The sequence below is a fragment of the Neofelis nebulosa genome, chromosome 2, assembly GCF_028018385.1.
Source record: "Neofelis nebulosa isolate mNeoNeb1 chromosome 2, mNeoNeb1.pri, whole genome shotgun sequence".
Lineage (NCBI taxonomy): Eukaryota > Metazoa > Chordata > Mammalia > Carnivora > Felidae > Neofelis > Neofelis nebulosa.
In genome coordinates, this window is record NC_080783.1 from 47,196,561 (window position 1) to 47,484,918 (window position 288,358).

The 288,358-nt window shown below is 34.9% G+C and overlaps 1 protein-coding gene and 1 long non-coding RNA gene across 3 annotated transcripts; one reads left to right on the forward strand and one right to left on the reverse strand.

Moving 5' to 3' along the window:
- Positions 1-990: 990 nt before the first annotated feature.
- CALCRL (calcitonin receptor like receptor) lies at positions 991-105,896 on the forward strand. Of its 2 annotated transcripts, XM_058711845.1 has the most exons (16): positions 991-1,231; positions 21,508-21,575; positions 59,300-59,390; positions 59,552-59,665; positions 60,576-60,668; positions 63,385-63,520; positions 66,263-66,373; positions 66,467-66,579; positions 67,982-68,073; positions 85,918-86,044; positions 89,117-89,270; positions 91,250-91,310; positions 91,394-91,460; positions 96,398-96,616; positions 96,771-96,812; positions 102,744-105,896. In XM_058711845.1, exons 5-16 carry the CDS (start codon positions 60,615-60,617, stop codon positions 102,957-102,959), a joined length of 1,392 nt encoding a protein of 463 aa, XP_058567828.1. In that variant the 5' UTR covers positions 991-1,231; positions 21,508-21,575; positions 59,300-59,390; positions 59,552-59,665; positions 60,576-60,614; the 3' UTR covers positions 102,960-105,896. The 2 variants fall into 2 exon arrangements, with proteins under 2 accessions (XP_058567828.1, XP_058567835.1); XM_058711852.1 differs by lacking the exon at positions 21,508-21,575.
- Positions 105,897-188,469: 82,573 nt separating this feature from the next.
- LOC131501546 (uncharacterized) lies at positions 188,470-238,385 on the reverse strand. The gene is made up of 4 exons (XR_009256829.1): positions 238,250-238,385; positions 236,627-236,707; positions 230,304-230,428; positions 188,470-189,526 (listed from the first exon to the last, which is right to left on the reverse strand). It is a non-coding gene; the product is annotated as an uncharacterized LOC131501546 (long non-coding RNA).
- Positions 238,386-288,358: the final 49,973 nt, after the last annotated feature.

A 288,358-nucleotide genomic window follows, 5' to 3' on the forward strand; every position in this document is an offset into this window, starting at 1 on the left:
CATTTACCATATTATCAAGACAAGTGCATTTCAAATGTAAATTTTTCTTCCCTGATAATGTCCAATGATTTATTAAACACATTTGGAATAAAATTATGTTTTGATAGAAAACTTCTAAAAAATTAAAGCATGTTACATATTTTACATAACCATTATGTTTATAAATTATCTGCACTTTTGTTATGGCTATTTTGAGGGATAAATGTAATATATTATTATTTTATTTTATAGATGATAACATAATCAAGTTAAATATTTTAAAATAAGTGCAATTATTTTAAATTTATATGTTCTCAAAAGTTTATTCCATAAAACATATACTTACATATAATGAAAAACCATTCTATGTATATGTGTATATACAAACACACAACATGTATACACACAATGGTTTTGTTCATGACACACACGCACATAGTTATGTCATGGGCAAAGAAAAAAAAAGGTTTAAAAACCTACAGAATAAAGTTTCATCATTTAATTGTGAAAACCTGATCAGTTAATAACTCTGATTATTAGATCTCAATAAAAGTTGGATCACAGAGTTAATTATGATGGATGTAGGTATTATTTTTGTGTTCCTTTTTGAAGAAGACATGTTAGATAAAACAGTTCCCCAAAGCTTTGTAAAGTATACACACACACACACACACACACACACACACACACACACTTCCCTAACTCCTTTAATTTTGGAACAGAATATTATATTCAGATTTCCTTCAAATCACAGGCTGCTCTGTGTGGCAAGTTCTAACAGAACTCAGTCAAGGTGAAATGCAGCCAGCTTTGGCTGCTAACAATGTATTCATACAGCATATGATCTCTGTCTGTTCAGGCTGCTTCTTGCTCTTGTCTCAGAATAAGAAAGGAGTGCTGCTTTCCTGGGGTATGCTATTTGAGAAAGAAAGTAACCTAACACTAACTGCAGGCGGGGTCAGAGTGATGTAACAGGAAGCTCTGATGTTTCCCTTCTGCTGCTGAGCACATACAATGTGACAACACTTCCAATCCACTCAGAACAACCCTCCCTCTCCAGCAGAGAGTATCACCTCCTGATTTAGGATCATCAGGCTGTGTTCACTGGACCTGACCCTGCCTGCAGGATTACATTGCAAAGCTTTCACTCTTCCCCACCTTGCCTGGGGGTAAATCTCTTCTGCGGAATCTCAGAAAATCAAATTCCATCCTAAGAATATTTCACCAAGAATTTCCTTAGAAGCTGTGCTGGGTAAGTACACTATTCAGAATAAATATATGTATCCTGAATAGTATTCTCATTTAGTTTGGCAATGTTCCTACTGTGGAATTTAATGACATTGAAATAATATTGAAACATATTCTCATTTATTTCACATTTTAAAGAAACTACAGTGTATTACTCCCAAATGTATACAAAATCTATTACTACTAGATGTTATTATGCACAGTGATATTCTAGAAGATAAATTTAGCAAGTAATAAAAATCTAAATGGATTAAAAAGCATACTTCTAAACAAATATCTTAATCAGGGAACAATGCCTTTTAAAATTAGCTCTACTATTAGCTAAGCTTAAATTTTGACAGCTGGAAAACATTTTCCCCCCAGGAAGGGTCTTTAAACTTTTTATACAGTTAGTACTCTGAGAAGGGGGGGGGGGGGGGGAGAAGAATAACTACTTATGGGGTCTTGGAGTCTCTGCAAAATTGAACAAAATGGAGAATTAAAAAGAAAAGTAATCACTTTGGAATTATTATTATATGTGTCTTCTATTTGCCTTTTATTTACACATATATCTCTGGCTATTGAACTAATAGAATTTTCACTGTTCATTGTGGCCAGATGTGCTTAAGTCTCTCTCTTACTAACCCTGAATTGTTTCCGCTGTATCTGATCAGGGGGTGAGCTACAAAAGAAAAAAAATCCCAGCTAGGATTAAGAAAATGTTATTTCCACATTAAGTATAATTTTACAACTCTTTAGCTAACAATGCATTGCTTCAATTTCTCTGCTATCTCTCTGCAAGCTTTTGGGGGGACGGCGTGAAATAGAGATAACTGTGAATAAAGAAAAGTGACAAAGTTTTTCCAAATAAGTATAGCAGATTATTAAACAGAGAAATTAAAATGTGTATTTTTTAAAAAAGAATTTCCAGAAAAAAACTTACAGTAATGTTGAGATGAAACATCTGTTAATGCTTCCTTCACTAGTACAGACTGTCCAGGACTATTAAGAAACTATTGCCTACTTAAGTGTTGGTATAGAGATGTCACAAATTTGTTACTAAGAAAAATCAGATGTCAGATTTGGGTTCAAATTATATTGATTGATATAATTTACTTATATAAAAATTAAGTGTCAGATTTGGGTTCAAATTATATTGATTGACATAATTCATCTGTGTCTATATTCTTTCTTACCTATGTAATTATACTGTGCAGAATGTCCTTCAGTGGAGAAATCCTGTACTTAATCACCCATAATCTGGCACATTAACAGTGTACAACAAAGTTATTCTGAGTAACTCCCTCATAATTTTCTACTCAATTTTTCCACAAATTTCTCCAAATAATGGAAACTTCAATTAAGCCTTTTATTTTGTGATTCTTAAAAATATTGTGGCTGATTTCCTATCGCCTTTCAACCATTAACTGTTTTGAATGCCCTGACACATGCGTAGAATTAGAAAAAGTGTTTTTAGAATGTGACTTTGTAAATAGCCATTAGGTAATTAGGGAAGGAAATGAAAAGAACACATTAAATGCCTAACCCCATGCCATGGGTTAGTAATAAAAATTAACATAGCATTATTTTTAATTTACATTATTTTCTTAGAAGGAGATATTATATTAATATAATATTTTTAATAAGGCACTCCCCACACATATCTAATTTTTATTTAATTGCTAACCAAAAACCCATAATTTTCTTCCATAACAATTAAAATTTTGTTAACTGTACTAATAGTGTGGTTTATAATTTTTATTTTCAGAAAATACTGTTGAGAAACACTAGGTAACGAATTTTGAAGGTCATTAGGCAAAGACTTATTTTTTGAGAAAATAATTGAACATTTGAAATAAGAACTCATATTATTATATTCTAAATTTTGTTTTCTTTAATGATAAGAGAGTATCAGAGGATCAATGCATGCTTTCAGCCATAAAGAATTCACTTATTTTTCTAGATGCTATGGGATCATAAAAGCAATGCAGAGTCTAAGGCCAGTTATAAATATGGAAAATGAAACATAGGGTTGAGAAATTATAAGAATAATGTGAGTTAAGGTCTGTTTTACCTGCAATATTCAGTTATCTTTAAGAGATATGCTTTTGGTTACCACTACAAGGTCTTCCCCCCCCTAATATATATTAGCACATTCCAAAATATTGTTTTATTAAACTATGTAAAAATGTTAGAATATATAAAACTACTCATTCAATTTGAAAAAAAGATTGGGAAAACAGGAAAATAAAAAAGAAATTAGAATTGATTCTGTAGTTTTAAAAATGATGTTAAATGAATGACCACCGTGTATATACTTTACCTACTGGTGATGCCTAGGATACGTTTAAATGGAATCAACACCCTAGCATATTTATGAGAATCTTCACATTCATCGTATATATTTACCATTATTTTTTACACACCAAATTTATTTCAGTAAGAAATTCAAAATAATATTAAGATAAAAAAAGATGATTTTATATGCTTTATGCTAATGTGGATAAATTATTTGATAAACTCATAAAACTAATCAAACTTCTGTTAATAGTATTAGTATATATTTCTAACTTACATCATTTTTGTAACAACTATAACACTATGTTGCTTTCAACTTTTCTCTCCATGGTTAAAATTTGATAGTACCTTAATTTTTAAGAATTATCTTACAGATATTTATACAAAAATTAACAAAAAAAATTAAAGGATCAAAATATACATTCATGAAACAAAACTGATTTTATACTCTATGTATGATTTTGAACACAGCTTGAAAAAATAATTCTGTTTTAGAGATATCATGATTATGATACCAACTTTTCAAAACACAAATATATTCAAAGGACATTATTTGAAGTCATTGGCTTTATTCTCTATCTTATCTTTGTTTCGTATTCAGAGATGCTATTAACCACAAAACATAAGTTATATCATTGCAATGGTGTTAATGAAATACACTCAGAGTCAAATTTGTAACACCTCTGTGTTCTTGACTCAATCAGACTATCAGAGAATACACTTAATATGAAAAGCCAGTACCCAGCTATATAAAACATTTGTCTGTATCTGGGTTTAAAGCCCACGCGTGAACCATAAACATTTATAATTTCTTAGGAAAGCTCTCTTTTTCTACCAAAGTACTTCTACCCTGCTGCATTATTAAATTATTTCAAAAAATCTGCTCATTTAATATAAGAAAATGTTTTGATGAAGTTATGGAAAATAAGAATGTACCAGAAACACAAGATCAGGGTTACATACCAACAAGATATTTCAATCATTTTCCCATTTATTCACATAAACAATCATTCCTATCCAAATTCCTTCATCAATAGCAGTTACACACCTCAAAGTATCTTGGGACTCCTGGGGGCGGGGTCAGGCAGTTAAACAACTGACTCTTGATTTCAGCTCAGGTCATGATCTCACAGTCATCAGAATGAGCACCGCATGGGGCTCTGCGCTGACAAAACGGAGCCTGCTTGGGATTTTCTCTCTCCCTTTTTATCTGCCCCTACTGCACTCTTTCTCTCTCAAAAATAAAATAAAATAAAATAAAATAAAATAAAATAAAATAAAATAAAATAAAACCTTAAGAATAAAAAGTATCTGGATGATTTTCACGCCTTTGATTTACCTCCCTGTAATTTGGTTCATAACTTGGAAGATGTATAGTCTTAATTAGTATAAAATCGAAGAAGTAAAAGGCAGACTGCATTTAATTGTACAGTTTGAAATGTAAATACTGAGCTAGTGTGATTTAGGAAGAACATATAATTAGATATATGATAATTAAGTCAACAAACCTATTTAAATAACAGGAAATATATTTTCATACATTATATTGCCATTTCGTTTAAACAGGAAAGTCTTCAATAAATCTAGATTATTATTTTTTCATGTCTAATTAGTATTATAATATTGTTCATTAAATCAGATTAATAAAATAATCTGCATTTTCCAGTATTTGTGTAATCTTAAATCTAATTGTTTTTACTTCAATAAATTATTTTACCAAAAAAATGAAGACATGAATTTAATTTTTAACAAAACAATAAAAGTCTTATTATTATTTAAAAATAAAGTAGAATCACTTACTGTGAACTGAGAGTCTATGTTTATTAGATTATTAGTACTAATTATCAGTTGATAAATTGCAAATATTTTCCTAGAACCTGTTTCCTCCTTTTTTTACCTTTAAATTAGTTTGTTTATAGAAGAGACAGTTTTATACAATATATTATCATTTGCAAAATAGTCAAAAGAGTGTATTGGTTTTTAAAATGTAAGACTTTTATCTTTTTATTACTTCATGCTTTTAATTAAATATATATATTTTTTACCTTGGTATCAAAAGGGCAAAAAACTCAACCCAACACAGACATAAATAAGCAAAATAAATAAATAAATAAATAAATAAATAAATAACCAACCTATCTCTATGGTATCAAGGCTATACTATAGCTAAATGCTTTACTGAGGTTGTTAGATAGAGTCAAATTTTCAGAGACATCGTATTCCCCTTAACATGGGAATATATTTTTTAATTAAAAGATGCTAATATGGTATAAACTTTTATATAAATCTGTCATTATTTCCCTATTCAGGTTTAGGTTAATCTAAGCCCAACCAGGTTTCCATAAAACCATGGTGACTCCTGAACATGTCATTTGGTCTATTAAATAACAGTGATACAGTGAAATGGCAACTCTGTGGTTTATAAGAGTGCTGCTTCTCCTCACAGATTAGTCACATAGAGGTTTATTAGCATATTCGGGAGCACACGGGTGTTTTATCAATCAAAACTAAAATAAATTTGTTTTATATCCAAGTATCAATTTCATAAATTCTACAAATGAATATTAATTGAATCCATATCCATTGATTAACATGAGACCAAATGTTGTTTAGATATTTTGTGCATAAACCTCAATTTTGCTTCCTTTCCAAGGATAATATAAAGGGAAAATGGGAACTTTGGTAAGTACTAGAGAAGAATAAATTATGTTATAACTGAAAATAAGGAGGATTAAAGCTATGGGAAAAGATGTCATCAGTACAAAATGTGTTTTTCTGTTTTATTTTCTTGTTTTTTTTAACTCTAGTTGTTTTCAAATGTGAGGCAAAAGAGCAGACTTGATTTCACTTAGGTAATGGAAACCTAATATTAGACTTCCATGTTTAAATGTTTTATTAATCAGTCTACATATGTCTTTGAAAATTTATTTTCAATGAAGTTTTTTTAATTTTAAATCTTTCTTAAAATGTGCCAATATACTTTTTAGCTAAGGCAAAAAATGTAACCTATGCATTTGTATTTTAGAAATGTAGTTATAATCACTGTTTGAAGCAACTGCCTGGAATGGAGTCTACTTCAGACAGTATTCATGTCATATACAGTTAGGACATCGCTACATTTGAAATCTGTTAAACATAATTTCATTAAACTCCCAGTTAACTAACTAAAATGTCTTGGAACTTGTCAGGCTTATTTTCGTAAATGTATATATTTATTGTCAGCTTAATCCTCTGGTCCTTGACATTATTAGATGAAGATACATTATTGAATGCACATATCTTAATATCCCTGAGGGAAAAATAACATCATTTATTATTATTGTTGTTATTATTATTATTATTATTTTGCCTCAAATAGGAGTGTCAGCCTTCTCTGCTGCAGTACTCTCTCCCAATGTCAGCAGTGGGTGAATTTTTCCATACTGCACTTACACAAGAGAACCCCTTTTTAAAGGATGGCTTGCTCTGTTGAGATTATTTAGTTAATTTCTTTGAGGACTTGCTCTGTGCCATGTATATATATTGTTAGTTACTCATATATAAACTCATTTAGCCTTCCCCAAAGCCCCAAGAAATACTATTATCATTATTAGTATTAGTATTAGTATTTGCAGATAAGAAACATCAAAAACAAGAGAACTTTTAAGTAATGTGCCCAAGATCACATAACTATTCATGTGGAGGTACCAGGAACTGAATCCTGGCAATCAGGCTCCAGAGCTCATGCTCTTAATCACTCTGCTTCCCTTTCCAATTGGTTTCTGGTAACTAGTCACCCCTAGTGTGAATGGATGCTGTTCCTAGAACCTTAGGTTTTAAGTGCAGATATATTGTGAGTTTTGTTCTAGTTTATCTCAATAAAGTGAATATCACAATTAATAAAGGAAGTCAGATAAATCTTTTGGTTTCCCAGTATATGTAAAAGTTATGGAAACAGTATAGTGCAATAGCATTATGTTTAAAAACAACACATATACCTTAATTAAAAAATACTTTACTGCTAAAATACACTAAACATCATCTGGAGGCTTGAGTGAGTTATAATCTTTCTGCTGCTGGAGGGTCTTGCTTTGATGATGATGGCTGCTGACTGATCAGGGTGGTGGTTGCTGAAGGTTGAGTGACTGTGGCAATTTCTTAAAATAAGTCAATGAAGTTTGCTGCATCCACTGACTCATGAATGATTTCTCTGTAGCATGAGATACTGTTTGATAGCATTGTACTATAGTAGAACTTCTTTCAAAATTGGAGTCAACTCTCAAACCCTGCAGCTGCTTTATCAATTAAGTTTATGTGCTAGTCTAAATCCTTTGTTGTCATTTCAACATCTTCACAGCATCTTCATCAAGAATAGATTCCATTTCAAGAAACCACTTTCTTTGCTCATCCACAAAAAGCTCATCTGTTAAAGTTTTATAAGATTAGAGCAATTCCATCACATCCTCAGTCTCTACTTCTAATCCTCTTGCTATTTCTACTACATCTGCAGTCACTCCTCCACTGAAGTCTTGACTCCCTCAAAGTCATCCTTGAGGGTTGGAATCAACTTCTCCCAAACTCCTGTGAATGTTGATATTTTGACCTCTTCCCATGAATCATGAATTCTCTTAATGACATCTATAATGGTGAATCCTTTCCAGAAGGTTTTGGTTTGCTTTGCCTAGATCCATCAGAGGAATCACTATCCATGGCAGCTGTAGCTTTAGGGAATGTATTTCTTAAATAATGAGACTTGAAAATACTCCTTCATCCATGGGCTGCAGAATAGATGCTGTCTTAGCAGGCATGAGAACAATATTAATCTCATTGTACATCTCCATCAGAGGTCTTGGGTGACCAGATGCATCCTTAGTGAGCAGTAACATTTAGAAAGGAATCATTTTTTCTGAGTAGTAGTTCTCAACAGTAGGCTTAAAAAATTCAGTAAATGATGTTGTAAACAGATGTGCCATCATCCGAGTTTTATTGTTCTATTTTATAGAGCACAGACACAGTAGATTTAGTATAATTCTTAAGGACTCTAGGCTTTTTGGACTGGTAAACGAGCATTGGCTTCAACTTAAAGTCATCAGTTGCCTTAGCCCTTAACTAGAGAGTCAGTCTGTTCTTTGAAGCTTTGAAGCCAGGCATTGACTTTTCCTCTCTAGCTATGAAAGTCCTAGATGACATCTACCTGTAGGAGGCTGTTTTGTCTACATTTATAATCTGTTGTTCCATGTAACCACCTTCATTAATTATCTTAGCTAGATTTTCTAGATAATTTGATGCAGTTTCTGTATCAGCAGTTGCTGCTTCACCTTACACTTTTATATTACAGAGATGGCTTCTTTCCTTAAACCACATGAACCAACCTCTACTAGTTTGAAACTTCTTATTCAGCTTCTTCTCCTCTCTCAGCCATCATACAATTGAAGAGAGTTAGGATCTTGCTCTGGATTAGGCTTTGGCTTAAGGGAATGTTGTGGCTGGTTTGATCTTCTGTCCAGACCACTAAAACTTTTTCCACATCACCAATAAGACTCTCTAGCTTTCTCACTCTTTGTGTGTACCCTGGAGTAGCACTTTTAATTTCTTTCAGGAACTTTTCCTTTGCATCTACAACTTGGCTAACTGATGCAAGAAACCTGGCTTTTGACCTATCTCAGCTTTCAACATATCTTCCTCACTAAGTTTAATCAATTCTAGCTTTTGATTTAAAGTGAGAGACTTGTGACTTTTCCTTTCATTTGAACACCTAGAGGCCACTGTAGGATTATTAATTGGCCTAATTTCAATATAGTTATATCTCATGGAATAGGAAGGCCCATGGAAAGGGAGAGAGAAGGGGGAGCAGAGAGAATACACACACTTATTAAGTTCATCATTTTGTATGGGCATGGTCAGTGGTGCACAAAACACTTACTATTGGTAATAGGAAAGAACACTGATCCCAGATTACCATAACAATATAATAATAATAATGAAAACATTTGAAATATTGAATTACCAAAATGTGACATAGAGACAGGAAGTTAGCAAATGCTGTTGGACAAATGGTACTGATAAGCTTGGTACATGCAATGTTACCACAAACCATCAATTTATAAAAAATGCAATATCTGAGAAGCACAAGAAAATGAAGCACAATAAAATGAGATAAGCCTGTACATAGTAGGTAGAATTTGCAATTGGTAATTTCCCATCTTTCATTCTGTATGCATTTCCTTCCACTATGTTCCTTCATCTATACTTGCTTAACCCTCACCTTCCTCTAAACCAAATGCCCAGTAGTTACTCTCTAGCCTCCAGTAGTCAAGAGTTGCTTGAAAAACAAAGATTTTGAAGAATTCTTTCTTCTTCAGAAAACCTCATGTTTGCTATTTAGCCTTCAAGCAATTGGATGTGACCCATACACATTATCTAGATAATCTCCTTTATTTAAAGTCAATTGATGGTAAATGTCAATCACATCTACAAAATAACTTTACAGAAACATCAAGGCTAATTTTTGATCCAACAACTGGCCACCATAGCCTGGCCAAGTTAACACATACAATTAAACATTGCAAGCAGTTAAGGGCATTCATCCATATTTGCTCTTTTTTCCCAAAAATTATTTAGGTTTTCGAATTTTGGAAACTCTTCAAACTTTCTGCTGGAATGATAGTTGGAATTACAATGAATTTATTAGTTTAATCAAAAATTAGTAATGTCTTAAAAATGTTAAGTCATCCAACTATGAGCAAGATAGAAATTCTCCAGTTACTCAGGGCTTTTTGTTTGTTTGTTTTTTTGGAAGGGGGTAGAATCTGATTTGGTTCTTTTTTTTTTTTTTTGATTTGGTTCTAAATGTAGGTAGAAGAAATATTTAAAGCAATTATATTATAAATGAGGGAGACTAAAAGGATATAAGTTTTCTACATTCCACCCCCTCCTGCCACAATGGTAGCATGTTTTTCCCCTATATGGTTCACATAAGACCTTCCAAGATTGCTCATCCTTTTATGAAATTAAAGTCTGTTCTCTTTGCAGTATATTTTATCTGGGGAACTTTCCGTTCATATCAGAATTTAATACCGTCAGAGAACAGTTGTATTTTAAGTTATGTGACTTCTTGCTATTAAGGAGTGCTAGGGTTAAACAGAATGATCCTCAGTTTAGCAAACACTCACAACGTGCCAGGCCCAATGCTAGATGTTAAAGGTAAGCAAGACAGGACCCCTGCTCTGGACAACATCAGCTCCACCTCAGTGCTGTGTAACAGTGCCGATTAAACTATGAACTCTTCATCTATACTGCTGGCCACCACTCTACTTTTCATCTTGTCATAAGATCAGGACTGAATGCCTGAGCTAGAATGTTTTGTAAAGTGACAAATCTTGATAAATCAGATATTTTCTGTACATATTTATTATATTTGGGAAACCTTGGATTACAGATGAAACATTTAAAAAAAAAAACCTGAAGTAAAAAACAGTCTAACGGATTCTACTTAGCTCACAATTGTATGTGCTTTGGCTAAGATATTCTGAAATCTCTTATTTTCAACTGCTTCTAATGTAATTTGGAACTTTCATACTTTAACAGAAAGATTTCCTTGTATCTAAATCAATTACAGATATCATGATTGGGTATCAGAAATTGTTCACTTTTAAGAGAGAAAGAATGTGGTTAAAGAAAGATATCCTTAAGAATAAAGCTTTGAAGCATGATTGGTTTCATTAATTTGAACAGGAAGGGCTTCAAATGAGATATGAGCAAGCGTTAAAGTCTAGAACAAACTGACAGGGGTAAAGTCCATAAAATGATTTTCCTAAATATTGTTTAATATTTTTATTAATTGAATTCCTCACATGAGTTAACTTCCTTAATTATACATTTTCCAAAAGGATTTCCTGTGCTGTGTTCCATGTTATCAGTTCAAAATTATTAGAAAACACTTACTGAGTCTTTTTGATCATAAAATTAATACATGTCCATACTTAATGAACCAGATTCCAGCCTACTTCCTTCAAAATAAATACACCAAAGTTAACAAAGAGTTTATGTTTGAGTCATTGTATAACTCAAACACCCTTTAAAAACCCACTAATTATGTGATTCTTCAGATTAACTCTGAAAGCTGATTATTCACTAAATTCTCAAGTGTCATAAAAGACTACATATTTAAGGTTACAAAGTCTCAACTATATCACTTCTAGTATCATCCTTACCATTAAGGACTACATGTTCAAAACTTTTCATGTTACATAGCACTTCTGAAGCTAGAGTCCTGAATAAGCTAAATAAATCTAGTTAATGGGTTTCGAACTTAGAAATAGGAGATTCCAGCTCATTGTGTCCTCAGAGGGTTTCATTAAGTATAACCACAATTTAGGCCTTGAAATAGCATCTGCTTTAAAAAAAAAAAAAAAAAAAAGATTAGATTTTTTAGATTAGATTAGAAATCTAAAAGATTAGATTTCTACATTTAGACAACATCCCACTCCTAATTACTCAAAATCATGTAGACTTCAAGGATAGTTCTCCATTCTGGCCTATGTTTTTGTTCCCAGTTATAACTGCATAGTTTTATAATCATGGAAGGGACACAACCTGTAAATATAATTTGTGAGATTTTCTGTCTTTCCTATCAAATCCAACTTGAATAATTCTTTAGAATTAAATTTGTAGTAAACAACAAAGATCGTTGTGCATCATATTTATTGATACAAGATTATAATAGCAATTAATGAAAGAGTACTCATTTGAATGAACTAAGTAACTTTTTTTTTTAATTTTTTTTTTCAACGTTTTTTATTTATTTTTGGGACAGAGAGAGACAGAGCATGAACGGGGGAGGGGCAGAGAGAGAGGGAGACACAGAATCGGAAGCAGGCTCCAGGCTCTGAGCCATCAGCCCAGAGCCCGACGTGGGGCTCGAACTCACGAACCATGAGATCGTGACCTGGCTGAAGTTGGACGCTTAACCGACTGCGCCACCCAGGCGCCCCGAACTAAGTAACTTTTTAAGTTTATTATATCTCCTTTACTCTTCATCACATACTCATCATTACAGCACCTGAATAAAAACAAAATGAATAAATAAATAATAAAATGTTAATCTTTATTACTGGTGGGCCTATAGTTCCTGGATTCCAGGCTTTAGTATTTCTTCTTTCTTCATCTCCAGGCAAATTTATTTCTTATTAAAGAAGTAAATTCTGATATCAACTGGCATAAAATTAAAGGAATGCAAGCACATTATCTGAAACAAGATTAAAAATTATCTGTGGGTTTCTTTTAAAGAACATAGAATGCTCTTTTCTCAGAAATCCATTGCTGGCCTTTGCCAGATACAAACTTCCCTATGGCCTTTGCTCAGATACAAACTTTTTTCTGAAACCTAACCTATTTAAACACAGCTACACCTACACGACCATAACCCTTTTGCTCATTGTCATTTATTTTTGTGTGTCCTAGCTTTTACCTAGAACACCAATCACAATGCAACAAATCATCAACTACAATTTACATATTTTCTGTGTTATTGTCCATTTTCTGTCCATTATCTCTAAGCTCTACAAGTACAAGCACTTCTTCCTGCTTTTTTCCCCCCACTAATATATCCTAAGCACCTAGGTAAGTGCCTACACAAAGTAGGTGCTTAAAAATTTCTTAACAAATGATTAATGAATGAATATGTTTCTTTGTATCAGTCTCCACGGAAAACTAGAGACTCTACGTGATTTTGTCTGCAGTATCCAATAGATTCTAGAGCTGAAATTTTGAAGGTGTTGTAAACATATCCCATGGCCGAAGAGAAAATACTCAGAAACTAATTATCATTTTGTTATTCTTAGGTCAACCTAATATTTATTCCTCCACTGCCTTTGTAAAGGGAAATAAATTAGTAAAGATGCTTTTCTGTAACGTAGTTAGTGTTCAGGTTTCACTGAATTCCAAGGAGTGACCTCTCAAACTAGGGTAAATGAGAAGGTTGCTTGGTATTTTAGCACAAAATGTTGAAGCATTTCCCCAAATGGCCAAACAATGGCTGAATTTGGCAGAATTTCTTGTTGAAACTGGCAGACCTGCCAACTGTTGCCTCCCAACAAAAGTCTTACTCCATTACTTATTGCCTTTCTGGACAATAACACTAAAATGTCTATAGAAGGAGAAAAAAACGCAGCAGTGGAATTGAGAGAAAAGCAAATCAATCTTTTAAAAAAATACATATTGCAAAATAGAAATTCTGTATAATTTACAAAAACTATACCGCGTTTGATAAGTGATGAGTTATGCACTTGAAAATCCACAATTTATCAAGCTTTTAAGTGTTGATTTATAAATATTTAGAGATAATTCTAAAAAGAATGCCAACTGTCAATGCCCTTTCATCACTGTATAGCTTTTGAAACTTTCTAAATGTAAAACCAAAGGACTATTTTATAACGTGAAATACATATTTATCATTAAATTAAGACATGATTTGTTTGAGAGTATCATGATGGATTTTCACAAAATACATCTTCTGAATTGACTCGACTCACAAATTATAACAACACTTGTTTTTCTAATGTAGATTCTCCATGTGTTGAGATTCATATAGTAAATTTTATTTTCTTTTAAAACTGAGGGCTAGTCATTCATTCACCTAGAAATATCATAATTAGGTTTTTTCTTCTGAGCCCAGATATTCATATCATCTATGAAAATGATAATTTTCCTTTGAGAAAGACTGATTCTCAAATTATGCTCATAGTATTCAGAGAAAATATGTATATAAAATGTGTTGTAGTTATCTTACTGTCTTTCAACATATTATCTAATAACTCACTGACTGAACTTTAAACCACAAGCAACAAGACTATTTGGATTAAACAACTCTCCATTTTAAAGGAAGTCTTGCTCAAAACATAAAAGTAAATTGTCAAATAGCTTCTCGTTTCAACCATCCTTTCCTATGCTTTAACTCTTTGAACTTCCTGACACTGTTGGATATGGTCATTATCAAATAATGTACTTATAATAAAATTTTTATTACAAAACATAAGTGATAACAATGCCCTTTAATAAACTGTATTTTTTTAAGGACTAGCCAGCATTCAATTTATTTCTGGTATGTTTATAGATAGCATAGCAAACCAATATTCTGCAACACATTTTCTTTGTCCCATGTAGCTTAAAGTAGACAAAATTAATAATAATAAAATAAAGCTCAGACCAACAGAGTGACAATTTTTAATCTAGATGAGCTTGATGAAAAGGTGGAAAAGGCACTTAAAAATAAACTTTATATCAATAAAAGCCCTGACAGAATTTTAAATTCAAGTACTTTGCACTAAATTAGAGTACAGGGCAGCCTGGCTGGCCCAGTTGGTAGAGAATGTGGCTCTTGATCTCAGGGTTATAAGTTTGAGACCAAGTTGGGTGTAGACAAAATAAAAATAAATTGTTAATAAATAAATAAATACTTTCAAAAACCAGAGTGTGCAAATGACTAATTTCTTACAGTGAGCAGACATACATCATATGTTTTGAAGCTAGTATCTGTCCTTACAATGACAAATAGATATTCCCAGTAGTCTTTTTTATCCCCCAGTAGTCTTATTCAGAAAGAAGCAGGGCCAAAATATTTGTTCTTTCTCATTTAGATTCAGCAGACACCACATATTGTTGAGAGCCTTTTCTAATAATGCTACCTTTAAGATGAAAAAGGCTGTTTTGAGGTTTGACTAATTGCCTGATGTAAAAAGTTGCTGTTGATTTAAAATAGTTTCACTAAATATTATAATTTGCTCTCCACTGCATAGTGGATTTGAATATATATCTTAATATTCATATGTATTTTAGAAATTGTTAATCTTTTCTATCTGCTAGATCACCTTGACTGTGTTAAGTATCTCTATACCAGGAGATTGATAGTAACACCAGAGACATACAATGTGAGCCTAAGCATAAAGGAATCTTAAATCAGTTTTGTAGTTCATGATGTTGTCCAAAACAAATGTTATTAACAGTTTCCTAATTAGTCCTATTTTAATGAATTCCCCCCCTTTTTTTTTTTTTCAACGTTTTTTATTTATTTTTGGGACAGAGAGAGACAGAGCATGAACGGGGGAGGGGCAGAGAGAGAGAGGGAGACACAGAATCGGAAACAGGCTCCAGGCTCCGAGCCATCAGCCCAGAGCCTGACGCGGGGCTTGAACTCACGGACCGGACCGCGAGATCGTGACCTGGCTGAAGTCGGACGCTTAACCGACTGCGCCACCCAGGCGCCCCATGAATTCCCCTTTCTAACTGTCCTCACCTCACCTCTAACCTGTCCTCACCTTGGAGTAAATCCAGAACACTGTATTTTGTTACATGTCTGGTGACAATGTCTTTGGTAAATGGCAAGATGAAGGGTTTGGAGATTCACCCAGAAGTTGATGAAACAAGAAATGAAGAGAACAAGTTAGGAAGTGAAGGGCCAATCTGGAGAACAGAAAAAAAGAGAAGATTCAGAAAAATTTTCATTTACAGGATAAATATATATATGACTGTAGAATGTAATTAACTTAGTAATTATTGCTCACTGAGTAAAAGGAGTGAGAGACAGGATTTGAAAGTGAAATAAATTAGATCTAAAAACCAGGAGTGAAAAAGGTAGGAAAAGAGAGAGGATAAAGGAGAGGCAATAAAAGAAGATAAATTGGTCCATTAAGATACATTTTATTTGCCAGAAAGTTTAGGAAATAAAAAATCCAGCACTGAACGGCACAAATTGAGATGTGGAGACACTTTGAATACAAGGCCATGGAGGAAAAGTTAGTATGCAAATGCCTTTCAGCTGCTTGGTCTAACAGTTAAGATAAGAAAACTTTATCTGCCCTTTTGTTTGGGAAATTGGATTGAGGGTTAAGCCTAGAAGTTATTCCTTCTGATAAGAGGTGAGGAGTGTTCATGAGAAGTTGTAAGAAGCAAACACCACCTCCTGGATGATAATTGTGTTCTAAAGCTTGGACCCAACTGCTCAAGACAATGACTGTACTTTAAGGGTACATAGAGTCTGACCTACTGGCAAGTCTTAGTCTGTCTAGGACACCTTCTCAAAAGGCAGCCCAGAAGTTGGGCTGTATCCATCATACCACATTTAAAGCAGCAGAACTGTTTGGTAAAATATAACCTTGGCTCATTCTAAACCTTCCAAATCAGGCTGAGATGGCTCAGCCTATAGAGAGAAGAGATGCTTACATGATCCCTGTGTGTCCTGAAAACAGTTTTCTCTTTAGTGAACTCCGGATATGATGAGAATTAAGGTATAAAAACACAATTAAGTTCAAATTTATAATAACAAAATAAAAGCATGAACATGACCCATGTTTTAAATCAAGTAATTCTCTTTCTGAATGAAATAACAAGCATTAATTCACATGAATTACACATAAATAACAAGACACATATATTACCTTCTCTTTTAATTTTGGCTTTCCTAATTATTAGTTTTGTGATTTAGGTGTATATTTTCCCTGTCTGAACCATCTTAACTTAACGGTCTTGAGAACCAGGTAATAATCCAAAATACAACTTTACTGACCCTTTCCTCTTTCATTGGACTCGGGGATAAATACACATGCACACACATATATACATTAATTCAAGATATGCTCATCATTGGTGTTCCTTATTTTCCTCCATATCTGGAAAGTAACCTAAAATCAAATAGAATTCATATGCCTAAATCATATTTGTAAAAGTATGTGTTTAAATTGTGCATTGACTATGATTTAACTGTGAAATATTCCAAGGAGGTCTAATCTTAACAATATCTTGACAAAAGGAAGTAAACTTTCAAATTGGAATAGTACTGGGGTGCCTGGGTGGCTCAGTAGCTTAAGCGACCAACTCTTGATTTGGCTCAGGTCATGATCTCACAATTCGTGAGTTTGAGCCCTACATAGGCTGCTGAGCTGATGACGTAGAGCCTACTTGGGATTCTCTCTCTCTCTCTCTCTCTCTCTCTCTCTCTCTCTCTCTCTCCCTCTCTCTCTGCCCCTACCCTGTTTGTCCTCTCTCTCTCTCTGTCTCTCTCACTCACAAAATAAGTAAAATAAACTTTAAAAAATTTAAAAATTGGATCAGTACTATGTGAGACAGCTGCTTTCCCACCTAGTGCCTTGACCTATCCCAAATATATTGCATTTTGATATTCTGATACGTAAATCCACAAAAAATGCATAATTACAGAGAAAGAAATCATATTCTTCATACTGTTCTACAAAAATGTTTTATAACTAAAAAAAACTTATACATATAGCTGATTATGTATAGCATAAATATATTGTTTAAGTCAATAAATTCCTGTATACCTGGAATCCAGCTTGTCCGTCATGTTCCTCTCCATTAGGTCACACTTACAGCCCCAGCAGTAAACCATTACCCAAACTTGTACTAATCATTCCTTTGCTTTACTTTATGGCTTTACCACATACATATGTGTTTCTAAGCAATGCATTATTTTGTTTTACTTTTATGAAAGTGGAATCACTCTGAATATAGTCTTCAGAGATTGCTTCTTTCATTCAGCATTTTGGAGATGCAGCCCTATTAATGTATCTATGTAGCTGTGGTTCTTTCTTTTCACGGTTGCAGTGTTCTACTGTATGAATGTACCACAATGTATGTCCCTTTTCTCCTGCTGAGACATTTGGATTGCTTCCAACCATTTTACTATTGTAAACAATAAAGCAATGAACATATTTTTTACGAATCTCCTGGTACACATGTGTCTGAGTTTCTTCAGGGATTATAACTTACAAGTGGGGCTTTCAGGAATTTAGCAATTCAAATTGCTTGTACCAATTTATACTCTCATCAACAGTGTATGAAGTTTCCACTGCACCACATCCTTTCCAACACTTTGTATTACTGTCAAGATTTTAAATGGTTGCCAGTCTGGTGGGAGTAACTTAGTATCTCATTGTGGTTTTAATTTGCATTGTCCTGATTATGAATCACAGCAAATTTGTATGTAAAAAGAATTAAAATTTTTCTCAGAAACATTTGTTTTTAATTGGGTAGCAGTGACTTGATGTTGCAGAATTATGGTTAAGCCACTTTTGCTTATAATTATTTAAGAGAAGGACTGTCTATTTTGGGTTGGCTGGTCCAGGGAAAGGAAAAAGTGTTTTATAACTTTTAAAACTGGGAATGTATGAATAATATTTTTCACCATGAACAAGAACACAGACTGATAATGTGCAGAATTATATCTAACTCCCCATTTCCTTTATTCAAAAACCCCCATCAAAATATATATCAAAATCTCTTTTAAAAATAGAGGAAGAAAATGAGTAATTCCATTCAGATGCATGTGCACTTTTTCTTTAGTAGACTTTATTTTTTAAAAGCAGTTTTAGGTTCACAACAAAACTTAATGGAAGGAACAAAGATTACCCACACCCCCTGTCCCCACTCATGCACACCCTCCCTATCAACATGCTGCACCATAGTATACTTGTTACAGTTGATGACCCTACAGTTGACACTTCATGATCACCCCAAATCCATACTTTACATTAGGGCGCACTCTTGGTGTTTAACATTCCACGACTTTGGACAAATGTATAATGACATGTGCTGTATGCTTTTTATAATCTTTTGAATAGTTAAAATCATTTATGGAGCTACCATATCTTGAAAGAATTAGTGTCTCTCTTTCTACTGTGGTAAAATTATTTTTTACACATAAAAACATTATAGAAGGCATTGGAATTTTTGTCTTTCACGTAATCCTTCATTTTGGAGATGATTACCCTTTTATGCCCATCAGCTGAATTTAACCAATATATTTCTCCCCTGTTCTAATTTCCTCTTAAAAAACATACTTAGGCTTGCATTTTTTTAGCTCAATTGTTGTGTTTCATCCTGGCATTATATAAAGAGGGTTTATCTATTATCCTTATTTGCTATATTTCTTTTCTGTGTTTTCAGGGTTTAGTTGATTTTGATTTCATTTTCTTCCTTTTTAAAAAAAATATGTTTATTTATTCTCGAGAGATAGAGGGAGTGTGAGTGTGAGTGGGGGAGGGGCACAGAAAGAGGGAGACACAACATCTGAAGCAGGCTCCAGGCTCTGAGCTGTCAGCATGGAGCCTGACGTGGGGCTTGAACCCATGAACCCAACTGTGAGATCGTGATCTAAGCTGAAGTCGGACACTCAACCAACTGAGCCACTCAAGTGCCCTCTTTGTATCTTTTCTTCTTGGATATTAATTAATCTTTGGTACTACAGATATGGATATTATGCAGAGGAAAGTGGAAGTAAGACTATGCTGACATTTATTATTAATAAGTACAACACATTTACTAATCAAAATTACCACATCAATAAATTTTCTGATAGCCAGAAGTGACTACTGACATATTTGTTCTTTTACTCACCCCAAATCACCAAAAGGGTGAAAAGATTCTTTCATAGCATTTTCAGCTGGAATGAAAAATAAAATTTTTAGAATCATGCAGAAAAAAAAACAGTAGTCCTTTCTATTTCATGTGCTACTTTATAGCAAGTTGGGAAAATTCTCAAAGTAAACTTCAACTTTGAACCTTCTGAATTCCATAGATATGCCAGTAAAGCCTGAGACTGACAAGAGTTTTTATTTTTTCCAAAATAGCTTGTAGAAACTCCAGATTCTAAAAATGTGCAATGTTTGTTGGTGTAAAAATACACATCTCCTTAATCAGACCAGATCATGATCCTAATTGTAACATATACTACACACCTTATAATAATATATAATAAATTGTTAAAATATGTGAAGATGTAAACATTTACAAAGTAATACAAGAACGTTTTTTGAGTCATGAAAGATTTGATTGCAGAGATTGCTTTTAACATAGCTTTCTTAGTACTTTTGACTTTTCATGTAAAAATCCCTATGACTTCATAGAAATCCTTGGCAATAATTCAAAGATTATCCTTAGAAGTAGCAACAAATAGGGATGTCTGGGTGGCTCAGTTGGTTGAGCATCTGACTCTTGATTTCAGCTCAGGACATGATCCCAGAATCCTGCATTGGAACCCCATGTAGGGCTCCACGCTGAGCATGGAGCCTGCTTGAGATTTTCTCTCTCTCCCTTTCTCTCTCCCTTTCTCTCTCTGTCTCTCCCCGCCTCTGCCCCTCTCCCCCACTCATGTGCTTCCTCTCTCTCTCTCTAAACTAAAAAAAATTTAAAAATTTTTAAAAAGTAGCAACACATTGATGATCCATAAACTTAAGTTCAAAGTCCCTCAAATCACAATATGAACCATTGGAGGTACATAATTTGCAAACACAAATTTGACATCTTTGAAGTTCTATCAAGTCTAAATACCATGCAAATGCAAAGCAGGATAAACTCGATTATAGCTATATCTTGCCTTCAACATTAGTTTGAGTCTGGAAAGATGCATGTAAACTCCATTCATATACATTCTTTGTTTAGCAGTGGATGAATCTTACTTGTTGGTAATGTCCTATGTTTAAAGAAAGTTAAATGTTGTACTGTCATGATCTAGCCTCTGCCTCCCTCTTTGACAAGGTCTATGACACTCTTTGCCCCTCATTCATTCCACTTCGATCACATGGGCCTACTTTTTATACTTTGAAACAGCTATGTCATTCCGTCCTCAGAACCATTCATTGAGTCATCCTGTCTTCTGGGAACAACCTTTCTCCTGAACATTCCAGAGCATCCACCTCTTCATACTGCTACGATCTTGAACAACAGGGACCATCCTCCATGTTTGTGCCTCTTAGAATCTCCATTCTTAAAAAATAAGGTGTCAAGAACAAAGTTCTTGATTACTTCTTGGTTAACATGGTGGCAACCTGGCAGCCTAAATGTGCCTGATACATCTCCTCCCAACTTCCCATTAAAGTTCAACATTTGAAATACAAGGTTTACGATTTTAACAAAAGAAGCACACTAGTATATAACTTTAAGTTAAAATCTCTAAAATCCCATTATTCACTAATAATATTAACAAATTCACAGGAATGTTCTCTTGTCATCCAGGGTTCTACGATGACACATCAACCACTTGTGATGCCACCTGTCAAATCTTTGGATGGCCCTACCTTCAGGTATTGCATACACTCCAAAAGAACATTCGGCCCCTAATGAAAGTAACATGTTGGATTTCCAGTGGAGTTGAGAATGATATGAACATGTTAATAATAGTAAGAAATATTTCACAGAATGATTCTTAATGTCAAATAACTTCTGAATAAAAGAAAACTTTGAAAGGTAGTCTAACAAAATACTGGTAAGGACAGACTTATGGACATCTGTCAAACTTATAAAGTCATTTCCTCAGGATCATCAGGTATGGATTTAGCCCTGAAGTTCTTATTTCCTTGACCAGAGAACTAGGGATGTTAAATCAATTTGAATGGGTCCAGCAGATATAGTAACATTAATAATCTGGTAGTATTTGCCACAAACATCACACACAAAGACACACATACACACACACATAATGTCTGCAGCTAAGCTTTTAATATTATAACTATACATATATATATGTTTCTATATATACATACATAGAAAACAAGTTATGTTTAACGTTATAAAATAATAGAGCTAGGTTGCTCATTTGAACTAACTTTGGCCTGTAAAGTTCGTTCTTTTGTGATTCACATAGTCACTGTTAGATTCCTATAAATGATTGTAAAACTTTCCTGTAATTGGAACATAAGAAGATATCATTTATAAATAAGGGAACAGGAAAATGGGGGAGTGGTGTAAGCTGTTTTAAAGATTTAAGTTGTTCTAGAGACTATTTTTTTGAACTCCCTGGTCAAATAGTTTCCATTTCAATCCTGGGCATTAATTACAAGTTTCAGGGGGCATTGGTGCTTCCAGAAAGATTACTGGTATAGACGGACTTGTCTTCTTATTTATATTTAGCATTATAGTTCCATGTCAGATAACATGGAACTGTTATTATGCAATTATTATTACACCTCACAACCCTCTTCCTGACAAAATTAAAGTGGTTTTCCTGTCCTAACTTATTTTTAGACTGCAAAGTATTTAACAATTAATCATGTTTCATCCTGATAAACTGTAAGAACATTAATGAAAAAGGCTTCTAAATAATTTTATCTTGAATTCAAAGCTAAGTGACATAATTCCTTCTTCTGATTTTTAAATTCCGAAGTAATTCTGCTGGACCCAAAAATAGACTCTCTATAATTATTCTTTTTCCCACAGCATGTCTTTGGGAACTCATCATTGTTGTTCTGTCCTTTTATGTGTCAGCTTCCTCTGCACATTACATTTTATATGACTCACTGTTCCTTAAAACAAGGCTTGAATGCTCAAAATGCCTACTTACATCTGACAGCTGGATTTTTCTCCCTGAACTTTTTTATGTGAAGTGGAGCCAGATCAATTTTTATAAGCCCCCAATTATGAAGACATATAGGAAAGAGCACAAAATGGAAGAAAATTCACTTAACTAGGCAAGAGCTGATCTTGACCTCTACCATCTGTGTGTACTAGTCATCTTCTTGTGAAAATTAAAAGTATTACACAATATTTTTCTGTCTTTCCAACTTATAAATTTTAGCATGTATTGGATAGTGTGAAAGAGATAGATTGGAAGTGGCTTGAAAATGAAAGGTACAAATATAAACTGTTTTCTGTTCATTAGATTGATCTCTGACTTGCAGAGTATTGGTAAGATTCTTTGTGAGCAGTCAATTGCCTCTTTTGTAGTTTTTAAAATTTTATTTCCAACAAGTACAGTTCAAGGTGAATGTGTGTTTATTTTTTATTTTTTTTTAATTTTTTTTTAACGTTTATTTATTTTTGAGACAGAGAGAGACAGAGCACGAACGGGGGAGGGTCAGAGAGAGGGAGACACAGAATCTGAAACAGGCTCCAGGCTCTGAGCTCTCAGCACAGAGCCCGACGTGGGGCTCGAACTCACGGACCGCGAGATCATGACCTGAGCTGAAGTCGGCCGCTTAACCGACTGAGCCACCCAGGCGCCCCGGTGAATGTGTGTTTAAATTCCTGCACGAAAGAGGCTGAATAATTGTCTCTGGGGAGATTAAAAAATATAACAGAGAATCAGAATTGCGATTTGCCGTCATATTAGTTTGACTCATATATGATTTAATTTTAACCTCATGAAAGCAGCACAGAAGTGAGACTTTGAAAATTCTTGGTCTTAGATCATCTACCATGGCTGTGGGATACGAGGCAAAAAGTCTCCTAAACTCCTACCTTCCAATATGTAAAATGAACAGCTTACATTATAAAACTTCTCAGGTCCATTCAGCTCTGAGATTTTGGAACCTCTGACCCTAATTATTCTGAATTAAAGATAGGAACTGGAGATAGAATACTATCTGAAGTTATTGGTAACAAATAAAGTGATTTGTAATAGCTCATTTCTAACTTTGAATATTTTTGCCCTGCTTTATTTAGATAATCATTGATTATACTCTGAAATATGACAGATGGTTAAGAGGTGGGAAAGAGAAAAAAATAAGGAGAATATCTCTGGCTAGATTGAATTCAGGAAATAGAAGGATCTGTTTCCGGTTATCATTAAAATTTAACAATCTTCCTAAAAATCCTTTATGCCTCCAACATAGCAACAATATTAACTTTTAAATTTCTAACACTTTAATAGTCCACTTTCACATTGAAATCTTAATCCAACTAGCACTGAATCTCAGATATAATTTTTTCCTCCAAATTGATGGACAGTTGTACCAACACTTTGTATTAAATAGTTAATCTTTTCTATTACTGATTTGAAACTTAACTACATTGTTATATTTACTAAATTCTAGTAAAATTATTTTGGATTCAAAGGTCCATTTGTCTTGTTACTTGTTCAGTTAAACTTCAGAATTATTCATTACCTTGATTGTATATTCATTACCTTGATTTATAGATTATTTGGGAAACAATTAAACATCTTCATACATTTTAGTTTTGCATCTATTAAAACAAACGTCTATTTAGGGTGCCAGGGTGGCTCAGTCGGTTAAGTGTCTGACCTGCTCAGGTCATGATCTCACAGTCCGTGAGTTGAAGTCTGGCATCGGGCTCTGTGCTGACAGCTCGGAGCCTGGAGCCTGCTTCAGATTCTGTGTCTCCCTCTCTCTCTGCCCCTCCCCCTCTTGCACTCTCTCTCTCAAAAATAAATAAATAAACAATAAAAAATTGAAAAAATTATAATAAACATTTAAAAAAATTAAGAAAATCTTATTTTTCAGCAAATAGTTCAGAGAATCAGTAGTGAGTCAGTTTGATTAGAACAGTAGGAAGTAAATTAAGGTAAATCTGAAACTCAATGTTTGTAAACTGTATTAAAATACTCCAGAAAAATTATATCTTCAGTCTTTGGAACTATGCTCAATAGATCAACTCCATCCATGACTGTCTTACCATCCTTTGTAAGTTTTATTGCACACTATCCTGTTGCTCAGAGCCAAATATAGATAAACCAAATATAGATAATTTTTCTAAGAGATATGATTAAGGATCTATTATAAAAATAGGTATTAAGACATACAAAATATATTTTTAAATGTAATTTTTTAAAGAATCAAAAGATGTAATTTCTAATAGACAGTATGTTCCCCAAAATACCTGTTCTCATCTTGCTATGTACTTACGGAGCCATGTTTCCAAGAAAAATGATTCAAATAAAAATTACGAATTCAACAAAATGAATTAAATTTTTTTAATGTTTATTTACTTTTTTTGAGAGACATAGACAGAGTGTGTGGGGGGTAGGGAGAGAGAGAGAGGAAGACACAGAATCTGAAAAAGGCTCCAGGCTCTGAGCTGTCAGCAGAGTCCAAGTTGGGGCATGAACCCATGAACTGTGAGATCGTGACCTGAGCCGTAGTCAGACACTTAATGACTGAGCCGCTCAGATGCCTCTCAACAAAATGAATTCAGCCCAACTGATGAGGAACCTTTGCTATATATATACACTTGTCATTTATGTTATCACATGCAAAATTGAGAATGAATCTAACACCCATCTCAAAATTCAGTGTTATGGATCAAGTGCCTTGGTGTCCTCTATGAATATGCTTTTCTGAAAACTCCTTGTTAATTCACTTTTAACTAAACTGTCTTTTAGTGCCTAAAGTTGTTCTATTTTTATTGGTCCCTGAAATAGCCCTTTGATCTCCATAAAAAATTGTGTTCATATAAATTGCTTTAGAACATAGTACACTTCATTGCAGATTTTCATAATGAAAAATTCAGGAGAGGTTGCTATGCTAGCAATGAAAACTTCAAATCACTTCAAATCAAATGGTAGACATCACCATTTTTAAAATGTCACTTGTCCTCTCAATATCATATCTACTTCCTGCCTCTCTCCATCTTTTTGGATCCACTCTGCCTTTATTCCTTCTGTTCATCACTCGTTTGCCTGATTCCTTTCCAGGAGGTACAATACTACATTTTCTTTCTTTATTTTTTTTATTTTTTTATTTTTTTATTTTTTTTAATTTTTTAATATATGAAATTTACTGTCAAATTGGTTTCCATACAACACCCAGTGCTCATCCCAAAAGGTGCCCTCCTCAATACCCATCACCCACCTTGCCCTCCCTCCCACCCTCTTTTTTTTTTTTTTTAATGTTTATTTATTTTTGAGAGAGATAGAGACAGAACACGCGTGGGGGAGGGGTACAGAGAGAGGGAGACACAGAATCTGAAGCAGGCTCCAGGCTCCGAGCTGTCAGCACACAGCCCGATGCGGGGCTTGAACTCATGAGCTGTGAGATCATGACCTGACCCGAAGTCAGACGCTCAACCCACTGAGCCACCCAGGCACCCCATCAATACTACATTTTCTAATCCAGATTGGTGAAAAGGAGATTTCTTCTTATTTGAGCACCTGCTAACATTCATAGCCATGTGCCTGCTCTACTCCAACTGTTATTTTTACTATTATTTATTAAGATTTTATTTATTTTTTAAAGAATATCTACACCCATTATGGGGCTCAAACTCACAACCCTAAGATTAAGAGTAGCATGCTCCACTGACTGAGACAGCCAGGCACCCCAGTGTCATTTTTAATGTATTTTATATATTAAAAAAAAACAACACAGTTATTTTCCTAAGAGGATTTCTGATGACAGTGCTAGAATAATCATTATTTAATATGTTATGATAATTTTCATACTTACTAATATTTAATTTAATAGATAAAAAATAAGTTGTTGAAATGTATAGGAATCATGCTATATGCAGTATAAATACGATAAATTTTAAAAAATCGTTTCCTTATCATTTGTTCCTTTTCACGTTTGCTTTACATTAAATTACAGTTTAAGTCTTAATCATTTTTCTGACCACAGTACCCAGCATAATGGTTCTCAAACACAATATAGTTTTATTTACAGTAGAATTGCATTTCATCATTTAATATGTCTTACATATTAGACATATCACTTTAGACTAGTGATCTGCAAACTGGGGTATGGATACCCCTAAGGGGTAGGCAGAAATAGCTTGTTTTACAGAAATCAATTCTAGATCTTTAACCTTCATTTGAACCCCATCCTAACTCTTGTCATTACAAAATTCCGAACGTCCAAGCTTTAGGCCAGTTCTTCATTTTTACCTCTCCTTTCTTATAGTCTTACTTCTTTACACACACATGCATTCTTTCACCTGTCTGAGTCTTACTACAAAGCATTTCTGCAAAGTGTAACAATCCCGTAGGCCACAAATGAGGATAGGCACAATGCAGACATTGGTTTTGCCAAGCCTCCTTCAAAATGAACTCCCCCCTCTCTTCATCTCATTAATTGATGTATTTATAATAAAGTTTTACTTTTTTTGTTTAAAAATCATGTATCAAAATTTATAATACATTTACTATGATTTGATCTAGAGTATCAACTCTAGAGCCAAACTACCTGGTTCAAATCCTGAGTCAACCACTTTTTAATCACTTGGTAAAATTAATAAACCTACTTGTACCTCAGTTTCCTCACAGGTAAACCTAAGAAAAACATAGTACCTACTATACATGTTTTTAATAATGTGATCATAAAGTCTGAAAACCTAAATATTACTTTTTTAACTATTATAATATAAATGAGAAAATAATTTATTATGTATAATTTATGTATCCAGACTTAGTGGTTTCTCTGTATATAAATATATAGATACAAGTAGAGACAGAGGTATTTAGTACTTGGAATTTAGTAAACCTTTAAAAAGTGTTAGTTACTATAATATCTACATCGCCATTATTTCTAAAAAAAAAATTGTAATGGTAATGCAATCATGTAGGATTTTTAAAAACATTCATTGATAGTCATTTGGACAGGAATTTTAGTTTTTATTTTAGAGAGAAAGAGTGTGAAGGGGGGAGAGCGGCAGAGGGAGAGGGAGAGAGAATCTTAAGCAGCTGTCCCCACCCAATGTAGGGCTTGATCTCATGACCCTGGGATCAGAACTTGAGCCAAAATCAAGTCAGTTATTCAACACACTGAGACACCCAGGTGCCCCAGGAAATTTCACCAAGGTATGTATTTTGTTGCATAGAGGATTTTGAGCAAGGAAGACTTCATTGAAAATGTTCCTATGAAAAGATTAGGAGAGGTTTGCATAGTAGCCATGCAAACACGTCAAAGGAAAAGGAAAAACACCATGGTTCTTAAAATGTCACCTGCTCACTCAATGATCAGTTTTCTCTCTCTTTCTGGCTTAATTACAACAAGATTAACTGAATCTGGGGTAATGTGACTAGATACTATAGATCACACAGAAATGAGCTGTTGGTGCTGCTAGTAAGCAAATAAATATAAGGCTCTGTAAGCAATGCATTGAAACATACCAAAAAGGTTTCTCTTTTGTTGTTAAGGACAATAAATTATAAGGAGGTTAAGAAAGTTCCTTTACAACTGGGGCTTATAATTCTCTGTGTAATAATTTATATTTGCAATTTATGATCATTAACAAATAGCTTACTTTTATTATTTTTGATAATGATACATTTGCAAAAACATAAGAGGGTGCCATTAGATGCAGGAAAACTCCATAATCTTTCACCAAGATGCATTGACTCAGCAATCAGTTGAACAGAGAGTCCCATATTGAAGGAATTTTTATGATATTCGAATCTTGTTCAGTGGGATAGTCCCATACTTATGATTAAGAATCAGGCCCTTCAGGCCAAATCGCAGCCAGAGTCCATCAGACTTCAGATGAATTCTAATAGTGGATGGGGTGTGGATTTCCCCTATGTAGGAAAACCCCATGTTAAAAAAAAGAAAGCATCTCCCTACCCTGCCAACCAAAAACCTTGTTTGTTTCACTAAGCTATTTTATTATTGTTTCATTTGTCTTCCATCCTATCTCCCAGGCCTTTCTTAAACTTCCTTTCAAAGCAAATTAGTTATCTTTTTATGGAATATATCAATTTTGACAAAATCTTTTCCTCTTCCTGAAATGTGCAAACCCTAGCTTGAATGTGACAAAGTAAAATTATCAATCAGATTAGGCCACTTCATTTATACCTATCAAGGTTATAAATGAGCTAGCTCTTAGCCAGTGCTTCCTAAACTGTCCATATTTATATATTTCTGAGGTTATCTCATTTTCTGTTTATGTTACTCCATCAGTCACAGTATACTTATAAATGCCAGATGGGCAAGTCCTCCACATTTTGTGGCTTGTTCCATTAATGTATAAGTCCTGCTAATGTTATATTTAATGATACATCTTTATATGTTTGCTAATTATTTAAAAAATGAAAAACATTTACATGTATCGCTTCCTGTAAAAGTGAGCAAATTTCTACCTAAAGTAGTGGGAAAATGCCTAGGACCTAGGAATTAAAAAAGGATGTGGCATATGAGGAAAGTACAGTTATTTATTGTATTTTACAGGAAATTCCTGCTGTGGCTAAAAGTTCTTTGCTCTCTCAAACTGCTGTAGATATAAGACAAAGGGAAACCAACACAAATCATTGTACCTTTTAATATGCTGAATCTAAAGTTTGCCTGCCATGAGAAACAGACTGTTAGAAACAGGCTCTGGATTTAAAGGAAACTAAAGCTGTGATTCATAAGCCTGGCAAATAGACCTGGCGACAATTAGTTAACTCCAACCAGCCTTTAGACCCATTTTTATTGTTTTAAACTGTTTTACATGACACCAAAACCTCCAGAAGAAAATTCAACATTTCTGTCAAATGTTTTGTCTACATGACCTGAAAGAGTAACAGAAATTTAAGTAACCAATAACTATCAATTCCAATTATAAAAAATTACCTCATTGGTCAGCTCCACATTTTAAAAACCAATTTGGCTATTGCTAAATGAGGCTTTCAGCAGGAGAGTCCCTCCTGATAAGAAAAAAAAAAATGCCGTGCTGAATTTATTATTTTTTTATTATCACACAAATAGAGTAAAGTTGTTTTTCACATTTACTATATAGTTGGTAACAAATTCCAACTTCAAATCATTTGGGGATTCCACTTTATAGAGTGTGTTAATCTTAGTTACTTATTTCCAGAAGAAGTTTATTAGTTCTTATTTACTCTCCATTTTTCCCAACCTCTTTGGCCATGCAATAAATGATCCAGAAAACAGTGCCCTGACACAGGCTGCCACACCACTGGGAGCACTAATACACATATACACATAAAATCACAACATACTTTAGAATTAATTTTCCCATCATAAGCATCAATTTTCTGAATCATAGCAGACTTTAGAATTTATGATTATTGCCAGGTCATAAAAATAGTCCTCAACATGAAGCGCCTGGGTGGCTCAGTCAGTTAAACATCCAACTCTTGATTTCGGCTCAGGTCGTGAGATCCAGCCCTATGTCAGGCTCCGTGCTAACAGGGGACACTTTCTCTTTCTTTCTCTCAAAATAAATAAACACTTAAAAAATATTTCTCAACATTATCCTATTAAGTCTTGTGTTTTCTTTGCAAAGGAGAAATAATATTGAAATCTTCTATAACATCTCAGATGCTACATGACATTTGATAGAATATCTGGTGGAAAATTATATACAAATAACCAACTGAGCCACCCAGGAACCCCTCACAAGATATATTAAATTAAAATCACAGACTATCTTTTAGGTTTACATTTTGTAATGCCTGGTTTGGAAAGGTCTATATATCTGTAGCCAGAGAAAATTCTTCTATTACATTTTATTATTATTGTCTATTCCTGTCTTTGAAGATCAAATTTATCTTTGCATAATTTTATTAGTGAATCAAGGAATATCCACGTTTTCTCTGATAAGTCCTATCTATCATAATGTGAATTGTAATTTCTATTCTTTCTATAACTTGGAAGTCTTTGGTGCCATTTCTGGCCACAGAGCTTTAAAATGCCCTATTTTCACTATTCTAATACATTAGCTTTATTGTTCTATAGGACCAGAAGTATCCTTACAATTTTTTGATACAACCCCTACAGTTTTTAAATGAAAAACAGAGAAGCAGGCGAATAAAAAGATTGGTTAAAAGAAAGAAAATAGTAATCTGGTGTCACAACCAAAATAAGGACCTACTTCTCTTCAATATACTTATATTGACTATTCTATACGATGACTACAAACCACCTAATCATGCCGTTTAGAAGTTATCTATAAGCAACACTCCATTTTTCACAAAACTTAATTTTTCTCCATCTTCTTCTGGATGGTCTCTATATTGTCAACATGACACTAAGCATTCTCTGATATTTATTCTAGGATATTGTTAGATTTGATAAAACCATTTCACGATGTCCCCATTCACATTCTGTTAAATCTGAACTTTGGGGTTCATAACCACTCTAGTGTCCATTGAATTTGTCAAGTTATTTTCTAACTGGGGTCACATAATGTGCTGATGTACTGTAAACTTGAGGATAGTTGTTGCCTCAAGATCTCTCATGCAATTTTAATGCAAACTCTGTTCAAATAAGTAGCGCGATTGATATCTCTGTTGAAAAAAATTTGACCTGTCAAGTTTCTGAAACTGCTCTCCATGTCCTGACATGATGAAAATGCTACTCAATTAACACACACATGTGCATAGAGACTTTGTGGCCACTGTGTCTTTTCCAGGTCTCTCAATGGCCATTTTATTGTATTTTTCTCTCTTTATGTGGCAACATATTTAGCACCAGGGCCTTAAGAAACTCATTAGGCAGTGAGTTTTTATATTGAAAAAGGATTGTGATAAAATATATTCTTCACAGAAGGTAAAACCAGACTCTTACCAGGGGCATCAAGCTGACTTCAAACATCGGTGGAATGGACAAAAGACTAAGCAGAGATTCTGTTCATTAAATGTAACTCGTTTAAGTCATTTGGTTTTTAAATCTGCCTAAACCCATATGGAAGTATATATTTTCTAAAAATGCTAATTTTTAACTGAAATCTCAGTAATAAAGAACACATGACCATTTGTGTATATAATTAGTTGTTCACATTTCATCTTGAAAATGCTGTTAGCTCAGTTCCCAGGGTTTTGCATATCCAGGATGATTTTCCTGAGACAGCATAGGGTAACAAATAGGAATCTGGGTTAGGGGACATGTTTCTAGTCTGTTCTTTGCCTCTGAGCAGCTGTGCTAATGTGGTCAAGACATTTCACTTCCTTGGTCCTGAGTGTCCTCATCTATAAATTAAAGGTTTTTGGACCTAACTGATCTTGTTTATATTGTGAAATGATGATATTTAAACAAAATGACAAACAAAAACTGCATATAATTGGTTCTCATCAAGTAACAGCTTTTGTTACTATTATGGTTATTATTATTAATGAAACCATTAGGTCCTTCTAACTTTAATTGCTGTGAATGGCATTGAGTTAAGTGTTTTGGCTGACAGTGTTCTGTTTTGAATTATTTCAACAGTCTGTGTTTCACTAGAATTGTGTGCAAAAACATGGGTACTTACTGGGTGTATAATTAACGTCAAGATAAAATACTGAGCTAAAAGTATCTTCTATGATTAATTCTCCTAAACTGTCAACTGGTAACACATGTATGGCTTATCCAAAAGATACTTACTACATCATCTTCCAACTCATGTTACATACTTTATTGCTAATTCTGAAGAAAAAAAAAAAGGTACTTCCTGGTATCAGAAAGATCTCAAATTGTATGTGATTGCTCATAAAATTAATAATTTCAAGGCAGAAGTTGCACAGTATTATTTAATATGGTCCATTTTTTTTCTTGAAGAATACTCTAAAGCTCTTAATACAAGCAAAGAAACCAAGTTAAATGTAAAAGAATATTAAGGATTATTTATTTTACTATCCTAGTAAGAAAATGCTTCACAAACATGATCTTTTAGTGATGGTTTTGTTGGATGGGAGGGGCAGAAGTGCTTCATATAAGCTTTAAAATAGTACTAATAAATGTCAATATAGCCAGTGACTATTAGGGGGAGTGAAATATATCAGGTTCCAGAGGTAGTTCTGGTTAACAGTGTATGTTTAAGAGTAAGAGTCTCAGGTTAGAATCCTTGCTTACTTCATTAGTGAGATTACTTTGAGCTTTAATTTCCTTATCTGGAAAAAATAAGACAGAGAATATCATAATTTGTTACCTTCAGAATTGAATATGATAGTATGCTTATAATACCTAAGACAGTGTTTAGCGTGCAGTGAACAATAAATGGTAGCTATTACTATGTAAATTATTTTATAATCCTGATTTCAATACTTATAAATAACATCAGATTAAACCTTGGTTTATAGTAATTTATTTCCTACTATTTAGTTTTGATATTTTGGTAATAGATTATTGAATGCTACCTCATTGAATTCTTGACAATTTCTGCTTTCCTTTTATTAATTAGAGGAACCAGGATGAGATGCCTGGTCCAAACACCCTTCTTTCACCCACTTCCTACTACCCTCCACTGTTATCCCTATGCTTGAAAATATACTGAGAAATGTTGAATGTTGCTAAAGAAAGAAACAGGAGGTTGTTTTGTTTTGTTTTCTGAGACATAATCTATGATGAGGAAGACATAAAGACTCAGAGTATCGCATGGCACCTATACTTTATTGGAAATTTGAATTGGTTTGGAGATTCTAAGGACCTGAAGATGCAGACAACATTTTCATGAGAAAATTAGTAAAACTCTGGAAAGGACTTGTGCTGTCTTAGGGCCCAAGTGGCAATGGCAGCAGAGGATAAAGTTAGAGGTCATTTTCTACCATTTCTATATAGAACACAGAAGGACTATGGCACCTTGAGAAGTGAAGACTTTGAGAGGATTAGGTTATAGTCTTTGTGACATTATTGTCAAATTGAAGTAGTAAGACATGGCAAGATGAAGGTCACTGAAAGTGATTCTAAGGGCAGAGAGAATAGACAAAGAAAGTCAGAGTGCTAGGGAAAGAATGGTGTGGGTTGGTCCTATGAAAGAGACTGGCTTGCAAAGCATCCCCTGAGGGATTTCAAGAGACACTTGAGACTTTGCAGGATGCTGGAGGTCCAGTGTTCTAAGGTGCAGACAAAATCAGAAATTTGTGAGTTATTGATAACATGACTTGATATCCAGAGGCTTTTGGGGTCCAACAAGTTTTCAGTCACAAGAATAAGAGTTTATGTAGTCTTAGTCTCTATTTAGTCTTATTTGTAACTAAGATATTTCAATAGTATAGAACCAAGAGTAGGTTTCAAAGTGTTTGGATTTATGGAAATAATAAGTGAACTATGGGATTAGCTACTTGACTTTAAGTATCTTGTGGTTTCATGTGAATCATCTGGCAATAAACAAAGTGTGTGATATTTCCTAATAAAGTTATTTTCAGAAAGGAAAAAATGAGCATAGCTTCTTCCACATGGGAGGTCTTGCTACTGCTCTATATAACCCTAAGGATTAATCTGTTCATGGCTTAGATATTTATACCTAAGAACACAACATGTAAATTCTTGTTAAGTCCACAGTCACAAGTCAGCATTTAGTGGTTCAAGGGAAACTCAAATGGCTTTGAAACCCTTAACTCAATTGTTTCTTAAAACCCATGCAAAGCATTCAGTATTTTATATAAGTGTACTTATACTCCTAAACACATATTATTGATATACTTATGTGTAAATAATCTAAGATTACATATTATAAATGCTATTTCATTTCTTATCTGAACACTAGCCTTCCCCCATACCTCTACTCACTTATAGCTCTCTCCTGTACATTTCAAAATTCTTTTTTCTTTTCCTCAAGATACCACTCAAATATATACACTCTTGAAAAGTAAATTCATATTGTTCATTATTTTCCTGCTGGAAGTACTTGACAAGAATCCATAGTTAGTTTCAACGTATTCTTTGAATAGATTTATTTTTTTATTTTTTATTTTTTTGCCCTGCCGAGCTCTTTGTAGTTCTTTGTAGGCAAACACATGAAAGTTGGCAAAGGCATCATGCTCTTTACCACAGGGACAGCTGCTTCTCCAGTACTAGTCCACTTCTTTTCTTTTAAAAGTTTTTGAAAAGAAGAAGCACTATAATTATGATCATTAGCCTATTTGAGCTCTACTTTAAACCAATTTCATTATAATGTTATCATTACATTTTGAGAAAATAGTTGTTCAATAAATACGACATTTTTCCAAGATATGCATTATGAACATTAAGTCATAATCTCATGAAAAAACTTTGATATCTTCTGTAACTAGTTCATTAGATGATTATTTTAATCGAACTGATTCTTGATACAAAAGACAAACTTCTGTCTTATATTCACTACCCTGGAAAGATATGATCTTTTAAAAACATGAAATAACAGATTTGATTAACCGCAACCACTCCATGAAAATGATTTTTAATGTTCTTATTTTGAAAGCTCTCTCAGAAATGTTAGCATCTATCTCATTTTATAGATTTTGGAATCACAATTGAAGATTCAATGATCAGTAGAGGAAACAGAAGGTGAGTTGGCATATGAGCCTATCTCTGCTTCCAAAAAGATGAGCATGTGACTCTAGAACTAAGAGTTATTAATCACAGCATTTTCCAAACTACTATATTTTTTATTTTTTTGTAATTTTTTAAGTTTATTTTATTTATTTTGAAACAGAGAGACAGAGAGACAGAGAGAGAGAGAGAGAGAGAGAGAGAGCATGGGAGGGGCAGAGAGAGAGAGAGGGAGACAGAGAGAATCCCAAGCAGGCTCTGCATTGTCAGCATGGAGCCTGATGCAGGGCTAGAACTCATAAACCATGAGATCATGACCTGAGCCAAGATCAAGAGTTAGACACTTAACTCACTAAGCAACCCAGGTGCCCCTAAACTGCTATATTTAATGCTTAATATTATGATATTCATCTTTATAATGCCTTCAGGCAGATGTCACAGATCCTTTTGAGATAAATTTATGCCTCTAGTTAAAACATTCTAAGGAAGGCCTTTTTAATGCATTTTAATTTAACCTCACATATAGTATTTTCTTAACACAAATTGTTCTTTTGCAAATTAAAATATATTTCTTTGTTCTAAATTTTGAATAAATGAAATGGCCTATTCATCAATCAGAAAGTGTTTAAAATGAGATAATTTTTATAATACCATTTATAAAGCTCTTAGAAATTTTTCTCTAGGTTTCACTTTAGATTCAAGCTCTGAGAACCAACTAAAACCTAACTGTATTAGTCTTCTAGGGCTGCCATAAAAAAATAACAGACTGGGAGGCTTCGCAAATTAATTTTCTCACAGTTCTGGATGCTGGAAGTTCAAGATTAAGGTGTTGGCTGCTTTGGTTTCTCTTTAGGCCCCCCTTTTGGGCTTGTAGATGTCCACCTTCTCACCGTGTCCTCACATGGCCTTTTCTCTGTGTGTACGCATCCCTGGTGTCTCTTCCAGTTCCCCACTCATGACCTCATTTAACCTTAATTACCTCCTTAATTGAGGGCCATATTTCCAAATATGGTCACCATTTGGATTAGGGCTTCAACAAATAAATTTTTGGAAAAAAACAATTTAGTCCATAATACCAACAATTTCTAAGAAATTATTTCAAAGAAGGTGGAAGAGATAAGAATTATTTTAAAAATTTAGAATCTCTAAGTAAAAAGTAATCATCCATGTCTTCTATATGCCAGTGACTCCCAAATTTAAATTGTTATGTATGAACTTCTTACACATCAGCCCTTCCAAACGAATTCTTCAGCCAAATATTTCATGAACTATTTATAATTGGAAACCCTTTTATGACTCAGTGTCAAATTGATGCCAGAGACACTATTAGTTTCCTACCAGAGATACTATTAAATGCCACAGCAGTTTATGAAAATTTTTCTATATATTAGTATGCATACTTTTCGGATTTATACTCTTCCTCAGATTCTTCAAAAAGATTTCTCTTTCCTTGGTTCTTCAATGTTTTTCAATTATGCCCCTTTTCAAAATTTTTGTTTGTTTGCTGATCATTATATGAAAATAGATCTGCTTGTGGACATACACATTTTAAGAGGTGACCTTAGCTTGTTCTTTATTCTCTACGGTTTCACCAAAATCTCTTTCCTCTTTTTAGGTCAGGAATTTAAAGACAAGCCTGTAGGCACTGACTTTAGCCAAATTCCCAACATTTAGGGAGCATTTATGTAAACATTTATCTAGATTTTTCTAATGTGGAATTGTCTCATACCTTATATCACATGTCTTGTTATCTGGAGCTCTTACACTTTGACAAGTAGAATTCATAAAAACCTCTTCCCCAGGAAGAAACAAATATATTGTCTCTATAGTGGCTCTTTGTTACTTCATTCCTTCCCTATAGGACTTGATTTGCTAGATTCACTCTTAACCAAAGAATTTATTGAGACAGCACCAATATCTACACCTAACCAAATCAATCCATCAACAAACAGATATATTTCATTTTCTGAGAAGTGGGATTCCTGAATGAATGGCAGGCAGTGGGAGGGGTGGAGGGTGGGGGAGAGGGGAGATGTGTGTGGGGTGTACAAAAAGAATAGACTCATTTCTCTGGTTCCCTTAAAAAAACACCCACACTTACTAATTTCCTGATGAGTACAACTCTCAGTTCTATGAGCTTCAGAATTTGGTGCTGATGTGTGTGGTAACTTCTTGTCTTTTGGGTAGGGGTTGGTTGTTTCTGAATCCAGCTTTATGTTAACTAGAATGCCTCAACTTTCCCAAACTCACACTCTAATAACACAGGATAGAAAACAGACTGTTACTCTCCAAAATGAAATTTTTGCATAAGTAAATATTTACTATGCTGATGTCCCAATTTAGCTTTCCATTCCTCCTACTGGGTGACAATTATTGATATCCAATATTAAATTTGCCTTATAATAATACATAATAAGAACTTTTATTAAGTGCTTACTAATATGCCAGAAAGTGTTCTTAGCTCACTACATACTAATTTTTCATGTAATATATCAACCCAAATTGGATGTATTATCATTATCTCCATTGTATGCAGATATTGAGGTTATAGGGATCAAAGAATTTGCCTGTCACATAAATAAACAGTATAAATTTATATCAGAGCTCAACAAAAAAAAGACTTAATCAATGACTAACTCCAAAAAATAATCTTTCTCACTTCTCCCAAGATGTAAATGTGAACAAAGCAAACTCTGGGTTGCTTTCTGTGGTACTTTATATCTATTGAAACATAAATCAAAATTATTTTGTGTGTGTCAGTACACAAGTTATAGCTTCAATGAAAGATTATTTCAAGATCAGGCCAATGACAACGACTTTGCATAGTTTTTCTACTTCAGAATTGTTGAAGAGAAGAGTAATTTCCACATTTGCTGCAAACAGTCTACCTCAAACCTACTTTTGTTCTTTTGGTATATGAATGACAGTGTGTTAAATAATATTATAGTCCTATAAAATCCTCTTGCTTTCCTCTTACAGGAGGGGGCATATAGGATTTAATTAACTGGTAAAAATATAACAATTATAGAGTAGTGATCAAATAGAGCAATTAATTTATAAGATTTAAAAAATAAGAGCTGACAATAATCACAAAAATTAATATATGATGTCAAGTAAAATGGAATGTTTGAATCTCTGAAATTTGAAATTCTGATATATAAATACTATGCCCATTTGATGTTCGTCCTTTTCTCCCTATCTTTTGTTACTTTTTGTGGCTCATATTTCTTCCCCCTTCTGGACTATCTCTCAGTCTCTCTCTCTCTCTCTTTTTCTCCTTCCCTCTCCCTCTCTCTCACAGTTGCTTAGATCACAATAACATCTTCTTTATTGGTCCAGAGGAAAATCCTGGCCTTCTACTAAGATTAAATCCTGAATCAAAACAAATGAGTTTGAAAAGCTGATCCAGTGGAAGAGGGGGAAAAACCTTAATGTTTAAAACATTTTCCCAGGGGTTCCAGGACTATTATCCTTCACTGTTTGGGAAACCAAGTCAATTAAAGGCATTCATATGTAAAACATTCCTTTACAAAGAGCTCACAGTGACTGTTACAGTCTTGGAGAGACTTTACAGATTTGGAGAGACTTGGTATCGATTTTATATCTTTAACCAAGAATAATTATAAACATTTTATATGATCTGAATTAATTTATTTGTACACTCTTTAAAAATGTAATTGCTGCTTAATTTTTAGGAAAAAAATTAGGAAACATTAAATTCTGTATCTCTATGAAATGTTTTAGTTATGAACTGTATAAAGCATGGAGAATGAGAGATCAGAATAAAAATGTTAAAGAAAACACTACATTTTTAATCTTATCTTTTCTCTTGGTCTACCTATTCTTATTATTTAGCTATCACTGGAGTATAATCGCTTCATCCACCGTACAGTGATTAAAATACTTAATTTCTTTCACTGAAGTTTTTTGGTAACTTTTCTGAGATGAGAGAATTTGTAGATGAATTGCAATAAATCCAAAAGTTGTTCTGGAAAAGCACAAGAGCAAAAATATAAAAATTGGATGCAGAAGGGAGTTTTTAAATTTTCACTTGTACAGAGCGAAGGACTCCAGTTCAAAGGTATATGAATTCATTTATTTATTTCTGCAGTAGGCCTTTGGGCTTCAGTATCATCCTGACTTTTTGAAAGGAAGATACACCATACATAATATAATTTTATGAGCATCATATTATTAGACATCTTTGGGGTATATTTTTAGATTCCCTTTTTCTAAATAATGCTTAAGATTGTTGACATAACTCCTTTATTAACTAAGGCATTGAGAAGAAAAGAGGAAAAAAAAACTCCTTATAGCTATAAGCAAAATCTCAAAATAAGTTTTCTAAGTATATCAATAAATATCAAAATAGCATTATTTTACCAACCATAATATTTTGTTGCATGTATACCTGAAATATATCAATGGGGAAAAGTTCCTTTTTTTTTTTAGTTTGGCCTTTGATACTTAATGTATTTGCATTAACACATAAATAATAATAACAATATTTTCCCCTTAGAATAATAGAATTAAAGAACAAAAAAGAATTTAAGAATCTAGTCCAATACCCTTATTTTACAAACAAAACAAAACTGACACCACCAAAGTTAAATGGATTTGGTCAAATTATGTAGAGATTGTTTAGTAGCAGAAACCAAGACAACATATAGAGGTGAGAATATTAGGAACTTTAATGCACTATACACAAGAAGCTTTAGGTCACACCTGTTTGTTGCTAGAACCAGCTCTCACTCTGTTTCCTCTGTGATCCCCAGGTTTGGTCAAAATTAGAACCCTGGGTTTACTCTCATTCAACCAGATGCTATTTGAATTTTTTAAAGCAACATTTTATTTAAATATATGCTTATTGCCAAAAAACCTTTAATATCAACCAGTATATATTTATATCTCACTCTATCTCAGCCCTCACTTTATACTCAAAGACCTCTCATTCTTTTATTTTTAAATTTGGATTTTTTTCTCTTAGAATATAAAAGTCTATGCTATCGCAAAATTCCAGGGCTAATAGGCAAAAACATACTACCAAACTTTTGAATATACACCATTTGAGAATTAGAAGAGGGGCACCTGGATGATGGTTAAGTGTCCGACTTCTGCTCAGGCTATGATCTCATGGTTTTTGGGTTCGGCCCTGCATCGCGCCCTGTGCTGACAGCTTGGAACCTGGAGCCTGCTACAGATTCTGTGTCTCCCTCTCTGCCCTTCCAACGCTTGCACTCTGTCTCCCTCTGTCTCTCAAAAATAAATAAATGTTCAAAAAAATTTTTTTAAGAATTAGAAAAAATAGTTCGTTTGAAAATGTTCACAACTTTTCCATTTTGATTGTCATAGTATATTTACCTACCAATTAAAAAACTTTTTTTTCAGAAGTATGAGAGAACACTTTTTTGACTAATTTAATAGTGCTTTTCTTTATTTTGCAAACGGATGGGACAGGGACACCTGGCTGGCTCAGTTGGGGGAGCCTGTAACTCTTGATCTCTGGGTCATGGGTTAGAGTTCCCTCTTGGGCATGGAGATTACTAAAAAAAATAAATAAACTAAAAACAAACAAACAAAAAACAAAATGGCTGGAACAAACCATCTTAACTTTTATTCTTTCTATGGACACATGAATTTTACTATGATCAGTTTTTGTAAATTATTAAAACAATGCTAATGATTGTAACTATGCACACATATTTGGTAATGGATAATATTTATTTATTCATTAAAAAGCTTAGTGAAGGTTACGACATTCCAGACAATGCCTGGAGACCTAAAGATTAGTAAGACAATGCCCTCAAATAGCACTCACATTTAGTGGGGAGGATAAAAAAATCAGACCTCACCAAGTCGAGTGTGATAATGTGCTATTAGAGGATGCGTAAAAAAGGAGCATTAGGCTATCTGTGGTGTAGGCATAACTTGGGGGGGAGACTCTGGAAGTAAGTTCAGAGTTTCTTAAGGATGGCCCAGTTAAAGTTAAGTCCTGAAAAGACAGTAATTAGATCCTTCGTAAAGAATTATTAGTATTGTTGTGTAAAATAGTTTATTTTTTCCAAAAGTCTACTCTTCTCACATTGGACTAAAAAATTTTCCAGTTGATTAGTTAACATGTGTGTTTAAGGATGTTGATTCCCATCACTCCTTCCCTGAGTAGGAAATAAAACAGGAAAATGGGTCTTATCTTCTAGTTTTGGCTTCCTCTCTTTCTCTCTTTCTCTTTTTCACACACCCACAACAGAAGAGGATCAAATCACATTTTTTTTAAAAGACTTATTTGGTTACTTATTTTAAGTATTAACCATAGCAGGGGCACCTGGGTGGCTCAGTCAGTTGAGCATCCAACTCAGTTAGGCTCAGTTCTTGATCACACGATCTGTGAGGTCGAGCCTGGAGTAGGGCTCTGCACTGACAGCTTGGAGCCTGCTTAGGATTCTCTCTCTCTCTTTCTCTCTCTGTCTTTCAAAGTGGCTTTCAGAAAATTTAAATTACCTATGGGTTTCACATCATATTTCTTTGGAGATCACTGTTTTAAATATTTTGATTCAATTAAATTCTGTGTAGTACAACAATCTATATATATTTTTTAAAGACCATCAAGTGGAGTGCCTGGGTGACTCAGTCAGTCAAGCATCTGACTCTTGATTTCAGCTCAGGTCATGATCTTGTGGTTCGTGAGATCAAGCCCCATGAAGCTCTGCACTGACAGCTTGGAGCCTGCTTGGGATTCTCTCTCTCCCTCTATCTCTACCACTCCCCCACTTGCACATGTGCTCTCTCCCTTTCAAAATAAATAAATAAACATTAAAAAAAGTACTAACCACACCATTATAAACAATGGTCAGTTAAAACTCCATAGAAACCAACCAACCAACCACCATATTAGGTTCCCCTATACTTCCTCTTTTTTTCCCTCCTTTTTTGTACCAACTGGTACCCCCTTTTATGCAAGGGCAGAATCCTCCTAAGATTTTCTTCATGATGAAGATATGTAGCAGAAAATTTCAGTTTCATTGTAAATTGAATATTCTGTACATCTCCACTAAAGAATTTATTCCCAACTCTTAAAAGTACATATTTTCTTACAAGTAATTGTCATTAAATAATAAGAACTAAATCAAAATTATGCAATTCTACAGAAAAAGAAAGTATTTTAAAAATCATTTTATTGTTTTTGTTTTTTTGCTGGGGATGGTGGTGGGTGGTCCAGAATCAAGCTTTCCCAATAAGAATGAAGTGATAAAGCTCAAATGAATCACAGCCCCATATTGGCAGTATTTTATATTAAAATAAAAGGCAACATTATGTTTTAAAACACAATAGTATATTTTATTTAATTAATAACAAATTATCAATTGAATTATTTCAATTATTTTTATTATATATGTATATATTTATTATTAAGTTTTAATTATTTTGGACAACAAGATAAACTTAATTAAGAGCTGCTGCAGACTTTTCTTTCTTTCCCCTTGAACCATTTATGATTTATATATGCACCATTTTATTTCCAACTAATAACCTCCTGCTATTTCTAGACAATGCCTCTGATACCTTCAGTTTCACTGGTTTCTTTATCAAAGAATTGATGAAGCAAATAAGAACCAAAAGTTGATAATGCAAAACCAAGTCTTTTTAGGGTATGTGTTTGTGATAAATCAAGAAAGACTTTTACTTCTTTGATAGTATTGTCCTGGGGATCTAAAAAGAAGATGTGAGAGACTTAATCACAGGTGTTTATTACCATTTTTAGATCAAAGGCCTAATATATAAAAGAAAAGGCACCTCCTAACAGAGCAAGGGTCAGCAGTGTTATGTACAGAGCAAAGGCAGTTCTGATAAGACAAGTGCTTTTCGAAAGGGTGCCTTTTGTCACACTCTTTTGAATATTGTAATCCCATGTGTATGGTGACCGATAAGTCCTTCTGCAAAGAAAGCTGACAATTGGCATTGTTTGTTAAATATCCATATATAATTTTACTCAAAATTACAAATCTGGTCACTGGGACCAATGAAAGCAAACCAAGGCATTCCCTTTCTGCTGCAAGGGAGAGAGAGATGACTTAAGTACTTATCACGTCCCAGATTGTAATAGGTGCTTATGTGAGTTATTACATGTAACCCCCACAGTGTATTTAAGATATGTTGTATTATGCCCATCTGAAAGCTACAGAAACCCAGGTAGAGGTTGCAGTTTAGGTATCTGCCTACATTCTTAATTAGTAGATACTGCAGCTAGTATCCAAAACCAGAGATCCAAAAACCTGGGCTCTATGCCCTGCATTTTGCTTTCTGTTTTCCTGTCTTTTTTTTTCCCAATACAATTCCCCTACTGTTATTTAAAAGAAAAAAAATGTTGTTATCTGCTGCGTAAAGCAGCCTACTGCTCAGATAGGTGTATTGACTCTTGCCCCAGAAGGGCTCATGTGAGTTTTCCAGCTATAGCCTCCATCCAGATGTCTGTCCAGTAGACTGTTTTTAACTTTTATTGACTTTCATCATCACTTTTTTTTTTTCTCTGAGATTGCCAGGGTTATCACTGGTAAGAAAGACTCCCCGTGGGGAAACACGCCTCACTAGAAAGACAAACACACATAGTACTACAATCCAAGTTGCAATTTGAGAAATGGGCCTCAACAATGTATGAGATTCGTTTTGAAGTGACCAAGTCAGACCTCAGGATGTTATGAATCTTTTCTTTTCCTCCAAAAGAAGAAGAAGAAAAAAAAGATCAACTTATTAGGTTCCTAGGGAACCATTCCATATGATTAACCTATTTTCCTTTTATTTTAACTTTTACTAAAAAACTATTAATTTTCTATAGTGATTTTTTTTCTCTTTATTAGGAAAAAGTCCTACTGTAGCGGACAGATTTTATACTTGACTTTTTGGGAAATCAACCCTTCTTTTGTTTCTTCAGCGTATTTTGCATTTACATGAAAATGCATTGTCTTAAGATGCAGGGAGAGAGGGGGCAGTCAGGTTATGAAAATGTTTTACTATTGTCATTAAGGCCTGTTACTCCATGTCAAGCGTGACAGGGCATTTTTTTCTTTAACACATCCTGGTCCAGTTAAGGCTGAGATTCAGAAAAAGTGCTTGACACAACAATTTAGCAGGAAAGAAAGCTATTTTAAAAGTCTTTTGGGAACATGTTTGTGAAACAGGAAAAAACATACCATTGAGTTGATAATAGCACCCCCGTAAAGGTTAGACTCACTGAAATGGATTTGCCATCTTTTTTCACAGGGAACGCGTTATTCTTAAGCAGCAGTTCTCACTTAGGCAAAGCTTAATTCAGCAAGGAGTTTCTTCCTGTGCAACTGCTTTTGCACTGGAAAATCTATTTTTAAATTACAACCCAGACTTAGTCACACCGGTAAATAATTAAAAATAAGCTTTGTTGGGTATGTCCAAAATGACAGCACTTTACAGAGTGCATCACGGGACTGTGTTCCTAGCAAATATCCAAATGGCCTATCCAGATTTCCACTCATTAAGTCCCCAAAGAACCTCCATTTCCTCACAGGTCTGCACCTTTGCCTTCCTTCACTCATACAACCCTTGCTTGTTCTGTACCTATGCCCTGTTTTTCCAGTCCCTTGTCCCAAGAAACCCTATCTCTACCCTCTATCAACACACATTCTTACTCTGAATTCCTTAAATACTGATGTTTTGAAATGTGCTCTAATTCAGTTCACATACACATCTCTTCGAATACACTGTCTCTTCCCTTCCTATGGTGACAGTCCTTCTGGATGAAATTTCATCATTTACTATTCTATGATATGATTATGGGTGTGAACTTTCTTTCAAGGCCCTCCCTTACTCATTTTGAGAACCATCTCGACAAAGACCCAGGCACTTTGTTCTTCAAAATGTCTCATCTGTATTCAGATATTTTCCCACCAACCCTTTTCCTCTGCTGTATCCCCTATATCAGTGATTGGAACTTACTCAGATATTCATGTTAGAATTCTGAAAATCTGTTTAAGTGTTTTACACTCCCTAAATTCTCATATTCTCACAGATTAAATATTTTTAATATATCTGACAATTAAATATTCCTCTACATCCCCATTATTATTCTTAATTCTAGCCTTTATGATTATTTTCTTGCCTCTTTAGAAGTCACTACAGTATTCCAATTTGTCTATGTCTGCCCTTGTTGCCCTCTTTGAATTAATCCTCCTGCTTTCTAAATTTTTTTAATGTTTATTTATTTTTGAGAGAGACAGAATGTGAGTGGGGGAGGGGCAGAGAGAGGGAGACACAGAATCTGAAGCAGGCTCCAGGCTCTGAGCTGTCAGCACAGAGCCCAATCCAGGGTTCGAACCCACGAACCAGGAGATCATGACCTGAGCTGAAGTCGGACGCCTAACCAACTGAGCTGCCCAGGTGCTCCATGCTTGCTAAAATGAAAATCTTATCACAGTGCTCTATTGCTTAAGACCCCTACTATCATTATTTATTTTTTGTAGTGGAGGTAGCAGATCTTTGGAATACATGTTATTCCTTCTCAGTTGGTACCCATGGTAGACATCACTGATGTATCAGTGCCTCTCACCAGGTTTAGCCTCAGACTTATCACTGCTTCTCAAGGTAGTCCTGCCTGCCACCGCAGCAAATCACAGCAGGCATCTCTAGCCTAAATTATCAGATAAAAACTCAAGAAAATACCATCTCTAATCTGTTTCCCTGTCTCTCTGGAAAGTCTCATCTCTTTATGTACCACTTTCAAGCACCTGGAGCTTCAAATTACTGATTTTTTTAAAACTCCACTGAAGTGTCATATTCTCTATGTCTCTCTCGCTTTCTCCACATGTGTGTGCATGCGTACACACTCACACATAAGGCACTCCCATGTAAGATGTGCCATTCCATCTGTCCAATCAGACACTAAAAAATATTTATTGAATACCTATAACACCTTATTATCCATATTTGTACATGAGTTTCTTCTCTTGTATGGTTTTAACCATCTCTAAGAGCAAAAACTATAACATTTCTGGATCCCCAGCACTTAATATTGCCTTTGGAATATACTAGGTTCTAAATAAATCTTTGAATGAATAAGTAAATAAATGAATATATTAAAAATTATTAAGACGGAACTGTTTCATGGTTGTTAGAAATAGAGATCCTATAAAGGAACAGATTTCAGTATTATCAACACTGTTTCTTCACAAAAATAATGGATAATGTAATCAATTTTAAATGAAATGTGCATTTACCTGAGACGCATCCAATGATTTTTCTCTTTCCTTCCTCTGTCTCCCTTCCCCTCCTTCCCACTTCCTTCCTTCCTCTCTTCCTTTCTTTTTTCCATCCTTCCTAAACTTCTCTTTTACCTACTCATAGAAGGGAAATAGTTGAGATATAAGCATTTTAACTTGGGTTAATTTCTAAGAATGGACTAAAGTTCATTAATTTTTCTTCTCTTTCTTGCTAATATTCCTGTTTGTTGTTTCTTTGTTATTATTGGTTGTAATGACACAATTTAAATATGTCACAAGTGGAACAAAACTATCTGCCTTTTTGTATATAAGCTGTCAGATTTCCATGACTGTAAGAAAGTAAGACTGCAGAAATGTAAAGAAAAGAAATTTCTGACAGGAGAAAAGAGATAAACAATTATAAATACTATTTAAACCTAATGAATATTTTCTAAGTTTATCACTTAGCTTTTGCCTCAATTATGTATAATGGTTATTTTTTATAAACTAAATTTTTTTTCTCAAAGGAAATATATTTTTGTGTATGAGTTGAGAAGTACTTTCTGAAAGCAAATTTCAAGGAAAATGTACTCTTCCTTATAAATCAAAACAGTTCTTAACATAAAATAGAGTTAATGCATGCTCTGTAAATCAGGCAGGTTTTTTGTTCAGTGTGTTTGATTTTACAGTGTGAACATTATCTCTTGACAAAGGAGCGAGAGACAGGAAATTAGATGTCCCGCTCAGCACAAATCTTCCCTTATATACACATGCATTTTGTGTTGCATTTAATTTTTTAAAGAACAGCTTTATTAACATACAAATCACATGGACAAATCACAAAAAGGACCCCTGTACTCATTAGCAATCAGTCCCCATCATCACTCTCCCTTAGCCCCATGCAACCATTAATCTCTGTCTCCATATATTTGCCTGTGCTTCATATAAATGGAATCATACAATATGTGTCTTTTGTGATTGGCTTCTTTAACTTAGTGTAATGATTACAAGGTTTCTCCGTGTTATAGCATGTATTACTACTCCCTTCTTTTTATTGCTAGGTAATATTCTATTGTGTGGATATACAACATTTTGTTTATCCATCAATTGATAGACATTTGAGTTATTTGCACTTTTTGACGATCAAAAATGATATTGCTATGAACATTCATATACAGGTGTATTTTGGGACATATGTTTTCATTTCTGTCAGATATATATATGAGTGGAATTTTTGGATAATATGGTAATTCTATGTTTAACATTTTAGAGAACTGTTAAACTGTTTTCCAACCTGGCTGCATCATTTTACACTCCCATTAGCAAAGTTACAATTTCTCCACATCTTTCCTTTACATGTAATTGTCTTTTTATTATAGCTATCTTAGTGGGTATGAAGTGGTATCATTGTGGTTTTGAATTGCACTTCTGTAAAACTAATGATGTTGAGTATTTTTTTTTTCGTATGTTTGTTGGTCATTGTATGTCTCTTTCTGTTTTTGTTTTTAACGTTTATTTATTTTGAGAGAGAGAGAGAGAGAGAGAGCACATGAATGGGGGAAGGACAGAGAGAGAGGGAGAGAGAATCATAGCTGCCTCCACACTGCCAGCACAGCACCTGAGGTACGGGGCTTGACCTCACAAACCGTGAGATCATGACCTGAGCTGAAATTAAGAGTCAAATGCTTAACCAACTGAGCGACCCAGGCACCCCCATTTGTATGTCTTATGTAGAAAAATATCTGTTCAGATCCTTTGCCCATTTTTTAGTTGGGTTATTCATCTTTTTATTATTGAAAATAAAAGTTTTTTTGTATATTTCAGATACAAATCCTTTATCAAATATGTGATTTTCAAATATTTTCTCCTATTTTGTGATTTGCTTCATTTTCTTGATGGTATCATTTGTATCACGAAAGTTTTTAATATTGATGTAGTCCCCATCTATTTTTTTGTTTCTTGTGCTTTTGGTATCATATGTATGGTATCAAATGTAAGAGTTGTATTTACTTTTTGAGCAAGCTATAAATATCTTGCCATAAGCACACATTAGTTGTGGATTATCCAAGAGTATGTACTGCTAAATTATTTCAGATTTTTAAAAAAATCACTTCATGGATATATTTGGGGAGAAAAGTTTCCGAAGTCCTGTTGGCTGGGCTTGGTTTATGCTTTGGGAATGAATAACAATGTCCTGTTTTGTGAAAAGGAAAATAATCTATAGTTATTTAGATTACAGAATGGAGAAGAGTTTTAGGTCATCTTATTTTACAGTCAGGAAACTAAGGCCTAGGAAGCTCACTAACCTGGGAATATTCAGGCTTTGTAAGCTAAGCAAAATGCAAAATGGAACCTTCTTAGTAATCTTTCCACTGCACCAGCATTTCTGAAAATGTTAGTTAGAAATGTTTGGTTGCAAATATTTTGGAGACAAAATTCCAGATCAATTCTGTTTAGTCATAAAATGTAACTTAACGGTTACCTTGATGAGGAAGTTCACTATTGCAGCTGATTTCAGATATGGATAGATTCAAAGGCTCTAATAATGTCATAGGATTCCCCACTAATTTATAGCTTTCAGCTGATTGGTTCATTTTTTTTAAAAAAAGGTTTTTTCCATATGTGGGAAGAATACATTAGGATAGCCTAATAATCATGCCCTACTTGCTTTGCAACCTCCAAGAAGAGAAAATCTTCCCTGATAACATTAGAGAAAAGTCCCAGAGAGAATACTGATGATGTAGCTTGACTACATGTCTATGCCTAAACACACCAAAACCAGAGGATGATGCTAACCTGAACAGATTTCAGTGACTTCCTACCTCTGTGACCAGGAGGACAGACTCACTTGAACCAGAAGGAAGAGGTTCTTTACTGGAAAGAGGGGTTCATTTTATCAGGGGTAAAAGAGAGTTGTGCTGAATTAACAGATCATCAGAGTTCCTATGCTTCCCAAATGTTGAGATATGCTAGTAGGTATTGTATAAATTTGATTTTTTAAGAAAAATTGAAAGCCCCAAATGACAAAAATGCAACTCTGATGATGCGCTACTATGTTAACTTAAATTTCCAAGAGATTTCCACGTTTTCTGATTTTATTGCCTTTGGAAGAAAACATGTTTTCACATAGAATTTGACTCCTGACTTTGTGAAAGGGAAATAGGTATAAAACTCTTAGTCTAAAGAGCTGGAAAGATATGTTTTGTTTTTATGCTCTTTGAGCAAGCAATTCTTTCCATATTAGATCTCCTGGAGGGAGAGTGTTCCACCAAGTACAAAGCCTTTTTTTTTCAGTCGCCCTCCCACCTTTTACTAATTGGACTGAGATTTGGCCACTTGCCTCTTTCAAATAAAAAGAAGGTGACCAAAATCACCGGAAAATGGCTAATCATGACCACAATGGGAAAATTATTCCCATGAGTATGTACTTCAGAGTGTAAAATTAAGTCCCAAATTTAATCACAATTTTATCTGTCTTTATGGCTATTCAACTATTCAACCTGGAATGTTCATTAGATAAGCAACTAAGCATAATCTCTCCCCCTCTCTCTCTCTCTCTCTCTCTCTCTCTATATATATATATATGATATTTATGAAAAAAAATATATATATATATTTTTTTGGGGGGGGGGGTTCCAATACAGTGTCAGTAGGGCTATTATAGTCAAATTAAACTCAAAGTTGGGAGATTTTATATCTTATTTTTAATTGCATTAGCATGTTATATTCTAAGTTGTGACTATTTAATTAGAGTATATACAAACAATTTGTTAGACTTTTAGTTTATATAAGTTCAATATTAGGAAATATGTTGTTAACTAAATGAACATCATATTGGGAATATACTTGTTACCATTCACTTTATTTGTTATTTTCAAAACTGACTGAAATGACAATAAAACCAAACATATTATTTCTGAAAAAGATAAAAGAACTTAGGATGCATATGACCACCCTTTGAAATATTGGGTTAATTTTCAGTTATGATGCTATAGAAATTATAGCAAATAACTTAAAACATGTATAAACTTGGTTATGTTTTACAAATTTTATTGTGATATAATAATAATAGTTATGACAATATCTAACTTTACTGAGTTATAAAAAGTCTATGTACATTATCTCATTTTATTTTCACAACAGCCTTCTGGTTATGGGTTTTTTTGCAAATGAAAAAATACTTATAGAAGTTTAACTTGAAAGTGTGACGATGAGTTGGGTTTTCAAATCAGCACTTGTAACCAGTACAACCACTGCCTCTACCTATCACAATTGTCCATTAGACTAATTATCAAATATCAGTTGGATGCTGTTTTTATTTCTTTTAATGTCTCCCTCAAAAAGGGAAAACTGTATCATTAGTCAGTAAGACAATATTTATCATATATATTTTCTTAGCACGTGGAATTTAATAGTTGTAGTAAAACCCAGAAGTCTCTTCAAAAATAAATGACTTTCTGGAGGTTTTTATTGACTTTTTAAAATTGGCTATTGGATGTGCTTTTATATACAGGGTCATTCATAAGACTTTGATGAATTAAATGTAATAGTTTTTCTTACTATTTCATTGATTACCTTGTTGAATTTATGCATTGTTGAATCTTCCTTAACATGCCCTGTAATTTCTGGTGCTGTAAATTTTAAATTTAAAAGAAAATGTTTTTCATGTTTATTTATTTTTGAGAGAGAGAGAGACAGAGTGAGAGCAGGGGAGGGGCAGAGGGAAAGGGAGTCACAGAATCTGAAGCAGGCTCCAGGCTCTGAGCTGTCGGGGCTCGAACCCACAGACCGCAAGATCATGACCTAAGCTGAAGTTGGACACTTAACCAACTGAGCCACCCACGTGCCTCTTTAATTTTTTTTTTATGTAGATCATTTTCTGTTAAAGGCAAAAGAGATAAAAACCCAATGTATCCCAAATTCATAAATTGTTGGCTTCCAACCCAGGAACATTTAGTCTATTAAAATGTTGATGACAATAAGTGTTGCTTGACTTAGATGAACTAATCAGAACCCATTTCGAAAAGAGTGGCAAGGAGGCTTATGAAGTATGTTTGCTCTTCTATTTTGATTCTCTGCAGTGAAGAGAGAACTAGACATGCCCCAAATGGCCTTTGTAAAGCAAGAAGCTCTAAAATGTTGCAGTTGGGGCGCCTGGGTGGCGCAGTCGGTTAAGCGTCCGACTTCAGCCAGGTCACGATCTCACGCTCCGTGAGTTCGAGCCCCGCGTCAGGCTCTGGGCTGATGGCTCGGAGCCTGGAGCCTGTTTCCGATTCTGTGTCTCCCTCTCTCTCTGCCCCTCCCCCGTTCATGCTCTGTCTCTCTCTGTCCCAAAAATTAAAAAAAAAAAAAAAAAAAAAAAAAAAAAAAAAAAAAAAAAAAAATGTTGCAGTATATGTAGAGGTTAAATCAAGATTTACTTTTTTTTTTATTTTTGGCTTAGATCTTTTTCCCTGAATTCTCCTATAACAAAAGAAAAAAAAATTATGTAGCCAAATGGTCTACTTTCCACTGTCTCAGATTCAAACTCAAACTCTTTTGGGCAACTTAGTAGGAGGATACGTAGAGAAAGCCTTCTTGAGCCAGAAAAAAAGTGTTAGGAATGACTTAGTTTCAAGGATATTTTGGATTTGGGTTAGTTTGAACAAAACCATTCGTCTATTCTAACCATGTTTGCCTTTTACATAAATTTGAAACCCTATCCAAGACTCAAATTATTTTATCCTACTCTTTCATTTTACAAATGAGATATCTGGGAAGGTATGTAACTTGTTCAAGCTCATTGAATGACAACATATTGACTGAGCACTTCCGACTAACTTCCTGTCTTAAATGTTGGTGAAATTACCCCTCTTTAGAACCTTATGAATGAGTCCCGTGGACTGTGTTTAAAAGTAATGAACTAAACCACTAAAATCAGCATACGATTAGTATTCTCCAACATCATAAATATTTTTATTGAGAAATCTTCACTTACTCCCATCTTCCTACACAACTAGGTGAGAGTAGGTGCTCACTAATTAGGGTAAGATGACTAATTGAATGTCTACAAGTATTTCTTAATTTAAAATTACCTTACCAAAATGGCAAGTATGAGTTGTAAAGCTATTTACTAATGTAAGTTTTTTAAAAAGTAAAATATCCCAACTTAACTAAGAAAAAGAATTAAAAGAAGGAAATTGTGTGAGGAAAAATATAAATGTGTTTGATACACAAAACAGAAATGAAATATGAAAATTGGGTGGTTAGGTAAAATAACTGAATAAGCAACACAGAAATGTATCCTGCACTTTTTAAACCTTACTTATCCCAATAATGGCTCAATTCTCTAAGTCAGTATAGTGCAGGGCAAAGGGCCTGATTTAGAGTTGGAGATTCTGAGTACTTAGCCTGGGGTCAACCCTAAGCATCTGTGTGTCTTTGGCCAACTCACTAAGATATGAATGCTCTCATTCATTCTGTTGAGATTAACACTGGCATGACTAATTAAAATTATAGAGTAATAAAGATAATAACAATAGCTAATTCTTATTGGGTGTTTATTATGAGATGAGTTCTTTACATGTATCATGTAATTTAACACTTAAAACAATCTGACAAGATGAGTTATGATAAAAATTCTAGGCAACATTGATTAAGCCACTCTTTGTATACTACTTTTCCTGTCAGGAAATAGGGTTAGTGAGTTGAAGTGTTGTAAGAACTATGTTTGAAGTGTTTGAAGCTGTGTCTCTCTGACTCCAGCACACATCTTTTAAATAAGTATGCAATATAAAAAAGGGAGCTAAAGATTAAGTACTCATTTTTCTAGTTAGGTAAACCAAGCAGAAAAGAATTGAAATACTTTTCTTAAAATCACATAACAATTTAGGAGCAGCTGGAAAGAAATATTCTATAGCTAATGTGATTGCCTTGCACTATGATAAATGTATTCTAAAGTTAGGAAGAATGACTGGCCAGTTGTGAAGCAGAAAGTTACCACTTACATTTGACAGGAAAATGTAAGTTTTGATCAGGTAAGGATTTATGGTTAATTTTCTATTATGGCTGTAACATATTGCCACAAATTTAGTAGCTTAAAACAAAATACATTTATTATCTCACAGCTCCATAGGTCAGGAGTCCTGTGGGCTTGGCTAGTTTCTCTATTTCAAGTCTTACAAGGCCAAAATCAAGGAATTCTCTTCTGGAAGTTCCGAGAGAGAATCTACCTCCTGATTCATTCAGGTTGTACAGCTGGGGTGCCCATTTCTTTGCAGGCCTGTAGGCCTCTTTCTAGTCCTTGTATGTGGGTCCCTGGCAAAGCCATCATCTCTCTGTCATATCTCTTCTGCTTCCTTTTTATCTGTTGCATCTGACTATTCAACCTTCCTCTTCTACTTTGAAGTGCTCAAATGATTAGTTTAGTGTAGCAGAGTAATTCATGGTAATCTAGGATAATCTTCCCAGTTTAAGGTCCATAACCTTAAAATGACAGATTCTGGGGATTAGGGCATGGGAATAATTGGGGGGTCATTATTCTGTCTACCACAGGATTCTTTTATCTGTACCACTGGTTCTCGACTCTAGCTGTATACTGGAATCACCTTAGAAACTTGAAAAAAATGCTTATGCTTAGGCTCCAATCAAGATGAACTGAATCCAAATTTCTTGCAGTAGAATCCATACAGTGGTATTTTTTTAGGTGTCAGAAAAGTATAATATGCTTTATAGGACTAATAACATTCTCTAACACCAGTTTCTTCAACTTAATTAAATTCATTTTGTAAGCAATCCATTCAAAATACACTTTCTTTTCCATTTTTTTAAGTTTATTTATTTATTTAGAGATGAGTGAGGGAGGGGCAGAGAGAAAGGAATAGAGACAGAATCCCAACCAGGTTCCATGCTATCAGTGCAGAGCCTGACAAGGGCTCAATCCCACAAACTGTAAGATCATGACCTGAGCCAAAATCAAGAGTTGGACAGTTAACCAACTGAGCTACCCAGGCACCCAAAACACACTTTCTATGTATTCTTTTTATGGCTAGGTTTGGGAATTATAGAGGTATGTATAATGCATGTCCTACTCTTACCATGCACACAATCTAGTGGCACAAACAGACACACACACAAAAGAATTACAACATAACAGGATGCATTTTATTTATTTTTTAATGACTATGTATTTGAGAGAGAGTGTGAGTGGGGGAGGAGCAGAGAGAGGGAGAGAATCCCAAGTAGGCTCTGCACTGCCAGTGCAGACCCTAATGCAGGGCTTGATCCCACAAACTGTGAGACCTGAGCTGAAATCAAGAGTCAGATGCTTAACTGACTGAGCCACCCAGACACCCCTAGTATAGATGTAAAAAAAAATTTTTAATGTTTATTTATTTTTGAGAGACAAAGACAGAATGTGAGTGGGTTAGGGGCAGAGAGAGAGGGAGACACAGAATCCAAAGCAGGCTCCAGGCTCCAAGCTGTCAGCACAGAGCCTGATGTGGGGCTTGAACTCACAAGCTGTGAGAATATGACCTGAGCTGAAGTGGGATGCTTAACTGACTGAGCAGCCCAGGCACCCCCCCACCAGTGTACATTTTAAAATAGATATTTAAGTAATTTGCTCTGGGAGTTCTGAGACATTTCTTGTGCCTTGGAACATGGCAGAATATTTCTGCTTAATTTATACTTGATAAGTTTTTTTGTTTTGTTTTGTTTGTTTGGTAAGCTCTACACCCAACATAGGGCTTGAACTCACAACTCCAAGATCAAGAGTTGCATGCTCCCCCAAATGAGCCAGCCAGTTACCCTCTTAGTAGTTATTTTTAAAATAATCTGGCAAGGGGGCACCTGGGTGGCTTAGTCGGTTAAGCGTCTGACTTCAGCTCACAGTCTGTGAGTTCAAGCTCCGCATTGGGCTCTGTGCTGACAGCTCAGAGCCTGGAGCCTGCTTCAGATTCTGTGTCTCCCTCTCTTTCTGTCCCTCCCCTGCCCATGCTCTGCCTCTGTCTCAAAAATAAATAAAAACATTAAAAAAAATAGTCTGGCAGGACCTAGAGACAGAGGAATGTAGATGTGTTCAGGTCTCAGCATGGTCTAATGAGAATGATGTATTAACATTGTGCTTCTCAAAATTTAATAGACCAATAATTTCCTTGAAGGTTTACACAAAATGCAGATTCCCAAGTTTTTCTCCAGAAGATACTGGGTCTATGGTGGGGCCTAGACATTCTGACATGTTCAAGAAGTTCCAGTAGTGATTCTGATGCAAATCATCCACAAACTCACAATTGGAGGAACAATGGTTCATGGTACATCAATGATTTGCTACCTGTTCATTCAATAGTTTAAAAAATTATGGAAGCTCCAAGTGAAATTATTTTTCTTTACAAACCATATAGTTTGACCTCCTTATATCACTAACAGATGTTTAGGAGAAAGAATCCTACTGTTTTAATTTTCTTACTGCTTCATTTATTGAAAGTGTTAAGGACAGGCCAGGATAGGGGTAGGAAATTCAAACCTTATATTGTCATTTCTTTCTTAAATATTTGATTGTAAGTAAAGAAAGTAATTTGTAAAAATAATTCTAGCAGAAATTAGGTTTTGCCCAGAAGTAAACAGTGAGGAGAAAATAAAAGGTAACCAGGATTCTTGTACTTTGACATTTTTCTTGAGTGGCACAATCTATTCTACATTGAATAAAATAACAGAAAGAAACTTCCATTTGCCATACAAGTATAGAATACTGGGGTTGAAGGAGAGTACTTATTCCCTATTTTGATTCAGAAATGTAACTTGTTGAATATGTCATATGGGAAAGACACATACTAAATAGAAAATGCCTTACTTTGTTCACACAAAGGTTCAGGATGCTTCATGGCAAATGAGATATGTGTGGGAAATGCTTCTGTTAGCCTACTTTATAGTGACTGGATAAATAAGTGGAAAAAAAGAAAATGGCATAAGGCCCATAAAAATGCAAGATATGTTGGAAATGGAAGATTGGAAGTTAAAAGTTGTGGGTTTTTTTCTTAATCTTGAAGTGAACATATACTTTTAGTATCAGGGTTAGGCAACTCAACTAAAAATAAAAATCGTCATAAAGAAAATAAATTAATGAAATGTGCATATAGGAATATAAAAATTGAGAAAATAAAAAGTAGGTTTGCAAGGCACTACTATGCATTTAGAGGATTTAGGTTTTTGTGATAACTTAGTATTGATTAAGTCACACTGATTTATAAATTTTTTTATGTAGAATAAAACATGATTTCACACTGAAGTAAGCAAAAAAAGATTGGTTAAAAGTTTTGCACTTGGAAATGTAGATCCATGAAAAATGTCTTGTGGTACAGATCAATGGTAATTTTAGGAAATGAAACCAGGATGATATTACATAAAGCCCTAAGTGACTAGAAACCTATATTTCAAAAGTTCTTTGAAGTTTTACAACATTCTTCATTTCTTAATGTTCTTTTCTCTGATGAAATAAATCATTTTTAGATTATGTTGGTGATTTTTTGGCAAGAGGAATGAAGATCTTTTTATTGCATGTGTACACTAAAGAAAATTATTTTGTTTCTAGTAGTAGAACCAAATCTTCCACTTTGTTTAATTTTGGGAAGTGAAAATGAAATAGTACTGATAAGATCCGTGAGGCTAGCAGTTAAAGAGAATGTCAGTTAACTACTAGCAGGATCATTATGATCACAAATCCACTTAAGAGTTCAAATTAGAGCTTTCTTAGTTTTAAATAAGTTCTTTTCCTACTACACAAACCTAAAGACACTTGGAAAAACCCACTAGCAGATTTAGTCATTTAACTGCACCCTTAATTACATACTTCATTTCTCCTTAGAATTGAATGGGAGCTACTACATCTCACAAGGCAACATGCAACTCAGTTGTCAGTAAATAATTTAACAAGATTTGAAAGAGATTTACAATGATTTGCTTAAAAGGTCTGGTCAGTTAATATCAAATGTATTTTAGCAAATGTAAATTTGGAGTAAGCTAAATATAGAAAAGAGAACCGCCCACTGAATGAACGTTGTAGAGGTAGCATGCAAAGAACCATTGAGCTAAACTGAAGAATACAATTAAACATACTTCCGATGACAATCATGCCATTACATCTACCAACATGAGACTCAGTCTAAACTGACCTTCAGCTGTATCTGTAGGGGTGCTACCTGCATGCCCAGTCATGATCCTTCCATTATGGATCTACAGAACTTTTGGTGAAAGTGATCTTTCTTTCATAACTGCTGCTCCCCACATGTGTCCTCTGGCAGGAAAATTTGATAGGTGTTTTGTCAGGTAGATGACTGAAATGAATTGGATCACCACACAAAATGGGCATTGTTAGACTTTACGGAGCGTACAGGAGTCCACCATGTGTTTGAAAAACTGCCACCCAACCTTGCTGCTGCATCCTTGATAAAACCAGAGGCCACAGACTGGCCGCTGGATTAGGAGTGCTACGAGTTTACACAGTGCAGAATACCCCCTGGTTACTAGTAGCACACGTTCCAGATCATTTAAGAATAGGGTGAAGAAGGAAACTATAAAAGTGGAATGATTTGCATTGGTAAATATTTCGTGAATTGAATAAAATCTTTAATTATCGGTGCCAGAATTATCTAGTGAACCCTAAAAGGAATTTCACTCAAATACTCTTTAGAACTCTGATTCTGAAGCCTATTAGATAAGCAACAAAAATAACTGCTCATGTTGTGTAAAAGTTTTTTCACATATATTGGGTTTGGCAAAATTCCAAATGTGTTTTTGAAGCTCTTTCCCCTTCCATTTTCCAGCTTATGTGCATTTTATAGTTCATTTAATCCTAACTCATGTATAAGTAATGAAAGCATTATTTCATAAAAATCTTGATTTACAAATAGAATAATATTTCTTTACATTCTTATTTGTATATTTCTGTTTTATATATATTTACTACAGAGAAATGTAAGCTACCAATGTTTTAAATTTGGCTTAACCTTTATAAAGACTTACAAAGCAGTAAATTACTGTTTATTCAGTATCTCAACAACCACAAAACTTGACAGATAAATAGTTTTGGGAACATTCTTTCATAAGAAAGTAAAAATGCTGATAGAGCAACATTTTTTTTTCTGATTTTCATTGTCAGTATGGATTCCAACACTATCTAAAGCCTTCTAATAGAAGAAATAGCAGTTAATTAATAGTTATGATTAGTTTCCTTGATTGCAAGTTTAAAATCCTAAAGTAGTTTATTGGCTTATTTTTTTCATTCATTTACAGGAAATATAAATTAACCAAAGATACACGGATCAATCAGATATGGTTTCTGGCTTTGAAAAAAAACATACGAGCAAGGGAAATGGATATATGTAACTAAGACTAATAACACATTCCACGAAGTTATTAGATAAAGAAAGTTATTCAAAGGAAAATTAAACTGTGGTTTAATTTAAAAGTTTAGTATCTTAACCATCCTAGATGAATGGAAATTAATGTAAGTTTCTCCATATAATGGAAAACAGCAAATATTTGTGACAAAACTCAAATATATTGTAAGCAAAAGAGATTTTAAAAAATAAGAATAGCTTAATACAAATATCATTATAATAGAGGTATTTTCTTTGAAAATTTCTATTTCTCATGGAAATTATGCAGACTCATTAAAATAATATTAAATTACTACATCGATCAATATTTCAGGTCATGACCCCTGGATTTAAGAAATTCTTCAAGACAACATCAAATATGATCCGGGGGAAAATGTGATTTGAGTCTGGAGACAATTGTGTATGTAAGTATTGGAAAATTAGATTTTCTCATGGTAAAATGTAATAAAAACTAAAATATCAACTCATTAATTACTATATTGACAAAACTTTTATTCATTTTTTTCCTTGTTACAACATTTTTTTAAAATATCTAAAATTAATATAATGCCTCCTCATTTTTTAGTTATTTTTTTAAGAAGATCAACTAATAATAAAAACCCAGTATATCTGATAGAAGAGAAACGTTATTTGGAAGATTACTACAATTAAAAAGAAAAGCTGTCTACGTGAGTCATTGGTAAGGGCAAGCAATGACACAGATTCAAGTTGCTAGAAATTGGTGCTTTTGTTGCATGTGATTATAAAAATAATAATTTAATATGTGGAAAAACTTTTTATAATTCTTACTTTACCATTGGACCTATAATAAAAATCATGACAAGGTTCTTAACAAAATTAAATATTAATTCATAGCTTTCTGGCAAATATCTATTGATTGGATTTTTTAAATCTCTGTTGATAAATACTTCAGATACATTCACTTAAATAAACATTGTATTATGACTATATCATGATAATTTTTATCTCATAAAAGCACTGTCAAAGTAGGTTGCTCATGGACCTTACAGTGAGTAAGCAATCCCAGCAATGTTTGTCTTTAAGAATTAAGATGTTAGGGGGTGTTGTTTTAGAGGCCATTTTCATCAGCTCAGGATTGTATCTACCATTAGAAAAATTTCACAGAAATACTTTATGTAGTATTGTCCATTTCCTGTAACCTTATTTTAATATAGATAATTTAGGGAATATTTTAGTTCCCAGTTAAAGGAAAAATAATTTCTATTAAATTATAAGGCCATTTTTGTGATGTATGGTTGTTGATTCTCAAGAAATTGGCCTGAGGAAAGTTTTTCCCCTTAAATTATTGAAGAGTCAGAAAATTAAAAATGAGGTTAATATATATAGGAGATAAAAGTGAGCTTTATGGTAAAATATTCTATCAAAATTTGTGCCTTTATGCTCTTGTGAAATTCTTTGTCTTGATACTTTAATTATTTTATTCCAATTTTGGTAAAAGCAAAGAAAGTAAGATGTTTTCTAATTACTTAAATTACTTATTATATGGTTTTAAAAAATTACCACTGAGTACCATATAAATTTATTTTATAAATATTGATTAATTATATTTCTTTCATTTTTATTTGCAGTTTGATTTATATTGTACAGCATATTTAATTTTGGCTTCAATGATGGAGAAAAAATGTATCCTGTATTTTCTGTTTATCTTGCCTTTTTTTATGGTAAGGATAAATACCTCTAATATATCTCTCTATTTATGATTATTTATTTTGACTTCCAATAAACCTGTAATTAATAAACATTAATAACAACAAAATGACATACAGTTATTTGATGCATAAATTAAGTACATTTTTAATCAACAGAGCAATACTTTATTTTCTTTTAGTGTATCCTTTTAGGCTTTAATTCGCTAGGAGGCACTATAGGATGGTTGGGCAGTGAGGTGGGAGTGGGATGTTAAAGTGAGGAAGGTCCATAATAAAAATGTAAAAGATACCAGAGGAAGGTAATCATCAGAGTTTGAAAGAAAAATGAAATGGCTCTATACTACAGTCATATATATTAAATAAAATACTTTCAACCAGACCTGTTGAGTATGTGTTAGATCTGTTTAAAAGTAGATTCCAACCTGTTGGTTTTTCTCCCATTCTGCCAACTGATTGATTTACATTAACTGAAACCATGCACTGTTTTATGTTTTAATTTTTTAATGTTTTATTTTTGAGTGAGAGAGAGAGAGAGAGAGAGAGCACGAGCATGAGTGGGGGAGGGGCAGAGTGAGAGGGGGACACAGAATAGGAAGCAGGCTCTAGGCTCTGAGCCCAACATGGGGCTCAAACCCACCAACAGTGAGATCATGACCTGAGCTGAGGTCAGATGCTTAACCGACTGAGTCACCCAGGCACCCCAACCATGCACTGTTTTCAATCAATTTCCTTATCCATTCATTCAAATGAGTATGAAGTGCCTGTTTTCTGATGGGCTTTGATGCTAAATTTGGGGCAGTTGTATATGTGAGTGTGAGCACTCATGTGTGCCCTTGCATGCGGCTGCGGGGAAGGTGAGACTGGAGGTGGAGGGTAGACTAAGGATGACTACAAACCTATTGCCCTACCGGAAGGGCCATATTCCTTACACACACAATTGGATGTTTATTTACAGAAATATTTTGTTCACATTTTTCTCTCTCCCACATTAAAACAGGGACTGTACTCTTATCTCACTATATATATTAGAAACCGACAGATGTAATCTCGTCTGATTCTGTGCCAGCACATAAATTTCCTGTGGTGTTTTCAAGCAAACCCCAAAAGAGGATTTAAACAAAGAAACTCAAGAAAAATATAGAACATTTAAATGGGGGGGGGGGGAACAAGCCTACATTCCTATCAGCATTTGTATTTGAAAACATTCTCCAGTCTAGGAGCAGTCCAAATCCTACACTTCTTAGATGTTATCTTAGGTAAATAGCCTAGAATTCAAGAAGCAGGACTCCTGTTTCTTCAGCTCCCTCCCTGCACTGAGCGTGCCAATGAACTGCACAGGCCAACTCTAGTTGCCTGCAGGTAATTCTGTATCAGATTACCAATCTGATTACTGTAATTTAAGGAATTGTGACCATTTTTCTTGAATTCATTCAGATAGTGCAAAGCTGTGTTTTTAAGAATAAAAATGATATTGATTTTATGCAATTCTATAAACTTCCTGAGAACAGGAGAAAAATACTAATTTTCTTAATGCTGTAAATTTACATTTATTGCTTGTGCAGCACAAATGCTGCACAAATCTTTATTAGGAAATTAAAACTAATCAAAGAACGAGAGAATAAATGTTAAATGGTGCTCAGGTGATAGTGAGGCTTGAGTGGTACCACACACTGAGGGAATATAACTACTTAGACTTTGGTAAATATGAATTCGGGCTAGAGAACAGAGAATCAAGTGTAAGGGAACAAAATAAGAGTAGAAAATTAATGCTTATGAATGATAATTAAAGGAAATAATGCAAAAGTGAAGAAGAAGTAAGGTTGAGGGAGGTTATACAGGCTTCATATTGCAAAACAGTAACAAAAACTCATGCAGATATTAAAATGGAAGTGAAGCTTAAAATAGTACTACTAAACTGGAAGATCTTAAATATATATCTTGTCCAAAACGTTTATTGATGTACATACAGTAAAAATTCTATTTACCAATGACATAAATGAACTTCTCAATATTTTGATGATCAAAATCTGATAATAAAAATGGCCAACAGTTTTGAATATTTACCATGTGTCAAATACTTCCCGTTATTTTTTTTTAAGTTTATTTTGAGAAAGAGAGAATGCATGTGTCAGAGCAGAGGAAGGGCAGAGAAAGAGAGGGAGAGAATCCCAAGCAGGCTCCATGTTGTCCGTACAGAGCCCATAGAGGGGCTCAAACTCATGAACCCATGAGATCTTGACCTCAGTCCAAATTGAGAGTCAGTGTTTAACTGACTGAGCCACCCAGGCGCCCCATTCCCCTCTGTTATCTTGATACTATTTTATCCCATTAAAATTTTTTTTATTCCATTTTACAATAAGAAAGCAGAGCCTTAGGGACTTAAATATCTTGCCCATATTCACAGAGCAGGTGAAAAAGTAGAGGTGGATTTTCAATACAACTCTGTCTGTATTCCAGAGCTCACATCCTAGAGCCAGATCCTATAGGCTTCTGAGAACCGACTATAGCCTGTTTCCCAGAGCTGCCATTTACAGCTACTTGAGGTCACTTGAAATTAAACATGGTGGGGACATTTAAACCATGAAAATTAGCAAACAGTTCAAATCAGGGATTTTCCCCCCAGAACCAGTTAACCATGTAGCATATCACTGCAGCTACTCTTCTTCCACTGTGACAGACTGCCTCTGACAGACATTCTCACAATTCTTATTTTTTTTAAATCCCTTAGATTCTTGACATAGCAGAATCAGAAGAGAACATTGATGACTTAACTGAGATCGGTGTCTATACTAGAAATAAAATCATGACAGCTCAGTATGAATGTTACCAAAAAATTATGCAAGACCCTATTCAACAAACAGAAGGTAAACATGACTATTTAGTTTTAAATGCCTTTGATACCCTTTTAAAAGAAAACTACTCCATTATATCATTTATGGGTTTCTTAGGTCCATTGTTAAAAATGGGTTAGTTAGCTTTCCTGTTACATATGCATTCTAACTTATGAAGAAATTTATGACATAATTTATCTTGCTCCTTTTTAAAAAATTCTAATTCAAACTATGTGCAACAGGAATATTTTTAGTAATGTTTTTTATGGTACAAAGATATTTAAAATATCAAATGTGTGTCTTTAATTAAATCAGTGACTTGATCTTCAGTTTACGTAATTTGTATTTCTCTTTCACAAGCTGCTTGATAGGAGCTTGCATAATAATTTTTTTGCATAATGCGTGCTTTGTATAATACATTTGGTCTAAGTGCTTCTGTTTCTATTAAGATATTCTTTAGATATTTTTGTAACATTATTGAAGTCCTGCTAAGTGCCAGATATTTGCCTGGATTCTGAAGATACAAAGATGAGTAGCACAATTAGAGTTGCTAGATTTAGCAAAAACAAAATAAAAAATCAAGACCAAAAGCAGGCCCTGTATTTTTATCTGGCACAGGTATATCTTCAAAATGTAAAACGTGAAACTCACAATGAAACATAGCAAAATGTAAAGACTTTAGATATTTCTTTTTTTTATTTTTTTAATGTTTATATTTACTTTTGAGACAGAGGGAGACAGAGCATGAGCGGGGGAGGGGCAAAGAGAGAGGGAGGCAGAATCCAAAGCAGGCTCCAGGCTCTCAGCTGTCAGCACAGACCCTGATTCGGGGCTAGAACTCGTCAACCGTGAGATCATGACCTGAGCTGAAGTCAGACGCACTGACTGAGCCATCCAGGCGCCCCTAGACTTTAGATATTTCTAAATTATCAGTGGATACAAAGATCTTTACATTTTTGGAAAAATATTTGATGGTATAATATATAATGTTTCTTATATAAATGAAATATTGACAGTACGTTATTATTAGTATTTGTAACTGACAAAATGAACTTGCTTGTGAGAAAGAGAAAAAAGTGATTTTCCCACATTGGTCAACTTTTAGAACTTTTAGAATTGTAATGAACAATTCTTAATGAAAAATCTAATGGAACAATATAATTTGATAATCTTTGGAGAAGTATTTAGATAGATCTATCCAAACTTTTTTTAATGAGATATTTATTCAGTTAAAAATATCTTGGATATATACCAGACACTGACAAACTATCTGATATTATGTCACTAGGGGTTAAATTATCCAGTACACAAACTGCATACAAATTCTGTTAACTTATCTGACTTATCACTTTATTCCATTAAACTCCAAGTTTCAATTTTCAAATTATTGAATTAACCCCTTCCAAATCGTGTAGATATATGTAAAAGTAGTCTTCAAATCTCATTGTTGAACAACAGGAATATCTTTATGAGTGTTTCATAATAAAATAAGTTTGTGATACAATAATTTTAGAATCACCATGTAATAAATCCTCCTCTTGGAGCTTCATAATGCACTTTGTAATTTTAAATACTCTAGCAAGTCTTGCAAGAAAGAACTGTCTTCATTTCAACTTTATGCTTCCCAAATCTTTTGACCACAGAAACTCTTTTAATGGAATACCTACTCCTGTCTCACTCAAATGCCATACAACACATGTGAAAAATTCTGCCCCATGTAATCTATCATACTGCCAGTGTTATCATTAATTAGATGGGATCTTTTGGACAGGTGATAGGATCTGTTTGAGATGCTTTCTATCAGGGAATTCTTCTCTGTTAGGCCACAAAATGCATTTTATTTAGTAATATATGAATTTAGACTATTTAAATAAGTGAAAACCACAGGAGAAAAAAACAGAGATGAAATGAGTTATTTTTTAATAGAATTTAATAGAATTACTTACTTAATAATTTAATAGAATTACTTACACTTTCAGGCCAGTAGAATTTTTTTTCTACCTCGATGAAGATTAGATTGAGTCTGAGATTGTGGCACAAATCCGTTAAAAAATAATAAACATCTCATGAAACATTTGGGCTTCTATCTATGAGTACTTGCCCGGCTAGGTGAAAAATTATTTTCTTTAATTATAGACTGTTATAACATTGGACTATTGGTCATTTTATTTCTCCATCCCTTTTTAAAAAAAAACTTATATTTGTTCACATAAGAGGATCTTTCTCTTCAGTTTACTAAAAGGAAAATATGAGAATGTTTACATTCTACTCCATTTGAAATGGAAAGGAAGGGAAGTAAGAGCTACAATTTGGTAGAGGGTCCTGAATATCTGTTAGGGTCAATACTGTGAAATAGGAAGTGTTAGAGTGTTCATTTGTTTATCTCAGAAAATACTAAAACCTTGCCCTAAGAACACACATTTTCCAATTTCTCATACTTTTAAAAAGTTTTAAGTATAGGGACACTAAGTAACTACCACCTTATGGTTAAGGACAGCCATCAAAGACCACTTGATTTATTGAGTGAATAGCCACCTTTGAGAACTGGAATTAAATCTAAACTTTTCAGTACACTTTTATGGATATTTCTAAATTTAATTTGGCAATAAACCCAATAATGACTTGATGAAAAACTTACCAGCTATGGATTTTATATGGTCTTCATTTGCAGTTGGTAGTATGTATTTCATGTCAGTATTAGCCCACCAGTAAGACTTATGTCTTCATGTATAACTAAAGGGATTATTAATCACTGATTTTTATTCTTCTCTTAAGGCATTTACTGTAACAGAACCTGGGATGGGTGGTTATGCTGGAATGATGTTGCCGCAGGAACCGAATCAATGCAGCACTGCCCTGATTACTTTCAGGACTTTGATCCGTCAGGTAGAAACAGAGATTTATATACAGATCCACTTGACATTAAATAAACTCTAAATTAATCGTATTAATGTTTTCTTCTTTTCTTTTTAATTAAAGAAAAAGTTACAAAGATCTGTGACCAAGATGGAAACTGGTTTAGACATCCTGAGAGCAACAGGACATGGACAAATTATACCCAGTGTAATCTTAACACACACGAGAAAGTGAAGGTATGGAATAATTATGAACTGAAATGTTATTTACATGATCTACTTACAAAGTTAGTTACTGATAGGGTATTGGAGAAAATTTAGCTAGTGTTCCATTGTGTTGTAAAGCCTTTTTATAAACAATGGAGAAAAATCTTTGTGGAAATAATTATTCATTCCGTCATTACACAAAGGAAGCAATCCTGCTAGGTAATAGTGTATTTACAAGTCAATGTGTTGGTATTGGAGTTTCAAATTTCCCAAAGAAAACATATTTTAAAAGGGAAAGAAAAGGGAACATATTCATTGGTATTGGAATTTCTAGAACTAAGTTCAGGAATTGTGCTCAAGTAAACAAAGTAAGTCCAAAAGGGTGTACACAGCTCTATCTGTCCCTCAACAGAAGGCTGTCCTTCTGACTGGCTGCTAGGTTACTCACATTCCCACTTTTAACACAATACATTAAAGTCAAGGTTAGTCACAGTTTGTCACAACAATTAAGCTTTGATAGAAAGTGCCTGAATACATTTGCACAGGTGTGAATATACAGGCAGTTTGTCAGTGATTGGAACGGAGTCCTGATTTCTTGTTCCTATTCTTTACCAGCCATATGACCTCAGGCAAGCTTATAACCTCTCTCTGCCTCAGTTTCCTTGTATATAAAATGAAGATAACAATAAACCTAGCCTCAAGGTTTTCATAAGGATTGACTTAATACAAGGAAAATTCTTAGAAAACTCATGGGTATATAGTAAGCATTTGATAAATGTCAACTATCACTATACTTATAAATCATGTGTTCTTTGCTTATTCAGAGAAGATTTTAAAGAGAAGTATAAAAATATACAATAAAATGGTAAGTTACAAATAGAATACAGAAAAATAAAAAAACAAAGAGGAAGAGTGAAACCATGTGAAAAAACATATTTGTATAGATTAGAGGCTCCTATAATTGCTATATTGAGATTAGTCTTGGGGCTTCAAATTTGTTAAAGGAAAAAGAAAAACCCAGTAGGAAAGAAAGCCTTATCTAAAATAAATAAAAATAATTAATAGCATTTAACATTCACAAAGCGATAGAGTAAAAACTGTCAATGTCCTTCAAAACATAAAATGCTACTTTCAAGTATTACAAAACCTAGATCAATAAAATTATTCCTTCCTAGGTTTAATATATGATTTCTAATTTTCTACATTAAGAGGACATACAATTTATAAACGTTGATGTCACTTGATAAATCTGCACAGATACTCTTTTTTCCAGATGTATTTAAGTATCTATTGGTTTGTAAGCTAAATGGCAATGCGAGTAGAACACATATTTTTAGAAATATAACTTGTTCTATTGATTTGAGCTTATACACATGTGGGATTATAGTATTGATAGGAATCTTAATTGTTTTTTTATTCATACCAATTGTAGACTGCACTGAATTTGTTTTACCTGACTATAATTGGACATGGATTATCTATTGCATCACTGCTTATCTCACTTGGCATATTCTTTTATTTCAAGTAAGTACATGTAAAATATTTTTTAATTTATCAATTGTCTTTGGTGAATGCAGTGCCTTGTGCATGTTTATGTCATGTGCTGATAAAATATAGGAATAGATGATTTATAATGTTTAAAATAAATTGAACATTTAGAATAATCTGAAATATATTGATCTTACCTTGACTTCATAAAATGTATAGAGCAGAGATTGATGAAATATCTGAAGCCTAAGTATGAAGTCATGTGGAAAGAAGAGAGCCAAAATCAATATGTAAATGTATCTGTATTTGTTTTGGAAACTATCAAATATTATAGAGCTTATTAACTGAATTTTCAACTTCTAGGTCAATGTTAGTGTCAGTATACATGCTACATTACAGAAACCAATGGGAATGTGGCAATGGGAATAATACATATTATCTAATAATAATAATAACCTAAATATATTATGGTTCGGTTATATAGGTTTATTATATAGGTTCGGTTATATAGGTTTATTATATAGGTAGATTGCAGTTTGAATTTTACTTGAAATTTACTTCTTTTTTGGGGAAGGAGAGTCAACTCCAATTTCTTGATTTAGACAATCAACAAATGATTTTTTTTAATTGATAGGAAAGTAAATATCAAAATTTGCATGCAGTATTTTATGCGTTAAAATGGTTTTTATAACTTGATCACCACCAGTAATTATAGAATGCAGTATGGAGAGTGAGTAGCTGTATTTCATGGTAGCTTTATCACCATTGTCATTATCTTCCTCTTTCTCCTCCAACAATTGTCTTGGAGCATTAGCAGCTTCAAAATCAGCTAGAGTAGTAGCATACCACAATAATCCAAATCTGGAAATTATCAAGCCCCTGGATGTAACAGAGCACCAGCTTTTGGCCCACAGTCCATCGAATATTCAGAGTGCATCGAAGAATATACAAACCAACCAACCATTGTCTCTCATGGGTTCAAAATCACAGGATGTAGAGACTGCATCAGAACTGTACTGGTATTTTTGGAAAACTGCGCCTTTTTTTTTTTTTAATTTTTTTTTTTTAGTGTTTTTTTATTTTTTGAGACAGAGAGAGACAGAGCGTGAGCAGGGGAGGGGCAGAGAGAGAGCGAGACACAGAATCCGAAGCAGGCCCCAGGCTCTGAGCTGTCAGCACAGAGCCCGATGCGGGGCTCGAACTCACAAACCATGAGATCATGACCTGAGCCAAAGTCAGAGGCTTAACCAACTGAGCCACCCAGGAGCCCCAACCTGCGCCTTTTTAAAATCTTCAAGATTAGTTACTTTGAGGTATCCACATGGAAACTTTTTAATGGCACTTTTAATTTATAACATCATCTAGGCACAATTAGAAACTGACTTTAAAAAACTCCACTCTGAATAAAGCTAATTAAGCATTAATTAAAAGTCAGTTGAAAGGAATTTTTATCCTAAAATATGGAAAACACTTCTTAAAGAATTATATTTACTATACTATATTTTGCAACAAGTTACCAAAAGGTTTTTGAGAAAACCAACTGCCAGTTCTCAATGCATTTGTAATTAGTTATGTCATATCAGATGCTTACATACAGCTTATTAAAACTTCATGTCTTTACTCATATATACTCTTAGCTTACACAAGATTTTTTAAATGAATACTATCTTTGGAGTAGGAAAAACTTTGTTATGATTGTAGAATAGATTAAAAATATCTCTTCTAAAAATAGAAAATAAACCATTTTCCAAAGTGATAATTTTTACAGTCCTCTGGTCCATAGTGATATATAATTTATGCTAATTGACAAAGTGAAGCAATGTTGCTGATGCTAACAAACTTACTGGTAAAATATGGTAATAAATCTTGGTTAATATTTAGTGAATTTAAAACACAAAATAGGGGTGCCTGGGTGCCTCAGTCGGTTGAGCGTCCAACTTTGGCACAGGTCATGATCTCACAGTTCATGGGTTCAAGCCCCACATCAGGCTGTGTGCTCACCACTTGCTCAGAGCCCAGAGCCTGCTTCAGATTCTGTGTCTCCTCTCTCTGCCCCTCTCCCATGCACGCTTTGTCTCATTTTGTTTCTCAAAAATAAATAAATGTAAAAAAAAAACACACACAAAATAAAATTAAAATTTCAAATTCTCATTTAGTATAATAAAATGACTAAATAGTTTCACAAAAATATAGTTCATATCCTTTCTAATTCTAAAGGCAAATCTTTACAATTTAAAAATACTACATTTTAAAATCTGACTGTCTTGGCTCTTGGAACTAAATGATATGGCTAATTGCTGTTAAGTTTATGCAGTACTCCTAGAACTCAGATTTTTAGTTCACGAAAATTACGTATCCTCCACACCATAACATACCAACACATGGAAAGGATTAATTTAAATATAACTAGTGGTGGGGCGCCTGGGTGGCTCCGTGGACTCTTAAGTGCCCAACTTCGGCTCAGGTCATGATCTCGCAGTTCGTGATTTTGAGCCCACATGGGGCTCTGTGCTGACAGCTCAGAGCCTGGAGCCTGCTTCGGATTCTGTGTCTCCTTCTTTCTCTCTGCCCCTCCCCCACTTGCAATCTCTCTCTCTCTCTCTCTCTCTCTCTCTCTCTCTCAAAAATAAATAAGCATTAAAAAAACTTTTAATGTAACTAGGGCCACCTGGGTGGCTCAGTTGGTTATGCCTCTGACTCTTGGTTTCAGCTCAGGTTATGACCTCATGGTTTCATGAGTTCAAGCTCCACATCACGCTCTGTGCTGACCTCATAGAGTGTGCTTGGAATTTTCTCTCTCCATCTCTGCTCTCCCCTACTCAGGCTGTCTCTGCCTCTCAAAAATAAATAAACTTTAAAAAATTTTTAAAAAGTAACTAATATTAGCCAAGTTTCTTTTTTTTTAACATAAAACTTAACAATTATGACTGAATATAAAGGAGGTCAGCCTCTATCCTGAAGGCATAAAATAGGAATCATAAGAGCTGTTTAAGACTGTTTTACAAATCTTGGGGAAAAAAGGTATGACTGTTAAATATTTTTAACCTTAGGAAAAAGAATTCATTCCTTAATTAAAAACAAACTTGAGGTGCTCTGGTGGCTCAGTCAGTGAAGAGTCCTACTCTTGATTTCTTCTCAGGTCTTGATCTCGCCATTTGTGAGTTGGAGCCCCATGTTGGCTCTGTGCTGAGCATGGGGCCTGCTTGGGATTCTCTCTTTCCCTCTCCTTCTGGTCCTCACATAAGTGCATGCACTCTTTCTCTCTCTCAAAAATAAATAAACTTAAAAATATGAATTTTTAATTTTTTTATTAAAGTTTATTGATGTTGAGACAGAGAGAGGGAGAACAGGCTGAGAGAGCAGGATAGAGGATCTGAAGCAGACTTTGCACTGATAGCAGAGAGCCCCATGCAGGGCTTGAACTCATGAACCATGAGATCATGATCTGAGCTGAAGTGGTGGGACTGAGCCACCCAGGGACCCCCAAAATATGTATTCTTAAAACAAACTATAGGGGCGCCTGGGTGGCTGAAGCGTCCGACTTCAGCCAGGTCATGATCTCGCGGTCCGTGAGTTTGAGCCCCGCGTCAGGCTCTGGGCTGATGGCTCGGAGCCTGGAGCCTGTTTCCGATTCTGTGTCTCCCTCTCTCTCTGACCCTCCCCCGTTCATGCTCTGTCTCTCTCTGTCCCAAAAATAAAAAAATAAAAAAAAAAAAGTTGAAAAAAAACAAACTATAATCTTGAGAAACAAGATTTGCACTTAAATTTGCATTTTTTAAAAAATAAAAAAAAATTAAGCATGTTACTAATTCTTTTTTTTTTTACTAATTCTTAAATAAAGAAAAGAATATATAAACCTGTAATTTTAATATCCTATTGAGCAATTTCTTAGGTTTTTGTAGTTTTATTTCATATTAATTTGTTTTTACAGTTTTAATTGCAAAGTATTTTAACTATTTTTATAATTTAGCATTATATAATTCTTTCCATATCCCTAAAGAGTTTTTAAAACTCTTCAGTTTATTATTTAGTTATTTACTTGGCTAAATAATATTCCATTGTGTAAGCTGACAAAAGTTTATTAAATTTCCCCATGTTTTAAATAGTAACATTACTTCCAATTTTTCCTATTAATTAAAAACACTGTAACAGACATTTTCAGCCATAACTTTTCCCATATTTGGCACTATTTTTTTAGGCTACATTCCCAGAGACTTGGGATTTTTTTGGTCAAAGAGTATATATCTTTTTATGGCTCTTCAAATACATCATCTCAAAAGTATCTGAATATCAATATGCTTGAAAAAAATTCATAATACATACCTCCTCCTAACTCAAAGCAGTTTTTCTCCCAGAGTGACCCATCTTCAAGATTACCACCACCAGCAATCTAGGTGAGTTAGGGGCAATCTGTGGCACCTTCTCAACTTTCTTCCTAATCATTCTTCCTCATACTCTGGATTTCACCTCCTAACAGCCCTCCAATGGATCCAGTTAGTTTATCTCTGCTGCCACCACCACCAACCTTGTCTTAACTAGCCTCAGGAAGTTCCCCTTTACCACCTTCATTGAATTCTAAACAATGCAAGCCAGAATATTTTCAAAGCTTAGATCAAATACAGATATGATTTTGTCATCCTTTGCTTTAAAAAGCTTAAACTTTCTGCTGTAATTTATATGAAATCAAAATCATTAATTGATCCTATAGTTGAATATCTTGCCTATCTTTCCACCCCAGCCTAATTAAATTTATTCATCTTTCAGATCAGAACTTGAACATCAATTCCTCAGTGAAATTTTCCTGAATTCCTTATTGTAGTATTTCTAAAACTGTGACTAGCTACAGCGCATGTGGAGTAAATTTTTAATTACCATTTAGGAGACCACCTGTCTCTGTAGATTTAAAACTAATACAACAGAGATCCTTCAGATTAAATGATCTTTTTTTTTAATTTTGCTTATAATAAGCCAAAATATTCAAGCACATTAAATTTCTGAATGACATGAAGTTAAGAAGAATAACAATTATACAGCATGCCAAAATCTGTAGTCAAAAAGAGAACAATGGTCTCCTAGAATACCAAGTCTTATGGTCCCAAACAAATTTGAATTTAGCAAGGATGTAACTAAACTCCTACACTAATTCCATAAAGTCGAATGCAAAATTGACAAAGCTTTTGTGAGTCTATGATTTAGTTGACCAAATGCTTGCTGTGAATTAATGAGGAAGCAGTGGGACTGCCAAGTGAAAACAATGCTACAAGCCAAATTATCCCAATAAATGAAAAGTATCCAATGCTAAATCTCTAATCAGAGCAGTCATTTACTCTGTCCATTATGAACTGACTTTGTAAAGGAAAGAGGGTGTTACAAGAATTGGCTTATTAGGATAGTAAAGCAATTGAAGAAAATAATGTTCACTGATCAGGGAGTCAACATATCAAAAATGGTAAGCCAGAAAAAGACAAAACATAGGGGGCACAATAGATGACTTCAAGAATATCAATTACTGTAATTAGGAATAGAGTTTATATAATAACAAAAAAAATTTTGACTCAATTTATAAAAAAAATTCTAACAGCTAAACAAAATATAATGAACCCCAATTGACCTATTGACCTTCCTGTCACTCAGACAGAAATTAGATGTCAGTCTAATCAGAATTTTGAAATGGGGTATTCCCATACTTGGTTAGACCTAATGATCTGTAATGCTACTTCCAAATCCAAGTCTATGAATGAGGAGTAACTTACTAAAGAGGATTAGAATTAAAAAATTAATACTTTTAAAATCAAAATACATAATTTCAGTGTCAGGAAAGTTAGCGTTTGTGAAAGTATTTTGCAAACTAAAAGCAATCTATACAGAAAAACTTTATTATTGATTAGGAATTGAAAGAAAATCTGGTTTAATATTTTTATATCTATATTTAGGTTCTCAAAAGAAAATTATCTTTAACCTTTATTTATTATTGAGAGATAGAGACAGAGCATGAGCATGCGAGGGGCAGAGAGAGGAGGAGACACAGAATCCAAAGCAGGCTCCAGGCTCTGAGCTGTTAGCACAGAGCCCGACGCGGGGCTCAACTCCCAGATGTGAGATCATGACCTGAGCCGAAGTCCCATGCGTAACCGACTGAGCTACCCAGGCGTCCCTATATTTAGGTATGTTTTATTTAAAAATGCAAACACTATTGGAGGCGTTAAGTGGCCGACTTTGGCTCAGGTCATGATCTCACGGTTCATGAGTTTGAGCCCAGCGTCGGGCTCTGTGCTGACAGCTCAGAGCCTGGAACCTGCTTCAGATTCTGTGTCTCCCTCTCTCTCTGCCCCTCCCCTGCTCATGCTCTGTCTCTCTCTCTCTCTCTCTCTCTCTCTCTCTCTCTCTCTCTCAAAAATAAATAAACATTAAAAAATTTTTTTTTAATGCAAACACTATTCAACCAATACTCACGAGTAATTTTCATTTTTACTTGAAGTCTTAAAACTTAAAACTTCAGAGTTTATTTTCTCTATGGAAAAACATTTTTTTAAGCTGGAATTATGTATATATATGCTAAGTACTTTAGCTTTAAAGATACAATCTGTAGATTCATACTTCATTTTAAAAGAGAAGCCAGAAATTTTTTGTTGCCCCAAATATTGTCCTCATATTACAATGTAAATAGGCCTTATTTTTTTTTAGAAAGAAAGCAGATTTTTTAATCAAGAGCACTGTAAGCAATAAATCCATGTATCTCTTATTTGCTAAAAATGTCACTCTTTTATGAATGATATATAGCATGCTACATAGACAAAACCTTGTCAAAGCCAATGAGTGTCTTGACAGTACACAGAATTTGGTTGTTGGCTTTTACATTAAAGAAAAATTAAGATTTTCAATTACATTGCTTATGCTAAAAGTTTATTTAAAAACTGCAATTAACTGTTCATTCTCTATAATGAACTAAAAAAGATATTAAATGGTGTGTGAAAATGAGAAATGTGTACTTGATTTCAGGTTTATGTTAGTTTTAATGGATAGTGTAATACAGTAATTACAAATATGGGATATATTCAAATCTTGCCATCAGCACTTACTAATAGTATGGATTGAGCCTGGTTCTGCTTTTCAGTAAGCATCAGGGGTTTTGTTTGTTTGTTTGTTTGTTTGTTTGTTTGTTTGTTTTTGTAATGAGTCATAATGTTTAAAATACTGGGCAAAGAAACCTTACATGGTACCTGGCCTGTAGCAATCTCTCAATAAATGGTAAGAAAGAGGTACTAACTGTGTCATTGGACTGTATCCAACATGTAGGCATAGAGACTGAACTATATAGTCATCTAATATTACCCTTATCTATTCTATTCTTTCAACAAATTAAAAAAAAATTTTTTTTGAGAGAGCATACATGCAAGTGGGGGAGGGGCAGAGAGAGAGGGAGAGAGAGAATCTCAAGCAGGCTCCACACCCTCAAGGAGCCTGACACAGGGCTTGACCTCACAACCGTGAGATCAAGACCTGAGCCCAAATCAAAAGTTGGTTGCCTGGGGCACCTGAGTGACTTGGTTAAGCATCCAATTCTTGATTTCAGCTCAGGCCATAATCTCATGATTCATGAGATCTAGCCCCATATTGGGCTCTGTGCTGACACCATGGAGCCTGCTTGGGTTTCTCTCTCTCTCCTCTCTCTGCCTCTCCCTGCTCTGTCTCCCTCAAAAATAATTAAATAAACTTCTAAAAATGTTAAACAACAAAAGAGTTGGTCACTTAATCAACCAAGCCATGCAGGTGCCCCATAACATTATCCCTATCTGATAGTAATCCAAAGTGGAAAAAGAAAAAAAAAAAAAAAAGCTACTGTGGAGGTACAAAGAGCTATGGGAAGACAGAGGAAGGAAAGACTCATTCTGACTCATAGAATCAGAAGATTCCTGAGTCGATAATCTCACTTTAACACTGAAATAAGTGTTAAATGATGGGTAAAATTTCCACAGGTAAAAACTGTAAACAATCAGTGAAGAGGTTAGCTGGTTTTAAGTAGTTAATTAAGTTATCCAGACTTCCTCCCAATTTGTGTTCTTTCTACTTGGCTTAGTAATTTTATTTGACTTTAATCACCTTTTAAAAATGGAGAGTTTAAACAAAATGAAGCAAAAGTACAAATTAATTTTTCTTTTTTAATTATACATTCTTAGGCTTTAGATAAAACGTGAAAACCCCCCTTCAAGTAAGACCCAGGTGTAGCATTCTACATACTTTTTCATATATCTAGACATCCTTCCTTACACAACAGTGTGTAAGAGTATGTTCTCTAAACAGGCACCTTTAGTCTCAGAACCCACCTTTGTCACTCACCTGCAATGCAGCAAGTTCTTTCATTTCTGTAATCCTCCATTTCATATCTTTAAAATGCAAACTCTATAGGTATCTATATCACAGGTTTGGTATAAGGACTGACATAGTATATGTTCAGTGCTAAGTGGAGTGTCTAATTTGGAAACACTATTATTGGCATAGTTATCACTCTTTCTTATTAGTCCATTAAAAGATTTTTATATAAATTTTTAGCCCTGATAGGCCTATTATAACAATATGGGCACTTTAAAAACAAAATCGAAGGACACAATTTTTAGTTTTGTATGTATGACACTTATAAAGAAATTGTTATGTTCATGTAGAAAAATAAGTAAACGAGTGAAAAATTTTATAAGTAAAATATTAGTATAATCATATTAGAAAAACTTAAGTTAGTCAAAAATAAGTAAACTCTTTATGCCTACAAGATACCATCTAGCTTACTCAGTACTTGAAACCATATTAAAGAATGTCTAGACTTTTATTTTAAGACACTTCTACTATATATTCCTCAAAACAGTAAAAGCCACTATCCGTCAAAAACAACTATCCACTGAGCAACAAGTAGTGGAAAGAATATCCTGAAGTTAGTCCTGTGAGAGCACAAATCATCTCTGCGTTTTTTAAAACCCATTCCAGGGATTAGCACAAGACCTTGCTCATAGTAGGCACTTAATACATTTTTGAGAAATGAAAGGCATGAACTGACTTGGAAGCTTATTTCTAAGACTGACTTTCCCATGACTTATCTGTGACCTTCAACAAGTCCCTTGAGTTTGTCTGGCCTTCTTTGTCTCCATCGACAAAGAAATTAAAATTCCTTAAAATTCTAATCAGTAGAAGAATCTGTGTAAAACAATATAGGATACTTTGTAAGTGGGTTGAAGAAAGGTCAAAACCACCTCAGAAAATACTGAATTGAATGGTTAATTAAGCATGTTCAAATAGTCAAGAGCACTGGAAATTTAGCTTTCTTACCACCAACCTGGAAACATCCTATAGGAGTTGATGTTTCACATATATCATTGTTATGAAAAAGCTATCAATATCTCTTTTCTGCTTCTTAACTCAGTTCCTCCTGCTACAGTCATTTCTGCTTAGTCTTTGGTAGAGGTGACATTTTTTTTTTCTGTTTGTTAATTCAGAGATACTGGCCCATCCTAATAAAAACCAAGAACCAAATAAAAAGTCAACTTAGGGTTCTGTTTGTTATTTTTTATTTACAGAAAGAAAAGAAAAAGTCTACCACTCAGGCATGCTTTAAATTAGAAACAGAGAACACGAAACACTATTTACCAAATATACTTCAGTTTTATATTAGAGCCAATTAAAGGAAAGAGAGTGAGAGATAAAAAGAAAGGGAACCGAAAGGGAGGGGAAGAGAGAGACAGAGCTTTGGGATTTGCCAAGCCCTGAGAGGTAATGACTCTTACTCATAATGATCCTTGGAAAAACAAAGCACAACCCTTTAGATAAAATAAATAAATAAACTTTACCAGAATTAGTTATAAATTATATTTTAATTAATGTTTAAAATTTGAGAGCATAGCAAATCTTGCTCTTACCCAGATAAAGGGCTCTGTCTTCTTGCACATAAAAGAGCATATATAACACTGACTTGTAGGGGGGAAAAAGTGGTACTTTTTTTTTTTTTTTGACATCTTAATTTTGCTGACATTTCAGACATTGATTCCAAGTAATTCCAAAGCCAAGTTGCACATTTGCAACCCTATAGACAATGATGTCATTTCTAGGTAGTTGAGATAAGGTCCTAAATAAAATGCAGTAAAAAATCTATCCAGTCGATAGGCTAAAGCTTTCTTAATAAAATAATCCTTTAATGCTTATATTTATGTTCTTCAGGATAAGTGATCCAGATCTCACCTTTTTTTCCTTAGATCATATCTGAATATATTCAATCAATATTGTGAACACTTATCTCACTTCCAGTCTCTTCATATATCTCTTGAAACTACAGTATCATTTTCTTCTTTAAGTTATAAACTTTCTCCTGAAAACTGTTCATGATTCCATCTTCAAGTCAGTTTTAAACAAAGCTAACTATTTAAAGAAATTCTACATAGGAACATAGAGAAGAAAGAGTCTTACTCTACAAACCATAGCCTGATGTATTTGTCTTGGCAAATTAGAACTTTTCACTTACATAAGTTGTTTAAAATCTGGCAAACCTGCCCCGTCAGAGGTTTGACAATGACTGAGTTCGGAAACAGTCATCAAGTGGTCCCTGAGTAACATACTTCTCAGTGCCTATCCAGAATCATCCTTGCTCTCTCAACTTTTTGGTACATTTCATTCAATGTAAGTTTGTTAGGCACTATGGTTCTGAGACATATTTTATTCTGCTGCATGTTTCCCAGGTGTCCTTCAGCTTAACATTGAATAATGGTTAATTAACCGCAGTATTTCAAGTAACATTTCATTAGGTCACATGCAGTCTATTTCCAAATTAGTGAATTTCAATCAATGTGCTGAAATCCATCTCCCTCAAACTAAACACAGTGAGAAGTGAAAACATTCCTACTCAGTAATGTGAGTCTTGGTTGGAAAGTTTTTTAAGTATGCCCATTGTAATTAAATAATAAAAGCATTGCATTTCCACATTAGAGTATCAGAGTTGAGTAAGGAGACAGTAGTACAAGAAGTAATAAATTTACTCTAACAAAAACCAGTTACACTATGACATAATTGCTATTACTGGTTTATGGAGAAGAGTCCCAGGTATAGAAATTAAAGTAAATTAACTGAATTAAATAATTTGGACTTATTGAAAACAGCAAACTTATTACTTGAGTTATAACTGAATGTTAAACATCACATATTTCTGTTATTATTTCTAATAAATATGTAACTTCTTTATAGGTATATTTAATCGATTTTGCTTGTGTAAGTTGAAACAAGCACTATTTAGGCATCACAAATTTTCATGGAAATAGAATGACAAATCATTTTAAGAAAACGAATGATTCACTGCTTGATACAGTCATTTGAACGGGTTAAAAGTTAATAATTTGAGATAGAGAACATAAATAATGATTTGAGATAGAGAACCCCAAACTGATAATATTTTTTGCAATTTGGTTTTCCACTCTTGCAGGCAGAGTTATTTTCCTAGACTGGACCCATGGATATGACTATAGATTAGAAGAAAGCCAAAGTAAACTCTTTAAAGTATAGCATCTTTTTAGTAGTTAGGGAAAACAAAACCCAAAAATGACTGAACAGTATGCTGCTAACATTTGCTAATAGAACACTGAAATGTAACACAAAAGAGTATGAGCTTCAGAATCAAAAATCATTTAGTAAATTATACTCTTTAATTTTCTTCACCTTAGAATAGAAAAAAAACAATGTGGAGTCTTGCCTTATGCCTTTTTTCACCCGTCCTTTGTGCCCCTTAAAAACTCTAAGCTCAATTTTTTTTTTTTTTGAACTTTGACTCAGAGTAACTTCTTAATCTCCTTGGAATGCTTTTCTCCCATATTCTTCTCCTGTTTCATTTCTATCCTGTGTCTCCCCTGACTCTGCCCCAGTCTTTATCTATTTCTTAATCCTATTTTAATTTCTAAGAAGGATATAACACTACCAGGAATTACGTGATGTAATTTATGTGTGAATTTACCCTCCACCTGAGTGACATCTGTATTATTCACAACTGTTTCTTCAATACCAAAAATATTACACAACATATTACTTATACATCAATAAATAGTTATAAGTGATTAAATGAATACTGAAAGAGACAGAAGTTTTATTATTTTCTCAAAATTCAAAATTTAAATTCAACAGATCACTTAATAGGATTGTGACCTGGAGCAACTTACTTCAATTTTATTAAAGGATAATGATATTTCAGAGGGTTATTACATCATATAATGAGTGTGAAGTACTTACCTCTGTGTCTATTCTAAAAGCTCAATAAATGGTGGCTGCCATTATTGCAAATTTTATCTCTAAAAGGGTCTTTTGGGGGAGTGTAAGAATCACAGTCATTCAGAAAGCCTGTTTCTTCTCTTGGTTTCCTGCCCGTTAGAAGAGCAGGAGGAACTCTTGCATGGGGCAGCTCACACATGAGAAAGCCTTCTGGCCACACAAAATGTGCACATCTGTTCCTTAGGCAGCCCATATTCATATGTTATCTTAACTGAGCAACCTTGAAAGGCAGGGGCAAAGGAGAAGGAAGCATGATAGAGAAGAGCAACCATTTCCCTCCAGAAGGACTTTCATTGAGCACTTTGGTTGAAACACTCTTGTACTCTTCCTAATCTGATTAAATGGATTAGAAGCCGCCTCCAAAGAGATCTATTGATAGAGGTTATGTGTATTTTGTGTCATACCTATCCAGGTGAATCCATCAACTCAAGGTTCCCTTCAGTAGACAAAAAATAACCACACTGATTTTCCTTTTTTTTTTTTTTTAAAGTTTATTTATTTATTTTGAGAGAGAGACAGAGTGGGGGGAGGGCAGAGAGAGAGAAAGAGACAGTGAATCCCAAGCAGGCTCCACACTGTTAGTGTGCAAAGCTCGATGCGGGGCTCGAACTCACAAACCATGAGATCATGACCTGAGCCAAAGTTGGACGCTTAACCAACAGAGTCACCCAGGTGCGCCGACTTTCCCTTGTAATACATGTATCGATTTCTGCCTGTTTCTTAGCTATGTTCAGATTAGCCTGGACTTTCCTCTCAGATACATGGTTAATGTTGTCTTGGGAAAAGAGCTGAGCATTAAGAAATTAAATTAGATACACTAGCATAAGAAAGCAGTACTTTTTAGACTGGGCTATTCTTATATTGTTTATATTTCCTCTTTCCCTTACTAGTTTTGCTCAGGATTAGTATTGAGTGAAAGTAGTTTGGAAATTTCTATCTTAGGTCAAAACCAAATGGGAAGCAAAGGCAACATATTTTGTTCATAGTGTGGCAGAACTTTGAATATGGGACAGCATAATACTTGGGGCCTGTATGATAATGAAAGCAGTCATTTGGAGGCAACTCTGGGAAGGATGAAATGCCTAGGAAGATAATTCAGGTTGCTTGGTCTCCTGCTCTTCATCACATGTAAATTATCTTTCTAATGCTAAATCCTTTTGCTTTGTAACAAAAAGATGGCAATTTTTGTTTCATTGTATTACTTAAAACATGGGCAGTTTTAGGTTACTAAAACTTGATGCTATTTTATTGTTTGTGAGAGAAAACCAACATTGGAGAACTTGAATAAAATCAGCCATATGACAACTGTGTTAAAAAAATAGCTAACTTAACATGGGTGAGATATTATGCTAAAAACACTAGACATGATTTATCTCACTCCACCTTTCATTCAATCTTATGAAGCATTGTTATCCCTATATTACAGATGCAGAAACCAGGGATTAGAGTTTTTAAATAACTTGCCCTAAATCATAATATCAGTAGGTAATACAGTCCAGATTCATTCTCAGGCCAGGTTTCAAAACCCACTCTGAAATATGTGTACTGACTTGATACGACCCGCTTCTAATTGTTCCAAAAGAGAACTGAGAGGCATAGTTAGATTACACACGAGGTATGATGATTTGTTGACACACTTACATCAACTGCCTCTAACACTCTGATTGTCAAATTGCACGTTGAAATAGATTCTGGGGCGCCTGGCTGGCTCAGTCAATTAAGCGTCCAACTCGATTTTGGCTCAGGTCATGAAATCATGGTTAGTGAGATCAAGCCTCTTGTCAGTCTCATCGCTAACACTGTAGAGTCTGCTTGGGATTCTCCCTCTCCCCCCATCTCTCTGCCTCTCCCCTGCTTGAGCTCGCTCTCTCTCTCTCTCTCTCTCTCTCCCCGTCTCTCTCAAAATAAATAAATAAACATTAAAAAATATACTCTAAAATAATCATATATAAGAATATGAAATGGAAACAATCCAAACCCACAAACCACATTTTGTATTCTATGGCTATGCTAGGATAGGAAGGGATACTATAACATTAAAACAAAGAGTGTTTTGTGAAACATTCTCCAAGTGTATAAAACAATTGTTTTAATATTTTGAGTAAAAGAAGCACATTTTAAAATTTACAGTAGGTGAAATTGGTTGCATTTGAAAAAAAATACCTGAATATTTTTAGAGTTTTATTTAAAGAAACCAATGTGTTTACCAAGGATGTATTTTGGTTTTCATTTACCAATTGATTTTATTTGTACTGATGTACTTACATGTGTTAATGAATATGTTTAGAGAAAAACAATATGCAGCACTAGAAACATTTGAGCATTTTTACCACTAGGCCTTGATAGAAAGCATGTGTGGGACAGCATCTGTCTGCATTTAAGTTGCACAGAACCTGGAGGAAGAAATGGAAGAACCTAAAGCAATAGCTATAGGCTAATATTACAGATAGTTGGACATATTTACACAACACGAAGTGAATTTATTTTGCAGTGGTTCAGTTTAAGACAACAATATGGACAGCTAAACTGGATATCAGGGTTCATAAAACAAAGTATTTGGCTTGAATTCTATAGGGTGGATTATCTATGTTGCCCATATTATTTAGACGATTTTGTAAAACACTCAAAATAAGCTTTATGTCTCTGTACTGAAATGATTTCATGCATCCTCTTAAGTATTTGTTTGGTTTTTATATTAAATATTTTATTTATAATAGGAGTTCATTCTATTATTTCCAACTTTTACCCATCATATGGCTTTATTTGTGTTCTAAAGGAAGAAATGCAGTATCTCTCTTTATCATAGAGTAAGAGAATAAGAAGCTGTTCTTTTTGTTTGTTTTTGCTACTAGACTCAAAATAGCTACATCTTTAGAAGAGAATAGATGCAGGCAGCTCATTTTTACGTCCTTAACTTTCAAATGAGATTGAGGTAGGAGCAGTCATCAGAAAGGAGGGAATTCTGAAAGGAACAGAGATACACACAATCATAGAGGAAAAAAGGAAGCTTAAGTGCACACAAAGAAAGTTTAAATTACTTTCAGCTAATTAGTTAGCATTCCATTTTATTTATTTTTATTTTTTTTTTAATTTTTTTTTCAACATTTTTTATTTATTTTTGGGACAGAGAGAGACAGAGCATGAACGGGGGAGGGGCAGAGAGAGAGGGAGACACAGAATCGGAAACAGGCTCCAGGCTCCGAGCCATCAGCCCAGAGCCTGACGCGGGGCTCGAACTCACGGACCGCGAGATCGTGACCTGGCTGAAGTCGGATGCTTAACCGACTGCGCCACCCAGGCGCCCCCATTTTATTTATTTTTAATCTTTGCACATGTGAATATTACGAATCCCAATAGTCATAATATAAATGCTGTGCATTTTATGTCCCTTAGCTTATCTTTTGGCTCTTCTATTACGAATTGTCATTTTTAAAAGCCTTCTTTAGTGTTTGTTTTCCTTCATTCCAACTTACTCTTTACAAACATTTGTTATTTTCTGTCTAAGCAAACCTTCCTAGTATTTTGGCCATAATTTGAAAACTATGAAATTTTGTGTTTATATATATGTCTTAACCAACGGACCCAAATATAAGTGCATTCAGCAGAAAGGGGCAAAACAGCCCAGCTAAGGAAAACATTTTATTTTATTTTTCCCATGATGGTAGCTGAGTTATTCAAATTCTGTTATGAAAAAAAAAGTGTATATTTGCATGGGTGAGCAGTTTTTCTCTAAAAATAATTGGTACTGCACAGACACAGAATAAACTCAAGGAAGGCATTTTAAAATAAGACCATGTGGACATATTTTACATGTTCATAATGCTCATCATAGACGAGTGATCAATTACAAAATAAAAATAAAAATAAATACATAAATAAACTATACATAATATAAATGATCCTGAAAAGAATATTCTTTACTAGGTCTTTTCTCACACTCATTAATTTTCTTCACTCTCCGCGAACATAGAACACTTGTCACTGCTGTGGTATTTTATCAAAAGAGAGCCATCTTTGTATCAATGTTGACTTTACTTAAATAGTAACAGCAGTCATGCCACTTCTCTGTTAAAAAAACTTTTGGAGATTCTTCTTTCTATAGAATATCATCTATGCTCTGTTTTTTGGTCCCTGTCTACACCTCCCTACCTCACGCACTGCAAAGTCAAATCAAGGACTCTCGAATATGAAAACACGAGCAGGTCTCAGCTGTTTCTATTCTGAAGGGTTCCAGCTGGATTTCACATACTTGTCGCATATAACTGTCTTATGCTCAATGATTGACTTAAGAGCCATCTCATTCATGAAGACTTTTCATTGCCTCCCTCTTAGCACCCACTTCTGTGGAAGGCATGTAAGTGAATATGGATTTGGATTGAATTCACTTCTAGACCCTTTAAAATACTAAAGCTATATATAAAGTCACAGATCTATAGCTGGAAGAAATTTCAGGGACAATATAGCTTAAACTTTGCATTTTTAAATATAGAAAACCTTGGCATCCCACCCTAACTATAGTATCCTGGGCACATAGTTTACTTAGGATAAGGTGATATAGTGATAAAATTAAGTTAAAATCTTCTTAAAGTTTCCAAAGTAGAAGTCATTAGTTTGTGTTCTATAGGATAGATTATCTAAATTGACCATATTAATTTCTGTAATGAAATCCTTCCTCATATCTTCCTACATTTGTGTTTAGTTTTGATATAGTTATTCAGTTTCAAAAGAACTCCTTTCTAGTAGTTTAAAACGTTACCCATAATAAACCCTCAAATAAATGCTTCTTGAAGAAGAAAGAACTTGAGTTGGTGTTTGGGCATAAGTAATTCAGTCATATGTGGACAATCTGGTAAGGTAGATGTGGATTCAATCTGAGGAATAGTATTTCCTGTCATTAATAATGACTTTTCCTAAAATTTATTTAATTTTACATAGGAAGACCTCCAGTAAAAGGAGGTAATATTTTCATATCTCACATATGACTGGGCCAATTAGAAAAAAATTCAGTAGAGCTGAACAATCTCATTGATTGCTAAGTCTATATTTTTATCAGTTTATCTATTCTGAATACAGTGTTATCTTTCTCATGCTTGGTATGCATACTCACTACCACCACACAGAGGCTCTATAAACAGGACAACCACAATCATAAACAGGCTATATAAACAGGAAAACCTATGTGGTATAGTGAAAAGAGCATTATCTGTGTGAGAATCTGACAGACCCAAAGTTTTCAAATTAATTAGTTGTAGGATTTTTTAATCCATTATCTAACTTCACTGAATCTCAGTTTCTACATTTTTCAGAATAAATTAAAATATTAACCATGGTAAGAGATTAATAGAAGAAATTTATGTAGAGGTCCTGTATAGGCAAATTTCCTGTTCCTATGTGTGTCTCCCCATACTGAAGCAACTCATTTGTCTCTGTTTTAAAGCATTATAGGTTTTCCCTAATTAAGATTTTATTGAGTGAATCTTGGGGAGAAAAAAGAATTTTTCCATATTTGGAGCAGCTGCTATGAACTGTGAATGTATCTCATTTGAACTATTATTAAAAAAAATAAAATATGTGATTTCTCTTGCCTTTTAGGAGCCTAAGTTGCCAAAGGATTACCTTGCACAAAAATCTATTTTTCTCCTTTGTTTGTAACTCTGTTGTAACAATCATTCATCTCACTGCAGTGGCCAACAACCAGGCTTTAGTGGCCACAAATCCTGTAAGTAAAATGAGATTGTATCCTTAGGTTCAAAGGTTAGAGGGAAAGAAATGTGAACAGTGGTGGGTGCGTGGGTGGGGGGGTGTCCTGATATATGTAAGTGTGTATAAATACATATATGTGTGTGTGTGTGTGTGTGTGTGTACACACACAAAATAGGGTCTGGCATATGGAGATATAGGTAAATATACGTATATATGTATATAGGTATATAGGTAAATATAGGTATATATGTATATAGATGTATATAGGTAAATACATCTCAATCTTTCCCAGGTTATAAAAGTTGACTATCAAAAGGAAGAATACATTTCTATGCTTAAATTATTTATATATGATACATATACATATCATATATAAACTATATATATATATATATATATATATATATATATATATATATATATATAATTTACCTCATTTTATGCTTAGGGTCCTGCTGCTAGTGGGACATAAGAATTTATGACCACATAACATCTACTCAGTTGAATTTTAAAAATTAATCAAAGCAAATAATTGTGTAGTTAGAAAAAACAAGACATGGTAATAGAAAAATTCCTATCCTACATTTGGGATCAGGCTGACTTTAAACAGTTGATAAAACTAGAGGAAAATGACTTATACATTAAACTTCTTTACATTAATTTTTTAAAGGACTCTACTAAGTCTTCATTATCTAGGCAAATATTTATAAATTGTTTCTCTATAACACCTTTGGAAGTACAATTTTTTTCTTTAAAAAAATTTTTATTGAAGTACAGTTTCCACACAATGTTACATTAGTTTTAGGTGTATAACATAGTGATCCAAAAACACTATATGCTTTTCTCACCACAAGTGTAGCTCTCACCTGTCGCTGTACATCACTATTACAATACCATTGACTATATTTTCTATGCTATACCTTTCATTCCCATGACTTATTCATTCCATAGGATGGAAGCCTGTGCCTCCCAACTCCCTTCACCCATTTTGCCCATCTCCCGGCTCTCCTACTTTCCATCTCTAGTAACAATAGCTTGTTCTCTGTATTTATGGGTCTGTTTCTGGAAACACAATTTTTAGGATGAGTATCAAAAGATACACAGAAATAAGCACAGAGACTGTCATAATATAAAAGCCATATTTTAAAACATAAACGCAAGTTTACTTATACAAATGCACACATTTTATGTAAACTATATGTACATGTGAGCTATATTTAAATCAAAGTATCTCCAAAAATAACAAACATATATTCAAGTATTTAAAATCATCTGCTTTTGTAATGTTTGTAGAATCCATACTACAGTTTTGGATATGGATTTTTGGAGGAGTGGATATGTATTGTGTATATAAAGTGTTTTTTTAAAGATTAAGTTATCTAGTTACTGAAATCAGGGAAGGGAAGGAATTTCCACTCAATGGGCCAATAAACAATACTCTCCTATGTGTTTTATGTCTGTATTGGGGTTATTTCCAAAATGCTAAGATTCCCTGCATTGTTTGCACATATGTATCCGGATTGCTTCATCTTGTATATGTTCCACTCTAACATCACTGGGTGAGGAAACACACTGGGATATAATTAACAATATAAAAAAACTGGCTACTGGGCTATCATTTAAGAGTGAATTTCTCTAGAGCAAAGAGATTAGGAGTTTTGTCAAGAAGCTGCAGAGCAAGAGATGATAAATCTTACATTTAGATATGAGGATATTGTATTTAATGTGCAAATTGCAAGCTATAATATAGTTGTTCTTCATGTATTCTTGGAAAATTTATTGTTTGTTTATATCAGCAATGCCCTTCATAAAAATATGTTTGTGAAGCATGTTTTAAGTCTTTTTATCATGGTGGCTGATAGATTTCTATTTTTAAGGGAAGTTAGTAGTAAGAAGCCCAATTAGATGTGCATATCTAAAAACTATAACAGGTAAAAAATTTGAAGCTGAAGTCCATTATTTCTATAGAATATAATTGAATAACTCATTATTACCTTTGAGAAGACTTGTTAATATAATGTTGTGTTTAACATCAAGATACTTTATTTAAAATTTAATGTTATGCATTCTGCCAATGTATTTAATGGGAGACGAAGTTTTATCAATGTCCTTCAGGTAGAAAGCATTGTGTATAATCATGAAAACAAAATTAGAATTGTAAGACTTGTGTTCAGGGTGTAACCTGGGTTGATATTATATGAATATTAGCAAATCACTTAACTTCTCTCAGTTTTCTATCCATGAGATATGTGCCTAGTGATAAATTGTGTCACACAGCATTAAAGATTAAATAAAACAATATATAAAAAATACTTTAAGCTACCTAATATGCAAATGTTATGATTACTATTCTATGTTAACAAAGTATTTCTTTTCCATGTATTTCACTTCCAGCTTTCTTTTTAGTGAAAAAAATATTTATATCAAAAATAATGATAATTGCCACTAAATATTTATTGAACAGATAATTAGGAGCTCATGAGAGTGACTGGCCGTATATTTCTGGGAGAGCTTTAAATTTATTCTCCTTTCTAAGAGAGTAAAATATATCTCTTCCTTCTTCATATTTACCCTGTATTTGAACCTTCCTCTTCCTATCCCTAAGAATAGAGAAGAGAAAGTGGAGATCTCAGGAGAAGAGGAAGGAAATCATATTTTTTTTCTTCTTTTTACTTACATGAAATCCTCAACCTCATTTATGAATAAGATAAAATATGGCTCGCTAGATTATTATTCACTAAGTAGTTGCATTGATAGCAGTTATATGCAAGACTTTGAATTGTTGGGCACTTTTCACGAAAAAGCGTATTTGGAAAATACACATCCACTAAATGTAATAAATTTGGAATTTACACATTTTTGGGGATGTATATCATTATATATCTTTAGAGTCAGTGGCCAAAAACTTTTGAGGCACAATTAGATCAGGATGAAGACTGGCATTTTACAGTCTTAATCATTAGCGCATAAGATTTTGTGTAGAGGAGAGAAAATTCCATATTTCTGTATAACTAAGTTAAACTAGACTATTGCTTTACATGTGAATTCATAAATACTGATTGCTTTCTTCTTTCTTTTTTTCTCACAGATTAGTTGTAAAGTATCTCAGTTCATTCATCTTTACCTGATGGGCTGTAACTACTTTTGGATGCTTTGTGAAGGCATTTACCTACACACACTCATTGTGGTGGCTGTGTTTGCGGAAAAGCAGCACTTGATGTGGTATTATTTGCTTGGCTGGGGTAAGTGCCATTACAGGTATGTGCTGCCTCACCTTTCAAGAAAGCTCTTGGAAGATGCAGAGTTCCTCTGAAATACAATTTTCCTTATTATTAATCATTCTTAAACAACATCAGGCAACTAACCTTTGATTATTGCTGTAAGTTGAAATATTTTTAAAAGTACCACTGACTCATTGTTTTCAGTAGTCAAAAGGTCAATAATACAATGTTGTTGTTGTTTTTTTTTTCTATTTAATATTCCAATGTGTATCTTGGCTGAATAAGCAGTGGCTAACACAACAGAATTGGAATCATGAATTAGGGATCTAGTCTTTGTATTATTCTGAATCTCCTTATTCCTATGTGCAAAATGAGGGCATTGGGCTTAACCAGCTTTGAAGTTCCACTCTGAAAAAGTTTGTTTTTTAAAAAATATCATTTTATTGTAAGGGTAGAGGGATCAGTTATTGAATAAAGGCACACAAAAGATCTATTTTTCCACACAATCTTCTGACATGGTATCATTCACAAAGCAAATAATGATACACTTTTAGCATATTTTCGTATCTTTTTCTTCTTATTTTTAAGTGTTTTTTTTTTAATTCTGGTTAGTTAACATACAGTGTTATATTAGTTACAGGTGTACAATATCGTGAGTCAACAATTCCATATATCACCCAGTGTTCATCATGAAAAGTGCACTCCTTAATCCCCATCACCTACTTAAACCCACCTCCCCTCTGGTAATCATCGGTTTGTTCTCTGTAATTAAAAGCCTGTTTCTTGATTTGTGCTTCTAGCATGTTTTTATTTATTTTTTTAAAGTCACATTTATTTTATTTATTTATCCTGAAAGAGAGAGAGAGAGAGAGTGCAAGCAGGGAAGAGGCAGAGAGAGATGGAGAGAGAGACTCCCAAGCAGGCTCTGTGCTTTCAGTACAGATCCTACCACAGGTCTTGAACTCACAAACCATAAGGTCATGTCCTGAACCAAAAACAAGAGATAGACACTTAACTGACTGAGCCACCCAGGTGCCCCTAGCATATTTTTAAAAATAAGTAGAATAATGCAAAATATATAATGCTTAAAATGAATTCAATTGGGCTAGTTTCCGGAAACATAACTGAAATTATACTTCCCTATCATATATCAATCTGCCTATCTATCCGGCCAGACAACAAATAGACACTGATAGATGGAGGTATGTACTACACACACACACACACACACACACACACACACACACACACTCTTTAGTATATTCAGTATATTTAGTAAGGTTACCTTTATAAAACATTTTTTCATTTCATTTTGGAAAAATTTGATTTAGAATGGTAAAAACAAATATCTGAGATATATAGATATATATATATATATATATATATATATATATATATATATATATAATCTTTCTCTTTTTCTTCACCTCATCAGTCTCAACTTCTTCCCACATCTGACTATCTACTAAGTATTGGCCAATTCCATATCATAGAAAATATATATGAATTCTTTGGGCTCCTCGGTGGCTTAGTCAGTTGAGCATCTGATTCTTGTTTTCAGATCCTGTCATGATCTCATGGTTTTTGGGTTCAAGTCCCATGTCAGGCTCTGAGCTAACTGTTCAAGGAGCCTGCTTGGGATTCTCTCTGTCTACCTTTCCCCCACTTGCACTCTCTCTCTCAAAATAAGTAAAGAAGTAACTTACAAAAAGAAAATCTATTGAATTCTTCTAAGTCTTGGGGCTTAGGCAGTAAAATTATGGACTTAGGCTCTGAAGTCCACGGATTCAAAATGACTTCTATTAGAAGAAACCACACACACACACACACCCCTGAATATATAAATAACAAATACTTCATAATATTTATTCAATAAACATATAGTGACCAGTTATGTTTGTTCCGAGAGTACTCGGAGTTTCATATTTTATGACACATTTTAGAAATTCCATCTACAGAGAAAGTTGCTTGTTTATTTTCTTTTCATTTGATATTTACAGGGTTTCCACTGATCCCTGCTTGTATACATGCTGTTGCGAGAAGCTTATATTACAATGACAAGTAAGATAATCTCTCTTTCTGATTTCTATTGGAACTAAGTAAAATGAAAGTCTTCAACATAATTTTCCTGTTTTTTCCCCAAGCTGCTGGATCAGTTCTGATACCCATCTCCTCTATATTATCCATGGTCCAATTTGTGCTGCTTTACTGGTATGTAATTAAAATTTTCCTTTTTTCATGATGTTCATATTTCAACTTTATTTCCTGCATCATTTGGCCTATGATATCTTTCAAGATCCTGGGGGAAATAATGACATGTTCACAGTGTCTAATTGAAGACAGTGTAATAAAGGTGTTGTATTTGAAGTGAAGGCAGGGACAGAACAGGAGCTAATTCCTAAGGGATGGCCAGGCACCCAGGACTGGCAGTGGGAAGCTGTTAATGGGGCTAGACCCCAAGAGGGGTCAGAACAGTGTTACCGGATTTAGACCATTGCTAGGAGGAGTGGCCCAACAGGAGGTCTCGATTTGAGTGGAAGAACACAGCCACTGCCAAAACCACAGCCTGGTAGGGAAGAAGAAGGAGGAAGAAATACCAAAACTTCTCTTTTCCTATGCTCTGATTTCTTGGTTCTTCCCTTTGGCTAAGTGCAGCAAATATCAGAGAGCAAGAAAGTTTGAACGATGATGCAATCTTTAGAGGTGCCTTTGAGTTTCCTGGGGCACAGAGCAGAAGAGAAGGGCAGAGGGTATAGACGATGTGAGTAGGAATGGCAAATGGGAAAAACCCACACACCTTTGTTGGTAGTAAGAGTAATAGTCCCATAGAGAAAAGACTTTAATTTGGAAAAAGAGAGTATTGGTTAAACTATTATTTTATTATTATAATGATCATCACTTAATATGAATACACCAATTGGACATTTTTAAGTGTGGTTACAATGAAACAGAAGTCACATTCAATGCTTTTATTACATTGTTTCAATAGGGAAATAAATTAATCCAGATTAACATACTTTTTTTCATATAGCATTAGAGACCAGAATGTAATTACACTCTCTGGGATGGTAATTACAACTGATACTCAATTATATATAAAAAGATAAAGGTGGTATGTTTCTCAGCCAAAATTCAGAGCTTCCTAAACCTTGTTTTCAAATGCTTTGTTTTAGACAAATATTCTTCTATTATTTTACTATATTTGCTAGCTGTAGGTTAGTATATTATTATGTTTGAACACTGTTCAAGCGATTGTCAAAAACAAGTCACAATTAAGAGGGAAACTTCTGGAGGCTGAAGGCCTGGGCTTGAACTCCTTTTCCACCTTTGACCGGCTGTATGACCCCAGGCAATTAAACTAATTACATTGTGTCTCAAGTCCTTCACTGGTAAAATAAAGAATATTATAGTAGTGATTTTTAAATCCTTTTAACAAAGAGTTAAATGAGGTAATACATATACAGTAATTAGCCTGGCATGTATAAAGCACATTAACAAATGTCAAACCTCTGATTTGTGCCTGGCCACATAAGACAGCCAGTTCAAAAATCAACACATGGAATTTATTATATCATTTATGGAAATTTTAATGTACTGTAATGTAGACTCTAGTGAGAATTTCATAGGCAGAAACATTTCCTTCCCTTCTGCCCTGCACCTACTGGGGACATGCACGACACACTGTGTTTAAGTTGTACCTTGAGATATCCTAGTATTCTTTGAAAGAGCCTGCACCGAAACCTAGTTCTACCACATCTGGCTGGGTATCTCAGGGCAAGTTCTGCTTTGTTTTGTTTTGTTTTGTTTTGTTTTGTATTTAACCTCTCAGTGCATTTGTTGTCTCTTCCGTGATTAGGGAATAATAAGAACGGATACCTCATAGGTTATTGTAAGAATTATATGAGATGCATCCTGCTAACCCAGTGCCTACAAAAAAAAAAAAAGTACAAACAAAAAAACAAAACAAAACAAAAAACTGTCCAAAGAAAATGCTTTAAAAAGTTTCTTGTAACTTCTACATAATACTCTGATTCTGTTCTGAGGAGAGTTAGAAGAAATAAGACACGTTTTGGGGCCACCCAGGAGCTTACAGAACATAAGGCAAAATTTATTGCAAGAGATCTGACTATTCTGCAAAGGGGTATTAATTCAAATGCTTAAATCAGAGAGGTTCAGGAAATAAGTAAAGGAACCTTAGCAAATGAAAAATGTAATCGTAACTAACAAAATCCTTAGAAAAGCCTCTCCACATCAATTTTGGGAGGGAAGAGTAGATGGTACAGCTAGGGTAGAATATCACACAGAAATATAACCCATCTACTCTGTAGGAAAGGAAGTGAAAATCCACATTATTTGCATAAAACTGTTTCCATTTTCTTGGCTTAACAAAACAGCAGGAGCCTATTTTTCTACCAGGATAAATTGTTCTGTCTGTTTAATTTCGAGGGCTCCTCACTGGTTCTGGCCAATTCCAAGGTCTTGGGAGGGGACTTAGCAATTGTTTATATGGTCACATGCTTAAGTACATTTTTTATAAATAAAATATTTCAACCTCAATCGGTTTCTTTCCACTCAGACTTCCCCTGTCACATTTCCCCTTGAGCTGGGTGGAATTCAAGTGGCTACAGCACTTTTGAGATCCTGCCAAAGGGAAGCTGAGAGGGGATACATTTAATTTGTGTTTAGTGAGAGATATTTAAGCCCGTTCAGTACATAGTTAAGTGATTGCTGGCTGTTCTACTATCGGAATGGCTTGTAGGAATCCTCCAACAGCTACAGTGCTGATGCACCCTGTTTCCCAGGGTGGTACCGTGATATGAAAATGTCCTGTTGTGCACACCAGCTATGTGATCTTTATGCATATTGGGGTAAAAACAAGTTTCTTTTCTTTACCTTAACTAGTTTTGCGCTAAGATACATGAGATTTAGACCTGGTTCGTCTGAAATGGAAAATTCTTGTTCTATTCTTATTCAAAATAAATGGGAGTATTTGCGGAAAATAAAGTAGGGTGACTTTCTAGTTTCCCGTTTCACATTTTAAATTAGATTTGCCATTTTGGAGAAGCAGTTTGCAGTTAGAAATTTTCATTTAATGGACACCTAAATTGCAGCATTTCTACTGATTTTATAATTTATGATTTTCTCTGTAAGGATTATAAAATATTTTATATTCTAAATTTATAAGCAGATAAAGGGCATTATTATATTTTCTTCTACGGACTGGTACTGATTTCCATTTAATCAACACTTTTAAACAACAATGAGTATTTAGGAAGGGAATATATTAAGAAGGGTGGAATAACAGCTGATGTGTTGATTTGTCATGTTTCCTTCTTACACCTGTTGAAATGGCTTATTCTGCTTTTGTCTTTAGCAGAGATATTCCTGTGTCTATAACTCATGTTACTTTTCATAGATGTGTTTCCATCAGGATTGTAGTGAGCTGTATATCTTTGGAGCATATGTTCCATTAGATTCTCTAAGAATAGTAGTAGGATATTTTTATGCCCAGTTATTTTCATAACACATGCCTTAAATCAGCAAAAGCATTTGTTCACTGTTTTCTGTATTAAATGAGATACTATAATTACTATTCCAATTTATTAAAGTATGCAGACATAAAGTATGTACGTATGTAGCTTAAAAGTTTTAGATTATTAAAGCACAGATACTAGAAGTCAGGGTGAAAAAAAAGGAAAGAGAACATAGCATAATAGCATAAGAGTCCTGAGGGGCTCTTCTGGAGTTAATGCCATTAATCCTATGGAAGGCATAAATATGGGCATAAAGAAAAATAGTCAAGTGTAAAAGATTTTTACTTAAATGAAGATAAGAAAGTGGTATTCAACCTGAGAGAGAGAGAGAGAGAGCAAAAGAGAGAGATATATTAAAGTAGAACTCTGTCCATTGCCTGAGTAACTTAGTTATCCATGCTGTATTTTGATGTTTTATGTCTCCCTTTCAAAAAGAATGTTTTGTCTTGGGGAAAGTTGTTAACACACAGCAAATATGTAATTACAGAAAGAAATTAACAAAAGTCCCTGTGGGATGCCAAAATTATTTTATCTCTAGGATTATCTGGGTTGAACATCAGCTGATTTAGTGTGTGACCAGCCTCCTCAGAATGATAAAGAAGCTTATGATACTATACTGGGGAGTTATGAAGATTATTGCTACAAAAAGAAACACAGGAAGAAGGAACCAAAAAGATGAAAATGGTTATTTTATGGTAGAATATGTATTTGGAAAGTTCCACTATGGACAGTGATACAGAGGAGACACTTTAAAAAATTAGCATTTGTCATAAACAATTATTTCCTTTGAGCTGAAAATGTTGAAAAGATTTAGTTTTTGGACCACAGTGAAATTTTAAAAAATTACATAAGAAAATGAATTGATAAAAACTCTCATATATTTCTTTTTTTTTTTTTATATTTTTTTTTTCAACGTTTTTAATTTTATTTTTGGGACAGAGAGAGACAGAGCATGAACGGGGGAGGGGCAGAGAGAGAGGGAGACACAGAATCGGAAACAGGCTCCAGGCTCCGAGCCATCAGCCCAGAGCCTGACGCGGGGCTCGAACTCACGGACCGCGAGATCGTGACCTGGCTGAAGTCGGACGCTTAACCGACTGCGCCACCCAGGCGCCCCTCATATATTTCTTAACTGAAGGTGTTCTACACTAATTCTGCCGTAATTTTATTTTTCTAAAGTCTAGGCCCATTAAAGTTGATGTACTTGTTAAATTAATAAATCACAATTGTAGAAATACAAGTTAATATATTGGACATATATTCTCGGTAGTAGAACATATTCTTGTACGTTGAAAATAATCTAAGATTGGGACTCCTGGGTGGCTCAGTCAGTTAAGCATCTGACTTGGTCTCAGGTCATGATCTCATGGTTTATGAGTTCAAGCCCAACGTCAGGTTCTGTGCTGACAGCTTAAAGCCTAGCGTCTGCAGATTTTGTATCTCCCTCTCTCTCTCCCTCTCCCCTGCTTGCACTCTGTCTCTGTCTCTCTCTCAAAAATAAACATTTAAAAAAAAAAGAAAAGAATCTAAGATTTATAAATTCAAGGATCCTTCAAAAATGCTTCTTAATATTAAATATGAAATAATTTTCATGATGTCATTTTATTTTTTTAGGTGAATCTTTTTTTTCTATTAAACATTGTACGTGTTCTCATCACCAAGTTAAAAGTTACTCACCAAGCAGAATCCAATCTCTACATGAAAGCTGTCAGAGCTACACTTATCCTGGTGCCATTACTTGGCATTGAATTTGTGCTGCTTCCATGGAGACCTGAAGGAAGGATTGCAGAGGAGATATATGATTACATCATGCACATCCTTATGCATTATCAGGTATGGTGCTCTTGAATCAGGAAGGCAGCTTGTGAAATTTGGTATTAAATTGCATGTGGCTTTGGTTTTAGTCTTAACTGTGTACATAGCAAGTTGGTTACAAATAATGTATCTTTTCCATCTGGAGTCAGAAAATTCTATTTTTCTTTTACAGGGTCTTTTGGTTTCTACAATTTTCTGCTTCTTTAATGGAGAGGTATGGTGATTGTTTTTATTCCTTTTATCATTTTATATCTGCAATGTATCTTTTCCTTAAAAAGAGAGAGAGAGAATCACACATTCCCTAGGAACAACTACTTCAAATTCCATTTTGATCAGGAAAAAGAACCACAGGATCTCTTTTCATGGATGTAACTCTTCTACCCAAAAGCTTGGGTCATACTGGAGTTCAAGAGTAGGGCTAAATCAGCCTCACTTTAAAAGAGTCTATCATTTACTTTGATTTATCTAGTCTTTCACCTACCATTTGAACAAATCCTTTTTAAGTCTGGCCTTTGTCCTAGGTCCAGTGCTAGGCAATCCACACCCTCATAAAACATACACTGTAATATGAAATAGAATTGACTCATTTTCATTTCCCCCCTTTCTCTTTTTGTTTTGCCTAGCTCACAATGTGGTCTTTGAAAGTAGTTTTCTGGTGGTTACAAAAAGATTTGAAAAAAAATTAAACTCTCAGTTATACAGAGAGGACATGCAGTAAGTTAGAAAACTTCGGAGAAGAGAATGCTCTAATTTGTAACATGGCAACATGCTCTTGGATATTTCAACATTTTTATCCTAGGCTTCCCTAAGTGGAAAGTTTCAGGTGTTTTACAAACTGGTACCATATTTCTTATGCATATGAATAGTGTTATGGCTCAGTGGTTTGAGCTATATTGATTTAGCTCTTTATCTGTTTTTAATCTACCGGACAAGTTTTAATCTGTTAGAGGACTGGAAAACTCAGCAAAATTAGAAATCTAGAGAGCCACCAAATGAGACTCAAATACTTGGTAACTGTGAAGCTTATCACAAAGCTTCAGATGGGAAACATGTCAACCAGTTGGTATAACTTTATGAGAACTATTCCTACAAATAAATCAACATTGGAAATCATGTACGTGTCATGAAAATCTATAAAATATTGGTTTTCTTTGCTTAATAAGAATTTATTTCTTTCTCAGCAAATAATGAAATTTCATGTTTGATTTTATCAAATTGATTTTTAAAAATTTTTATTTCACTTAATTATTTATATTGGAGTGTAGAACTGTCAAACATGGGAGGCTATATTTCATATCTTTAGGTGGTGCTTCCATGATGCTTCTGCTATATGGTAGACAATGGTGACTCTTTCTGAAGTAGATGAGAAGCATAGATAGAATATGAAATTAGGAAAAATAGAGAAATCATTTGTTTTGATAATATAATTCAAATAGCATTGATTATATACCTCTTTAAATTTATGACTGCATAAACTGAATTAGACAATACTATTTGCTGCCAATATAGGATTTTACAGTTAAAAGTAGATGAGAGGGCGCCTGGGTGGCGCAGTCGGTTAAGCGTCCGACTTCAGCCAGGTCACGATCTCGCGGTCCGTGAGTTCGAGCCCCGCGTCAGGCTCTGGGCTGATGGCTCGGAGCCTGGAGCCTGTTTCCGATTCTGTGTCTCCCTCTCTCTCTGCCCCTCCCCCGTTCATGCTCTGTCTCTCTCTGTCCCAAAAATAAATAAAAAACGTTGAAAAAAAAAAATTTAAAAGTAGATGAGAAAGAAATAGACAACAGGCCAAAGAACATGCATGGAATATGAACAATACACCTCTGCATCTGCAGAGACATGACATATTATTCTAAAGGGTAATTTTTAAGTGTACAAAACATAATCACTAGTAGAATATTTTGTGATAGGAAGCAGTGTAGAATAAAAGCACAGACACAGCAATGCATTTAAACCCCCAAGATGCTACTTTGTTCCTGGCTATAATAATTTGGGCAATATTCTGAACCTTCTGGAGTCTTGGTGTCTACTTTATTAAAGGAGTTAAAAAAAAAAAAAAAGCAAGTTCCTTACACAAGTCTCACAAAGATTAGTGTAGGCTAGGAATCTAAAATTTTATCACCATGCCCCACCCTCAACAGATTATCAGTACATTATAGATTCCTTATTAGATCTTTCAAGTCATTTATTTTCAAAAATATATATACAAGTAGGAGCATTAATCATTTTGGAATCAATCTCAAATTGGCCTTTTTATTTGGAAAGGTTGCCCAGGGAATATCTAAACTAATGCCTAACAATCTTGTTGCACTCTTTCTGTGTAAGCAAAAGAGACAGAGACCTTGATCTTCTGCCATGTCCTAAAACTGAGAAAATTTTGGCAGCAAAAAATTACAATAATACAAAATCTTTGAGCCTAGTTGTTGCCAAATCCTTTGGTTCTTTACAACATCTCCAATATCTGTCCCCTTTTCTTCATCTCTCAAGATGCAGTCTCTATTTGTGGATGACTCATTTCTCATCTTAGGAAATACTACAATCCCTCCTTTTTTGTCCTTTTGCCTCTTAGTTTTTCCCACTCTCATAACATGATGACACAGCTGCCAAATTCATTTTGTGTTGTTCCAACTATGTCATGTACTTCTTAAAATCACTTGCTCCAGCTTAAATCTCCTTCTTGCTTTCCACGGGAGGTCAAATAGCTTCCTTTTAGCTTAGTCTTTATCTTTTTCTTTTCTTTCTTTTTTTTTTAAGTAACAATTTTATGTATTTTTTTATCCAAAATATTCCTATTTGCATTTCTCACTAAATAATGGTGGCTTGACAAATTATCAGGCCACATTCATCTCATCTCTAGCCCACTCAGACAAAATGTGCACTGTTAGCACAAACTAGAGCTCTTGTCATTAGAAGGGCCCTCCCTTGCCTCAGGAGTAAATCAAACAATACCTGAGAGTATTTTTATAAAGTGAACAAAAAGATTTATCGATAATAATCAAACCTACATTCTTTAATGAAAACTAGGTAGCATTTTTATATGAAGCTCTATTAAATATTTTTTAATTGATTTCGGTTAAGGAGTTATAGCTTCCTTATGAAGCGCTAATGGGCATATAATGTACAGTGGGGTTTACTATTTATATAATACTCATGTGTAAGGCAATAAAAAACATTTTCATATCTTTAACGCCTTCCCTTCCAATGTCAATTCTCCTTGTTATCTCTTCCCATCATAATTTTTTCATTAAAAGTGTACTAAGAGTGGTCACTTTAATGTTCTGTTGAATAGATGTGATATATATTAGAGGAAGCAGATGAAAAACTTAAGTCCTTATAGAGAATAATATAAACAAAAGGAAGTCTATAAGGCCCATAGGTCTTTAATTAGGTTCACTTTTTAACTTCAGTAAAAATGTCCCCACAGTTCAGGAAATTGACCTTTCATGGCTTTTCTGATGATTTAGTTGCAAGGAAGAAATAGGGTGATGATTGTAATCAAAGCAGATATTTCAAGAGCAAACAGATATTTCAAAAGGCATCTTGGCTGTTGGAATTTAATTTAAGCTTTCATTTTTAAAAAAGTTATACATTCACAGCTATGATATTTCTTCTTGTCAACTTCTTCCCAACATTTATGTAGAATCTTTTGTATATAGCTACATTCCATTTGCTTTCAAACAGAAACTATATAGGAAAGGTATTCAGTCAATCCATCATTTAGTAGCAAAGGGAAGAGAAATGAATTTAGCATAAAATAAGGATCAAACCAATTCCTATCAGGAATATCTAGATAATCTGCCCAACGTCATTTTTGTTGTAAATCTTTGAATATTTAAAAGGCACATTCTAAAACCATTTTCATCTGTTGTTTGCTTATGCTCTTGAAGACATTATGTATGCAGATATTATTTAAAATTACTTTATTTTTTAAGTGTTATTTATTTTTGAGAGACAGACAGAGTGCAAGCAGGAGAGGGGCAGAGAGAGAGGGAGACAAAGAATCATAAGCAGGCTCCAGGCTCTGAGGTGTTAGCACAGAGCCCAACACAGATCTCGAACCCACAAGTTGGATGCTTAACCAAAAGGTGACAGATATTGACCCACCCAGGTGCCCCTATTTTAAATTGCTTTAATTTAAATATGCTATTTGGAGAATTAAGAAAGACATTACTAAACCATGAGGGAAACAAAATATGATTTTTTTTGCAAGATAAATATATTCATTGTCCCATAAAGGCTTTTATTTTTTTATTTGTGTACGAATATAAATTATTCCTTTCCGACATAGTTAATATATATAAAGAAATAAACTTGAAAGTCCTGAAGAATATATATATAAAGAAATAAACTGGAAAGTCCTGAGGTTGTGAATTTCATAAAATACAATTTTTAAAACCAATTTATTGCATTTCTAATTACATAATTTTTAAATTCTACAATAGAGCTACCCGAAATTTTAGTAACTCATTTGGAATTCTAACTAAAGAAACCCATTGACTTTAGGGAGTCCCTGGGTGGCTCAGTCAGTTAAGCAGCCAATTCTTGTTTTTGGCTCAGGTCATGATTTTCATGGTTCATGAGTTCAAGCTTCACATCAAGTTTTGTGCTGACACTGCTGAGCCTGTTTAGGATTCAGTCTCTCCCTCTCTCTCTGCACCCCCCACCCCCAGCTCATGCTCTCTCTCTCTCTTTCTCTCTCAAATAAATAAATAAAACTAAAAAAAAGAAACAGTTTGACTTTCTATTTGTGTCTTCTGTTTTTCTACATGCTAAAACATAAAGTGAGACAGTAAAACTTTATGTCCATTTTAAGTGACAGAGAACAGGAGACTCAAAGGACTTTGAAGTATCCCACTGAGTTCTCTCATTAAAAGATCTCCTGGGAATAGCTATTAGTAATAGATTGTTCATAATTTGGAGAAGTTTTCTTGATCTATTATATAAAACAATGAAGACTTAACTAAGCCATCCTATTTTAAAGTTTATTAATTTTTACACATGATTACAGTGAATGAAAAGTTGGGGAATTTTATATATTAGCAGAAAGTTAAACAATTATTGCATGAGTATGTTTCTAGTACATGGATGACTGGAAAGTTGCTTTCAGTGATGCTCAAATTCCCTGTGAGGAAGCAAAGGGTCAAAGAGCAGTAGATAGTGTGGGGAAGACAGTTCAAAGCTACACATGTTTCGGACAGATCTGGATTAGGTCACAGGGATGTGGCTAATACACTCATAACCTAGGAGCAGAGTCCCACACCAGTGTGCCCAATCATCAGACACCTGGAAACATCCAGGTTGCCAAACTGGAGATGTATTTGAATATTCTCATTTCCACTCACTGATTCAGTATGAAGAAAATCACCTTTGTGTCTCATGTTCGATTCAAACCTAGGTCACTATATATGGCCTACAAGTCCTGATCTCTAGCTTTAGAGAAGAAGGAAGCCAGTTAACATCAAATTCATCCAGTCAGAGGGAGATCCAAAAACAAAAAAAGTGGAGTGGTAACATTCCTAAACGTTTTCACAGGCTCATCTCATTTGTCATTACCTGTTGAACGCTTTCTTCCCTCTGGCTAGTAAGCCTCAGGAGGACAAAAACACTGATCTTTTTTTTCCAGAATGTAGCACAATACCTGGCATGTGTTAATCACTCCATAAAAACTAGTTGCTGCTGCTGTTGATGATGATGATGATGATTTATATTCCCTGTTTCCCTAACTTCTTTTTCTTTTATACTTCCTCTCTTCTTTTATACTCTTACTAATTATCTTCTCATTCTATTATTTAAGATACTGATATAAAAGTAAATGTTACACACGCAATCTTACAAAAGGGGGTCTGGATTAACTACTTGTTTGACCATAATACATTCATATGCATTATTAAAGCTTCAAAGATAAGGCATGAAAAAAATATCGAGGGAATCTAAAATAAAGAGCAAGGGAACGAATTTCCTAACTGTAAATTTCCTAATGTTTCCAATTTAATGTTTTAATTTAAAAAAAGCAATATTATTCACTAATTAACATCAATGCTTTTGGTTTTTCTAAAGTTTCACATAAATTATTATATTTTACTTTTAAATACAGTATCTTTATTTCAGATAATGGATTGCTCTTGTCCTTTCTGTTTCTTTTTGATAGGTTCAAGCAATTCTGAAAAGAAATTGGAATCAATATAAAATCCAATTTGGAAACAGCTTCTCCCATTCAGATGCTCTTCGCAGTGCGTCTTACACAGTGTCAACAATCAGTGATGGTACAGGATACAGTCATGACTGTCCCAGTGAACACTTAAATGGAAAAAGCATCCACGATATTGAAAATGTTGTCTTAAAACCAGAAAAGTTATATGATTGATAATAGAGGGAATACTGTTTAACTATTTTGGGTCACTCCTAACTCAAGGACTTGGATCCATGACTTTACAACCAGAAGACTTCAATATAAAATGAATTTCTTGAATACCACAAAGAAACGCCTCACATCAATTCAGTAGTATTTTGTTAAATGTTTAACAACTAGCCCTTTGGGAGGGGAAAAAAACCCTTGATTTATAATGTTTTTCCAGTTTCTATGGTGTATTCCCACCAGGGCTAATTTCAGTCTACCAATCTGACATCACCGAGTGTGAAACTGGGAAAAGATGAGGACAGTCAACTCTTGTAGGCTGGTGTGTGCCAGCTCTAGTACACCACTGCACGAATTCACATGTGAATAAGACTGTAAAGTTCATATACGCATCGGGCGTGATTCTACTCTTGTTGGCTAAACAGGCTTAGCTGAGGCCTATAGACTTAGAGGGAAAATTAACTTTTCATTTGTTTTAAAAATCTTCATCCCATATTCATTGGTGCAGTTGATTTTTTTTTTAACCAAGTAGGTATTCTAACCCTTTTTGTATTTACCCTTTCAAATGGACTGCATAAAGAGGTAATTATTTCTGTTGGCTTACCCACTTCTCCCCAAGAAAAGCAATAGAGTAGAATTGCTATTGGCTACTCATTGGCTGATACATCACAGTTATATCCAATGTCATATCTGTTTTTGAGGTTTGACGAATAGTATGTCAGACATACAATCCTACTTTGGCATCATCAGGGGGATATCTTGGTTGATATTACAAAACATCCTTGTCAGCTACTTCCTATCTTACTACACAAGTGGGAGGGAATCAGTTTCCCTGTATCTGTAAATAGAAACTTTGCCCCTTCCATTTCTACTGTGTAGACAAACTGGCAATTATTTTACATGAAGGAAATCAGTGAAGGATTTCTTATTTTCTTGGAAGTTTGTAAAAAAAATTTGTTATGAAAAATAAGCTTGTAAATACTCTGTTATTCTATTTTATAGTCTGAAATCAAATGTGTACAACCTAGGTAAGTTTTTAAAAAAACAAATACATAATGTAACAATGTATGCATGTTAATATCTGATACTGTGTCTGGGCTGATTTTATAATAAAATAGAGTCTGGAATTCTATATTTGGTAAATATTTTAAAGACAACCAGATGCCAGCATCAGAAGTTTGTTTGAGAACCAAGAGAACAGAAATATCTATGATAAGATATAAAATATTTATTTAAAAAAATCAAGCCATTGTTTTATTATATTAGCTTAGGTGATGCTTTCATACCTTAATAATAGGTATGTTTGACATATTTCTCCTTTTATTTTGACGATGAACTTGCATTCTAATCCAGTAACGTTAATGGATTCCTATCGTAAAAAATGCCAATCTGCCATTCTTATGGTTTTCACACCATTAAAAATATTACTTTTCTGACGCTTACTGCATAAACATTTATGGCTTTGGGAGTGTTCAGACTTTTTAAAAAATTAGAGGAATAGAATATATATGCATATATATCATATACAATGCTTTATTAGAGCTACTATGATAATATGATACTAGAAATCAGTGAAAGACTTGAATACATCAGTGAAGAAGAATTGTCAGAACATTTAGGGAGTAATTAAATTAAGATGGAAGAAAGCCTTGCTAATGAATTAAAGTGACATTTAAATGGGATTCAGTTGTTCCCCTAATGTTATTTTCCACTGGAATTTCTGAAAAACAAAAATGCCTTCAATTAGTAAAATTCAATTTGAGGAGGACAAGTTACTATGCATATGTGCTTTTCTAGTGTGTCAATTTGCTTAAAATGGATTAAACTAATGACTGAGTAATCATAGATTCTTTCTTAACTGTCAATAGATTGTGAGTTCTGAAGTCATTTGTAATTGTCCAGGAAAATTATCTAAATTAGTAAGAACTAACAGATTAAATGGCTTGGTCAATATAGTTATAATTCATCTGTACACATGCAAAGATTTTGTCGTTTGTTTCTAAATCTATGGATTTTACAGCAAGCTGTCACAGGAAGGAATGCAGGCTGTTCTCGACTTGCCACTGTCTAAATAATACAAAAATTCCTTTAAATAGACTCACTTTTTAGCTACTTATTCTTCAAAGATTCAAATCCTTTGCTTCATACTGCTCACATATTTCCACATTCTTCCAGACAAACTGTCAAGTCTCAACCATAAATGACAGTAGAAAATTCTGTCAAATTCTCCATCAGCATTACAGTAAAAATTTTACTGTCATTTTCCAGTGTTTCTTTTATTCTGTTTTTTTATCATATTAAATTTAGATCAGATTTCTTTTATGGCTCACAATTGTTTAGTGCACAGTTTTTAGATGAAGGCATCCAATAATTACTCAGTTTTGTAGCCATATTTTCTTACGAGTAGTATTTTCAAATATTAGACTCCTCTAAAGCTGAAGTGATAACTAGGATCTCCTTTATATCTTACTTATAAAGAAAAGATAAAATAAATACTTTTTAAAACCAAATTTTTGGGGTAGCTAAACACTAATTTGGGGAATTTCTACCTTTCAGAATACAGATCTGCTACTTTTCTGTAAGTACTTGTGTAAGTCAGATTTTAATTAAAAAATTCTAGCTTGTCCTTTTTCATTTTCTAAAGTTATTTTCCAGTGAATTCATTCATAAAATATCCATTCTGGAATTTGGTGTTTGCTCAAATGTAACGCAGTGTGTACATAGTATTAGTGGTAGGTGTAGTGCTGTATTTATTGGCTTAATAATTTTAAGTGTGAACTTCATTGTCTTTTGGTTTTAACCTGCTAATAGAAACCACCACTTCTTTTATCTGTAAGTCACAAACGAGATATTTTGATCAATTAAAATAAGTCATGTTACATCTACTTAATGTACATCTCTATTTTTTGATTGTATGAAAATATTAAAGTTATGAGTTAAAGTTGATTTTCATGCATGTGTACTGAAGTGTTGAATAATTTATACACATAACTGTTTATAGCAGTCAGTGGAATACTACTAAAATCAATGACTATATCTCTTTTGCCCTCTTTAAAATCTACAATAAACCAGTAAAACATCCCATAAACCAATTTTTTAAATATTATGAATTTGAAAAAAATTGTGAATTTGTTTTTCAAGCTAGAAAACTCTAAAGAAATAAAATTCTAAATAAGTATTCAAATTCCTTTCTAGGCTGAAAGAAGTTTGGAAAGGATGCCCAGAAAGAGGAAAATGTACAGGAATTTCTCTCCTTTCTCCATTATGTTCCATTGTGTAGTTTTGTATTGAACAGAGGAAAGAAAAAGAAGGAAAATAACTATTTAGGGATAATTTTAAAAGGGGGAATAATCATGACTCACAAATATAAAATGAAAACGTGTCCCAGATTTTGGTTAGTTCTTTCATTATTGACGGAACAATATATCACAATTCATGGAAAAATTCAAGTATCACGTGTATAGAAGAATATAAGATACGTTGAAATGAGTTTATAAATAGATGCTCTATTCTTATGGCAATAATCAGGTACGTTCTATTGAATAACTAGTATGTATTTCTATAATCGAGAATAAATGTGCATCATTATCAATTTTATGCAACTAACAAATCTGTAAAATAGCTCAAAATAATGAAAGGTAGAGATAACCTAAAAGGATGCATGAGAAAGTACTAGAAAAGGCACTTCACTGACTCTAACATATATCTTGACTATATAATGAGAAAGCAATATGTTGCACATGCAATAAGTACAATAAATATTTGTATGTATGTACATATATACATATATATAAAGAGAGATGAGGGTGTCTGGGTGGCTCATTCGGTTAAGTCTCTGACTCTTGATTTCAGCTCAGGTCATGATCCCACGTTTTGTGGGATTGAGACCTGTGTCAGGCTCTGTGCTGACAGTGTAGAGCCTGCTTGGGATTCTCACTCTCTCCTTCTCTCTATGTTCCTCCCAAGCTCATGTGCACAGCCTCTTCCTCTCCCTCTCTCTCGCTCTCAAAATAAATAAATACACTTAAAGTAAAAAAGGGGTGAGATGATAGCTATGGACACCCTTGAATGCTATTCTAAGCAGTAGGAGAATTCAGAAATATAACAACACACAAAGTAAATGTGCACAGATACATATTTCCCATATACACATATAACAACCAGGTAAACGCCCCAGTAGGGTAAAAAGGAGCAAATTTGTAATAGCATCAAGAGAAGGTAAAATAAATAGGGACAACTTAAATAAGAAATGAGTGAAATACATTTCAATACTACGAACAATCACAATAGAAGACATCAATCAGTTCATGGAAAAATACATGATGTTCTTGAAGAAGAAGATCACCATAAAGATGTCAATTTTCCCCTAAAAACTACATTGTAAGTATATATGATCCAAATAAAAATAATGGTAGTTAATTATTTTGAGACCAGACATGATGATTCTAAATTTCATAAATAGTCATGAAAGCTCTAAACAAGTGTGTGTGTGGGGGGGGGGGGGGGTGGGTAGAAAGGAGATAAGGCTTGACATATTTTGTAACCTAACAGTTAAAACAGTGGTAATATCACATGATAAAAAGAGAGAATGGGGGAGAAGAAGTGTCTAGGTCACTCTTTTTAATATCTTGCTGGAGACAGAGCCAAAAATGATAATCCAAACAGGGAGTAAAATGACATTATCACCCAGAAAATCATGAATTCATTCTGTCTTACTCTCTCTTCTTTACAAGCATGCCATCCCTGGAATACCAAACGTAAGAAATGGGCTTATTAACAAGTTACATAACTGGTAGGGTTGCTGTCTTGTCTTTAAAAAGGCAAATGTGTTGAAATCATCACCTGGCAAGTATAGATGTCTGTACAAAAAAACCATCCTTGTTAATTTTTGACTGGGAAAGAAGTGAAGATGCCAGTTGTCTCTTTCAAGCTACAAGTAAAAGCCTAGAATTTCACTGATATTAGATTCAGGGATGCTGAACCATCCCTCTGGAAAATCTAGGAGTACTAAAACCCCAAGGAACACCCCTTAGCCTACACTTACAGCAAAGTTGAATGGATATTCTATCGTTTCTAAATTCCATCTACATTCTTTTCCTTCAGACCTCAGCTGGAATGCATTTCTCTGGCTTGCTGAATTCCCAAATATTTTTATCATGTAATTTTATTTTAAGAAGTTTCTTAAACATTTTTTCTATTTCATTTTGTCCTTTTTGGGGAGCCTGGGTGGCTCAATCGGTTGAGCGTCCAACTTCAGCTCAGGTCATGATCTCACTGTTGGTGGGTTTGAGTACCGTGTCGGGGTCTGCACTGACAGCTCAGAGCCTGGAGCCTATTTCGGATTCTGTCTCCCTCTCTCTCTGCACCTGCCCCCTTGCACTGTGTCTGTCTCTTGAAAATAAATAAATGTTTTTAAAAAAATGTCTTTTCAACTTTCCTTTGATCTCTTTAATTTAAAAAAAAAATTATTTTATTTATTTTTTAAAGTAGGCTCCACACCTAGTGTGGGCTTGAACTCATGACCCCAAGATCAAGAGTTGTATGCTCTAACTGAGCCAGCCAGGCACCCCTCCCTTGACCTCTTTATCTTAGCTCAGGCTATATATTATATTCTATCCCATTATTGTCAAAAATTTTCTGGACACACATTTATATATCTAATCCCCAGTCTGTTATTGTCTATTTCATGTCTTAGTCTTCTCAGGCTCCATAATAAAAATACAACAGACAGAGTGGCTTAATCAACAGAAATTTATTTCCCACAGTTCTACAGGTTGAGAAGTCCAAGATCATAGTGCCAGCAAGGTACCAAGATCAAAGTTTCATTCTGAAGCCTCTTCTTGAGGCTTGTAGACAGCTGCCATCTTGCTGTGCACTTATGAGACTTCTTTGGGCAAGTGGAGAGAAAATGAGAGAGCAATATATCTTTCTACTTATAGGAATACTAATCATATTAGATCGGGGCCCCACTTTTATGACCTCATTTAACCTTAATTACTTCTTTGGAGGTCCAATCTTCAAAAATGGGGGTTAGAGCTTCAATACTAATTTGGGAGGGGGGGGACACAAACATTCAATGCATAACACTCCTTTATTTCATCACAAGGTCTGTATACTACTCAATACCTCATAATAAAGGAAACAAAATACAACAACAAAACTAAATTTACACTTGTCCTGTAAATCAGATAATGCTTCCTTTTCTGAAATAGGACTTCTGTATAAGTTATCTTATTGCCTAAGTCTAGTTCCAGAAAGTTGTTGATGGCTGTCTTCTTGATCTGCTTTCTTCATAGGATATCATCCAGTTTCCTCACAAACTTCTTCCTCCTTAAAGTTCATTTAGGTCACTTTAGCCTTTTATTTCTTCATGCTCATGTCACAAATGCAGCCAGAGTCATTTTTCTCCTTTTGATTTTGTGTCCAAGAAGCTTGCCCAGCTGTGTCTGTCTTTTAGTTTTAGTGTTATTTACTCCTACAAAGTTTTGGTAAGAATGCTTTTCATCTCCAATAATATACAAAGAGCTACTTTTTTTTAAATATTTATTTCTTTATTTTGAGAGAGAAAGAGAGTGATCAGGGGAGGGGCAGAGAGAGAGGGAGACAGAGAATCCCAAGCAGGCTCCTCACTGTCGGTACAGAGCCCGATGTGGGGCCTCAACTCATGAACTGTGAGATCATGACCTGAGCCAAAATCAAAAGTCAGATGCTTAGGGGCGCCTGGGTGGCTCAGAAGGTTGAGCGTCCGACTTCTGCGCGGGTCATGATCTCAGAGTTCATGAATTTGAGTCCCATGTCAGGCTCTGGGCTGACAACTCAGAGCTTGGAGCCTGCTTCAGATTCCTTGTCTCCCTCTCTCTCTGCCCCTCCCACCCTCATGCTCTGTCTCTTTCTCTGTCTCAAAAATAAATAAACATTAGAAAATTAACAAAAACAAAGTCAGATGTTTAACCGACTGAGTCACCTGGGTGCCCCACACAGAGCACTTTCTACAGAACACCTGTTTGATCCAGGTCTACACACCCAGGACACTTTTCCAGACTGCAATTTACCTTCTGGCATACGCTCCATAAATTTAGGCTAACCATATATTCCAGTTTTCTGAAGCATCTAGGTTTGTTGCTTGTTGTTCTGGTATCTATTTCAGTTTAGCATTTGCAAGACTGGCCTTAGATTCATGAGAAAGGGGCTCTGTTCTTGTCCTGGCACTTTAGAGACCCCAACTCTGGTCTTATTTCCATGTGAAAGGGGGTTATCCGAGGCAAGAAAACATGTCTACCTGGAGCTTAACTCTCCCCTTCTAACCATGTCCTGGGCATCTTGGGACCCCAGAGCTTCCATTCCAAATGGTTTATGCTCATACCTGGGAACTATACAAGTCTTTTGGCTGCATTCCCCTTTCTGATGATGGACCATACCTCCTCTGTGCCCATCTCTCATCTCAAGGAGTGGCCCTAGGATCATTGTTTATACTGAGAAGTTAATAGACTCAGTATGCAGGCTGAAGGGTGAATTTACATCTGCATGAGAGGCCCTGCCAGTGTTAGGAGGGGCTGGGGATGGACAGAAAGAGCCTTCTGAGGCCTGGGGCCAGCTCACCCAATATCAGCATGTCCTCATACAAAACTCCAAGGATTCTGAGAATTATGACATCTAATTTGAAACTAATCTTCTTGGGTGTTTTGAAAATTTATTTGTAAAAATAGAAAGAGAAAGCTACTGAGTAGTTTTGTGGCTTCCTTTGTATACTTGAAATATGTCAAATATATGGGCTTCAATTTGTACGCTTGCCTCAGGCTCCACAGATATTAAGGAAGAGTCTGAGACATTTTCCTAGATAAACATCTCTTGGTTTGGATAATGAATTATATGTTCCCTAATTCACTTCTACTCTAAACCTTCCCTGACCCCAACTGAAAAGTACTTATTAAATGGTTAAGACTTTTTTCTTTTTTTTCCCCAAAGATCTATTTCATGCTTTTATTATGTATACTAAAGCCCACAATTATCTGCCATTTTCAATAATTCACAATTCAATAATTCTTGGCAATAACCATGAAAACAACTAGCGTTACTAGTGTTATTCTAACAACTCTATTGATCAAATATTATACCTCATGGTCCTGTCAAGCATGGGCCATTCCTGAAAGTAACTAGCAATCATTACCTTTTATTTGCTAAGTGTAATTGCAATAGGATTCCTTCAGAATTCATAAGCTTTGGGGCACCTGGGTGGCTTAGTTGGTTGAGCATCTGACTTTTGATTTTGGCTCAGGTCATGATCTCATGGTTCCTGGGATCAAGCTCTGCATAAGGCTCTGCATTGACAGTGCAGAGCCTGCTTGGGATTTTCTCTCTCTCCCTCTCTCTCTCTCTCTCTCTTCCCTCCCCTGCTTCCTCTCTCTCTCTCTCTCATGATAAATAAGTAAGCATTAAAAAAAAGAGAAGTCACAGCTTTTTTCACGGATAGATTTTTAAAACCAGCTTCACTGTTGTTCTAAAGAACATTTAAGTTATTTATTTCCTGGAATTAACCTAATAATAAATATCTACTGTCCTCCCAAACATGGCCTTATGCATCAGAGTTTTGGGGCAGTTGTTCTTTCTCTGGAGACAGTGGTTCCCATGAAGAAGCCCCTCGCTGAAAGCATCCTCACACTCTCTCCTGCACAGAAGCTCTATCTGGTTTTCTCCTCTTTGGCTTTTATTCAACTCTCCAAATATAAAGATTATGTATGATAAATAGAAACTAACATAAAACACTGGTTTCCCCCACCCTTTGTCCTATAAAAATGCAGTCAGTTCTGTTTCACAGTAGACAGACTTGCCCTGTCTTCCATCTTTCTTAAATTTTCTATCTGCAGCTGCCAACAGACATTTCTCTACCCATCACAAAAGCTGAAGGAGAAAACTCAGCACTGTCTACCACTAAAATACTTTGGTCAATTCCTGCTGCTACTGATCTTTTGCAGATATTTCTACCCCACTAAGATGCTCCTGAATTCTTCCTACCTGATAGTCTGCTTTGTGCCTTCTCACAGCCAGCCTCTGGCTTCCCGAATTGCTGTCACATTTGCAGATGTTTATGTTCTTCTACTTTCTTTTCCTCTATTCTACCTGCCCAGGTGTGTTACCCCCTTTCTCTGTTTTACACTGGCTCTTCTATATTGAGAGCTTGGGACATGGTAGACACTCAATAAATATTCATTCCTTTTCCTTCATCTATTAAAAACTATATTTGAATCAGTAGGGCAAATGTAATCCTCAGATAATTAAACTGAGCATTTGAAAATTTATGTTAATGTCTCTCTGTTTCCATATTATAAAGTTAAGACTAGAAATAGGAGTCAATATTTGATACTAGAAACAGTATCAAGCTATTCATACCAATAAGAAATAACATAGAAGAAAATAATTTATAGGAAAGCCCATCAGAAGACCTTTTATTACCCTTTAATAATCAGGGTAAGGGGGAAGAATGTGTCAAATAAAAGGAGCTAAAAGGCAAAGACAAGACTTTGAAATAATGGCTTCTGAAATAAGGGATTGGCACAAATTCCTATTGTACAATGTCCCATCTACAAAATAACAGCATGTTCCTTTCTTGACAGTCTATTGTCTCTTCTGTCTCATGATGAAAGTAGATTTATCCTTTTATACTCTGATTATTTCCTGTTTGAGTAGTCTGTCATCAGTGGATAAAATGGAAAGGATCCCTTTTTGTTCTTTTTATTCAATGGATACCACCATTCAGCTATCTCAAATGGTGGGCAGGCCAGGTCTCATTGGCTCCCTGCCTCTCTGCAGCTATGCCAGTGAGGCCAGAATGCAGAACCAGAAATGTGGAACTAAGTGGAAGTTAAGGCCCTGAACTGTGCTCCATGACCTTGACTTGTTTATGTGATCTTTGAATATCCATTTCCTCAAAGGGGCTAGCAGTGAAAACACAAAGAGCTGAAAATTCACTGTTTCTAAGAGGTTCTAAGGAATCATGGGAGGTGTCAATTAATACATAAAGTGACAGGTAAAGATTGGCAGGGTGTGTGGAAAAAAATTTTAAATTATAATGAATACAAAGGTTTTGTATGATTAAGCAGGAAAATATGTAGCACTGTTGGTAATTTCCAGTAAACTATTAGATCAGCTATGCTTTCACTGTCACAGGTGTTAGACCACGAGGTGCCCTGGGGGAGAACAATTTATTCTATGGCTTCCAGAACACATTTGATTCATATCCTGTCTCCTATGTTGTTTTACAATGTATCATATTTATTATATGACAAAATAAGCATTTTTTTGGATACACTGCAAATCACCCATCTTATAAGGCTTCTTTTCTCCTAGGGGGTTGTGGATAGAATTCAGGAGATCCATGGATTTAGATGCACAGGAAGTTCATGCTTGTATTTTCATTAACTGCAGGCTGAAATTCAATATATCCTTCCTTTATGAATATAGGAGAAAACCACAACAGTATTAGCCATAACTATGACTTCGTCACCAATATAAATCATAGATATGGATATCATTACATCAAATCATGATTGTTGCAGAAGTCTGGAAATAACATTTTTGATCACCAATATTTTAAAACTGTGATCATTATTAGACTTACTCATTAGGTAAATGCATTTAATAAAGAAGTACATGTATAGTTGTATCACAAATTTGTTTTTAATATTTGGATAAAAGAATTGTAATATAACCTATTTCCTTGGTAAACTGTGTATTTTATTTTGGATATTTACAAATATTATTCTGACAAAAGATCCATAGGCTTCACCATACTGCCAAAGGAGTGAAAGATACACAAAGTAGTGAAAAGCCATAGTTTAGAAGAACGGTGGTTCTCAAAGTTGAGTGTGCATCAGAATTCCCTGTAGAGCTTGTTAAAACACTGATTATGGAGTCTCATCCCCAGAGAATGATTCAGCCAGTCTGGGGGGACCTGAGAACTTGCTTTTAGAACAGGTTCCCAAGTGATGATGATGCAGCTGGTCCAGGGACCACACTTTATAAGTGACTGCAATAGCATTGCTTGGAAGAAAAAAATGGGTGGCTCTTAAAATCAAAGCCTAGAATTGTTTTTAAAAATCATATGGATGTTTGGAAATGCAAGCTGGTGCAGCCACTCTGGAAAACACTATGGAAGTTCCTCAAAAAACTAAAAATAGAACTACCCTACAGCCCAGAAATTGCACTACTAAGCATTTATCCAAGGAATACAGGTGTGCTGTTTCAAAGGGACACATGCACCCCCATGTTTATAGCAGCACTATCAACAAGAGCCAAAGTATGGAAAGAGCCCAAATGTCCATCGATGGATGAATGGATAAAGAAGATGTGGTATATATGTATATATGTATATATGTATATATATACATATATATATATATACACAATGGAGTATTACTCGGCAGTCAAAAGACTGAAATCTTGCCATTTGCAACTACTTGGATGGAACTGGAGGGTATTATGCTAAGCGAAATTAGTCAGAGAAAGACAAAAATCATATGACTTCACTCATATGAGGACTTTAAGAGACAAAACAGATGAACATAAGGGAAGGGAAACAAAATAATATAAAAACAGGGAGGGGGACAAAACAGAAGAGAGTCATAAATATGGAGAACAAACTGAGGGTTACTGGAGGGGTTGTGGGAGGGGGGATGGGCTAAATGGGTAGGGGCACTAAGGAATCTACTCCTGGAATCATTCTTGCACTATATGCTAATTAATTTGGATGTAAATTTAAAAAAATAAAAAAATAAAACAAGTTTAAAACAAATCATACGGATGTTGGCAAGTAATCATTCAGAAGAACTTGAAATTGATACCCATTAAAAAGAAATGCTCAAATGTTTGTGGTTTTGTTGTTGGGTTTTTTTGTTTTTTGTTTTTTGTTTTTTGTTTTTTGTTTTTTTTTGCTAACAGAGCACAGCAAATCCATTGTATAAAGATTTATGTCTTGAACAGTTGGTCTCTACACATAATGATATAAATCAAAAGAAAACATCAACACCATTATCAAAGATGAACACACTTTTACCTTAAGGAAAGAAATTTGCAAGCTGTCAGGATGCTGTATTCAAGAAACCAAACCAGAATAAATGTGTCTAGTTTTGATATTTTCAAGTGTACATCCCTCAAAACTCAGGGTCTCTAAGTGTGCCATGCATGTGAAGTCTCACTTCCCAAGTGAAGAATGATTCACTGTAACAATAGACAAATCCTTCTATTTCTTTTATACCTCCTCAGGTCACTTTTCAGAAACCTGTCCAAGATAGGATATTTTCAAATACAATTGTGTCGCTGTTGAAATGATAAATAGTGAAGGGATCTTTCCATCTAGAAAAGATTTAAATTTGGAAGGTTGATTTTGCATTTATAATTCAGTTAGTCTTGCTCCAAATTAGAATAGTTGCCTCCGGAGTTTTAATTTCCTCTTGAGTATGTCTATTTCTTCTCAGGCAAAAGTATTTAAAATATGTATGGTGATAAACTTCTCGTCGTATAGCCTCTCCTCCTTGTGACTGTGGATTTTTAATTAACATTAGCTCCTGGGTTATATTTGTGTTAATGGATTCTATTATACATTCAGCAACCCTTCCTAGCAGAAGGAAGAAATAGATCCACAGACAAGAGTTGAAAGAAAAAAAAATGATAAGGTGACTGTGAATCAATGCATGTGGTATTCTCTGCATGCTATGTTCTAGAAATTGGTGTCCAGCTCAGAATTCTAACATCATTCCATCCTCCTGGACCCAGGGAGTGTACATAATTTCGTTGCTTACACAACCATTCAATTCAAGCTTAGCTTCCATTTTAAAAGGTAATATTTGAGCACAGAGGGAACCAAAATGATAAAAAGTATGGGGACCAGCATTAATGTCTATTAGGTAAAAGGAAAGGTGGACATTCAAACAATATGCCCGGGATGACAGGCAGTTGTCAGAGCTTATGGTGGAGCAACATTGCTAAATATGTGAGATAATCAGCAAACAAATAAGCTTAGTAAATTTAAATAAGTCCTGCCAAATTTGGCTGCAGGCATTTAGAATTTGAGAATTCCAAGTAACAAGGCACTTAGATTTCTCAGAGGATAAGGCCTGGATCATTCCACTGTTAAATATTATTTTTTTCTACTGACAAAAGAAATGGCAGGGAGAGTGATTGAAATACAGAAAAGAAAAAGATTTCTTAGTTTCTTTTTTTTAATCAAAATAAACGAAAGCTTTCATTAGTATCCAAGATCTCTAAAACATTCCAAGATGTATTCTAGTTCAGAGAAGCAGCAGCTGAGGAAGTGTTAGAACCATTATCATCTCTAATATTTTCAAGTGTAGAAGGAAGGATGAACCCTTATTAGGTAGTAAATGATAACAGCCAATCACATGGTTACTTTGATATTGTTCTCTATCATGTGAAAAGCAAAAAAAAAAAAAAAGTGACATAGCTCTGAAACTTACGTTACTAACTACTTCTTTAACTATCATTTCATGTTTCCCATTTTCTTGTCCATGGCATCAGTGTTTTAGAGCCATGGCTTTAAGTTAAACAAAGAGAGAAAAAACTCAGTGTGTCTATCAGGAAGGGAGAAAATTTTAGTTTTGGTGAAAATATGTTGGAATGATAAATGCATACAATTTTAATAAATCTAATAAAAATTATTGATACCCCTAAAGGGATTTTATATTATAGTAGCCCTATGTGAACTTGTAAACTGAGGCTCCCAAGTTACTGAACTTGGGAACAAGTATATACCTAAGGGGTTTCAGGAAATCAGTTGCTTTGCTTTTCTGAATGGCTGGTAATAATTTATGGGAAATGAAAAAAAAAATCAAATCAGAAGATGGAGGAAATGGTGAGGAGAAGTTTTGAAGGAGAGCAGGCTGGGTCATGTAATGTCTAGTTGCACAGGATTCTGAGTTAGAAAGGCCAATGTGCAAATGTTAGTTCTATTATGTTCTACCTTATCCAAGTTGCTCAAATTCCTATGTTTCTTTTGCTCCTCAGCAAGAAGGCAAAAATAATAATTTTCAGGATTTTGTATAAATTAAAGTAGTTAAGATATTTATAATGTCTAGTGGGCTACTAAGAAATGGAAGACATTTCAGCGAATGTAGTTTTAGGATTAGGTTTGTTAAACAGCTACTATGTATTACAAGTTTTGCTACTTTGTTATATTAATAACTGCTATTTATCAAAATTCTACCTGCCAAACTCTTCCTGGCTATTTCTTACATATTAGTTCATTTCCTTTTCATTCCTAACTATGTAAGGCAGGTATTATAATTCCTGGTTTGCTTACTATGGAATTGAAAAGAAATTAAGACATTTGTCTTAAGACCTCTGAGGCTATAAGTGGGAAAGTAAAGGATTATATCTGGATCCAGACTTTCATGCTGTTAACAACTGAATGTGTCATTCATTTTAAAGATTAATAGTTAAAAATGTGGAGAAGGTTTGTGTTTCTAAATGATAAATTAAAAAGTTCACTTATATAATTTCCATTTTATCCAGTAATTTTAAATAATGATGGTGGCTACTGATAATGAGTGTTTGGTGGGGATGATTGGGAGAATTTTCTATTGGATTTTCATTTCAAGTAACCAATATTTAGTTGAAACCATAGTAACCATTTTGATTGAAATCCCCATTTGACTCATACCTTTGATTCATGAAAAAGAGGTTATAAACCAGTTGGTGATAGATGCCATATAATGAAATACTTTTTTGATAGAATTACCATTGCTAGAGAGAAGATTGCAATGTAAAGCCAAAGAGTAACCATGATGGTCTGCTATTTTTTTTTAATGTTTATTTATTTTTGAGACAGTCAGAGTGTGAGTGGGGCAGGGGTAGAAAGAGGGAGACACAGAATCCAAAGCTGGCTCTAGGTTCTGAGCTGTCAGGACAGAGCCTTATGCGGGGCTCAAACTCACAGACTGCGAGACCACAACCCGAGCCAAAGTCATACACTTAACTGACTGAGCCACCCAGGCACCCCCATAATGGTCTACTCTTAATGAAATACTTTTTTGGAAAAATTACTGATAGTGTAAAAGTTTCCTTATTTCACTGCAATGTGTGTTGTGATATATACCATTTGTGTCCCAAGCACAACCACACTGGAAGATCTTTGAAAAATGCTTATTGAATGAATGAATGAATTAAAATCTTTTTACTGCTCTTATCAGGGGCATCAATATCCTCTTATTCCTCAGTCTCTGCAGAATTTGCTACACTCTCCTCTTCATCTTCTAAGACATCTTTGATTTTTTTCCCCCTACCTACTTTTATGATCATTTTTTTCTCTGTCACCTTTACTAACTATCCTCTTCTAACCATCTCTTAAACGCAAGTAATTTACTGGTTGCCCTTGATTACTTTCTCCAATCATACTCGCTCTCTCTGGGTGATCCCAATCAATGTTATGGCTTCAACTGTCACATTTATACTGAAGAAACAGAAGTAGGGAAGAGAAGGGGGGAAGTTGAAAAAGAAAGGAGGGAAGTAAGGAAGGGAGGGAGGAATGGATAGAGGGAAGGAGGGAGGGACACTGGCTCTGGAAATATCAATATAACTCACAATCATCCCATATCAACATGTCTAAAATAGAATTACTCACTCATCCTGTTAATCCTGATCTTTCCCAGTACAGTAAAACCTTGGTTTGCGAGCATAATTCATGCTGGAAACATGCTTGCAATCCAAAGCACTTGTATATCAAAGGCAATTTCCCCATAAGAAATAATGGAATCTCAGATGACTTGTTGCACAACCCAGAAATATTCATATAAAAATTATTACAATACTGTAATATAATACAAAATAATACATAAAATACAAAATATAAAAAAAAAACATTAACCTGCACTTCCTTTTGAAAACTTTTGCAGCTAGTGTGAGGGAGATGAGAGAGGAGAGTTATTGTGTAGGATGACTTTCACTATCACTAATGGAATCACTGCTATCTATTGGCTCAATGGGATCTTTTTCTTTCTGTGCAACTTTAACAAGGAACCTATCCAATGATGCTTGCTTTTGTCTCCTTTTGAGGATTTCACGCAAATGTGACATTGCATTGTCGTTAAACAAATTCATCACTTGTACTTCTACAGCCTTACTGGGGTGGTGCTTTTCTACAAAATTTTGCACTGTTTCTCACATTTTACACATCTCACTAATCTCATTTGAAGTGAGGGATTTCTCTGCCTTTTTCTCCTTCTCCTCTACAGACGAGATGCAAATGTAAACATAAAATCTTGCAATTTTGGCCACTCACATACCTCATTTGTAATTCCTGATTATTTCCTTCTTAACTTCCACTGTAATCATCTCCTTCTTCTTACCACCTTTCTTTTCAACCTTTTTCTGCATGAGGGCTATTGTATACACTAGCACAGATGTTGACTATAGTACAGTATTTATAAATTCTTGTCATATACTGTATTTAAGGTAACTGGCAATAAGGCAGTAGAGGAAAGGGTCTATATCTGCGGGCACCCTGACCTAGAATGAAGCAAAGCATTCCTAAGCTTCGTCTTGTATTGAAAAGCAAAGGATTGTCCACAGGTGCTTTGAAGTGACAAAAAATATACACTAGTTCCAGTTGTGGGCACCTTCCAACATTCTGAAAAATCACTGATTTCTGCCAAACATGGTGGCCTGATACTGAGCATCCGAGCATGGAAGACGATCACCCACAATCCCTCAGAGAGAGAGAGAGAGAGACCATTGGCTCAGTTGTGGTCACGTGATATTTGGCATCGTGTACTGCTCATATTGCATGACACTGCTAATTTATTAGAAATGCTCATCTTGTGGAACACTCACAGAACAAGTTACTCCCAATCCAAGATTTTACTGTATTCTGTATTTAATGAGCATTGTGACATTCTGACTTTAAGCTCAATTTTTTAAAATGTTTATTACTTTGAGAGAGAGTGTGTTCATGAGCAGGAGAAGGGCAGGGAGAGAGGGAAAGAATCCCAAGCATCCCTGAACTGTCAGTTCACAAACAGGGCGATCATGGCCTGAGCCAAAATCAAGAATTGGATACTTAACCAACCAAGCCACCCAGGCGCCCCTTGCTTAAGCTCAAATTTTACGAATCCTCAAACACACCCCCTTTTCCTGGCTATATATGTTCAATCAATCTCCATTACCTATTAATTTGTTTTCACCAATGTCTCAGTAATATCATTGTTTTCCATTGCCTTAGTTCAGTTTCTTAAAATCTTTCAGTTGGAGGATTATTTCTTCCTCCTATATAACTTCCTCCTGCTGATCTCTCCTCATTTTGGGCAATTATCCATATGCTGCTCCCAACAGTTAATATTCTTTACCCAGAACAAGTCAGACCATTTCATTTTTCTACCTAAGACCTTGACTTACCATTACCTGTGGTATAAAGTTCAAAATCTTTCATACAGAGCATTAAGTCTCTTGTAAACCAGGTGCAAGTTATTTCTCTACCCATCTTGCCTCCCTTCTCCATGGTTTTGAGGCAAGCACACAGACTTTCTCCTCGTTCTCTGAACACACAACATGCTTTCAGAACATTGTGCCCTGAATACCCTACCCCACCTCCTCCTCTTGGCAAATTCCCACTCATAATTCATGGCCAGTTGAGATGTATCTCATCCATGGCCTTTCCTCATTCCCTCAGGCAAGTAGTTGTTCTGTTTTCTTCTCCCAAAGGACTCATGTTCACATAGTGATTATATCAGTGGTTACAACTATCATAGTAATTGGTTTTGGTATCTGCCTTCTTCACTATATTGTTTTATTCCTCTGTGCCTCCATCTCTAATATAATAAATGTACCATAATTTAAATTTATGCATGCATACTTACATGCCAAAATTTCACTCAAGTATCCTTTTAAATTTAATCCATATCTCCTTCCAGCGTAATGATTTACACTAGTTCAAAATTTTGATAAACCCTAATGTGTTAATTATTTAAAATAAATAATTTATTTAAACACCTTATGTTTTTTATAATGATGATCACTAATATAATCTGCATACCACCTTACAAGCATGTGTACATTCGTCAATATGAATTCCATCTCTTACCCTAGGTTTGCCGCTTAGTCTTAGTGCTGCAGGCCTTCATGACTGATCGTTAGTTATGGTCTCTCTTGCTCTAAGTCTACAAATTACAGTCTATCCATATATATATTTTTAATATATATATTTAAATATGATTTGGCTTGAAGACTGTAAGTATGTTATAATTGTGCTATAGAGAATAAATATCCCCCAAAGAAGAATCCACTGCCTTCTCTGAGAGAATAAAATCTATGGCTGAGTGATGAAAATTTGTGTAAGACATTGAGGGTATTTCAATGATCTGCTTGACTTCCTTGCAAGGGTAAAGGATATATTCAGCAACACTGAAGTTTACTAAGAACTATTGTAATCAACTTCTATTCAATGGCAATTGTAATATTGTACATAATTTGTTATCATGGTCTTTTAAATTCACTCATTCTTCCAACACGTATTTATTCAATTCCTATAGTGTGCGAGAGATGCAGTTAGTGGTAAACAATCACAGACGGCTCACCAGCCTCACAACACTTACAGTCTTCCATCATCAGGTCTCCAGTGGCCAAGAGGTTTGCAAAGCATTGTTACTAAACATGCTTCATAAAAAATTTCTATAATAAATTATAGATGAAAAGAGAAATCAGTATGCTATGTATAATGAAAAAAAGAAGTTACAGAATTTAGTAGCTAAAACAGCTGATAAATAAGTAGGATGTGAAAGTTTCAAAGAGTATACAGGAGAGATTGGGAAAATATTATTTATGCAATACACCACCAAATTTTCTAAGCTGAAGAAAGTGCCAATTTCACAAATTCAGCAAACCATATCAGAAGTGTGGAAAAGGAAAAGGACTTTCTTTATCTTAGTCTTTGCCCCCAAATAATAAGTGTTTCATAATAGTATGAATATACATGTAAAACACAGCCCAGAACTGTACTACCGAAGCCCTTAAACAAAAGTATAGATTTCTTTTTTTTTTTTTTTTTAATATATGAAATTTACTGTCAAATTGGTTTCCATACAACACCCAGTGCTCATCCCAAAAGGTGCCCTCCTCAATACCCATCACCCACCCTGCCCTCCCTCCCACCCCCCATCAACCCTCAGTTTGTTCTCAGTTTTTAACAGTCTCTTATGCTTTGGCTCTCTCCCACTCTAACCTCTTTTTTTTTTTTTTTTCCCTTCCCCTCTCCCATGGGTTTCTGTTACGTTTCTCAGGATCCACATAAGAGTGTAGATTTCAAGTCAGTTCCAGTGAACAGGATCATCATGCCCTTTCATCCTAAAGTTGGTATTGTTTTGCCTACTGATACGCATTTAGGTATACAGATGAGAAAGAAGAGTGAGGTGGAAAAACAAATGTTCTTAACATGAGCATCATGAACGAGCTTGCAGACATGAAATTATTTGAAGCATTTTTTAATGGAGAAAGAGTCAATAACATTCATCAGATCCTCCAAGGGACCTATAATTACCCAAAAGTTTAAGAACTCAAAAAGCAGGAGAGAGAGAAAGAGAGAGAAAATGAGAACAGAAATGAAATAATCCCAAGGCAGTAATTAAGAGTACTTTGGAGGCCCCCAATTAAAAGAAAAAAAGTTGAAAGAATTCTGAAATAAAACAGGATATGTTAAAAACTTAATTACTTCTCAAAAATGTTGCTATTTTGTTTAGTATTTGGAACAGAGATAAAGAGATAATGGAAACAGAGAAACTTCCCCTATTATTTAGACGTTTCAGTGTTTGCTACAAATGATTTTTGGGAAAGCACTTTTAGATCTACAGCTATCAAAATCATCTTAATCAAGACTGGTCTTTGGTTTATTCATATAAATTTTACATTGAATTCTGTTCTTAAGGATGCCTGAAATTGAGGTTTGTATTTTTTATTATTATTTGATTTACTACTGAAGAAAACTTATTGTATGCAGATCAATAAGATGTTTCATAAACAAAAGCAAAGAGATCAAAAGCCAAATATACCCATTTCACCTTGACCTTACTTTTCCAAATGATTAAAGCAGTGTTAGTCGAATTAAATGCAGTGAATGTCTACATACACAGATTGTGAAAGAACAGTGTTTGAATACAGCGTATGTGCCATCCTTTTCAGAGCCTTGAGAGTTTACTTAATAAATGAATTACAGCTCTTCTTTACTGAAGTCACTTCCTGATAAACAGCCAACATGAAGAAATAAATATAAGGCGGTTTGTGAATTCCAGGCTGCTTGGCTAGTCATAATCGGTGTGTTGTTATCTTGGCTCGAGGACAATAATCATAATTTCTTTCCTCTAAATAGCTGAATTCAATCCAACTCAGAATGTCATAAGTTTATGCATCTGTTATAACGAAAATTAAGATTAGTGAAGACGACCAATGCCACTGGAATAACTTTTTTAAAAGACCTTTCCTTCCCCTATTCCTCCTTCTTGTTTCATCAAATTGGAATAACTCCCAATTTTAAAGGACTCACAGACTGAATTGTACTTTCCCAGCCACTGTTTGTCCAGTGAGTTAAACAAACACATATGTAGTCAGAAAACATCTCTCCTTTTGTATATGTGGCTTTTTATGTGTATTAAGATAATATCGTTATTCTTTGCTTAAATCTATGATTATCATATCTTTATAAATATATCTATGTATTAGAGGTATAGATTGCTTTGAGTAGTATAGACATTTTAACAATGTTTATTCTTGCAATCCATGAGCATGGAATGCTTTTCCATTTCTTTGTGGCCTCCTCAATTTCTTTCATGAGTGTTCTATAGTTTTCAGAGTAATGTACATTTATAGTGGATGACAATTTCTAAGACATGGTTAAGTGATGTGATAATGATTATGTCTCACATAAGATCAACAATTTTTGTTCAAGAACTGATTAGATTTGAACAAATAAAAATTGTTGATCTTTATATTGTTCATTTTTCCAAATATTATTAATTCAATAGTATAAATTAAAATCATATTTACATCATTAGTTACTATTCAAAATGGTCAATGATCCCCGGGATTCTTAAAATTATTCAATTTGTTAACAGAAATTGAAGAAAAAGGCAAGTATGTGCCGAAGTAGAGAGAAAGAGAAAAGTCATATAGATCAGGAAGAATCTGAGGACCTTGAGGCCCTCAGCAATGAGCTTGGAAGTTCAAGAATAAGAGAATCTGCAAGTTAGGTGGAGAATTTTTATCAAGAACAAAAGAGCATTGATTTGAATGAAAACTACGTGATGTGACTAAAACTTTCACTAGGGATTATCCTATTGAGTAGACAAAAGAGGACAAATGAAATTAATTTTTTTCTCAGAGGAATACAGAAGAATATTTTGCAAGATTTTGATTATGAAGAGTGAGAGGAGAGGAGATGGGGAAGACTGAAAATCGTGCCCAAGGGCCTGGAAAGATGATGGTTGAAGTCATTCAAGAGAAGGAATAGTGAGAGAACATTTAAAGGAAAACAGATGGTCTAAGGTCAAACATGATAATAGCCATAGTAGAGAGGTTATTAATGCAAATTTTGAAATTATAACATTGTGTAGTACATTTTGTGTCACCAATGTTTTCATGTGAATGTTACCTCATTTGACTTGATAGACAAGAAGAATGGCCATGCAAAAGCAAGAAGAAAAGATGAGGTCACCCAAATGATAAATTATAATTTGGACTGTTAGGAAAGATTAGAAAATAGCTAATGCCATTTATTTAATGCTACCCTATGTCCTTGACATGTTAGGTTTTCCAAAGTCTGGGGGGTTTTTTTGTTTGTTTTGTTTTGTTTTAATTTTTTTTAACGTTTATTTAGAGACAGAGAGAGACAGAGCATGAACAGGGGAGGGGCAGAGAGAGAGGGAGACACAGAATCTGAAACAGGCTCCAGGCTCTGAGCTGTCAGCACAGAGCCCGACGCGGGGCTCGAACTCACGGACCGTGAGATCATGACCTGAGCCGAAGTCGGACGCTTAACCAAGCCAGCCAGGCGCCCCCCAAAATCTGTTTTTTTAACCTTCACAATAAATTTTCAGACAGTCACTGTGGATCCATTTTGCAGAAGAGGAAACTGAGATTCACAGAGTTCTTGCAACTTGCCCAAGATCACATAATTAGGAAACAACAGAACTAGCATTCATCCCAGATGTGACTGGCTAGAAACGTAATTTATTAAGAAATCCTGGATCAATAAAAGCTGAGGGACCTTTCTGAAATAATGACAACAAAATAAAATTTCCTGGCTACTCATTTGCCATTCAACACTGTGATTTTAAATTAAAAAGTAAATGAATAAAAAATAATCCATAGATAGTTATTAAAAAAATTTTAACTGTGTATGACAGAATTTAACTAGACCTATTGTGGTGATCATTTTGCAATATACACAAATATTGAATAATTATGTTATACACCTGAAAGAAATATAATATGTCAATCATAGCTCAATTTAAAAAAGTAATCTATAAATCCTATGAATGAAGGAAAAGATAAAGTTAGGTGAATACATTTATTGAGTGTGTTCTATCAGGTACTTTACAACATTACCTTCACAGTTTCCCTGATTTTACAATTTCATTCCCTCACTTGTTCTAGTATTACCTAGGGGCTCAACAACAGAAGTAGGATACATGGTGTACATATTTCCCTTCCCACAGATGGATGGAAGTGAGAATAATAGCAGCTGACATTAATTGTGTGTAGTGCTTCTATATACCAGGACTATTCTAAGCACTTTACACATATTAACACAGATAGTCTTCACAATGACATAATGAAGGGAGTACATTATGATCTTTGTTTTATCAATGAGTGAAAGAAGGTTCAGGGTAATTAAGGAGGTTCCAGAAGTTTTCAAAGATAAAGAGGCAACATATCCAGGATTTGGATGGAGGTCCTCTACCTTTGCAGCCTCTGCTGTTAGGTGATACATTGTACTGACTTTGCACAAGTTAACAAAGGACATTTAGTGCCCCTACCATGGTTCCAGAAACCTGCAGAGGTCTGGAGTAGAAAAAACAATGTTCACCATTAAAAACAAACAAACAGAAAATAAAAACAGGGTAAGAAGCTGCATTTCTGACTGCGATCCAGTCCCTACCAACAAAATGAAACAAAACAAATACATAACACAGAACAACTTACATATGTTTATGCTTATTATTTTACAAGTTTTTAGATACATGGAAGAAAAGAGATTTCACAAATATCATAACAAAGAGCAGTTAAATTAAGAACATAGATAACTCCTGTGGATATTTCCATATCCAGCATTGAAATGCCAAGAAGACTCTGAGAATGTCTAATTTTAAACAATCAAAGGGTGAACATACCTGAATATTCAGACAAACAGAAGAGGAGAAGAGGACGATGCTCTTTTGTTCCCTGGTATAATATGAAGAATTTAGTTCTTAAAAATATGAATATCAGTGAAATTAATACTAGCCATAATTAATCATATAAAGTAATTCCAGGATCTTTTTTTCTCATTCTGAAGGCAAAGATATGTGGTTTTATGCTTAACTCTATACTTCTTTATCAACTGATGCTTCTTCCTTGTGTTGCAATAATGATATAAAAATTTTGAATCATAATTTTACTTAGGCATAAATAAAAACCTTAAAAAAGTGATACAATCCTTATAAAAACTGTTTCTGCTAAATATAGACTGGAAGAATTAAAACATGCTACCTGACATTGGATTTTTGTTGAAAATTACACTTAGGGTCCAAATATCGGACAAAGAAATACTGCATACATTACCCCATTCAGTTCTGTAAAGTTAGACATTCTGAGAAGTTCCTCTGATGCCATTAATTCTATATACAAATTCTCCTTCCCCCTCCTACCCTTTGCACACAGCCACTACACAAAGCAAATTCCATGATAGCATCCTTATTCCCAACTGTCAGAATTTAAGAAAAAATATTTTCTTATCATTAATAATATGGTTGTCAAGATAATATTTAAAAAAACCAGTCGAGAAGGCTAAAAATAGTATCTATATCTAATGTGAGGGTGGGGGTTGGATCTCTTTCTCTATCTCCTAAAATCTACTATGGGTTTAGAGATCTTACATTGTGTCAGTATCAAATTTTGAAAGTAATGCCAAGAAGATCTCTCATACTCTCTGCTAAATTCCTTAAAAAATTAAATCTTTTGCCTAATTTAATTTGTAAATTAATTGACACTTTTATAATGTATTACTCTCAAGATTCTATTTGAAAAGCCATAATTTGTGGGTTAAATGAGTAATTAAATCATGTCCTACAGGTGTGTTTCATTGTGGTTAATCCTTTTACTAAAGATCTGAGGAAAAACGAAGGCCTTTCCTGATATAACCCATTTATTGACTGACTCTTTGTGAATCAGGACAAATATCATTTCCTCAGAACAGCCTTCCCAAACTTTCTCTATAACATATTCTCTCATCCCTCTTCTCCATTGAGTTAATCTTCATTCTACTAGCCTGTTTGGTTTATTTTCTTAAATTATTTTCATCTTTTCATTTATTTGCTTACAAATTAACGGTTTGTTTGCTTCCATGAAAATGTAGGCTCTATAATGCCAAGGATATTTTATCCTTGCTGACTGCTATCTCCCCAGTGCCTGGAATTAGACGCTCAGTAAATATTGCTTGAACAAATGAATTCAATCATGGAAATATTAATGATTGGCGATGATGATATGGAATATTTTTGTTTTAGGTATGCAATGTTATTCTTGTTTGTTGATGTTGCCACAATTATCTACCTGTTATTTTCAGTTTTACTAGCTATTGGAGGCAACTTATAATGATGTGTCAGTCAAGTAACGTGTGTGTAAGCATACTAAAGATTAATATGACAGATGGAGTTATTCCAGTGGTAAGGTTAAACTATTTATCTATCTACACATTTATTGACTCAACAAACATTTATTGAGTACTTCACATCAGTCAACTTGCTAGGTGCTGAAGATACAGTATGGATAAAATAAACAGAAATATATATAGTGTGTACCATCACAAAGCTTGTGATATGTTTGTGGAGACGTTGAACATAACACAAAAAATACCTAAAATTATGTATTTTTTATAAAAGGAGAAATATGTAATATCTCACCTACCCTAAGAAAAGAGGAAGACAGGATGGTAAGGCTTCCCTGGGGAAGTCACATTTAGAGGGAGCTCCAAGGCAGACAAACAAGCAGGTGCAGTTAAGGAGATTATTCCCAGAGGAGTGACCTAGATTTGGAAAATCAGTTAAATGTGATACCTACTTTACTACACTACATTTACTACATACCTGTACTATATTAAAATTTTGTCCTCCACATGGTTATGCATAGCTACAAATATATTATAGGGAATTAAAATAATTTATCAGTGGTATCTTCCAACTAGCCTATAAAAGTAAAAAGTTTAGATGTATGACTTAGAACTCTTTTGACCTAATTGTATTACAATGATTTTATAGCCAAAGACTCATTTAATGGTATCCTTTTAGAACACCCAGCATAATTTTACAAGCAGGAGTTTTCCACTCTTTTCAGAAATGTATCTATTTTTCATTTTCATGAAGGGACAATATTGACATCTGAAATTCCCACAAAATTATAGGGAGTCAGAGATCCTCATTAGGACTGGGTAGTTTATCAAATCCAAACTCATTAAAACAGAGAGTAGAATAGTAGAATGGTCATTACCAGGAGTTCTGGGGTAGAGAAATTGAGGAGATGTTTAGGATACAAACTTGCAAACAGTAGATAAAGTTCTGGAGATGTAATGTACAGCACAGTGATTACATACAACAATACTGTATTATAAACTCAAAGCTGGTAAGAGCCTATATCTTAATTGTTCCCACCATAAAAAGAAATGATAATTATGTAAAGTGGTTGTGTGTTAGCTAATGCTACAGTGGGAATCCTAGTGCAATACAGAACTATATTGAATCAACTCAGGTACATCTTAAACTTAGGCAATATTATGTGCTAATTATATTTCAATACTTGATTTTTTAAAGATGGATCAGTTTATCAAGAATAATCAGTTGGACAGCAATGGTTTAAGAAGATAGACACTGCCTACTTTATGTAAGTCTCTGAATGCAAATTGCCAAAAAGGACAATGGCCTGGCATGGTGACTTTAATGGGTTCTTTCCCTTTGAATCTACTCCTTTTCTCATAACCAAATGGTTCCAAGCAATCAGGAAGTTAATTTTGGCTTTAGGAAACTTCTTTTTGTTCCCTGACCAAGAGGAAAGACTTTTAATAAAAAAATAAATATTTTGGGAACAAAATAATATTTTTACTATTCCTAATTATGATTTAAAGTGAACAAGTACATGCTCATTTAATACAAATAATATAGAGTTCTAAATACTTAACTTTGAAGTATAGAGAAAAGTGAAAGTAAAACTTTCAAATGTTGCTTTTTGGTCTGATGTATTAAAATGTAAGAGCATTCTTATCTAAAGAAATAAAAAACCTGAAAATACACTATGATTCATTAAGTATAGGTAACATTTTTCTAACACATAGGAGTATATTTCTTTTCAGTTTAAGTGTGGTCACCATTACAACACAAGAAAACACAGAACTAACTCAAATATTTTAATATCCAAGAATGTAACACAGATTTTTATAAGGAAGATATGGTTCTCTTAAAGGCAGAAGCATCCCATTCCCATTCATATTGGCTAAATGTAATATAAAGTGCTGGTTACTTCAAAAAGTCTCACGTGTTATTTAAAAAAACAAGCCAGATCCCTTATAGTACAGCAGAAGGGAAATAAACTTAAGGACTAGTATAATTATAGGATTCCTTTCCTTTTTGTCTTCTAAAGATGACATTGGAAGAAATCTGAAAATCACAGTTTTACTCAAAAAAAGTGTACATATCCCTCTAAATTGTGTAAGAATATTTTTCCTCCTGAGAATACTTTGGCTAGCTTATTTTCCTCATCCTTGATGTTACACGGAAATAGAGGCTTCATAATTTTTGGTTTCCTTTTGGTTTGGAACATTAGGGCACTTTGCAAAGATTCACAGCTGGCCAATTTTTCCCTAGCTTAATGAATATTCATCACCATTTGCAAAGATAGAATGACAAGGAAAACTCAGTTCTCTTAATATATAACAGAGTCTGGCCCACTCCTAATGATTGCTTCCTGTTTTTGAACACTGAATTACTCTAGTAGGGAATTAATGAAAGAAAACCTCTCTGTAAAAGAGGGAAAAAAATTTAAAAATTTAAAAAAAACAGTTGGAGGAGTAGGAATTGGTGTGATTATAAAAAGCATTCAAGAAGTTTAATCTCAAAAATGTTTACTGCTTCAGTTACTATTCCACTTGCTCTGCAATTGTGTTGTAACTCACAAATACAACTTATTGCATTAATATTAGTATGTGTTCATCTTAATTCACTTGAATGAATTCTGAAGTAGACTAAAGGAATGGTCACTTTGAACTTCAATACAAAAAACTACTACAGTGGTATACTATTAATTATTGAAAATAAAACATGCTTCATTGTCAAAACACTCAGATCTTAATGACATTGAAGATCCTTTTTTAAAATTAAAAAAAATAAAATAAAATAAAAATTTTTTAAGTTTATTTATTTTGAGAGAGAGAGAGAGAGAGGGAGGGAGGGGCAAGACAGAGGAAGAGAGAGAATCCCAAGCAGGCTCCTTGCTGTCAGTGCAGAGCCCAACACAGGCTCTATCTCATGAACCATAAGATCATGACCTGAGCTGAAATCAAGAGTCGGACATTTAACCAATTGAGCCACCCAGGCACCTGGACACTGAAGTCCTTATTTGCGTAATGTAGTAGAGTCTTTTTCAAATAAATTATGATTACTGGAGTGACATCAGGAGATTTTTAAAACACCAAACATGTGGATATTGTATCTAACATCATTCAATTTTTAGGTTAAGAGTATTACTCTTACTCTTATTATTCTTACTCTTAAGAATTCAGAAAAAAAAAAGCTCATAAAAACCTCTATTGCAGTAATGTGAAGTACAGTTTCATTTAAAATAAAACAAAAAAGTAAAACAACACAACAAGTACTCACAAGCAAAAGCAATTTCTCACTTTATTTCTTCGCCTTTTTCTCATAAGGTCTTTTTCTTTTATATTTGAAAATTGTTGAAAGTAAAGAATCATTATAAAATTGTATAATATACAATAATAACAGAAAACATTAAATGTGGAAAATTCCCTAGTGGGATATTGGTTCACCTAAAACATACAAAGTATAGTATACATGAAAAAGGAAAATAATAGGAACATTTAAAAGTTTATTTAAAATCTTACTAGATTATTATTGAAAGGAATTACAGGGGCGCCTGGGTGGCGCAGTCGGTTAAGCATCCGACTTCAGCCAGGTCACGATCTCGCGGTCTGTGAGTTCGAGCCCCGCGTCAGGCTCTGGGCTGATGGCTCGGAGCCTGGAGCCTGTTTCCGATTCTGTGTCTCCCTCTCTCTCTGCCCCTCCCCCGTTCATGCTCTGTCTCTCTCTGTCCCAAAAATAAAAAAAAAAAAAAAAAAAAAAACGTTGAAAGGAATTACATAAAATGAAGCAAACTGTATAATTATTGATATAAAAGACAAATATTTAAATCAGATATCATTCTAACTAAAAACCAATATATTTTCATGTTCTTATCATCTCAAACTATTAAATAATAATTCTACACATAGTACTCTACTCCCTGGTGATTCTTTCACAGTGTTATAAGGCTGCTATGTTTAAGACACACACACACACGCGCACGCGCGCACGCGCGCGCACACACACACACACACACACACACACACACATACACACACACAAGGTCTTTAGACTTTCCTGAATACTACAACAACAAACTATTTTTATTCAGACACTTTATATGGGAGAAAGCTATTTTTAGGATGAATCACATCCTGGTCTTCAAAAACAATGGGATAAAACTAGGTACTAAATACAGGGGCAATATTTCCACTGTGAAAGGAAATGTGTGTGTGTGTGTGTGTGTGTGTGTGCATGCACATGTGCCTGCACACATCTCTCCAAAAAACTATCTATAATTGAATCCACTATATATTTTGTAATCCATTTTATCACATGAATACTTTGGTTTTAAATGATTCCAAATTATTCATTTTTACTTGCTTCTCCTGGGTTCTTCAACAAATAACATTATATTAGTTATTAATGTCTGTATTTTGTTTTTAAAGTAGAGTTATTATTGCCAAATAAAGGATTATTAGGTTTACCTACTGTGTACCTATTTGTCCTCCTGAGTAACACTGAAATTTCCCTTCAAATCTTACAGAAATGTGTCCTTTACCAAAGGAAAATGGAATTCCTGTAAATCCAATGATCTAGGACAGCTTGCAAACAGATGGGAGAATCCTGCTGCTTTTGAACTTTTGCCACACAGAGTTAGTATACACAGAAAAGCACTCTTCCATGGTCACTTGTTTGTGTTTTCTCTAAATGGAGGTGTTGGTGTCCGGATGCATATTCTAAATGATCTTTTCGTTTTTTAAAAAAATACAAAGAAGTCCTGCCAAATAAAAAGTCTAAAAATAATACACATCGTAGTGAATGGGTATCTGTTTCTAATAACAACATGACATCTATAATATTTACCTATTTTTTCCTAGTAACAAAAAAATTAGAAATTACTATGAAAGTTGTGAATGAAAAGAAACTTAAGAACAGTATTTTTGTTTGCTTCAGGTCAATATTTAACTTTCATTTAAAATTATTTTGCAATGTTAAAAATATAGTTCTGAAATTAACAGAAAATATGAATACACTATGTGATGCTCTACAGAAAATTTAGGCATCAAGTATAAAAGATTTTCATTCCAGTTGGAAATGTTTTTTCTAATGTCTAGATATTAGAAGTGGAAATTGTAAGAAGTATTTTTAGAGTACATATATCCTTAATTCACCAACTAAATTGTAGTGCTATTATACTTGAACATTTCATGCTTAAACATACTTTTTATAAATGCACTGTTATTAAAATTGAAATTCCCTTTTTGAAACAACATACAGATTTTGGTTTTGTCATTTGAAAATCTTAATTACATGACCATTATCCAGATAATTAGTAAAAGCATTGCAGACTTGGTTAAAATAAAATATCAGAAACAAATTTGTTATATACTACAATATTACTTTTTTCAAAGTCTCAGAACTTTGTTATAATAGCTAAAAAGAAAACAAAATTTCCTTAGAGAAAATAGTGAATCTAAAATATACTGTGATATGCTTTTTGAATATAGAGATGAAATTAGACAATGACCTTAGGAGGTTTCTTTTTGGTACTGAAGTGTTTAAAATAACATTTCTTAAACAAAACTTTCAACCATGATATCGGTATATAAGCCTATTGTTCTCAATGAACAAAGGATTGGGTAAAGATGATCTTCAATAATCAATTCTCCTAATTGAGCAATGTTGATTCTTGATCTTTATACCAGTAAGATTTAGAAGTGCTGCTTTACTGGGCACTATACACCTTGATTAAATTTAAGACAGAAGAATGTAAACAAATATAATTAGAAAGCATGGAATGTGGGGCACCTGGGTGGCTCAGTTGGTTAAATGTCCAACTTCGGCTCAGGTCATGATCTCATGGTTCATGGGTTCAAGCCCCGTGTCGGACTTTGTGCTGACAGCTCAGAGCCTGGAGCCTGCTACAGATTCTTTGTCTCCCTCTCTCTCTCCCCCTCCCCTGCTTGTGCTGGCTCTCTCTCTCTCTCTCTCAAAGGTAAATAAACATTAAAAAAAAGCATGGAAATGTGACTCAAATAATTAAGAAGCTAAATTGTGTACGGCCAAAGGAAACATGTGTTTATGAGGAAAAAGGAAATGATAATTTCATTTTGTAGGAGAAATCTTCTCTCCTGCCTAAAGGGCTTCAAAAAATGAGAAACAGAGAGACACTGGGGATGGGTAGGAAAGTGCTCATAATGTGTATTTTTTTTAGACTGGACTTCTGATTTTGCCCCTGTGCAAATGTGACTATGTGGCAGAAATTCTTCAAATTCTCTGCGTTGGCAATTTTCTGACAGGCTTGCAGGGTAGATGAGGTTTTGCAGCACCTACTTCCTCTAAGGATGAGGCCACAACTCAGAGAATCCTTCTGCCATTGCAACAGCAAAAGAATTGTGTTCCTTTTGGCTATAATGGTCACCCCAGTCAGTACCATTCAAGTGCAAAATTGTATGCTTTGTTGGAGCACTAAAAATTTTTAATCTATGTTGGGGTAAGTAATATTTGTACATTTGTTTAATAAAAATTACTTGAGAGCCTAGGATACTATCTTATCCCTATCCTTGAACAGTTCAAACTCATGTAAAATTGTTGCAGTTTCATCACATAGGAAAAAGGCAGTGGAACTAAGATGGCTAGGTTATGAATACACCATACTGAACTTCGTTTAATTTTTTTAATGTTTATTTTTGAGAGAGAGAGAGAGAGAGAGAGAGAGAGAGAGAGGCAGAGTGGGAGCAGGTGAGGGGCAGAGAGAGGAGTCACAGGCTCCAGGCTCCGAACTGTCAGCACAGAGCCTGACATGGGGTTCGAACCCATGGACTACAAGATCATGACCTGAGCAAAAGCTGGATGCTTGGGGCGCCTGGGTGGCGCAGTCGGTTAAGCGTCCGACTTCAGCCAGGTCACGATCTCGCGGTCCGTGAGTTCGAGCCCCGCGTCAGGCTCTGGGCTGATGGCTCGGAGCCTGGAGCCTGTTTCCGATTCTGTGTCTCCCTCTCTCTCTGCCCCTCCCCCATTCATGCTGTGTCTCTCTCTGTCCAAAAATAAAAACGTTGAAAAAAAAAAAAAAAAAAAAAAAAAAAGCTGGATGCTTAACTGACTGAGACACCCCGGCACCCCCATCATATTGACCTTTAAATGCCATGCTACAACCTTTGGCAATAAAAATAAAATGTCAAAAGATCTGAATTCCAACAAGACAAATCTGATAGCCATGTAAAGTCTCATCCCGATTCTGAGCATAACAAAGTATCTTTACCTAGAAGGAATGCTATCTAAGACTTCAGAATCCATTCCCAACATCCTTTTAAAGCTATTGTGCATCTTTTGTGGACTTATTCTGTCTCTAATTCTGGCCTTCTGTGACTCTCACTTTGGTTCTGATTCTTAGACCCTGCTCTTGGCCTTTGCTCTCCTTGTTGAAACCTTACTGGCTCTGCCTCTTGTCCATATGACTTGCTCATGTTCATGTTGGCTTGGGTTATCTGAGAGAAGTAATGGCTATATTGCTGCCTGGTAGTTCCCTTCTTTGGGTGTTATTTCCTTCAGGTGATGCGCAGTTATACTGCAGAGAATTATTTCAAAGATTAAAATGTGATAAGGAGGGTAAAAACAATATTGTTTTCATACTTTTTATTTTATTTGTTTTATTGGCTACTGTCCCTGCTACAGAGACAGTTGATTAGTTTCTTGGGTCTACATTTCTCCACAGCTAACTGCTGCACCCACCCTCGCTGGTTCTTTGAGGTATACCCTTCCTCTCCTCCCAGACCCTTTTATCAAGTTCAGGTTTCTGGCTGGGCTGCACTTTGCTGCCCTCTTCTGCTCTACAGTCATCATAGTTTTGATCTGGCAGAAACGAATCTCTCTAAAATTAACTCTGTTCAGGTTCTACTATTGCCACCTTTTATATTCCTGCCTACAGTAATAGTTGCTATTTCTATTATATTTAGCAGGCTGAATATATACAATTATAGGGCAAAGCCCTGTAGTTGTCTACCTTTTAATTAATGGTAGCAATAAAAGTTAACCTATTTCCATGATCATTTCAAATCTGTCCCAAATTCCAGAAGTGATCTATAATTTAATCAGGATTCAAGATAAAAGCATAAATAGATACATAATAATTATTATAAACATATTAAGTTTCTTATTTGGGGGTTGCACAAAAAAATCCTAAAATGCCATAGATATATTTGTCCATTCATCCACTCAACAGATATTTATGTTTATTACTATCCTGTAGAATGTATAATTTATTCTTTCATTTAACCAACAAAAAGCAAAATGACAAGAGAGTTAGGTGAAAAAACTGTAGAGGACAGTGAAGTAATTGTGCCTACAGAAGTCAGAATAAACTCCATCCTGAATACCTGCAGTGCATTACCAAGGAAGCAGAGAAGATATAAAGACAGGATAAAAACATTTTAGGCAGAGACAATGGCAAATTCAAAGACACAAAGTCATGTCATTGAAAGAAATTACTTCTTCATGACTATTACATAAAAAATATTCTCAAAGACATGGGAAATAAGGCTAGAAAAAAAGGCATGAATCAGATCATGAAGGTATTTGAATTTTTAGTAAAAAGACCTTGATTCAAACCTGTAAGCAGCTAAACAACAGGCATCCATTAAACCACTGTTAGTAGAGAAGTGATGTGATCAAAATAGCATGTGGGAGGGGCACCTGGGTGGCTCAGTCGGTTGGGCGTCCAACTTCGGCTCAGGTCATGATCTCACCGTTTGTGGGTTCGAGCCCCGCATCAGGGTCTGTGCTGACAGCTTAGAGCCTGAAGCCTGCTTCAGATTCTGTGTCTCTCTCTCTGCCCCTGCCCTGTGTGCATTCTGTCTCTCTCTCAAAAATAAATAAGCATTAAAAAAAGTTTTAAAAGCACATTGGAATTGTATGTCTGACGACTGTTTGACTCATCAGCTAAAGGAGAGGATGAAGGCAGTGGCAATTAGAATAGGGGTGCAAAAGGCAGAATGATACAGACTTAGGTTGAAGGTAACTTGAATCTTAAATGAACCAATAGATAATGTAAAATAAGACACCCAAATTGCACATTTGACCACAATGCAATAAAACTAGAAATTAATAGCAAAATAATGAACACTCAGATTTAGACCTCTTGGAGATGTTCGGTATCTACCCATCTCCATGCCATTTTGCAAATGTGGAAGACACAGAGAAAATTTCAAACATTTTAAAATCAGAGGATTTTTCTAAAATCTAATGTTGTTTTTTTTTTAATCTAATACCATGACAATCAAATTCTTCATATATTTCCCCATTGCATTCTGAGATTGAGGCTGTGTGTTCAGGTTTCCCTTATGATCTGCTTTCCTTTTACTCTCTTACTACTCTTCCTCATACGTGACAGCCAAAGTGGATTTCATTCTCCCTGTAACATCACTACTCATGTTCTTAAAACTCTTCTAACTCCATTAATTGACTTTCTATCCATTTTTTTCTGAACTAATTTTACTTCTTTCTTAATCCTTTAGTTCTGCCTGTAAGTACTCTGTCTCTTCTCAGTATTTTCATACTCATTTGCTTATTCTCTAGAACATCTTTAAGCTGTATATATACTTTTTGTTTTTCTTTGGTTTCCTTTTGTGCTTGTCTGAAGCCTTTATCCTTGAAGTACACTTGAACACATAGTTCTATAACTTACTTTGTTTACCTCCTGAATTCCTAGCACAGGTCTCTGTCCAAACACAGTTTTCAGAAAATAATAACAAAGTGAGAGAGAAAAAGAAAAAAGAAATGGAAGGAGGCAACATTGCTAACTTTAAAATAATTTTGAATAAACATTTAATATGAAAGGATTGAGAAAATAAATGTCTTTGTTGGCAGGAACTTTTCATTGTTTTGCTAAGACCTCATTAGGCAACTATTTTCTGGCAGGTAAGATCCCATATATTATGTGATTGTGGCTAAGCAGAGTAAATGAAATTCAAGGTGAATTGCACAAGATCACCTTGGAAGCAGAAATCTAAAAGTATATGTATCTCATGAACAGACCATTTATAACAGATTCCATGAGAGCTCAACTTGAAAATACGATGTTTCTGTTATGATGAAACACTATAGCACTACCTTTGTTGAATGAACACAGAAGCACATTCTCATATGAGAACAAGAAAGCCCTAGGGGTCCATCAAGTCAAACTGATGCACCATTCAGGCACTGTTTTCCTTATTCCCATGATATCTATCTCCTGCATTCTTGAACAGCACTAGTCACAGAAGCTCATTTTGCTAAGACACGTCTTCCTCTCTCAGTCGTTACTTAAGATTATTATAGTATTTTATTAACTTTTTCCAGAAAGCAATATCCAGTTTCTCATCAGTTCCTCATGTGCACCTCTAAAACCAAGCCCATCTTAAAATAACTAAGTAACTAAATTAATTAATTAAATAAAATAAAAAATAAAACCAAGCCCATCTTTCAGATTGATAGGAATCAACTGAATTAGTCCAAGATTTTATTTACAAATGCTTTACTCTTTTAAGTCGCTAAAATATAACTTAAAATGCCCCTTGGGTTTAGAGTTAATCCCATTATAACTGTGGTATATATTTTAACAGATAAGATATAACATACTATCTGGGAAATATTATAAAGCTTTTTATTCAGCTGATCTTTTATATGACACACCAAGTTGTACAAGTCTGAACTTTTACTCAACAGAAGATATAAATGCATAATTCTTTTTTAAAAGGTGATTTAAACACACATGTTGAAAACTTAACATCCTCATTTATTGTACCTAGGCACTAAGTATGGAATTTTAAAATTAGTATATAAAACAATATATGCATTCATTTTAGTTTCTTAAATATGTAAAAACTATAACTGGCAAGGGAATGATAAAAGCCAAACTAATTTGCCGCCTATGAGGAGAGAGAAAGGAAAAAAAAATCAAGGGACTTTGAGTTACATGTTATATTTTAATTCTTAAAAATGAGACAGAGATCTAAAGCAAATATGGCCAAATGATTTGACCAGTGGAATATTTTGTATCAAAACCGCTCCTATTTATTGAAGTCTCACTAATACCATTAAGTCCTTTATACCTATTATTATAACAACTTATAGGAAAAATACCATATTCTTTCCATTTTATGGGATTAAAACTGAGGCTGATAAGTTTAGTAAGCTTTCCAAAATTACACAGCAAATAAAGGTTGAACTGGGTTTGAACCCATGCATTTTGTCTCTTGAGGCCATGTTTTTAATCACTGCCTTACATAATTTGTTTTACTTTGTTCTCTTACTTTTCTGTGTGCCTGAAGTAGTTCATATTTTCAAACAAATACAAAAACAGAAAAATCAGAATGTAAATGCCAGTTAAACTGAAAAATTTCATTTTTTAAAGTTTACGTGGAAGCTTTGGCAACTTATGTTATGGTGTGTGACTGTTTAGAAGATTAGTAACAGACATCTGTAGTAAGTTATTCTCATAACATAAATTAAGCACTCTTTCACAGAAGTATATCTTTAAGAGACGAAGAGTAAGCCTGAGCATTTTCATAAGAAATGTCTGAATTCTGATTAACATATTGATACAGCCATCTTTTGGACTCAGAGCCTTAGGATATTTCCCCCGCTATGCATCTGTTTTTAGAACAATGGTTTGGGATTTTCTAAAAGGTCGATTTAGGAGTGAGGAGTATGATATTTTGATGTTCTAAATCCAGAAGGGATCAGAAGACTGGATATTCTGAAATATTTCAATGATGCCTAAATAGAAAATTGTTCAAATATACTTTTCTCTGTAGTACATGACTGGTTTAAATACTTGGAGCAAGTTACACAATCAATGGTCCAATACTTCCTACCCTCAGTTCTCCTGTTGTTCTCTGCCAAATTTCCTTTACTCTCCCATCCCACTAATTCCAGCCACTCCAGGACCTGTAAACGACCAATCTCTGTTTCGTCTGGTCAGCACTATTGCTATGCTCTTCTTGGACTCCCCTTCTCTGGGCTGACATCCAGAAAGGACCTCCAGGCAAAAAACAGACTATTCCTGGGATTATCTCATTTATTTCCTTCATTTTAGGTATTATAGTTTTGTAATATTTTTGTTGAAAATCTGAAAACAGTTACATCACATGTTTACTCCAGCTTTTTAATTATTTATCACGGGTGGCCACTTGAGCCAGCTATTTACTTTTAGATTTGTGGCGATCACAAAAGACTCATTCTTGATATACACTCACTATGTATATATGTATATGTAACAATTATTAACATTTAGGGAATGATTAGTAGTTTACAGTTTCACAACTACTGTCCATCTTGGCATATAATATTTCTAGTAGTTTTATGCTTTCCTTTCTGTTATGGATGAAGATGCGTAGTGCAAAGTAGTTAGTACAAGTAGCACTTGCCCAAGACCACCCAGACAGGATTGGAACCTAAGTATTTTAATACTAATTTCTGTGTTCATTCCAAAATGGTGCAATGTCTCCTTAGATAATGGATAGAAAAAATGGGCCCAGGCTATTAGGGAACATATTACTGTCCACTCAAGCATTGGTAAGCTTAGGCTTCAGTGTATACACTCCTATTCCATCATCATGCTTTAATTCTGACAGACTAAGCTACAGAAGCCATCTGGAAAGAAGAAAAGAACTTTCCCCACCCATCACTTCCTCCCACTGACTTTAATATGACCCATGAATACCGTTAACAAATGCCAGCTGTCTTGACTCCATACAGCATTCAATTCCTATTTGTTTGCCTTAGCTTCTTGCAGCTATTTTGGGATGGAATTCATCACTGAATTCATCATTGACATTCTGAAATATTGAACTACAATAATTACTTAGGTTGACTTTATTTTGATCTGTTCAGTGCCACTGTATTCTTTTTACTTGCAAAGGGTTACAACTCCAACCATCATCATCATCATCATTAACAACTAAAGTTTAAGAAAACATTTCAGATATGATATATTGTTTAAAATATACTATAGAATAGATGAAGAAATAGGTGAAGGAGATTAAGAGGTACAAACTTCCAATTATAAAATAAGCTGCAGAAATGAAAAGTACAACATATGGAATATAGTCAATAATATTGTAATAACGCTGTATGGTGAAAAACATATATACATACACACAAACATATAAGAGCTGTAAGAGAATTCATATAAGAGAATCACTGAATAATGACAATTTATATTTTCTCTGAGAGTTTTATGTACTAGATTAGGAAAGGAAATTTTTGTCCCCTTGGTGTATATTTGCAATGTTTTTCAAACTGTTTAGAACAGCTTCTTTGTCTGTAAAATGAGTGGGTTGGATCCTTGAAGTCTTTCTGTTCCTTCATAACTTATAATTCCATAGAGAGATATACTTCTAGTGAAAGCAGCATGCAGGCATCAATGCACCTCTCACCTGCCCTTCGGTCTTTCCTCAGTGAACACAAAGAGTCTGAGACTGACTTAAAAAAATCTGAATTGAGATCTCCTCTTCTCAGTTAGGTACCCTTTTGCCCTTGGGAAAATTATTAAATATATATGAAAACACTATAGAGAGATTATATATATCAATTCCTTCACTGGGAAAATGAAAATACTTTGCAAACTGTGAAGTATTACACAAATGTGAAGAGGTCAATGTGATAATAATTAAGCTCAATAAAAGAGAAATAAATCCCTTCAGCTAGACTACCCATAGGTGTGTCTTAGCAAAATAAATTCCCATTATTAATACCGCTCAAAAATGTAGGAGGTAGACTCATGGAAATAAGGGAAAATATTGCATACCAACAAGACTGTACTGATTTGTCTAGTAGATCATATTTAGAACAGCATCTGCAACTTGATCAATTTTATAATAATTAAATGTCATTTTTCAAGACTTGCCCACCTTTTGTATGTATTTATTTTGCAAGTAATTATTTTGCATGCTAAATAATTGAGTAAAATTGAAATGTGATTGTAATATTTATGAATCTTTCAAGTTTTCAAAGATGGCATTGATTTCTGCAGTTCCACCATAGAGAGAGTATTGTTTTGGCTTATTATTCAGGTAGGAGGTTCATTTCAGAGCTTTTTACATGATCTTTTTTTTTATAGTAGTTCTTATTCCACAAATCTGGAAGCCATGTGGGAATTTTGTCAGTTTCTAAATATGTGTCTTCAAACAACTCGTCACAGATAGGGAGAACAGCCATAGGTTGTATCTGCTGACCCACTACATCCATTATGATATGGACTCGGTTCCAATCAACATTTACAACTTGCCATCATTAATTCCCCTCCTCTGATCAGTGGACTATAAGAATGGCTCAGATTTCCAGTGATTAAAGACAATTCAAAGCTATTGTTTTAGTAATCCCATAGATATCTGAATATTTCCATTTCCCAATGAATGCACAGTAATTCCGAATAATAGCTATTGGTCCCTTTGGAAAAAGCATGAAGGAAGATTAACAGTACCTAATTGTGGTAATTTCTCATATCCCTTTTCAAGGCGCCTGGCTTTACCTTCATTTAAGAGGTTCTGGGCCTTTGTTTGTCAAATGTATACAAAGTGGGTAAGTTCTTGAAACTGCACCATGCCTATTTTGATGATGTATAACAGGTCTAGAGTTAGTTGTGTTATGTGGGTTTTTTTAATATAGATATTTTAGAAGGCTGCCCATCTATTTCAGTCACAGAAACTGAACAATTAGTGCTAAAAGAAAAATCATTCTGACACTCTGATCGCCACCTGTCCCCTATAGCAATGACGCCCACCTTAACTCTTGTCCATTAAGCACAACTTAGTCTTTGCCATTTCCAGAATTTCCATTAAAATCAGGAAATATATTTTTTGACTCAGTCTTGCATCATCATCCTCAAATTTCAAGAACAAGTAATGCAAAGATTTTTAAGATTTTTTAATGCATTGCTAAAGGGAAAGTCCTCTGGGCCTCTTGGTGGATGGAAGGGAAAGTCACACATGATAAATTCACTTTAATATTCTTATAGCCATAAACCTTTGGGCTCTTTAATATAATTTTAAAGAGGTATATAGAAGGAATATTCTTGGATCTAAACTTCATTGAATATGAGTTAAAGTTTCATCAGTCAACAGAGCAAAGTATTAGAGCCAATCCTAGTTGCTGCTCAAGATAACAAATTGATCCAAGAATCTCTGGTAAGTGCACTAATATTGACAAACTTGACTTACATGTTATGTTTTACTCTCTTTCATCTAATATCCTTAGAAAAATTCCCATTGCAGAAATTAGTGCCATTATCCTGTATATAAACTACTTTTTCCTGGTTACACTTTAAAATAAAAACTGGCAATACTGTGAATTCAACTCACTTTGTAATTTTTCACCCACAGAATCAAAATTTTGGGTCTTACTTTTATCTTCAGCAGGCTTGCAGCTATTAGAGTAAAATAATTAAACTTAGAGCAATACTAGAAGTACTCTGGTTGTCTAACAATGATGTGAATTAATTAAAATATTCAGCTTGACATTTTTTAAAATATTTTTTAACCTTTATTTATTTTTGAGAAAGAGACAGACACAGTGTGAGCATGGGAGAAACACAGAGAGAGGGAGACACAGAATCCAAAGCAGACTCCAGGCTCTGAGCTGTCAGCACAGAGCCCGATGCAGGGCTCAAGCTCACGAATGGCAAAATCATGACCTGAGCCGAAGTCAGACGCTTAACCAACTGAGCCACTCAGGCACCCCAACATTTTATTTATATAATCTCTCCAGTTAAGTCAAAGGCCCTTTTTACTCAATTATGATTAAGTGTAACAGACTCTTGATTTCCCAAAATTTTGTCTTTGATATACACTTCATACAAGACAACTGCAGAAAGTAAGTTGAATGACTATCTTCCCACTGCATAATTTTGACTACCAGCCCGGAGTTTTCCACTAGCAATGAGGTCATCACTGCATTTCAATATAAGTAGGTCAAATCACAAATCCCAGATGCTTATTTTTGTGGATATGTTTCCTCATCCCATTCCTGATATCAAGAAACCTATCAGTCAGTGTTCAGTCAGGGGAAAAATAATTCTGGAAATTTAGCTGATGGTAATTATTTAGGTAGTGAAATTCATAATAAAGTTTTCAGTAGTGCTGGAAGACCAAGTGGTATAGTGGTATTGGAAAAGCAAAGGGGAGAAAAGGGCTTTCTGAAAAAATCAAGAGGCAGTCATCGAGTCTGAGGCTAAGTTGCTGCAGAGCTGCTATTTTCCATATTTCTCCTGGAAGAACATTAGAGCTTTCCATCTTAGAAACAAATGAAAGGAAATGGCTCTTCTTGCCTCCTTCCCATCTTTCATCAGCCACCTACTAGTGTAACATAACAGGAAGGTTGGGAGTATTTAATTAGTTTTCAGTCTTCTAGCTCCCATGACAAAGAGTATAAATGGAAAGTGACAAGAGATGCTATTCACTACATGGAGTAAGTTTTAGATCCTTAGTTTGAATTCCATCAAAATTTCCATTCTGTAAAAATCACTATTTCTATATAGTCTCACTAATGTCATGTTCAGAAACTACTATCTAGGTACTAGTACTACCTACGCATATTTAAGGCTCAAAGATGTTCAGCAGTCATGAGTTAGAAGTCATACTATCAGGTGTAATTGCAGCTAATATTCGTGGTAAAAAAGAACTGATGGAACCTAGTTGCCTAGGTAATCTGATAATAATGGAAGATCCATTTCTTCATGACTTTGGAGCTCTTTGTAGAGCTGTTAAGCCCTTGCTAGGGGAAGAAAGACTCACCTTAAAATATACATATCTTTAGTATATAGATGTATTCCCAACAATGGCTGCTGTCCACAAGACTAAAGAAGTAATATATAACAGAAGTCTAGATCATGAGGTTGGGACCAGCATCTTATAGTGATGTGAATTGATAAAAGACAGAAGATTGGATGCTCCAAAACTGGTTTCCATTAGATGGTTTCTTGCTTGTTGTTGTTGTTTTTTGTTGTTTATATTTAGATATGACTGAGGAAATGGTATTTTTCTCTGTTAGGAAATAAGGCCCTGAAACTAAGTAAAAAAAGTAGATGATAGAAAAGGATAGCTAAAATTAATCAATACACAGGCATTTAAATTCTGCCAAATGGAAAGATCTTGGGAGGAAATAGTGTTTCTTCTCATTAGATTTTACTGTGAATCCCTAGGTTTGGGATATTCCTATGGAAGCTGCATGAAAATGAGACAGCTTGTGGCTTCCATAACAAAATAATCAGCTTTTTGAATGGAGATTTCTCCTAATGTCATTTAAGCCCAAATGTTATAACTTTTGGACAACTGGCATGGACTGGCTGGTATCCCAGAAAGGCAGAAACTAAGAAGCTTTTCATTTTTGTTTTGTTTTTGTCTTACGTGTTCTCTGCGCGTCCTGTTCATTCCAAATGGCTCTGAGCCTTAACTGTGGCCTATGACTGATTAAAGCAAGAAGAGATCCAAATTTAATGGTTGCTGGGTTCTGGGTATATTATTCTTTCTTGAAATAATGGAAATAAAGCTTAGATAATACATGTTTTATATTATCTCTGGTGATTTTTTTTTAATTTTTTTTTCAACGTTTTTAATTTATTTTTGGGACAGAGAGAGACAGAGCATGAACGGGGGAGGGGCAGAGAGAGAGGGAGACACAGAATCGGAAACAGGCTCCAGGCTCCGAGCCATCAGCCCAGAGCCTGACGCGGGGCTCGAACTCACGGACCGCGAGATCGTGACCTGGCTGAAGTCGGACGCTTAACCGACTGCGCCACCCAGGCGCCCCTCTGGTGATTTTTAAGTTTATCGAGTGTGGGGCTATTTTTATTAAAACTGATTATTCTTGAAATTTTGAAAAAGTGGAACACATAAGAAATCAGATTGAATAAATCAAATCTGGATCTGCTGAGATGTCTACACCCATTCCAGTGAATGTGGGGGCACACTACAAATGTCGTACAAGGGATTCAGACCACCCAGAAATCTAAGTGAAAATCCTTCTGAGATGAACAAACTTAAGACAATAAGAAAGAGGAGAGCAATGGACGGTAGTTACTTTGGAACTTTATCCAGAAATGAAAAGTTTCATTTTGAGAACTTAATATCTCTGTGTGATATTTGGGATTTTTCCCATCTTTTCTATTAAGTTTAGAGTGGTAAAATGAAGTGATTATAGGTTTTCCAGTTGGGACATAATAACGATTTACTTCTGCAAGTGCTTAGAAATGGAGGTTATTGGCACTGGTTTAGCTAAAAATAAAGTGATAATTTGTTTCCCATTCACTATTATTCTTTTGGCTGCCCTCATTTAGGAAATGTTATCAGGAGAGAGAAGACTGGCAAAGCAGGATTCCAGCATGTAAAACACTCTCAAATTCCACCAAGCTGCACACATATCAAACAGCTAACTGTAAGGGATGCTGCTAAGAATTCAGAGTGATGGACTTTTGGGGTGATGGTGGGGTTTGGAGCCAGAGGCCAAAAAAGAATTCTTGAAGACATCTTTGGTGCAAAAGGTGATTTTATTAAAGTACAGGGGACAGGACCCGTGGGCAGAAAGAGTGGCACTGGGGTTGTGACAGGTAACTAATTATATACTCCCAGGCTGGGACGGGGTTAGGGACAGCATAAGTCTCCAAGGAATTTTGGAATCAAGGTTTCCAGGACATTGAGGGGCTAGCTGTTGTTAGAAAAATGCCATTTATTACCGTTTAGTAAAACTTCAGTCATGAGACCCTTCGGATGTATATCATGGGGCCATAAGCTTGGAGTATGACTCCTAGCATATATCTTGGGGGAGTTGAGATAAAGGAAGTTTCCAAAGGAATTGTTATATGTTAAAGTAGACTTACAGGATCCTGAGGAGTCACGATAATGGTAAGCCAAGATTCCCTTTTGCCCCTAGCAAAGTGTCATCATGGAGGCAGCTGAGCTCCTAGAAGGAGGTCACTCTGCCTGTTTCAAGGACTTGTCAATGGGCTGTAGCCAGTAAGGGAATTTAAATTTTTCATTTGCCTTAGTTTCCCACATCACTATGCCAAGCACTTAAACCCCAGGAAATTGAGTCTATAGGTTTCTGAAGATTAGGCTATGGATAAGATTACCTTTTTCTTGCACTTTACTAAGTTATCCATAAACTGAAGGAGACTCCTGTCCTGCATGACTGTGATTTCTATCAGTCAACCATCTGCTTTCTTTGCTTTCCCCTGTTCTTGGGCAGCCAGGAGTGTCCAAGGAATATCAAACATATCCCACCTGGGGGTGAGGGGGTGGCTGCTCTTAGTCTGTACTTTGCCCTCAGCTTGCCCCATGCTCCCTCATCAAGAGGATGTAAGTTAAAGGTAAAGCATGTTAAACCTTCAGAAACAGGCACCAACAGAAAAGTGATAGTAAAAGCCAAATTTAAGAGGGAAACAAGTAACTGTAGACTAGTAAGGGACTTAGTTAAGAATAAAAGGTTTAATAAACTAAGTTTAGGCTTTAGTTCAATAAAAATTAAGAATAAAAATTATTATTCATGAATAATACAAGAATGGTATTTTTAGAAAGCATAAAAGAACAAACAATGTTTTTGCAGAATGAGAACCCTCAAAGATGCTTTTAGTCTTAGATAGCTAGAGAGTGAGAAGTTGAGGCCACTGCTAAGAAGATAACTGGTCTAATGAATTTGGAAGAAAGTGGGATTAGAGAAGTTAAAACATTAATTAAAATTTAAAAATTAGCATTTTTTCTTTAAGTCAGATGAAGAGAAAAATTAAAAAAACACAGGGAAATGTTTAAGGAGAAAACAGGCAGTTCCTTTAACAGGAAATTAAATACCTAGTGCATAAGAGAGTTTCAACTTATAGATGTGTTGACATGACCAAGACTTACAAATCAAATTTATTTTATAAATATTATCATATTTATTCTATCCTTATTTACAGGGAATGTTGGAATGGAAAAGGTTTGGATCATCTCTACTGATCTAATTGGTTTTGAGAAGCAAAGCATTAATTCGTACTTAATTCTTATAATTTCTGCTTGGATGCTATACCTACCACAGGAAAGGTTAGCAAAGGCAAAAGATATTTGGAGCCAGAGTTTTCATATTATCTTTCAGACTAAATAAATTCCAGTATCCCTTTCTGTAATAGGAACAAATTGATTAAAGATGGTAATAAAGTCAAATCGAACTCATCTCGTAAACAAATGGCACTGCATTATTCTCAACAGTCATGTTTTCCAAATTTTCTATGCTTTGAAACAGCTTTGTGCAACATTTATTCTCTCCATGTACAAGCAATATGATTGTGTTTATGGTTTACAAAAAGCTAATTTATTTCAAGCAGAAGATGCACTTGCGATAACTCAGAGTCTTATGGAATAAAAATTTATTTCTGTATAGTATTTAATTACAATAGGTTCTCACAATTCAAACTTAGTTACATTACTGTGAGGTGGGCACCATTATGTTTACAGGTTAAGGAAATTAAAACTCAAAAGTTAAAAGTGACTGGTGTTAAGATTATGCACCTAAGGGGCGCCTGGGTGGCGCAGTCGGTTAAGCGTCCGACTTCAGCCAGGTCACGATCTCGCGGTCCGTGAGTTCGAGCCCCGCATGAGGCTCTGGGCCGATGGCTCGGAGCCTGGAGCCTGTTTCCGATTCTGTGTCTCCCTCTCTCTCTGCCCCTCCCCCGTTCATGCTCTGTCTCTCTCTGTCCCAAAAATAAATAAAAAACGTTGGAAAAAAAAATTTAAAAAAAAAAAAAAAAAAAAAAGATTATGCACCTAATAAAGTATGACTGGGGACTTGAAACTGATTTTATGATCCAAATTCAGTATTAATTCTACCCCAACATATGTTTGGAACCACTCAGTACAGAAAAATAGTTGACTCTCTACTTTAATCTCAATCTCTGATCCAATTTTCATGGTGATTAATAAAACTAAATAGGAACACCTCTTTTTCTAACTGAGCACATTTGAAAAATGTGGTTGCTCTTTCAGAAGTAAGAGTAATTATCTGAGACTTGAGGGATGAGTCCAGCTAGTCTCTCCATTTGATAAAAATCTTCTAGAATAATTTCCTGCCTCACATCATTTTGAATTTTATCTATCATCATTTACTTGATTTTAAGTCATAAATTAGAATGCTATCTAATTACACATGCTAACTTTACAAGCTAACACATTTTTTGGAGGATAGAAAAGTATCCTGTATTTTTTTGGTAAATTGCATACAGAATTGTCAGGACTTCATCTTGAAAGGAAAGAAAAGAAATTCACTGTACCCAGGAATAATTTTTAGATGGAATGTATTACTTTTATTTTGGATGAAGAATAAGTAAATAAATATTTTTTTTATTATAGGCATGTGAAGAAAACAACAGAAATTACTCATAAAATATTAGATAATGTCACCAGTATGGTACAATTTCAAGAACTACCAATGACTCATTGGGAAAATGAGTTTTTTTTTAAGAACAGCAATTGATATTTGCATTCATTAGCCAAAACCCTCTACTTAACTAGGAACTGATGATGGAGACATTTATTTTTCTAAAGTACTTTGAAATACTGTTTCATAGCTACAAATATGAAAAACAATATTACTATTAACACTAACATTGCAAATGTAAGGTCAGCAATACTTTATGTATGAAAGACAGTATTTCCTAGATATAAAGCTATTCCCAGAGGAGGCCTTTAAAGCCTAAAATCACAAGATATACCCCACTTTGGAACAGATTTCAAATTATACTTTTCTCTAAAAAAGAATACTTCCTGCATAAATTTTTCTAATTGCTTCAAGATTTGGTGGTAATAATGTATTTTCTAAAGACAAAAATTAAGACAACTGAAAGATAATAATTCCAACATGGCAGGACCCTTCTGTAAGGTGCTCTTCTCTAATAAAGGAAAATATTAGCACTAAAAACTAAGGAAAGGGGAAGAATTTGTTAAACATTTTTCTTTTTAAAAGAAAACTGCAGTTCATCTTTAATTAATTTTTTATCACTCATATTAGACCCAAGATATTACATTTTCCAATTTTTAAAGTTGTACATTCTTCCCTGTAGAATCATAAAAAATGTTAGGTACTCTGTAATCTTCTAGAGTGCTAAGGCTTTGTAAAATTTGTTTCTCTAAGTGGCCTTCTTTTGCACCACACTTAAAGGCCAGAAGCTGTAAATTGGTGCATTATCCTATCAATGATAACAGTTTCTGAAAACCAGTTTCTGATAAACTGATAGTGTTCTGAAAAACACCCCATTTTTGTTACCTTTTGTTGTGTAATAAAACTTTATCTTTTCACTGTTATATATCTTTAGGAACCAGAATGTTACCTTATATATAAAAAAAAATAAGCAATTTATCTTCTGTAATACTCTAGGTCTTTTTCCTTCAGCTCAGCATGACTTTCCATGTTTAGGGATAAAACAAGGATTCAAACAGATGAGTTTCCACAACTAGTCACCACCTGCAAACCTGAAATGCAATGTCTTGTTCCTCATATAAACACAAGATATTAATAATGTACTTGAGCTATTTTCCATTTGAATTGACTGTTATATGGTAAAATGAAACAAATGCATTTTTTCTAACTTTTTCACTACTGAACTGCTTTCTACTGTAGGAGTATATTTTACATTATTATGTGGGATATATCTCTATCTATCTGACATAAAATATTTTAATACAATTTGCAACTTTTTAATCTGAGATGCACTCTAATGGTTTCCAATCTTTTCAAAAAATTTAAAAGACCATTTGAACATTAAAGTAATTTTAGAATCCATTAAAGAATAACATCTCTATCAGAGCTTGATTCTTCCTGATGTTCATGTGATCAATAATGTTCATGTGATCAATAATGCTGAGTTTAAACATTTCAAATACCATATTTTTTTGCAAAGTTTCTAAACTTTTTGTATTGTCCTTATTTCTATTGCCATCCCAAACTTAATTTGGAGATACAAATACAGGAGACTATTTTTATCATCAAAATGTTCTCATTTTCATGGAGGGTTGGTACCAGGTACTGCTTACTGTATTTGTAATTTTTCCTGGGAAGAAGAAGCACAGTGCTCTGTTTCTTAAAACCTTCCCAAAATACAGCAATAGATTTTCACATAGCAGCCTGGATAGTCTGTTTTCTTGAGATGGAATCTGAGTAAGGACTGTGCTGGTGGGTGCCTTATCCCAACCAGTGGGTCAACGTACTCCTATATCCCTGTTTTGTTGCATTATTTGCAAAATAAAAGAGAACAGATTAGGTTCCTTTGACTCTCTGCTATTTGAAAAAAAAATTTTAAGTAACAAAATAAATTCAAAAATTACCAAACTTAATCCGTATCAACTATATTATACATATGAAATAGTTATTAAAACTTTATACTATGGGGCACCTGGGTGGCTCAGTCGGTTAAAAGTCCAACTCTTTGACTCAGCTCAGGTCATTTCTCATGGTTCTTTTGTTGGAACCAGCATCTGACTCTGTGCTGAGGGTGCAGAGCCTGCTTTACTCTTTCTCTCAAAATAAATATATAAACAAAAAAATCTTACACAATGGGAGCAACTGAATATGAATGATTTTTATGACTCTTGACTATCTGATAGTCTTAGAAACTAATAATCACAAAGTTCATAGGAGTAGAAATAACTGTACTGTGTATAGCATTCAAGTGGATACAATTACCTGAACAATATTACTTACTACATGATACTGTTTGGTCAATGAAAAATATATATTTAGGAGTTCTATTGGAAGTATGATTTTAAAATTCATCAGACATTTTCAGAAAACAAATTATCAGTTAAAAGTTATACTTAGTTTAATTTGATTACCAAGCATTTCTGTATGTAAATGCCTAATTATGTTACCAAAAACAGATCTATTTTGAGCTTTTTTTTTATATAGAATACAGATTTTTATAGTTCAAGCTGGATGTGGGATTGAACTCAGGAACCATGAGATCACAACCTGAGTCGAAATCAAGAGTTGGGTTGCTTAACCAACTGAGCCACCCAGGCACCCCTATATAAGATACAGCTTATGTAAGTATATTGCTAGGAACAATAAGTGAAACATTAAAATCAGTAAAAATAATCTGAAAACTAATTTAGAAATGATTCTATTTTTAAAATCATTTTTAAAATGTTAAAGCTTATTCCTTCTTGTTGAACTGCTAAAACTGAGGACAATTTGTACAGACTACACCTAGAAAAAAATCCAGGTAGATGAATTACATAGGTTCTTTCTGCCCTTATCTGCTGGTTGAAGAAGCAAAGAGTGACTTTTCAAATTGCATGCGTATCAAAAACACTAATCTGTGACACTCTTCTTCCCAAGAATTCTGTTTCTAGGAATGTATCTTTAGAAATATGAAGAGATGTCTACTATATAGACATATGTATATATACACATATATATACATATATACACACACATATATCTGTATACGTATATATACACACATATATATGTGTGTGTATATACGTATACAGATATATGTGTGTGTATATACACACACATATATATGTGTGTGTATATACGTATACAGATATATGTGTGTGTGTGTATATATATATGCAGTATTTGTTATACTATATAACATATAGACACATATATATGTCTATATGTTACTATATAGACATATATATGTATATACATGTATATACATATGCAGTATTTGTTATAGAATTGTTCATAAGAAAAGTCACCACGGCTCAGCAATGACTTTCACTCTTTTAGAGTGGTAGTAACCTCTTTTCTAGATACATAACCATTGGTTAGTAAAATAGGCAGTTTCTTGATTGAGTATGAATTAATTATGTTATTAGAATTTTCAAATGACATTTGGAAACTGAGACTGTTTTAGTTTAGTTCTTTCCCAAACTCAAAATCAAATCTCATTCATCGCTAAAAATTCTATCTAGAAACTTGCCAAATTAAATTAGAACAGTTTGTTCCAATTTTATTCATTTATTCAACAAATATTCGTTGAGAATTTATTATCACATGAGTACCATGCTAAATGTTGAAGATAAATAAGTAAGTTAGAGTACTATGCTTTAGAGAAACAAGAATCTTGTGAGGGATTACAATGGAAGTGAGGAGAAGGCTAGGGAAATTTTTTGTCTTTAATTGCTTCCTATAGGCACATACATCATTTGACTTTGGAATATAGGCACTCTTAGAATGCAAGAACTTTTAAAGAGTATATACACTATTAAGAAATGTCTTTTTTTGTACAAAAAACAAACCTTGTACTATATCCTCTGAGATATGCTGTGCTAAAATCTTTGCCTACTCTCAAAAACAAACATCCATACTGTTCTAGGAAGACTATATATTCAAAATAAAATAGAAAACAGCTGAATCTTCTGTAACAGTAAAAACTGTACCAGTTAACTTTCTTCATGATTTGCAACTGGCATTGACATTTTTCACATAATTATTTCTGTACTTTTTATTTTATAATGTTTATACTATTATGAAATCTGTCTATTGGCAGGCATATATATACATATATATGTACATATGTACATATGGACATATATACGTATATGTCACAAAATAAGTCTTGCCTATTACACACAAAGAATATTTCTGCCTGACATTGAAATTAAATTCTCATTTTTTCTCAAGCTTTACTAGGGAATTGTGTCTCCCCCCCACTTTAACTTCTTGAACTTATAGTGTAACTTGAACCATTAATTTACTGAAGTGTATATTTAAAATCAGGAAAAAACAGGTCTATTAAAGTCTTGCCAATGTTATCAGAAATGTCATCACTGAAATTGCAGGAAAGAAAGGTCTACTGATATAACCCCTACTCACAATTTCCACTCACACACTCTAGAAACACTTTTTCTCCCCTCTCCACCAATATATACCCCTCCCAACATTTAAAGAGAAAGAGAAAAAGAGAGAGAGAAAGAGGGATAGAGAGGATGCTTGCAGTTGAAAAAGTGTAACGTAGCTAGCTACTACAGGAACCAGGACTGAGCCCGTCTCTATCACAAGGAAACAAATGTGAGAAAAAGATAAGAAAATTCAATGAGAAAGCAATAAAAAGAGCCATAGAAAATAGTCTAAGCAACTGAATAGAACAAGAAAAACAGACACTTAGTAAGAGGAAGCAGGCCTGGCTCTTGCAAGATGATTAATGACAATTACAGGCCACCTAGGTTTCTGAACTTGGAAATGATGCTTCATAGAATAAAACTTAAAACAGAAGTATCCATTATGAGCAAGTCCTCTCCCTCTCAAATTTTTTTTCACTGTACTATCTACAATACTAATTTCATCATAAACATTGCCTCTAAATCTGTACCTCATTAGAAAGTGCTGCCCACAACCCTCGCCCTAAGTGAACCACAGAGCATTACAGTTTTCCTTGCAACTCCCCGCCTCACTGCCACCAAGAGAGGAGAGTCAGACGCTGACATTCCACAAACACAGGGCGGGGGAAATTGCCTCAGCTACAGATGCCTGCTCTCTAACATACATTCAGTCAGTCTACCTCATGGCTGAGTTGTCCTCATTGCTTTACCCCTCTGTGCTCAAATACTATCCCTCCTATGTCATCAGGCATCTTGCTCTATATACTTAACCCCTCCCCTGCTAATTATTTATTTTCTTCGGGCTTTAACAAAGACCTGTACACCAGCAATTTTATAGCTTCCTTAGCAGTCCAGAAATCTTTTCAGAGTATCTTCTTTTTCATTATTTTTCCTTTTTTTGTTGTTCTTGTTGACTGTCTCTATTGCTTTAAAGTCCATCACCTATTTTCCATTAAAAATTTTTTAAAAGCTCCCTCAGTTTTATGGTTTCCTATAATCACTTCTCCAATTGTTTCCTTCCCTCATAGTTAAGCTTCTTGAGTTTTCTATATTGTCTGTATTTCCTTTTTCCTACTCATATCAGTCTGATTTCTTCCTCTATCAAAGACATTACTTTCACTCAAATTGCCCTTGACCACCTGGATTCAAAATGTAATGATTCATTAAATCTCTTCTTTCCTTTCACTTCACACTGTTTTTGATACCACTGAACACTAGTACGTGGAGCCCACCAGCCTTTGGCTCCCAACAACTGGTCTCTACTATGTCTTCCTGTTTTGTTGCTAGATAGATCTCTTTTGTTTTTCCCAGGACTCCTTAAAGACTCCTATTTCCCTCGCCTATCTTCAGCCTTCTTCTGCTAATTACTCCCCCGCCCCCCCCCCCCCCGGCTTTAACAAAGACCTGTGTACTAACAATTTTATATCTTTTTCAGGACCTCAGAAATCTGAGAAATTTAGATCCATATTTCCAACTTCCTGTCAGACTTTAAGACTTGGAAGTCACGTAGGTACTTAAATTCAGCATGGCCAACACTGAACTTATCATCTCCACACCTGCTTCTCTTTCTCTTCTCACCATTTTAGGTAATTACATCATCTAATCATCTAAGTTGGGAATGACCCTCAGTACTCTCTCTACCAAATCCTCCCTTCAATGTTTTATTATTAAGCCTTGGAGATTCTATCTTCTAATTATCTCTCAAACTGGACACTTCCTCTCTTTCATTGTACAAGCCTCATTATTTCTCATTGGTACCTCTGCTACCAGCCTAACTGATTTTATCTGTCAATGTACTGTTAATGTTTTAAAAAACACTTGATGTTGAAGATGAAATGATATGAGCTTTTGTGTAAAATCCTCCGAGGAGTCCTTACAAACTATGAGCCAGCAATTCATTTAATACTTTTGAGATTCTTTGTTGTTACATCTTTAATAGATAAGAAGTATCTTCCTTTCAAGGTTCAATTGTCATGCCTGTAAAGTGCCTATTCCTTGGTAAGCACTCAGTGTTGTTTCCTGCTATTATTATGACTCACCTAAGTTTTAAGCCCATTCACAGACTTCCCAAAACCATAATGATAAAATTGGAAATTTAAAAATTACTCTCAGGGTCATTATAATCTAACTCCATTAACTTCTTTAGTCTCGTCTTCCTGCACTCTCTGATAGAAGCCCTAATTTCAGTCAGGTGTTTTTTTCTTCTCCTTCTTCTTATACAGTTAATTAATTACTTGAAGACCTAATAAAAATTCGCTTCAACAATGAGCCATTCTAGGATGGCTGATGGAAAGGGTATGCAAGGAGAGACTGCAAAAGGTCAAGAGAATTTCACAGAATATTGAAAAGTTCTATTTCTTAACTGGGGTGGAAGTTACACAGCTATATATAGTTGTCAGAAGTCATCAACCTGTAGAGTTAATGTGTCCATTTTATTGTACATAAATTATATCTCAGTAAATTGATTAAAAATGATTTCATATGGAAACACTCAGTAACTCCTCTCTCCCCAGGCTGAGATATGTGACCATATGTGAACTTCCACAGTAAATATGTAGTACTCTTTTCATAGCACTTGTTCCAATGTCTTCTCCAGCACTAAATATATTATGAACCCCCTGTAAACTCTAGGATACTAATTTTTATATCTATATCTCCAACATCTAGTATAAGGGCCCCAAACACAGGAGGGCTATAAAGAATATTTATGTAATTAGTTAATGAGCTAATTACACATTGAGATTATAATTTCAGATTGGAATTTCACAATATTGTTGAATTATATGGTTAAACAATTCCAACTTTAATGAGTGGTTAGAAGAACATGTAATACTGCATTTATGTCTAATTTATACAGTCAAAGGTTAGAATATGACAAACAATTGCTAATAATAGCCATGTAACTTGATCATAAGATTGATGATGTTTATATCAATGCACTGGCATGAAATCTTAAAGTCAGAATGCATACTGCATACAGGACTTATTTTCATTTTGTGGGAAACCAATAAAGATGAGTTAATAACTGTCATCTATTTATTAAAAGAATCTCTGTGCAGGACTGAGTATGAAGAATATCTTGAAATGGAAAACTATGATAAGAAAATGGGAACCCTACCATTAACAGCATTGCCACTTCTAAACATACCAGCAACGACATGGATTAGAAGGAACCATTATCCCCACTGAACAGAGGTACCTAATAAGGGTCACTATTGACATAGTCTAGGATACAGAATACCAAGGAGTATGACCCTATAAAAAATACATGTCCATCAGCAGGCAAGGTCCCTGAAGATTATACATGGGATGAGGGAATCATCCTACAAAATGTAGAATAGGAGGTCAAAAAACATGGCTTTTAGGGAATTATCAGCAGTCAGGATCATTAATAATTTACTTTGATAACCCTACTCACATAAAGTATTCTTATTCTTGGACTAGGAAGAGATACGAAGTGCAGTATATTTTAATTAAATTGATAGTTTATGTACATTACATATGAATTGAACTGCCAAATAAGAAAACACCAATGAAAAAAATGATGCATAATACCGAAGCACAGCTCCTTGGTGTTAGACAAAACAGAATCTTTTTTTTTTTCCATACAACACCCAGTGCTCATCCCAACAGGTGCCCTCCTCAATGCCCATCACCCGCTTTCCCCTCCTTCCCACTCCCCATCAACCCTCAGTTTATTCTCAGTTTTTAAGAGTCTCTTATGGTTTGGCTCCCTCCCTCTCTACCCTTTTTTTCCCCTTCCCCTCCCCCATGGTCTTCTGTCAAGTTTCTCAGGATCCACATAAGGGTGAAAACATATGGTATCTGCCTTTCTTTGTATGACTTATTTCACCTAGCATAACACTTAGCACTGCTAGGAATTTACCCAAGGGATACAGGAGTGCTGATGCATAGGGGCACTTGTACCCCAATGTTTATAGCAGCACTTTCAACAATAGCCAAATTATGGAAAGAGCCTAAATGTCCATCAACTGATGAATGGATAAAGAAGTTGTCGTTTACACAATGGAATACTACTTGGCAATGAGAAAGAATGAAATATGGCCTTTTGTAGCAACGTGGAGGGAACTGGAGAGTGTTGTGCTAAAATGGAATCTTATGTACCAATTACTGTTCCTTCCAAGCCTAGAGTCTCTCTTAAAGGAAAAAGCTTTAAATCTCCTTCTCATGAACTGTTAACCCATATTTAGACACACAGGACCAAGCCCCTGCCACAAACTGGACCAAAAATGCATCTAGGATCCAAGGGCAGCCAATCCTCAAACTGAACAGTCATTTGTGATATTTGGAATGAAAGGTAGGGTTGACCAACATGATTGTCAGGTTTGGGACCTGAGGGTGTCAAATGAGGATGTAAAGGCATCGATAAATTCAGAAACTGAATAGTCTTAAGAAAGAGAATGCAGAGTGAAGGGCAGGTTGTAGATAGCTTGATAAACTGAAGTTGTAAGGTTATCAGAATTATAAGCAAACAAAACTAATGAGGTAGAGAAAAGATACAAAGAAGAGGAAAAAGAAACCAAATGGTAAAGATAAGAGCATAGACATATGTAGCTGTGTCTCAGTTATTGGAAAAAAGAAAAGGCACTAGTACAAAGACCTATGTTTACCTCAACTCCAATAAGTTACTTTGTATCCAGCCTTTCATGGATTCTCTGTGTATATATACATATCTTTCCAACACACCTATAGACTCCTAAATTAATTGAGACTTAGTTTCTTGAAACCAAAGTAAACAAAGAAATTAAAAATCTTAACGAAAATGACTTTCTGTACATTTTAGGCAGAACATAAAGTTGCCAGTTAATATTTTACTTACATAAAATATGGAGAAAACAACTTCTTAATAAACAAAAATGTATTTAGGAGATAAACCAAATTTTATTAAAAAAATCATTATCATTATTGCTATACAGTATCACTATATAATTTTGTTTCAGCATAAATTTCTTTAATTTGACTAGAAAAAAGATGACAACAAAATGAATTAACTCATTATTTCCTTCTAAATGACATGAAAATCTGTGTGTACAACATTATAAGCTGAAAGAGGAATGGCCTACAAAAGAACTAAAGCTCTTAATATAGTCGGGAAAAAAATTCTATGAACACCACTATTCACAATGAAAATATGTCTTAAAACTATTAAGATATCAAAGAGCAGTAAAACATAGTCAATGTAATTCTGGAAATTTTTCACTCATAATTTTGGGAGGAAAAAATTTCTTTTTTCAAGTTAATTTTTTTATTGAGGTAAAATTGGTGTTATAACATTACATTAGCTTCAGGTGCACAACATAATAATTAGATAGTTGCACACACTGCAAGTGATCACCACATAAGTCTAGTTACTGTCTGTCACCATACAAATGATCTTTTCACCCTTTTTGCCCACCTCCCAACCCTCTTCCCTTCTGATGACCAACAATGTGTTCTTTAAATATATATTTATGAGTTTTGTTTTGTGTGTTTTGATTTTTAGATTCCACATATAACTAAAATCATATGGTATTTGTCTTTCTCTATCTGACATATTTCATTTAGCATAATACCCCCAAGGTCCATCCATGTTGTTGCAAATGGCAAGATTCCTTCTTTTTTATGGCTGAGTACTATTCCATTGCATCTATATACCATATCTTCTCATCCATTCATCCATTAATGAACACTTAGGTTGTTTTCATATATTGACTATTGTAAGTAATGCTGCAATGAATATAGGAGTGCATATATCTTTTTGAACAGTGGTTTCATTTTCTTCAGGTAAATATCCAAAAGTGGAATAGCTGAATTATATGGTAGTTCTAATACTAATCTTTTGAGGAATCTCTATAATTTTTCTATTTTGGCTACACCAATTTACACTCCTACCAACAGGGAACAAGTGCTCCTTTTCCTCCATAACCTCTCAAAACTTGTTATTTCTTGTCTTTTTGGGAATACTCATTTTGACAGGTGTGGGATGATATCTCATTGTGGTCTTCATTTGCATTTCCCTGATGATTAGTAATGTTGAGCGTCTTTTTGTGTGGCTGCTGTCCATCCATATGCCTTTTTTGGAAACATATTTGTTCAGATCCTCTGCCCATTTTTATATCAAGTTTTTTTTTTTGGTATTGAGTTGTATGAGTTCTTTATGTATTTTGATATTAGCTCCTTATCAAATATATGATTTGAAAATATATTCTCCTATTAGATGGTTCCCTGTTTATTTTGTTAATAGTTTCCTTTTATGTGCAAAAACTTTTTAGTTTTATGTAGTCCATTTATTTATTTTTGCCTTCATTACCATGGCCTTTGGGGTCTTATCTAAAATAAAACCTCCAACAACAATGTCAAGGAGCTTACAACCTATGTTTTCTTCTAGGAGTTTTATGGCTTCTGGTCTTATATTCAAATCTTTAATCTATTTTGAGTCAACTTTTGTGTATGGTATAAGATAGTGTCCAGTCTTCCCAATACCATTTATTGAAGAGACTGTCTTTTCCCCATTATATATTCTTGGCTTCTTTGTTGTAAATTAATTGAATATACATGCATGGGTTTATTTCTGGGCTTTGTTTTCTGTTCCATTGGTCTGTGTGTCTGTTTTTATGTCTATACTATACTGATTTGATTACTATAGCTTTGATGTATAGTTGGAAATGAGGGAGCATGATACCTCTAGCTTTGTTCTTCCTCAAGACTATTTTGGCTATTTAGGTCTCTTGTGGTTCCATACAAATTTTAGAATTATTTGTTCTAGTTCCATAAAAAATATTGATAAGGATTCCACTGAATCTGTAGATTGCTTTGACATTTTAACAATATTAAGTCTTCCAATGCATGGGCACAGAACATCTTTCCATTTATTTGTGTCATCTTTGTTTCATCAGTTTCTCATAGTTTTCAGTGTAAAGAAAGGTCTTTTACCTCCTTGGTTAAATTTGTTCTTAAGTATTTTACTTTTTTTGATGCCATTGTAAATGGGATTCTTCTTAATTTCTCTTTCTGATGTTAGTGTATAGAAACACAACCAGTTTCTGTATGTGGATTTTGTATCCTACAACTTTACTGAATTGATTTATTAGTTTCAAGAGTTTTTTGGTGGAATCTTTAGGGTTTTTTACATATGGAATCATGTCATCTGCAAGTAGTGACAGTTCTCCTTCTTCCTTTCCCAGCCTAATTTCTTTCCTTTCCCAGCCTAATTGCTCTGGCTAGGACTATCAATACTATGTTGAATGAAAGTGGTCAGAGTGGGCACCCTTGTCTTGTTCCCTGATCTTAGAAAACAAGCTTTCAGCTTTTCACTGTTATGTATAATATTTACTAAGGGTTTCTCACATATGGCCTTTATTATGTTAAAGTATGCTTCCCTTTATCCTCATTTTGTTGAGAGTTTTATTATAAATAGATGTTGAATTTTGTCAAAAGATTTTTCTATCATCTATTGAGATAACTATATAATTTTCATCCTTCATTTCCTCAATGTAGGAAATGTATCACGATTGATTTGTGGATGTTGAACTATGTCTGCATCCCTGGAATAAATCCTACTTGATAATGTTGTATTATCCATTTACTGTATTGTTGAATTCAGTTTGCTGATATTTTGTTGAGAATATTTGCATCTATTGGATATTGGCCTATAATTTCTTTGTAGTGTTTTTGACTGGTATTTGTATCAGAATAATGCTAGCCTTTGTAAAATAAGTTAGGAAACACGAGAGTTTGAGAAAGATAAGTATTAAATCTTTTAATTTTTGGTAGAAATTACCAGGGAAGCCATCTGATCCTAGACTTTTGTTTGTTGGAGGTTTTTGATTACTGACTCAATCTCCTTACTAGTAATTGACCTATTCAGATTTTCTATTTCTTCATTACTTGGTTTTGTAAGATATATGTATATTTCTAGAAATTTGTTTCTTCTATGTTGTCCAGTTTCTTGTCATATATGTTTATAGCAGTCTCAGGATCTTTCATATTTCTGTGGTATAAATTGTAACTTCTCCCCTTTCACTTTTGATTTTATTTTCTTTTTTTTTCTTGGTGAGTTTATCAATTTTGTGTATCCTTTCAAAGTACCAGCTTTTAGTTTCATTAATTTTCTATTGCTTTTTTTAGTCTCCATTTCATTTATTTCCTCTTTGGTCTTTATTATTTACTTCCTTCTATGAGTTTTGGGCTTCACTTGTTCTTTTTTTTAATGGTTTGGTTAGGTGTAAAATTGAATTTTTTATTTGACATTTTTGTGTTGTTTCTTGAGATAGGGTTGAACTTCCCTCTCAGAAATGCTTTTACAGCATTTCATAGTTTTGGGGTTGTTGTATTTTCATTCGTCTAAAGATACTGTTTTTATTTTCCCTTTGATTTCTTCATTGGCCCATTGGTTGTTCAGTAGCATGCCGTTTGATCTCCACATATTTGTGATTATTCAAGTTTTCTTCTTGTAATTCATTTCTAGTTTCATACCATTGTGGTCAGAAAAATGTCTAATATGTTTTAAATCATTGAGACTTGTTTTGTGGCCTAACATGTGATTTATCCTGCAGAATGTTTCATGTACACTTGAGAATAATGTGTATTCTGCTGCTTTTGGATGGAATGTTTTGTGCATACCTATTAAGACCATCCAATATAATGTGTCATTTAATGGTGATGTTTCCTTATTGATTTTCTGTCTGGATGATCCATCTATTGACATGGGATATTAAAGTAATATTAATTAACATTAATTAATTAATAAGTAATACTATTAATTACCCTTAATAGTAACACTACTATTGTTGTATTGCTATGAATTTCTCCCCGTAGCTCTGTTAATATTTGTGTTATGTATTTAGCTGCTCCTATGTTGGGTGCGTAAATACTAACAATAGCCTCTTGTTGGAATCTCCCCTTTATCATTATATAATGGCTTGTCTTTTATTATAGTCTTTGTTTTAAAGTCTATTTTTGGGGCGCCTGGGTGGCTCAGTCGATTAAGCATCCGACTTCAGCTCAGGTCACGATCTTGCGGTCCGCGAGTTTGAGCCCCACATCGGGCTCTGGGCTGATGGCTCAGAGCCTGGAGCCTGCTTCCGATTCTGTGTCTCCTTCTCTCTCTGCCCCTCCCCCGTTCATGCTGTCTCTCTCTGTCTCAAAAATAAATAAACGTTAAAAAAAAATAAAGTCTATTTTTTTGTGTGTGATATAAGTATAGCTACCCCAGCTTTTTATTTCCATTTGCCTGGATAATCTCTTTCTATTCCTTAATTTTCAATATGTATGTGTATCTTTAGATCTGAAGTTAGTCTTTTAGAGCCAACATATAGGTAAGTCTTATTTTTTTACTTATTTATTTATTTATTTATTTATTTTTAAATAAGTTTACTTATTTTTTTTAGTAATCTCTAGCCAACTAACCCATGAACCTGAGATCAAAAGTTGCACGCTCCTCTGCCTGAGCCAGCCAGGAGCCCCTTCAGCCACTCTTTTTTTGATTTGAGAATTTAATCCATTTATATTAATTTTTTTTAATGTTTATTTTTTTTGAGAGAGAGAGAGAGAGCACAAGGGCACAAGCAGGGAAGGGACACAATAAGAGAGACACAGAGCCCAAAGCAGGGTCCAGGTTCTGAGCTGTCAGCACAGAGCCCGATGTGGGGCTCAAACTCACAAACCACAAGATCATACATGACCTGAGCTGAAGTCAGATGCTTATCTAGCTGAGCCACCTAGGTGCCCCATACATTAAAGTTATTGATAGATTTATACTTAGAGCCATTCTGTTATAACTGTTTTCTGGCTGTTTTTATAGTTATTCTCTGTTCCTTTCTTCTTCTCTTGCTCTCTTATTTTATGGTTTGGTGAATTTCTTTAGTGTTAGGCTTAGATTCTTTTCTCATGATATTTCATGTATCTACTATAGTTTTTCCTTTGTGGTTACTGTGAGGCTCACAACGGTTTATTTTTTAGCAGTCTGTTTTAAGTTGACAACAACTTAAATTTAAACATATTCTAACAACTCTACATTTTTTACTCTCCCATGTTTTATGGCTTTAATATCACATTTTACATCTTTTTCTCTTCTGTATGCATTGGCTAATTACTGTAGTTATAATTTTACTACTTTTGCTTTTTAATCTTCATATGAACTTTGTAAGTGGTTAATCCACTACCCTTGCTATAATATGCCTTATTTTTTTAAAATTTTTTCAAATGTTTATTTTTGAGAGAGAGCAAGTGACAGAGTGTGAGCAGAGGGACAGAGAGAGAGAGGGAGACACAGAATCCCAAGCAGGCTCCAGGTTCTGAGTCTAACACAGGGCTGAAACTCACAAACCAGGAGGTCATGACCTAAGTCGAGGTTGGACACTTAACCCAGTCGGACTGAGCCACCCAAGCGCCCCTACAATCTGCCTTATAAGAAAGATTTGTAGTTTCTTATGTTTCATTACCAATTAATGCCTTTTCTTTTCAGCTTAAATAAAAACCTTTAACATTTCTTATAAAGCCAGTTTAGTGGTGATAAACTCCTTTAGCTTTTCTTGTCTGGAAAACTCTTTTTCTCTTCAACTCTGAATGATAACTGTACTGGGTACTGTATTCTTGGTTGGAAGGGCTTTTCTTTCAGCATTTTGAATATATATCATGCCACTCCCCCTGATATGCAAGGTTGCTGCTGAAAAATCCGCTGATATTCTTATGGTGGGATTCCCTTGTATGTAACATATGGTTTTTCTCTTCCTGCTTTTAAGATTCTCTCTTTAACTTTTGACATTTTAATTAATGTGTGTCATGCTTTGGATCTCTTTGAGTTTGCCATATTTGAACTCTCTTTGCTTGCTGAACCTGGATGTCTGTTTCGTTCCCCAAGTTATGAAAGTTTTCATCCATTATTTCTTCAAGTAAGTTTTCTGCCCCTTTCTCTCTTCTCCTTCTAGGACCTCTATAAGGCAAATGTTACCCTGCTTGTTATCCTATATCACCCTATAGGTCTCTTAAGCTATCTTCACTTTTTAAAATTCTTTTTTGTCTTTTGTTGCTCTCTTTAGGGGACTTCCGCTGTTCTGTCTTGCAGATTGGTGGCTTGTTCTCCTACTTGATCTAGTCTGTTGTTACACCCCTCTAATGTATTTTTAGTTTAGTTCAGCCCTGTCACTCCATTTGGTAGTTTCTTATGTTATCTTTTTGTTGAATTACTCACTGTGTCCATCCATTCTTCTTCTGAATTCAGTGAGAATCTTTGTGACCATTACTTTGAACTCTTCATTGAGTAGATTACTATCTGTTTCATACAATGTTTTTTTTAGGGTTTTGTCTTGTTTTTTCATTTGTAACATATTCCTCCGTTTCCTCAATTCTCTTGAGTCTCTGTGTTTGCTTCTATGTAATAGGCAAAAAAGTTACGTTTCCCAGTCCTGAAGGAATGGACTTGTGTAAGGGATGAAACTCATCATTCAACTTTGCCCTAGCTCTTGGTTGCCTCTCTAAGCTTTGTGATCATCTGAGTATACTGATTTGTTGATAAAACTCAATTGTTGAGGGTATGCCAAGACCTGTTGTTTTCCAAAGAAAATGATCTCAGTCAGCACCTAGACACGGGCTGATTGGAACTCAGGCGGAAACTTTTAAAGTATGCAAGTGTATAGAGTCTTGTGGGACTACAATCATAGACCCTGCTGACCTCCAGACCAGGAGATCTGGAGGTGTCACCTGGACAACAGAAGAATCAGGCCTTCACATAAGCATACAAGCTCCTTTCTGGGAGGTACCAGTGAGCTGTGGCAAGACCTAGGGAAGGATATACAGGCAGTATCTCCCTACCTACATTACCTAGAGTTCCTCTGTAGCCTTAATATGTGTGGCAAACTTCAACCTATCAAGGAAACTTAAATGGGTCTCTTTCACATGCAGTCTGGGGTATGTTTCAGTCTGCTCTCTGTGTAGTGCCCTGGGTATGGTATCCTGGCCAGAACTGTCTTTCTGATAGTTTCAGTCCTGTGGGGCCCAGGGGTGCAAACCCCTCTGACCAACAGAGCCCCACAATTAAGACGCATGCCTGTGTAAACTGCATTTGTCTACAACTTTGGCAAGGCCTGGCATGAGTATTAGGGGCAGGGCATGTGATGTTGTGTCCACACATGCCTGGTCTGTGCTAACGAGGTAGAGGGAGAGTGCAAAAAATGGTACTCTCCACTGCCTCTTTCCCCAAGTAAAATCCCAATTAATCTCTGCCCCTTTGACAGACACTTTAAGATTAGCAGCTGAATAACCTTTACATGTAACATGATCACCTCTCAAACTGCTGCCTTTGAGCTGGTTTCCAGCTCACTCAAAATGAGTCTGTGAATGACCCCTCAACACATTTTCCCAAGTCCTATGGATATAAGCACTGTTCATTTCCAAAACTACACATTTTTGAGGCCTCATCTCTCTGGTACAGGTCCCAAGGGTTGAAATGCCTGATAACAGGGCACAAACCCCTTGATCCTCTGGGAGAGGATCCAGGATCATGGGATCTCTCTGTATTGCATGTCACCACGCTGGGTGGCGGGAGTGGGGAGGTGGGAGGGGTGGAGGGGGGATTGACAAGGCCGTGTCTCTGCCTCTCCAATGTAGCCCTTTTACTTCTCATTGTGGAGGAAGCTGTTCAGTTAGTTTTCTGTTCTCTTTCAATGGGAATTATTTCACATGTAGTTGTAGATGTTGTGACCATGGGAGGAGGTGAGTTCAGGGTCTTACTATACTGCCCTCTTCCACAAAATTTCTAATCACACTTTGACCTAATATACCTTACATCAGATTAAATCTTTTTTCCAGAAATCTCTGTATACATTTTCAGCTACACAGAGCAAATAAGTGCAAGTGACCCTCCTTTGTTTAAAGGAATAAATAATCAAGGAACAAATGCTTCTTATATTGAATACTAATTCCACTGTATACATATGTATATCCTGTTTCATGACATAACTGGGTGGACTCAGAGAGTGACACAATAGATTGTAATAATTTTATCTGGCTGTTTTCCTTGAGTGGGCCAACGTTTTTCTTTTCCCATGAGAACTCTCTATAGCAGTAGAGCACCAATGCCTGTTTCTCGTGACTGCAATGCAATACAGTGTAGGACATAAGTAATCCCTACCATGGGAAGGAAAGAGAGACAAAGATTATATCTTCCAGATTTAATGCTTTGTCCCAGATACTGCATTTGTGGTGCTTAGGATGTCTTGCCCTCAATCACTGATAGTTTGGTTTCTAATATGTTAAATATGAAGATACAGAGCCAGATACTATATGTAACCTAGATGCCTGAAAGAAATGTGTCCTCAGTACACTATTTATGACCAACCCTGGGAAAACTGGGAGCTGCTTTCCCAATCCCCCTTCTAATCTTCCCACATCACACCTAGGTAAAAGGTATAATCAGTTTGCTCCCACATTATGCTGTATCTCAGGGAATGTCCTTCTTAATGCTTTTACATGATTTAGAATTTTTCCTTTACTTTTCCAAAGTCCTCTCTTTCCATGTTTATGCCCCCAAAACACAGAGCACTTTCTTAATTTCAGTATCTACTTGCTCTATGGGTGAATCTTCCAGGCTATGGAGTAGCTGCATTATATGGATCTGGAGGACAAAATATTTGGGATTCATAGGTCCTCAAATCCCTCAAACCATAATGCAGGCCATTCTTCCAAGTTTGAATCACTATGATATTAAGGAAATAGGATAAAGGGTACAAAATTGTCTTTTTCTGTCTCAGATAAGGTAACTGAAGCTCTATTGTTATGGCTGATTCTGTATCTCACTGAACTTTTGAACCTACATATCACTGGGACAATGCTTGGACATCTCATTGGGAAATATTGAATAAATATAATGAGCAAACCATATTCTTCAACCATCAGAGGAACAAAATAACCAAAAGTTCATGGATGTGATAAGGCAGATAAAAGTACAATAATTATAGCTGGTAACAGGATAAACATTATGCTAATTTTATGTTTATTTAACATATTTTCAGCAATATGACCCAGCACATTAAAGTTGTGATTTCACAGATATTTTTGCTCATGGAAATTTTAAAGTAAATTATTACTTAAACATATATGCTTTCACAATTGGCACATATTATGAGCAAGTACTCTCATATAACCAAACAACTTTTAAACCTGAAGGAATTAATCTTGTAATAACTGACAGGAAAAAAAGACCAGTTGTCAGATGGATTCTTTGTGCACAAGTCAATGTAAAAGAAAATTTTCATATGTGGAATTTGAAGACCAAAGGGAAGGGAAGGAAAAATAAGTTACAGAGAAGAAGGAAAACCATACGAGACTCAAATACAGAGAACAAGGTGAGTGTTGATGGGGGGTGGGAAAAATGGGATATAGGGATTAAGGAGGGCACTTGTTGAGATGAGCACTGAATGTTGCATGTAAGTGATAAATCACGGGAATCTTCTCCAGAAGCCAAGTCTACACTGTATATATTGTATGTTAGCTAACTTGACAATAAATTATTTTAAAAAGCAAAGAAATTTATCATTTCCACCAAAGAATAAGTATAGATCTCAAAATATTTGTCACTGAATTTGTTAATGACTTTTATCTATCAACCCAGAATAAGATATACAGAAGATGTTGGCTAAAATAAAATTTGTATGAAAAAATTAAGGAGAAGTATAAGACATCTCTAACAAACATGCTTAGAGACTTGGTAACCACCCTGCACAAGCGAGTAAATGGAATAACTAGATAGTTATTTTTATGGATTATGCCTTGGTCATAAAAAATAGAAATCTTTATTTTTTATCAAGTAAATGGTTATGATGTTAGTATTGATGGAAACTTATGTGTTAAATGGAAGGACTCCTAGGTTAGCCACCATCATACCCAGCCTTCTGAGGTCACAGATCTTTTTCTTAATTGCTGACCATGTACGTAACTCGAGGGGGAAAATAAAATTTGTAAACATCAAGGGTACAATTTACTTTTCCTGAGGGGTCACAGGGAAAATGGTCTGTAATAGAACAATGTATAAAAGAGAGAGAGAGAGAGAGAGAGAGAGAGAGAGAGAGAGAGAGAGAGAACAGAAACACTTATTTTAAAAAAACACAGTAAAAAAGTATTAGTAGGTTCTCATTTCCCCCTAGAAAATGTGCCTTGAGTATGCTACTATTAATAGAATTCTTGCCTTAAAAATCTATATTAAGAAATACCCACTTGAATTCAATGAAATAATTGATCTTACTAACTCTGTACTAAGGCAGAAATGTTTGAAATTTTCAAATCTTGATACCTCTAGATAAATGGATATAAGATTCAAACGCAAAAATGTCATTACATATTGATTAATCTTTACACATTTCATATTATCTGATACACTGAAATTCTGTTTTACTAAAACAGCTGTTATAAGCCTAGAAACAATGTTCACATTTGGCAAATATTCATATGCTGCATTTTAGATAAATTCACAGTCATTTGGCACTAACTTATACGGCAAAGTTTGGAACATTTGCTGAATATTTCTTGGAGGATCAGATAAACTATCATACATTTGAATATTTATCCTAATTAGCTGAAGGTTTTCCTTTTTATGTCTACTTCATGAATACAGTGTAAGAGTTAATGAAACTATGTTTTCATGGTTAAAAGATTCAATTTTAAGATATTTATCTTTTTATATTTATAAATAAATATTTTGATGTTATATACATGTTGTGCTAACTGTAAAGCATTTTACAAATATAAACTATTAGTATATTACTTTCTACCTACCAAAAATAGCAAAATTATTGCATGCTTCATGTTTAATTGCTTTAATAACCTAAAGAGATTTTAAGAAATTCAATTCATTGAATTCTCTCTATAATAACTGTCTAAACTTTAGTGAGTATAAGTTGCATCTGACAGGCATGTTAAAAATGCACATCCCTAAGCCAGCTCCATAGAAATATAGGTAAGTCATGTCTTCTTTATGAGTAACAGATACTCATTTCTGAAAAATTGCAAAGTAGTTGAACTACAGATGTCCAATGGACCTCCAGTTAGAGTCACTTTTTTCATGTAGCAGACCATACAGGAATGCTAAGTAAATTTTCTTTTTTTCTAGCTTTATTAATTAAGGTCTGGTTGACAAGTGTATATATTCAATGTATGCAACATTATTTTTGATATATGTATATATTATGAAATGATAACCATAATCAAGCTAATAGACATATCCATCACTTTGCATAGGTGTGTATATGTGTGTTGAAAACATGTGATCTACTCTTCTAGCAAATTTCAAGTATACAATATATTAACTATAGTCACCATGCTGTACATTAGGTCTTCAAAACTTATTTATCTTAGAACTGAAAGTTTCTACCCTTGACCCAAATCCACACTTTTTCCACATCCTCCAACTCTTGGCAACCACCATTCTACTCCTGTTGCTATGAGTTTGACTTTTTTTTTAATGTTTATTTATTTTTGACAGCGAGAGAGCATACATGCGCATGCACGAGTCGGGGAGGGGCAGAGAGAGAGGAGACACAGAATCTGAAGCAGGCTCCAGACTCTGAGCTGTCAGTGCAGTGCCGGACGCAGAGCTCAAACCCACGAGCTACAAGATCATGACCTGAACTAAAGTCAGACACTCAACCAACTGAGCCATCCAGGTGACCCAAGTTTGACTTCTTTTTAGATTCCTGTCACTGACTTATTTCACTTGGTATAATTCCTGAAGGTCTATCTATAGTGTAGCATATGATAGGATATTTTTTTTTCAGGTTGAGTAATATTCCATTGTGTAAATACAGGTATATGTATATCTATCTCACATTTTTTTATCCATTAATCTATCAATGGACACTGAGGTTGTTTCCATATGTTGATTACTGTGGATAATGTTGCAATGAACAGGAGACTGTAGATATCTCTTAGAGACACTGATTTAAAGTCCTTTGGATATACACCCAGAAGTAGGATTGCTGGAGGTTCTATTCTTAATTTTTTAAGGAAATTCCATACTCTTTTTTCTGTAATGGAAGTACTGGTTTATATTCCCACCAATAATGTTCAAGGGTTCTCTTTACTCCACAGTCTTGCCAACATTTATCTTTTTACTTTTTGGTAACAGCCATCCTAATGGGTAAGAGATGGTATCTCAGTGTGGTTTTGATTTGAATTTACCTAATGATTTGTAATGTTAAGCATCTTTTTGTATACCTTTGACCTTTTGTAGGTCTTCTTTAGAGAAGTGTATTATCACACACTTTCAATGTTTTTTTCATGGGATTAATTTTACTATTAAGTTGAATGATTTCCTTCTATACTTACATATTAAACCCTTATCAGATATTTGACTTGCAAATATTTTCTTCCATTCCATAGGTTGCCTTTTAATTTCATTGTTTCCTTTGTTGTCTAGAAACTTTTTAGTTAGGTATAGTTGCACATGTTTATTTTTGCTTTTGCCTATGCTTTTGGAGTTAAATCCACAAAATCATTTACAAGAACAACATCAAATTTTCCTGCGTATTTTCTTCTAGGAGTTTTATAATTTCAGATCTTACACTTAAGTCTTTAATCCATTTGGATTTTTTTCTGCATGATATAAAATAAGAGTCCAATTTCTTTCTGTTTCATGTGGCTATCCACTGTTCCCAACACAATTTGTTGAAGACTTTATCCTTTCTCCATTTTGTGTACTCTTGGCACCCTTGTTAAAGATCATTTGACTGTATTTGCTTGGGCTCTTTATCCTGTTCCATTGGTTTTTATATCTGTCCTTATGCCACTACCATACTGTTTTGATTGCTACAGCTTTGTAGTATATTTTAAAATCAGAAGGTATGAGGCCTCCAGCTTTATTCTTCATTTTCCAAATTATTTTGGCTAGTAGGGATCATTTGTGGTTCCATGTGAATTTTAGGATTGTTTTTTCTTTTCCTGTGAAAAATGTCATTAGAATTTGATAAAAAATTATTGTTTTTTGCAGGAGGACAATAACTGTATCTGCTACTCTATCATTTTGTTGTCACCTCCTAAGTAAATTTTCTATGAAAGTATGTTTTTTAGTATGTTTCAGAAATTTATCCAAAGCATAGAACTGAGTCTTAGAAAACCATCCCTAGTGTAAAATAAGTTCCCTGTAATGTGTCAAGTACATTTGTAAATATAAAACACATATAAGAAAATGTGTGTTACTGTTAATTTAATCCCAAACATCTAAATCTTTATAATCTTATTCGGAAAGAAGTTGTATATGTACAAGAAAGAATTATAGCACACTGCAAGATAATATAAAATGAAGTGTTAATTTGGATATAATTAGGGAATAAATTATATAATATGCACACCAAATACTGTTGAATTAAATTAACTTTGTTTTTTGGTTTTTTTTAATTTTTTTTTTAATGTTTATTTATTTTTGAGACAGAGAGAGTCAGAGCATGAACGGAGGAGGGTCAGAGAGAGAGGGAGACACAGAATCTGAAGCAGGCTCCAGGCTCCGAGCTGTGAGCACAAAGCCCAACGCGGGGCTTGAACTCATGGACCGTGAGATCATGACCTGAGCCGAAGTCGGACGCTTAACCGACTTCGCTTAACCAGGCGCCCCTAAATTAACTTTGCACCACCAGTGAAGACTATGTAATAGAAATTGATTTGTACTTCAAATAGCTGAATGGTTTTATGTATAAAAAGGCAGAGCTGAGGTAAAGAAAAAAATGAAAAAGGAAAGGCTTTCGAAAAGATCTGGAAAATTGAAAGAAATCACGACTTAGAGTGGAAAGATCAGTAGCCTCTGTGATGAAAACATGAAATCATCCAAGAAGAAAGGAAGCTTACTAATCAAAAAGAGTATTAAGAATATTTATAGAGACCATAAACAGAGTATATATTTACTATATTTGAAATGAAAATAAGACCTTGTTAACCACTGCCCATAATTAATTTTTGTTTTTTTAAAATTTCATTTTTCATCAGTTTTTAAAAACAGAATAATACTGGTTAAATTCAGTACTTTTTCTAAAGGTCTTTGGAGTAGAACTTTTTTTCTCTAATCCTATTTTGACATGCAACATTGAAATTTTATGATAGAAAAAGAATCAATATCTATGGCATATAATTTGTGGATTTAGAAAATATCAGTTTATTGCACGAGAAATTTAAAATAAATTGAAACATTAACTTTTGGCCATGAATTTTTAAACTTGTAAAATTCACAGATCTATATTATCAATGATGCCGTTAAAGATTTCTTGTAAAGGAATTGTGTTTGTACAGCATCACTTGATCACATTTTGGTTACAACCAAAGTCACATTAATAGTCACCCTGTGTCCATGTTTGCTGAAACATTTAGAGTACACGAAAGCTAGCCTTTAAAATATCCTGAGGTCCAATCACTTTGGCAAAACAAGAGGTGAAGAACAAAGAATTGTACTTCCATTTAGCCACTGTTCCTGATGCCATGTAGCATTGGAAGAGCTGAATCACTTGAATAGACTGCATCATGCTTTGCTCTGAATTTCATTAGGCATCTTATCACAATACACCTTTTTAGTAGATACTTGTTCATTAATTTAGTGCCTAGAGTTTTTATTACCAAATCACTTGATTTTTATGGGCTTGCTTAACTAAATAAAAATATTATTTCCCTCTGACTTTATATGTAGTCTCGCTCAGACTCTACAGTGTAAGAAAGGCTTTGGACAGACAAAAGCAAGCAAGCAAACAAACAAACTAACAAAAACCCAGTAAGTTAGAATCCAAAAGATATGATTTCTTACTTTTCTAGTATTCATTGACTTTAAGAGTCAGTGGATTACTGCCACCATCCCAGGTCTATAGTATAGACTCTACCTTGAGCAGTGTTTAAAGCACAAGATTTGAAGAAACCTGGTTTAAAAATGAAGGTTACAAGATTATGTTTGGCTGAAATTCCCTAAGACAGTAGATTTCAATGTGAGGGAATGGGGCTCCTTTCAATATCTCAGGAAACATTTTTCTATTGTCACTAATATTCAAAATATCATAACATTTAAACCCAAAATGTCTACATTTGTGGTTAGAACATGAGTTGATACTTTTTTTAAAGACTTCTTATTTAGGGGCACCTGGGTGGCTCAGTCGGTTAAATGTTCCACTTTGGCTCAGGTCATGATCTCACAGTTTGTGAGTCTGAGCCCTGCATCAGGCTCTGTGCCGAGAGCGTGGAGCCTGGACCCCTCTTCGAATTCTGTGTCTCCCTCTCTTTCTGCCCCTCTCCAGCCCCTGCTCTCTCTCTCTCTCTCTCTCTCTCTCTCCCAAAAATAAATAAACATTAAAAAAATTTAAAGATTTTTTATTTAAAAACATCCTACAAGGAGCAAATAAGGAAATGATGCCACAAAGTAATGTTAATATGATTTGTCTTATGTATTTTATGCAATAGCTAAAGACAATTCATTACAATATTTTCTCCATTTAAAGAACATTAACTTCTTTGTTAGAATTTAAATATATATAAGTATATAATGTATATTATATTAATAAAATATATTTATGTACTTTTAAAAATATTTTTACCTTTATAGCCTTAGAAATATTGTAAAATAATCCAGTACAATCCTCCCTTTACTGACATTTCACTCCTGCTTTCAAAAATTATTATTCACCTTTTAGAAAATGTTTTTGATGATGGGATTTCTTTTATTTCATTTCCAAATATATAACCTACAGTGTCATTAATCCTTTAATGCTAAATATATGTTAAAATAAAAAAGCAATTTTTCTTAAATACAAATTTGCTTTCTTTTCCTACAGAAAGGGTTTTGCTTTTTTTTGTTTTTGTTAAATTTATAAACATGATTACAGTAATTTCTTTGTAAAACAACTTTAGAAATACATATAAAGGACCTAGAAGAACATCAAACAATTCCTGAGACTGATGCAGGACTTCAAATCTTGTAAATTATTTATACAAAGCTGTTGAGTTTAATCATACAGGTGGGGAATTTAGTGGTTTGAAGGTCAGTAGGCAGGGAAAGTCAAAACTATCATGAAATAATGGTATTGAAATATTTTTCAAAGGCCTTAAAATCTTAAAGGAGATGAGTTTCAAATTCAAAGTTATTTAAATATACTATATGAAGAATAAGGTCAAATTTCCATTAATTTAGGAGAGAAGCATCTAACTAATATAATCGTCAATAACATTAAATTTTATTTTACTTTTCACAGTTTCTTGACACTGACTAATATAATTATTTTGGATATAACCCCTTTTAAATATACCATAATGTATGACTTTAAATTTTTTATTTATTCTCCAATATTTGTTGAGTACTTCTTAGATGTTAAACACATGACTGATAAGATAGTAATGCGCTAATTCTGCCTTGAAGGAACACTGAATCAAGCAGTGGAGATCAGATGTTTATTAAATAACCCCCAGTCAAGATGGAAAATAGTACTGTTAAATGGATTTAGGTAAAATACTATACAAATTAGAGAAAGAACAGGATCGGAATCAGGAAAGTTCTGTGATAGTGGTGATATCTAAGGTGAACACTGAAGGAGAGAGAAAAGCAATTGGGGATGAAGATCATTTCAGAGAGGACAAGAGAACTGTAGAAACAGAGGCACAAGAAAAGAGAAGGACAAACACACAGGGAGCACAAAGCAATTTACTTTGGATTGAGGATGAGATGCATAAAATGCATTTCAGTGTAAGATACGATTGGGAAAGTTGTCTGGAATTTTATTATAGATAGGGTGGTTCTTCTATTCTAAGACAGAACACTTTGAAGAGCGAATAGGGTACTACATTAATTATGCCAGGACAACAGGCATAAACCTAGACTAGCTCAGGCACAACCAGTATGAACATGCTATTTATAGGAGATCTTTAATCCCAGGCGGGTATGTTTGGATTTAGTTGTATAGACAGGGGGACTAAAGGAGGATTCACCATTATAGGGCACTTTAAAATAGAAATTGTACCTAGTGGGAAACCAGCTAAAGCATGGAAAATAATTAGGAGTCTATGAAAGGTAATTAACTCTTTATGAACATACTTCTAATATATAACACTTATTCCACAGATTATTTTTAGCTTCAATGTGTAACAATGAAGACAGATTGGCCAAGAATTCAACGAAGTAGAAATATTTGAAATAATTTATATTGCAACACACATTTAAAGCACAATAAGGGCTATTTGGCATATCACCTTATTTTTGTTGTCAGATGCTGTTTTCAGATGAAGTAATTTCCTGATATTTTAGTTTTAACAATATTTCTTACCTTATATAATTTTTCAAAATTAAGAACATATCAAAATGAAGGAATTTATCACTACTTAACTCATTTAGTTTGAAGATTGGTCTTAAAAGATATAATTAATATCAGTGTTCCAGCCTGCTTTCTTGTTTCTATAATGACATGTATTGTGTTTAAGTGATATATGTATGTCCTTCAAAATTCCAAGGCAGTGAAGTTATTGAATTTCACATTTAATCATCTGTTAATCTATATTTGTCTTTTTCAAAGTTTTCTGGGGCTCTGGGCAGGAGAGTGACATAAATTTGTAGATATCTCAAAGCAAAAGAATTTGAACTCCTTTTGAGGTTAGATGGGCTGTTCACCTCATTAAGAGATTGGGTGGCTAATTCTCATTAGGAGGCCTTTGATCTATGATTAAAAGAGTTCATGGAAAAACCTTAGTAGTACAAATGTAATTTAAAACCACAATAAATCTCTTCCTATATTTAAAACGAAGCATGGATGTTACATAACACTGTTAATGCATGAAAGAAGAAATATAAACTACCTAAACAGCAATGAACTATATCTTTCACCAAAGGGGATTAATTTTGCCATTTTATACATTCTGAAAATTTAATGTAATTATTGACTTTTTCCAAAAGAAATAGCAATAAAGCAATTCTGAGGCTAAATAACTATAAATTATATACAAGCAAAAGTATATTAAAAGCCAATCTTACAATTTCTTATTCATTTGTGCAAACATGTACAAAATTACTTGGTATTTTGGCGGTGAGAGTGGACATCCTTTTCTTGTTCCTGATCTTAGGGGAAAAACTCTCAAGTTTTCATCATTAAGTTTGATGTTAGCATGAGTTTTTCATATATGGCCTTTATTACAGTCCCTCTAAATCTACTTTGTTGAGGGTTTATTTTTTTAATTATAAATGGATGTTATACCTTGTTAAATGTTTTTTTCTGCATCTATTTAAATAATTATATGGTTTTTATCCTTTCTCTTGTTAATGTGATGTATCTATCACATTGATTGATTTGTAAATATTTGCAACCCAGGTATAAATCCCACTTGATCTTGATGAATTATTTTTTTAATGTATTGTTGGGTTTGATTTGGTAACATTTTGTTGAGGATATCTGCATCAATGTTCATCAGAGATATTGGCCTGTATTTCTGGTTGTTTGTTTTGTTTTGTTTTTGGTAATGTCTTTATCTGGTTTGGGTACTGGGGTAATGCTGGCCTCATAGAATGAATTTGGGAGCTTTCCTTCCTCTTCTAATTTTTAAAATAGTTTGAGAAGAATAGGTATTAACTCTTTAGATTTTTTTTGTAGAATCCACCTGTGAAGCTGTCTGGTCTCCTGGACTTTTATTTGTTGAGAGTTTTTGATTACTGACTCAATTTTATTGTTGGTAATCAGTCTGTACAAATTTTCTATTTCTTCTTTATTCAGTTTGGAGAGGTCATATGTTTCCTCTCCATTTTATCCATCTTTTCTAGGTTGTCCAATTTGCTTGCATACAATTTGTCATAATATTCTCTTGTAACCCTGTGAATTTTTGTAGTGGCAGTTGCTATTCCTCTTTCATTTCTGATTTTATCATTTTTATGAAAACATAAAATATATGTTTATCATCTTTATAATCATGAGCAGGGGAAGGGCAGAGAGAGGAGACATGGGGCTTGAGCAGACCTTGACATGGGGCTTGAGCTCACAAACCATGAGATCATGACCTGAGATGACATCAAGAGTTCAACGCTCAATGAACTGAGCCACCCATACACCCTGATTTTGCTTATTTGAGTCCTCTCTTATTTTTTTCTTGTTTTTTTTTATAAGTCTAACTAAAGGTTTATCAATTTTATTGATTTTCTTTTTGTTTTAATTTTTGAGTCCTCTCATTTTTTTTCTTGTTTTTTTTTTTTTTTTTGGTAAGTCTAACTAAAAGTTTATCAATTTTATTGATCTTTTCAATTTTTTTAACATTTATTTATTTTGAGAGAGAGAAAGATAGAGAGAGAGCAGGGGAGGGGCAGAGATAAAGGGAGACAGAACCCTAAGGGAGACAGAATAGGGCTTGAAACCACAAACCCTGAGATCATGACCTGAGCTGAATGAAATCAAGAGTCAGACGCTTAACTAAGCTACCGGTGCCCTGCAATTTTTATTGATGTTTTCAAAGAACCAGCTTCTGGTTTTATTTATCTGTTTAACTGGATTTTTAGTTTCTATTTATTTCTGCTCTAATCTTTATTATTTTTTTTTCTGCTGCTGGCTTTAGGTTTTGTTTGTCCTTTTTCTAGCAGCTTTAGGTATAAGATTAGTTTGTTTGAGATTTTTCTTGCTTCTTGATGTAGGCCTATATTGCTATAAACTTCCCTCTTAGAACAGCTATTCCTGCATGTTCCAAGATTTTGGACAGCTTTTCTCTCCTTTGTATTTTCATTTTCATTTGTCTCCCTGTATTTTTTATTTCCTCTGATTTCTTGGTTGGCCCACTCACTGTTTAGTGGCATGTTATTTAACTTCCATATATTTGTGGTTTTCACAGATTTTTTTCTTGTGGTTGATAGCTAGTCTCATAGTGCTGTGGTCGGAAAATATGCATAGTATGATTTTGATCATTTTGAATTTGTTGAGACTTGCTTTGTGGCCTAATATGTGATCTATTCTGGAGAATGTTCCGTGTGCACTTGAAAAGAATATGTGTTCTGCTGTTTTAGGATGGAATGTTCTGAATCTATCTGTTAATACATCTTGTCCAATGTGTCATTTAAAGCCACTGTTCCTTGTTGATTTTCTGTTTGGATAATCTGTCTATTGATATAGTGGGGTGTTGAAGTCCCCTACTATTATTGTATTACTATCAATTACTTCCTATCTGCTTGCTGTTATCTGCTTTCTGTATTTGGGTGTTCTCATGTTGCATACATAAATATTTATAATTGTTGTATCTTCATGTTGGATTATTCCTTTTATGATTATATATAGTGTCCTCATTTGTCTCTTGTTAAAGTCTATTTTAAAATCTATTTTGGGGGTGTCTGGGTGGCTCAGTCAGTTGAGCGTCCGACTTCTGCTTAGGTCATGATCTCACACTCCGTGAGTTTGAGCCCTGCGTCAGGCTCTGTGCTGACAGCTCAGAGCCTGGAGCCCACTTCAGATTGTGTCTCCCTGTCTCTCTGCCCCTCCCCTGCTCATGCTCTGTCTCTCTCTGTCTCAAAAATAAAAACATTTTAAAAAATTAGGGGCGCCTGGGTGGCTCAGTCGGTTAAGCGTCCGACTTCGGCTCAGGTCATGATCTCTCAATCTGTGAGTTCGAGCCCTGCGTCGGGCTCTGTGCTGACAGCTCAGAGCCTGGAGCCTGTTTCAGATTCTGTGTCTCCCTCTCTCTGACCCTCCCCTGTTCATGCTCTGTCTCTCTCTGTCTCAAAAATAAATAAACGTTAAAAAAAATTTTTTAAAAATCAAAAAAATAAAATCTATTTTGCCTGATATAAGTATTGCTACCTGGCTTTCTTTACACTTTCATTTGCATGGTAAGTGATTTTTCCATCTCTTCAATCTGTATGTATCTTTAGGTCTGAAATGAGTCTCTTGTGGGCAGCATATAGATGGGTCTTACTTTTTTATCTATTCTGTCACCCTATGTCTTTTGGAGTGTTTAATCCATTTATATTAAAAGTAATTATTGACAGGTATGGACTTATTACCATTTTGTTACTTATTTTACGGTTGTTTTTATAGTTATTCTCTGTTCCTTTCTTCTCTTGCTCTTTTCTCTCATGGTTTGCTGGCTTTCTTTAATGATATACTTGAATCCTTTCTAATTTTTTGCATATCTGCTACTGGTGTTTGATTTGTGGTTACCATTAAGTTTATATATAACACCTTATGCATATAGCAGTCTATATTAAGTAGATGGTCACTTAAGTCTCAACCCCTTTGTTATCAGAATTCTAACATTATTTAATATTATTTTTATTGAAAAATTACATGATAAAAAATGCACATGGTATGAAAACAAAAGAGCATAAAGTGAAAAAGCAAGTCTTCTGAAGCTTATTCCCCAAAGGCTACCAATGGGCACAGATTATTTTTTTGCTTATTATTCCAGAGATGTTTTGCTCATAAACATATGCCTTTCTATAAACTCAAGTAGGAACACAGTGTAAACCACCTTTATTTTTTACTTAATTTTGGTGATGGTTAATCTCAGTACAAATAAATATATTTGCCTTAGTCCTGACATAATTTAAATAGCATCAGATTATCTGTTTTAAAAGTTTTGAGAGGCCTAAGCTATGAAATATTTGATCTTAGTGACTTTTATGGATGTACTTTAATTTTAATACTTTAATGTATTTTTTTTTCTCCATACAATTGTTCAATTTAAGAATTCTCTCTTCTGGGGTCAAATTCGGTCATTTGTGTTTTCCTATAATGAGTTAATTTTTCTAAAATTTCAAATATTTTTACTAATAATTGTATAATTTTATTATTCTGGTAATTTTCTTATTCACAATTTGAATTGTGTATGTGTGATTTCCACCTTTGTTTCTTGATTGTGATAGATGGTATTTTGTCTATTTCCTCCAATAAAAAGTAATTCATGATATATGTATCAGTATAAGCATATAAGCATACAATTTTTGCTTTTAGCTTATTTCTTTTTGTAGTTTTCTCTAATGGTCTGAATAGAATATTTACCATATTTTTATTCTTCTTGATTCTAAACTATATAGATTAATACCATGAATTTTCCTTTGAACATTCCTACTTTGGCCATATCCCACAGAGTTTGAATTATAATTTTTTAAGACTTCACATACTATAATAATCTGTACTTAATATTATAAATTATTTTCTGGAATACTGTGCTTTGAAGATTTATTCATCTTGATATATAGATAGTTCTAGTTAGATATTTTTACTGCTTTATCATATCCTATTATATGATTATACAATTTTACATTCATATTCTGAAAGACCTTTGTTTCCAATGTGCCAGATTTTTAAACAAGCTGATATAAGTATTCCTGTACATATTTCCTTGTAAATATGTTGTAGAGTATCTTTAAAGCAAGAGTTTTCATGTTTGAGTGCACATTGTGCACTGTGGATATTGTACAAAATATTAATTTCTGTGTTCACCTTAGATAAAATAAATACAAGTCTCCTCTTGGGCACAGGCACTGGCATTTTAAAAAAGCATTCAAATGATTATAATGCACAACTAGGATTGGAACTATTGTTTTTTAGGATATAGGTGAAATTAGAAATCAGGGATGATATTTATTTACTGTTTTAAATAATAGAGCTTTTACCATATGTTATAAATGTTTTTGGATATTTACCCCCTACACTGCTGCTGATTTCCAGTTTTTCCCATTAATTGACTGTTTTTGTCATACAAAATTATTTTCAATTCTCTAGTCCTTCACTCAAATAAGGGACCTATATTTATTAAAATGGTATTTAATTTGTGCATAAAACTTAAGGAGAATTCACATGAAACATTGCCAGTAAATCTGAGACTTAATTTGCAGTTTAACTCAATTCTACACATAACTCAATTCAGCAGTGTGGATAGCTGGTATAAACCACTTTGGTTGTTTCCAGGTCTTCCTCTATATCCTGATTTCCTGGAACTATTATGACTCTCCTGAGCTTTGTATTTGTAGTCCTCCAATAGTTGTATTAGCTTCTAATTTCCTATTTCAATCCCTTCCTGTTTGAAACACTTGGAGTAGTTTTCATTTTCCTGACAAAATCATAATGACTACAAACTACAATATATTTATTTACAAAACCTCCAGATGTTATTTCAATAAAGGCATTTATTTTTGTTCATCTTTAAGTACTTCTAAAGATGAACTTTCTGATATTAAATGTATAAATTACACTACATGATCATATTCCATATGTTTAGAAAATATTTCAAGAATTATTACAATTTATATTTGCCATAACATAACAGAGTTGTTCATAGTGCAATTCTAGAAAGCACAAACCTGTCTAGAATTTAGACTGTCCATTAGTTTGAATTTTTTACACATAATGGAGCAATTGGTTTTGAGTTTCAGATATAAATGATTCATAAATAAAGTGTTAAATTTATAAAAGAATAGTATTACACCAATGAACATACATATATTTGAGCACTTAAAAAAATTGTGGTTTACTGGATGCTTAAATCCTGGAAACTAGTAATGTGGTTACTAACTTCATGAAGACGAAATTTGTATTTTTATTTTCCTGAATGTTTATTGGCTAAGAAGAGGATAGAGAAATAGTATCTTTCATTTGTTTGTAATCCATTCCTTATTCCTCAAATCCTCATCTCTTATTTCCAGGTAACCAGTCTTCATTGAATAAGATTAGGTCAATCTGGATGATAATGTGTGGTGTGTTTTTTTTCTCCAGCTAAATTTCAAGAGCTATAGTTCCTTTACTCTTAAATAGAAAATAACTGAAAGAATAATCTGTAAGATATTTATCATTTTAAAAACTCTATTTAAAGCTATTCGTGCTCTTAATTTATAATAAATTTGTGTAAGAAGAAAACTGTAGAAGAGCAAGATAACTTGAAAACTCCATCTTAAGAGAATTTAGTAGGAAATGTTGCTTCACTAAAGAAACTGTTAGCCAGCTTACACAGGGAGTTTTTCCTCTATAGTTTTTTTTTTTTTTTTTTTTTTTTTTTTTTACAAAAAGTAGAGATACTTATCAAGTGGTTCTGATAAGTGAATATTATTTGAGGCACTGTATTGTATTTTATCAGTTTAGGAAAAGGGAATAAATTGTGGGAGACACAGTTTGCAATAATATGCTGTTCGTTGTAAAAAGAATGAATCATTAATCTCTTCAGTAGGCATTATGCAATGACCATTTTTTTTTGAATAGTAGTGGTGTGGTATTCTCAATATTTCCAACTTTTTTCCTTTACATATATGTCTAAATAATTTTGTCTCCTATACTTAAATTTCTATTGGAAAAACCAACAATCTTCACATTTCTCCCCCTTTTCATTTAACTTGCATTTGAAGAGTTAGTAAGGCAATTCTACTTCTGTGAAAAATCACACACTTATCAATTTTTTTAAATTATGAATAGAGAGCTGGTAAGCTTCTCCTATAGGCCAGTTTGTTGCAACCCAGGGTTGGAAAAACAACCTCAATGAAAACGGAAATAATGGGAAAAGATTATGTAAAACAAACAGGGTCTTAACACCACTCCACACAGCTTTAACATAGCTGAGGATGCTCCCAATGACTCTAGCACTGGAGTTGGGTTGTTGTAACATTGGACAAAAGGTGGGTACAAGGAACAATCACCACAGGGTTTCTTCCTCTTTTAATCTGAGATTAGGCACTGATCTACAATGTGGTGAAATAACACTGAGATGAAGAATAAGGATCAAATGTATTATGGGTGAGGATTTAGGAGAATTGGAGAGCCAGGACACCACTGGCTTTTGCTGTAAATGAAATGAGGAAATGGAAGAGGGAAAAAAATCCCAACTGGAAAAGGAAAATCCCACAGGGGGGAAAATGTTCCTATGGCCATATGGAAAGGGGCAAATATCAAATACAATTTAGAATAGGCTCTTGTACTTTCTGTTCTTGTAAAATTGAAATATACTGCAGTCATTAGGTTGTCAGTAAGCTATAATGGGGTTAGGGAATTTTAATGCAATACATGAGCTCAATTGAAAACAGAAGTGTCAATTTGACTTTAATTTATGAATATTAAGGAAAGATTCATCTGTAATGGAAGATTAGTGTAAACTTAGTTTTTAAGTTGATATACATATTCAATCTCTGTCAAACTGGACTAGTGTACCCAATTCTCTTCTTCTGAAGAATTAAATACCACAGTTTCTGAAGTGATTGAAAGAAACGGCAGCAATCGTATTTTTCACTCCTAAACCTGAGAGTTATTTTGATTCTACATTTTATTAACTGAAATATTATTCTCTTTAATATTACTTTCTTTTGAAATGCATTTCCATAGTTTCTATTCAGCTACAAAGTCTTTAATGTTTCCGTTCAGCTCCAAATTCCCTTAATGTAAGAGCCAAATAGCAAGGTGGTGCTTTTCTGTTATACATTCACTTGTTCAACAAACATTTATTGGGCATTATTTACCAGGAACTTACTAAGGTTCTAGAGATTCAAAGAAAAATAATAATATATGGTCACATATGTAGGGGGATTGGATGGTGGTGGGGGAAAGTGGATTGATTAGAGATGAACACATACTTTGAATATAATATGGTAAATCCAATGATAAAAATAGTGGTTGGTCTCTAAAAGCATAGGTGAAGAGCACCCAACCTAGTTTTGAGTAGTGTGAGGTGAGTCAGTTTTTGTAAGTATAATTTGATTCGTAACAGGTGAATGAATAGTATTGTTTAAACTCTTCAATAGGCAAAATGATAAGGGCTATCCTAGGCAAAAAAGAACTTGAGTAAAGTAAAGGCTTTGAAAAATGCCACAGTGTTTGTGAGGGAACTGTACCAGCTGTTCAGCACAGCTAGCGGACAAATATGAAGAGAGAAAATGATGATAAAGTAGATCATCGAGTTAGGTGGGGGCTTTATCTTGCAGAGCTTCACACACAAGGTTAAAGCTATTGGTTTTTATTCTGTAGCCAGAAAAAACGTTTTTGTTTTTTTATTTTTTTTTCAACGTTTTTTATTTATTTTTGGGACAGAGAGAGACAGAGCATGAACGGGGGAGGGGCAGAGAGAGAGGGAGACACAGAATCGGAAACAGCCTCCAGGCTCCGAGCCATCAGCCCAGAGCCTGACGCGGGGCTCGAACTCACGGACCGCTAGATCGTGACCTGGCTGAAGTCGGACGCTTAACCGACTGCGCCACCCAGGCGCCCCAGAAAAACGTTTTAAACAAGGTCATGACAGGCTTAGACTGGTATGTTAGGTAGGTCATTCTCAGAACTGTGTGGAGGACAGAACTTACAAGAAAGATTACAGCAGAAGAGATCAGTAAGGAGGCGTAAGAGCAATCCATGAAAGAGGTAATAAAATCCTGAGCGAAAGTAGAAATGATGGAGATAGAGAATCATGTGTGTGAGTCAGGAATCCCTCAGTTCCAAGTCAAAGGGAACCCAACCCAAAATGCCACAAGCAAAATGGAATGAAAAGCTCAAGTGTAAGCACAAATTGATAAGGGGCACTAATGATGTCACCATTATGCACTGTCTATATCCCAGCCATGCCTCCCCCATCTTAGCTCTATTTTCAGGAATTTTTTCTCACATGGTGACAAAGTGGCAATAACCACTCCAGTCTCACAGCCTCATAATTTCAAACCAAGATGAAACAAGAGCTTCTTTTGCACATCTAAATTTCACAAAAATCTTGAGATTTTCTTTGATTATATGAGCAAAAATCACATGTGCAACCCCAAGCAAATCGCAGCAGTCCTACTGTGTACAATGGATAAAGGAAAGAGAGTCAAGGAGGACCCAAATTTTCTATCACAAAAGATTTACAAAGAATACCAAAAAAGAAGTATGTGGGAATGAAGAGTTCAAAGTAAGATATCTCAATGAACATCCTAGGAAAGTTTGGATACATTAATAAGATGGACTGAGATCTTTTTTCTAAACAAATTAAAATGTTGTCATTACTACTGATTCTTTTCCTAGCAAAAAAAGACATGTTAATAAATGGAAATTGAAAATTGGAAATAAAAGTCTGAATCTTAGAGATCTAGATTGGAACTATAAATCTGAGTATCATCAAAATTATATGATAATTAAATTCGCATGTAATCACCCAGGAAGGTGTGGAGAATGAAAAGCATGGTATATTGAAGACTAAATGCTGGTTTATAATAATAATAATTGTACATCACTATATTCCTGGTTCTCCTCCTACCCTATTTATTTCCTATAATTACCCTGTGGTTCCATATTCAGTGTAAAGAAACCTAGGTGCAAAAGATTAAAAATATTGCATAAGTTTAGACAATTTGTAAATACAACTTCCAAAATTCAAACACAAGTCATCTGAAGCTACAAGTTTCTGTTATACCCACTCTAAATACCATCTGTCCAAATACCTTTGTCACATGGCCAAAACTATTGATTCAACACTTTGTTTGCATACCAGTGAAACCACTAACACTAAGACACTGATCTTCCTATGTAAATAATCTTTTCTGGCTACAGGATCATTCACATCAGTAATTCAATATATTTTGCTGGTTTCCAAATCCATTTTTTTGTTCTCTTTTTGCCCAGGGAAATATTTATAGAAATACTAGACTTAAATTGTTAAATTATCGGAGGAGGGGAAACAGTCTTAGTTCATCTTATTTGTCAGAAGTCATTAAGACACTGAATCACCAATTCAAATCATTAAATAGAAAGTTGGGCATATATTAACACAGTAGTCAAACTGTGAAGAATTTTTGATTACTTGATTCAATATTTTTTCAATAAAATGAAAGTGAGTCAATGGTATCACCTCCCTTAACATTAGTAGAAGCTTCCAGTGGTACTTAAGCAGACATAACTATTCATTCAACAATGTCACTGCCAATTCTATCTATGAATGATGAACTAATAAAATATGAGGGTAGCCATCCACAGGTGTAGAACCCCAAAACTGTTAAAAATAACTTTATGAACCCATTTACCTTTTTCTAATTTTCTAACAAAAGTGTTGTCATCTAAATAAAGTTTTGAAACTCTCACCATTTCTCAATTCTTTGGCTTTTAGGAAACAGTAGAGTTACAAATGCATCGTATTTTTCAGCATTTGTCTCCTCAGTGTTCATGACAAAACAAAAGAAAATAAACTATGACCATATACATACAGTAGTAATTTAACTTTTTTTTTCTTTTAAGGTGCACAAAAGTTGCATACGACATATTCACTGATTTACAATCACCGAATGCAAACTGACTGTAGTCGATTTTAACCAAAGCAAATGTCTTTTCATTTCGGCAATTGAAAACGTGTCGTTTTTTCTTTGCTGCTTTACGTTTCCATCAAAGGCACACTTTCACTCTCCTTGAGACTACTCTATCATTTGTACTTAGTTATGTTAGGAGACAAATCATGTACTTTATCTTCACATGAATTTCCTCACAAAAACTAGTATTGCTTCAAGTGTGGCTGGAACATTCTCTCCATCTCTTTGTATGCTTTTGTTTTCCTACATGAAATTTATGGCTTGAGAGTAAATTTCTTCTTACTTGGCTTGTTTCATACCATACATCACTCATTTCTCATAATTAATAAAATTTACCCTTTGGGATTTTTTCTGTTGTCACTTCAGCATATTTTCATAAGCCACAAGCAATTACACTAAAGGCCATAAGAAAATAACAAAATATTAGCTACCTAAATGGGGAAGAACAAACAAACAGAAATCTCTTTCCCTCTATAACTTCAGAAAAACTTCACTGTATTTAACCTTGTCCAGAGAAATGAAATCCGGAACTATGTTCGTCGTAATAAGCCAAGACAATGCTAAAGACAGGAAGCTCCTTGAATGCATGTTTCCTTTCTAAGATTTTTTACCAAATAATACAGTATTCTTGCAAACTTCTCATAGTAGAGCAAAGAATTTCTGTTTCACTTCCTTTATAGGTGACAAAAATAATTTTCAGACTCCCGGTGACTGATTACTTTATAAACTCTCTTATGAATTACATGTTTAAGCAATTTTTCCTATATGACATGAGTCTTTCAATGTTTTGTTGAATCAAATTTCTTTAATCAAATGTATCTGGGAAATGTGGTACACAGTTGAAAATTCACAGTGCAAATTAGTACTCTAAGAACTCTGAGCTTTTGATTCATATTCAGAATATCATCACTTAAATGCTTTTTAGACAGGAATTCTCGGATGTAATAATGTCATTTTTCTTAACCACTCCCTAAATTTCACTGTAGTTGATACAATTCTCTAACAACTCAGATGAATGAGGCCCTTTTATAATCTCCTTCAGAAGGTGGAAGGGACCCATGTATATGATGAGATATTATTCCTGTGATTATGTTATGTTATTTGGCATGGTAGATTTTAAGAAAGGGAGAGTATACTCCCTGGGCCAGACCTAATCAGTATAGTACTTAAAAAGGATAGGCTTTTCCTGCTGAAAGGGATTTCAAGGAGTAAACTAGTGTAGAAGGATTCCACAGGTGGGAGATTCTGTACACTTGGCTTCAAAGATAAAGGAGGTCAAGTGGCAAAGAATGAAAATGCCCTCTAGTCGAGAACAATCCGTAGCTAGCAGCGAGCCAAAAATGGGGCCTTAATTTTACAACCCCAAGAAAAGTTGTTCTGCCAACAACACATATGAAATTGGAAGTAGGTTGTCCCCAGCGACTCCAGCGAAGATCTCATTAGAAATCCCTGGTTTCAGGGGTGCCTGGATGGCTCAGTTGGTTAACCATCTAACCTTGGCTCAAGTCATGCTCTCACAGCTCATGGGTTTGAGCCCCGCATCAGGCGCTGTGCTGACAGCTCAGAGCCTGGAGCCTGCTTTGGATTCTGTGTCTCCCTCTCTGTTCCCTCCCTCTCCCTCCACCTCTCTCTCTCTCTCAAAAATAAACATTAAAAAAAATGTTTTAAATCCCTGATTTCAGCCTCATGATACCTAGTTTCCAGCCACACTGTGCTAGACTTCTGACCCACAGAAATGTGAGCAAACAAATTGGTGTTAAGTTGCTAAATTTGTGCTAATTTTTTAGACAGCAATAGGTAACTAGAGTACTCACATCCCAAGTCACCAATTCCTGTTAATTCTGTTTGCTATTTACTAAATTTGTCTATTTCTTTCTAGCTCATCCATCACCATTCCACTTTGAATCACCATCTTCTTTCACCTACACTCCTCACTGCCCTGCAGATATATCCTCTGAACTATCCATTTTTTACACAGAAACTAGAATATTCTTTGTAAGACACAATTCTATTATTATCATCCCTTGCCTGTTATAAAACCTACAATGACTTTTCATTTCTCTAGGAATAAAATTTGTTTAATTGTACCCTTAAGTAAGATATCCCAATGAACATTCTAGGAAACTTGGGATGTTGATAAGATGGACTTAACAACTTTATTAACTTGAATACGTCCTTAACCGAAACTCTGCCCACCTATCCGTTCTAATTTCATGACATTTTTTCCTTTCTATTTGCCAGTCACATTGGTAATTTTTCAGTCCTAGAACCATATTCCTTTCCTCCTGTTCCCTTTCATGGAGCATTCTGTTCTCTCCTTTGACCCCCATTTCTCCCAGCTAATGCTGAGATGTTAATCAGGTGGAACACTCTAAAATTAGGTCCTCTGGAAAACTTTTCTTACTCCACAGGTCAGTCTAGTCCATCTTTTATATAAGGCACACATAGCATAACAGAGCTTACTCTTCCTCCATAGCATTTAATAAAGTCATTTACACGGCATTTTTAAAAAAGTAACATCTATAAGCATTCTTCAGTATTACTGCTACTCAAAACATACTGTCTTAGTTGATCCACATGTGAAACAGTAAATTCAGAATCTCCAGAGTATTTCACCTGTCTCTTTTCTTCAATCTCTCTTTCATATATTGCCAAAATAATCTTGTTAATAAGCAAATATTGAAGCTTTTCCCACATTCTATAAGCTGTTCAATATCTTCCTGAGGCAAAGAACTTTAATTAAGAAAATATGGCAACAGGTGTAAAATGAGATTGTTCTGGGCTAAGCCTATCTATAAGCAAACTGCAGCCAAGGTTATAATTTTATTCCGTGTAAGATTTACTACCTTTTGTGGGAATTAAACGCATTCACATTTATTGTGAATACCAATTTATTTACATTAGTTCTATCCATCCTATTTGATATAGTCTATAGGATGCCTTTTTGTGTGTGTTTTCCCCCTCTAGTCAGTTGGAAGTATTCTGCTTTTCGGCTTTAATAGTCCAGAAAAATTACCATTTCAACTTTCAGTGGTGGTTATGCTCATTTAATCTTAATCACACCCACTTAATCTTATATTTTCTATCAAGATCTATCATTAATTAGTCTCCAACTTCCCATTAAATAAAACAAGTGTTGGGGCACCTGGGTGGCTTAGTTGGTTAAGTGTCCAACTTTGGCTCAGGTCATGATCTCACAGTTCATAAGTTCTCTGTCAGCACAGAGCCTGCTTCAGCTCTTCTGTACCGCACCCCCCCCCACCGCCTCTCTCTGCTCCTCCCCCACTGGCGCTCTCTCTCTCTCTCTCTCTCTCTCTCTCTCTCTATCAAAATAAATAAACTTAAAAAAAATAATACAAGCGTCTTCTTGGGCCTTTATATCCCCCACTCCACTCATACCTACACATACTCACTTCTATACGTCACTCTCGTGTGGAAACTCCTAGGATCTTAGTCATTTTTATCTATTTTTGCTTTGACATTATGCATCAATAGTAACATGATGCATTAATGACAGATTGTACAGCTTATTTTGTTGTTGCTATTGCGTTCACCACAATTCCAAGAATATTCAGTCTTTAATTCATTTGTCATTTTATTGGGGTGCACACTGATGTAATTATATCAAATAAGGCCTGAAAGTCAATAAACTTTGTAAATATATCTATTTTCCCACTTTTCATCTGAATGCTGTTTTCCTGAGTATAAGAAAGTAGGTCCAACATAGTCTCCCTTAGTATTTTAATGATACTGCTTTGTTGTCTTCTAACAATCGATCCTACTGATGAGACATCATACACAAGCCTGATTTTTCATTTTTTGCAGGTAATCTGATTTTCCTTTCTGAAAACTATAAGAATTTCTCCTTTTGTTTAGTGTGGCCTTTTGGTTCACTCACTGTCTCAGGACACTGCTCAGTCCCCTTTCCCTAGAGCTGATGCAGTTTAATCTGCCTTCGGTTCTGGGATTTTTTTTTTATGTTTGTTACCTCTCTATTATTTTTCTCTGTTTCTTCCTTCTGAAACTCCTAATACACGTAGGTTGAAACTTTCAATGATTTCTTCCACTTCTCTTGCCTTTTATGCCACACTGCCAACTTTGTATTTTTTTCTTTTCAACTTATTCTAGGAGATGTCTACAAGTTCAGTTTTTCAATTAACAATTCACTTAACAGGTGTAAATATTATTTTAGCCCTTATTTGAACCATAATTTTAATGATTTTTTTTATTCCTAAGACCTCTAATTGATTTTTCTAACTACTCTTATTTTACAGATGTGTTATTTAGTTTAATATCTTTTTTGTTCATGCTATTAAATGAGTTGTCTTGGGAATTGGTCCCTGTTGTCTCTCACTACTTTCTTCAAATATTTGTTGATATTGATTTGTTCAATATTATTTTAAAAATGTGTTCCACTCTTTGTGAATACTGGTTTTGTTTACAGGAACATGCCTCTGGTGAGAATGTTGATGACAAGTTGAAAATTCTGTTAGAAAATTGAGACAATATTACATCTTCTGGTTTGAGGAATCTCTCTTCCCTCTGGGACACTTGTCTGGAGTACTCCAACCCAGATCTCAAACTCCCTGCTTTAGTCTGTGAGTAGTCTTTCAACATAAGGGTTGGGAGCTGGGAATGGGGGAGGGGGATCCAACTTGGGCTCTCCATATGAATGTATTTGGTTCAATATCCTTGTCCTAGGACCATTACTTTATTCCATTATTATTGTTCTTGATACATGCCTGAACTGCTCATAAAGCCACAGAAATCCTCCCAAGTCGACATCAATTTATGAATTTAGGGCTCTGATTTCCTTCATCAATCCATATCTATCTTCAAATGGTGTCAACATTCCTGGTCCAGGGACTTTCTTCCAATGTCATTAGGGATTTATTCCTCATGAGACACGTATTTTTTTTTCTTTTTATTTTTATTTTTTTTATTTATTTATTTATTTATTTTTTTTTTTTTTTTAATATATGAAATTTACTGTCAAATTGGTTTCCATACAACACCCAGTGCTCATCCCAAAAGGTGCCCTCCTCAATACCCATCACCCACCCTGCCCTCCCTCCCACCCCCCATCAACCCTCAGTTTGTTCTCAGTTTTTAACAGTCTCTTATGCTTTGGCTCTCTCCCACTCTAACCTCTTTTTTTTTTTTTTTTTTTCCCCTTCCCCTCCCCCATGGGTTTCTGTTACGTTTCTCAGGATCCACATAAGAGTGAAACCATATGGTATCTGTCTTTCTCTGTATGGCTTATTTCACTTAGCATCACACTCTCCAGTTCCATCCACGTTGCTACAAAAGGCCATATTTCATTTTTTCTCATTGCCACGTAGTATTCCATTGTGTATATAAACCACAATTTCTTTATCCATTCATCAGTTGATGGACATTTAGGCTCACGCCAGTCAGAGTGGCCAAAATGAAGAAATCAGGAGACTATAGATGCTGGAGAGGATGTGGAGAGACGGGAACCCTCTTGCACTGTTGGTGGGAATGCAAATTGGTGCAGCCGCTCTGGAAAGCAGTGTGGAGGTTCCTCAGAAAATTAAAAATAGACCTACCCTATGACCCAGCAATAGCACTGCTAGGAATTTATCCAAGGGATACAGGAGTACTGATGCATAGGGGCACTTGTACCCCAATGTTTATAGCAGCACTCTCAACAATAGCCTAATTTTTTTTTCTTTTTAAATCAAAGGACTTGGGGTAAGCAAAAGGTTCACATTCTCAGTCAGTTTTGTACTATTATTAGCTATGTCTTTAAAATAGAGAAAAATTGGTTCACATAATAAAGTTTTTATTCAAGGTCACATAGTAAAACAGTTGCTAAGTGGACTAGAACGTGAACACCCTGGCTCCTGGTCCACCTCGTATCCATTAATATATGGCTGCTTTTGAATAGATATTTCACTGTACTCTTTTTTGAAGGATTAATAGGCATGTCTTTTGTTAAATGTCAAGTGAGTAGATACAGAAATAACCAATTTTGTGCTTTATAAGAATTTCCTTTTTAATAGAAAGTCATCAATGGAAAAACAGTTACTGTCAAACATTCTTAGAGTGCTAGGCCACTGTGACAAAACCTCAGTGCTACATTAGAAAATCACTAAGATTCCAGGGTAAATCTGCTTTTGTCACTAAATATCTTCAGCAATATTCATTTAGCTGTTAAGTTTAACAGAAGAGTGGAAACTTATTATGTTATTAGCTGGACATTTTAATTATTATCTGTAAGATGTTTTATAAGGAGCTTAACATGTTAATCATTCTTTTCAACAAACTGACAGTCTTCATCTTCAGAATTCTTTAGCAACAATAACCATAGTTAAATAATGCCAAACACAACATTATCCTAAATCACGTACCCTCATTTAACTTCACAATTATGATTCTCCCTTCAGAAGCAGAATGAACAGAATTAAATCACTAATGGCAAGACTAAGCCATAAAAGAATCTACAAACAAGAAATACAATTTTGTTAAACTACCAAGTACATACTAACAGTGATATTTCCATCAAGAGTTGGTTAGAAAACATTTAAAGTATTGTAACATATTAGAAATTTATTCAAAAATATCTTTCTTAGTGCTGAATCCAATAATTTGTCTTCTTCTGGTGCATGTTCCTTGAGGGCTTAGTCCATAAACTTTATTCAAATGTAGAATGCTTGTTAAATGCAACATATTTCATACATACTAAATACGATTAGAATAGTTATTTATTCTAGAGAAAAGTTTTTAGAAATAATGATATCAACAGTAGCTAGCATTTACTGAAATTGTATTAAGTGCCATACTATGTGATAGGGGGTTATTATGTATTATTTCAATTCATACTCACAAAAAGGGGAAGGTCGTATTTATTTTCTGTATTTTTAGAGGTAAAAACTGCAATTTCAGAGGTTAAGTAACTTTCCAAAGTCAAAGAGCTTGGAAGTAAGAGAACTGAGATTTGAGTAGCTACTAGCTTATGAAAAATAGTTTCCGGTTTTTAAGCTTACTGTTCAAGTAAGATGGCTATATTTATTCTTCTTCATAAAAAGAAGCAACTAAATAATAATAATCCCAGTATTCATATAGTAAATTAATGCATAGCACCACCTGTTGGGCACCTGAAGAAAATGAATAGAATTCCCAAGGCTGATCTATTAAAGTTAGGAAATTAGACCAGGTATGGTTTGTCAGGATTTTTATAGCTTTGGTTCATTCAAGACAAGTGTGTCTACAAAACATACGTATTTCTAAATAAATTGTTTCTAATATATTAAGTCAAGTTTTCAAAGCCTGTACTGATTAATTTTATATGTCAAGTTAGCTGGGCCAAGTAGTTCTCAGATATTTGGTTAAACATAATTCTGGGTGCACCAGAATTATGTGTATTTTCAAATGAAATGAACATCTCAATCAGTAGACTGAGGAAAGCCAATTGCCCTCCCCAATATGGGTAGTCCTTATCCAATTGGTTGAAGTCCTGAATAGAATGAAAAGTCTGATGCTCCTCTAGATAAGAGGAAATTTCTACCTCCCTACTTGGAGGTGAGACATGGGTTTCCCTGGTCTTTGATTTCATACGGAAACATCATTTCTTTTTGAGCCTCAAGCCTATTGGCTTTTAAACTAGAACTACACTGTGATAATCCTGGAACTCCAGTTTGCCAACTACATGCCTGAGCCATTTCTTTTTAAGTCTCTTTATATATGTGTGTATATGCATGTGTGAGTGTGTGTGTATGTATATGTGTGTGTGTGTGTGTATGTGTGTGTGTGTGTATCCTATGGGTTCTGTTTCTCTTCAGAACCCTGACTAATAGAAAGCCCTTACTTTCATTTATAACTCCACATTTTTTCAAACCAGGAGTATATTTTAACTAAGATTAAAAGACAAGGTTCTGGAATCCCTTTTTAAAAGAATAGGCATGATAAATTTTCTGTAATGACTAAGCTAGGCAAGGAGAATGGGTATACCCTTCAGAACTGCTGGGCAGAATAAACAGAGCAAACATCCAGGAACAAGAGCCACAGATTGTCATCACTGACTTGCTGAATAATCAAGCCACAAGTCCCTTTGAGTGTGACCTCATTCTTAAAGTAAATTAATTCAGTGTGATGACCTCCAAGACTACCTCATCCCTAAAGGTCTATGGATTATCAATCATGTGTGTTAACTCAACCTTGGTGCTTGAACCCTCCCTTACCAATCTCCGTGTCATTTCACAAAACCCTGACCACGCCCACACCACCATGCTCCTCTCAGGAGCCCACAGCAGCATTCTAAACCCTTGCTACTTAGTTTTGGTCTGTAGATACAGCATCAACATCAGCATCACATAGGAACTGCTGAAATAACCTTTAGGTTCAAGATGGAGCTGTTCCTGCCCTGGGTGCCATGTCAGCAAACTGAAATTTAAAAACTATTGTGCAATGTAAATGCTCCACTTGAAATACAGAAATACAGTATATACAGTCAGCCAATCTCCAAATTCTAAGTCAACTCTGGGTTCTAGACTTCCTTATTCTTTCTCACCTCAAACAAGGTTGACTATGTGGCCCCAGCCCATCAGATATTTTCTGTTTGTCTCTTCCTTGTTCTTTATTCTTTATCTTATAAAAGCTTCCTGCCTTTCACCTTGTATCACACTTCTCCCAAAGAAGACAGTCTCCATCATGAACTATCAAATAAAGGTTGTTTGTATCAACTAAACAACCTTTAAAATATTGCCTTATTTAATAATTTTTTAACAGAACTGATTAGATATGCAGAATCTTAGGACCCACCCCAGATCTACTCAAGGCAATCTGGATTATAACAAGGTCTGTAAATGACTTGCATAAACACGAATATTTGAAAGAATTGTTCTAGGGGCGCCTGGGTGGCTCAGTCGGTTGAGCGGCCGACTTCGGCTCAGGTCATGATCTCGCGGTCCGTGAGTTCGAGCCCCGCGTCAGGCTCTGTGCTGACAGCTCGGAGCCTGGAGACTGTTTCAGGTTCTGTGTCTCCCTCTCTCTGACCCTCCCCTGTTCATGCTCTGTCTCTGGAATAAAAAATAAATAACGTTTAAAAAAAAAAAAAAAGAATTGTTCTAGCTCTACTCAAAGCTACTATGCTTGAGTGGAGGAAGCAAAAAGATTTACTGCCCTTAACTAATCTTTGTATTTTTATATTTCATGAAGAACTTTTAGACCATGGACTCTGACAACAACCCAGTTTTCATATCCTGGCTTTGCCACTTACAGCTGTGGGACTCTGGCAGCCCTCAATTACCTTCCTGAGACCTAATTTCCTCATCTGTTAAGTAGGAATAATAATAGGACCTAATTTATAAAATCAATTTAAACTGGTTAATATGTGGAAAGGTTAGAAGAGTGTCTAATTCATGGAAGTGTTAGGTTTTTATTAGCTATTGTTTTATAGACATTCTTCATCTTGCATAACTGTAGTCTTTTGGTATCAAATTTCAGTTATGTAACCCCTTTTTGTAAGAAAATATCTCTAAGTAATTAGTATTCCAATAATTTTCAATATTTCTTTTTTGGACTTTTGTTTCTCTATCTTGGTTTTCTTCTTTCTCTTTTTGTCCTTTTCTTCCACTCTTTTTTCCTTTCTTCCTCTGTTCATTGTGCAAAGTTGAGTGCTTCTTTGTCCTGCCTTCCCTTTTGCCCACAAACATCCATTGCGGTGTAAACCTCAGAGATACTTTGTAAGAGGTATGAAACATTTGGCTCTGATTTGTAAACCAAAGCAAGAAGCATGAAGGCTATGTGGCATCTCAAAAGAAAAAAAAAAATACCTTGTGAGTTAAAATTATTGTTCCTTTTAGAATGTACCCTCTCCTTTGACTAGTCTTTGGGGAGACAGGAGAGCAAAAACAGCGATGACCCAAGCTTTAGAGTTGGAAAATCAGTTGTGCAAAGTCTCTTACGAACCATTAGTAGCCAGGTGGCCTGGTTAGTAGCCAGGCGGCCAAGAACAAGTTTTCTAATCTCTTTGAATATTGGTTTATTCATCTGTACCTCTTATAAAGTTATTATAACTGTTCAAAGAGACAGTACCTGTAAAATGCTTAGCACAATTTCTGAAATATAGTAGATTCTTTGAAATGTTAGCTCTCATGGTCACAACCTTTATTATAACAGTACTACTCAACGAAGCAACCAGATATAAATTACTCTCCAAAGTGCAAAGCCCAAATAAACAATACGAACTCGTATTAAAACTCAGATTTCCTGTATTCTCCTGCTAAATTCTGGTCCTCTCCTGAATCTTTCCCTTAGAACTCTCCATCTTGCACACATGAGAATTTTTCACATTTTCTTTCTTCTTCTGTTTCTCTTTCTCGTTATAGGTAACTTTCTCTTTTAGTGCAATTATTTCTTTTACTTTAATTTGCTCTTCCTTCTTTCCACTGCATCCAATGCTTTTAGGGTTTGTTCTTGTTTTTGTATTTCTAGAAAACTTGAGTGAACTTTTACACACATTTTTTTTAGAAAAAAACTAAAATAATTTTAAATGGTATCTGGATTATTGAATAATTTCTTGTGTTCCCCTTTGTATGTGGTATCTTTGCAAACTAGCCATTTTGATATCTTAGTAATCTTTTAAGTATTCACCAGGTAACTCATTTCCAGTCAAATGTGTCATTCATCTCACCAAAGGCTGAGAAGTCTGTTTTAATGCTTCTGCGATTTAAAGTTTTTTTTACACTTTGTGTCTGATGACACAAAATAGGAAAGGTGAAAAATAAATTTTGGAGCACATTTGGTAGTCTCCCCAATAAGTAATGTTATTCTGTATTCATACATTTTCTATCCATTTGGGTTTCTTTGAGTTGTGTTCAAGAAAATCTGGTTTTAATCCTATGTAGGTCTAATTCCATTTTTTCAATGCCTAGGATGACCTTTTGATTGAGTTTATTTTTTTTTTTAATTTTTTTTTCAACGTTTTTTATTTTATTTTTGGGACAGAGAGAGACAGAGCATGAACGGGGGAGGGGCAGAGAGAGAGGGAGACACAGAATCGGAAACAGGCTCCAGGCTCCGAGCCATCAGCCCAGAGCCTGACGCGGGGCTCGAACTCACGGACCGCGAGATCGTGACCTGGCTGAAGTCGGACGCTTAACCAACTGCGCCACCCAGGCGCCCCAGATTGAGTTTAAATTTAGTTTACATTTAGTTTGAATTTAGCATTTCTGTTTGTATTTTGATAATTATGGTGAAAATGAAACAGTGTTATTTTATGTTACTAAAAAAATAAATTAGGGGCACCTGGGGAGCTCAGCCGGTTGAGTGTCAGACTTCGGCTCAGGTCATGACCTCGGAATTTGTGAGTTTGAGCCCCACCTCAGGCTTGCTGCTGTTAGCTTGGAGCCTGCTTTGGCTCTTCTGTTCCCCTCTCTCTCTGTCCCTACCGCGTTCGCTCACTCTCTCTCTCTCTCTCTCTCTCTCTCTTTCTCTCTCTCTCTCAAAAATAAATAAAATATTAAAAAAATAAAATATGAGTTGAATTTTTATTTAAAATATCATCTCCAATTTCATTAATCCTTTAGGAGAAAAAAAGAGAGTGCCATGTTCTCAATTTATTTTTTTGTTCCTAATAAACTCTTTGGAAACCCCAAAATTAAAATCAAATGGTTTGTGGGTAAGAAAATGTGAGCTGAGCAGTATTGACAAGTGCTGGCAAAATAACTGCACACACACACATAAGAAAAATAGCCTTGAGTTTTTCAAATTGGGTATAGAAGTTCTTCCTCTAGCAATGAAATGCTTCTATGTATTTTTAGGACAATTAGAGAAAAATTCATGTGGGGAGAAATTTAACTTCTCTGTCAATTTTGCTCTCTTGAGTGACTTCTCCTGGCATTTCTCAGAAAGCTGAAATTAAGTGGTTGGTTGTCTGAATGAGCCAGTGTCTTGTTCATAAGAAAGTCAGAATTTAATATTTAGTATCAGGTTTTAAAATCAAAAATTTCTGTTTAAAAATTTGTCAGTCATGATTACCTTTTACCTATTCTGTTTCCACTGCCGCTATTCCCCTCAGACACACCCCGCTTCGCAGGTAACCCTGTTTCATAATCATGCAGACACCATCTGCCAAAAGTCTTGGTTGTTTTTCTTTCTCCTATCTTTCTGAAGCAAAATGTCATGGTAAGTATAGAGGCCCCAACTTAGCAACACTTCCCGTAAATAAAGGAAATGGTGTCTCATCCCAAGTGCTTCAGAGCTCCTGTGAAGGCAGTGGAAAATCTGCAGAGGAAATCTTTTGAAACATAATCAGCAGCAGCCTTGGGTGGGGCCCTGAAATAAGGTCTTACAACTTTCTATATTGATTTCTCAGTTGAGGAATTTAAGATCAAATATCAACTGGAATATTATAAAATGCTGCCCATAGAAATACACTTAGATCTTGCATGTTATCATTAATTATTTGAAAAAGTGTACATTTTATTTCCAGCCTCATGTCCTCATGCACTACTTACACAAAGTAGCAGCAATAGATAATACTTACATTAAAAGTAAAGCATATCTTAGCATCATTTGAGGTTACAAATATTATTCTTGTGTAAAATATTCAAGGGACTCATTTCTCCACCTATAGGCAAATCTTGCAAAAAAGAATTATTTATGTATTTATTCTATTTATTATTAATAATGTGATTGAATCAATATAGTCTTGACAAATTAAAGATCTGAGTGAGATAAAAGGCCTTTTGTGGTCTATTGGTTCGTTATGATTTCAAATCTACTTGTTTATGGCTTAAGCAAAGTTGCTTTGATCCAAAGGTGAATTTGCTTATAATGCAGAGGTCATGTCAGAATAATGTCATCAAAATTATTGTGCTACTGAGTGCTCATTGACGTGAATATATGGAGAAGTGACTAACCATAAAGTCATGTATATTTAAACTTTAAATACCAAGAATTTGTGAGGACTTACTGAGGGTGTTCTGCCTGAGCAAGGCTGCTCTACTGATCTAAACAGCTCTCCAAAGACCTTTGGACATTCGCTCCTGCCCTGGGCTGGTAGTGGTGAAAGCCATGCAGCAACCCCACGAAGGAGATCATCTCGCCTGCCAACACCAGTGCCTTTGTTCCACTAGCATCGTGCTCTAGCAACAAGGGACTTTCACTTTGTACTGGCAGCTGGATGTCAGCTCCTGGCTGGCTAAACTAACTTTCCTGAGAACCAGCTTGTAGAACACTAAACCTCAACTAAATCTGGGCTTTATTTGTTTCATCTCTCCTTTGCCTGGAAAAATAGTGTAATTAATCTGTCATTGGTTTGGAGAGAATGTTATTTCTTTATTGGCTTCTTAAGAGACATTATCTGTATGCTTTTGGCTTGTGACTGTAAATTATAATTAAAAATTATATAATTTAAATTTAAATTATAATAATTAATTTAAATTGTACAACGAAAATTATAATTCCCATGGTGAACCTGTGTTAAATAAATTATTGGCGAAGACAATCTCAGTCTCTGAGCATAATGTGTGTGTGAACAAAACAAAACACCTTTAAAATTAGATTTAAAATCATGTGATATTCCCCCTAAATTTCAAATTGTATAACTTTGTTTGACACAATATTTCAACTGTTTCATGGTGAATATACTACGTATAGTGCCTTTATTTTTAAATATATCATTTACGTTGTACCCTCGGATTTCTTTAAAGTCGCATTTATAAATGAGATTTATGTAACTATGGATTATTAGTTTGGAAAAAAAAGTATAAATCATTTTATTTACGATGGTTGCTAAGGGAATACTAAGCATAAATGTCGACTATCAGGAACCTGAAGTTCACAGGGCTAAAAAAGAAAAATTTCTTACATCAAATTGAAAAAAGAGAGTTGTCTAGACTTCAAGAAAATTTGTGTGTGTTTTTCTTTAATCTGAAAATGGAAAAATACGTTTCTTCTTTGTCTCGCTGCAATCTGTAACCTAACCAATAAAAACAAACCACATTAATGCAGTTTTCTGCAAAACTCAGAGCTTGTTTGTGTAATAGCTCAAGTCAACACAGTCTACATATTGATTGTAACAACATCTGAAGAGGTTCTTTTACTCACAATATGTAAAAAACAACAGGATTTGTTGATATCATAGTCCATTCAATGGAAAAAGAACTGTCTACAAATACGTGTAGCTTAAAACTTATAATAATGTTCTAAAGTATACAATAACTCATAATTTAGTGTTCAATTCTTTCTCTTCATTCTACCTGACCTAGAAGCAGCATTTGGCACAGCTGATCATGCCTTCCTGTTTGTATGTCCTTTGCTCAGCTTCTACAGCACCACACTCCCTTGGTTTTCTTCCTAGTGCACTGGTTGCTCCTTCTCAATCTCTTTCATGGATTTTTCTTCATCTCTTTATCCTGTAAGTAGTAAAGGGCTCTAGTTCTTACGTATCTTCTAACCTTTTCTATCTACACTAACTTCCCAGGTGACATTTTTTGTTCATAGGGATTTAAATACTATCTGTGCTCTGGCAGTTCTCATATGCATGTATCTGGTTGAGATCATGCCTCTGAACTTGACTCCTATATTCAAATGCCTACTTGACATCTTTATTTGGCTACTTAATAAGCATGACAAACTCAACTAGTCCAAAATTGAAATTCTGAGCTGTACTTACAAATTTCTCATTTTACAATCTTTTTCATTTAAAATATGGAATCTCCATCTTCCAGCTTCTCAAGCCAAAAGTTTGGGGGGGTGGGGGGTGGTAATTCCCGACTTTTCACTTTCCTTTGTACTTACATCCAATCCATTAGATAATCTTATTTACTTTACCTTCAAAATATATCTAGAATTCAAATACTTGTCACATCTCTGACCCAGATAATTTTAATAGTTTTATAATAGTCTTAATAAATTTCCTTTACCCTTACAGTTAACCCAAATAAAGCATGGCTGATAATGCCACTTCCTGCTCAATACCCTCCAGTGGTTTCTAACTTTTTAGACTGAGTTGTCCTAAATTTTATTTCCCAGTTTCATTATCATAGGGCCACATCTTCCAAATAATGTCTCCATGATTCAAAGGTACTATTGATATCCAGCAGCTTTTTTTTACACCAAATGGATCATTGTGTTTTGCCTAAGACTATAGGTTGGTACATAGGTCTCCTTTTATAAACTAAGTTTCTTCTACTATTTTGTATAGATGTTATTTATGGTACAGGGGTGGGATTTGGGGTGGAACATGTTTTTGAATCCTTGCATGACCAAAGTACAAGTGAATTCCTACATTTATTGTGAAAGCGTGTTAGCCTGTTAAGTGTGGAAAAGTATGGGTAAGAGGAGACAAATGAAGAGTCTATAGATAAACATATACTGAAAACTAAATATTTAATAGGCCAGAGCATTTATGTATAAGAGATTTTTTTTGTCTAATAAAATAGCTATTTTGACTAGACAAGATGGAGAGGGATATTATCTCTGTGCTTTGAAGGTATACTCCTCACTGTTGGACCAGAAATCAAATTGCTATTGGCTCTTATCAACCACCAAAGTCAGTGGTTGTGAGGCAAAATTGAGGAGAAATGTCAAAATATGATCGATCTAGATTTACTGGCAATTCTCAGTCCAGAATTTGAAACTTTGCCATATAACCAAGGAATAATACAATCTGAAGGACTTTACACAGTATTCATATTAATTCAAGAATATCTGAAAGTCTATCTCCATTAATAGCACTTAACTGAGGTTGTAGGCACCTAGAGTTCTAAGGGGCATCATAATTTGCACCACCATATTAGAAGGAACAAGATGAAGAAATGTCATGTTCACTCTGCATTAAGTTCATAGTGGGAAAAGACAAAATTCAGCAGAAGGTAAGAAGTTAATAAGGAAATGTTGAATACAGGGGCATCTGGGTGGCCCAGTCAGTTAAACAAGTAGCTCTTGATCTCAGCTGAGGTCATGATCTCACAATTTGTGGGACTGAGCTGTACTGGGCTCTGTGCTGACAGCACAAGTTCGTTCTCCCTCTCTCTCTCTCTGCCCCCCCCCCCCACTCATGCTCACTCTCCCTCTCTCTCAAAGTAAATAAATAAACATTTTTTTTAAATAAATGCTCAATACAATTTGATATCAATAAATTCTCTGGCTTCTGGCTCTGAGGGCAAGTAGATATATATAGTAAGAATACATGGCATAATTGAAGACTACTGTGTAGAATTATGTAGACAATTATTTTAGTTTCTGATACTACAAAGCTTTCTATAGCCAGTGTAGACCTTTAGACCTTTTAGGCTGTTTGTGGATTTGACTAGCTTCCTCCAGTTAGTTGTAAGATAAAACTGGTCACAGAAAGTAGAGGTGGAGTTTAGTGTACCAGTATCTCAGGATATATGGGTTTCACTGTTTTTTCCCCCTGAAACCAGAACCAATGGGACACACAAATAGTGTGTAACGGACCAAAACAACTACATGAAGTGTATGCATATTTATTTATTTAACATATGTATATTTATTTTGGGGACCTATTGTGTAAGTTGCAGGAGACTTCAAGTTTAAGTGTTCATAATCAGGCTCAACTGGTCTGCCCTATTGTAGATACTCAAAAATATATTTTGAACATGAGAATAAATAGATGAATGTTTGAATGGTTGGATTAGTGAACAAATGTATCAGTGAATGACAAAAAAGACATATCTGTCCTCAATGATCTCCCAGTCCATGAGGAAGACAGAGGCAGTATATAAAACAACTGTGTTGGGGCGCCTGGGTGGCGCAGTCGGTTGAGCGTCCGACTTCAGCCAGGTCACGATCTCGCGGTCCGTGAGTTCGAGCCCCGCGTCGGGCTCTGGGCGGATGGCTCGGAGCCTGGAGCCTGTTTCCGATTCTGTGTCTCCCTCTCTCTCTGCCCCTCCCCCGTTCATGCTCTGTCTCTCTCTGTCCCAAAAATAAATAAAAAACGTTGAAAAAAAAAATTAAAAAAAAAATAAATAAATAAAAAAATAAAATAAAACAACTGTGTTAAGTAGTCTTCTGGGGGTAATTCAAAAGTATATAGTGTTACAAAGAATACAGCCTTATTCTTAATGAGAAAGTCTTCATGAGGGTGGATCAGAAGGGGTGATGCTTGAATCATTAGTCAACCCTGTTCACAACTGCCTTAGCATTATTTGCCATTCCCCTTAAACAGCATTATTTCATTTTGCTTCACTAATAGTTTATGTGAACATATCTCAGGCCTGAAGTTTTTTCACTTATTGCTTCATATTTTAAAGCACCAAACATTCCTAATTATAATTGCTCTACCAATTCAGAGTTGTCCTTCTTGAAAACCATTAAATTAAGTTGCCTTTACAGAATGGATTTATTTCTCCATTTACATTTCCAATAATGCTTCTAATTTCTATGATTGACCTCTGAGTTTAAGATGTAAGTTAGTGGAGGATAGAGGCTGGAAGATAGCTGTGGAATAGGAGGACCCTAGGCTCACCTCATCCCATGAATACAGCTTGATAACTATCAAAATCATCCTAAGTACCCCAGAAACTGACCTGAAGACTGGCAGAACAAACTCTACAACTAAAAGTAGAGAAGAGGTCACACTGAAGAAGGTAGGAAGTATAGAGACTTGACTTGGGAGAGAAATGGATCATAACTGCTTGGGTGGGAAGGAAGATGCGGTTGTGAAAAAGGGTAAGAGACAGACTAGCATACAGGGGAACACATTGGGAAAACAAATCCCCACAGCAATTGGCTTGGGGGATTGTGAGGAAGGTTGAATTTAGTGAGTTCTTGCAACTGGGGATGGGAGGGACTTAAAGTCTGGCATTTTATTTTTTTTTTTTTTTAAATTTTTTTTTTTCAACATTTTTTATTTATTTTTGGGACAGAGAGAGACAGAGCATGAACGGGGGAGGGGCAGAGAGAGAGGGAGACACACAATCGGAAACAGGCTCCAGGCTCCGAGCCATCAGCCCAGAGCCTGACGCAGGGCTCGAACTCACGGACCGCGAGATCGTGACCTGGCTGAAGTCGGACGCTTAACCGACTGCGCCACCCAGGCGCCCCATGTCTGGCATTTTAAAAGTCGGCAGGCTTGGCTCTGAGAGAACTTAGAGGACATGGGGCTGCCCTTGGAAAGAAGGTAGGGAAATAACTTACGTACGTACATCATGGAAACAGAGATCTGAAGAGCACCTGGAGGCCCACAGTGTGGAGGTTATTCACTCATCTCAGAATGTATCCCAGAGAGACAGTGTTCACAGAGAGACCCCTCTGGGAACAAAAGAGCTGGTTGGTGCCAAGCTCCCCTCTCCCCATCCTTCAGCATAAGAACAGGTGCACCTGCAGAAATGAGTGCAGGGCTAACACTCACTAACTAACTTGCTTACACTAAGTCTCACCCCCCTACATTCCAGGGGAACTGCCCCTCCCAGTCATGTTTGCCTCAGTCCCAGCCCAGTGGGCCCCCTCCCCAGAAGACAGGCTTAACACCTACTCACACTGTGTCTCTCCACATGGGAGTTGTGCAGAGCCTCAGTTCCTGCAGAGATGGTGCCAGGTCTCATTTCACAAACAGACCTAGTTAAAACAGGCCACATTCAGGCCAGGGACCAGACACTGTCCACAACAGGCAAAGAGAGCCCCTGCAGATTACTGACCTGAAGGATAAAGTAGCCAAGACAAAACAGCAGAGCACACGCAGCACACATTGGAGATATTCCCAGAAGTGCAAGGCCCTGGAGAACAGGGGTACACTAGACAGCAAGGCATACAGGACCTCTTTTTCATAAGGCCGTTACCTTCAAGAACAGGAGACATAGCTGACTTTCCTAACACAAAGAAACAGGCACAGAGATGTAGACAAAATGACAAGACACAGAAATTTCTCCCAAATGAAAAACAAGACAAGGCTAAAGGCAATTATCTAAGCAAAACAGATATAAGCAATATGTTTGGTAGAGAATTTGAAGTAATGATCATAAGAATACTCAATGGACTTGAGAAAAGAGTGGAAGACAGGAGTGAGATTCTCAACATAGAGATAAGGAATAACGTAGTAGAGATAAAGGGCTCAATAAATGAAATGAAAAACGTGCTTCATAGATTGAACAACAGGGTGGAAGAAGCAGAAGAATGAATTAGTGACCTAAAGACAGAAAAGGAAAGTAAACAAGCTGAACAAAAGAGAGAAAAAAGAACTATGCAAAACAAGAATACACTTAGGGAACTCCATCAAACATAATAACATTCATATTATAGGAGTCCCAGAAGAAGAGAGAGAAAAGGGGCAGAAAAGCTATTTGAAGAAATAATAGGTAAAAACTTCCCTAATGTGAGGAAGGAAATAAACAGATCCAGAAGGCATAAAGAACTCCCATCAAAATCAACAAAAGTAGATCCATACCAAGACGTATTATAATTAAATTGGAAAAAGATAATGATAATGAAAAAAGTTTAAAAGCAGCAAGACAAAAGAAGACAGTAATTTACAAGAAAAAACCCATAAGACTAACAGGAGAGTTTTCAGCAGAAACGTGGCAGGCCAGAAGGAAGTAGTATGATATATTCAAAGTGTTAAGTGGGAAAAATCTGCAGCCAAGAATACTCTACCCAGCAAGGCTATCAGTCAGAATAGAAGGAGAGATAAAGTGTTTCTCAGACAAACAAGGAATTCATGACCATTAAATCAACCCTACAAGAAATATTAAAGAGGGACTCTTGACGTGGAAAGGAGAGACTAAAAGCAACAGTATAATGGTATGAAACACAAAACCAGTAAAAACGAAGATGTCTGTAAAAAAACAATCAAAGAACTCACAAAATAAAAGGATATAAAACATAACATATACCTAAAATTTGGGGAGGAGAGGAGTAAAGAATGGGTTCAAACTTATGACCACCAACTTAATATAGACAGCTATATGCAGAAGAGGTTATATACAAACCAAATGGTAATTATATATCAAAATAACACTAATAAATATGCAAAGAAAAAAGAGAAAGAGATCCAAACACACCACTGAAGAAAATAAGCAAAATATGAGAGAAACACAAGAACAGATTGGAGAAAATCTTCAGAAACAACAAATAATAAAATGATGATAAACACATATCAATAATTGCTTTGAAAGTAAATGAAATTAACGTTCTATTCAAAAGACATAGGGTGACAGAATGGATAAAAAAGCAAGACCCAATAATACACTGTCTTCAGGATGCTCATTTTAGAACTAAAGACACCTATAGACTGAAAGTGAGATAGGTGACGGGGAAACATCTGTCATGAAAATGGATGTCAAAAGAAGACCACAGTCGCAATACTTATATCAGACAAAATAGGCTTAGAAACACAAACTGTAATAAGAGACAAAGATGGACACTATATACTAATGAAAGGAACAATCCACAAAAAAAAATATATGATAATTGTAAATATTTACGTACCCAGCCAGCATAGGAGCACCCAAATACATAAAATATTTAATAACACACATAAAGGAGCTAACTGAAAATAATACAAGTATAGTAAGAGACTTTAACACCCTACTTACATCAATGGACAGATCATCTAAACAAAAAATCAACAAGGAAACAATGGCTCTGAACGACACACCGGATCAGATGAATTTAGCTGACATACTCAGAAAATTCCATCCTAAAAGAGCAGAATAAATCATTCACCACACCAAGCGGGATTTATTCCTGGGTTGCAAGTGTGGTTCAATATTAGCAAATCAATCAATGTGATACATCATGTCAGTAAGAGAAAGGATAAGAACCATATGATCATTTCAATAGATGCAGAAAAGGCATTTGACAAAGTGCAACATCCATTCATGATAGAAACCCTCAACAAAGTAGGTTTAGAGGGAACACACCTCAATATAATAAAAGCCATATATAAAAAACCCACAGTTAACATCATCCTTAATGGGGAAAACTGAGTGCTTTTCCCCTACAGTCAGGAGCAAGACAAGGAAGTCTACTCTCACCACTTTTATTCAACATAGTACTGGAAATCCTAGCCACAGCAATCAAACAGCAAAAAGAAATAAAAGGCATCCAAATATGTAAGGAAGAATTAGAACTTTCACTATTTCCAGGTTACATGATACTATATATATATATATATATATATATATATATATATATATATTTAAAAAAAAACAAAGACTCCACCCAAAAACTGCTAGAATTGATAAACAAATTCAGTAAAGTCGCTGGATACAAAATCAATGTACAGAAATCTGTTGCATAATAATGAATAAGAATAATGAAGCAACAGAAAGAGAAGTTAAGAAAACAATCCCATTTACAATTGTACCCAAAATAATAAGATCCCTAGGAATAAACCTAAACAAAGAAGAATTGTACTCTGAAAACTATAAAACACTGATGAAAGAAATTAAAGATGACACAAAGAAAAGGAAAGACATTAGATGCTCATGAATTGGAAGAACAAATTTTGTAAAATTGTCTATACTACTCAAAGCCGTCTACACATTTAATGCGATCCCTACCAAAATACCAACAGCATTTTTCACAAAACTAGAACACACTATTCTAAAATGTGTATGTAAACACAAAGGACCCTGAAGAGCCAAAGCAATCTTGAAAAAGAAAAGCAAATGTGGCACCCAGGTGGCTCAGTCAGTTGAGTGTCTGGCTTTGGCTCAGGTCATGATCTCACAGTCTGTGAGCTTGAGCCCAACGTTGGACTCTGTGCTGACAGCTCAGAGCCTGGAGCCTGCTTCAGATTCTGTGTCTCCCTCTCTCTCTGCCCCGCCCCGGCTCATGCTCTGTCTCTCTCACTCTCTCTAAGATAAATAAACATTAATTTTTTTAAATGAAAAGAAAAGCTAGGGGCATCACAATTCTGGATTTCAAATGATATTACAAATCTGTAGTAATCAAAACAGTAAAGTACTGTCACAAAAACAGACACATAAATCAATGGAACAAAACAGAAAACCCAGAAATAAACCTACGACTGTATGGTCAATTAATCTTCAATAAAGCAGGAGAGACTATCCAATCAGAAAAGGATGATCTCTTCAATGAATGGTGTAGGGAAAACTGGAGAGCAACAAGCAAAAGAAAGAGTCTGGACCACATTCTTAACACCGCATGAAAAACTAAATTCAAAATGAATTCAAGACCTAAATGTTAAGATCTGAAACCATCAAAATCCTAGAAGAGAATATAGGCAGTAACCTCTTTGACACTGGCTGCAGCAACTTTTTTCTAGATAGGTCTCCTGAGGCAAAGGAGACAAAAGCAAAAATAAACTATTGGGAGTAAATCAACATAAAAAGCTTCTGCACACCAAAAGAAACAACAAAACTAAAAGAATCTACAGAATAAGAGAAGGTATTTGCAAATGACATATCCTTTTAAGATCTTAATAGCAAATCCTAGTAAGTACCTTCTGTATATATATATATATATATATATATATATATATATATATATATATATATATATTTGTTTATTTATTTTGAGAGAGAGAGCAAGCGCACAAGTTGAGGAGGAACAGAGAAAAAGGGAGGGAGAGAGAATCCCAAGCAGGCTCCACACTGTCAGCACAGAGCCCAATGTGGGGCTTGCACTCACAAACTGTGAGATATGACCTGAGCTGAAATCAAAGAGTCAGCTGCTTAATTGACTGAGTGATCCAGGTGCCCCACGGGTACTGTCTTGATATGCTGTCTTGATATATCCAAAAGGATATATTACATATACTGGTCTCCATGATTGGATTTATGTGAATTCTGATCGTCCTAATTTGATTTAGGGAATACTCAAATCTAAGACCACTTCTTAGACTAAGATACCCCTGTAAAGAGATATTGATTTATATTATTGATTACTGATTTATATTATTGATTTAAGTTAGTTTAAATCTCAAGGGGTAACTTCTTCTTGACATTATACCCAAATTCAAAGACTCTGCCTTAGTATATTACATGATACAGTAGCCACAACATTAAAATGGAGTTGAGATGGGATTCAGCTGCCTATACAGAAGATAATACACTCAGGGTGCTTGGGTGGCTCAGTTGGTTAAATGTACAACTTCAGCTCAGGTCATGATCTCATGGTTTGTGAGTTCGAGCCGCGCATTGGGCTCTGTGCTGTCAGCTCAGAGCCTGGAGCCTGCTTCACATTCTGTGTCTCCCTCTCTCTGCCTCTCGCCTGCTCACACTCTGTCTCTCTGCCTCTCTCTCTCAAAAGTAAATAAACATTAATTTTTTTTAAAAAAAAAGACAGCTAAATACTAGCTTTCATGGAATTATTTTGTTGGGAAGCATATTTTAAACAAATAAATTTATAAACACAAATTTTCTATCAATAATATTGTATACTATATAATATCAGATAATTATACAAAGTGATATGTTATCATGATAAACAGAGTACAAAACTCTATCACATGAAAATGGCACTTCACTTTTATGGCCATACTCCCAAAGATTCATAGCCATAATGTATAAGAAAAACATCAGACAAACCCAAAATGAGAGACATTCTAAAAATTCCTGACCAGTATTCCTCAAAACTGCCAACATCATCAAAAGCAAAGAAATTTACAGTCTAGAGGATCCTAACTCTGTCACAATAACTGCCTCAATTTTATAAGGCTAAATATACTGCTTAAATAGGACTTTGGCTGATACATTAATCCTGTTTCCATAGATGCTGCAATGCTGGACCAAAAAAAAAAAAAAAAAGAGAGAGAGAGAGAGAGAAAATTGAATCCATTTTTTTTTTTACACATTTTAAAGGCAGTGTTTAATAATCAAATGCTTTTAACATTTAAGACCCTTGAATCAGCACATTTCAGGCAATAAACTCAACATCTGCAAATATTGCTTAATCCCCAAAGAACACTCTCTTTTAATCAATTAAACTCATTACATTTGAATGTTCATTTCCATATTTAGTACACTATTTAACTCATTATGTCAAAATAATGTGTTTATGATTACCAGAGCCATTAAATAACTTTCTGAAAATAAGTCTCCTAGAGAAATTTTAAAAACATATTTCTCAAGGGATAAACTAGACCTTTTGAAAGGATTTCCCACTATTTCCCTAGGATAGGTGGTCAGAAAGGACAACACATAAGAAGTGACATTCAATCTGCAATAAGAGTGATGAGGAACCTGCCATGCGAGGAACTGGGAAAAGGAATTCTAAACAGAGAAAAGGACAAGTCTGAAGATGTAGAGACTTAGTAATATTAATTCCCTTTCAAAGTACCCTTTATTTATTTATTAATTTATTTACTCTATTAACTATTAGTAGTTTACAGTGTCCTAGACATGGGACTCTACTTTTGAAATGTTTCTGTCTTATATGTATTGGAATCACGCTCATGAAGCAGAAAGAGGCAAATCATGGAATCAGAGTTGTAGGGCCCATGGAAGTCATGTCTAATTTTCACACTCTGTTAATGAGACAAGCAAGGACTAGAGTGCCTAAGGGACAAAGGTTACATAGTCGCTGGCACACAGAACCGGATTATTTCACCCTCCCATAAACAACACTGAAAATGGATCTACATGATTTAGTCTTAAAATTCTCACTGTGAATTATTTAAAAGGCATTAGGCTAAAACAAATTTGTAGCATATTTTCCCAATCAGGTTCATTTCCCACATGAGTTTGTTACCAGTGTGTGACCCTCACTGAAATTTGCCATTTAGAAAAGGATTAAACAATACTAGGTTTGTATTCACTGGTCCATTCTAAAAAAAAGTAAGAGTAACCTAAAGTTAGCATCTGGTCAAGAGTGAAAGCAGAAATAAATAGATCATTACAACATGAAACCCAAATAAAGGCTAAAGTAATAAGCAGAAGCAAAAGTATTTAGGAGTAAATCAGACTTTCTCACATGAAATAGCACCTATTAAACAATCAAAGATTATTATTGAAAATTTTCTAAGGAATTGGAAAAGAAAAGGAGAGTTTGAGTCATCACTATGCCTGGAGTGAGGAATAGTCTTAAACTATGTATCACAAACAAGTAGTATCAAAGAGGAAATACTTTGTAGAAATTACAGTAACACTGGAGTAGTCTCTGATCCCAGGGCACTTCCTACCATTGTCATGATTTATAGTCAGCTCCTCAATAGATCAAGGCTGGTCAAAATGTTATGATGAGACACACGTCTTTTTGAACACAGTTACTGTGTAATTGTTTTTTCAGGCACATTTTTCATATAGTTACATTCTCAATTATTTTTTTTTTCCCTGAAAGAGACTTACTTGAAAAGTTGAAAACGAAAGACCTTTCTTTAGTGCATATTTTAAATTGTGTTTATTAGGGTCATGTGCACAGTATATTTAATTTTTTTTATAGCACTGGGTCATGGAGGGACAATAATTTGGTTCAAAATAATGTGACTTTGTAATTAAGACTAATGGATACATTATAAGCATCTGACTGATAAAATTCTATAAAAATATTAATCATTGTGTGCAAATGAGTTTTAAAGGAATGTATTTTTGAATCCTGTTGTCTCTACTTCCTCTCAACTCTTCCCTTGACTCCTATTTGATTTACATCCTCATTAATCTATCACATTTTAAAATAAATTAAAAATTTTGTCTCTTCTGTCCCCAAACTCATAGCATTTATTATTACTTTTCTTTAACCTTACCATGAACCATGAAATCTTTTTTTTTTTTTTTTTAAGAATGTCGGTTTCCAGGGCGCCTGGGTGGCTCAGTTGGTTAAGCATCTGACTTTTGATTTTGGCTCAGGTCATGACCTCCCAGTTTGCGAGTTCAAGCCCCGTGCTGGGCTCTGTATTGAGTGTGGAGCTTGCTCTCTTCCTCTCTCTCTCTCTCTCTCTCTCTCTCTCTGCCCCTCCCTTACTTGTGTTGTCTCTGTCTCTCTCAAATAAATAAACTTAAAAAAAAAAAAAAGAATGTCAGTGTCCTGCCAAACATCCTTGACATTGCTCCTCAGCTAATCTTATTCATTGACCTTTCTTAGTTTGGTGTCAGCTCCACTCCAATACATTCCACATGTTTTCTATGTTTGAGGGCTCCATGGTAGACTTTCTACTCTGCTTGGCTTCATATTTGTATTGTGGAAAATTTAGGGAAAGCAGATATAAATTTTCATATAATTCAGCCAAGATGTATCAGTTTGTGGAAAAATTTTGAAGATCTGTGTTGATCAAATATACCAGATAAATCCTGTATACTTCACTCATACTGTTTTGGAAAAGGCAAAAGTAAATCTTGTAAACAAAGCATTCATCATGTCTCCTAGAGGTTACCAAAAATTTAGATCAGAAGGCAACTTTAGAGTCTTCCCAATAATAAGTAGCACCTTGTGGAAAAAGCTCCCAGAGATATTGATAAGAGTATTAGATCTTCAAAAAATTGAAAACTTAGATGGATGTACATGGGCTGTTTCCTATGTTTAAAAGTTGCAATATTATTTGAATAACTTGTCCAATGGATCTGACTAAAATGGCAGTGGGAGTAATTTGAGTGATTTTAGATTTTCTTTCTTTAACATATTGCTAGTTAGCTGACTTGACATAATCAGAATCACTTCAGAATCTGAAGGTGCTTTGGTTTGTTTGTTATTTTAAAATGTATTATTTAATGAAGCTAGTAGTTTTGCTCCACAAAAATGCTTTAGGCAATTTCTATCCAAAGCATTTGTAACCTCTGAACTTTGTTTATATTTAATTTCTACTTACAGCAATTCAGCAGTTCTAAATACTCAATAAGGCAGCAATAAAATAAATTTGGCTTCACTACATACATTCTGAATTATGAGATTTCATAATTCAGTCTCATAAATCAGGAAACCTGAACAAGAATCCATTAATCATTGGGAGTTTATATATTAGAAACCAGAACCTCAAAATAATACCATAAATAAAATCCAAACTACAAAACCGATAGTCCTGGTTACTGATAAAGAAACCAGGGGTGCCTGGATGGCTCAGTAAAGCATCCAACTTCAGCTCAGGTCACAATCTCATGGTTTGTGAGTTTGAGCCCCACATTAGAGCTTACTTTAGAGGTTAGCTTTTTAACTTTTTACTTTAAAGTAATTTTAAATTTACAGAAAGATTGCAATAGTCCAAAGCATTCCTATATGGTTCGCCAATCATTAACATTTAAAATAATGTAAAATATTTGATTTCTCTCCCTCTCTCTCTCTCTCTATACATATATACACATACATATACATATGTATTATATATATGTATATGTATGTATATACAATTTCTATGTAGTATATAATTTTTTTCTAAACCACTAGAATGTAAGCTGCAAACTTGAAACTTTTTTACTGCTAAAGATTTCAATAAAAAGTTTCCTAAAGACAAAGATACTTTCTTATATAATCAGAGTACATCAACATCAGGAAACTAAATCCAATACACCACCACCATCAGTCTACAAGCTACAGTCAAATTTTGGCAACAGTCCCAATAATGTCCTCTACAGAAAAAGAAAAACAAATAATATCTGTAGTCAGAGACCTAGTGCAGGATAACATGTTGCACTTAAGTTGTCATGTCTCCTTACTGTCCTTCAATCTGGTACAATTTTTCTGTATTCCTTATGTTTTTTAACCTTGATGTCTTTTAAGTGTATGGGTCAATTATTTTGTAGAATTTTGGGTTTGTTGGATGTTGACTCATAACTAGATTCAGGTTATCCATTTTAACTAGACTATCCCCAGAAGCAGTGCTATGTTCTTCACAAGAGTGTATCAGAAAGTCATGTTACTGGTAACATTAACTTTGATCACTTCAAAGTGATAAGTAGTATCTGCTAGGTTTCTCCTCTATAACATTATTATATTTTTCTTTACAATTAATAAGTATCTTGTGGACAAATACTTTGAGATAATATAAATGAACACTCATATTTTCAGGCATATTTTAAATATAGGTTATATTCTCAGTGTCCATCCATTAGTTCTGGAATACATTTATAAGTCTTGCTTGAATCAGTTACTATGTTTGCCTAATGATGATTTTTTTTGTTATTTCTTCTCCATTTGTTTTCCCAACACCCTTTATTGAAGAGACTTTCCTTTCCCCGTTGTATATTTTTGACACCCAAGAATGGGTGTTTATTTCTGGTCTCTCTATTCTGTTCCATTGGTCTCTGTGTTTGTTTTCACGCTAGTACCACATAATTTCAATCACTATAGCTTTGTAATATAGTTTGAAATCAAGAAGTGTAATGCCTCCCACTTTGGTTTTCTTTCTTAAGATTGCTTTAGATGTTGAGGTCTTTTGTGGTTATGTATGAATTTTAGGATTGTTTTTTCTATATCTATGAAAAATGCCATTGGAATTTTGATAAAGATTGCATTGAATCTGTAAACCACTTTGGGCAGTATACACATTTTCACAATATTAATTCTTCCGACCTAAGAACACAACCTATCTTTCCATTTATTTGTGTCCTTGTCAATTTCTCTCATCAATGTCTTAGAGTTTTCAGTCATAAATACATTCTTTCTCTCATACATGTTTTTCCCCAACCTCTTCCCACATCAATAGCCCTCTGATTCCTCAGTCCTTGTAATTTCTACTTTCCCCGAACCTTTCCAATACTAAGATACAGCATTTGCAGTACATTACTTACACTGTTACTCTTATTTTCTGTTCACAACCCGTAAAACTTAGCAATCTTACCACTTCATTATGCCTGGTGTTATCCATGTTCATATAAATGAACATTCATACAAGTTCCATCTGCTGTCAGTGATGAAGTCCTCATTGCCAGCTAACCAACTGGGGATCCACCTACAAAATTCCCATTTATCATCTATTTCAAACACTACTCTTGATACCATCTGCCATAGTTCAGGCTCCTAGAAAACTGACTCAGAAAAATATGTGTGGAAGTGGTTTATTGGGCAGTGTTAGCAGGAACTACTCCTCTAAGAAATGAGGAAAGGGGATTTGGGTAAGGGAGACACTGAATATACTGCAATACACTTGCAACAGGGAACATGGCTAAACCCAGGAAAGCTCGAAAGCTAAGGTGTCTCTTTGGAGAAGTCTCAGATTGAAAAAAGGCAGCCAAGCCTTCAAAGCCTCTTAAATGTAGACTGCCCCTGTAAAGACGGTCTTTGTCTCTTTGACCAAGAATGATGAACCAGGAGCAAACAATACTTCTTGCAGCTGGAAGACCTGAGTGCCTCAGTGCTGAAGGGGAGAATCTGGTCACATACTGTATCCATAACACTACGGTTCACTTTGTGGAGCGCCCCATTGTGTGAAAACACCTCAGTCTTAGAATTAATTTTGTCGGGGCACACTTGGTTTGCTTCCAGTGTTTGTCATTTGCAAACTGTGCTGCTACAATAGTCTTGTACATGTCTTACTTATAAAAAGGTTTTTCTAGGTATCAGTCCAAAAGATACTTTTACAAAGTGCTCAATTGTTTTGAAAATAGTTGGACAAATTTTGACTCGCAACAGAAATTTTGATCCATATACTCTCCAACATTTGATATTATCAGACTTCTTGAATTTTCCACATCCAGAGGGCATAAAATGATATTTCCTTGTGTCTTTATTTGCTTTTTCTTTGTAAATCAGTTTTAGTTATAAATGAATTAAATTAGAATTGAGGCACTCCTACTAAAGATAGCTTCTAAAAAAGGTAATATATTTTAAAGCAACTAATTTAAATGAGCACTCGTTACAACTACCTGATCTACAACCAGCTGGATAGCTCTGGGAACCTGAGTGGAAGGGTATTTGTTTTCAAAGTCTTCGAAGTATTATGAGCTCCTCAAGAACATATTACCCTAAATGACATATTTTCTTTATAATTACCTCAGCATGGGTTCCCACATGCCTGTTTCATCGTGGGTAATGCTCTGGCTACACTGAAAATGTGTTTGGTTTATATAACTCCATCTCTATTAATGAATATTGACATTGAATCTTGAAAATGATATTAAAAAGGCAGAGGCTTTCTCTTTTCTTTTTTAAAAAAACTAATTTCTCTCACTGACTGAAGCAGTAGTTTAACCTCTACTCTTAAATATAGGAGGAAACTGCAATTATTTAGGAAATGGAGTTGCTTTGGTACAATATTTGTGAACACCTCTGGGTTTCTTTTCATTCATTCATTCATTCATTCACTCATTCATTCATTCAACTATGACTTTGGGTCACAAGATAGGGTTCCTCTTCTACAAATAATAAGTGTATAAATGAGTGAAACTTCTTCACACCTTCCTTCACCCAAACAAGGTGCAAGAGATTGAGCCAAGCATGAAGTTTAGACAAGTTTCATATCCTATTATCCCATAAACAATCTTATTTGGTATACACACATAGCAACCACTAATTGACCATAATAATCACATACTCTCCATAAACTATTTCTAACAAATAACATTGTGCGTATGATACATTCAGCTCATCACATTACTCACTCAAACCTACCTCCCAACAACTATATCCTCAACTGTAAGATTTGCAAATACTCATTGTGTTGCTATCTTACACAAGTCATCTGGAATTTGCAAGAATAGTGCCTCCTCCCCTCCCCCACCCCACTGCCTGCCTTTCTCAACTGGCTTTTTAGCCTTGGAAAACTCTATTAATTATATTACCTTTTCCTTCCAAATAGAATATTTTCAACCCAGCTTGGTAATTTAACTCTTTGCTGCTCTTTTTTTTTTAATTTTATTAAATGTTTATTTATTTTTGAGAGAGAGAGAGAGAATGGGAGTGTGTGAGCAGAGGAGGGCAGAGAGGAAGACAACACCCAAAGCAGGCTCTACACTGTCAGTGCAAAGCCCATGTGGGGCTCACAAACCATGAGAGCATGACCTGAGCTAAAGTTGGATGCTCAGCTGAGACACCCAGGTGCTCCCTTTTTGCTACTCTTTAAGTCTAATTTTCACTTTCCCTTATTCTTTCACTGCCAAGATTATCTTTTGCTCCTTTATTTCTACCTCCCTCAGTTTTGAAGTACCTTTCAACATTCTCCTCTTCCAACGTGTTTTCCTCCCTTTCTTTACATTACATACATGAAGATACTTCTATGACTACTAATTTAAACATAAACACAGTAAATCCATATTTAGTAATGTTGAGGTATTCCAACACTATCTTGTTTCTTACATTCTATCTACTACAAACATTTCTGGAAACATCAGTTCCAATGCTGGAAATATATTTCATTTTGAGAGGGCATCTTTTTACCTTATAAAAGATATAGAGTCCTATGAAATGTAATATTTGATTTCTTCCTTTACCAAACATAATAATACATTTATTTAAAATTTAAATTTGTTGTGACTTCTGATTTATTGTGTATATTTATTAGCAGCTATGGACATACAGAAAGCATTTCTTTTTTTGTTTTTGATATGGGAATATTGATTCTCAAGGGAATTTTTTCCTTATAGTGTTCAAGTTATAATGCAATAAAATGATATTCTATTGCCTCTGAAATAATTTTTAGCATTTAATATGTATGCAGGGTTATTAGATTTAGCAAATAAAAATATAGTATAATAGGTATATTTCAATTTCAGATAAACAGCAAATAATTTTTTTAGTATAAGTATGTCCTATACAATATTTGGAATACAGTTATATTACAAATTATTCATCATTTATTTGAAATTCACATTTAACTGGGCATCCTATAGCATATCTGGCAGCCATAATATCTCTCAACTTTTAAAAAACCAGTTTTATTCACATATTTCAATAATTTAACAAATAAAGGCCAATCTCTACCCAATTAATCACCACCACCAATTTCAAACTGAAAATATGTTCCTGATGATACTGGTTGTTTAACAAATTAGCATGACATTAATTAAACTAAGAGGAAAACACTAATTCCAATAGAAATAGAGATGGTATGAAATATTGTGAAAATATGTTTTTTTTTAATTTTTGTTTTACATTTATTTATTTCTGAGAGACAGAGAGAGATAGAGCATGAGTCAGGGAGGGGGCAGAGAGAGAGGGAGACATAGAATCTGAAGCAGGCTCCAGACTCCCAGCTGTCAGCACAGAGCTCGATGAGGGGCTCGAACTCACAAACCGCGAGATCATGACCTGAGCTGAAGTCGGATGCCCAACTGACTGAGCCACCCAGGTGCCCCAAAATATGTTCATTCTTAATGAGGCTCTTCCCACTAGAGAGCACGCTTTAAATGAATTTCATCATCTTCAACTTAGTCATATTTCTTTTCTTTGAGTTATTAGGTTCATGGAAAATTTTCTCTTTTCACATTACCCTGACTAATATTTGTTTTCTATGTTGAACATTTCAGTAATTCCATTCCAGCAAAAAATACTAAGTCTTATTTCATGATCTCTGGAAATAAATAATCACATCAATGTTTTAGATTTATTTATTTTTCAAATTTACATTGAATAATCAGGACAATGTAGTAACCAACCCTTTACCTTTTCTGGGTCCTGGATACCTTTTTACAAGCTGATGAAAATTAAAGACTTTTTTCCCCTGAAAACTACATGTATACACAGACACACAACAGTTTTTATTAAAACTTCAAGAAGTTTACAGATCCCCTGAAGACTGACCAAACACATCAGTGAAGGACCTAGAAAGCACTAGGTTGAGTAGCTGATGCACTTAACATTAAATAATGACTTACACTTAGTGTTTTATAATATATTGAAATTCTATTTTCATCTGATTTTTAACCAATAAACAATTCCAAATATAATGTAGCTCACATATTAACACACACACATACATCATGTCACATTTCTTTTATTTTGTATTTTCCCAGTTTAACACACCTTACCTCATAGATGTATCTCACAAGAAAGAAGAGAGAGTAGTGGATTTCCTCTTTTGTACTTTACTAATATATGAATATTTTACCTAAATATAAAAAGAGTAAGTTTTCTGAAAGCTGGATTCATACTTCATTCACTGGTACATTTTATGCCTTTAGTTAGCACTGGAAAAATCACCTTAGCTAATTTAGGGAAGTAGTTATCAGCTGAAGTTTTGATCTTCATAACCTACAGGGTGATATAGACATTTAAATTGAGACATTTGGTTCCTTAAAATAATGCTAGAAACAATAATGCTTGAAAATAGCATCAGGGGGGCGCCTGGGTGGCGCAGTCGGTTAAGCGTCCGACTTCAGCCAGGTCACGATCTCGTGGTCCATGAGTTCGAGCCCCGCGTCAGGCTCTGGGCTGATGGCTCGGAGCCTGGAGCCTGTTTCCAATTCTGTGTCTCCCTCTCTCTCTGCCCCTCCCCCGTTCATGCTCTGTCTCTCTCTGTCCCAAAAATAAATAAAAAACGTTGAAAAAAAAAATTTAAAAAAAAAAAGAAAAAAGAAAATAGCATCAGGAACTAATCTTACTAACATAACTTCATATCATTTCAAAATATACTTATATTGCTTTTAAATTTTTTAATTGCAATTTTGGGTGAAGTTGTAGAAATGAGCTCAAAAATAGTCAAATTCATAGTATCAATGAATGGAATGGTGGTTGCAAGGGGCTGGGGGAAGAGAAAATGGAGGAGTTACTAATCAACAGCATATTTTCATGTTAGATGAATGACCTCCAAAGATTTTTTTACAATATGGTACCTCTAGTCTACAATGCTGTATTGTACAATTAAAATTTTGTTAAGAGAGTAGATCTCACGTTAGGTGTTCTCTTACTAAAATAAGATAGAATTTTAAAAGAATACTAAAAATTATTTTTTATTTTCTCATTTCAACGTGTTTTTTAATTTAAATACAAATTATTTTGTTATTTGATGGCACTATGCTTACTTTTCCTCTTCTGTCTTTCTAAGATAAAAACATAGTTCAATTGGTCTTAGTAGGGTGACATATCTAAAAGTACACTATCATAAAATAACCTAGAAAGCCTATCATACATTCTACAAACAGGCAATCTTTTTCTATGTTTCCATAAGATTGGCATAAGGAAGTAAAAGATGAAGCTGAATATGGCCAATCTTATGCAGAAGAAAGTGCCTTCAGTTTGCTTCTATTTTTCAGAAGACTTTTCTGCCTTTTGTAGCTGAAACTACTGTGTTATGATAATAGTGTTGCCGTTCCTAAATGTAATTCATAGGTACAAAAGCTGTAAGTACCCCCAAGATGATGTCTGTTCCCCTGTTCAGGCATACAAATATTCATCATTATGATCTGCAGGCTTCAGGTGGTCTGGAAATCTTTGCCATTGTACATAAGATGATAAAATGTATGTATGGGAATGGCACTGTGAGAAACTTAAAGGCGTCTGTGACCTGGAAAATATACAAACCAAATGCTTTCTATTTTTCAAGGTAAATCTTGGGAGGATTGAGTTCATTTACTACAGAAGGATGCTAATGAAGTGTTATGTTCTACAAACCACACAGACATTCTGCTACTGGGACAGTCTCTCAATCAAAAGTCATTCACTGATCATTTCATTTTGAATATTTCATATCATGTGTACTCTCCAGATAGTCTGTTTTTAAGAGAATGTTTTAGAAACACCGCCCAAAATGATATTTCACATTTAACGTACAGAATGAAAAATGGAAACCATTAAGCCACTGTATTAACTGTAATGTATATTTTCTGCCATGTAAAATTGCCTGTAGTTTTATGCAAAGTCTTCATCATCTCACATTAAATTTCTGTTACAATATACAATACCCAATGAGACTGAAATCCTTGGAAAGCAAAACATCAATGACCTCCCAATGAACTTGTTAAGGAAATCATGTTGTAAGTCAGTATGAAAGTTGATGACTGGATATGTATTTGTCTGGTGAATGAAGAGGAAAAATTATTTAAATTGGAAAAGTTAAAATTTTTTAGTACAAAGGGTCAAAAATTTATTTTAAATAGGATAAATTTGGTCTTCCCTAAAATTGAAAAGGCTCTAACATTTAAAAACAATATTTGTATATCTATATTTTATGCCATATTAAAATATAAGCTAAAAAATCTAGTCTATATACATGCTTTAATACAGTGAAAGTAAAAATTGTTTGCTTACTTGTGTTTAGTCAGTGTTTAAAGACTATTTGTAGAACTATGTAGTCTGTGCTCTACTTGTTGGTAATTCAAGAAAATACAATTCCAATTCACATTTCTATTACAGTCAAAAGAAATCCTGTGAAAATCTATTTTTTCAAAGTGAATTTTTTTTTAAATTTTTTTTTAACGTTTATTTATTTTTGAGACAGAGAGAGACAGAGCACGAACGGGGGAGGGTCAGAGAGTGGGAGACACAGAATCTGAAACAGGCTCCAGGCTCTGAGGTGTCAGCACAGAGCCCAACGCGGGGCTCAAACTCATGGACCGCGAGATCATGACCTGAGCCGAAGTCGGCCGCTTAACCGACTGAGCCACCCAGGTGCCCCTCAAAGTGAATTTTAAAAGCAGTCAAAGATAAATATCCAGATGTCTCTTATTTAAAACTATAAAAACCAGATCTCTACATTTAAAATTTTTGATATTTACAGCCACATAACTTTACATATGTGTAATGTGCCTTGTCTTTTTTCAAATAAGTAACTGTAATCTAGATAATTGTCTTGTATAATGCCAACCATGAGTGGGAAAACAGCATTCCATTACACAGCGATATAGAAGCAGGTAAGATAATTACAAAGAAAAAAAAAGGAATTCTTAACACAGATAAAAGCTACTCTATGTAATACAGGATAACTACTTTTTAATCCTTTCATTGCACAGTTGTCTGTGGAAGATGGCTACCATTCATAAAGGGTAGAGTCATAAATCACAAGAAATAGGAAATGTACCTTCATACCACTAAAACAATACAGTTATAATAATAATCTTTTAAGAATGAATGATCCAGCAATGTTTTTAGGTCATAAACAACTGGAAGCATTAACAGGTATTCCTGCAGAATTTCCAGTTAAGATTCCAACTGGCAGCTATGAAAAATGATTAAGTTTGTTCCTTTACAGTGATTAACTCTGATATTCAAAGGATATATGTATATATATATATACATATATATAAGGATATATTTTTTTTAAGCCACCATAGGATTTCTGTGTTTACATAGAAAATACGGTGAAAAGGTACTGTCCCCTGTGCACCTGGCTGTTGTTTATTTGCAGAGTTTGCTTGCCACTGGATTAAAAAAGGTAAACTAGGGGGGCACCTGGGTGGGTCAGTCGGTTAAGCATTTGACTTCAGCTCAGGGCATGATCACACAGTTTGTGAGTTTGAGCCCCGCATTAGGCTTTGCACTAATAGTCTGGAGCCTGCTTGGGATTCTCACTCTCTCCTCTCTCTCCCCTGCTTGCACTTTCTCTCTTTCTCAAAATAACTAAAAACTTAAAAAAAAGAAAGGTATATTGGATATCCTACAAGTACTATAAATTCAATATATTCAAACATATTTAAACTGGATAAGCTATTGTTTTCTCCAACATGTTTCTCAAACCTGTCAGTCACAGAAACCAAAAACTAGGTAGTAATATTATGAGTTGATAATTATAAAAGAAACGACTGTCCCATAATGAATTACCAAAAATGAATGCCATATATGCCATATATGGAGCATGAAATAAGGCCATTTCCACCTGTCCCACCGTAGTGATTCTTTCATTCTGTTAATTGCTTCTGTAAACAGTAAGTTGTAGTAAAAATACCCTAGATTTGGGGATGAGATTTGTATTTCAATCCCAGGATTTTCATTCCATAGCTATATATTTTTGGTAAACTACTGAACCATCTCAGGTTTTAATTTTCTCGCGTACATACTAGAAAAACAATACTAAATGTCGAAGGCAAATTAGAAATGATTATAAACCACCTAGCAGAGAGCCTAACAGCATAGTAGGTACTCATTAAATAGCAGTCATCTCAAGTATTAGTCCAGGTATAATAATGTGGTCTGTGGTGGTCATGGCAGCTTAGAAATCTGTGTTGTAAGTGAGAAACATAATGAGAGAGTTACCTGCCAGCCTTGGATGTGAGTAAGATGTGATCTGACTATAGACGGGATACTCATTTCATAAAATAATTACATTGTGGCTTTATTAGCTTTTTGGGGTGGAAAATATGGTGTGTGATGAAATTATGGATTCATCCCATTGATTTTTAAAGATCCTAATGTGACTCTAATAATAGCTTTTGGATTTTTATTATTTTTATACCGATTTTTTTTTTTTATGTGGGCCACTATCCTACTGTAAAAAAGGAACCATTACCTTGGTGTTTTCCTGACTTCTTTTTGTCAACTTTGGTTTGAAATAACAAAAGTTTTCTAATAGCATACAAGGGTCAAAGAAATAGCTCCCCATGAAAACATATTGCTGTAATTTGAGCAGATATTACAGAAGCTTTTTCTGATGACTCCAGATGCCCTGGCCACATACCCAGCCCCAATAACCATGCTCTCCAAACTAAATCTAACAGGAACTTCTGACTATTGGTTTCATCCAGAACTGGTACTTCATTTAACAGATTTCATTGGTATATTTTTCTTTCTTTTTCTCTCTTTTTTTTAAAGCATAATGGAGATTTCTTGAGTTACAGTAGATATTTTAGTAACTATGAAAAACAAATCACTTGCAAACATATTGAGATCATGATTTGAAAAATCACATAAAGTTTTTTTTATCTGGCTTGGAGTTTCCTGGAAGAAACTTCTGAGAGATGTTTGACCAAAATGAGCAGTTTTGTTTACTTTGAACATGTGAAATGACTTTATACTGACAGTGTATATGGTTTCACAGAAAGAAAAAACAAGGAAGATAAAGAGAGGTGTAATGAAGAGACACTCAAGATCAAAGGTTAATTGCTATTCTGGGTCAGTATTACACACAGAGCTCCTAGACAGGCAACAGCTGGCATATAAATGTCAGAATGTAAGTGATAAACATTTTTGCTTTTTTTCCTAGTTACATAAGCATCTGAAAAGACAATCTTCATTTTTTTCTTCAACATTTATCTAAATTTTTTAATTTTTTGAAAATAAAATTTTTCCTATGTTTGCTTTGTTGCCTAGGGAGATGGCTGGAAGAAGAGGAAATGTGAACAAAATGAGGTTTGTGGAGAAGAGAAAATGGTGCTAATTTTTTTCCTGTTAATTCAGAAACCTAAAAATACATGGCAAAAAAAAAATCGAAGTTCAAGGGGAAGGTCAAATTATTACCCAGAGGATGTAGCAGCAAAAAGAGACCTGGATGAAATTAGATAGTATCAAGTACTAAATATACATTCCTTTTCTGTCCACTGAAAAATTAAGTTATAGAGGCTTAATGCTTGGAATTATTTTAGACTTTTATTTCTAATATCTAAAACATGCATTATTGTTAAGTATATTTGTTAAAATTCTCTAGCAATATACTGATAATGGGAAGTCTAGGGTACGACTTAAAAGCAGTGAGTTTATGATGATGATGAGCCAGTCAGATTGCATACAATCATTTTACTGTGTGAAGATTGTTGTTTACATTTAAACACAAGAAAATTATTAAAAAAAAAACAAAAACAGCATTGGTGCAGACTACATTTGAGAGGCATTATAAACCTAATAGTAAATGATTCTTTTGAATTAAGATAGACTTATGACATAATCCTGATTCTGTTCATTACTACCTGTGTGAGGCTGGATTAACAGACTTACCCTCTCTAAACCTCAGTTTCCTCCTCGGCAAAGAAAAGTGTAATGAAATGTACCTTGAGTTGTAAGGATTGCATGAGGAATATTAGTACAGTTTCATAGTCATTGCTCTATTAATCACTGTTGTTATTAATACTGTTATTGTTGCTGTCCCTAGGTCTATCTGATTCCAGCATTCTTTCTTCTATCACTCTGGCATTTATTGAAATGCAGTTCCTGAATTTATATTTTGATATTATGTTTCTGTACTATACCATTTTACCATAAAATAAATTTGCTTCTTGAAAAAAAAGTAGGTAGAAATCTCCTTGATCACTGTTCAGAGATAAATCTCACTGTGCTGGTCTACAGATATGAAAAGAAAAAAAAAGATATACACACACACACACACACACACGTATATATATATGTGTGTGTATATATATACACATACACACATATATATGTATGTATGTGTGTGTGTGTGTATATATATATATATACACACACACACACACACACACACACACACACACACACACAAACACACACATACATCACCCTTATTTCAACTTAGGGGCCATGGTAGCTAGCAAAGCTGGTTCCAGATAAAATTCTGTAAAACAGTGTTTGTACATTTATCCCTTATTGTCTGATAAGAACTGAATAAGCACCAAGAATTTGTTTACATTTTACCATGATAAATACAGTAACAAATACAAAAGGAAAAAAGAAAATCCTGCCTTCAAAAACTTTAAATCTAGAACATGAAATAAATGCGTACACATGCCCTCCCCAAACACACACACATGAAATAAAGCATTGCAACAGCTCATAAATCATTTCAAGTGCAAGGTAAAATTTCATTTGAACATCATTATTTTATACATTGAATTGTCTTTTCCAGATAATGCTCCATACTACCACTATTATTTTGATAGGAATAAAATAAAGTCTAATTAAAAATGCATGCATAACATACAAAGTGCACAGAGTTTTAGAGTCAGGCAAACCTGAGCTCAGACCTCAGAGTTACTGGTGAGTTTAGCAAGTTACTTGTCTCTCTCAAAGATTTATTTTCACCTGTAACTATCTTAACTTCATAGGACTGTTGAGGAAATCATAGATTCACAAAACACTTTGGGCATTTAGGAAACAAAGCAAGGACCCAGTAAATGACTGACATAATCATTGTGACTATAGCTATACTATTTATTTCAGAATACCACACGCTAAGCACTCTACTTAATTGAAGATTTACTCCTAATCTTGCCTCTTCCAATCATCCAAACTTCAGTAAGGATTTTTACACGCACTGTCTTCAAGTGGGAGTAGGAAAAACAAAGAATCAAATAATTCACATTTGAATTGACATTTTTGTTGTTGAAAAGTTCATTTATAAGCTTTTACTAATATCTATTTAATTTTCTTTTCCTTAACAATTATGTCTAGATTACTCATGAAAATTTCTTGAGACATTAAACAGCTAACCGTCTTCTTAAATTATCTTTCTTGCTGACAAATTCTGTAACAGAGGTAACATGAGCTTATTTGACTTTTAGTAAACATAGGTAGAATAAAAGCATTATATGTACTGCTGATAACGCAGAATAATGCCTGCTTTAGTTAAACCAACAACCTTAAACTAGTTATTGAATATTATCTTAAATCATGAGAACTTGAAAAATATTTAGGTTAATTTCGGTATTTCTGAGCATATACTTGATTTATATAAATTCTTGATTTTCTTTTTGTTGTTGTTGTTGTTGTTTTATTTATTTTGAGAGAGAACATATGTAAGTGGGGGAGAGGCAGAGAGAGGGAGAGAGAGAATCCCAAGCAGGCTCCATGCTCAGCCTGGAGCCAGATGCAGGGCTCCAGGATCTCTTGACCAAGAGATCATAACTGAGAGATCACCCCTGAGCCCATATCAAGAGTCTGATGCATAACCGACTGAGCCACCCAGCCACCCCTAAATGTTTAAGCCAACTAAACAGAGCTCTTCACAAATTGATTCGGACAATACCATCTCAAGGTATAAAAAAAAAAATTATAACAGATTTACAACATGCATACATAGATATACATCATCATACAGACAGAGGTAAACAGAGATCTTTACCTTTTGTTTTAAAATTTTAGTTATGAGACAGGTATGATAAAGCAAAACTCAGTAGTTTATAAAAGAACAATTGCTGAATTTAAATTGTGTTTCTAACAGATGAAATAAGAATACCTGTCAGATGGCTTGAACTAATATTTGTGGAGAAGATTAAGGTTTACACCTAATTTCCAAACTTCCTTTTCCCCCTTGTTTCCTTCTGATAAGAATTACCTCCTAAGTCTGCATTTCAAAGAGATGGCCTTGATGAAAGTTCCTAGAGAAGGCCAGGTAGAACATTTATATCTCAAAGGCACAGGGACCCAAGTTCTTCCAAGAAGGACTTTTGTTTCCTAAGGCCAGAATTTTTATAATAACTACAAGCTTTTTGACATGAATAGGGGAGGTTTTATGATTGGCAAAAAGGATAGTGGGTTTTGAGTTGCATTTGAGTTGCAAATCCAGAGTTGTATTTTTGTTCTTTTAAAGACTCAATATAAGACAAGGAGAGTTGTTTTTAATTCCTCCAAGACTTGGGTAGCAACCCAATTGACATGAAGGGATTAATCTACCCATCCAACTACATTTTCTTCAATTTGCTACTTTAGATGAGAAAGAAAATCTTCAACTAAGATGAAATCAAAAGGTCCTTAGGTCCTAGATTTAGAACTTTGTCTTTGGAATGTCTCCCCACCCCACCCCCCTCTGGATACATTTAGCTTAGGGATGAAGGCATTTTAAAAGTTCCTATCAGGCTCTGAATATTGGCTTCCAATAAGGTCAGCTTCTGACCATAGAGCTACTCTAAAAACATATTTCAATATCTTGTCAGGTTTCAGCAGGGACAAACTACAAATATTTCTGGCAGTACTGAACAACCTCATGGTCCGAAGAGGCGTCAAAGTGGTACAAAAGATATTACCCTCCCAAGATCCAAAGCCACTCCCAAAGATAGTTAAAAGAAACATTGAGACAATTTTGTAAGACCTAGTAATAGTTGGTAGGACCCCCACTGCAACTGCAGTGCCACCCACACTTCTGCCCAGCCATGTCTAGCAGCAAATGGGGTACAACCCACATTTCTGTCTGATGATATTTTGGGGCCCCTGACCTGATGGCTGTCAAGCCAAGTTCTTAGGACACAAAATTAGGCAATAAAGAGGGTAATAGCTATTTATGGGAAGGAAAGAATTGGCAACCAATGGGTATAGATTTGGAAAGGAAGAGACAAGGTGAAATGTCACTTTCCTCCCTGAATTGGACAGTATAGACAGAGATCTGGGATAGATGACTCTGGTAAGAATTCTCACTCTTTTCTGGATTCTGACAGTTTTCCCAGGGTCCCATGTTCAGACTCTGGAGCAAGTAGAGTTTAACATACAAAGTGTAACTCCAGTATCTACTAGAATTTGGCTAAGTTTTCTATTAATTTTAATTTCTCCTTGGCTATTTAAAGAATTAACTGGCAGTTACTGGAGAATCTCTGAGTGGCATCAACCCTGCAAGGGGTTCATATGAGAGTCCTTTTGAAGGTGGATATGAAGGTATCTGTAAGGCCACTAACTTGGCAGACCTTTTGTTTACAGTCTTCAACCTCTTCCAAGTGGAAAGACAATTCAGATGAGTAGACTAAATATTCAGGCAAACAAGGATGGAGGGGTATAATGGGAGACATGTCAGTCTTACAGTCTTTTCTTTTAGATACCTGTTGTGTCCTCTTCACTAACCTTTTGCAGTGAAACTTTCAATGAAGCTATTTTGGAATCTTGAAGCTTTTTTGGAGCCTCTGCCTGCCGATTAAAATAGGTATTCTGTTGTGTTTGATTTGGGATGCTTTACTATAAAGAGCTCTTCTTAAATGAATGATCTGATCTAATTGGAATATTCTCTATAATTACCATTCTAGGTTGTCTTAGTAAGATTTTTCCATTTTTTGTAGATATCTACAGCTTCCACGATTACAGCTCTTAGACACAAAATTAGCAGGTGTGCCGGAAGGAAGAACACTTAATTCTTTCAAATTTAAGGAGCCCCTTTCTTTAGGTGAGCCTTGTGCCTCTTGGAGCCAAATTAATACCTAAGAGCAATGTGCTTCTGGGTTGGCGACTCTGTGGTGGTTTACAGTGTACTTTGTTGCATAGACATTTTCTTGAGTCTGGTGGGTGACTTAGTGTCAATCTAATCTATATTGTAATCAATGTATCCTAGCACGGCGGTCATAGAGTTAGATGGCAAGCCCTCTATCAGTAGTTAAGTGCTCAACCAGTGCCCACCAATTTTTCAGCTTTGGCTTCCAAGATTCCCATTAGCAGTAGATCTGTTATTCCTTTTGGATTTCTTTGTAGTGACAGACACCATAATAGCTTTTAAAAGTCTGACTTGTGCCTGCCTAGGTTTTGACGAGATATTGGTCTAAAAAGTCTGAATTTCTTAACTTATTTCCTCAAGTCCCCCAGTAGTTTATGCTGTGGACTTACCTTAAGTCCCCTTGTGAGTCCCCTAACAGCTGCCATCTTGCTTTATTTTAACTGACGTACACCCATTATTTTCCCTTGAAAGAATACTGCCAAATTCAACCAGACTTACTGTTTCTGGCTGTCTGTGCACAGTTCCAAAGACCTGGAAGGACCTCCCAAAGGCATTTACCTCATAGACGAGGTTGGCCACAAACCCAAAAGTTGCGGCCCACTAAATCTCACCATGAAAAATCTGGACTCTCTCATACCACAATTTCCTATCTAGAAGTATTAGAACAAACAAAATCAAGGAGCTCAATTTGCAAAATAAGCAGAGTTCAATCCAATAGAAGCTTACCAGAGATCCTGGAGAGTGCTGAAGAGGCCACAAAGAAATAAGGCTCTGAGGCATCTTCACTTGCTCCTAGGAGTCATCTTCAGAATCTTTAGCAGCTGACTTCAGGTACCATTTTATTGCCAAAACTGCCAAATGACAAAACAAAAACAATTTAGTAACAAGTCTGATATCCTTCATTCAAGGGAAAATAACCCATGGATTGGGAAAGTACAGTGTCTCACAAACAGTGGACCACTATTCCCCCTAAGCTGACTTTTATAAAACTATAGCATACGCAATTTTGAAAGTTCTGGGTTCCAGTTAAAATAACAGATGTTAGAGAGAGGAAGGCATTGTTTGCATATTGTTAGTAATTTCAAAAACCTGACTTTAAATATCAAGAATGAAAGTATGTGTAAACATAGAACATACATAGAACCCATAATATACAAAATAGGAAGAATAAGTGAGGACTTAAGAACTTTTTCCTTGTCTTAACATGGTAAGATTTGAACAAGTGAGCAAGGAAGGGGAAATCAGAAAGGAATCAACTGGAATTTAAGTATTGATGAGTCTCTAAGAATGAGCCTAATAACCTAAACTCTAGGCTAAACTCTGGCAGTTAATTGAGATAATAGAAACCCTTATGCATAGATTGCTCCCTCATATGGTTATAAGAATCCAGAGCAGAAGGAACTGTAACCTAGCATCCCAAATTTCTCAAGAGATCGTATTTTTAGAGCAAACCACCATTTACACCATAATTCCTGAGTAGTAAAATTGAAAAGCTTAGATAAGTATAAAACTAGAAGAACCTCAAACGGTTTTACCCTCTCCAGGATAGCAAGGAATCCATATCTTTAATTTCCTTCTTCCCTCTCCACCCAAAAGCACATAATGGCTGAGAGGATTAATGGGCAACAAAAGATTTGATGAATATCTCGTGGAGGCAATTGTTAGTTCTATAACAGTATCTGAGAAGGGAGAGAAAAACAGAAAGTACAGCTGAGAGGCTAAGAAGCTGAGAAAATTTTTTTGGCAATTTCATAATGCTAAAGACAAAAATTAGATCCCAGGATCAACCAAGACAGAGGGATCCTATTGTAGACCCTGAGTATTTAGTTTATATTCCCAGAGGGATACATTCCACTATAGGAGTAAATGTGAGAAATAAACTGGCTCTTAACAGAGATTCAAGACCAACTTTGAGTCAGCTAAAAGTCTACTTGGATAAAGCTGCACCAGCTACAATTTACCTAAGAGAAGCAAAAGAAAAACGCTCTCTGGAAAAAGATAATGTAAACTACAAACAATATCACATAGGGGTGGCTGGGCAGCTCAGTCGGTTGAGAGTCTGACTCGGTTTCAGCTCAGGTGATGATCCCAGGGTCATGGGACCAAGCCCTGAGTTAGGCTCCATGCTGAGTATGGAGCCTGTTTGAGACTTTCTCTATATCCCTCTGCCCCTCTCCCATTCTCATTTGCTCTGTGTCTCTCTAAAATAATAATAACAACAATAATAATAATAATAATAATAATAATAAATTTTAAAAATTAAAAATAAATAAAAATAAAAGCATAATATCACACCTAAGAGTTTTCATATATAATATATGGTACTCAATAGAAAAAAAAAAAAAAAGAATGGGCAAAAAAGAAAGAAAAGAATTAACTGAAAATGAAATGAAGAAAAAAACAGCCAACAGAAACAGACCTACCAGAGATCCAGATAATAGAATTTTGATAAAATAATTTCAAAATAACAGAGAATAATATGCACAGATATTAAATGACAAAATAAAGGATTTTAGCCAAGAATCAAAACTAAACTAATCAAATAATAATTTTAGAACCGAAAAGTGAAAATATTCAAAATATGTAGGTTTTCTAAGAATTAGAAAGTTCTAAAGAGAGAGGCAGTAAACTGGAATGTAGCTCAAAAAAATATCTGATCTGAAGCCTGAAGCACAATGAGATAAAAAATGGAAAATAAGAGAAATATAGAAATATATAGGAGTCATAGTGAAAGGGTCCATAATAGGTATTTGGAGTCCATAAAGGAGAGGAGAGGAATAATGAAATAGAGGCAATATTTGAATAGAAAATGGTCACAAAACTTTAAAAACTGATAAACACTCTAGAAAGCACTATAAACCACAGCAAGCTACATTTAAATAAAACCAGTTCTTGGACCATTATGGTTAAAATGCCTGAAAGTCAAATACAAAAATAAATGTGAGCAAACAGGAGGTACAAGAAGAGAAAGAATAAAAAACAAAGAAATGCCTGGTTAACAGAAAACAGACAAGTTGGAAAATAAAAATTAGTAATTTCAACATATATCTTGAATATATCACCCATTAAAACAAACTCTGTCTGAAAGAATTAGAAAAAATCCTTAACACACTCTATCAAACACATACTTAAAAGAAATGTTACATACAAAGTGAGAAGGGGAAGATCTACCAGGAAAATAATAATAAAAGTGAAACTGGGACAGGGCAAGCAATATTTTATGAGAGAAATTTAAGCAAAGAAAGTTTAAACTGGATGTTTTTGAGTTACAAAATAAGTGTTTTGACCTATCACACCAAAATGTGTGTTCTTTTTCAATCACAGGGAAATTAAGTGGTGTAATTTTAATAGGATTCTCAGTGAGTGTTACAGGTAAAAAGAGAAGTAATAAACATACATTGGAGGAGAATTAGCATTCTGCATTAAATGTAGGCTGAATTTGAACAGAAAGACCATTGGCAGCATTTGTATTAAACATTCAACAAATATTCCTGTTTTATCATTGAATATCTCATAGGTTTCTTGAGGATCAAAGAATTAATACCTATAAAGCACTTAAAACAGTGATTTTCTTCTAATATGTGTTCAATAAGTATTATGTATTACTATTGTTTCTAGAGTACTGTCCCCAGAATAATATTTTCTAGAAAAAATAATCCATTCCCATTGTCTTATTCTACTTCAGTTAAGGATTTTTAAAAATTTATGGTGAGACTTTCTCATCACAACTTAAGTTATTCTCCATGTATTGTAAAATGTGATGAGAGCTCAGTTTCATTCAATTTAGAACAGAATACTGAATAAGATGTTTCTTCAAAATGAAATAATTCTTAAAATAAGCCCTTCAAATCATTAAAGCAGGTATTAGAATCCCCATTTTTCAGATAGAGAAATTCAGACTTAGAGAAGTCAGGTGGGTGACTTGTCTAAAATCACATACAAAAAAGTAAACCAGGACCTGAACTGATATTTTCTATTTTTTAATTTTTTTTAATGTTTATTTATTTTGGGGAGAGGGAGAGAGACAGACAGAGCACAAGCAGGGGAGGGGTAGAGAGAGAGGGAGACACAGATCTGAAGCAGGCTCCAGGCTCTGAGCTGGCAGCACAGAGCCCAACACAGGGCTTGAACCCACAAACTGAGATCATGACCTAAGCTGAAGTTGGACACTTAACCAACTGAGCCACCCAGGCACCCTGAACTGATATTTTCTAAGTCCAGTGGTCTTTAAGTATACTCATAACTAAATAGACAAGTTGGGGCTCCTGGGTGGCTTAGGTGGTTAAATGTCCAGTTCTTGATTTCGGCTCAGGTCATGATCTCATGGTTGGTGAGTTCCAGCCCCACATCAGGCTCCATGCTGGTAGTGCAGAGCCTGCTTGGCATAAGTGGTTATTTATAGAAAATTGGTTAATTTTCTATAAATTATATCTGAAACCAACAATGTAATCCAACTAGAGTTCCTGCTTATGGAAACCATTTTTTACTTTCACTAGCTCATTTCTCTTGATAGCCTTTTACCTCACTCCAGTCTCTCTCCCACCTTGTGCATCTAGCATTTCCTAAGCCTGCACTGAAATCCATATTAGGTTCTCATCAATGATTCAGATAACAAAGTTGGAGGCTCAGAGTACATTTATCTGGAACATCACAATTAAAATGCAAATAAGAACTCACTCAGCATTGTCTCATCAGATTTTTCTCATAATTATTCTATCCTTTTTATCCTCACTATTTGCCTTACCCTTATACTGGATCAGGCCCTTTTCAGTCAAATCTGTTCCATATCCCATTTCCAGATTAACATTCCCAAATTAACTGACTCCCCATTGTCTAGCCAATAAAAGTCTCCTCAGTCTAGTGACCATGTCTTCTCCAAATTGCACTTCTAGCCAAAACTCCACAGTGCCCCTAACATTTTAGCTACAGCTGCTTGGTTCTAAGAGGAATCCTTCACAAATATTACACTTTTTGCCTCTGCTTGAGCTACTCATTCTGTCTGGAATGTTCTACTCAATCATATTTTCCCATAAAAACAGAGACATAAGAGTTTATAGTATTACCATGTTGGTCAGTTGCAGAGACAAGTTTGTCTAACTAGTTTAAAACCAAAGGGATTTATTACAGTGTACTAAATGGCTTATAGCATTCTTAGGACAGCTGAAGGAATGGGCTCCAGGTTGATACTCAAACCAGCACCATTAAAAAAGACCATAAATCATCTTTTTGATGTGGAAGCCACTGGTTCCAGATACACAGTGCCACAATGAGCTACCAAAATCAGGAGATAGCAACTATCAAGATGCCAGCACCATCTCAGCAGGCTTTGGCACCACACTGAGACAGCTAAAATAACAAATTTGATTCCTCATACTCTATCTCTCAAACATACCCACCACTGAGGCGGGTGGCAAGATCCTGGGATCTCGGCCAACCCTCCCAAGGAGGAAGGAAAATTGTTTCATGACTGAGCTTGGCAGCAGAAACAGCATAATCAGGCCCTCCATTTCAGTGTTGTTTTCCAAATCTTGCATGCAAGCATAACATTGGTCAAAGTTAAATTGTATGAGTTCTGGGGTGTTTGGGTAGCTCAGTCAGTTAAGCATCTGACTCTTGATTTCTGCTCAGGTCATGATCTCACAGTTCCGTGAGTTCTAGTCCTTCACTGGGCTATGCACTGACAGAGCAGGAGCCTGTTGGGATTCTCTCTCTCTCTCCCTCTCCCTGCCCCTCCCCCACTATCGCTTTCACACTCTCTCTCAAAATAAATCAATAAATTTTTAAAAATTGAATGAGATACTAGTTGGCTTATGAGAAATGTAGTTTTTACCTTTCCAGTCTCTTTGTTACAGGAAACACATTAGTAAAATGAGTGATATAGATGTTGAGGGTTAAGCAACTTCCACGGCAATTCTCTCTTCATGGTGCCCATAATAAATATACTAAGAATGTTCTCCAAATGACCCCTCCCTTCTTTATGCTCCTATACTCTCTAGTTTCTATATCTGCATATGTGCTCTTCTTTTCTAAGTATGTATGTATTCATCTCCTCGATTATAAATTCCTTGAGAACAGGACATTGTAGCTTTCTACACATTTTTGGACTCCATAGTGTCTTCCAGAATGTAAAGGTTGTTTCTCTACGAGACTTTGTATACTTACATATTTAATAAATGTATGCTGAAATGAATGAACAAATATGAACATACTTAGGACCTAAGCAAAGAATAGGTCCCTGAAGCAAGATAAATAATGATTTTTAGGTTTTTTTAGTGTTCATTTTTGAGTGAGAGAATGAGAGAAAGACTGAGTATGAGCCAAGAAGGGGCAGAGAGAGAGGGAGACACAGAATCTGAAGCAGGCTGCAGGCTCTGAGCCGTCAGCACAGAGTCCAACATGGGGCTCAAACCCACAAACTGTGAGATCATGACCTGAGCCGAAGTCCGGTGCTTAACTGACTGAGCCACCCAGGTGCCCCTAACTGATAATGATTTTTAGAAGGAAAAATGGTACCCAAGACTTTGATGGCTCAAGATGGAAAAATAATAGATTTAGGGTGTAAAACAACAAAGAAAACAGAAAATTCACACACAGAAAACAGATTTCTCTATATAAAAATTATTCTAGAATAAATCCTTTATATTAAAAAGACTTCTGTTTTTGGCTTTATACAACAACAAGAAAGAAAAATATGTTAAAAAGTCTCCTTTTCTGGGATTTTCTAAAAATAATAAAGAATTAAAAGAGAACTACAAGATGAATAAGTTCTGGAAAATCTAATATACAACATGGCGGGCGACCATAGTTAATAGTACTGTATTGTACTGACATTTGCTAAGAGAGTAGATCTTAAGTGTTCTCACCACACCAAAATAAAATAATAACTATGGGAGGTAATGGATATTTTAATTAACTTGATTGTGGTAATAATTTCACAATATATATGTATATATTGAACCATCACATTGTACATCTTAAGAATATATACTTTTGTCAATAATACTTCACTAAAGCCGGGGGAAAATTGAAAGGTATAAATTAACTAATACCTGATGTGACTGGGAATCATGTGGCAATTTTCTAAGGGAAGAAGATCAATGCAACCACCCCTTCACTTTATAGTTAACCATCTGAAAAAAAATACAAAGACAATTTTGGTGGTGTTATACAGGAAGTGGGTGATGTACCATACTGTAGAGAGTATTGCTGATTAGCAAAGAGAGGCATTTTGATTTGTGGGTTTGAACAGCATAATTTAAAGATGCTCTTTTAGTATGAACTCTAGAATCTTATGTGGAATGCACTGGTTGTCATGGACACCTTTATTTATTTTTCTTTATAAACAAACCCAGCCCAGTTGTTCATCCATGATTTATAGACAACCTCTCAGATTACTCATTCGTTAATCTGAACTCTTAGGAATATAAAATTCTCAAATGCCATTGTTGTTTTACTTTCAGCAACAGACAGCTGGGGAGTAGGAAAGATTTCTCCGAGTTCAACTTTTTTCTTAATCCATTCTATTAATATGTGATTTTGACTAACTTTTTAAAAACTCCATGAGGGCACTTTGTGAAAAATGTGTAATGAATAATGGATTAGTACAAAAATCACATTTAACTTCTGAAAACATCTTAATGATTCTTGTCACTGTTTTAATGTAGCATTGCATTGTTCTTTGACTAATATTAATGAGATGCTTTGGTTATTACTCATTCCATTGTTAGTTGAAGTGGAAAAATCTTCAAATTAACAGCTGCCATATATTAACTTAATCATCAGTATATGTCACTAATTTTTAACGCATGTCTGTGGCAAAATCTATTATTCATCAAATGTCTTTCTTCCCTTGTTTCATAAGAACCAACACACAATCACCTACACAGAATAAAGATATTCCCTATCCTGTCTGTTAGGTGTATCCATGTGATTAACTTCCAGCTAGTGGGATGGAAAAGGAAATGATGTGGGCAACATCAAATCACATTCCTAAGAGAAGGGCCCTTTTCCTCTGACTGGAATATGGTACTGCTAGTGAGCCATCATGACCACAAGGATGAAGGCAACAGCTAGAGCTGGGCTGGAGCCAAAACTTGTTAGAGCTGATTGTTAAATTTTCGGGAATTTTGCAAGCCAGTGGTGAAGCCGTTGATAGTTTAAAATCGGCTAATACGGAGATTTGCACTACAAGAACCAGCAAATACACAAATCAGGGATGTTTCCCCCCACCAGAGAACCAGTTTGCCTGCACACCTCTGTCAATAACAAGGGATAGGGAGAACAGTGATACATACAGCGTCTGGGCCGTAATATAATCATGGTACCATATCTGGATTCTTATGCCTAAACTATTACATGAGTGAGAAATAAATTCTAAGTTGTTTAAGCTATTGTTACTTGAGCATTTGTTACAGATGCTGAACATTCTACGTAATCAAAATGACTATAATGCCTTCAATTATATATTTAAAAAGTGTTCTAAAAGCCTATCTAGTCTGAGAAAACTATGTATGTTTCACACTTAAAAATCAGTCATATGTAAATTATTGATCCACAAATACATAATTTCAAATATCCAATTTCTAAAAAACTAAAAGACTATATTAAATATATATAGGTCTTTTACAAAAGCCAAAAATTGTGTGGGAAGAAGCAGTTGCAAATACATTTACCATTGAGGTTGATTTCATTGATGTGATTTAGCAAGAAACTTAGCCTGAACTTTCCAGAAGTCCCTGCAAACAGGGACACACAAGGGGAAAGTTAATCCTTATCAACTTAAAAAAGATGAGTTGGTTTCTGCTTAACTAAAAGAAAATTTACACCAGCATTACATTTACAAAAAGAGTACTTTCATGAGCTCTTTTGTAAGAATAACTGATCATTTGTTTTAAAGAAATTTTAAGGAAATTTCATGCAAATTAAAGCATTCTTAAGAAACTCAATTTTACCAAACCGTGTTAAAATTTGGCACTGTCAATAAGATACGCTTCAATGAAGATATTTCTGAATATACCTATCTAAAACTTGCTTTCTGCAAGTCTAATTTGATGGAAAGATAGAGCTCAAAATACATGATGAAACATAGAGTTTAATTATTTTATAATGCCACCATTTTAACAAAAACTGAATTTTCCAATTTGATGACCTAGGTTTTCACCAAATGACTTAAATGAACATGAGGTATTTTTCTAAGTGAAACCTTTAATCAAAATAAGATATTTCTGAGACTAAATTACTGTTAACCTTGTGCCTCAGACTCAGATAATTTCAAAAGTGGAGTAGTAGTAAATTTGACACACTCATTATTCAGAGTATGCATTTAAAATTGCATTGGGGCACCTGGGTGGCTCAGTCAGTTAAGCATCTAACTCTGGCTCAGGTCATGATCTCGCGGCCTGTGACTTAGAGCCCCGCGTCAGGCTCTGTGCTGACAGCTCAGAGCCTGAAGCCTGCTTTGGATTCTGTGTCTCCCTCCCTTCCCTCACTCATTCTCTCTCTCTCTCTCTCTCTCATTCTCAAAAGTTAAACATTTAAAAAAATAAATAAAATTGTATAAACATTATGTATCAACATAAAAGTGTTCCATCATTTTATCTATCGAAAATACTGAAATTTATTTAAAATGTAAACTTTACAAACTTTATTAATGTAGATTTTATGAGTAAATAAGTTTATTGGACTAAATAATTTTACTCATAATATTCCTTTTTATTTGCTTAAGGTAACTAACAGTGAGATAGGTACAAAGGTTGAAGTTTGGCTCTGGTTTGACCTAGAGAAATTTACTTTTTTTAAAATTTTTTTTTTTTTCAACATTTTTTTTTTTTTTTATTTATTTTTTTTGGGACAGAGAGAGACAGAGCATGAACGGGGGAGGGGCAGAGAGAGAGGGAGACACAGAATCGGAAACAGGCTCCAGGCTCCGAGCCATCAGCCCAGAGCCCGACGCGGGGCTCGAACTCACGGACCGCGAGATCGTGACCTGGCTGAAGTCGGACGCTTAACCGACTGCGCCACCCAGGCGCCCCGAGAAATTTACTTTATAATTCATTGTGGACTTCCTAGGTAGCCTCAAGCAAGATCACAATGCAGTTAATTCTTTTAAAACCTAAAATAAAAATAATCTGTAAAAACAACTGTCATTTACCTTAAGAGCTAGACTTTCCTGAATGTAGAATTCACTTTTTGAATAGGAAAGCAATTTTGACACTCTAATACAGTCAAAGGGCCAATTGTTGTGATGGAATTACACTGTGACTCTGTCAAAAGTTTCTCATCAACAATATGAAAAGATTGCCAAATATTATATAATTATCCTATATTATCACTGAAAGGTCCATGGCATTTAGGGCTATAACTATAGAGCACTTTCGGCCCATAGGAACATGTCAGAGCCTGAGGAGTGTGAAGAGGTTGCTTGTATGAAGGTGTGTGTAGAAGTGGTATTAGAGCGTGATTTAAGTGAAAAAGGTGTTAGTGGATGGGTAGCAGTAACAAGGATGAGAAGGTGGTTACATTCAGGGGACACTGGCCTAAGAAGTTACTATAGTGAGGATAGCAGAAGACAGGTTTCTCAATGTCAGAAAAGAGTTCCAAATATGAAAAGGAAAAACAAAAAAATCTAGCATGAATCCTGCAATGTTGAATTAGTATTGATGTGAACTCACAGTGTTGGGTAGATGTTAAGAGATAGATAAGGTGACAGTTCACTAAATTGTGTGGGTATATAATATTCTTGTACATAACATATATTTGAATATACATATTTGTATACATATTTATATGTGCATGGCTAAGGAGCAGTAATATCTGAAGAGTAAAACGCCCTCTTGACATCTAATCTTGATTTTCAAATATGATTTCTGTCAAAACAAACAAACACCCAACAAACAATCAACAACCAGAAAAACAGGGCTCTTTAAAGAAATGGTGAATTCCAGGGTTGGGACAGAGAAAGCACAAATGAGCCTTTACTTTAGGTGAAAGTAGCACGTGCTCCAAGAAAATAGGGTCATGTCAGGAGGATGTAGAAACCACTGTGAAGGCACTCTAACTGGTCAGATCTGAGAAAATTTGAGGATCAAAATAAGCAATAACATTAATGGATCATAATTCGTTAAATAAAATATAAACCCACGACTCCCAACTTTAGTTAATTTAGTTAAGGTGAAAAGAGAAAGCTTTTGTCTTACAGAACAATGCCAACCAATAAATGTGGAAGGAATGATGGAATTAAAAATTATCATGTGGCAAGCATAAGAATTAATTCAGCTGAGAAACATCAATGGATGCTAAAACAGGTTTGTGGAAGCTTCATCAGGAATGGGGTATTTACATGCTCTCAAAATACCTCCCCTATAAAACAATTATAAATTACAAAGGGAAAAAAGAAAAAACTTAGAGGAGAAATCTGACAAACACCAATTTAATCAAGTAATAAAAGCAGTAAGAAAACAAATCAAAACTGTGTACCACCTGAGTGAAAGAAGTATAAACTCTCACATTTGTGATATTCCTGACAAAAATGCATTCCCTGAATCTAAAAGGAAGAACTATTAGTTAAATCAAAGTGTGGAACATTCTACAAAATAAATGGCTCGTAAAAAGTTGCATGCTCATGAAGTCAAGGAAACACTAAGAAACTGTTCCAGATTTAAGGTGGCTAAAGAGACACAACCACTATTGACACACGCAGTCCTTGACTGGATGGTTTCAGTATATGGGATAATATTAGGACGTCTGGTAAAGTTTAGTTGAGTCTGAGTATTTCACAGTAATAACGTATCAGTGTACCCTCGTTTCCTGATTTTGATGGTTGGAGTGTGGTTATGTAGGAAAATGTATCTTTTTTTTTTTTGTAGGAATTACACACCAAATATTCTTGGGTAATAGATCATCATGTTAGCATATTACTCTCAGGTCAGGAAAAAAATCTTTTATACTTATTCATGTAACTTTTCTGTAGGTTTGAGATCATTTTAAAGTAAATATAAAATAGGTTTGAATTATTAAATTCTTGAGCTCTAATAGGTGAATAAAAATCTGGAAATCCTGTGGCTAAACTATTACCAAAATAATCTACAAAGAAAATGTGTTTATAGTACTTTATAATATTTTGTTTTTAAGAAAATGAAGACTATTTTTTGACAAGATTATGGTTAACACAAGCAGAACCAAAATCTCACATTAGAAGTCAGAATAGTAATTACCCTTGGTGAGAAGGCAAAACTGACAGGTGGCAAAAGAGGACTTCTCAGATTCACTACAGTCTCTGTCAAAATTCCAACAGTCTTTTACACAGAACTGGAAAAGACCAACCCTCAAATTCTTATGGAATTTCAAGGGGCCCTGAGTAGCCAAAACAATCTTGAATAAGAAGAACAAAGTTGGAGGATTGCACTTCCTAGACTTCACAACTCACTCCAATTAATTAAAGTAGTATTGCACTTGCATAAGGAAGACATACAGACAGATGTAATAGGATAGAGACACCAGAAATAAACTCATCATATGTATATATATATAATCATTATTTATATATATGTCAATTGAATTTGACAAGGGTTCAGAGAGCATTTAATGGGGAAAAGACAGTCTTTTCAATAAATGATGCTGGGAACACCGGATATCCACATGCAAAAGAAGGAAGCTGGACCTTTATCTTACACTATGTGCAAAAATTAACTCAAAACATACCAAAAACCTAAACTTAAGAGCTAAAATTATAAATATCTTCCAAGATTTTTTTCTCTGTCACTGGGTTTATATGTAAGTGATGAATCACTGAGCTCTACTCCTGAAACCAATACTATACTTATGTTAAATAACTTGAATTTAAATAAATAAATTATGTACTCTTAAAAAACTAAATAAAGACTGAATAATATATATTATGTATATATACACCATAAAAAATAAATTAAAATCTTACAGAAAACTTTGTGGAAAATCTCCATGACACTAGATTTGGCAATGACTTCATGGATACAACACCCAAAAGCACAGATAACAAAAGAAAAAAATAGAAAGACTTCATCAAAATTAAGAACTTTTGTGTATCAAGTGATATTATCAAAAAAGTGAGAAAAAAAAACAACATACAGGAAAAATATTTGGAAATTATATGTCCAGAAGTGATTAAGATCCAGAACATATAAAGAACTCCCAAAATTCAGTAACAACAACAAAAAAAACCAAACAGCCCAATTTAAAAAGTGGGCAAAGGACTGAAATAGACACTTCTCCAAAGAAAATGTACAAATGGCCAATAAACACGTGAAAAGATACTTAACATCATTACTCAGTAGGCAAATGCAAATCAAAATCACAATGAAATACCACTTCACACCTACTAGGATGAATAAAAAAGAATGGAAAATAACATGTTAGCAAGGATGTGGAGAAATTGGAACCCTCAAGCATTTCTGGTAGGAATGTAAAATGGTGCAGCTGCTGTGGAAAACTGTTTGCTGGTTTCTCAAAAGGTTACACATAGAACTTCCAGATGAGTCATCAATTCCATTCTTAGGTATATACCCAAAAGAATTGACAACAGGGATTATAAAAGATATTTGTATGCCAATGTTCATGCATTATTCACAAGAGCCAAAAGATAAGAACAATCCAAATGTCTATAATCAGATGAATGAATAAACAAAATGCAGTACAATGGAATATTTGGCTATAAAAAGGAAATACATTTTTATATATACTATAACATGAATGAATCACATGAACATTATGCTTAATGAAATAAGCCAGACTCAGAAGAATATATATAAAATATTTTATGATTCCTCATTTATGACTATCTAGAACCGACAAATTCATAATTCAGAAAGTCAAAGTTTCCATGCAGTAGGGGGAATGGAAGAAGGTGAATAGTTGTTTAACATGGCATTCCCCTGTATGTGTGGGGTAGGGGGACCAAATTTCCCCTTTCACTAAGGGCACCAGTCATACTGGATGATGGGCCCACCCTACTCCAGTATGACCTAATCTTAGCTAATCATGTTTGCAATGACCTTATTTCCAAATAAGGTCACATTCTTAGGTACTAGAGGTTAGGACTTCAACATACAAAATATGAGAGGGCAAAATTCAATTCATAAAAATTACCGTTCTCTTGAATTATGTTTATTTGTTTATAAAAGTCAAACAGTTAGACATGGTAGAACTTCTTAACTTATCAACATATTTTTCTTGGTAACATTGACATTGCTGAAGTCAGTAAAAACCACAGGGATGTCGATGTATTTGGGGCATATTTTTACATGACATCTTACATTTTTCTAGAAGTTTCGTTCTGAGCTTTATCTTGCTTTCAATGGATTATAAAGTTTGTATTTCCTCACACTAAAGTAAATTGCCCAGATTTACTGCATTGCCCAGATTTAATGTATTAGTTAATGAAATAAGTATTTGAAACTTAATAAATTTCAGGAATTGTCTCTGCTGTAGGCTCTGTTTTCATATACTGGAATTTTCTCTATGAAAAGTCATGAAAGGCATCTTTCTTTTGCAGGCATGTCAGGAATTACATGAAATGTTTTAATATATCCTCTGATAGTTACCTACCCATTCACCACCCTTCAAGTAGAGCCAACATTCCAAGTGATGGGGGCTACCTCATCTGTTTTATTGCAACAGCAGTTGAAAGCCTTTTTCTACAATCAGTGTTAAAAAGAGAGAACTTCCAATAACCACTGGAAATCATTCTAGCACACATGCTAAATACATTACTCAGTAATAAAACTATTTAAATTTTTCATCCCTGAAAATTAATCTAACAATTTTGGAGGCCATGTGGTACTCTCAGGATAAGTGCAAAATTCTCTTTGATGCTAAGGCATACTGATAAAAATAATTAATCACCCTACAAATATTGTGGTTTGATACTTTGAATCCTCTCCATAGAACACTTACTTTTTGATAAGAGAAATCATATTTTTGTTAAAGAGAATGATAATAACCATCTGTTGAGTTAAGTAACTGCTTGGACTTCACACTAAAATAGAATAATGTCATATCTCAAATGCATCAAAGGTATGATTTAGAGAGAGCTAGCCCATGGTTATAAAATCAGCAATGAAATAATGACACATTCTTTCTTCTATACTTTATCAGAAAGTGCCATTCCAAAGTACAGAGTGTCCTTTCCACCCCTCCCAGAATGAGACAGCTAGGGTTTATACTTCCCAAAGTCTGGCAGAACATTAATGAGCAAAATTTCCCACTCTGACTTTATAAAAGAGATAGTCTGTAACCAGGACCAACAGGGTAGAAAACCACCAACTTTGTTTGGGAAATTTGAGGGGGAGAAAAGTGTTCTTCTGGCCCCAGATAACTTTTGCACTTCTAGTCCAGAGAACCTTAATATTTTGAAGTCAGGAGTTATTTCCAGGAAGCCACAGTAAAAAAGGATTTGCCATAAAGCGCTAAAAAAGTAATAAAGCATTATCAAGGATTTGTTAGCCAAATTTTTAATGCAGCTGTGGGAACTGAGGAAATGAGACAGGGCAAGTATATCCTGATGGGTAATTAAGGAGGAAAGGCCCAAAGCACTCAGCTCAAAAGGATAGGCTGTGGGTGGTGCTTCAGAGGCAGAGTCTGTACTCTGAAAACCTGGGGACATAAGTGTGGGTGCTTGCAGAATAAGGAGAGAGAGAAGGACACAGGGATTTCCTCTGTGTATTCCATGAAGCTCACTGTGTGTGTAGGCCAGGAAATTAAAAGAATAAAACTTGGAACTAATACAGATAATCTCCATAAAGCTTATTATTTGTCATGTGAAACATATTCACTTTGCACATACTGAAACAGAAGTTTATAATAAGTATTATGTTCCCAACCAAGGTAAAATGAAGGGACAGGAACTAAAAAGAAAAGGCAGCACCTGACATCCAGAAGCTGGAATAGTACTGACAGCAAGGCCTTGGTGTTCTGTTAAACATAATCTCACAGAGCATCAGTATCAGACAAGGGCACTCTGTAATCATGATGGATCAAGGCAAAAACAAGACCACTCCATAAACATGGCAGAACACAGACAAAACATGAACACTGTCCAACCAGAAAATTCTAAACATTCCCTACTCCCAGCCAAAATGAGTGCTTCAGCAATCCCTCCTTTATCCTTGCTCTACTCTATCCTCCCTAAAGATAAGATTTATTTTGAGCTCAATCATAGAAGTGTCCCCTCTTTCTGATAATAGCCAATCTATAGCAAACTCCCAATCTATAGCACTCTTCACCAAATCACCCAAAGCCCAAAACCTCCAATAAGTCCATTTCAGCATCTTCTTACCAATGTACCCCATAGTCCCTCATGGTGTATATTCTCTCACTGTGATGAGTAATAAACTGAAGTTGCTCAACTGCAGATGTATTCCTGGTAATTACTGGCTAGGACATTAACAAGAAATGCTGAAATTTCCCCCAAATAAAATTAGATAAAATAATTGAGAATAATTTCTGCTACTGAAATATAAAGCCTCACTTATTGCATCTGTATAATACAGTAATGGCAAAAACAGAGCTTTAATTTGGCCTTAAATAATCTATTAACTACCTCAATTCTCCCCTCTCTATATAAATTGCCTGACAAACCAATTTTGACTTCTGAGTACAAAATTAATATGTACCTTGAGGGGCACCTGGGTGGCTCAGTCAGTTAAGCATCCAACTTCAGATCAGGTCATCATCTTACAGCCTGTGGGTTCGAGCCCTGCATCGGGTTCTGTGCTGACAGCTCAGAGCCTAGAGCCTGCTTCAGATTCTGTGTCTCCTTCTCTCTCTGCTCCTCCCTCGCTTGTACTCCCTCTCTCTCTCAAAAATATCTTTTTTTAAATTAAAAAAAAAGACTACTAGGTACCTTGAAACGTAGTTAAAAAATAACTTGTACCATACTGACTTCTGTTATAGAAAAAAAAAAAGACTATGAGAGCAATTATGTAAAAAATAAATTTCAAAAATGATCATCAGAGAGTATCTGTTTCTCTGAGTTATAAATACATCTTTCCCCAACTTGTAGACTATTGATGGACCTCTATCGAATTATCCCTCCAGTTCCTGCTCCAGTGTAGTATTTCCCCAAGCTGACTCTGGGTTTGGCCATGTATTTTGTTTTGCCCAATGGGACATAAGCAAATGTTAGTGATTAGATTGGGTCCTTCCAAAATTCACAGGTTGAAGCCCCAAATCCTAGTGCAATTGTAATGGAGATAGAGCCTCTGAAGAGATAATTGAAATTAAATGAGGGCATAAGGGTATGGTCTGAATCCAGTGGAACCTGTATCCTTATAAGAAGAGGAAGAGACACCAGGGATACATGTACACAAAGAAAATGCCACGTAAAGGCATAGTAAGAAGATGGCTATGTAAGCCAAGGAGAAAGTCCTCATGAGAAACCAACCCTGCAGGAGCCTTTTGAATTTCCAGCCTCCAGAGAAATGTGAAAATTACATCTCTGTTGTTTATGCTGCCCAGTCTGTGAAGCCCTAGCAGGTCAATACTGTAAATACCATGAAAACTGAGTTTTGATAAGTGCTTGTATATTAAAACCTTCCTGGGATCCTAAAACCGCTATGCTGTGAAGAAGTTAGAGATATTTAGAGATCATGTAGATGAGAACCAAGAAACTCAGCCAACATTCAGAATGGAGGCCAGAGACATATGGGCCCAATCAAGCCATCTCTACCATCTGCCAGCCATTTGAGCCATCCCAGCTGAGGTTCCAGACAACATGGAGCAGATATCATGCCTGTCAAATTGTATGACAAATAACTATATCAAATTCTTTGACACACAGAATCATAAGCAAAAGAAAAAAAAAAGGTATTGTTCTCACCTCCTAAATTTTAAGATGGTTTGTTAACATACCAATAGATAAATAAAAGAAATTGGTACTAGAAATGAGATGCAACCATAGCAAACAACTAAAACATGTAACATTGCCTTGGTGACTGGATGGTGGGTGTGAGGTCTTGCATTATTGTTCTCTAGATAAAAAGGCCTGTTTTCACTGGAGGAAAAAAGAGATATATGTACATGTACATGCATGCACACACGCCTCCTCTCCCCAACTGCCACACACCCCACATACATCAGAGACAGAGAGATTTCAAGGAATTCTCTCATGTAATTGTAGGAACCAGCAAGTTCTAAATCTGCACAGCAGGCTAGCAGGTTGGAAATGCAGGAAAGAGTTGATCTTGCAGCTCAAGTTTCAAGGCAGTCTAGAAGCAGCAGTCCTTCTTCACTGAAGGATTTTATTCTTTTTTTCTCTTAAAACTTTCAATTGATTGTAAGGAACCCACCCATATTATGGACAGCAATATGCTTTATTCAAAATTTACTATTCAAATGTTAATAGTATATAATAGAGCACAAAGAACACAAATAGGAAAAAAAGCAAGGAAAAGATAATAGAACAGAGCATCCAAGAACTGTGTGACAACATCCTATGATGAAAAGAGAGAACAGAACAGAAGGAAAAAAAATGGGAAAAATAGAATCTGAGAATTTTCAAAATTTAATGAAAACAACAAACCACAGATAAAGAAGCCTAGAGAACTCCAACCAAGATAAACATTCTTTAAAAACTATAAGTAAAAGGGCAAACTATACCCTAAGCAAGCAGAAGTGATGAATAATTAAGATAAGAGTGACAGTAGAAAAAGTAAAGAAAATAAAAGCTAATATCTGGTTAATTTGACAAGACTAAAACATTTGATAAATATTTAGTCAAGAACAAAGGAGAGAAGATAAAAATTATAACTATCAAGAATAAAAACGGAGAATTGCTTCAGATCCTCATACATTAAAAAGGATAATTCAGGAATATGTTGAAGAACTTTATATAAATAAATTTGAGAACTTAGATTAAAAGGACAAATCCTTTGAAAGACACAAATTACCAAAGCTCACTCAAGAATAGAGCCTGCATAGCCCTATATCAGTAGTCACCAAATTTTTCATCAAAGGATGACATAATAATTTTAGACTTAATAGACCACAGAAGGTCTGCTCCAATAACTCATCTCTGATGTTGTAGTGAAAAAAACCATAGACAATATACAAACTAATGGACATGGCTATTGTCTAATTAGAATTTACCAAAATAGATGACTGGCCTACAACCCATAGTTTGTCAACCTCTATCCTATTTCGAACAATTCCAGTAAATGATTATTGAATACCTAGAATATAATTGCATCATGTGAGATAAAAATACAATGCTGAACAAAACAGATTCTCAGCTCTCAGAGTTAATGGTCTACGGTCCAGTCACTGATATAAATAAATAATCAGACAAATAAAATGTGATAACTGTAACAATGGAGGTAGTCCAATATTCTGTACAATGTAGGAAAGATACTTAACCCAGATTGTGAGGCTCAAAAAAATTACCAGAAATAAGTTATACCTCACCAGAAGATGAAAGGGAGATGGTATATCAAAACAACAACAACAAAAGTGTAGGTACAAAAATATTAAAAAGAAACTATGGGAAATCTTGGAAACTAAGAAAAATGTCAGTATAAATGAAGCCTGGAAGGCAAGTGGTAGAATAGCACAAAAGGAACAGAATCCACCTGTGCTGAGCCATTGCTATACTTTAGGAAAGAAATATTCTGAACTATAGTAGTGGTGGACTAGTGATGCCAGGAAGTAAGTAAATTCAATAGATAATTGGAAAGATATGGAGTATAAAAGAGAACCAAGAAATCCAGCGTTCTGGTGTAAGTTGGGTATTGATGTCATTTTTCTGATAAAGGAACACAGAAAGAATAATGAAACTACATATCCTCAAAAATGTTAGGTAATTCCAGTTATAAAATAAATAAACCCTGGGAATGGTAATGTAGGGCATGGTGAGTATAGTTAATATTGTATTGTAGATTTGAAAGTTTCTAATTGAGTAGATCATAAAAGTTCTCATCACAAGAAAAAAAACGTATAACTATGTGTGGGATAGACGTTAACTAGACATTACAGTGATCATTTCTCAACATATATTTTCAGTCATTATGTTGTACACCTGGAACTAATATATTTTACATATCAATTATATATCAATAAAAAATTTTTCAAAATAAGACAAAAAGTTAGGTAATTCAACCAACATATATTGTCTATTATAGAAACTATGTTTTATACATTATATATAGCCCAGTTGTCTGCCATCTCATAAGACCAGTGTACAGTGTTTGTATTTGTCTTTTCTCCTCCAGTAAAAACTGAAATTCTTAAAGCAATGTGTTTCCTATGTTTATTACATTACAATCATTGACTAGCTGGTGTTTGGCATCTAGGAGTAGACTACTGCCAGCCTCGATGATGAGACCCACTGAAACAATATCAGTCTATACTTCTTACTCAAATACATGCCCTTTGAAGAAAAATTTTATAGTTTATTATTTAAGTCTCTTCAATCTCATTATTTATATGGACATATCACTGGATGAAGACATTTAGTACTGAAATTTAAAGATGTAAGGAATCATATATCAACTTGTTCAGTAATTCAAAACACATGCAAGGAAACTGATGACAGTGGCATTTGTTGAAGTTTTATATAGAGGAGGCTTAGGAAGAGGTTAAGATTAGGAGACTAATTTTGATGCTGCATGAGCATAATATTTTACACAGGGGGGAGGAAAAGTCAGTTGTCTCAATTGATGGAGTCATGTCTGGGTGCATATGTGTGTGTGCATGTGTGTGGGGGGAACAGCGGAATGCTGCCACTGGAAATTAGGAGGACACTGAAACTCCCCTAAGGCTCATCTCAAATTCTACTGAGTGGCCTTATTTCATTTTGGTTTGATTTTAGAAACAACTTTACATAGTTTTATTTTTGTTGTGACAGGCTTTTGGGCATCAGAAAATTACAGAATTAGTATCTTTACTAAAAGATCATCAGACCAAAATTTAAACATTTAAAAAGAATTTTGAACTGTAAGCAATAGCTGAGAACAAGCTACAAACACTGTAAAAGCATGAAGACTGTGGGTTAGCTGAGCGATAAAAAGCTGACTTAGTTGGACAAACCTCTTAGAATATCTTTCAGGTACAGAGAAACCAAGGAATTATAATCTATTTTGTTAAGGCCAAAAAGGAAATAGTTCCCCCTCCCCTTTGTTATGTTTTTCGTGAATGGATAATAGTTTTAAGAATATAGCACTGAGTAATGATGGGATAGTTCACAGAAGAACCAAAATACCACTGGCACTGATTGAATGGCTTTTTTACTGGTTCTGTGTGACCTCTGAAAGGTGATTCCTGTCACCACAGTAAGCATAGCACACAACAGCTAAAACAAAGGTAGAACAGCTGACTCTTTTAAATGGAGCAAATAGAATTTCATGGAAAATTTGAGTACTGTAAAGACAGGCTCTTTAAAACAACGTCAGGCTGTTCCTAAACCAAACAGAGGGAATGAGTTACAGTGATTTCTAGAATAACATAGCCCCTCAAATAATTATTGAGGAAAACAATATAAGTTTGATCTGAGTATCAACCTTGATCATATTCACTCTAACACTAATTAGAATCTCTTACTTCACTAAAGCATAACTTTAATGTCACAAATAAAAATGAGGAAAACAAAAAAGCCTAAGCTAGCTACTCTTTCTGAAAGGAAGTAAACATACCCCAATAACAAGTGTCTCAAGTGTGCTGTTGAACCTTGTTTCAAAAACAATTTTTTTAAGGAATGGATAAATAAATAAATCTTCAAAACTAAGCTCTTAGCTGTAGAATATAGTAATAGGAGATGAACTCATTAGCTGAAAATCTGCAGAAGCTGGCCTTGCCCAAAGAAAATCCAATTATGAATATAGATCTCTATCAATTAAAAGTTAATCTGCTAATTGAAGGAGTAAGATGATAGCATATTCTTGAGTCGAGGCTAGATGAATCAAATGACCTGAAATGGGTTCTAGAATTTTATTTCATTTTCAAATAGTACAATCTTTAGGAATTAGAAAAAATATTTTTATAATTAAATTTTCCCATGGACCAAAAAAATCATTTGTTCTGTTCTCCAATTCACTAATTCAACATGTTTTAAATTACTCCTTATCCAGTATTTCACCTTCACCTCACATACTCATTATGGCCCGTTTAGATTACATTTCTGAAGAACCTAGAAAGCAGACAATGTGCTAGAATAGGAGAAACTATTGCTAAATAAGTGCTCTATAAACACAGCCTGAATTTAACTCTTCTAGACATGTAAAATATAATAGTGGTAAGAGATTCCTTGAGAGTTGAGGGCTAATAAGAAAACCACATCAAGAGATTCTAATCAAGTTTTTATATCATATAAACAGAACTGTAAAATGTCTACCATAAATATAATTTCAAATTTTATAATTTGCTGCAGATTCAAAAATTGCAGCTATTCTTGGAAAATTAAAATTTCTTCTGATTATTTGACTAGGATTAGTCAACCACAGGGGAAAAAATTCATCATTTATTTCTCAAAGTGTCTTCTCTCAAGGTAATAGTGTTAGCCCTAGGAGGAGAAGATGGAGATAGCTAGCTATCTATGAAGAAGGCACCTAACTCAAGATGTCTCCCATTTCTCAATATTAAAATCCTCACCTTCTTTTGATCACATCTAGTGAAAGGCCTTATAATATTTGGGGGAAAATCACTCCTACAATAGCCACAATTACTTAATCCTTTACTACATAATAGAACTATGTATATGTAACTTTTTTCTTTCTCACAACTGCCTCACTAGGTAGTATTATGTTCACCAATAAACATACGAGAAAATGGAGGCTTGAAAAATAAATTAATTGGGCTAAACACCCATGATTTTTAGCTGCAGAGTAGTATTACGACTTACATTAGTATTTCTGAGTCTGACTCCAAACCCCACGATCTTTATTCTGTGCTTCCTCCTATATAGGTAATACCAAAGCAAAGATTAGTGCATCTGACTATCTTATTACGCATCTTGCCTTGGCAGAGACTTCAAGGGGTTTGAATAAAAATAAGGAAGGTATTAAAAGATAATGTGACACCACTAGTAAAGAACTCAACATGGGCTATTGCTGCCAAGATCTAAGAATGGCCAGCACAAGAATTCTGAACTGGGCCAGAGCCTGCCTCAGAAAGACAGGAGCATAAAGATAAACTGTTCACTCAAGAAGTTCATTTAGGAAACTCCTTAGTATAGAAGTAAAACCTATAGTCTCCTTTCTGTAATAATTATGTCTTCAACTTTTTTTTTTTTTTTTGGGACAGAGAGAGACAGAGCATGAATGGGGGAGGGGCAGAGAGAGAGGGAGACACAGAATCGGAAACAGGCTCCAGGCTCCGAGCCATCAGCCCAGAGCCTGACACGGGGCTCGAACTCACGGACCGCAAGATCGTGACCTGGCTGAAGTCGGACACTTAACCGACTGCGCCACCCAGGCGCCCCTGTAATAATTATGTCTTGATCACTTATTTGTCAATGGGATAGTATGAAGACAAATTTCAGGTTTTTGGTTTTTTTCTGCAGCAAATATTTATTGACATAGATATATTAAAGGTGATTCTGATGTTATACACTGGTGAAAAGACATACAACCACCCATTTCTGCTGAATTCTATTGGTTACAAAAGTCACAAGACCAACCCAAGTTTAAAAGAAGGAAGTAAGACTCAATCAAAAAAGCAGAAAAGAATTTGTGGTCATATTTTATCCAATGCAATTTATTTTGGTATACTATTACTTTTCATGTTTTCCTTATGAAATCTCTAGAAAGAAGTTAATTCTCTGGCAATAATAGTTGTTCAAAATTAAATGGCTCTAGATTTGCTGTCTATAAAGAAGTTTATATGTTTAATTAATGCCTTTAACTAGCCTACATTAATTAATCACACCAAAACACAAGAAAACTAGCCTTTTTGTGTGTGACACAGAATATTCTTTGGAGATTATTTATAATCACAAGGGGAAACTCAACAAAATTATCCAAAACAGCTATTAAATCAATAGAAAAGGTGCATATAACTTTACTGTCATACTGGAGAACTGTCTAACAGGATCACCCAAAAATAATGTAATTTCCTAGAGTATGTGCCTTTTTGCTTTGCTTTTTACTATTTTTTTAAATTTTATTTTAGAGAGCATGAGCGGGGGAGAGGGACAGAGGGAGAGGGAGAGAAACAGAGAGAGAAAGAGAGAGACAAGGAGAGAAAGGGAGAGGGGGGGAGGGAGAGAGAGAGAGAGAGAGAGAGAGAGAGAGAGAGAAAATCTTAAGGAGGCTCCACACTCAACCTGACATGGGGCTTGATCCCACCACCCCAGGATCATGACCAGAGACCAAATCAAAATTTGGACACTCAACAGACAGAGCCATGCAGGCACACCACTTGCTTTTTACTATTGATTAAAACCAAGAATTTGTGAAGTTCCATGTTCACTTGCAGCTATGAAATATTGGAGATGTAAATAATTTCTTCCTAGAAGAAAGGCAATCCCAAAGGTTGTAATTTTATTGCCCTGTAGAATATTAACCTGTTTTGTCCCTAACATGGCAAATCGACTTCAGCATGTCTTTCTTAACAGACTATAACAATCTCTGTTCTTTAAGTGCTCCTTGAACTAGCTTTACCTTCTTGCTGATTCCCTCATTAATGATTTAAAAAATGTTTGGTATGTGCTCACTTGATATTTGTAAAAAAGTTTTGTTTCTAACTTTAAAAATTATCCTTTGAATGGATCTAGAAAGTATAATACCAAGTGAAATAAGTCAGAGAAAGACAAATACCATATAATTTCACCCATATGTGAAATTTAAGAAACAAAGAAAAAAAACCAGACTTTTAACTATAGAGAACAAACTGACAGTTATCAGAGGGAAGGGGTGTGGGGAGGGTGGGTTAAATAGGTGAAGGGGATTAAGGGTACACTTATCATGATGAGCACTGAGTAATTATAGAGTTGTTGAATCACTGTATTGTACCCCTAAAACTTATAGAACACTGTGTATTAACTATACTGGAATTTAAAAAAAAAAGTCCTTTGATTTTTATCAGTGGAGGTGCAAAGAAGTAGTGTCTGAACTTCCTGATGGATTAGAGGTAAGGACTGAAGAAAAGAAAAACATTAAATATAACTTGCAAGCTCTCAAACTTTGAAACAATCACTTGTGAAAATAACACTATAAAACCTGAACGTCTCTAAGGGTAAGTTTTAATTTTTTTTAATGTTTATTTATTTTTGAGAGAGAGAGAGAGACAGCGTGAGTGAGGGAGGGGCAGAGAGAGAGGGAGACACAGAATCCAAAACAGGCTCCAGGCTCTGAGCTTTCAGCACAGAACCCAATGCAGGGTTCAAACTCACAAACCATGAGATCATGACCTGAGCCTAAGTAGGATGCTCAACAGACTGAGCCACTCAGGCGCCGCTACGGGTAAGTTTTAAAGCTATGGATGAATTAATCTTGCCTGCTTGAGATCAAAAGGAAAGAGTATCTGCCCTGTCTCAAATATCATTCAGCAAGTACCATAGGAGCATTTAAAACATTATTTTAACATTTTCTAAGAGAATAACTCTGGGAAAACGATCATTTAGCCATGAAACAGTTGGATCAAGTTTTTAAAGGCAAATAATGTACTACTCACATTTTGGCTAGAAAACAGAAAGAGTAAAATCTGTTTTTTTTAATTTTATATAGCTTTATCTTTAGATTTGGGGCATATAAAAATCTTGCCAGGAATTAGTTGATTTGATTTATATAATTTTATTCCTTTATATGCCATATTCCTGTTCCTATTACTTTATTTTTGTCCCATACTTTAACAACTGTTAAAACATGTTATCATATATAAGTACTCAAATTTAAGATCCCACCTCTTCTAACTTTTTCTCTCCAGAGAAAATCTGGTGCTTTTACTTTTATAAATCTATATTTTCTTGGTTTCGAAGGAATACCTAAACCCATTTATTTAACAATAAGATCACAGTTCAGATGTTTAAATATCTCTCCCCGCAAGACCTTCGTTTTTTTCTCTATGCTTAAGACATTTGAACTGTAAGTAGTATAAAGTTTTTAAACCAGTAAGTCTTGAAATGAAATATGTCAAAATAGTATGATTTTTACATAAGGATTTTACATAAGTATGATTTTACATAAGGATATATAACCTTGTGTAAATTGAAAGAGGGCCTAGATACAATATTTTGTGAACTGAATCTATTCAATTTTGCCTGAAGATACTGTTTAGTAATTCTCAAGAAATAAAATGCTTTGAGCACAGGCTAAAGTTCATTTGTATGTTTTTGAAGTTGATGTTTCCAAGATCATTTGATTTTGCTGATCAAATCTATTTACTTGAAAAATAAAATTAAATTTGCCACAGTGAATGCTTTTGGATGACATGCGCAATAAAATTGAAAGCATGTTGTATTCTTTATGTCCATGATTGTGGCTAAATTTGGATCCTAACTCATGCTTTAGAACATGAGTTTAGTGTTCAAAATAACCATGAAGGATTGAATAAAAAGATCTACATCAATGAAATTTAGTAAGGAAGAGTACATAGTGTTTACTTGGGCTTCCTATGCAGAACAAAGTCAAATTTAATCTAAGTTTATCAAGAAGTAAACCTTTATAGAACCACTGACTCCATTCCTCTCATCTTTTTTGCATAGGCCTGGTTATAACCATTATCTCAGCTGTGTTGATTATCTCCTAGGAGGTCTCTAAGCTTCTGTGAGATACTAAGAATTCCAATAAGAAAGGAGTTATCTTTAGAACTTGTCAATCCTTTCCTGTAATCATCTGGCTAATGGCCTTTTCTGCAACTGACAAGTAACTTTTTAGAGAATCTAATCCATGTTAGGCTCTGTGTTATAATTAAGTATGTATTATTATTCAACCCTCACAGTTCTGTGAATAATATTAACCTTGTATTAGAAGGATAAATAACTTGCTCAAGGTCACCTGGCTAGCAAGTTGCTGAGCTATATTATTTCTTTTCAAAACCTATAGTCTTTACACTTGAACTGAAGTTGAACCTCGTAAGAAGGGAGGTTTTACAACATTACTCACATTCATAGCAGAGAAATCTATTGTCAACTACTGGACAATTACAAATGTTCACAACAGCTGGGGCAATAAAGATATATATTATTTGGTCTGGAGAAAGTTCTTGTATTAGACATTCTATAACATAATCTTTCTAAGAATTATTAATATTTAAAAGTTAAAGAAACATCAAAAATTTGAAAATTATTACCTCCGAGATAAAGAATACTTCACAATCAATGTCATATATATGTATGTGTGTGTATATATATATATATATATATGTATATGTATATATGTATGTGTATAAATGTATATGTGTATGTGTGTGTGTGTATAGACTCCCTATTTTCTCCAGGCCATTAAATTCTTAAATAATTATGAATGAGCCAAGTGTCTTTTCTTCTCTCCTGTTATCCCATCCAAATCTTGTTTCCATGAATAGCAGACTCATAACAGAAATTTCAAATTCCAACTGTAAAGCTGTTCTCTGCAAATCAAGAATTTTGGAAAGATTCAAAATACGACAATAACAACAAAAATTATTTTATTTTTATTTTTTATTTTTTTTTATTTTTTAATATATGAAATTTACTGTCAAATTGGTTTCCATACAACACCCAGTGCTCATCCCAAAAGGTGCCCTCCTCAATACCTATCACCCACTCTGCCCTCCCGCCCACCCGCCATCAACCCTCAGTTTGTTCTCAGTTTTTAACAGTCTCTTATGCTTTGGCTCTCTCCCACTCTAACCTCTTTTTTTTTTTTTTCCTTCCCCTCCCCCATGGGTTTCTGTTACGTTTCTCAGGATCCACATAAGAGTGAAACCATATGGTATCTGTCTTTCTCTGTATGGCTTATTTCACTTAGCATCACACTCTCCAGTTCCAACCACGTTGCTACAAAAGGCCATATTTCATTTTTTCTCATTGCCACGTAGTATTCCATGGTGTATATAAACCACAATTTCTTTATCCATTCATCAGTTGATGGACATTTAGGCTCTTTCCATAATTTGGCTATTGTGGAGAGTGCTGCTATAAACATTGGGGTACAAGTGCCCCTATGCATCAGTATTCCTGTATCCCTTGGATAAATTCCTAGCAGTGCTATTGCTGGGTCATAGGGTAGGTCTACTTTTAATTTTCTGAGGAACCTCCACACTGCTTTCCAGAGCGGCTGCACCAATTTGCATTCCCACCAACAGTGCAAGAGGGTTCCCGTTTCTCCACATCCTCTCCAGCATCTATAGTCTCCTGATTTCTTCATTTTGGCCACTCTGACTGGCGTGAGGTGATATCTGAGTGTGGTTTTGATTTGTATTTCCCTGATGAGGAGCGACGTTGAACATCTTTTCATGTGCCTGTTGGCCATCCGGATGTCTTCTTTAGAGAAGTGTCTATTCATGTTTTCTGCCCATTTCTTCACTGGGTTATTTGTTTTTCGGGTGTGGAGTTTGATGAGCTCTTTATAGATTTTGGATACTAGCCCTTTGTCCGATGTGTCATTTGCAAATATCTTTTCCCATTCCGTTGGTTGCCTTTTAGTTTTGTTGGTTGTTTCCTTTGCTGTGCAGAAGCTTTTTATCTTCATAAGGTCCCAGTAATTCATTTTTGCTTTTAATTCCCTTGCCTTTGGGGATGTGCCGAGTAAGAGATTGCTACGGCTGAGGTCAGAGAGGTCTTTTCCTGCTTTCTCCTCTAAGGTTTTGATGGTTTCCTGTCTCACATTCAGGTCCTTTATCCATTTTGAGTTTATTTTTGTGAATGGTGTGAGAAAGTGGTCTAGTTTCAACCTTCTGCATGTTGCTGTCCAGTTCTCCCAGCACCATTTGTTAAAGAGACTGTCTTTTTTCCATTGGATGTTCTTTCCTGCTTTGTCATAGATGAGTTGGCCATACGTTTGTGGGTCTAGTTCTGGGGTTTCTATTCTATTCCATTGGTCTATGTGTCTGTTTTTGTGCCAATACCATGCTGTCTTGATGATGACAGCTTTGTAGTAGAGGCTAAAGTCTGGGATTGTGATGCCTCCTGCTTTGGTCTTCTTCTTCAAAATTACTTTGGCTATTTGGGGCCTTTTGTGGTTCCATATGAATTTTAGGATTGCTTGTTCTAGTTTCGAGAAGAATGCTGGTGCAATTTTGATTGGGATTGCATTGAATGTGTAGATAGCTTTGGGTAGTATTGACATTTTGACAATATTTATTCTTCCAATCCATGAGCAGGGAATGTCTTTGCATTTCTTTATATCTTCTTCAATTACCTGCATAAGCTTTCTATAGTTTTCAGCATACAGATCTTTTACATCTTTGGTTAGATTTATCCCTAGGTATTTTATGCTTCTTGGTGCAATTGTGAATGGGATCAGTTTCTTTATTTGTCTTTCTGTTGCTTCATTCTTAGTGTATAAGAATGCAACTGATTTCTGTACATTGATTTTGTATCCTGCAACTTTGCTGAATTCATGTATCAGTTCTAGCAGACTTTTGGTGGAGTCTATCGGATTTTCCATGTATAATATCATGTCATCTGCAAAAAGCGAAAGCTTGACTTCATCTTTGCCAATTTTGATGCCTTTGATTTCCTTTTGTTGTCTGATTGCTGATGCTAGAACTTCCAGCACTATATTAAACAACAGCGGTGAGAGTGGGCATCCCTGTCGTGTTCCTGATCTCAGGGAAAAAGCTCTCAGTTTTTCCCCATTGAGGATGATGTTAGCTGTGGGCTTTTCATAAATGGCTTTTATGATCTTTAAGTATGTTCCTTCTATCCCGACTTTCTCAAGGGTTTTTATTAAGAAAGGGTGCTGGATTTTGTCAAAGGCCTTTTCTGCATCAATCGACAGGATCATATGGTTCTTCTCTTTTTTTTTGTTAATGTGATGTATCACGTTGATCGATTTGCGAATGTTGAACCAGCCCTGCATCCCAGGAATGAATCCCACTTGATCATGGTGAATCATTCTTTTTATATGCTGTTGAATTCGATTTGCTAGTATCTTATTGAGAATTTTTGCATCCATATTCATCAGGGATATTGGCCTGTAGTTCTCTTTTTTTACTGGGTCTCTGTCTGGTTTAGGAATCAAAGTAATACTGGCTTCATAGAATGAGTCTGGAAGTTTTCCTTCCCTTTCTATTTCTTGGAATAGCTTGAGAAGGATAGGTATTATCTCTGCTTTAAACGTCTGGTAGAACTCCCCTGGGAAGCCATCTGGTCCTGGACTCTTATTTGTTGGGAGATTTTTGATAACCGATTCAATTTCTTCGCTGGTTATGGGTCTGTTCAAGCTTTCTATTTCCTCCTGATTGAGTTTTGGAAGAGTGTGGGTGTTTAGGAATTTGTCCATTTCTTCCAGGTTGTCCAGTTTGTTGGCATATAATTTTTCATAGTATTCCCTGATAATTGTTTGTATCTCTGAGGGATTGGTTGTAATAATTCCATTTTCACTCATGATTTTATCTATTTGGGTCATCTCCCTTTTCTTTTTGAGAAGCCTGGCTAGAGGTTTGTCAATTTTGTTTATTTTTTCAAAAAACCAACTCTAGGTTTCGTTCATCTGCTCTACAGTTTTTTTAGATTCTATATTGTTTATTTCTGCTCTGATCTTTATTATCTCTCTTCTTCTTCTGGGTTTAGGCTGCCTTTGCTGTTCTGCTTCTATTTCCTTTAGGTGTGCTGTTAGATTTTGTATTTGGGATTTTTCTTGTTTCTTGAGATAGCCCTGGATTGCAATGTATTTTCCTCTCAGGACTGCCTTCGCTGCGTCCCAAAGCGTTTGGATTGTTGTATTTTCATTTTCGTTTGTTTCCATATATTTTTTAATTTCCTCTCTAATTGCCTGGTTGACCCACTCATTCGTTAGTAGGGTGTTCTTTAACCTCCATGCTTTTGGAGGTTTTCCAGACTTTTTCCTGTGGTTGATTTCAAGCTTCATAGCATTGTGGTCTGAAAGTATGCATGGTATAATTTCAATGCTTGTAAACTTATGAAGGGCTGTTTTGTGACCCAGTATATGATCTATGTTGGAGAATGTTCCATGTGCACTCGAGAAGAAAGTATATTCTGTTGCTTTGGGATGCAGAGTTCTAAATATATCTGTCAAGTCCATCTGATCCAATGTATCATTCAGGGCCCTTGTTTCTTTATTGACTGTGTGTCTAGATGATCTATCCATTTCTGTAAGTGGGGTGTTAAAGTCCCCTGCAATGACCACATTCTTATCAATAAGGTTGCTTATGTTTATGAGTAATTGTTTTATATATCTGGGGGCTCCGGTATTTGGCACATAGACATTTATAATTGTTAGCTCTTCCTGATGGATAGACCCTGTAATTATTATATAATGCCCTTCTTCATCTCTTGTTACAGCCTTTAATTTAAAGTCTAGTTTGTCTGATATAAGTATGGCTACTCCAGCTTTCTTTTGGCTTCCAGTAGCATGATAAATAGTTCTCCATCCCCTCACTCTCAATCTAAAGGTGTCCTCAGATCTAAAATGAGTCTCTTGTAGACCGCAAATAGATGGGTCTTGTTTCTTTATCCACCCTGATAGCCTATGTCTTTTGGTTGGCACATTTAATCCATTTACATTCAGTGTTATTATGGAAAGATACGGGTTTAGAGTCATTGTGATGTCTGTATGTTTTATGCTTGTAGTGATGTCTCTGGTACTTTGTCTCACAGGATCCCCCTTAGGATCTCTTGTAGGGCTGGTTTCGTGGTGACAAATTCCTTCAGTTTTTGTTTGTTTGGGAAGACCTTTATCTCTCCTTCTATTCTAAATGACAGACTTGCTGGATAAAGGATTCTCGGCTGCATATCTTTTCTGTTTAGCACACTGAAGATATCGTGCCAAGCCTTTCTGGCCTGCCAAGTTTCAAAAGAGAGATCAGTCACGAGTCTTATAGGTCTCCCTTTATATGTGAGGGCACGTTTATCCCTTGCTGCTTTCAGAATTTTCTCTTTATCCTTGTATTTTGCCAGTTTCACTATGATATGTCGTGCAGAAGATCGATTCAAGTTACGTCTGAAGGAGTTCTCTGTGCCTCTTGGATTTCAATGCCTTTTTCCTTCCCCAGGTCAGGGAAGTTCTCAGCTATAATTTCTTCAAGTACCCCTTCAGCACCTTTCCCTCTCTCTTCCTCCTCTGGGATACCAATTATGCGTATATTATTTCTTTTTAGTGTATCACTTAGTTCTCTAATTTTCCCCTCATACTCCTGGATTTTTTTATCTCTCTTTCTTTCAGCTTCCTCTTTCTCCATAACTTTATCTTCTAGTTCACCTCTTCTCTCCTCTGCCTCTTCAATCCGAGCCGTCGTGGTTTCCATTTTGTTTTGCATTTCGTTTAAAGCGTTTTTCAGCTCCTCGTGACTGTTCCTTAGTCCCTTGATCTCTGTGGCAAGAGATTCTCTGCTGTCCTGTATACTGTTTTCAAGCCCAGCGATTAATTTTATGACTATTATTCTAAATTCACTTTCTGTTATATTATTTAAATCCTTTTTGATCAGTTCATTAGCTGTTGTTATTTCCTGGAGATTCTTCTGAGGGGAATTCTTCCGTTTGGTCATTTGGGATAGTCCCTGGAGTGGTGAGGACCCGCAGGGCACTTCCCCCGTGCTGTGGTGTATAACTGGAGTTGGTGGGCGGGGCAGCAGTCCCACCTGATGTCTGCCCCCAGCCCACCGCTGGGGCCACAGTCAGACTGGTGTGTGCCTTCTCTTCCCCTCTCCTAGGGACGGGATTCACTGTGGGGTGGCGTGGCCCGTCTGGGCTACTTGCACACTGCCAGGCTTGTGGTGCTGGGGATCTGGCGTATTAGCTGGGGTGGATCGGCAAGGTGCACAGGGGTGGGAGGGGCAGGCTCAGCTCGCTTTCCCTTCGGTGATCCGCTTTGGGAGGGGCCCTGTGGCACCGGGAGGGAGTCAGACCCACCACCGGAGGAATGGATCTGCAAAAGCACAGCGTTGGGTGTTTGTGTGGTACAAGCAAGTTCCCTGGCAGGAACTGGTTCCCTTTGGGACTTTGGCTGGGGAATGGGCTAGGGAGATGGCACTGGGGAAAGCCTTTGTTCCCCGCCAAGCTGTGCTCTGTCGTCCTGGGGCTCAGCAGCTCTCCCTCCCTTTGTCCTCCAGCCTTCCCGCTTTCTGAGCAGAGCTGTTAATTTATGACCTCCCAGACGCTAAGTCGCGCTTGCTGTCAGAACATAGTCCGTCCGGCCCCTCCGCTTTTGCCAGCCAGACTCGGGGGCTCTGCTTGGCCAGTGAGCCGCCCCTCCTCCCCGGCTCCTTCCCGCCAGTCCGTGGAGCGCGCACCGCCTCGCCGCCCTTCCTACCCTCTTCCGTGGGCCTCTCGTCTGCGCTTGGCTCTGGAGACTCCGTTCTGCTAATCCTCTGGCGGTTTTCTGGGTTCTTAAGGCAGGTGTAGGTGGAATCTAAGTGATCAGCAGGACGCGCGGTGAGCCCAGCGTCCTCCTACGCCGCCATCTTCCGGAACTCCTCAAAAATTATTTTAATAAGACATACAACCTTTCAGGAAACTTGAACTATGTTTTCTAACAGAACCACTGAAAGAACTTACAGAGCAGTTTTCCTGGACCTGCCTTCAGAGACACTGAAATAGTGGTCACACACAAATCTATGTTTTAATAAATTTCCCTAGTGATCCTGATCCAAATCCTGAATTGTCTTAAAAAGGTTAAATCTGGAAAGTGATGGTCACTTAAAGAATAGTCTTTACATTAGAGAGTAAGCTGTATTTAAGAAAATGTATGAATGGCCTAAAAACACTTAGTGGTGCCTTCCCTCTATCTCCATAATTTTCCTAGATCTATTTTAAAGATCTTCCTTCTTCACAGCAATTATTATTTCTATTTGAATTTCTATTTGAATTCTATCTTCAGTGGCTTGACTCTTTATAGAAGGGTAAATAATGGTCACCCAAAGATGTTAGGTCCTAATCCCTGGAATTTGGAAATGTTACCTTATTTGGAAACAGAATCTCCACAGACTGATTAGTTTATAATTCTGGCATGAGGAGATTATCCTGGATTATCCAGGTAGGCCCTAAATGCAATCACATGTGTAGACACAAACCAAGAAATGTTGGCAGCTACCAGAAACTGGAAGAGACAAGAAATGGATTCTCCCTTAGAGCCTCTGGAGAGAGCATGGCCTTGCTGTAACCCTGATTTTGGACTTCTGGCCTCTAACATTGTGAGAAAACAAATTTCTGTTGTTATAAACCACCAAGTTTATGGTAATTTGTTATACCAGCCATAGGAAACTAATATACTCCCGTATGAGGGAAAGAACTTTATCATTTTCATGTTGTATCTCACCACCTAGAACATTGTTGGTTCAGAACAGTGGTTCTAAATCTTGACTGTAATTCAGAATAATCCACAAAACTTTTAAAAATTACTAATGCCCAGACCAAATCTCCCACTACAGAAATTCTGATTGAATTTGTCTGATGTGTTAGTTACTTTTGTTCTGGATTTTTTGTTTTTGTTTTTAATTCTGCAGTTATTTAGTATGTAACCACAGTCAAAAAGCACAGGAATCAAGAAAGACTGAATGAAAGCAGAGTTATTTAGAAGGATGTAGTAGCTAAGAGCAATGGCTCTGGAATTAGACTGCTAGGGGTCCAGTCCCAGCTCTAGCATGTGCTAACCATGTGAATGAGGCCACATTGCCTAATCCTCAGTTTCTTCATTTTCAAAAAATTAAATAAAATTTTCTTCATCATAGGGCGATTGTGAGCTTTAAATGAGATAATGCAGATTTTAATATAGTGCCTAGTCCATTGTAAATTCTCAATATGTTATACTTCAATGTTAGAAAAAAAATCTTTACTTCACAATCTTTAGCCAGTCATTATTTTGAGTTAGGTTAATTAGGAAGACTAAGGATTTTAATTAAAATATTTAATATTACATGAAACAAATCATAAAAATTTTGGTTCAATTGCTTAAATTTACTGAGCTCCTTAAGTTCTTAAATAAAATTCATTACCAATAAACCCAGAGATCTGCCAAGCAACTTCTTTAAAATCCTACAATTAAATTCCTTCTATCAATTCATGCAATATGTTCTTTTTTAATGTAATTACATTAGAAGTCCCCTTGTTTAAGTTAAAATTTGTATTGCTCTGGGTGGTAAAGAACGGAGCAACATTTTGTATATGTATATAGTAGAACAGTGCCAATCTTTCCAAAAAAGTCCCCCGCTTTTTTTTTCTTTCCCAAATTCCCATCTGTTTTGCTGATGTGCCAATATCCAGGGTCTGTTTTTCATAATGTCATTTTGTTTGTGAGGATGTCTGTTCCTGAGAGTTCACGAGCTGGCTGACAATGAAAAAGTGATCACAACGAGGCCAGGAAATATCCTGAAAAATAAAGCAAAAGCCAAGAAAGCCACTGCGCCCTGCTGGCCAGTTCCACGGAGGGCTTAGGAGAGCAGAGTCAACAAGTTTCAGACATTACTCTGGAGGATCTCCTTGGTGGCTAAAGAAACTTCCAAAAAGGGTCCACTGAATATCAGAATCACATCACAGCTGCTGAATTTCCCTCCAGAATGGTTTAAACAAAATAATTCTGTGTGGAAAAACAGTTTCATTTTACAAAGAAATAAAGCAAACAAGAAAAATGGCAAATGACATATTTTTTAAAAATCCTCTCTCTGAAACATCAAGAAAATGAAGTGGGGGGAGGATTTTAAAACCTAAATACTTGTATAAAGTATACTTTCATTTTGTTTCCATATTAACTAAAAGAAGACAGTTTGAGTAATGACTGGAATATAATTCCATGTTTCCCTCACTAATATTTTTGCTTAACTGATAATCCCAATTTACAGTGAATAGATAAATACATCAAAAGGAGTTTTTTTTTCCCCTCTTTTAAAAAAAGGAGCATCAAACCCTAGGCAATTTATCTTTGCTAGGATTTCACATACAATTTCCAGTATGATGTGTGGGTCAGTTTTGTTTAACAGACTATGTTGCAGATACTAGGAACATAATCATACAATCTTTAAAGTTCTACCTACATGTGAAAATTGCTAATGAAAAAAATTATGTTAATAAGACTAAATCCCCACCTTCTTGATAATAAAAAGTATCTTTAATTTAATGTCATTTTCCATTTTTTATGTTGGGTAAAAGACATAGATACTATATTTTTATATTGGCAATAATCAAAGGTCACCCTTGATTTAAAGGCTATTTTCATACTGATGGAAAATGAGATAAGTCCTTTTTCTGTTGGGTAGTATGATAGTGTGATTTTCTTATAGGAGATGGTGGATAGAGGTTTGAAAAATATCTATACGGTAGCCTGTGGAAAATCCTATGGTAAAAAATTACTAGGAAGAATTTCTAGACTACTGTTAATTATTTTTTAACCTCCCTTTTATCAATAAATACTAAAGAAAGGACAAATTTGACAGAGTGCCTGAGAAATGTACAAACGCTCTCTTAAACAGCCCAACCCAGGCTATACAGTCAGCCATCAGCTGGACAGCCATTGAGCTAGGCTTTCATTTGTAATAGGAAACTAAGGAAAAACAAAGAATAAGATTCCTCCTCAGCTCTATTTCATCATTTTCAAGTAAAGTAACTTAGAATATTGCAATGTATTAAAACAAATAAAGAAGTAGGGTAGAGGAAGAAAAATATAAACCTAACTTTGGAAATAGTACATTTCCTAGTTAGTTCTAGGTCTATTCATATTAAAGCATCCATTCAGGAATTAGCTGTAAGTTTCTAAAACTTTTTTGTAAAATTCCATTTTCAGTGGAGATGTCATAATGTGCTACATCCCTTCCCCTCCCTCTGGCTTTAATTCAGGTGATAGACAGGAAAAGGAGAGTTCCAGAATCCCGCCTTTTCCCAGCGAGGCACAGCTTTTTCAGCTTGAGGTATAACAATTGTAGGAAATGGTGAATGATGGAAACATTTTCCTAGAAGGGGAGTTTGAAACCTAGGAGAGCCACTCCTATCTGAGCCATAACTACTTACAGAGGCATGAATCGGAGGAAGCTTGCTACATTGAGAAGGCCTGTACAGATCAACTTGACAGAGGACTAGATTGTCACTTCCTGAGAGTGATGGAGTAACACACTCCCAGGATGCACCTTCCTCTGACATTTCCTGAGCGTGGCCTCATTATTTATCTACTCCCAGGATTCACTGAAGGGATTACGACCTACCTTTGTTAAAGAATACATATAAAAAGCACCCACTAATACTCTGAAGCAACAAACCATATAGGTATACATCTTTCCCTGTGTTAGCATTTCTCACATAAGGCCAAGTTACAAAGAAAACAACTTAAAGATAGCCTTGCATTATAAAGTGCCAAAAGAAAACTGAGCTGATGGGAGACTGAGAAAAAAAAATCACCCAAAAAAATCCCTGATTGCTTGTAGTTTGAAAATAAAGCATTCCCATTCCTCATATGTGGATTTTTCAGTCAGTGTTCAAATAAGCAAATCATTCAGTAATTGTCACTGTTTTCATTTCCCCCAAAAGTAAAAGTAAATTGCTTTGGTTGGCCTCTTTCAGATATTTGTCTTACTCTTATAAGTAAGATAAATGGGAAGTGGTTTGGATTCAAGATGACTTGAAAATTAATATTGTCATTCTACTAGGCAAGGATGTCATTTATAGAGTGGAGGTAGAGAGATTTTATATTGCATTTTGCTTTAAATACCATTGTAACAAATTACCGTTGTCATATTTTACAATTAAGGAATAAATTAATATATACATTTTATAAAGAATTTTAAGATTTGATTTCTTTCTCCCAGAACAGGGGTTTGGGAGTGGGAGGAGGGGATGGATATTAGGTCAGAGAAAGGCTATTTATTACTGAGGCCTCAATAGTAATAATTAGCAAAAGCTTAAGGAGTTAGTAAATTTAAGTAAGGAACTTTCAATTAAACAATGATGATGAGGATACAAGGAATTTCCTGAGAATTTATCTTTGATTGAGAGAAGTTGTTGAAAGCATTTGGCCTTTAATTCTAGGTAATCCTTAATCCCCAGGAAGTATCCTCAACTTTATTGCTATTTAAATACACTAAAAGCTTTCAGAGAGAAAATGGCAGATGACAGTTTTTGTTTTTGCTTTTGTTTTTATAAGCAGGATGTAGCTCAAAGACACTGAGATCTCTTTAACCATTTCTCAGCATCCCATATACTTTCATGTAGCTTGTAGTATTACTACATATGATCTAAGATTTATAGTATAATGGTTAAAAGTAAGCTTTCTTCAAAACAAACAAACAGAAAAAAAGAGAGATACACCAAAAAAGACTCTTAAATAAAGAGAACAAACTTATGCCTACCAGAGAGGAGGTGAGGGAGGAGATGGGTGAAATAGGTGAAGGGGATTAAGAATACACTTAATATGATAAGCACTGAGTAATGTATGGAATTGTTGAACCACTATATTGTATACTTGCAACTAATATAACACTGCAGGTTAACTAGCCTGGAATTTAAAAAAGTAGGCTTTCTTAGCCATACAAAATACCTTTGAATATTGGCTCCAAAAGTACTAACTATTTGACTTTGAACAGATTACTTTATGTTTCAAGTAACCATTTCATAAACTGGAGCATGGGGATAATACCTTCATAACTAATGATGACTAAATTAAACAATAAAATAATGTGTGCTTAGTACAATGCCTGGTGCATAATTTAGTTTCCTCGTTGGTATTGCTAAGTTTTCCAGAAATTTAAAAACTACAAAAGAAGTTGGATTAATGTTTCCATTATTTAATAATCGCTTTTTTGCATGTTTTTTTCTCAAAAACTTGTTGAAATAAGCATTTACCTATTCCTACATTAAAACTCTCTCAAATTGGCATGTTAAGAACTCAGATTATTTCACTAGTACAAGTATGTCTAGACAGTCACAGAATGCACATGAAAATAATGTGTGGTTGCCTCTGAATTTTGCTGTGTTCAACTCACAATGAAGTGTCTCTAAGGTCCCAAACCTCCAGAATCTCCTTGACTTACACCTTTAATCTGGACTAAGAATAAAAACAAATTGTGGTGTTCAGCTCTTATGTATAGTATGCAATTTGCCAACGCAAAATAAAAAGTCTGGCAAAATCATATTAGCCCACAGCTAATATCATCCTCAATGAGGAAAAACTGAGAGCTTTCCCTCTGAGATCAGGAACACGACAGGGAGGTCCACTTTCACCACTGTTGTTTAACATAGTGTTAAAAGCCCTAGCCTCAGCAATCAGACAACAAGATGGAAAAAAAGGCACCAAAATTGGCAAAGAACAATTCAAACTTTCACTTTTCACAAATGACGTGATACTCTACATAGAAAACCTGAAAAACTCCACCAAAAAGCTGCTAGAACTGACCCATGAATTCAGCAAAGTCACAGGATACAAAATCAATCAATGTGCATAAACTGGTTGCATTTCTATACATCAATAATGAAGCAACAGAAAAAGAAATCAAGAAATCAATCCCATTTACAGTGTACTGAAAATCTAAGAATATCTAATAAACCCAACCAAAGATGTAAAAAATATGTATGCTGAAAATTATAGAAAATTTATGAAAGAAATTGAAGAAGACACAAAAATGGAAAAACATTCCGCACTCATGGATTAGAAGAACAAATACTGTTAAAATGTCCATACTACCCAAAGCAATCTACACATTCAATGTAATCCCAATCAAAATTGCACCCGCATTCTTCTCAAAGCTAAAAAAAAAAATGCTAAAATTTGTATGGAACAAAAGACCCCAAATAGCCAAAGTAATGTTGAAAAAGAAAATCAAAGTGGGAGGCATCACAATCCCAGACTTCAGCCTCTACAACAAAGCTATAATCATCAAGACAGTATAGTACTGGCACAAAAACAGACAGACCAATGGAACAGAACAGAGAACCCAGAATTGGACCCACAAATGTATGGCCAACTAATCCCTGACAAAGCAGGAAAGAGTATCCAATGGAAAAAAGACAGTCTCTTTAGCAAATGGTGCTGGGAGAATTGGACAGCAACACGCAAAAGAATGAAACTGGACCACTTTCTTACACCATAGACAAAAATAAACTTAAAATGGATGAAAGACCTAAATGTGAGACAGGAAATCATCAAAACCCTAGAGGAAAAAACAGGCAACAACCTCTTTGACCTCAGCCGCAACAATTTCTTGCTCAACACATCTCCAAAGGCAAGGGAAATAAAAGCAAAAATGAACTATTGGGACCTCATGAAGATAAAAAGCTTCTGCACTGTAAAGGAAACAATCAACAAAACTAAAAGGCAATGGACAGAATGGAAGAAGATATTTGCAAATGACGTATCAGATAAAGGGTTAGTATCCAAAATCTATAAATTACCAAACTCAACACCCAAAAAACAAATAATCCAGTGAAGAAATGGGCAAAAGACATGAATAGATGCTTTTCCAAAGAAGACATCCAGATAGCCAACTGACACATGAAAAAATGCTCAACATCACTCATCATCAGGGAAATACAAATCAAAACCACACTGAGATAATACCTCACACCAGTCAGAGTGGCTAAAATTAACAACTCAGGCAACAACAGATGTTGGCAAGGATGTGGAGAAACAGGAACCCTCTTGCACTGTTGGTGGGGATGCAAACTGGTGCAGCCACTCTGAAAAACAGTGTGGAGGCTCCTCAAAAACATTAAAAATAGAACTACCCTATGACCTAGCAATAGCACCACTAGGATACACCAAAGGATACAGGAGTGCTAATTCATAGTGGCACATGTACCCCAATGTTTATAGCAGTGCTTTCAACAATAGCCAAATCATGGAAAAAGCCCAAATGTCCATCAACTGATGAATGGATAAAGAAGATGTGGTTTATATATACAATGGAATACTACTTGGCAATGAGAAAGAATGAAATCCTGCCATTTGCAACAACGTGGATGGAACTGGAGGGTATTATGTAAAGTGAAATAGGTCAGTCAGAGAAAGACAGATATATGTTTTCACTCATATGTGGAATTTGAGAAACTGAACAGAAGACCATAGGGAAAGGGAAGGGGAAAAAATAGTTTCAAACAGAGGGAGGCAAACCGTAAGAGACTCTGAAATAGAAAGAACAAACTGAGGTTTGATGGGGGTGGGGGAGAAGAGGGAAAATGGATGATGGGAATTGAGGAGGGCACTTGTTGAGATGAGCACTGGATGTTGTATGTAAGTGATGAATCACGGGAATCTACCCCGAAACCCAGACCACACTGTATATACACTTATACACTGTATGTTAGCTAACTTGACAATAAGTTATATTTAAAAAAAAAAGTCTGGCAAAATCACATATTTTCTCTTTTATCAAAAAACACAAATTTACATATTATTTACATAGAAATAATTTCTTTTAATTATCAACTCTGACAAATGAGGTAGTGGATATGGAGAAACTTATAATTATTTCTAAATTTGGAAAACAGAAGCAATGTACAAGGGTATATTTCATTCTCCACTAATAAAGTGAAGGGCCAGATTGATAGATTGAAATTAAAGAAATAGAAAAGATGAACAACAACAGAAGCAGCCTCAACAGGGAGGATAAGGCAAAAGGTGATATACCATTCTTCCTTCCCTAGTTTTTATTCTTCCCTGAAAACATGCAGTGAGCTTCTACTATAGGAACCAGGATGCAGGTTGAGGGGGAGATAGAGTAAAAACTTAGACAAATGAGACCTCTGTCCTTGAATAATTCAGATTATGGCAAAGAAGACAGATGCTCAGTGAAATAAGTACAATGTAATAGAAGCATTATAATTAAAGAAAGCTATAGAGTGGGAAAGTATGCAGAAGAATGAGAAATATGCTATAGGGAACCAGAAAATCTTCATAAAAAGAGCTGCATTCAACCTGAATCTGGAGGAATAAATGAGCATATTCTTAAAGGCAGTAAATTGGGAAAGGTCTTCCAGGACGTGGAAAGGTCTGCAGTTTTTACACAGAGATGTGAAAGAGCACGGTGTGTATGGAAATTATGATACACAGAAGAGTTGAAAAGTGCAGTGTCAAGATTGCAATGCAGAATGAGGCCCAAAGAAGAGCCTGAGACACAACATAAAGCCCTTATATGTCTTGTCAAGGTTAGACTTTCCTGTTACCAGTGAGAAGACTCCAGAAAGTGTTAAACTAGAGAGAGAAGAGTGCTGCAAGAGACTAGCTAGAGGAAGGCTAAGAGGTAATGACTGCATTTGTTCAAAGAGACCTGCCACTAACATTTGTGGCATAGGACAAGCATGTGAATGGAGGCCTAGGCTGATCCCCTCTTCTGTTCCCTCCTCCAGCTCTCCTATTTACCACAAGGGACCTCAGACCAAAACCATCCACTGTAACTACCACCCACCTGCATGACATCCAGAAAACAAAGAATGGTTGACTGAAACTCAATCCTGCGAGTCCCCACTCAACCCCTTGGAAGACAGAACCAGCAAAGAGGCTCTTGAAAAGTCCTGGGTTCCTGGAGTATGGTCTAGAAGGGTGGGAGACAAAGTTAGAAAGGCACATTCCCCTTAGCTCCATAGATGACTCACCCATGGTGGCTTGGCTCGGAGAGGACCAGAGGGTGTTCCTCTAAAGAGTACAGTTCAAAACACAAGTCCTCTCACTTGGCTGGTAGTTGTACAAAGATGAGATGATTCAGGCGCAAACTAACTCAATGACAGTGGAATAGAGAAGAAAGGCCAGTCTCACAACAATGAGATTCAAACACAGCAATATGATGTCAGACAATGTAAGGCAGAAGTATGTGAAATGGCTATGAACTGAGAGGTGTGAGTGAAGAAGAACATTAAAATTCCTGGGTCAGTAGATACAGCAAATACAGCCAATAACAATTATTGTAATGACTGCTACTATTACCACTGTATTACTGTATAGTTACTACATACTAGGCACAGATCTAAATGATTTAGTCACTTAAGGAATGTAGGAAGAGAGTGGGAAGGAGTCAGAGGGAATGAAGAAACACTAGGGAGGCTTATAAGGAGTGTGGCTTTCACAATTTTAAGTTTGTGTCATTTAAAAACATACATACCACTGGGATGTTTGGGTGGCTCAGTTGTTAAACATCTGATTTTGGCTCAGGTCAGGATCTCATGGTTCAGTTTGTGAGTTTGAGTCCCACATTGGGTAAGCTCGTGCCCCAAATGCATCTGGTGAACACAAGCCCCACTTCTCTCTCCCCCTCCCCCCTCCTGGTATTCTCTCTCTCTCTCTCTCTCTCTCTGCCTCTTGCTCACTTTTCACACGCTCTCTCAAAAAAAGAAAAAAAAATATATATATATGTACACACGTACCACTAATGAGGTTCGATAGGCTTAAAAAGGGTCAGTAGACCAAGCACTTCTATGAAGTACATCTAATTTAGTAACCAGTTACAAAAAATAATTTCATTTAAGGCACATAACTACACAAATTAGAAACTAGATTTTATTTACTTATTCATGTGTCACTTTGCTTTCAAAAGAATGTGATATCACTCAGAATTACGTATAATCTAAAATCAAAGTATGTAAAACTTAAATGTGAAATTATCTTATTTTCCAATAACATTTGCCAGCAAAGTTGCTTCAAACCACCTTTTCTGCTGAACTTCCTTAGAGACATGACAGCTCAATTTTACAAATTAAAAAAAAAGTTCATCTCTTTATTTTGAGAGACAAAGAGCTGAGGGGGGTGGGGGACAGAAAGACAGAGAGAGAGAATCCCAAGTAGGCCCTGTGCTGTCAGCATAGAGCCCAATGCTCAAACTCACTAACTGTGAGATCATGACATGAGCCAAAATCAAGAGATGTATGTTTAACGGAGCTGAGCCACTGAGCCACTCACGTGCCCCTATAACTTTTGTTTTTAAAAAAGGCTTACTCTACTTGTTTGGACTTAGTCCTCTTCACTTAAAAACTTTAATCTCACAGTCAATTCAAAAGAAAAAAAAATTATCTGACATGGTTGCTTGTTGGTAAAGCAGTAACCCCCACTGTTCATCATTACTACTGATCTACTGCCTGACTGCCAACCTGCACATATCAGTTGGTACCTCTTACCATCTTCCCACACATACAACTAAGTTTTTATTGAATACCCTTATTGCTCAACTAGATTCTCATTTATTTTTCAATTATTAGAGGGAAACTTGTATAGAACCATTTCAATTTAATTCATCAAATCAAATTTTATTCAATCATTCAACTTATTTGATTTTCATCATATATAGATACGTAAACACATATTAATGTCCATACTCATGCATTCATATACATAAGCATATACATGTAATTTGGCCACAACACATAGTACAAAATGGCTCTCTCTACACAGTCACCATAGTATCCTTTTTGCTAGATAAATTAAATCACACCAGACACCTTATTTAAACTGTAAAATGGCTTTCCGTAGTATTTAAAATAAAATCCAAACTCCTCACCAAAATCTAACATTACCTGACCCAAAATACTACTTCTACCTTTTTACTGCCACCTCCCTTTTGTTCACCATGTTCAAGCAATACTGGATTTATCCTTGTTCCTTGGTACCAGTTCATTTGCATGACTTTTGGCACTTAATCTTGCCTCTGCGGGGAAAATGCTTATCAAGGTATTTACCTGGCTGGATCCTCCTCATCTGGCTCCGATAAAATGTCAATCAAATACCAACCCATTCCAGTGATTTGCTATTTCCTTCTTTGGCTGTTCTTACACTTACTGCTATGTAAAATCATATACTTACCTGGTTATTGGTTTATTGTCAACCCCAGCAGAATATAAACTCCACAGCTAGGAGAATCTAATTGTCTTTATCAGAATATTCATACTACCCAGGGATGTGCCTCAAACATAGAAGGCACCCAGCCCATAATAAATATTCAGTAAATCTGTTGACTGAAAAATGTTTAAGAAGGAAATGAACATTACATATTATGTAATCTACTTTATTTTACAGCATTAATTCTGAGACTGATATTAAACTTTATTTCTAAAGATTTACTATCTAGTTAGTGCCAAAATCAGCACATAAGCCCTGATCCTTATTAAAGTTGTTTGCACTGTCAATACTTTATGCTTTCAACTGGAGAATATTGGATTAAAAGAGTCACTACTATTTTATAAATTGTTAATTTAATACTACAGAACTTTGGAAATTGCTCTAAGCCCATAAATAAGTATTCTGACACCTTAGCAGCCCATTTTAATGAACCCCTACTTTGAGTCTGAGACAACAGCAATCACAAAATTATTTCTCAGGTATTGCCCATCAGGGTTAATAGTCAACAATTTCTATCACATGTCCTTTACTCCTCAGTAAATGGTCCATGTGTCTACAATTATTTACCAAATCTTCTCTTTGCCACATCACTTGTAAAGACCCTATAAAATCAGTCTACATGATTGGTATTTACATTTTCTAATGACCACCAAAATAAATCTGAAGAACTAAGAGGAATGCTTTTAATGACTAGGAGCTGACTTATTAAGCTTTTAAATACTCCTCATTCTAATTAAAGTTAATTATGATTCTGTGACACATTCCCAAAATCTTTATGGTATTTTTATTCATCATTACTATTAATAAAAACTCAAAATAATATAGTTTTACAGCCAATTCAGTGGATATTCTTTTTTACCTTAACTTCCAGGGCAAACTTATTAACAATATAATTGATGATATTATAAGTCCTTTGGCACTTCTTCCTGGGTGGCTTTTTAAAATGTAATACTTCTGTTTATAATTCTCCTGGGATCACTGTGAGTTCAATGGAAAGTCCTAAATATTGCCATTCAATATACAAGTTCCTATAACTTAACCCAATGCCATTAAAGTAGCATTTGCTTTTAGATATGCTTTGTTACCCTTATGCTACTAGAATATTTTGATCAAAATTGTATTTAAATTTCATGTGGAGACAATGCAGGTTTGTAGAAGGAAGGTAGTTCACTGCCTAACTTCATCTTAGCAATTTTGACTATGAATATTATGCCACAAAATATTTAATAATTGTATTAAAATGGTAAAATAAGAAAGACATCATTTTACCACTGACATGAAGACTTATTTTATGGAAGCCAAGAATGAATGCTATACATAAATGAGGCAGATTATTATAATAATATTTGCTGTTTGATGTTCAGACTTAAAAAGAATATGTATCTCAACCTGAAACTACAAAACATTTACAAAATTATCTAAGTTTGTAATTAACATATGCAAATATCATACTCATAACATACCTACACAATAAAAATTGTACTTAAGAATAAAACAGATTTAGAGGGATGTTTCTAGCTGATACATTGCCAATTGCTAAATACATTTTAAACACCCAAATTCACTGTGAGAATTTTTAAGAAGAAACACAGTGCTCCTACATGCTTCATGCTATTTTCAGAATATAAAGTTTAAGCTATTACATCTGTTAAATACTAAAATAGCCAAAAGGAATCCCCAAAGACACAGTCTGCTTTTTCAGGCAGCAACTTTTCCTTTTAGCCAAAGGCTTATAATCAGAGAAGTTTTACCCGGTCCAGGTGTGGCCTTGAATACTGAAGCACAGCTGCAAAGAAGTTAATCTGATTTTTTTCTCTCTCTCTTTCCTTTCACTCCCTAAGTAATGCAGCAAGTATTGCCTTTTCCTCTCTTGAGGGGAATTCATGGATTTATGTTTTGAAAGATCTTCCTCTTTCTGTTGCCTAGCAAACAAGCTGCTGTGGTAAAATGAAAAATATATGCAAGTGAAAGCTAGGAGAGCTCAGGACATGTGTTTATGATATGGCCAAATCTCAGGATAAAATAGATAATTCACTATATAGCATGGATTTTTATGACTTACTATCATTTTACTATGTTTTTAAAGGAAGATCTTATGACAGTTTAATGTAAAGTTATGAATTATGCATAAAAAAAGATGTTTACTATTTTTTTAAAAAACCATGCTAAAAGCTACACAGTTTGAAAAACACATGAATTTTGGACTCTTCATAAGCTAATGGTGAGCTCATTTAATGGAATAATGATGTCTTCATTGTGTTCTTTTTGAATATCCCCAAATGCTGGCTTTATAAGTAAAAAAGGAAGCACAAATCCCATGTGTGTCTTTATCAACAAACATTTATTCAATAAACATGTATTGACTAGCTACCAGGTTCCAAGTTCTGTGTTATATGTTTGAAATTCTGAGACAAATACCCACATTGAGTTCATAACCCACTGGGGAAGACAGGCATGTGAATAAATAAAGCCCAGTAATGAGATATAAACAGAGTTCTTTAAGAATCTAAAGACAGTAGCCAATTTGCATTTGAAGAATCTTCTGTGGTACTTGTTGAAGTAATCAATTCTTGGCCTAGACTTCAAACCTACTGAATCACAATCTTAAGGGTGCACATAGGAATTTATAGGGAATTTTGTAAGCACCCCAAAGTGATTTTTTAATGTACAATTAAGGTCTACTGAAGAGAAATTCACATTTCTGAAGGTGTTGAAAGCTTCTTCAAGTAGCTAATTGTAGGAACCCAAGAGGGGTACACCAAAATACTACTTTTCTTTGTCAGAGTTCTGCTTGTTGATAGAGAACCAATTTTACTTTTATTATTCATTCAATATCTGTTTAACAATCATTTGATCACCTATGCCAGGTGACTTATATACGCAGTAACAACAAACTTAGAAATACTGAGCCTCAGAATTAAGAAAATGAGAGTAGTAGGCCCTTTCACCACATGGCAGAAAGAAGAAACATACCCTTGTTATAGGCCAGCTCCCACAAAGAGGAGACGAAGGAGTGGAACCATGCCTGTCTGGTTGTTCCTCCCAAACTCACCAATCTGAGAGTCTTTCCACTTATGAGAAGAAAAATAGGGAGAGCACATAAAAGTCATACTTGTAGAGATCCTTCCATATGGAAGGAGTCAACATGTGTAGGAAATATTTCCCTTCCTCCTCGATGGTGACATCTGAACTGGATCTTGAACAAAGGGTAAGAGTTTTCCAAGTCATGGACTGTTGTAGTAGCAGATAAGAAAAATAAAGAAATGGTAAGCATATTCTAATCGAAGCCCATATTTGGAATCACCACATGAGACAATGAAGAGCTTTCAGAGGATTTTAAGTCAGTATATAAAAAAAGCAACTTTGTCTATTTAAGAAAATGGTTCTGAGATCAGTGTACAGTCTGGGATAAAAAAACGACTGGTATTAGGGAGGCTAGCTGCAAGGATGTTGTAACAATTCAAGACGGAAACTGGAAAGGTCTGGAAGAAGAGCATAGCAAGAGAAACAGGAAGCAGCAGACATATTCTGTAGATAGCTCTTTAAGATGATGGATAGGAATTAATGGCTAATTGTGTACACAAGGGAGGTGAGAGAAAACAAGATTGAAGTTGAGTGTGAGACTCTAGTTTAACAGATTTGGTATAATACAATATTACATCAAAACATAAGATTGTCTAGGGGTAAAAGATGAGCTCTGTTTTACATATTATTGGGTCTTTGTATAACTAACACCTGAAACCCAAGACTTCATCCTACGTTCAGGCTGAAGTTGGCTGACTCCCTTCTTGTCAGCATCATTGAGAACTCAAATACTTTTCTTTTCTCCTGGACAGTACCACAATCCTTCCTATCTTGTGTGGTTCCAATCTATGGAATACCAACTGCAAAAGAAGACATATTCTTCTTAACATCATCTTTCCTCACTGTTTCCTTAAACATCCTTTTTATGTGTATAAAGCAAATAAAAATAACAAAAAAACACACTTGTATCCTTTCTCATTTTACGGATATTAAAACCTGTAAGTGTGAGCAAACTCCTTTGAGACTACTCAGAGGTAATAAGCTAAGGGGGGGGGGGGTTCAGTCATGTCTCCATTCAAATATCATCTTTTAAAGAAAACATCCCTTACAATATTATGTAAAATGCCAATGCATCACATAACCCTAGCCACATAGCATAGATCTCCATCCCTTTAACCTGCTTTATTCTTTTTCATAGCATTTGCTACTACCTTCATTGCTGCACTTACTATCTTTATTCTTTTTATCATTGCCTTTCTCCACAAGGATGCAAGATCCATAAGAACAATTTATTTTTATTTTTGATCCATACTATAACATCAGAGGCTAGAATAGTGTTTGGCACATGGTAATACAATAATATATATTATTTAAATGAGTTACCATCAGAATTATAAATTATGATTTGCCAGTGGTGATATGCTGACAATCTTACAAATTAAAGATATCTCCTCTGCTTCAGAGTTCATAGCCTTTGCAACATTACTCTTAATACTGTTACGGTCTCCTCTAAATGTGATTGCATCCATGATGCATGACTCCATCATCTACAGTTGACTGAACCTAAGGACATCTGGTGTAATGCCAAAAGAGGAACTGGACCATTCAAATCTCTTCTCAGAATTTAACATGGGAAAGAGAACAAAGCAATGAGCAGCAGGATCTAAAGCCAACGAAAGATCTGAAGAAGAGTTAAGGCCATAAAAATTGACATAGAGTTAGGAGCCATGGAGAATTATGAAAAAAATAATGTTATTAAGTGGCAGAAACCATGAATAGCCAGAAGCAATGAGGAGAAGAAAAATTAGATTGATTAGAAGGAAAAAATCAGGAACCAACAAGTCAGTGGTAACGGGAAATTAGAGCAGAAAGATTGTACAGAAAGAATGGTGTAGACACACAAGAAAAAGGAGAGAGATTTAGTATTGCCCATGAGGGGCGCCTGGGTGGCATAGTCGGTTAAGCGTCCGACTTCAGCCAGGTCACGATCTCGCGGTCCGTGAGTTCGAGCCCCGCGTCAGGCTCTGGGCTGATGGCTCGGAGCCTGGAGCCTGTTTCCGATTCTGTGTCTCCCTCTCTCTCTGCCCCTCCCCCATTCATGCTCTGTCTCTCTCTGTCCCAAAAATAAATTAAAAACGTTGAAAAAAAAATTAAAAAAAAATAAAATTAAAAAAAAAAAAAAAAAAAGTATTGCCCATGAGATGGAGACAGAGTTGCTTGTCTCATCTTTAGACCTAGCACAGCTTCTAATGACTTTTAGGCTCCAATAAGCCCATATGTACCTTGTAATAAATCTTTATTTAATATAATTTGAACATATAGTTTTACGTGTTCATAATTCATCTGTACTAACTATAAATAAATGCCAATATCCAATGTCAATATACTTTATAAAGTACCATGAAATATTTAATTTCCTACAAAACACAACATTGACATCACTATTCTGATGCTATTAAATGAACCTACATTGAGTATTTACAGTAACCTACAGTGGAAGGAAAAGGAAGAAACCAAAAGCAACAAGCTAAGAGAGATTCTTTCTATGAGGTTACACAGTTGGTATTACTTGTCCTCTATGACTTCTTCCTAGTTGTGATTATCAACTATTTTCTTCTCCTTTGCCTCTGTCTTAATCCAACCAGGCTGCTATAACAAAATACTTCAAACTGGGTAGTTTAAAACAACAGAACTTTGTTTCTCACAGCTCTGGACCAGAAGTCTGAGATCAGGGTGGTAGAATCATTGGGGGAAGTCTCTCTCCCAGGTCACATGCTTCTCATTATATCCTTCCATGGAAAGAGAAAGGGACCTCTCTGGAATCTCTTTTAACAAGTGCACTAATCCCATTTATGAGGGCTTCACCCTCAGAACCTAGTAGTTTCCCAAAGTCCTGACCTTCTAATGCCTTTACATTGAGTATTAGGGTTCCAGCATATGAATTTGGGGGGCACAAACATTCAGACCATAGTACCCTCCTCACAAAAAATGAAAATAGGGTAAGTGTTATTTTCTATTGTTTAAGCATAATGCAAGAGGGAAGGGGGAAGCAAAACTAAAGGATCTAATTCAATCTATTCTTTCCCCAAGTTTATATTAGAATCCCTCTTTTCTGAAAATTATGATCTAAGATTTAGAACTTAGTGCCTTCTTCATGTGACTATACATTGCAAGTGGAAACGGCTAGAATCAAAATCACAGAATCAGAATTTAGTTCAAAAAAGAGGCTTTTAAAGTGCTCCCATTATACATGCTTTATTAGCTGTGGAACTTAATGTTTAGAAATAAATTAACCTCACACTTGTTTTTAAGGGGCGCCTGGGTGGCGCAGTCGGTTAAGCGTCCGACTTCAGCCAGGTCACGATCTCGCGGTCCGTGAGTTCGAGCCCCGCGTCAGGCTCTGGGCTGATGGCTCAGAGCCTGGAGCCTGTTTCCGATTCTGTGTCTCCCTCTCTCTCTGTCCCTCCCTCGTTCATGCTCTGTCTCTCTCTGTCCCAAAAATAAATAAAAAACGTTGAAAAAAAAATTTAAAAAAAAAAGCACATTTCAGAACTAAAACATAAAAATTGCTTCATACAAGTCTTCTTTGCAATGAGTTTTAACTTCGTGGAAATATAACTTAATCTATGTGATAAACTGTACAATAAACTGCTCTCAGAAACTTCTGGATAGAACTCTTTAAGATGGGGATGACAACATCAAAGCAAAGAGGTTTGGAACCTTGATTTTAATTTCATTGGGTCAAACTAAGAAATATAAATCAAGCTTAATAGCGAGCAGCACATCTCTTCCCAAAAAGGCAAGATTCATCAATTAAAAAGAAAATATAGCTAGGAACAAAATATAAAAATGATCTTTATTATATCTTTATGAAGTAGTGATTTCCAGTTCTGGAAGTCTCCTTGCTTTGAATTCTTTCCTCCCTTTTGAAATATGAGCATCTCTTCTAATCACATGATTCTGAAAATCTCCATGGAGGGCAAACTGAAATACGTAGGTTAGAAAGCATTGGAAACTGTGTGAAGAAAATTAAAATCAAAATTTGCTGGGAGTCTAAAATGCCTCATTTGTGAGTTTTTTAAATTAAAACTTTCTGATGTACAAGTGTTAAAAATACAAATGAGGGGCGCCTGGGTGGCGCAGTCGGTTAAGCGGCCGACTTCAGCCAGGTCACGATCTCGCGGTCCGTGAGTTCGAGCCCCGCGTCGGGCTCTGTGCTGACAGCTCGGAGCCTGGAGCCTGTTTCGGATTCTGTGTCTCCCTCTCTCTCTGCCCCTCCCCCGTTCATGCTTTGTCTCTCTCTGTCCCAAAAATAAATTAAAAACGTTGAAAAAAAAAATACATATGAAAGAAATCCATCTCTGGAAGAGAAGCTTTTTCCAATAAAAATAGATCATGTATTTTTCAGTTAAAGTTTAATATGAAAAAAAAATTGCTAGCTTTTTTTTGTAAATAGAATGATTAACTAGAAAGAAAAATCCCATGATAGATATAGCCATTGTGTGTGTGTCACATCATTTCTATGAAAATTACAATTTAAAAGTTTGATGGTTCTTATAATTAACAGTGAGGAGTTAGTCCATTGAAAACATCTGTCTGGATTTTCAGTCTCCTTCACGGTTTAATTGTAAGCAAATTCCAATTTTACGGAGGCCAGTTGAAATTGATTAGTAGGAACACTGATTATGTTAAGTGAGGTGAAGCCCTGTGATCCTGTACCATCTGTGTTTAGCTAAAATGTCTGTACTGCTCAGGAGTCTTTAATACCATAAGTGGACCTATCCGTGCAGAAATGAACTATAGTAAACTCACTGATGTCAGAGGTGAGCCTGGCTGATATCACCAGGTGTGAAAAAGACATCTCAATTTGTGAAACTCTAAATGCCATTCTTTTAGGAATAATGTGTACATACAAGAACATTTCATAGTACCCATTTTTTCTAGAAAGAAATCTCAAAGAAAAAGTACAAGATATGCTCATAAAAGGTAGGCAAGGTTGTATCTGCTAAAGGAAATAACTCTTAATTGGGCACTTGTTTCCATTCATTTGAATGTCTTCATTCTAACATCAGTCACTCACTCACTTTATGTGTGTGTGTATGTATGTATGTATTCATTGAAGAAATATTTTACGAGCAAAAACTAGCACCAGATGTATCACAGATAAAGTGATAAAAAGCTTGTTTGTTTGCCTAACATAGGCAAGACAAGCAGGTTAAAAAAATCATTTGAAAATTATCAAATGGAGGATTACACAGAATGCTAGTGGTGCTCACCTGAGATAAGTCTTCACAAGGAGCTGGGGGAAGACAGAAAGACTAGCATTTGCAAAAAAAAAAAAAAAAAAAAAAAAAATACAGAGGAAAGAAAGTTTAGGAAACTGCACCTATCCTGGAGTGACAAAAGCCCAAGGGATATGTGGAAGGATGGCAGAAACAAACCTAAAGAGATGGGGCAGTGGCAAATCACAAAGTCTCCCGTTACTAAGTTAAGGAATTTTTATTTTATCCTGAAGTTGATGAACTTTTAAAAACTTGCAATTCTTGAGGACTGAGGTCACAAACACCTCTCAGAAAATGAACTTTCTTCTTTTTTAAAATGCTATTTTCCAAATTTTTGATAACAGTATTATAAAGATGTTCATTGGCTATATTATTTATAGGCTATTTTAAATGTTAACTACGTATCTGTGTATTCTCACCACAAAAACAAGGAAAGACTACATCCTAGTTTCTTTGAAACTTAAAGACTTAAATCTTTCAGCAGCTTAACACCCTTAAAACACCCTAGAATAATATTCTTTCTAATTCTTCCTCTTTCGTCTCTGAAAGGAGTTGGTGTTGGCTGTTGAGAGGGGAAAAAAAAAATGCTGGTTTCAAAGGGATGTCAGGAAGGAGAACTGAAGAGATAAGAAATATTAAGTAACAATCTTTTATCACCTTATACCATTTTCTCATTTTCCAAGAATTTTAACATCTTTTACATGTGACAGAAGTGATACACACTTCTAATCCAATCACATCATAGTCTTTATTCATTAAAAAAAAAAGATATTTACTTAGAAGTCAGACATCATGGGAGTAGGGCAAATACAACACTAAACTGAGAATTTTGGATTCCTTGCTGTAAACTCAGGTTCTGACATTAAAGAATGACATAACTCTCAACTCATTTAAAAAGCAGAATTAGATTAGGAGATCTTAACATTGTATCTGTAGCCAATACATAAGAATTCTATTAGCCCTGAAAAATGTGTAAACTCATAATTTGATATTGTGTCCTACAATTTCACCTTGAACTTGAAACAAATAAGAAATAATATATGATGCATGTATAAGCCATACACATAAATTATCCACCCTATTAGGTAAGTAAATATATCACTCATGAGAATAAGGTGTCTCTCAAACCCAGTAAGCTTAGTACTGAAATAATATAAGGGCTGTATTTTGACTGTTTATAATATTCTCAAGTCAGTATTGGCTTAAATTATTCATTAGAGCTAGGTTGCTTCATAGAAAGGCAAAACTTATCTGCATTTATTTTTAATTTTGGTACAATTTATATTTAAATTCTATTATGTGTGTTGACATGTTGTTAGAATTTATTTGGGAAGAAAAAATGCAGTGATGCATGTAGCATATTTCAAAATAAATCAGTGATTCTAATAGTTATATAAAAATGATCAGTTGTTCTTCTGACTAGTATATTGCTTTAAATAAATCAATCTGATGCATGTTTTCCATCTTGAATTTCTGAAATCTAAATCTAAATCTAGTTCACTAAAAAAAATAAATGACCCCCCCCCAATTTTTTTTCACAAAACAAAATTCACTCTAAATTTTTAGATCCATTTTTTGGTTTCCTTAAAGAGTGTCCTTTTATTATCCCATTTGAAAGAAAAACAAGTAATAAAAAGAAACTGCATAGGAAAATATATGTCATTAGAGAACTGAGGATCATCAAAATGTACATGTAAATAATAGTATTATTTTATAGGGCATTTAAGTAAGACTATGTTCTTTTATATATATGTGTGTGTGTGTGTGTGTGTGTGTATGTGTGTGTGTGTATTCTTGCATTTATACATCTTTGTTCTATCTATAAATATCTATAGACAGAAGATAGAAGAGAGATACATATTTTCTATAGATATCTATAGATAGATTCTATAGATTCTGTATAGAATACAGAATCAAGATAGATTCTATAGATTCTATAGGTTATAGATAGACGAAAGATATATATCTATATATAGATAGAAGAAAGATATAAAGATAATGCCTTCCAGAGTTAAAATGACCAGATTTAAGAAACTGAAGTGAGTAGAGATTGAGTGTGCTGCAAGGCTCTTAAAACGCTTATTGGAAAATATTGAAAAAATATGAGACTTAGCAACATGGACATGCAAAGTGTGGAAATGGTTTACAATATCTGCAAAACTGCTAATTTGAAAAGAAAAGATAGAAGTGGAAGAACAGAGAAGATATGTTTAATAGCTGGGCAATTTACAGATTAGTTTAAATATTTTATTTTGGCTTATGTTTCCATTTCTTTGTTGTTGTTTTAAATTTGAGCCTTCATAGTTTAACGTGTAACCAGTTTACTGAATAGTTTCAAGTTATCAGGATATATGCATAATATGATTTTAATTTTCCCAGTAATTGCCTTTTAGCTATGCTATGTTCCACTTAATGATATTTTGGCTAAATTCCATCATTTTCTTGTTACATTTGGCTATTATCATGGCCTCATTTTATTTTTAAGGCTCAGTTCTACTTTTTAAAAAGTTCATTCTCAAACTTGAATCCATGTTTAATGTCTTCTCATTAAAGGAGATGTGACTCCTGCTTACTAAGAATGAGAAGGTGCATAATTAGCTTGACTCAGAGATAGCTCCTTTTTTGTTTTCCAGGCACTAGTTTCACTACTGTTGAAGGCACAAAGGAAAATAGAGAAGACAAAGATGTTACTGCTCACACACCAATAAGATGTGTTCCGTGCATCACTATGATTCAGTCTGTTCTGATACCAATGTTCTCTACTGATGGAATGATCTTCACATAGTTGGTGCATGTGGTTTTCTTGGGGCAATGTTCAGCATCACCCCTACCTTCCTTGATGCTGGGCACAAAAACTCCCAGCTGAAAGAACAATTGGGTAATTAAATCCAGTACCCACTCAGTTTCTCAAGGCTGTGTCAAAAGCACCCAGAATGGTGATTTAGTCTATTTTGCACAAAAGCCTTAAGCGGAGGACTCCTTCTGGGTCTGCCTTTGACATACCCTTAATGCTTTTGCTAAACTGGATGTGCCATCAAGTTGCCCCTTAGTTTCTGCTCCTCATGTTAACATCTTGATCCTTCACGTGAAGCTATGGGAAGACATGGGGTCCTCTTTTATAATGCAAGCTTTCCTAAACTTTTCCAAATGTATTTGTTACTCTACGGTCCTTCAAGTCCTGCTCACCTTGATCACTCCAAATCCTGTTCAAGAACCCCCTCCCTACCCAACTTCAGAAAACATACAACACAATCCCCTTTTATTTCCAATAGTAAAGGGAGGGAACTGGAAAGGAAAACACCCTATATTCCTGGAATCCCCAAATTATCTCCCAAGGACTCTCTCACTACATACTCTGATCCTGGAATGACATCATTGTGGACCTATTTGTATGCAGCTTATCATGCTTCCAACTAGAGAATTAGATGCTACTCTCTTTGTTCAGATACCTCTAATCCCTATTTTCTGATATTTTCCTTATGTGACTACACACTATTAAAAGCACCTTCACCCTTAGAAAATAAGGAATGGGCTTCCACGGAAATAATATTCAACCCACAAGGCCTATGTTTAATCACCTCTGTCATGCTATTTCCTATGTGACTGGGAAGAAAGATGGTAAAATACTGTTGGGATTTGGCCAATTCAACGAGTCTACACAGGGGGTGGCTATTTCCAATTGAATGTTGATTGCTGTATTTTTATGAACGAGTGTTCTCTTTTGTTCCTAAATTTGGGCCTTAGCCAATTCAGTAATAACAGTAAATATTCTATTTGGCACTCAATGGCTGCCTCAATTGTTATAAATTGTGATAATGAGTCACATTATCAGTTTTAGCTTTCCCAGTTCACCAAAGCACAAATTTATTCTTCCTTAAACAAAGTTCTTCACATATTCTTGATACAAAACTTTCCATTTCTCTACAATACACCTGGAATAAAATCCAAACTGTTCAGCATACAATGTTTACCCTTCTACAAAGTCTCAGCTATCTTTTTGTCTTTCCTTAGTATATCCTCCCAGGCCCTGATGGCTCTACTTTCCCATGCTACCCACCATCCTAGTACTTCCCACATCTGTTTTTCTCAATCCATGTGCTTTAGACAGACTTCCTTTCTCTTTCTTTCCCCAAAACCAACTTATTGAAAATGTCCACTGTTTTCAAAGACAAGCCCTAATTCTACCTTCACCTTGAATGCCCATCATCCCTACAAGAATCAACTCTAGGAATTACCTTAAAAACTAGTTTAGGTCCCTTACATCACTATTTCCATGAATCCTTGCTGAATAAGTCAATTAAAAATATCCTCCAGTAAATTGTAAGATCTTTGAGGTAGGAATTATGTTATATTTTTCTTTAATTCCTCACGAAGAATAAAACAATGTGAACTATATAGTAAATATTCAATGTAATGTCCCATGAATTAAATTGAAAACTAGAAGTGGTACACAGAGAAGAGACCATGAGACAATAAGAAAGTAACCAAGATATCAATGATTCCTCATTATGTTTCCATTTGCATTGGTAGGCATAAAACGGTGCACTGGGTTTTTGGGAACATTAGGAGTAAAACTAGAAGTCTGTTAAGACCTTTCAGATGGTGTAGTGTAAATAGGGATGCACTTTCCACTTTCCTAGACACCATGGGGCAGCTCTGGCATCATGAAGATGCAGCAAAGCACAAGCAGCTTGGGAAGCACCCATTAGGAGATTTCAGTGTACTAGCATCGTGGCAATAGTGCACAAGGGAATGAAGAAGAACCTAGTGAATTCTGGAGAAAGACATTGCCATGCATTGTAGCCTTTAGAAATGATGTACTCTAGGGGATAATCACATTGTCCAGAAAAAAATTAATGCCAGGAGTGCAAAATACCCAAAATGATTGGACTCATTCCTCCATATGTTTGATTCAACCCATTGAGATTTCCCGAAGCCCTTGAGAGGCACTTAGTGTGAAATTCTGTGTGAACAAATGAGACCTCCCATATGAGTTGATGTAAACCCATCTGTACCCCCAATCAAATGAAGAAGAAATTTTAATTATCTACCACCACCCATCCAATAGCCAGATGGCTAGAGATGAATTCCTGTGCTCTTTCTGTCACTTGATAAACATAAATGTTGGAAATTTCAATAGATCAAATAGAAACCATTATAACCATGCTTAGAGTATTGTCCACCCAATCTAAAATTTATATTAATTTTATTTTTAACAATGCAACTTGATGCTGTAAGATATCATCTTTATTTTTCTAAGAGTCAAGTTTAATATTTTTAGAAGAAATAAGCTGCTCTCCTGGGAATTAAATGTTGTTTACATTCTTTTTTCAAAAGGAACAGACTTTGTGGCCAGGTAACATCATGCTTTAAAAAACATGTTTAATATATTATACTTGGAATAAATTATAAATCTAATAGTGTTCTTGTCATGTAAATGAACATTAATCAGAGTTCTGAAAACAACTTAAGGAAAATATGCTAGGGTTTCCTTATTTGTGCAATACTCCTAAATTATCACTTATATAAATTTGATTTACTGATAATTTAAAGAACTATAAATCCAATTTAATGATCAATTAAACCTCGGGTACTATCTATGCAACAAAATGACTAG

Coding starts and splice junctions, on each gene's coding strand:
- CALCRL (XM_058711845.1), top strand. CDS start 60,615: ATGATGGAGAAAAAATGTATCCTGTATTTTCTGTTTATCTTGCCTTTT. Junction 60,669..63,384: donor TTATCTTGCCTTTTTTTATG/GTAAGGATAAAT, acceptor TAAATCCCTTAG/ATTCTTGACATAGCAGAATC. Junction 89,271..91,249: donor GTATTATTTGCTTGGCTGGG/GTAAGTGCCATT, acceptor TGATATTTACAG/GGTTTCCACTGATCCCTGCT.